At 32.7% G+C, this 229,161-nt stretch overlaps 2 protein-coding genes across 3 annotated transcripts; both read left to right on the top strand.

Moving 5' to 3' along the window:
• Positions 1–47,430: 47,430 nt before the first annotated feature.
• Positions 47,431–171,647, top strand: LOC118205556 (GRAM domain-containing protein 4-like). The gene is made up of 19 exons (XM_085817375.1): positions 47,431–47,741; positions 54,927–55,078; positions 80,331–80,442; positions 93,843–93,981; positions 108,304–108,446; positions 116,591–116,789; positions 124,220–124,245; positions 124,329–124,420; positions 124,520–124,605; positions 133,210–133,255; positions 133,398–133,460; positions 133,546–133,589; positions 134,936–135,045; positions 147,544–147,698; positions 151,800–151,902; positions 157,031–157,121; positions 162,756–162,837; positions 162,921–162,989; positions 163,352–171,647. Exons 2-19 carry the CDS (start codon positions 54,950–54,952, stop codon positions 163,511–163,513), a joined length of 1,851 nt encoding a protein of 616 aa, XP_085673501.1. The 5' UTR covers positions 47,431–47,741; positions 54,927–54,949; the 3' UTR covers positions 163,514–171,647.
• A 10,036-nt stretch (positions 171,648–181,683) lies between these two features.
• On the top strand, positions 181,684–214,206 carry LOC118205557 (synaptonemal complex protein 3-like). 2 transcript variants are annotated; one of them, XM_035377847.2, is made up of 4 exons: positions 181,692–182,135; positions 192,161–192,322; positions 194,562–194,645; positions 214,007–214,206. In XM_035377847.2, exons 1-4 carry the CDS (start codon positions 181,929–181,931, stop codon positions 214,139–214,141), a joined length of 588 nt encoding a protein of 195 aa, XP_035233738.1. In that variant the 5' UTR covers positions 181,692–181,928; the 3' UTR covers positions 214,142–214,206. The 2 variants fall into 2 exon arrangements, with proteins under 2 accessions (XP_035233739.1, XP_035233738.1); XM_035377848.2 differs by lacking the exon at positions 194,562–194,645 and having other exon boundaries at positions 181,684–182,135.
• Positions 214,207–229,161: the final 14,955 nt, after the last annotated feature.

The raw sequence follows: 229,161 nt of genomic DNA on the forward strand, positions 1-229,161 counted from the left end.
GGTTGACTGCATGGGCGTTTTCATGGTTTTCCGCATGTGTAACGTGTAAACAAGCCAGTTTGCCTTAGAAAGTCCTCCACGAAGGCATCCCTCCCCTTAGGCAGATAGCCCTCGAGGCTTTGCCATAATCACACACACACTCACTAATGTTAAACTCTTAACAAGGTCGTTGTGAGATCTTTTTTCTTCGAGTACTTAAATTCTGGTGGGGAAAGATGTAAGGTATATCCTAATTTTATAACAGTTATTTTTAAGTTAAAGCTCTTTTCCTGTCTCTTATAGCTTCAGCTTGCAGTTCCTTACCAGAATGAGTTTTTAAAATCACGTTAAATGCAAATGAGAAGTAGACAGTATTTAAATCAATGTTCACTGACTTCGATAGAGAGAATTAGATTTCCGAACAGCCTTTTGGCTACGTCTCTCTTAGCTGTTACTACGCTCGGCCGCATTATGTGTCCTTGATAGCTCCGTTAGCTAACTTAATATAAGGGGCCAACTAGTTTAGAAATTGTGTTAGCTTCGGCTAAATCTCTTTAGTTAGTTATTAGTCAATTTCTTATTTCTTACAATTTTGAGTTTAAGCCCAAGTGGAGACTTTGTTGTACGTCCTGAAAAAGGGACCATCTGTACATCTTTATTTTGAGCAATAAAGGGTAATTAACCCTTCTTGAGTTTACCTTTCTATTTTTGGACTTAAGAGATTATTCGCTTAGATGCCTCAGCACAATAATAGTTAATAGATAAAAGTGAGGATCCCTACATTGGCACCCGAAGCATTTTGACGAAACATGCCGTTGGAAAACGGAAATGTTACGTTGAACTTTCCGATCTTTCCTGAACCACCAGCAAATCTTGTGGAGGGATTCGACTTAATCGTAGAAACTATGCGGCAGCTATGAAGCCGGCCTCAACGTTTGATGGCAAAGGTTCCGTAATGATTTTCCTTCAGCAAGTGGATTTGCATTTAACTTTACACCCCATAAACCAGTTACAGAAAATTTCAATTGCTAACGGCTAGTTTAAAAGGCCAAACCTTGAGTTGCTTCAAGGGTATCGGAAAGTTTCTGTTGGGCTATCCAGGATCGAAAACCTGGAACATTTTAAAACAGCGATATTAAAAGCGTTTCCCATAGTCAAAGACCGAGCGAAGCTGGAGGCACAGCTTTTTACTAAATATCAGAAGAACATCGAAGATGTGATGGAATTTATTCTTAGAAAAGTCCAAATATTTAATTTATTGTATGGAAAGAGGCCGGATAGTGAATTAATCGAAGTAATTTTGCCGCGTCAGCTTCTGTCGATTCACGATTTCCTGGAGGTAAGTAATCTCCAGATCTTGGAAAATCTATTTCAGCTGGCTGTGAAGTTCCAAAGCAGACGAGTTACTGAAAACGCGCATTCAAAAAATTTCTGCCAGTATTCGAGGTTTTCGCCTCAACAGAAACCTCAAAGTAAGCAGAAGTCTTATCAGCAAGCGGGGAAAGTTGAAAAAGGAGAGAACAAGAAGTCAGGTCAGTCCAAAGCATTTGGAGATCACAGTAAGAAGCAGTAGATACAAGAGGCGGAAAAAAATGAAATTAAATTAAATACAGCAGTTGTACAAAATTTGGTCTTGCGAGAAAATCATATTTTATTGAACAATGCCCCTACTACTGTCTTACTCGACGCTGGAGCGCAATGCAGCTTCTTGGCGCAAGACTTCTTTAAGAAGAATTTTCGTCATTACAGATTGTTTAAAACAATGGGACAGAGGGTAATTGCCGCCCAAGAAAAACAATGTTTCTGCATTGGAAAAGTAGGGCTGCACGTGCAAATAAAGAACGAATACAAAACGTAATTTTCTGATAGTAGAAAAAAACTGATTATTATTTTGGCGGTCGACTTTTTACATGCAGTAAGCGCAAAATTAAATTTTAAGAACTCTACTTTACAAGTCCAGATAAATATTGTTGAAGAAGAAGAGGGAGTCATTCCAGACATTCACCTGAACCATCTCCAAGAAGAAGAGAAAAGAATGGAAAATTTGGTAAGATATTTTTGTAAATTATTAATGAGAAGCCCAATTTCTGCCAAGTGGTGCAGCATGAGATTAATATCAGGAATACCTACCTCAGTTCGGTCTAAGCCTTATACATATGACCAGGTGAAGAAAAACATTTTGGAGCAGCACATTAAACAGATGCTGAATAATAAAAGAATTATTCCGAGTGGTAGCCCTTTCGAAAGCCCTGTAGTTTTATGTAGAAAGAAAACAAGGCCTCCCACCCACAGATCCGAATTCACGGAGATTCGTCTTTCATTACCGTAACTTAAATAGTATAACAAAATACCCCACTTATAATTGATGAGATAATTAGAAAAATCCGATCTACTAAGTATATGATTACGCTAGACCTGACGTCAGAATATTTTCAAATTGCGGTAAAACCCGAGAATGTCGAGAAAACAGCTTTCATTACAAAGTCCGGGCGTGTATGCCTTTTTGAGAATGCCGTTTGGCTTAAGCGGAGCTCCGGTTACATTCCAGAAAGTCATGGATATCGTATTAAGATCCTACTTAGCAAAAGTACAATCATCTATTTAGATGATATAATTGCTACGAGTGAAACACTAGACGAACATGCTAAACATATCTTGAGAAAGTTTTTGCATTATTAAATTAAGCCGACTCCAAGGTAAATCCAAAGAAATGCAAGTTTGCGGCCAACGAACTTAGGTATCTCGGGTATTAAATCTCGAAAGAAGGAATCAAAATCGATAATTCCAAAATCTTTGCAATCAGGAGTTATCTACCTCATAATACCGCCAAAAAATTTAGCATCCTTTTTGGGCATGTGCTGGTATTATAGACTATTCATCAAAGACTTTGCGAAGAGAGTTGAACCCTTGCTGGTTCTCAAACAACAACAAAAAAAAAAAAAAAAAAAAAAAAAAAAAAAAAAAAAAAAAAAAAAAAAGATTCACGTGGACCGCAAAGGCGAACGCTGCGTTCGAAGAATTAAAGCACTCAGTAATTAACGCCCCAGTTGGCACGTTCCAGGAAGGGGACCAGAATCTAAAAATTGCAGCAGATGCCTCGGATTTCGCAGTTGGCGCCATCCGTTTCCAAAATGGGCAAACGATTGCCTTTGTCAGTAAAACGTTGAATCAAACTCAACGTAACTACACCGCGATAGAAAGAGAAACTCTAGCTATCCTCCTAGCGGTGCAAAAATCCCAAGTTTATTTTGGAAGCGCCCCGATAACGGTCTGCTCAGACCCTGCGGCAGTTGGTCGCTTGTACCCGCGGAAAAATCTTTCACCCCAGCTTATACGTTGGACGTTGAAGCTACAGGAGTTTAACCTTATTATAAAACATACACCGGGGAAAGGAAACGTTATCACGGATGCCCTATCAAGCATTAGATTGATGAAGAAGGCGATACAGTCAGATGTACGATGCTGACTTCGAGAATAATTGAGTTCCGTGAAACAATTATTTCAGAACTGAAGACGGACCCTGAATTCAAAGATATTTAGGCATACTTTGAAGACCCCGAACATTTCGAGCATGTGTACATAACGGCAGTTTGAAACAGGCCGGACCACTATGAAGTCATTGATAAATTGCTATTTTATACGAAATAACTAACGAGAATCAAGAATACCGACCAGTGATCCCAGCGAGTCTACGGTTAAATATTTTAGAGGAGCTGCATGATTCGCTCATTTTGGGTCATTTGGGTACCAGGAAAAAACCGCAAAGGATCCGCGAAGTGGTTTATTTTCCGCAGTAACAGAGGGTGGTAACGGCGTATGTCAGGTCATGTCACATGTGCCAATTAATTAACGACGGCTGGCCACTTACATAACATAAAAACCACTTTCCCAAATGAATTGGTTGGCATTGCTTAGCTCGGACATTATCCTAGAACAAGATCAAATAAGAAGAGATATCTCTTAACTATCGTTGGTTACTTTTTGTATTGGGTGAAAATAATTTCCCTTAAACGAGCACCAGAAAAAATAGTATCAGATTCGTTCTTAAATAAATATATTTTTAAATACGGAGCCGCAGTAAAAGTAATATCTGATAATGGGAAACAATTTGTTAGTCACTTATTTAAAACCCTTTGCACATGACTTTGCATACACCATCTAAAAATGGTACCATATATGCCGCAATCGAATATAGCGGAACGTGTAAACAAGAATATTGTTAAAATTATTCGGGGATACGTTAGAAATTATCATGATCGTTGGGATAGCTGCGTCAAGGAATTAAGCTTTGCTTTAGGAACGGCGAAACATGGTAATATGCAAAAGAACCCTGCTGAATTCTTTTCAGGAACGAAAGTTTTGATGTAGCAAGGAAGCAGAAAGTCTACTATGACAGGAACAAAGGAGAGGTAGGATATTGTATGGGTCAAAACATTTTGAAAATCAAGCTTCTTTATCGTCTGCTCCAGAAAATGAAGTGGACAAATCTAATCCCAGGTTCGAGGGGCCTTTTGTAATTGATAGGATCAGATTTGCAACAGTTTATTTAAAGGCTGCGAATGGCCAGGAAATATAGTTGATAAAGTTGACTAAATTAAACCCTATTATAGTCGAACTGATTTTGATATTTTAAAGGATCTCTTGCAGGATCCTGAAAGCGTGCCAAGAACTGTGAATAGCGAAACAACAAAGTGGAATCCCTCAGCAGAAAAACGGAAGCAGGCGGAAATTACGGAGAAAAGGCCAGCTAAACGAATCCAGTCGGGACAAGGTCCAAAGCCACCAGAAAAGAGAAAAAGGGCAACGAGGGAAAGCCGAGGCCTTACTGGCCTCGTAAAGAAAGTAAAGAAAGTTCCGCCGTAAGGAATTCCAGTGCCAGCGGAGGAAAGAAAAAGAACAACGAACGGAAAACCAGTGAAACGAGTGGCACCACAGAGGGGTTCTTGACGCAACGAAGGTAACCTCGCCAGATAGTCATCGTTACCAATCGAAAACCACCACAAGGGAAGTCGGAAAAGATCGAGGGCAAAGAATGATCAGAGGTAAAAGAACAGCCGATGCAGTATTCATGCCATTCCAGCAATCAAGGAAGTCCAAAAGCAGGCTTAAAGACCAGCAGGAAAGAAGTACCTACCAAAAAACGAAGCGAAGGGCCGAGTTCCAGAACTCTCAACCTTTGAGCAAGTCTGCCGATTCATCGCCAAAGGAAAGAAAATGAAAGAAGTTCCGGCGGAAAATTCAAGCTGCCGGTGGAGGAACGTCATACTAAAGACCTTGGAGTGTCCTAGTTTGAAAGCCTTCTGCCAAAAGAGGACGGAGGAGTACAAAAAGCAAAAAAGGTAAGTGATTTTTTTTATTTTTTATTTCTCATTTAGAATTAAAGTTCAATTTATATCATTTTCTGAAAAGTTGTTTTTCTCAAGTGTTGAAAGCTACTAGAAGCAAGAATGTTGAATTCGCAAGTTGCGAGAAAGTATATTGTAAATATATTTTAATCGAAAAGACTTGAAGTCTCAATGAAAATTGTTGTAAATTTGAACTTAAAATTAAATTATAGAAAAAGATTGCACACTATGTATAACAAATGTGTAACTTGTGATGTAAAATGAATTTAAAAATTTATATGTTAAATGTGGGGAAAGAATGTTTGTCTGAAAGTAAAATTTTAAATGTCGATTGGTGTGTATTTAATTATGGCAAAGCACACTAGGGCTATCTGTCTAAGGGGATGGATGCCTTTGTTGGAGGACTTTCTAAGGGAAGCTGGCTTGTATACATGTCACATGGGGAAAACCAAGAAAACGCCCTGGCAGCCAGCCTGTTCGCGGGATTCGAACCTCGGACCGAACTACCAGTGTTCAGCGACTTTACCGCTCGGCCGCTGGTGGGTCCTAAATGTCGATTGTAAAAGTGCATTAAAGTTAAACTTTGTTTAAATGTAAACTTTGTTTAATTCAAACTGTGTATAAATGCAAAACCTTGTTCAAATGAACGATTGGAGAGAAAGTGGAGAATGAATGCATGTTAAAGGTTAGGCTCTCGAGCCAACACTTAAAAGTTTAAATAAAGCTCTCTTTAGCACACTAGCTGCAGTTTTGTAAACGGGGAGTCCTTGAGGTCTCGTATGCCAAATTCTAACAACTCCCAGAAGATGGTTAGTTGGTAGCGTTGATTCGCGGTAACACAACACTGACACGCTCAGTCATATCAGAACAAATTTCTGGAGAACGTAGGGAAAAAAGGAGTTAAATGTGTGTGAATGAAATCTGTTTGAGGGCCAAATGAATGCAATAAAATGTAATTTGAAGAGAAAATTGAAACTTTTCTTAGAAACAAGTACTAATGCTCTCTCCTTCAAGATATTTTCGAAGGACCAATGTATGTATCAAATTGATGTCAAGATTAAGGAAGATGTATGTGCTCAGCAAGAAATGTTGAAATAAAAATTATTTTATCTTAGTTTTAACTTAGCTTCAGATAAATTTTAGAGTTGACCCTAAAAGAAAGGTTTCAATAATGAGATTGAATTAAGAAAGCAGAGTATTAGAAGTTAAACTTTGAAGTGTTAGGTAGTTTTCTAGATGTTTAACTGCCCACCAGCGGCCGAGCGGTAAAGTCGCTGAACACTGGTAGTTCGGTCCGAGGTTCGAATCCCGCGAACAGGTTGACTGCATGGGCGTTTTCATGGTTTTCCGCATGTGTAACGTGTAAACAAGCCAGTTTGCCTTAGAAAGTCCTCCACGAAGGCATCCCTCCCCTTAGGCAGATAGCCCTCGAGGCTTTGCCATAATCACACACACACTCACTAATGTTAAACTCTTAACAAGGTCGTTGTGAGATCTTTTTTCTTCGAGTACTTAAATTCTGGTGGGGAAAGATGTAAGGTATATCCTAATTTTATAACAGTTATTTTTAAGTTAAAGCTCTTTTCCTGTCTCTTATAGCTTCAGCTTGCAGTTCCTTACCAGAATGAGTTTTTAAAATCACGTTAAATGCAAATGAGAAGTAGACAGTATTTAAATCAATGTTCACTGACTTCGATAGAGAGAATTAGATTTCCGAACAGCCTTTTGGCTACGTCTCTCTTAGCTGTTACTACGCTCGGCCGCATTATGTGTCCTTGATAGCTCCGTTAGCTAACTTAATATAAGGGGCCAACTAGTTTAGAAATTGTGTTAGCTTCGGCTAAATCTCTTTAGTTAGTTATTAGTCAATTTCTTATTTCTTACAATTTTGAGTTTAAGCCCAAGTGGAGACTTTGTTGTACGTCCTGAAAAAGGGACCATCTGTACATCTTTATTTTGAGCAATAAAGGGTAATTAACCCTTCTTGAGTTTACCTTTCTATTTTTGGACTTAAGAGATTATTCGCTTAGATGCCTCAGCACAATAATAGTTAATAGATAAAAGTGAGGATCCCTACATTGGCACCCGAAGCATTTTGACGAAACATGCCGTTGGAAAACGGAAATGTTACGTTGAACTTTCCGATCTTTCCTGAACCACCAGCAAATCTTGTGGAGGGATTCGACTTAATCGTAGAAACTATGCGGCAGCTATGAAGCCGGCCTCAACGTTTGATGGCAAAGGTTCCGTAATGATTTTCCTTCAGCAAGTGGATTTGCATTTAACTTTACACCCCATAAACCAGTTACAGAAAATTTCAATTGCTAACGGCTAGTTTAAAAGGCCAAACCTTGAGTTGCTTCAAGGGTATCGGAAAGTTTCTGTTGGGCTATCCAGGATCGAAAACCTGGAACATTTTAAAACAGCGATATTAAAAGCGTTTCCCATAGTCAAAGACCGAGCGAAGCTGGAGGCACAGCTTTTTACTAAATATCAGAAGAACATCGAAGATGTGATGGAATTTATTCTTAGAAAAGTCCAAATATTTAATTTATTGTATGGAAAGAGGCCGGATAGTGAATTAATCGAAGTAATTTTGCCGCGTCAGCTTCTGTCGATTCACGATTTCCTGGAGGTAAGTAATCTCCAGATCTTGGAAAATCTATTTCAGCTGGCTGTGAAGTTCCAAAGCAGACGAGTTACTGAAAACGCGCATTCAAAAAATTTCTGCCAGTATTCGAGGTTTTCGCCTCAACAGAAACCTCAAAGTAAGCAGAAGTCTTATCAGCAAGCGGGGAAAGTTGAAAAAGGAGAGAACAAGAAGTCAGGTCAGTCCAAAGCATTTGGAGATCACAGTAAGAAGCAGTAGATACAAGAGGCGGAAAAAAATGAAATTAAATTAAATACAGCAGTTGTACAAAATTTGGTCTTGCGAGAAAATCATATTTTATTGAACAATGCCCCTACTACTGTCTTACTCGACGCTGGAGCGCAATGCAGCTTCTTGGCGCAAGACTTCTTTAAGAAGAATTTTCGTCATTACAGATTGTTTAAAACAATGGGACAGAGGGTAATTGCCGCCCAAGAAAAACAATGTTTCTGCATTGGAAAAGTAGGGCTGCACGTGCAAATAAAGAACGAATACAAAACGTAATTTTCTGATAGTAGAAAAAAACTGATTATTATTTTGGCGGTCGACTTTTTACATGCAGTAAGCGCAAAATTAAATTTTAAGAACTCTACTTTACAAGTCCAGATAAATATTGTTGAAGAAGAAGAGGGAGTCATTCCAGACATTCACCTGAACCATCTCCAAGAAGAAGAGAAAAGAATGGAAAATTTGGTAAGATATTTTTGTAAATTATTAATGAGAAGCCCAATTTCTGCCAAGTGGTGCAGCATGAGATTAATATCAGGAATACCTACCTCAGTTCGGTCTAAGCCTTATACATATGACCAGGTGAAGAAAAACATTTTGGAGCAGCACATTAAACAGATGCTGAATAATAAAAGAATTATTCCGAGTGGTAGCCCTTTCGAAAGCCCTGTAGTTTTATGTAGAAAGAAAACAAGGCCTCCCACCCACAGATCCGAATTCACGGAGATTCGTCTTTCATTACCGTAACTTAAATAGTATAACAAAATACCCCACTTATAATTGATGAGATAATTAGAAAAATCCGATCTACTAAGTATATGATTACGCTAGACCTGACGTCAGAATATTTTCAAATTGCGGTAAAACCCGAGAATGTCGAGAAAACAGCTTTCATTACAAAGTCCGGGCGTGTATGCCTTTTTGAGAATGCCGTTTGGCTTAAGCGGAGCTCCGGTTACATTCCAGAAAGTCATGGATATCGTATTAAGATCCTACTTAGCAAAAGTACAATCATCTATTTAGATGATATAATTGCTACGAGTGAAACACTAGACGAACATGCTAAACATATCTTGAGAAAGTTTTTGCATTATTAAATTAAGCCGACTCCAAGGTAAATCCAAAGAAATGCAAGTTTGCGGCCAACGAACTTAGGTATCTCGGGTATTAAATCTCGAAAGAAGGAATCAAAATCGATAATTCCAAAATCTTTGCAATCAGGAGTTATCTACCTCATAATACCGCCAAAAAATTTAGCATCCTTTTTGGGCATGTGCTGGTATTATAGACTATTCATCAAAGACTTTGCGAAGAGAGTTGAACCCTTGCTGGTTCTCAAACAACAACAAAAAAAAAAAAAAAAAAAAAAAAAAAAAAAAAAAAAAAAAAAAAAAGATTCACGTGGACCGCAAAGGCGAACGCTGCGTTCGAAGAATTAAAGCACTCAGTAATTAACGCCCCAGTTGGCACGTTCCAGGAAGGGGACCAGAATCTAAAAATTGCAGCAGATGCCTCGGATTTCGCAGTTGGCGCCATCCGTTTCCAAAATGGGCAAACGATTGCCTTTGTCAGTAAAACGTTGAATCAAACTCAACGTAACTACACCGCGATAGAAAGAGAAACTCTAGCTATCCTCCTAGCGGTGCAAAAATCCCAAGTTTATTTTGGAAGCGCCCCGATAACGGTCTGCTCAGACCCTGCGGCAGTTGGTCGCTTGTACCCGCGGAAAAATCTTTCACCCCAGCTTATACGTTGGACGTTGAAGCTACAGGAGTTTAACCTTATTATAAAACATACACCGGGGAAAGGAAACGTTATCACGGATGCCCTATCAAGCATTAGATTGATGAAGAAGGCGATACAGTCAGATGTACGATGCTGACTTCGAGAATAATTGAGTTCCGTGAAACAATTATTTCAGAACTGAAGACGGACCCTGAATTCAAAGATATTTAGGCATACTTTGAAGACCCCGAACATTTCGAGCATGTGTACATAACGGCAGTTTGAAACAGGCCGGACCACTATGAAGTCATTGATAAATTGCTATTTTATACGAAATAACTAACGAGAATCAAGAATACCGACCAGTGATCCCAGCGAGTCTACGGTTAAATATTTTAGAGGAGCTGCATGATTCGCTCATTTTGGGTCATTTGGGTACCAGGAAAAAACCGCAAAGGATCCGCGAAGTGGTTTATTTTCCGCAGTAACAGAGGGTGGTAACGGCGTATGTCAGGTCATGTCACATGTGCCAATTAATTAACGACGGCTGGCCACTTACATAACATAAAAACCACTTTCCCAAATGAATTGGTTGGCATTGCTTAGCTCGGACATTATCCTAGAACAAGATCAAATAAGAAGAGATATCTCTTAACTATCGTTGGTTACTTTTTGTATTGGGTGAAAATAATTTCCCTTAAACGAGCACCAGAAAAAATAGTATCAGATTCGTTCTTAAATAAATATATTTTTAAATACGGAGCCGCAGTAAAAGTAATATCTGATAATGGGAAACAATTTGTTAGTCACTTATTTAAAACCCTTTGCACATGACTTTGCATACACCATCTAAAAATGGTACCATATATGCCGCAATCGAATATAGCGGAACGTGTAAACAAGAATATTGTTAAAATTATTCGGGGATACGTTAGAAATTATCATGATCGTTGGGATAGCTGCGTCAAGGAATTAAGCTTTGCTTTAGGAACGGCGAAACATGGTAATATGCAAAAGAACCCTGCTGAATTCTTTTCAGGAACGAAAGTTTTGATGTAGCAAGGAAGCAGAAAGTCTACTATGACAGGAACAAAGGAGAGGTAGGATATTGTATGGGTCAAAACATTTTGAAAATCAAGCTTCTTTATCGTCTGCTCCAGAAAATGAAGTGGACAAATCTAATCCCAGGTTCGAGGGGCCTTTTGTAATTGATAGGATCAGATTTGCAACAGTTTATTTAAAGGCTGCGAATGGCCAGGAAATATAGTTGATAAAGTTGACTAAATTAAACCCTATTATAGTCGAACTGATTTTGATATTTTAAAGGATCTCTTGCAGGATCCTGAAAGCGTGCCAAGAACTGTGAATAGCGAAACAACAAAGTGGAATCCCTCAGCAGAAAAACGGAAGCAGGCGGAAATTACGGAGAAAAGGCCAGCTAAACGAATCCAGTCGGGACAAGGTCCAAAGCCACCAGAAAAGAGAAAAAGGGCAACGAGGGAAAGCCGAGGCCTTACTGGCCTCGTAAAGAAAGTAAAGAAAGTTCCGCCGTAAGGAATTCCAGTGCCAGCGGAGGAAAGAAAAAGAACAACGAACGGAAAACCAGTGAAACGAGTGGCACCACAGAGGGGTTCTTGACGCAACGAAGGTAACCTCGCCAGATAGTCATCGTTACCAATCGAAAACCACCACAAGGGAAGTCGGAAAAGATCGAGGGCAAAGAATGATCAGAGGTAAAAGAACAGCCGATGCAGTATTCATGCCATTCCAGCAATCAAGGAAGTCCAAAAGCAGGCTTAAAGACCAGCAGGAAAGAAGTACCTACCAAAAAACGAAGCGAAGGGCCGAGTTCCAGAACTCTCAACCTTTGAGCAAGTCTGCCGATTCATCGCCAAAGGAAAGAAAATGAAAGAAGTTCCGGCGGAAAATTCAAGCTGCCGGTGGAGGAACGTCATACTAAAGACCTTGGAGTGTCCTAGTTTGAAAGCCTTCTGCCAAAAGAGGACGGAGGAGTACAAAAAGCAAAAAAGGTAAGTGATTTTTTTTATTTTTTATTTCTCATTTAGAATTAAAGTTCAATTTATATCATTTTCTGAAAAGTTGTTTTTCTCAAGTGTTGAAAGCTACTAGAAGCAAGAATGTTGAATTCGCAAGTTGCGAGAAAGTATATTGTAAATATATTTTAATCGAAAAGACTTGAAGTCTCAATGAAAATTGTTGTAAATTTGAACTTAAAATTAAATTATAGAAAAAGATTGCACACTATGTATAACAAATGTGTAACTTGTGATGTAAAATGAATTTAAAAATTTATATGTTAAATGTGGGGAAAGAATGTTTGTCTGAAAGTAAAATTTTAAATGTCGATTGGTGTGTATTTAATTATGGCAAAGCACACTAGGGCTATCTGTCTAAGGGGATGGATGCCTTTGTTGGAGGACTTTCTAAGGGAAGCTGGCTTGTATACATGTCACATGGGGAAAACCAAGAAAACGCCCTGGCAGCCAGCCTGTTCGCGGGATTCGAACCTCGGACCGAACTACCAGTGTTCAGCGACTTTACCGCTCGGCCGCTGGTGGGTCCTAAATGTCGATTGTAAAAGTGCATTAAAGTTAAACTTTGTTTAAATGTAAACTTTGTTTAATTCAAACTGTGTATAAATGCAAAACCTTGTTCAAATGAACGATTGGAGAGAAAGTGGAGAATGAATGCATGTTAAAGGTTAGGCTCTCGAGCCAACACTTAAAAGTTTAAATAAAGCTCTCTTTAGCACACTAGCTGCAGTTTTGTAAACGGGGAGTCCTTGAGGTCTCGTATGCCAAATTCTAACAACTCCCAGAAGATGGTTAGTTGGTAGCGTTGATTCGCGGTAACACAACACTGACACGCTCAGTCATATCAGAACAAATTTCTGGAGAACGTAGGGAAAAAAGGAGTTAAATGTGTGTGAATGAAATCTGTTTGAGGGCCAAATGAATGCAATAAAATGTAATTTGAAGAGAAAATTGAAACTTTTCTTAGAAACAAGTACTAATGCTCTCTCCTTCAAGATATTTTCGAAGGACCAATGTATGTATCAAATTGATGTCAAGATTAAGGAAGATGTATGTGCTCAGCAAGAAATGTTGAAATAAAAATTATTTTATCTTAGTTTTAACTTAGCTTCAGATAAATTTTAGAGTTGACCCTAAAAGAAAGGTTTCAATAATGAGATTGAATTAAGAAAGCAGAGTATTAGAAGTTAAACTTTGAAGTGTTAGGTAGTTTTCTAGATGTTTAACTGCCCACCAGCGGCCGAGCGGTAAAGTCGCTGAACACTGGTAGTTCGGTCCGAGGTTCGAATCCCGCGAACAGGTTGACTGCATGGGCGTTTTCATGGTTTTCCGCATGTGTAACGTGTAAACAAGCCAGTTTGCCTTAGAAAGTCCTCCACGAAGGCATCCCTCCCCTTAGGCAGATAGCCCTCGAGGCTTTGCCATAATCACACACACACTCACTAATGTTAAACTCTTAACAAGGTCGTTGTGAGATCTTTTTTCTTCGAGTACTTAAATTCTGGTGGGGAAAGATGTAAGGTATATCCTAATTTTATAACAGTTATTTTTAAGTTAAAGCTCTTTTCCTGTCTCTTATAGCTTCAGCTTGCAGTTCCTTACCAGAATGAGTTTTTAAAATCACGTTAAATGCAAATGAGAAGTAGACAGTATTTAAATCAATGTTCACTGACTTCGATAGAGAGAATTAGATTTCCGAACAGCCTTTTGGCTACGTCTCTCTTAGCTGTTACTACGCTCGGCCGCATTATGTGTCCTTGATAGCTCCGTTAGCTAACTTAATATAAGGGGCCAACTAGTTTAGAAATTGTGTTAGCTTCGGCTAAATCTCTTTAGTTAGTTATTAGTCAATTTCTTATTTCTTACAATTTTGAGTTTAAGCCCAAGTGGAGACTTTGTTGTACGTCCTGAAAAAGGGACCATCTGTACATCTTTATTTTGAGCAATAAAGGATAATTAACCCTTCTTGAGCTTACGTTTCTATTTTTGGACTTAAGCGATTATTCGCTTATTAAGTCCCTAGGTTCCTTAACATTTAGTTAATAGATAAAAGTGGGGATCCCTACAACCTTCCGCAGTCGATTTCTGTAGGCGATGTTTTCTTTGATCCTAAGGGAGAGCTAATGTTCAAACGGATTACGGTCCGTATTTCTGGAAGCTTTTGTTTTGGCATTTTTGAAAGAGTCATTAAACCTCTCGACAGCGCAGTCTATACTTATGTTTGTTTTCAGAGTTAGAAGATAGAATATGGAAGTCATTAGCATATTGTAAGTCCAGAATATCTTGCCTTCTGTTTATTATATTAGGCCGATATGTGGGTTCGTCTGGAAAGTGAAGGTATACTGGATGATCAATGATAAATTCGTGCACAAACCGACCGTCGATGTTAGTTCTATTGCAACCCCCAATCGCAGTGCTTTGCGTTGAGGTAGTCTCCTTATTAAAGAAATTTTCCAGGTGGCTAGCAAATAATTGGTTGTTAGGTTTGTTGCAAACAGCCCAGAATGTGATTGGGCCAAGTTTAATCAATTTAACTACCGTTTTAATGGCTTCACATCCATAGGAATTGTTGGAGCTCTTAAAGAAAGAGTCAAAATTTCTTTTCATATAAGTTAGTGCTCCACCACCGCGGTGGTAAAGTCTATAGAAGCGATAGAGGGAGTAGTTGGCAAGCTTAATATTATGTTTAGGAGTAGCGTGGGTTTCTGACACAAGGCATATCTACATCATGTTGGACGATAAACCCTTAGAAATTGGGAATCCTGTTTGTAATATTCTGTGCATTCCACAGCAGAAGTTTTATGGGAATACACTGCAAATTGGTGTTGTACATTGGCATTTGTTGCTGGAATATCTGCGGCAAAGGAAAAAAGCATGGTCTTAGCAATATCCGAAAACATAACCAGAGCGGCAGTAAGCTTTCCGATAACAGTATTAGCTTCGTCGAGCTTGGATTTTAGCTTAGCAAGTTGTGGGAGGGTAATAGCTATTGGTTGAATTCTGCTGTTATTAATCACACGGTCAGCGTGAGCAGTGCCATCACCGAGACTCGAACCACGGACCTCTTGAATACGCGCCGAGTGTGCTGACCACTACACCACGTTGAAATACACGGGAGAAATGCCTTATAAATTGAATAAATATCACTAAATTAACTGTACTAATTCAGAAGTCAAAACAACAAAAATCAGCGTTAATTTTCAAAATTTTCACAGGACTAGTTTCGATGGTTTTACCGAACCACCATCCTCAGCTGCAAAACCGCAAATGCTGTAAACTGTAACCGTAATTTGACACTCATATTGCTTTCCAGTCATTTTGAGAAGCAGAAAGTACTAGAAATATCTCCGAGGCCACTTGAAAACTATATAAAACCGGAGAGAGCATCTGCTCTCAGTACTTGCTGCTGTTAGCTCTTACCTTAGCGTGAGTTCCGAGAACTATCTCCGGTTTAGCATCATTCTTTAGCTTCGCTTTGCATTGCTATGTGTTTAACGTTCATAACAGTTTAAAATATAACTACTAATTGTGATATTGTGAAGAATTGTACTACTATTTTTGTGGAAAGTTCCATATCTCTGAAGTGCTTCTTTTGCTAAAATTAATTTTATCAGCTTATCATCGGAGCTGTGCGCATTCAGTCTATTACGAATGCGTGCGCAAGCAACATTGTGCTTCCTGTAGCTTATTTTCACCTCTGTTATTAAATGAACAAGAATTCGTACGTATATATAAATGGGGGGATGTGCTTCTTTTTATAAGTAATAATGAGAATGCGCTCACCAACAAGATCACGTGGCCATTTTCGACAGATGAGACGCAAGGCGGGAATCATGATGAAGTTTGGAGAACTAAAAGAATTCTGAATTCTTTTTATGGTGTGATTGCGCTTAATATGATGTTATTCCGTTTTTATGATGCCATGGATGGACCCTTTTTCTTCTTATTTCTTTTTATGTGTTATCTTTGTTTTAATTATGTTCGCGTGTTTTCGTCATTAAATTACTAAATGTCACTATCACTATTGTTATTATCAATAGGATTGTTTCCATAATTCGTAAATACAACTACATCCTACATGGGGGCTCGGCCCCTTTGAACTCTCTCTTCATATACCTCAGAATCTAGTTAAAGTCTTGTGTAATAATTAAAGTACCATTTGATGTTTCTCATCCAACGCAGAGGCAGTTGCCGCCATTGCTGTCATGAATCGAAATTGTAAGTACAATGTTTGAATTATTTCAGGCAAACGTTGTTGTTATTTGATGATAATTTTATTTGGTGATGCTCACTTGATGCCCCTTTGATGAAGTAATATCATTTTTAAAAACACAAAGTCCTTTGATTCTAACTTTATTTGATGATGCTCAGTTGATGTTGATATGACGAAAACCTATTAAAAGGAAGCGAAAGGTGTTTAATTGAATAAACGAAAGGTATTTAATTTTGACGAAAAGTATTTAATGAAGAGTATTGTTTTAAAAAGTATGATTTTGAAATGAGTATTATTTAGAAGAATTGTTTAATGCACATTATAAACAGTTGCTAGTTCGACGATTCTTTGAATCTTCAATACTTTCGTTTTTAGCCAACAAACTGTTTTGCTCATTTCCTTTGATGAGTCTTAGATTCCTTTGATTCATTCTGAAAGCATTATAAAATGTTATTTGAAGTTATTATAAAGCTATTTTGATATAATATTTCGAAGTGAAATTTTATTTTCTATTCTTAAGGTATATTTTTGAATTTGTTTGAACATACGAATTTTTGAGCCTTTTAGCATTATAGTTATTAACATTTCTTTAAGTGTTATTTGTGTGGGAATTTCTCGAAACTGAGTAATCCCAACATTAATGATTATCCCAATTAATTAATGATTATCCCAACATTGCACGATCATTAAAAATTGCCAGTACACAACAGATCAGGCTCTTAACATCGTTTAAGTTATGGCACGAATGGCGATAGATAAAATCGCACTCGATTGCGTACATTTTCAGGATTCCCCAAACCATTTAACTTAGAAGATACAAAGCAAAAAATAATAAAAGAATTTTCACTCACGGATCTAATTGCTATATGTAATTTACTATATTTAGAATTTTCTACTGATATTGAGCTAACACAATTACGAATCTTACTGACATCTCACTATTAAAATCAGATTTATCTGACGTTAGTGAAGTTGATGACGAACTTCTGGTGGAAAGGTCACCCCCAACACGGATATCGTCGCAAAAGCGAGCGTTACTCACACACCAGATGAATCTTTATGCAAACAAATGGAAGACAAAACCTGTCTTGAAAACTCGCCTTATTAACTCGCTTTTAACTCGCTTTATTACTTCTGGCTGATAATGAGTACGCTCAGAGTACGCTTTACTTAATCTTTATTGACGAGCAATTTGGTTTCCGAGCAAAACACTGCACAACGCACCAGCTTCTGAGGACAGGAGTCCATTCACGAAGGCTTTCGTAGCAAAATGCTTATTGGCGCCCTATTTTCTTGACAAAGCCAAAGCATTTGATAGGACTTTGCATACGGGTATTATTATCAAGCTCATGCGTCTTGGTATTCCGGCTCAACTTATTCACATAATTAACTCGTATCTCACTAATCGTTCTTTCTCAGTACGAATTAATTCTATCATTTCGTCTCCCCATCCAGTCCTAAGTGGCGTAGCTCAAGGTAGTCAGTCTACTTGGACAGACTATATTCAACATCTTTATCAACGACATTCCAAAATCACCTAGTGTTACTCTAGCACTCTATGCAGATGACACGGCCATCCTAACAAAATCCAAACATTTGAATGTTCTAGTTCATAATATTCAGAGTTATTTCCATAGCCTTGAGCACTGGCTCATTACTTTGAAAATCAAAACTAACGTCGCTAAATGTGCTGTCATGATATTCACACGCTCCCGAATCCCGTACCCTACCATTAATATAAAGTTCTTCGATGGCTATGTCCCCTGGTCAAATTCATATAAGTTTTTAGGAGTGATACTTGATTCCAAGTTAATCTGGCGTCTTCATATTGATTATACACTCAATAAAGCGAAGACCGTCAGAACCCAACTTTACACCCTTCTAGGCCGAAAGAGCTCACTGTCAATCAAAAACAAAGCTCTTCTCTGTACTTCCATCATTCGACCAATATTTTTGTATGCTTGCACCATCTGGGGTATAGCTGCAAAAACACACATAAAAAACTTCAAGGCTTCCAAAGTAAGACAAAGTCCTTAATGCAGCCTATTATGTCCGTACTGATGTGATTCATTCGGATCTTAACATTAAACCCATAGACGTTGTTATTAAAAAACTTAGTCAAAATTTATTCCTCAAAATTGAACAGATTGATAATCGTGCACTTCAACAGTTACCAGCCTACGATCCTGCTATTTGCAGCTCGCAGAAAAGACCTTGCTCCATCGTGGGATGCGAATACGGCATCTATCCTCCAGCTAAAAGGCGTAGACACGCCCCTCTCTACCATTCTCCTATTCCAGTATTTCTGAAAAGTGACCACCTCTGCATTCTTATCAATCTGTTCGTTATTTAATCACATCATGTCCGCTTCTGCCATGGATATTTCGTCGTGAAAATTTAATCTTTACTTCGCTATGATTAGTGCCATATGCCAATGAGCCTATTAATCTGTAAAATCTTTCCTTTCCGCTATTTGCTATAGTGTCGTATTTATGTGTTATAAAATTTAAAAAAAAAATTATATATATATATATTATTAAAAATATAAAAAAAGTTTAAAATCGTAAAACTTCCCAAAAAATCAAAACTTGATTTTTCCTATTCTTAAGCTTTCTCGAGCTGATGTAGCTCCCTCTAGTGTGCATCATGATAACCAGTTATGCAATTTTCCTATTTCTGCTCACTACTTAGATATTTTTCTGATGTGGAGGTACATGCTTTTGAACCATAGGCACTACGTAACTTATAATCATTGGCATTGGCTTTACGTAATGAGTACGCTTCTTTTCAATGTTTTTGTCTGAAAGACATCCTTGACCTGATTAAACACTTTTCCTCTCATGATAATTACAACGTTGAAACATTTTTTTCAGACAATGATGACATTTTAAATCTCTATCAGATAACGAACCCTGTTCACCAAGTAATCTTTGTTAAAAAATGTGTAACAGGTCAAGCTTTAAGATCAATTCGTGGAATTACTAATTGAAGATAATTAAAACACCATTTGTTAGACAAATTTTCATATAAAATTAATGGAATTACATCAAATAATGGAATGAAACCCATCGAAACTTTACAAGAATATTTTTTAGTTATGAGAGATCTTGTGCATAAAGGTTCTGTTAATAAATTCTTCTCTGATTTAGTATGTTACAAACGGCATTCCTGATTCAACAAACAACAAAATAATTTTATACTGCTGTAAATCCATTCCTGAATTCAAAGAAAAACTGAAAATTTACGTAAAACTTTTTAACAGTTTAACAGTAACACATTTGAGGCAAAATACTCAGAAGAAATTTCATAATTTCTTTCATAGGGTTAAACTTGATAATAAACATACTTCAAACACGCAACCAGTATGCTATTCTTGTGATTTGAAAGGACATAAAAGCGTCAATTGTCCGAATAAATCAAATGGCAAATTTTGTTATGGCTTCACAAATTAAGGTCATGTTCATGCCAACAGTTCTACAAGTCTTCGTAATTCTACCCCGGAATCTGCTCCTAAACATCCTACACCTGATAGAACTGTAAACGCAATTTCTGCTCAATTTTTTTCCCAAACATATTTTATTTGCTGATATTCAACTTGCATGTTAATATTCAACTTGCAGGAACCCCGTTAACCGCACTTTGTGACACTGGGTCACAAGCCACGCTTATTAATGAAAAAACATACCTCAAGATTGGTTCTCCACCATTACATTCCTCCAGAACTACGTTCTTAGGAATTGGCGGAGACACAATTAAAAGCATCGGATTCTTTCAAAACTCCACTTCAATTCAAAACACTATTTACCTGCTAAAAATCCACGTTCTAAAAGATGACATGATTTCTCTTGATGCGATTATTGGTATCGACGTTTTTCAACAAACTCAATTTACATTTCATATAGACGGTATTCATTTACGCAACAGTAATGATGATGAAATTTATGAAATTTCTGTTAACACTGCTAATGTAACCGATGATTAACAACTTCCATTTGATCTTTCACACATCTCGAACTCTGAAATTTGTGAGGAAGTTCAAATAGCGTTACATCTTACAAACCCAATAAAGTTAATATTGCTATGAAAAAGTTTAGAGGAGTGAAAGAAAATGATAATCAGTTAAAGAAAACAGTTAAGGATGAAGATGATGATTCCGATGACGATTTGGAATTGGATTTCGATGATGACGACATGAATGATGATGATGAAAACAATCATGAAGCTAATGATGCTGATGATGATGATGAACAAAGTTTGCAGAATAATGAAGAAGCTGTGAAAAATAAACTGAATGAATTAAAACAAGGTTCACAAAAAAGTGCTGAACAAGCAAAAGAGAAAACACCTGCTAAAAGTGCTGAAACACCCAAGAAAACAATATAGAGAAAACTCTGAAGGCGAAAAAGACTTCGAAAGCTGGAAAAAGTAGCTTTTCATAGAAGGCTCTTGATGATGAACAGATGAACCAAGAGATGCTAGAATCAAGAGATGCTATCTGAGAAATTTGCTTAGCACGGCACCCAATAGCACGGCGACGCCGCTATGACATTGCAAACGTGTGGCACTATGATGTTGATGCGTAGTCACCGTGCGACGGGGTTGTGAAGTTACACTGTAATATTGTTGTGAAGTCACACTGCGACATTCATGTAACGACACAGTACGACTTTAATATAACGCTATAGAGTGACATGAATGTTAACCTAATAAAGTGCCATGAATGTAATGTCACTAAAGATGCAAAAGCATGTCACGCAACACAGGATTACTCTCTAAATGCGTGATGTACTCTTATTTAAATGAACTTCTACAACAAAGTTTTAGAGATCCAGTAAAGAATTATACTCTTCAAGGTATTAAAATATTTCCATAATATTCGAAATTTTTAAATTATCGAAAATATTCAATATAATCATTTGAATTTTTCCCATTGTACGAAGGATTTTTCTCACCATATTAAGCTTATAACTGTAATCCATTTATGTTTATTACATATATGCATGAACCATAGTGTACAGAAAATGCTGGATGTAGTATATGTGATGTAAAAGTGATCATATGGACATTTTTAAGCGTATTATTTTGCAAATACTTTTGAGTATTACGTGTTCAGAAGCTACATAAATTTGCTTTCATTTTTTTGAATTTAATATTTAAAGACAATATTTTTCCAAAATTTCTAAATTGTATTAAAATATTTAGTTCTTATTAAAAATTTAACTATATTTCTTAATTTCACACCTTTCCCTTCCCTCTTTCAAAGCAGAAATATTTCAAAAAAATATTCTTTGGCTTGCAATATTTAAAATAATAACTTAATACCTTTTCCCCCCTCATTCTAAATAGAAATACTTAAAAAAATTATATTTGGCTTAAAATATTTTTTTTAACATTGTAGGTTTTAATGCCGTTTTCTGTTCTCCATTTCTTTCTTCCTTAATTGCTTTCCTTCCAGAAAAAGAGCTAAATTATTTTGATAATGGGATGAAATTAAAAAAAAAATATTTTAGTACTATATTTATAGGACATTTACCTATTTTGTTATATAATGAAATGTTTCGTTTTGAATTAAAAGCTTTTATAAATCAACACAATCATAGTTTCCAAAAATTAGTTAACTACAGTCTTCTTTTTCAAATTAGCGATTTCTTGCTTAATTTATAATACTCAACAAATAGTTGTACAAAAGTCAGTATCTGGGAATCATGGTTATAGAAACTAAATTACAGGAAATAAATATTTATACTTAGTTATATTAATTATACAAAACGGGCATTCTCTTTCGCCATTATTACTTCATTTTTATGAGATTTTTCAGCTGTAAATTTAAAATAACTCTCGTACACTGCACAGCATCAATATATTTAAATAATTGTACTGTAAGGATCCTAAGTTTTACTAACGTTTATTTTATTTTAAATCTTTACTATCACTTCTTATTTTCTACTTCCGGCCAGAATTAAAAGCTTTAACTTATTTATGCAAATTTGTCTTGCTAACGCCAAGTACTTAAGTTGTGGCTTTTTGCAAAGCAAGAGAGAGGAAGGAGTTATTAGAAGCAGGCCGCTTGCCATAGTAGTTTTATTCGGTTTCTGGTTGCCTTCAAGGCCAGAGGTTTAATCCTCTTGATAATTTTAAACGTATCGTAGTTTTAGCAGCTTTCTGTACTACATACGGCTTTTTGTTAATTAACGGCTAATCTTAAAGTAGGCACTTGTATATTAATCCAAAGTTAGTTTAGTTAGAGTTTTAGTTAGTATTTTTTATATTCTTACGTTCAGACCACAAGTGGTTGGTCTCTGTATTCCGAAGTTCCGGAAAGCTCTGTAAAGATAGAAAAATAAAGGGTTTCGTATACCCTTCCTGTGTGTATTGTCTACTTCACAATTTATCGAACATAGCTTGAGTAAGCTCCCTGTTCCGAGTCAGGACAGTTCATGTTTCCAAAGCAAGTAAAAAGGAGTACCAGTCCTGATAGTGGCGCCCGACGAAGAAGAATAACCATGGCCGAGTTTCAAGAAGAACCTGTGGTGCCTGCAGAAGCGACTCAGAATCCAGAAATGCCAGCTGCCGCCCTGGAAGGATTTGGGTACATCGTACAGACCATGCGCGCATCGATGAAACCAGAAGCAAAATTTAATGGAAACTCACCGGTAACCAGTTTTTTGGAAAAATTGGATGACCACTTCATGTTGTATCCAGTCCATGAGTTCCAGAAAGTCACCTTAGCTACCAGCGCTTTGAGGGGCCAAGCACTTAATTGGTTCAAATGTATAGGCAGAAGCCTCTTGGGTCAAGCGGGAAGTCCCACCTATACTTACGAAAATTTTAAGACTGCCTTAGTAAAAGCCTTCCCCGTCGTAAGAGATCGTGCAAGATTAGGAACGGAACTCTTCAGCATATATCAGCAACGAATCGAAAATCTTTCCACCTTTATTTTAAGAAAAATTCACGTCTTTAAACTCTTGTATGGAAGTCGTCCGGATCCTGAGATAATCCAAGTGATTTTGCCGAGGTTACTTCCTCAAGTACAAGACTTTATTGAATTAAGGAATCCGACTACACTGGAAAAGTTATTTGAGCTAGCAATCCAGTTTGAAAGTAGAAGAACGGCGGACATTGAAAGAAGACGCCAGTATGAGCAACGAAGCCAATTTGGTGCGCCAAGACCACAGAAAAGGCAAGAACACGGCACCGGAAGCAAATCGAATCAGTGGGCAAGGAAACCTGAGTATCAAAAAACAACCGGCGAACGTCGACAGTTCAATAGTAAGCCAGAAAAAAAGTCTGAAGGCCAGCAGAAAAAGAAGGAAGGCATGGAAAGGAAGAAACAAAATTTAAACTAAAACGGATTTCTGCTGACGGGAGGGTGCGGAAATCCGAAGGCCAAAAAAACCCCTCTTCATTCAAGTTAAATACAGTTATGGTGAAAAATTTGACTCTTCCAAAGATTGAAGTTTTGGTGAATAACATCCCAGCCACCGCACTCCTGGATACAGGCGCGCAGTGTTCCTGTGTGGCAGAAGATTTTTTTAAGAAGTATTTCCGTAGATACCGCATATATAATTCGGACAATACGACAGTGTTAGCTGCGCAGGGAGAAAGATGCAAATGCATAGGTAAATTACCATTATATATTCCTATCAAGGACGAGCAAGTAAAGATCATGTTTTTTATCGTAAAAAATTTACAAGCACATGTCATTTTAGGGATAGATTTTCTTTTAGACGCAGAAGCAACGCTGGATTTTAACGAAGCGTCCCTTAAGCTGACGATGAAACCAGTTCGAGAAGAAAAAAGAGAATCACCGACGTTAAATCTCAACCACCTGCCTACGGGAGAGCAACAAAAAATTCGCCAAGTGGTAAGTGAATTTGCTTCGTTATTTAGTGATATTCCCGGATTTACTCAAGTTACTAAACATAGTATCGACACCGGAGATTCACTGCCAGTTCGAAACAAACCATATCGATATGATAAGAATAAAGAAAAAATTATAGAGTGGCACATTCGAGATATGTTAAGTAAAAAGATCATAACGCCCATCTCAAGTAGTTATGCTAGCCCGGTTGTGTTATGTAAGAAAAATAATGACTATCCGCTAACACATCCGAAAAGGTGGCGTTTTGCAATTGATTATCGTAAATTAAACTCCATGACTAAATATCCGGTATATCCGTTACCTATTATTGAAGAAATTCTAAGGAACATCACTTCTAGCAAATATATGACTACGTTAGACTTAACGACTGGTTATTTTCAAATCGGGTTTAAACCGGAAGATGTGCCTAAGACTGCTTATATAACCAAGTCGGGCACTTATGAATTCTTGCGTATGCCGTTTGGCCTTTCAGGGGCACCGGCAACATTTCAGCGATGTATGGACATTGTGCTACGGCCTGTTCTTGGAAAGACCACATTTATCTATTTAGACGATATCATTATTACTAGGGATAATCTGGACCAACATGTACAGGATTTAAGACAGGTGTTTTCATTATTAAATGAGGCCGGTCTAAAAGTTAATGTCGAAAGGTGCAAATTCGCAGCCCCTGAATTAAAATACTTAGATTACAAAATATCTCAGAAAGGAATCGAGACAGACGAATCAAAAATAATCGCTGTGCAAAAGTATCCGCCGCCAAATACAGCGAAGAAGCTCTCTTCTTTTCTAGGACTTTGTTCATATTATAGGTCCTTTATAAAAGATTTTGCAGCTATTGCTGAACCACTGTTAAAATTAAAAAGGAAAAAGGCAAGGTTGATCATTTTAGTAAGTGGACCGAAATTGTTCCCTTAAAACGAGCCTCCGCGAAATTAGTTACTGATTGTATTTTAAATAAATATATTTTAAAATACGGGGCGCCCCTAAAAGTTATATCGGATAATGGTCCTCAATTTGTAAGTAATATATTTGAAGACATGTGCCAAAAACTGGGCATACGTCATTTAAAAATGGTCCCGTATCGGCCGCAATCAAATATAGCGGAACGGGTCAATAGAAATATAGTGAAAATTATCAGTAGTTATGTTAAAAATTTTCATAAAAGCTGGGATAACTATGTCAATGAATTAGCTTTCGCCCTTAGGACCGCAAAACATGATACGACGGGCAAAACTCCTGCTGAGTTATTTTTAGGCAGAAAGATTATAACGCCGTTAGACAAATTATTTTATGTTCAACAAAGAGCCCCAGAATTTAAAATGGGCGATATAGAAAAATTAATTAAAGAAGCAAAAAAGAACACTGAAGTAGCACAGAGAAAACAGAAGCTTTATTATGATATGAAACGACGGGGAGTAACTTATAAAGTAGGGGATGAAGTGTTAAAAATTAAGCATTCACTTTCTTCAGCACCAGAAGATAAAACTGCCAAATTTTATCCACGATTTGAAGGACCATATGTCATAGAAAAGGCCGAAGCCAATAGTGCTTTCGAAAAATTAAAGCAAGCATTAACGCAAGCCCCTGTTTTGAAATTTCCTGAAAATGATGAGAATTTAGAAATTTCAGCGGATGCTTCGGATTATGCGGTAAGAGCGGTACTTTCGCAAAATCAGCAGCCCGTGGCATTTTTTAGTAGAACTTTAAATGAAACACAAAGAAATTATTCCGCGACTTAGAGAGAGGCACTTGCAGTTCTGTTAGCAGTGCAAAAGTTCCGAGTCTATTTTGGAAGGGCACCAATAACAGTGTATTCTGATCATGCGGCGGTAACTAGATTGTACTCAGGTAAAAACTTATCCCCAAGGTTAATAAGATGGGCACTCAAGTTACAAGAGTGTAATCTGGTAATCAAGCACACACCCGGAAAGGAAAATATCGTAGCAGATGCCCTATCCAGAATAAAAATAGATGAAGAAGGTAATAATGTAAAGGTGGCAATGCTCACAGCATGTACGATACATTCCCGAGAAACTGTAATAACCGAACTGGGTAAGGATCCTGAATTTAAAAACATTTATGAGTATTTAAAGGATCCTGAAAATTTTAGCCACCAAGATATTGTGGCGATAAGAAATAGGGCGGCCCATTACGAACTAATAGATGGTCTATTATTTTATACAAAAACTACAAATTCCAACAACGAATTTCGACCTGTTATCCCAGCTAGTCTTAGATTAAATATACTGCAGGAGTTACACGACTTCCCTTTAGCTTCTCATGCTGGTATTCGAAAAACCATCCAACGCGTACGCGAAGCAGTTTATTTTCCTGAGCTGCAAAAGTTAACAAGGGCGTATGTCCAGTCCTGCCCAACATGTCAAGCAGTTAATTATATTAATTTCCGCCCGGCCGGGTTTCTAAATAGCATTAAATCCGAATTTCCAAATGAAATAAGTGTCATCGATTTATTGGGCCCTTTCCCAAAAAGTCAGTTAAATAAAAGTCGGTATCTCCTTGATATGGTTGATCATTTTAGTAAGTGGACCGAAATTGTTCCCTTAAAACGAGCCTCCGCGAAATTAGTTACTGATTGTATTTTAAATAAATATATTTTAAAATACGGGGCGCCCCTAAAAGTTATATCGGATAATGGTCCTCAATTTGTAAGTAATATATTTGAAGACATGTGCCAAAAACTGGGCATACGTCATTTAAAAATGGTCCCGTATCGGCCGCAATCAAATATAGCGGAACGGGTCAATAGAAATATAGTGAAAATTATCAGTAGTTATGTTAAAAATTTTCATAAAAGCTGGGATAACTATGTCAATGAATTAGCTTTCGCCCTTAGGACCGCAAAACATGATACGACGGGCAAAACTCCTGCTGAGTTATTTTTAGGCAGAAAGATTATAACGCCGTTAGACAAATTATTTTATGTTCAACAAAGAGCCCCAGAATTTAAAATGGGCAATATAGAAAAATTAATTAAAGAAGCAAAAAAGAACACTGAAGTAGCACAGAGGAAACAGAAGCTTTATTATGATATGAAACGACGGGGAGTAACTTATAAAGTAGGGGATGAAGTGTTAAAAATTAAGCATTCACTTTCTTCAGCACCAGAAGATAAAACTGCCAAATTTTATCCACGATTTGAAGGACCATATGTCATAGAAAAAATAACTCAGGCTGTAGTGGTGTTAAAAGCCAGGAATGGTGAAACATGCACCGCAAACGTTGACCAGATAAAACCATTTTATAATCGTAATAAAATGCCAATATTTCGAGATCTTTTGCAGGATCCGGCACGGCAGGCACAAGCTTAAGAGGTGGAACAATGACAATCACAAGGGCAAGCCATTAGGAGGCAGGAGCAATTGAAAAGAAAGTTCCCCGTTGGAAAAGTGAAGGTAACAAGAAAAAGAAGGCGTTCCACCGACCAGAAAAGAGAGGGCACGACCACCCCCAGAATGAAGAAGGGAGAAGTACGACGAATGCAAAGAGAGCCAGGAGACATGACGGCAACTATAACCCGGCTCCAAAACGGAAGATCTACCCATCGGATAGGAGTCCACGCAGCAAATGTCGACGAATTGATGAAGGAACACCAGCTGCGGAGGCAAAGAAACAAGAAAAATTTGAAGAGCCAGCAACGAGATCCAGGCAAGAACGAGAGACAGTTGTCCCGGTTCCGCCAAGACCAGCTGCCATCAAACGGCCGAGACCACAGGCAGAGGCTAAAAAGAAGGTCTTCAAGGGTGACCGAACTCGAAGCAAAAGAAAGCTCATGGAGGAAGGAACCGAAGGACGAACCCGTACAAGACGGAAGATCAACCAGACTGTAGTCTTCGCCACTTTCCAAGCCTGGGCAGAAAAAAGGATGTCTGAATATCACAAAGATAAGTAAAACTTTATGTTACTTTGAAACCTTAAGTTAATTTTTCATTCTTACTGCAAGTGGCAGAATTCAAGAAGTTTTACTTTATGTGAGGCCTACCTTTATCGCCAAAAAGGCGAGAAATGAGTTGTTACCTATTTTGGTATTATGTTTTTCAATTACTCGCGAGTAAAACTAAAATTAATGTATAATAAGAATGTGTAAATACTTGAATATTGTAAAAGCATTGATAATCTTTGAGAAAGGTACCTTAAGAAAATTGTAAAAGTTATTGTATAAAATTTTATTTAAAAGATTCTGGCAAGAAAGAAGTTTTAGTCTGAAAGACTTTTGAAATGTAGTATTTCAATGTAGAAGAATTGGCACTTGCTTGGAAAAGAATAGAAGTTAACAATGTACTACTAATGTATGTTTTAAAATGCGTAAAATTAACGGCATGTTAATATGTCCTTATATACAATATGAACTGTTATTTTAAAAGTTAAGAAATACTGTGATATGTTAAAAGTGAAAGTAATGCCAAAAATTTTAACTTATTCGTGTGACTGTAAAAAGAGCAAATTATTGTGAATATGTGTTAAAGGTTGAATGAATGTAGTTAGGCTCTCTGACGCTACACTTCAGAGTTAGCCACTTTTCAGAATAGTACCTCAGGGTTTAGAGATGAATATAAGGTGTGTTCTGAGGTCTTGTTATGTTGAATTTTAACACGTTAGTGTTTTGATTGCAGGCGGTAGTGTTGAACACTTGTACATAGACACGCTCGTGTTTGGTGTTTTCCTTTACAACACATGTCAGAGAGCACGGGGAGATAATTAAATAACGTCATGAATGAAATAAGAATGTAAAAAGAAAAATATAAGTATTCATGTTACTTGCCATTTAATTGTGTAACATTTCATTAAACTAGTTTTCCTTCCAGATCTCTGGAAGGAACCAGATGTCAACTAAGAACTCCTGTTTAGATGCAGTACAGATGAAAAATCTTGTCCATGGAGTTGATAATGTAAAAACGATTTTTTTGAATTTCTAGTTTCTAGTGAGAAATGTTTGTAAAAGATTGGCCTCGCGTTAGATTCTAGAGCTAAAAGTTTTCAACAAGGTCGTTTTAGACCTCAGTTTCAAACTCTGGCGGGAAGTATGTAAGGATCCTAAGTTTTACTAACGTTTATTTTATTTTAAATCTTTACTATCACTTCTTATTTTCTACTTCCGGCCAGAATTAAAAGCTTTAACTTATTTATGCAAATTTGTCTTGCAAACGCCAAGTACTTAAGTTGTGGCTTTTTGCAAAGCAAGAGAGAGGAAGGAGTTATTAGAAGCAGGCCGCTTGCCATAGTAGTTTTATTCGGTTTCTGGTTGCCTTCAAGGCCAGAGGTTTAATCCTCTTGATAATTTTAAACGTATCGTAGTTTTAGCAGCTTTCTGTACTACATACGGCTTTTTGTTAATTAACGGCTAATCTTAAAGTAGGCACTTGTATATTAATCCAAAGTTAGTTTAGTTAGAGTTTTAGTTAGTATTTTTTATATTCTTACGTTCAGACCACAAGTGGTTGGTCTCTGTATTCCGAAGTTCCGGAAAGCTCTGTAAAGATAGAAAAATAAAGGGTTTCGTATACCCTTCCTGTGTGTATTGTCTACTTCACAATTTATTGAACATAGCTTGAGTAAGCTCCCTGTTCCGAGTCAGGACAGTTCATGTTTCCAAAGCAAGTAAAAGGGAATACCAGTCCTGATAGTACTACAGTAAAAGTATCGTATAATTTGTTTCATTTGATGATTAATGTGAATCATTTGTTTTAAATATATCAGCATTTCCTAAACGCATTTTTCTGTTCGCTTAACAAACAGAGATTAAATTTTATACAGTTTATTGCGCAAAAGCATAACAAATGTGCATGAATTCCAGTTCATAAAACAATTTCTGTTACCAAAGCTTACTTACGGAAAATCACTCACTTCTTACTCACTGAGAATATGCACTATACTATGACTCACACTTACTTCTGAGAATATGCACTATACTATGACCTTTATAGCAATGCTTAAATTCTGTTCGTAACTCATATGGTAAACTGAATGTAACTCAGCTGTTTATGCGTTAAAGTTCACAAGTTCCTTTATTTAATCAGTACATATGAGGATTAAACACTTATTTTATACTGACTTAAATGATAGCAGTAATAATTAATATATAATAACTGAAGATAAATTTTAAACTTATTATTAGGAATGAAGATATTATTGACGAAAAAAATACCAGAGATGCATGAACTTTATAGAAGCGCGAGAAAAATCAATGAAGATTCTTTGCTATCCACAAATGTCTCCAAATATACTATAAGGTATTTCTCCCGCCTTCCTAGCGTGGCTTCGTGGTATAGTGGTTCTGCAAGCTGGGCAGGTATTCCAGAGGTCCATTTTTTCGATTCCCGGCGAAGGCGATTGCTAATTTTTCATCTTGCCTACTTCCAAAAAATACCTAATGTCTCTACAGTGGTACTCGAACTGAAAGGGTATAGGATAATGATTTTCCTCACCCAGGATTTGGCGACTGGGTCCCCTAAGAAACCGCAGTCGCCCTTTGAAAGGGGGGAGTATATAAGGTATCTCTCCCGCCTTCGTAGTATAGTGGTTCTGCACGCTGGGCCGGTATTCCAGAGGTCCGTGGTTCGATTCCCGGCAAAGGCGATTGCTAATTTTTCATCTTGCCTGCTTCCAAAAAATACCTAATGTCTCTACAATACAATGAAATCAGGGCATTTGGAATTATTTTAATACGATTTTTCAGAACAAAATGAGGATTCTGAAAATGTGTTTTGATATAAAGATGAGGAAACATGAGATAGCATTCTTGCTATCCTTCTTCTTTAATATAAATATCATTCAGTTTTTTATTTAATTTAAATAATATGAAGTTATCATATCTTACAATACATACTTTCAAACAGTTCTATTGTTAAAGTAACTCAGTTTGCTTATTACTACGTAAAGGTGTGGCATAAATTACAAAAAAAAAAAAAAAAAAAAAAAAAAATCTAATATAATAAATTTTTTAAATAATCTCAGAAATTTACATATAGAAATTACATAAAATAATTAAAAACCGTATTCTGTATAACTAGAACGTGGTTATGGAAGTATGGCATCAATTGTAATGTGGCATTAAGTACCACGCATGGAAGTAAGTAATTATTTTGTGAATAATTTCGAAAAATAGCTGAACACCATGAAAGTACTGCAGTAAAATGCATAAAATAAATTCCTTTTTCACATTATCTTTTAACATTAAAAACAACAAAAAGTGAATTATATCTACAAAATAAAACTGACTCCCTAAATTTAAATTTTTAAACAGTGAGACAAAAATGAGAGTAAACTTTTGATATTGGCCCTTGCTTCCGCACTCTTTGTAATACACATAAAAGTTAATCAACTGCCAGTTCATTATTTTTGGTCATAGCATTTAAATTACGCTTTTATTTCTATGCAGAGTGTTTCATAGATCATGGAATAAACTTGGAGATGTGGTGGAGCATACTTAAACATGCATTTTTTTTTATAGGAATGTAGGGTCTAAAATGACGGGTTAAGGCAGAAACGAAAAAAAAAAAAAAGACACGAGTGGACAATGTGTTTATGTATAAAATCAACGCAAAGTGCTTCTTTGTAGCAATACAGTATTCACAATAAATGTTCAAAATTGCGTTTACCAGAAGTAATACATGCTTGGTAACGTCGCAGAAGGGATTGACGAACATTTTGAAAAACGACAGGCATTTCGCGCACGCTTGCAGCCGCAATGGATAGTTGTGCAACGTGGTCCTCCAGTGAGTCAACGGGAGTCTCGTAAATGATGCTCTTCAGATGGCTCCATAAAAAAATTCAAGCTGGATAAATCTGGGAAACAGGGTGGCCATCGAACGGGTCCACCACGGCTAATCCATCGGCCCGGAAATGTCCCATCCAAATAATCGCGGACCCGCACGTTGTTATGGGTTGGTGCACCCATCATGCTGGAACCACATGCGATCACGAACGATAGCCGGAACATTCTGCAGCAATTCCGGTTCCACCTCTTGCAGAAAATATGATAACATAAGCCATTTGTACGTGCAGGTAAAAGGTATGGGCCTATGATATAGTCGTTAACAATACCCGCCCAGACGTTCACAGAGAAGCGGGTTTGGAATGCATGTGGACGTGTGCCGTGGGGATTATGAGTTGCTTACACGTGCATGTTGTGGCTATTAAGATGCCGTCCTGTGAGAAAGTTGCCTCTTCCGTGAATAGCACATCCGATGAGAAATCCGCCTGCGCCGCACGCTGCTGCAAGAACCAACGACAGAAATGAACTCGAAGAAGGTAATTTGTCTCTTGCAAGGCTTGGACTCTCTGCAAATGGTATGGATGCAAACCATTTTCATGCAATACTCTCCAAACGGTGGAATGACTCAGCTGCAAACGACGTGTAATAGCTGTTGTACTTATCTGAGGTGATTCATGCCCAATGTTCAAGATGGATTCTTCAATGCGAGGTTGTCGTGTACATCTTCTTCCACTCCTATTGTCAGAGGTGGCTTCAAATGACCCGTTTTCACACAGAGACCGATGCAACCTCTCAAACATTGTCTGCTTCGGCATACGCCTGTTCGTAAACCGTTCCTGGTACAACCGTAGCGCTGCTCTGCCGTTCCCATTAGCAGCACCATACATGTCAGCTTTTTCCGTGTGCGTAAACTCACCCATCACGCTCGACATCAGAGTTGCGAATGATCCTCTGATGCATCGGATCGTGGTTTGTCCGGCTCACTACCGTCCTCTACAGCTGCATTGCCAGTCAATCACAGCTGCAGTTCCTATTACTGTTAGAGTTCCCTTTTTTGAACATTTATTGTGAATACTGTATTGCTACAAAGGAGCACTTTGCGTTGATTTTGTACATAAACACATTTTTCTCTCGTGCCGGGTTTTTTTTTTTTTTTTTTTTCGTTCCTGCCTAAACCTGTCACTTTAGACCCTACATTCCTATACAAAAAAAAAAAAATGAATGTTTTAGTACGTTCCACCACCCCTCCAAAATTGCCCCATGATCTATGAAATACCCTGTATATTAAGTATCACTGATACAAGTATTATTCACATCAATGTACAATAAACAGTGCTTACCTGAAAATATAAGCACTGATGATGTGTTCGGCGAACAGAACTAAAAAAATGGTAGCAAAAATTCTTAAGACAAACAAACGCTATGCAGACAAGAAACTCTTTCGTCAGTCTCTCTTGATAACATTAGGTACGGTAGAATGTGAATTCATTCAACCCAGAATATCAAATAGTTCAATGATTTCGAAGAACCACATCAATAAAAACACGCTATAAACTGTTAATATTTTTAATAAAAAAGAAATAACTAAAATTGCAAGCTATTGACATAAAAGAATAATTTATTTGGAAAGGTTTACTGTAACACATAGCAATGTATCGGGGGTGGGGGAGGTCAGCGCGCAAGAATACCTCCCATTAAAGAAGAATTACGTGAGCAAGGTCAAGAAAGGTTAGGATGGGAAAGACTGAGAATTTCTTGTCGTCACATCAAACGTTTGCTGCGATGTGTGTGTGACATCCGTGCTACATTCACATTCACATCACAATGTGTCATTTCCGCGACGTTGTACCGTGGTCACAAATGTATGTGAAGAAAATGCAACATTGAGGTGTCACTGCAACGTCATAGTAACTAAATGTGCTATATGGGATATGACTACGGAAGAAATCAAAGCTTCGCTTTCTGACATTTTAGATGTTGCTGTGTCGAAGAAAGATGCAAAGAAACAAAAAGTATTATATGCATTTTTAGAACTTAATAGTGAAGCCGAAGTTGAGGAAAATTACGAGATCCTGCAGGAGAAAAAATTACGAGGTCAGCCTGTTACAGTAGATTTTGTTGGTGCGAAAAGCAGAAATAGGCCAAAAAGCAGCAAAGGAACAGGAAGAGAAAATCTTCCTGTTCCTTTGCTGCTTTTTGGCCTTTCTGCGATCTAAGGAAATTATTTGTGTCTGGCATTCCAGCGGATACTACAATTTCTGAAATTCCTGAATTTTTTCCAAAATCATTTCAGATAACTCTAAATTTATCACCTGTATATCGAAATGCTACAAGTTACATACAGTAAAAAAGATGCAGTTGAAGCTTTTGAGGCAACAAAAAGGCTGAAATATCTGAGGAAAATTACTGTTTTATATTCTTAAGCTGCTTCACGCCCAAAGAAAGGAAAGAAAAAAGGTCCTGGAAGCATAAACGAAGAAAATTTGAAAGAACTCAAAAGAAAATTCAGTTAGATACACAGCGAGATGATGAAAAAGACGCGTTATGTATTGAAGCTAAGCAGAATATACCCTGTTTACAGGAAGAAAATATACGACAGTATAAGAAACGTCGCAAACCTGCTTGTAAAAATACAAGCTTCGGAGACCAAAGTGGGTATGCAACGCACCCAGTTTGGACCTGCGCTGAAGCTTCGTTCCAAATTCTTCGGTCCTTATGAGATAACGATAAGTTCCTCCACCAGATTACGAAGCACGAAAGAGAGGACGCCATGAAGGACCCATCATAACTTCAACTTATGATGATAAGATGGAACGGTAGTGCACAAACGGAACATTCACAATCAAGACATTGATTTTTTTCTTTCACTTTTTCTTCTCGTTTTGTTTGTTTTTCTTTTTAGATCTCCTGTTTTCTACAACCAGCCGTGGACGTCCGGTGCTGCAGAATGGCCGTGGGGAGATATGCTTCGTTATATAAGTAATAATGACCACGTGCTGACCAGCAAGATCACGTGACCATTTTCGGCAGACGAAACGCGAGACGGGAATGATGATGAAGTTTGGAAAACCAAAAAGAACTCTGAATTATTTTTATGATGTGATTCCGCTTAATATGAGGCCATGGACAGACCTTCTTTCTTCTCATTTCTTTTTATGTGTTATCTTCGTGTTAATTATGTTCGCATGTTTTTTTTTTTTCATTAAATTACTATATGTCACTACCAATCAATGAATAGGACATCAATAGGACTGTTCCTATAGTTCGTAAATACAGCTACATCCTACATAGATATATGTGTGTATGTATGTGTACGCCTGTCATTGTGGAACGACGGCGGCATGTAAAAAGAGCCACCGAGTTTCGATACATATAGTCCTCCATTCGCATATTTGCACCTTAAAGCCCGAATTTCGTATTTATTTTATTTTTTATTTTATTTTTATTATTTATTTATTTCATATTTATGGCGAATTTAATGAACTTTTAGGTAACAAACTCTGCTTATTTAAAAGCTCTGTTCGGCGAAGGGTAACATTTAACTTTCAAATTTAATGTGTGTGTCACCAAATAACAGTAATTTTTAATTTGAATATTCAGATTGATTTAAATAAAAATGCACTTAATTCATGACATTTCTTGTGAGGATTTATTTATTTATTTTGACTAATAGTTATTTTGAGTTAAAGCAACTTTCCAGTCGCTCTTCTTTACACACACGCTTTTCATGCCAGAATGCAAATTAGATATCACGCGTTTATGCAGATTTAGAGAGAAAGAAGTGCTATTTAAGCGAAGGTTTCGCAAGTTGATTGCATTACAAAAGATAACTCCCCACTTACATTTGTCAGTTCAACAAAATATCTAGGAGTCATTCTAGATAAACAAACTTTAAAGATCATGTGGCATATGCTTTAAACAAAGCCAACGCTGACTTCATGTCGATCTACAGTTTAATAGCTCGAAAATCAAAATTCCATCTTAATATTAAGAGAACTTTATATCTTACGCTTATTCCCCCAATACATTTCTATGCAGGGCAGTGTTGGGCCACCGCGTCGAAATATTATTGCCGCAAGATCATCATCCTCCAAAATAAAATACTTAGAAGCCTAACAAATTCACCGTGGTTCATTTGAAAATTCCTCATGTCCAAGCTGATATAATGATGACCACGAATAACTTCTTCAGAAGTGTAAAAAATTCAGAACATCATCATATCGCCCATTTCGCAAACTATGATCCTACAACTGTGCACTCTTTCAAGCGACCTCGTACTATTCATCATAACTCTGCATAAGCATCAGGCCTTTGTTTTGAATTTTCTACATCACTTTGCAGTTTCATTTATTATGTGTTTAACTCTCATATAAATTGCAAAGAAAAGGGCTTTGCTCCCGATAAAGCGGGAATAGACTATTTGTATCTTACTTCAACCCATATTATTATTCTCAAAGCATTTTATTATTCTAGTGATAGCGCATTTATACACTTTCAAATAATTTTTAAGTCTTCATCGCAAGAATACAATTCTTGATATATAATCTACTTCCTCTATGTTTATTATGTTTCAACTTTATTTTGCATTTTCCCTTTTACATATAGCAAATAACATTTTCAAGTTTGTTTAACTTAGCTATTAATCTAAGTTACGCAAGCGGTTATTCTTCTATTTCTAGCCAAAGGCCTCAGAGCACAACGCCAAACCTAGAGGTCAAAACTCCTAGCGATTGATACCTCAAGAACCACCAGCGATGTCCGATGTTCGAAGTCCTATGCATGCTGTGAACTCAAATGTTTACTAACAAGATAAATATTGATGCTAGTGTTTTTGGCACAACTTATGGACTATGCAGAACACTCTGGCAAAGCCCCAAAGGACTTTGTTTCAAAAAATTCACCAACTCAATTTAATTTATTTTAATAATATTTTGTGCTGTAAATGTGATCTCACCCATATAGTGTGCTAAACTAACTCTTGCGCTCATTCGGTGGTTAAAGTCACGTGCATTACCCTGAACTGAAACGATTGTTACAAGATTAGTTTGGTACTTAGTATTTTTGACATAGTCTACGTAAAACACTCTGGCAAAGGCGGAAGGACTTCTTGAAAAGCTGTTACGGACTTTCACTACTTGGAATTATTACAAACAGAAATCGAAATCCTCATTTATTGCTACGCTATTGCTAATTGCTTACCTCACGAAAGAATGTTGATTGCTGACCTAATTCAAACTCATCTGCACAACTTCTTGCTTGACTTTCTCACTACGGATTGTTTGGCCTTCGGGTGTGGTGCGTAACACCTTAATTTTTATAACTACCGTGAAAGGCCTTAAGACACGTTTTGATTAATTGGCAAAATAGTTCATGCCAGCAGCAAAATGAGAATTTGTGATCCGATCCGTTGATTTTAGAGCGTGTTCTCCCTATTTGGGGCCACGTTGTTACCGTGACTAAATAGCGATTTGATTCTGTGGCGTTGAGTGCTTCTAGCCATTAAGCTTGTTTCGCCGGCTTCTACGAGCCAAAGCCTTCCTGCGTGTTTATTTTATCCTGTCAACTGTTAGGCTTGTCTAAATTACATTTTATTTTAAGTTCAACATGTTTAAGTTGAGCCAAAAGTGTCGGCTTATGTAAATCCAAGTGGGGTAAACAGTTAAATTCTTTGTGATCCTATTAACGGGCTATTTATATCCTTCTGATTTCTGACTTTGACACCCTTCTTCACTTTTCTACCTACAGTTAAAGACACGAGGATAATTCCTCTACATTCTTTCTAGAGCTCGTGAGTTTATGTTACCAAAACATACGATACTCTTTAATCTAATCAATTCTGTTTTAATTTTTTTAAACCTTAACAAAGATTTTTGCTAATTCACATGGTGCGTGATCCTTAATCCTTCTTTTCATTTCTGTAGTCTTTTACATTTTTTATCGACAAATTCTTTATCGAGGTGTTGTACTACGATTTCTGTTATTTGTGAGACTTTAGATACAATTGGCTTGCCTAGCTAGAATTCGGCTAATTATTAGTACCAAAATTCTTCAGTATTCACCATCTTTCGTCTGTCCAGTCAATTCTAATATATCTTGGGACAACATCGCTTTGAGCCCCCTTTCTTGACTTTCTCGTGATTCTTTGAGAAAGACTCGCCAGCCTTCAAAAGGAATGTTACTAGAGAAATAATATCCAGAGGGTGTTTACACATTTTAGAACGATTTCGTGGCCCTTTAATTAATGCTTAAAATATAGAGAGTATTTTTTTTAAAATGTTCGATCTGACTATAAGTCTGCATCATGATTACATGACAGAAGAGATTTTCATAAAATTTCTAAGGTCTATTAATATCCATTCATCTCTCACTTCTTTCCAGAGTCCATCTATCGTGGTGGCGCAACAGTTCATAGGTGAAACATCAGAGGACGTCGCAAGAATATGTTGAAAAGGTGTAAGGGCAATACCTGTACCCGTCTTCATTTTTTTCAAGGAATGCAGTGGTACTTTTCGAAATATGAACTTGTCTTTATGAAGTTTCACTCTTTGAAAGTCCTTGAGATAAAGAATTGTAATTTCTTCTGTACATATCGTATGTAAAACTTTCTCTTGATAGTGCGTTGAGTCGATTTTAACAGTTTGTTCACTCTTGTTATTTTAAATTTCCCATTGCAAAAGAATCGTGCGACAATCATGACAGCAAACCCCTAATAAAACTTTCTATTCATTGGCGTAGCGAAATCTGCACACTTTTTTCTCTTAGCTTTCGGTAAAAAATAGACTTTCTTTTATTGCAACGATTTAGGGAAACCCATGCTTCGTCAAGCGTCATAATGCATTTCCGTTTATCTCCAAATAAGTAGTTTTCAACTAGGGTTCTAAAATTTATTCTACAAAATCGTTAAGCCACATGTATTGACAAAAAGCTGGTGCAGATTATGTTTTTAACTCTTTCAAGTTGTAAATCTTGGTTTATTATTTTACTTATTGAAGCTACAGGTGAATTTATATATTTTGAAATTGATTTCTGTGTCGGCGGATTTTCTCTTGTTAGCAACGATTTAACTTTAGAAACAGCACTCACCCTTTTCCTGTATTCGTTTGAAGTCTTTTTTTTCTGTGTAAAAGTAATGACTGAGGTTTTGACCTTTCAAAATCATTAATGTTGCTTTACCATGTCTTTCACAAACTTTTTTTTTTTTTTTTGAATGGAATAGGAATATTTCTCTTCGGAAAGCACAAACACATATTCTTCAATCCGCAGCTTGTTTACATGGGACATTTTGAGAGAAGAATAAATTTAAAAGTAACAGACGAATTTCTCCTTTTAAATAATAAGCTGTAGCCGGAAGTTTTTGTTTTGAAATCTCTTTTTAAAATGATTTATCGAAATAATTCTAAAATTGTGTAAACACTCTCTATATGGTGGTCGCTGCAGAAGAGCATTGTTGCTTATCATCGAATTCTTCAATGAAAACAAAAGCAAATAAATGCAATCAACTAATACTTGTGCTAATATACACAACGCACCAGAAATACACTATATGGTCCTGAAACACGCTTTACGAAAATACCAGAAATACGCTTTATGGACTCTCCCCTTCCCCAAATTTTGTTTCCAGAAATACACAATATAGTTGATGTGTAAATGCAGTTGATAAAGCCTGAAGGAAAAAATCAAACTGATCTATATTTTATATTTCATATGTAATTGCTACATAATAAGATATTTTTGTGCTTTGAAGCATAAAATGCTTTAAAACAGTTCTCTTCACTCCAGGTCGTTTTGGAGCTTAATTAAAAATAGTTTTCATATGAAAGGAACTGCAGAATGAGATGAAGTATTCACTACAGCTCACTGTATAATTTCTGTTAAATCTAAACGTCTAGAATATTCGGAACAACTGATTTATTTGGAACAACTGATTTAATTAGAGTAACAAAAAGAGTAATACTTTTGATTTATTATTAAAATTCTGATGTTGCGTGGCCCCAACTTGTCAGCAACAGTAGTAGTGACTGCTATGAACTGTAAAGTACATAAACTCGTAAGAAGGGTTTAAATCCTTTTTTATTCCACTTTAGAAATCACAGTTGCGTTCACTTGACGCTCACAAACTACGCCGACCCGGCGGTTAAACAAAATAGAGAAGTACAACTAAAAATAAATGACAAGATGAATAAATAACGAAGTCACTATCTACGAGGCTCTATAATCGTAACTAACTTAACCGCGTTCTAAGATATAGCTGAGATTCAGCAAACGTACTGATTTAAGAAGTTGAAAGATTCAACGAACTGCCGAAATAGGCACACAGGCCGAAACGCGCAGTTCTTAAAATTTCTACCTAGCAACCTTCACGCTCGCGATTCAAGAAGCACACTTACAAATAGCCTAGTAATAATAGTTTTAGCGTCGCTAAGAATCATTTTCTGGATTCTCATATTGATTTTTTTCCAAAAAATATTAAAAGCTGCAATTGACGAGTATGAGCAATGCATAATAGATATATATATAACGTAAGCATACTATAAAGAAAAATGAACCCCCAACAAAAGCTGATCGACTGCTATTGAACTCTAAATAGGGGTTTATCAGAGGGAAACTGGCAATTAAAATCAATTAAAATTCCATTTAATTGATTTTAATTATTTATTTACTGCATCGATTTATTACTTATTGTAATGGTTTGGAATATTTGAATATGAATTAGCTGAATATTTAAGAAAAATATTATGACTGCGAGAATAGGAAAAAAAAACATTTTTTGAATACTTACTTTCTTATAGAATGCAGATGAATTCATTTTTACTCAACGAAAATCAAAATTTAGAAGCTAATTAATCTGTCCTGTATCGAGCACTTTAGTTCAGTGATCCGTATTAATGTGCGCTTTTTAGAAAAAAATTTAAATGCTTCAAGAATAATTAGTAAAGGGCATAATTCTCTTCTTACCCTTAAATTCTTCAATAAAAAAACTGCATTTTCAGCTATAACCAAGTGAAATAATTTTCTAAATATAATTCAAAGCATGAAAAACAAGGTACATAAACAGCTTGGAAATGGAACCAGCATTGAGATTCTCTTTAAGAAATATGGTGAAGCTTAACAAAAAGTCTACGAAAATAATTCCGTAGGATATTTTCTAACTCTTTATGATTAAATTGCACTCAATTATATTTTATAAACGACATGTAAATACTATTTAATGTATATGTGTGGATGTGTGTGTGTGTGTGTGTGTGTGTGTGTGTGTGAAGGTGTGTGTGGCTCACTAGCGGCTGAGCTGTAAAGTCGTTGAACTCTGGCAGGTCGATCCGGGGTTCGAATCCGGATCGACGGGGATGGCTGTATTGGCGTTTTCGAGGTTTTCCCCACGTGTAACGTGCATAAGAGTCAGTTTTGCTTAGAAAGTTCTCCACGAGGCACCCTTACCCTTAGGCAAATAACCGTCGAATGCTTTGCTATAATCAAACAAACCAGACCAAACAATAGATATATAAATAAGTAGCTTAAAAAACTGCTATATTTTATGTATATTTATCAAGTAGTATTTCAATATATATAATGATTAAAAGAAAGGAAAAGTCGGATCCTAACTGATTGTATATAATGTAATCCCTATGAAGGCCCTAACAATTCTTTCTCACTTAAAGTCGTAACCCAAAAAGAGAACAAATTAAACTTCAGATACGTATACAATACTGAATCTAATACAAAAAATACAAAATATAAAAATAAATTATATATGTACGAAACCTAACTAACTATTTATATTGATATTACGTTAATATACGTATGGTAATGAACATTGTATAATAAAGATATTTTATACCTTGTTCTATATTTGGTTCCTTTTATATATACCTATACATAGATATATATAATTTAAGGATTTCCATTTAAAGATTATAGTAGTAGTTAATACTACTACATATAAAACACAGAAGTGCATCAATAATGCATTTTTCAGTATTATTTAACTTCATTCTTAAGAATTTTCTGCAGTCTAGTTTGCGTTATTTTATTCATAAGTCTCAAATAAAAGCAATGATTGTTTATATGTCATTAGAAAATTAACTAAAAAGTAGCGACCACAATGTAATTGAGAAACAGTCCTTAGCCGTGAAAAGGTTGAAAGCCATTCGATTATGACTACTAACTCACATACTCAGCTACTTCGCATACATGGAACATAGCATTCGAAATGTAAAACTCAATATTTACTACAAATTCATTCGTGTAACAAATACAGTAAGACCCCGCTTAACGCTGTTTCGTTTAGCGCTGTTTCGGTTTAACGCTCTTTTATTTCAACCCGGGGATTCCACGAAATCGCTCGCAGCATACGGGGATTCCCCGAAATATTGTGCAGCGATAGGTTTCAAATACATATCCGAAAGAGTGTACTTGTATTTCTTGTTTGGTGCGGTATTGTACAGACATATTTTGAAGGGGTAAATGTGGAAGATGTCGAAGAAATAATTCAAGAAGCAGCGGCTAGTCTTTCTAATGATGAGCTCAAGGAATTAACTGAACAAGAAGAAAACAAAAATGTTGACAGCAGTGATTCAGAAGAAGAGCAAAAAGAACTTTCGATGGCGTTTGTAAAAAGGAGTTTGTCTACCATAACTGAAATAATGGATCAATTCATTGAAAATGATCCGAGTTTTGACAGGAGCTCAAAAGTAAGGCGTGGTGTAAGAAATGCTCTATCCGTTTATGAAGAACAACGCAAAAGAAAAAGGGCAAACAACATTAGATGCTTTTGTCACAAAAAGGCAGAACACTGAAAACGAAGGCTAACTAAATATGACAGATTTAGAATTTTATTTGTTTTTTTAAGAATATTCGTTTTGTTATTTATATTTTGTTTTTATTTTTGCAAGAAATAATAATGTGGTATTAATTTGGGCTTTAAGAAATAAATGTTTGGTTTTATGTTTATTAAAAAACATACTTTTTAAATTTAATACCTAACCAATTTCCTAGCTATCTTCCCCTAACCCCAATATTTACATGTAAAGATAGCCTCGTTTAGCGCTGTTTCGCATTACGCTCTACTTTGATGGAACGTATCCCCCGCGTTAAGCGGGGTCTTACTGTATCTGTCTTTCTACACCTATGGCTTTAAAAAAAGATGTTATTTATCTTACAGTTTATCGTTAAGTAATACGTTTTCATTGTACAAAATTGCATTCATTCGAAGAATTCAATTTGTATTTTCCTCTGCATAAAACTGAATGTAGAGAAGTTAGATGTTTAAACGACCCCCACATTTTCTCAAGACCACGAGCAAGATTATCCCTTCCTTTTCAGTCCCCCTGTGAAAAAAGGGGTTCTAAATTTATGACCTGACCGCATATGAGGGTATTTCCCTAAAACAAGAGTGTGCCTTTTGATGTGTTGAGATGAGAATTTTTTAACTGCTTCATTAATAATGTTGGGTGAAAAGCCCCTGTCAATAGCTATTGCTTTTAAATAATTTAGTTCTTCATCAAGTGATAGTTTGGAAGAGCAAACTTGAAGAGCACGGAAAATATGGGAATAAAATAAAGCTAACTTTTGTTTAGTCGGAAGACATGACTTAAAGCGTGGTGGAAGGCAAACCGATGAAGGTTTACGGTAAACCGTAATACTGAAGTTGGATGTGTTGCGTGTGACCAGAATGTCGAGAAACGGAAAAGAATTGCAAGTCTTAAGTCCAGAAGTGAACTGAATAGCAGGATCAATGGAATTCATTGTTGAAAAAACTTTATTTAAATCATCTTTATTACCATATTACCTTCTTTATTACCTTCCTGTTTGAAGGTAAAACCTGTTAACTGGCACAGCTCCCGCTTTCATTTTACCACTCTGCAATACTCCCTACATCGTATGATGTTACTTAATAGACTATATACTTAAGTTACAATAACACGTAGAACAAGTATTAATTTAGAAGTCAAATAACAAAAGTCATCCGACTAAACAAAAGTTATCTTCATTTTATTCCTATATTTTCCGTGCTCTTCAAGTTTGCTCCTCCAAACTATCCCTTGATGAAGAACTAAATTATTTAAAAGCAATAGCTATTGACAGGGGCTTTTCACCCAACATTATTAATCAAGCAGTTAAAAAATTCTCATCTCCACACATCAAAAGGCACACTCTTGTTTTAGGAGATTATAAAAATTCTTTTGTCATTCCCTTCTTTCCATCAAGTAGCTATAAAGTTGCACGTATTTTGCAGAAATTTAACTTTAGAGTCGTTTATTCTCCCATCAATAAAATGCCGAGTTCCATAATCAAGGACCCCATTCCGGATATGAATTCCTGGGGTATTTACAGGATCCCTTGCCAGTGTTGTTTAATTTACATTGGCCAAACTAAGAGAGCCTTAAAATTTTGCTTTAAGGAACATGAGGCATATGTTAGAAAAAAAGGAAACACAGAAGTGCCCAACATTGTTGGTCCGAAAATCACACTTTCAATTTTTCTGCTGCCAAAATTATTCAAAAAACATCCTCCATTGGTAAACTGGATTTTCTAGAGGCATTTCACATTAAAAATCTTTCTGTTCTAGTTAACGACCCTAATTCCAATCCATCTTTGCCTTCAGCCTTTAAAGAAATTATGTTTTAGTTCTGGTTTCATGAACAGATGGCGCCAGTAGCTTATCTCTTGTCCAGACTTTCTTATCTTACCTAATCTAATCATTATATCTTATCTCGTTCATTTGCGCTTTTGAAGCTGAGGATGATGGTTCGGTAAAACCATCGAAACTAGTCCTGTGTAAATTTGAAAATATAACGCTGATTTTTGTTGTTTGACTTCTAAATTAATTTAAAAGTTGTTTAAATGGTATTAAGCCTAACGAAGATGCCATTTCTTTTTACAGTTGAAACTCTTAGTAGAATAGTGAATTAAAAGTTTCTGCGCCAACTTTCAGTGTCTTTTCGAGCGGGACCAATAGTACACTTTCAATTTTGTGCACCTAAAAATCTATCTTCCTGCCCGCTAACCTAATTTCTTGTTTTAGCGTAGAAATACTAATTTTAATTGCAAAAAATTTTTTTACAATTAATTTACGGAAGAAAAGACTAAGGTGGCTTAAATGTTTATATTCTTAACAAAATTTGCTGTAGAAGCACAGAGGTTATATGACAGCAATGAAAATACATTCAGTAGTTTACAATCAAAATTCTCAACTAACAAGCTGCTAAAACATTTTCAGTGAAGTATTTTAAAAGTACTGCGATTATATGATACTTAATTCGAAAACTATGTTTTTAGGAAACTAATTTTGAAAGCAAAGGAAGAAATATATGATAATTTTTATCGTAATTGCCTAATTTCCTTTCGTTATTATGTTTTATGGAAAAAGTATGCCACCTTTTATTTTATTTTATTTTATTTTATTTTATTTTATTTTTTTTTGTGTGTGTGTGTGTGTGTGTGTGTGTGTGTGAAATGCTAGAACACGATACGGCTTTGGTGTGATTTTGAGAATTGTCTCCAAGACTAAAATGAAGCGTTTCCATCCGATATCTCACATGTGCCAAAACCCGTGTGTATATCGTATATTAGGATCAGACCATTTTTTTTTTCAGATGTGATTAGTTTCAACTAATCACATCTGAAAAAAAATGGTCTGATCCTAATATACGATATACGATATACGAATATACGATCCTAATATACGATATACGAATATACGATCCTAATATACGATTGCCATGTATTAAACCTTTGGCTTTAAATAGTCCACTGGTTATTAAGTGATTCACTTATAACCAATAAGCACTTACATCAATATACGGCACTTATATGCTGTTTATTGATATAATTGCCAAGATTTGACACTTATATCAAACAACAGTTAATTGCATTCCTTCTTTAATGTTAATCTCAAAGCAGAAGAAAAAAATAAATACATTGCAGATAATACTGAGCTACTATTTATAAGGGATGATTTGCTCTAAGGAATCTGCTATCATTTTAATTCCATCCCTCGCCGTTACACTAAATTGATAAGAGTACCAACAGATATATAATTTTAAAAAATTCAATAATAATTGATACCTTCATTTATTTTCACACTTTTAATATTTTAAATAGAACAAAGCAGATTATAGCTGTCATAAATGATTCTAATCAAATAATTTTGTCAACCAATAATCTCTACACTCTTCTTACAACAAGAACAGGGGGGAAAAATCAGATCCAAACATTAATAATTTTTTATATTTAATAGAATAGAGATAGTTTAGTAGAAATAAAAGTGTTTATCAATATTTTTTATTATTAACAATGTATTCAAATAAAAACTGATTTATTGGAGGAAATAATAATATTTATAAATATTAATTTTCCACTAATAAAAAGGCTTACCTACAGAATCTTTCCATGAATCCATATTTCCAAGGAGGAGGTAAAGTTTGAATTTTAGCATGATGATAAATAAGACCTGTCACTTTATCCCTGTATCCACCTAAATAACTTTTCTTCGGTATGCGAACGATAAGAAATATATTTTTCCTTTCATTTTCATTTTCACCTGTAATATTTGAAGCATTGTCTAATGATATATCGTCCTCTTTGAAAATTGTGCTAGCAACAGACACACTTCCTTTGCTACTTACAGTTTGAGCCTCATTTTCTGCAAAATAGTTTAGAAATAACAAATCTCAGTAACAAATTATGACAATACTTAAGAACATTACAAACATGCAATAAACAAGAAGTTAGATAGTATAATTTACGAAATTATATATACCTTGAAACATTTAACTTTCAGTTTGTTTACCGTTAATTACTATTTACAGGAATTATGTTACCATAGCAACATTTTTGATTACGATTATAACAAATTTTGCAAAACTGTATTAAGAAATTAAACATTTTTATGAATGTCCAAAATTTAGCGTAAAAGTAACCGTAGCCTGACGACGTGAAAGTAAGTTTGCTTTTATCTCTAATTTAAAATTATATAGTGGCACTTTCCTCCTTCTATCAGATTTTTATAATAGCAGATAAAGATCACTAAACTGATATTTTAAAAGCATAAAGTAACACGTAAAAATCACGAATATTTACCTTAACTAACACATCAGATATCTTTCATAAGAACACATAGTTGTTATATGAGAATAAAAACAATCTGGGATTTTTTAAATGCAGTGTAATTTATCTAATTAAATGAAGAAATCGCATTTTGCAGTGCATGAATTCAGTACGTCACAAGTTTAAAATTTTAAAAAAGAATCTATAAAAATGGTATAGAACGCACTTAAGAGGATATCAGTCAAATGTAAACTCAATGGGATCTAAAAAATCTAAAAATTTTTAATCTTTGAAATTTCGGACGAATCAGAAATGACAAACAATAATTATTTGAAATACAAATTTAATAAGGATGACAAAAAATTGTGAGTTCCTTTTGTATTTAAGAAAATTAACTCTGAGCGATATTTAAAAACCACATTCACTGTTTAAAATTCCATGCGAAACATTAAAAAAATTGTTAAATCAATTTTATTTTATAGCTATTCACGAAAGATCGTCATCAACGAACTGGGCCATCCATGAAATTATTCGAACCTCCCTGGCGTCCCTAATCAAGGCCTACGAACAAAGGTCTTGAACACTGCTAAAGTTAAAATATAGAATATATAAATTAAATAAAAGATAATTTATGTAATTATAATTTATGAAGTCTGACGGCTGGAAAATTATTTGAAAATGGAAGAAACAAATTATAAGTTGATCGAATTTGGCAACGGGCTTTGTTTTTATTTATCATGGTTGCGCTCGTTTTTCTTAAGATATTCTGTGTGAGAACTGTCAACCATTTCAATTGAAAATGACATTTATTTGTTTGAAATTCGATAAATATTCTTAAGCGAAAGATTTTAAGATCAGTTATTTTGTTATATGTAATCTTCTAAGGTAATAAGATCAGGTCTTCTAATATTTTGATGTGTGTTATTTTGGAATGCTTTAATTTACAGTTTAAAATTACACATATAATCTTATTATATGAGTATACTACGAAGCCGTGGAAATACTCATAAACCATATAATTCTAGTTTAAAATTCTGATATGCTGTTTTTCTTTTGTGTAATTTCATGAAGTTACTTGGTAACAGTGCCGTAATTGGTGTAATATTTTTTTTATTGAAGTTATAATGAAATAAACCAAAATTTTGAGAAATCATATGTATTTAAGAGCTTAAATGTGTTATCCATATATTCTTTTGTTTTTCTTTCATTTCTTTTGTAAGGCATCTTATGTTATTTGTCAAACACTGTCCATTTTTTTTTTTTATTTGGAAAGAAAGTTTTTCTTTCTTCCTGAAATAATATGCTAGCACAAAGTCACACATGGTTTTTTTGTTTATTTTTAGTCATCGTAGAATTTGACATACTGATGCTGTAAGTACTTGGGCACTAAATTTTCAAAGAAAATGTTATGCGAAAACCTTTGCATCCTAAGTTACATAGTTTATGCGCCTTACGATCTCAACTAAATTACCAATGAGCATGAAATTTTGTACCTTATTTGTAGTAAATGTAATTATATAAAACTTTGCACTTCAAGATCAAATGCTCCACCAGCAGCTAAGCAGTAAAGCCCCTGAACACTGGTAGTTCAATCCAAGGCTCGAATCCCAGGAACAGGTTGCCTGCCTGGATGTTTTCATGGTTTTCCCCATGTGTAACATGTTAATATGAGCCAGTTTCCTTAGAAAGACTTTTTCCTTTCCGTGCAGTGCCTTAGGATGGAACACATAAGTAATAATAATAAAAATAAAGCTCAAAATGATTTGAGAGTAAAAGCAGTTTTTAAGTTTTAACATTTGCTTTTTCTGTTTTGAAGAAAATTATTATTTTTGTTATGTGTTTGTTAATTAATATTGATACACAGTAGTACTAGATACGTGTTGAAAAGAATTTAGAAATATGGAAATTAATGCTGAATGTGTCATTTATGGACTTCTAGGTCCACTGAAGTTATTAGGCTTTTTTTAAAATTCTGGTAAGCATTGTTTCAAATTGTACGAGGACATGCTTTATCTTACTTCATATTTTATTAAAAAATATGCAATTGTATTTGAATCCAGGGCTGTGAAGTCAGTAGGGAAACTAACTGACTCCGGTTTTGACTCTTGGAATTTTTAAGATTCCTTCATATATATGTAAACATATACACATGTGTTGCAGTGTTTTTTTTTAATATAAAAGAAGTAATAGATACTACAGAGAAAAAAAAGGATGGCATAACAGATTATTTATATTAATTAGCATTTATTATGAAATGGAAAAACTGGCATTAGTAATTTCTATGAAACAGTATAGCTTCGGCAGAATCTTTTTTAATAAAGGACCGTACATCTAATTTGATAAACTTCAGAGCTGAAAATAGTCTTTACACACTAACTTCAGTGGGAGAACTGTTACAGTTAGGGCTACTTTTTAAAACTTTTTAGGATAGTTTTGTATAAGTTCTAAAAGAGATGTCTTGCAAGAGCAATCATATTTCTCTATTTCTTTAAGGGCTATGTGGAAATCTTGTTTGTATTTTATCATTTTTATATCTAAAGTCTCATGTTTCTTTATTTTCATTCACTTTGCTTTATCCTTTTCAATATTATCCAAGTATTTCTCAAAATCTAATTCATCAATGCAAGAGGATGATAGAGACTCAGTTGCAATGTCTGCAGTCTAACTGTGTTGATTTGAATATTCCAGTTGTTCTGAGAAAAATTTCATTCTTAGTTCATAGATGGCTTTCTTTGGCTTTTTAATTTGTTCATCCAACAAAATTTGGTGTCTGGATCTACATATATTGAACCCAGCAAGATCTCATTGTCTAGCAAACTAGTTTCTCTTTTCTTCATTGAGGAAATGATTCCTTCTGCAAAAAGCCATCCTATTTTAGAGAGAAGAAACATCACATTTTTCCATTCTTGCAGAAATAAGCCTCCTGTTAATTTTTCATATTGTAGCTTTCCTGTGGCTGTATACGGTGTAGAAAGAAGAGTTGGTAAAAATATATATGACTTTTGGCAAAAATTTGCGATTTCTGGCGGTGCATAGATACCGAGTTTGTGCCATTCTTTGACTTGTTATTTTGGCTTTGTATAGTGGCTAGTTTTGCGCCAAAAATCGCCACTACACAAAGCCAAAATAACACGTCAAAGAATTGCACAAACTCAGTATCCATGTACACATCGACCTATTTTCACTTAAAAAAGCATCGGAGAATTGCACAAACTTGGCATTGCACACTCTCTTTGTCCATGTACACATCGATCTGTTTTCATTTAAAAAGTCAAAGCAGCAGCCAGTTCTTTACTAGAGCCAAACAAAAAATATATAATCTCAATAAACTACATTTTAAATCAAACGATGAAATAACATGAAAAAGGAAATTCCTTATAGCATCTAACCACCACACAAAAGAAATATCCACTTACCTTATTTAAATATTTCTGTGTCTTCAGTCAAACAAAATTCCTTAACAGCATCCAAGAACTTCCTAAACTAGAATTATCTGAACTAGAATCTATATTCTGGCATCGTCACATAAATTCACAAAAATAAGAATAAAAATTATCCTCCGTAGTGCCTGTATCTTCCGACGTTCGACCAGACACATTTCCTTCGTACAAACAGGTCACTTATAATGACTGCTAAGTAAACCATCATTTACACACCAGTCAATTAATGCTTTTTTATCCTTTCATTCCAAATCGTACAGAAACTTCAAATTGATCTTAACCACATTCAGCGATTTTATCTTGTAAACCACATGTATCTTCTTCTGTGAGGTTTCTTCCTTGTGCTACAAAATGTACGCTGATTGGATCTAAATTTCACTGGTATACGTCCAACGTTATTTAATTTCTTTTCATCTGTCACATGAAATTTGTGTTTTTTTTATGTTAATGAGGAGGGGCTTGGTCTTTTTGTCTTTGATACGGATCATTCGTTTCCCATTCATATTTATTTTATTCGTATTTCATCCCAAAATATTCAGAAAATATTTTTAATTTAAATAAAACTTTACACGATTTCTATTTTTAATTACAGCAAAGTATATTTACATTAAATTTAAACCACAGGAAATAATTTATAAAATCACAATACTAGCTTGGGGAGCAAGTGTGTTGAGGTCAGAGAAAAGTCTCTGGAAAAGAAAGACCTTTTTACTGGTCAGGTGCATGTATTGTTTAGTAATAAAATAACTCTGTGATTTCAAAACCCCTTATCTATATCCGGGTAAAAATAAACATTCCTATTTGAGAAGCAAGCAAATGCCACTGTGAAGAGCAGGGGTTTCAAGGAGCGACCACCGAACCTCTAGTGGTGCAGTGGTCGTGCCCTGAAACCACAAAGCAAATGCCATACATATAGAGGGTTTTTTTATATATGCAGTTTAAATATTGCTATTTTTTATTGTTTATGATAGAAATCATGATGTGCGATAAATAACTTTTGAAATTTAAAGTTGTTTATGTTAATAAAAGGAAGTTATTTTGTCTCATTGAAAACGAATTTTAAAAGGCATCCGATTTGAAGTACTAAGGCCTAAAACATGTATGATTCTGCAGTCATTTTGTGTTATTTAGAGGTAAAAGATCAGTAATCAATTGATTTTCACTCAAAAATTTCGGAAGGAAGAAAAGAAAAAATTCAAAAATTGGTGGTTTCAGGGAGCGGCCAACGCGCGTCAAAGAGTTAATAATATTCTGCTGGAAGTTTTTAATACATAATTTGTGGCTCAAAAGAGCAGATTTCAAACTCATATATACTTGTATGGTGACTTATATATACTTGTATGGTGACTTATATATACTTGTATGGTGACTTGTCTTGGCTACATTCTGTCAAAACAACTAGATTTGTCTAGAAGGGTGTTAATTATAAAACCATGTGAATGAACCATATTTGGTAATCTTTCATTTATTGGAGAAGGAAAATACTGTACGATTCACATCTATTTTCTTTATTTCATAAATAAATCAGTCTGATTAAAAAAAAAAAAAGAGCATTTATTTTTAAAGCACTAAAAGACTATTACTACAGCATGCTTCTGTAATATTTGCTTTATCAGTGAAAGTGAATTAATTGAGGATTAGAGATTGCAAAAGGAAAATTCGTATCTCAAAAGGAATACATAAAATAAGTAAGCACATGCACTCATTTAGGAAATCTTATGAACAGTTTAAAAATGTAGTTAACCAAGTACATGCATTTAAGATACTTAATGAAGATCTTATGACCTGAGTATAATGACAGTGAAGAGGAAATACCTGATATACTAAAGAATGATGATCAGTTTCAACTAATTGGAACTTACTTAAGACGGATCCATTTCCAGTTCGAGTTATTGAATTCATTTTCATGCAAAATAGCAGAGTTACAGTAGGAAATGCTGTATATGACTGGTTTGAGATTAAAGCAATTGTAAAATTATGATGACATTTTTGGAGGTATTCAGCAATCTGATATAGCTTCAATCTCTCGGAAGTCAGTTGTTCCATCAGCCTGATCATTTAACACCAGCAACAAATTTATCACAATTGTTTTCTCTAATAGAACTTACAGAGAAGATGCAACAGCAGAGGTATACACCTTTCACTGATTTTATGAATGCTCTGCAGATTGGAGAACTCAAAGCTAAACGTAATTCTGAATTAATAAAGAGAGTGATTATAGAAGATGATAACTTTTCAATAGAAAAAAAAATTAAGAATTTATTTAACAAATGATCAAGTATTTAAACATATACAAAGAGTACTGAATCAGTTTAAAAATAAATAAATAAAGCATAAGCTCAAGCTGAGTTTCTGGATGTCACACATAATACTGATAATGTGAATTTAGATGATGAACCATCCAAACACATCTTATGAAATTTAGATGGTACTGATATTCATGAGTATGGCAAGGAAGTTAGAAACTTTGAAAGGAGCTAAAAAATGCTGTGATTTAAAGTAGATGTTAGCAAAGGACTGACAAGTGGAACTGTTAGATTCATAACCGAAATTAATTACCACACTTTCAATGAGATCGTGTGTATAAGATTGACTGAGCTGTCAGTTTATGTAGACTTTGGTGAAGTCAATTCATACATTATTAATCTCAAATTTAAAAAAAAAAAAAAAAAAAAAAAGTTAAACATTGTTATAATACCTTTGAAAGAAGATTGCTTTCTGCAGTTTTATCATGGGCTCATAAACACTGGATGCAAGTTGCAGTATAGATTATATAATAATTTATCTAGGAAAAGAAGTAGAACGTCAAGCATATGTTGCTATTTGGAAGGACTTCTTTTGTTTACTTGAATTTCTTTTGTAAGGCATATTAAATTAGTATTAATGTATTAAACCTGAGTAGCTGGACAGCACAAAGCTAAATGTAAAAAACTGTAACAATGATATGATAGCAGAAATGGAAAGCATACAAGCATTCCATCTAAGCAAATGTAAGATCAAATGCAACAATAATATGATGGCAGAAATGGAAAGCATACAAGCATTCCATCGAAGCAAATGTAAGATTATATGCATGTTTTTTTTTTTTTAACTCTTAAGTGATGCACATAAATTTTAATGAATAACAAAATAATAGTGAAATTGGCGGTATATGGATACCAAGTTTGTACAGTTCTTTGACTTGTTATTTTGGCTTGTGTAATGGTGAATTTGTGCCAAAAATCGACGCTACACAAAGCCAAAATAACAAAGAATTGCTCGAACTCGGTATCCATGTACACATCGACCTATTTTCACTTAAAAAAACATCCCAGAATTGCACAAAAATGGCATTGCGCACTTCCCTGACTTTATCCATGTACACATCGACTTATTTTCACTTAAAAAAATATCAAAGAATTGCACAAACTAGGCATTGTGCACTCCCTTGACTTTGTCCATGTACACATCAAACTATATTCACTTAAAAAGCCAAAGGAGCAGCCAACAAAAAATATATATAACCTAAAAAAATTACATTTTAAATCAAACAATGAATTAACATAAAAAAAGGAAATTCATCTTTGCGCTACACAAAGGAAATAGCCACTTGCCTTATTTACAAATTAACACGTCTTCAGTCAAACACAATTCCTTAACAGAATCCAAAAACTTCCTAATATTATCTGAACTAGGATCTGTAAAAAATCTTATAGTTCAATGAAAACAAGAAAATAATTCTCTTTTTTTAAAAAAGGAATCTTGTAATAAAATTGCAATATAAAAAATATAAGCCATTATCTATACACATTTTGTGCTAATTTATCAATTTTTTTTAAAAAAATTTCAAATTATATATATATTTTTTATGTAAGAATTTAAACTAGAGCAGTAGGAAAATTATTGCTTGATAAAATTTCACATGTTTCCAAGATACTTTTTTTGATAAGAATTCCTGAAATATGTTTGGTACCTGCTTTACCAAGTACACTTGCCCAAATTCTGCAGTATATCAAAAAGTTTGTAAATTAACTGAATGGAAACATTCTAGTATTTTCGCTAAGTCTTGGTGCTATTACAGTGGGAATGTTCAAAGCATATCAGAACAGTTGTTAAATGTAATTAATTGTAATAGCTAATTATTTATGTATTATTATGAAAGGTGCAGCACTAATTTTTATCGATATTATAAATGAATTTATCAAAGATTATTATTTTCTTTCCGTTAAACTGTAAGATAATTTTTTCTTCTTTTTTAGTTTAGTATTTATTTTATCTATCTTAAATAAAAGTGTGTTTTATGAAATTAAAAGAAAAATTTTATTTATATAGTAAGGGGACAAGAAATAAGTATTTCTTAAAGAAGTCCTAGCTATTGTTTCTTTTAATATTCTTTTTTTTTAGCCTTTTTTTGCAGTTTTATTTTTTTAGGCAAGCTGGAGACAACTGATTCTATAATAAGGGTGCCTGTTACATAATTAATTTTTTTTTTTTTTAAATCTTCATAATGAGGAAAATTGAGTAAAGGCATTTGAAATAATTAGGAAATTTTTTCATCTTTATTTTATTCAAGTAGTTACTGCAAATATGTATTAGTTGCAAATAAACTATGCTTTTCAAGATTTTAAGTAATATATTATTTTTTACATAGGTTGAAAATTCAAGTTTGCAGGAATGTCACTTCGACAAGCTTTCAAATCTAAATTTCGATCAGAGAAACCTGAAATTGATATGATGGCTACACCTACTATTTTACAGACATTCCCATCAGAGGAACGTCTTTTAGAAGAAGTTCCAGATGAGGTAGGCTTAACATCTACATTAATTCTCTAATTGCTAAAGATTTTTAGATTTGGCCATGAAATTATATATTTACATAATATCTATCAAATTAATTTATTTAATGATTTATCTTAGGAATACTTTTTAGTATTATGATTCTAAGTAATTTATATACCAGAGATTCTTAAGCAACAGGGAATTCTCCCCTAGATTGGAATTTCACAGTTTTGGGGAGGGGATGGAGATGTGGTCAGCCCTTATTTACTTGTTAAGTATTTAATTTTAGTTTATGAATATATTTTTAAAAAATTAAGTTTTGGTGTTTACAAATATTTTCTATACTTTTTGTTGTGTAAGTTATAAAGCATGTTGGAAAATAATTCAAATCTAAATAAATATATACAGTACAAAGTCCGTAATCCAGACGTCCATTATCCGGAATGATTTATAATCTGGACCTCAAAGCCACAAACTACTTTTTTTTTTTTTTTTTTTTTTGGTATGCTTTACGCGTGCCCGTAATGCGTTTACGCATGCGCGTTTAATGTACAACGGACGATATAAGCTAGGCTGAAATTATCTTTACTGATTCTGAGGCATTTCAGTTAATGTTGCAGATTGTGCTGTTCCTTAATCTTCTAATTGGATGCGGCTTATTATTTTTTGCAGACTGTTAGAGCAATTTTATAAAAATTAAGCTTGAACTTTCGATTATGTCAAAAAGAGTTTTCAATTGTGGAGCTGCTAAAGGATCTACAAAGCGAAAGCATGTTTCGATGTCCATCAAACAAAAAGTGGAAATGCTGCAAAAAATGGATAAAGACATAGACGTCTCAAAATTATGCGAGGAGTGTGACATTGGAAAGTTAATTCAAAAAGAAAAAGGAACTTTTTGAATTTTTTGTGGATTCCGACACCCCACTTGCAATGAATAACAACAACAAAAAAAAAAAAAGGTTCGTTATGCTAAAAATGACGATCATTACAAAGTGATGATTGAATGGGTCAGACAGCATCGCAGCGAGGGCGTGCCATTGATGGGTCCAATGCTAATGGCTCAAGCCAAAATATTTCATGAAGAAATGAACTTAAACACTGAGTGCACATATTCGACAGGTTGGTTAACCAAATTTAAAAATCGCCATGGTATAAGACAAAAATTTCAAGTGAAAAAGCTTTAGCTGATACTGAAGCTGCTGAACAATTTGCAGATGAATTCATTACTAGTGAACAATTATCTCCAGAACAAATTTACAACACTGATGAAACTGGTCTTTTCTGGCAATATGTACCACAGAATATCTTGGCAACCTCTACAGAAAAGGCTCCAACTGGTGTCAAAGATGCCAAAACGAGACTAACAATTTTAGTGTGTGCAAATGCTGCAGGAATGCACAAGTGCAAACTTTTCATAATCGGAAAACATACACGACCTCGAGCATTTAAAGGAATAACGATTTTCCCCGTTATATATCGCCCAAATAAAAGAGCATGGATGACACAAGGCTTGATAAATGATTGGTTTGAAAATCATTTTATTCCCGAGGCTCGGCGACATTTGGATTCGGTTGGTTTACCTGATGACTCAAAAATAGTCCTGATTGTTCATAACTGTTCGGCGCATACTTCACTTAAAATTTTAGTGAAAGATAATATATCCGTATTATTCTTCTCTTCAATTTGTATGTCTGTCATTCAGCCTATGGATATTGTTGGAAAATATGACCTATTGTAACCCTTTTCTGCATCATCTCTCCTCCTTAAAATATTTATAATTTTTATATAAGGTTTAGTTCTTATTTTAAAGGGATATAATAGTTATTTCTACTTCGTTTTTCACTGCCACTGTTTGTATTAAGAACGGACTGTTCCATCCTAATTAAGATGCAAAAACGAAGCTTGATGTTACGTCATCTGGAAAGCAGAGTCGTGCCATTAGCTGATTGGTTGCCGTGAGATGACATCATGTCTACTTCAGGTATAAGTATCTCACGTCGCTCTGGCTCATCCCTTCTGGTTCCTGTTTCTTTGCTCCGTGGTGTGCCGTTCCAGCCCCCATTAGAAGATGATATTGAGATTCGTGCCATCCAGTGATAAGTGCCGTGGTTCCAGTCCGCAAGATGACTTTTTCTAGATTCTCAAAAGAGGCTACGATGTGAGCGACTGCCGTGGCTAGTATCCTGTTTTCATGAAGTCGGCATCTTCAACACAAGTGTTTTTCCAGAATTAGCGGCAATGATTTTCCAAGCTGTGATTTCTCATGTGTAACTACAGTGAGCGGCGTTTTGCCGGTTTAAGTGCTCTCAATTATTTAATTTAATTTTTCAGGTGCCTTCTTGACCACGAAGCATGAACTTATTGATAGTGAAGCAAATTTCATTATAACCGCGTAGTTTCTGTTTAGTGATATGTTTTTCGCATATTGAATGCCAGTATTTGGAAATCAGGTAAAAATATTTACTGTGTCTTTAATAGTGTAACATTCTTTGAAGGAAAAAAACCTTGGGGTTAATGGATGATGAATTAGGTGTAATTTTTGATAATGATTATGTTATACTCTTTAAGTTTCTGATATTGATTAAATTTATTCATTGTGTTTTTGTTTTTATATATTGTTAATAAATTGGTTAAGTTTAAAATTTTTGTCTTCAATGTCTGCACAGTACTTAACCTGAGGGAGCTTCTATTGCTAATTTTGCTAAAAGTTTAATTTTACAACTTTGCTTTTGCATCAGATATGATAATAGTGCAGGCAGCGCCGGATTTACCATTTTTCCTAGGTGGGACAAAAACTTAAAACTGCCGCCCTCACCTATTTTCGTTTAAGTTTCTCTAACAAATTTCAATTTTTTTAATAAACATAGAAATAGGTAGGGTTTGAGAAAAATGTAAAATCCATTTTATGGAAAGAAATTCTTTATGTGCCATTTTTTGTGATGAAAGAAATATACATAAAAAATTGTTTAGTTTCTTTACTTACGGCAAAGCATAAGAGGGCTATCTGGCTAAGACGAGAGATGCCTTCGCTGAGGGTAGTTGATAAGAGTAATTGGCTTGTATGCAAATTACACATGAGTGAAACGACGGAAATGCCCATGGAGCCAGCAAATTCGCTGGGACTCTAACCCCTGACCGAACTACCAGTGTTCAGAGCTTACCACTCAGCCGCTGGAGGCCCGACATACATGTCAAAGGTTACACAGGTAAAAACCGTACAAACCCTCCTAATGCAGCTGTATCTCTGGTGCAATGAAATTATCAAATTTACATTTTCCCTGAAATAGGCATTTTTTCAATATTTGCAGCAATAATTACTCATACTGATAAATGATATTAATAGAAAACGATTCAATACAAAACACTAAAATAGTTCAGCACAGTACAAAAATGGGAATCGCACATTATTAAATAATTAAAAATTTCATCTACACAAATATAAGCAAATTACAAATCACTAATGAAATGGATTGAATAATTTTATACCAATTTCTCTATACTAACAGTAAGTTTAACCTAGCACGTTAAAATTCACAATAACGCCTTTATGTAAACTACTCAAGAACTTTATTATAGTCCTCACACAGCTCGATAACATAATAAAGATTTACATATTCGCACTATTTTTGCACTGTAATAATCAAATTTACATATAAATTCTCTGAAATATGCAATTTTGAAATATTTGCAACAATAACTAGCCAAACTAATGGAAAATCATTTAGTACTAAATACTAAAGCAGTTCAGCATAGTACAAAAAATAGGAATGACACTTTACTAATTAATATCTGAAACAAATATATACAAGTTACAAATCACGAATGCAATGGATTCAGTAATTAACACACCAATTTCTAGAAATTAACAGTGATTTTAACCTAGCACTTTAAAATTTCATTTCCTTAATCATATTTTTTACCAAATTTCATTTCCTTAATCATCTTCATAATGCCTTTATGTAGACTACTCAAGAACTCTACTATCGTCCTCGCACAACCCGATAACAGTATAAATATTTACATATTCACAAAAAAGAAAGAGCTCTTGGTTTGTATGTTATAGCAAAGTACCCGAAGGCTATCTGCCTCAGCCAACTTGTTCGCCTGCGATTGAACCTAGCGTACAGCGGTTTTCAATTCGGTCACTAGTAGGAGCAAATTTTCAAGATAAACTGGCTCGTATTTACGTTACATATGAGGAAAAGCCACGAAAACTGTCATGCAAACAAATCATTCTCTTTTAAACTTCAGTCAAATTACCAATGTTTAATGACTTTACCGCTTGATCGCTCGTGAACGCACAGCTCTTGAAATTAGTCTTATGAGATGCTGAGTGTTGAACAATATATTAAAGAAGAAAGAAGGTACAATATTAGTAAAGCAAAAGTGTGCTGAATATAGTTTTACATATCTGGTAAATGAATTATATTTATCTCTATGCAGTAATGAAACATATCACAAAAATATGAAGGAAGAGGAAAATGTAATCAAAATATTAGGAGCATTTGCTATTATTTCCGGTATGGCTGAAAATTTTTATAAAAATTGTAAATGAGCTATACAATTAATCACGTTAACTTGTATTATAAATAGTGACAGTTAGAGATATTATTAGCATAACTCAGCGTCATCTCTCTTTAAAAATAATTTTATTGAAAGTTAAACTGAAAAATAAGATGCATACTAACGATTCATCAACATGAGGACGTTAGAAACATCTTCTGTTAACTAAAGCTATAATGCAGAACTTTCTAAAACTTATCATTTAAATACAATACAACAATATACAAATTTTAATGTATAGCAAAAAATATATATATATATATAATGCAAGTTAAAAAAGAAATGGATGAATAGGAAATTAGAAATTTTAAGCGATAAATATAAGGAAGTTAGAAATGTTTTGTTTAATTATGAACATGTTTCATATGTTCATAATTATTAATTAAATGTGTATCGGTAAGAGAAGTAATTGGGAAACAAAATAAATAAACATTTCTTATATTTCTTAAAATATGGAGTCTGTAAGAAAGTTAAGTAACTTCAGCTTCAGTGATTAAAAATTGGAAAAGTAAATAACGGCTTAATATGACATATATTATAACAATATTTGTATGAATTTAGGACCGTTTAACGAGCCGAATTTTGGGATTCAATGAAAAGAATTTTTAAAATTAGATTAGAACAATTTACTTAAAATGGTGAGTTTGAAATTTAAAATCTAAGAAAATTCATTAATATTTATAAAAAAAAATTTTTTTAAATAAAAATAAAAAAAAAAAACTGCACTACAAATTAATATTAGTATCGTAGTTTCTTCTCTTAAATCCAATATTTGATAGCTTGATTTAATATATATAGTAGATATACATTTCAATTTCTAGTAGGTTCATTAAATTATCTGGTTTACATATGTCAAAACTGACATATTAAACATTACCTCCAAAGTGAAATTAAAAGTGGACAAGTAATGTTAAAACTAAATAGGAGAAAATTCAAATTAAACTCTTATTACACTTCTTAAAATTACATCAATAAATATGGATGGTAATTTTAAGAAACACAATAACTCAGTTTAATTTCAATTTTTTCCTATTTATTTTTTGACATTAATTGACCACTTTTAATATCAAGAATTGGGAGATAATATTTTAGTACATTAGCTGTCACTTTGCAAGATAAGTCCCAATTTCACCTTTATATAATAATTGTCAAAAATAACATATAGCATCTAATAGTTGCGACTTGAAAATTTTTTAATTCTTGTAAAGCATAAACATGTTCTGATTCATTATTCTTTATTATAAAAATATAATATGAGTATAAAAGAAAGTAATTCATTCGTAATTGATAGTTTCTTCTTTGTGTGTCACCCTTCGTACATTAAAGTGGGAGACTGAAAAGTTTACCATTGTTAGTTGTCGAGGAGAATTGAGGGGGGCTTCAATTAATTCCGCGAAGTTGGTATATGACCGGGAAAGACATTTTGAAGTGAGCTTGCATAAAAGGGGCAATTATCCCTTTTGGAAGGCAAGCGTGAAAGTAGTGAAAAATCAAATGAGGTTGGTCAACAACCCCCCCCAGACCTATTATATTTAGGTGGTGTTGGGTTGGCAGAGGCGCGAGCCTCGAGGACAGGGTCATCTGACCTTGTCAGTGACGCCTGGAGTCCCTTGATTGTCCTCTCTCTGTACAGTCGTATTCGGATGTACTTATCTTTCTTGTAACTGTTTGTTTCATTAAAATGTTTCTTAGTAATTAATTATAAATATTCTTAAAAGTGGTCTTTAAAATTACTAATAATGTATCAAAAATTAGACAACTTTCCAAATACGATCCAGTAACATGCTTGAATTTGCCGCCCGCAGAAGTTGCCGCCCAGGGCACAGAACCCGGCTTGCCCCCCTAGATCCAGGACTGAGTGCACGCGCTGAAATGCAAATATAAAGTAGCATTTTTAAAATCTATGTTAAATTTCTTGAACAATGGCAAGACTATTCAAGACATTTTGAAATTTTTTGCATAAAATTTGCTATGTGGAGCATTGCAAAATCGTGCGAGGATGTGTCTCCAGATATGTTAAAAAATGCTTGGCATAATTTATGGCCAGCTACCATATTTCATGGTGAGGACGATGAAGATGATAGCTGCAAATTTGAAGGTTTTCTGACATCGCAAACTGAAGATGAAATTTTCCAGTTATTGGATTTTATAAAGAAATGTGGAGAAGCGGTTATAAATGAAGATGATATAACAGAAGACTTTTTATTGCGACGGCAATGCCCCAATCATCAATCAATGGACGGTGGAATCTGTTGTATGGTTCTAGATCCAGAAAATACTGCTTCTGATAGTGAAGAAAGTGACAGAGAGGTTATTGAAAACGAAAAAATTTCGATTGACAAGTAAAGCCCCGTTCACAAGAGCTGATTCGACCGGTAGCGAAAACCGGTTCTTCCAACGTGTCCCGTTCACATGCGACAAGCATTAACTGCCTCGCCGAATTGGAGGTAGAACTTGGTTGAATGTTCCTTACCTCTCGGGAGCAGGGCAAATGGGGAGATTTCCCGTACTATACTGCGCGGTTCACTTAATTTTAGTTACTGCTCGCTGGACTGTCAGCGAAACAATCGCGCTGATAGATGTCTGGGAATGTGATAGCATCCCCCCAAAAATTAGATAGAACTGTACAAGATACGGAAATTATAGACAAATACAGACAAGGTTATCTGATGCTAGGTATTCCGGGAATATCGTTCAAATTAAAACTAAAGTTAAGACAAGTGCATATCGGCTTCAACGCGAAAAGGGACTCGGTACCTTTTGAATGATTTTTTTAAAAAAAATTTAAGCATTTTCATCTACTTTTTATGAATATTAAATAGTTTTGAGAGACAAAATAATTTTAAGCTGAAAAAAGGTCTTTGCTAGTATTTTTTTTAATTAAAATTTTTGAAGAAAAATTTTACAATTAAAATGTCTTTCTTCTCCTACAATTTTCAATGTCCCCCCCAGTTTTTTTTATTGTATTTATTAGAGTGTTTTTAATAACTTCAAGGAATGATTTTGCAATTAATGAATTAGTTTCTGAGGGAAAAAAATACATTTTTATCCAAAATCTTTAAAACAAATATGATCTCAGTCACATTTTCATTTTAAATAATTTTTTCCTTTCAGTATTTTGCACAACCCATCGTTGTTTCTATAAAGTATATAATTTTATATAAGCAGTAAAAATAATAAAAAATTTAGTCCATACCTGTATATGTTTTAGGACTTTAAGTAAAAGGATTTATTGAAAAAAGTGCAAAAGGTTTCTCAGTTTGCATTTGCAGTTTAAAGAATACAAACTGTCTAAATAGATATTTTATCATTTCAAATCTTTAAAATTTTATTACTGAATTTCAATACACACATATGTATATAAATCAAACCTAGTGCTATTTATTCAATTGGTAAATATAAATATAAATTACAAACCTTTTTTTAAAACCTTATGTGGCCAGAAAAATTGCAAAAACTCATAAAACGCAAGCAGAATTTTTCTTTACCTGCTTTTGTTTTGTAAAACACGTTCAAAACAATTTTAATACATTAATTAATTATAATATTGTTGCGTGCGTACGGGTTTGTAATAGATTGATAATAGTTCGTAAATGATTGTCATTGCACTCAAATCTGATGATAGCTTAATTAAATTAATTGTATCAACATAAACACTTCAAAGTTCTGGAATTTTCCAAAGAAATACTCGTACAAGTGTTTAGAATATCACTAAGTATAATCAGTAGTTATGCTTCAATTTAATAAGAACGTTAAACACAACGGAATGCAAAATGCATCTTAAGAGAAAGTTAACTCAGAAATATCTCCAATCTCACGCTGAACTAACAAATGGTAACAATAACAACTTATATAGCATAAATAATGGTATAAAAATAGTGTGGTATAATGAGATTATTACTTTAAAACCGATGTTTCGTATTGATGCCCAAGAAGAACCAATATTTCCCATTCTGCTTCATTGCATATCTTTCAAAAAAGTAAAAAAATCATCCAATTAATTTCCTCATTTTTTTTAAATGCGAAAAGTTTGTTTTATAAGCTGTGAAAATGTCAGAAGTTTGTAACCGATATATTTTTAAATATGAAATTTTAAAATTAATGGGCGTCAAAAAGTCTAAAAATACGAACGATTTTCAAAAATTCTCCCAAAATATTTTTTAAAAAAATTACGCTAAAAATTTCATTTAATTTTTTTTTCTTCCACAGTGTGTTATGGTGCAAACTATAATATTCTGAGATTCTCAGTTTATTTGTTAATATTTGCAAAAAGTCGTTTCAACTTTAAATTTGAAAAAAAAGCTAATCCTCTAAAAATCAAAAGCGTGACACCACATCCACAAGCAGTGTATGTACAAAGTTTGAGTTCTATATCTTATCGAGAAGCAGTTTAAAAATCCATTACAATCTTTTAACCATAGCGACAAGCACCAAGAGTGAACTAAATAACAACTTATAAAATAATAATAATAATTAAAAATTTTTCAGGAATATTTTTCAGGAACCATTACGAAAGTTCAGGTACCAGTTGCGAAAGTACAGATTACAAAATTAACAACAGTAAACCACGTTAAAAATGTGTAAACAGTATTAAAAATCTGCCAATTCGGAGACGTGATTGTTCACAGAGCTTTAGGTGTAAAGGGGAAGGAAGACGGTGGTCTTCTGAACGGGTTCTGAAGACGAAACTCTTTCATGTCTCCTTTTCTCCCCTTGTTAACGGCAGCTGTGCGAAGGAGCGTTGCATGTGAACGGGGCTTTAGTCGGTATTCTTGACACAACAATTACAGGACTTGAACAGTAGAACTTTGTAACTGAAACTGAACAAGAAATTATATCTGTGTATAGAATTAAAGAGAAAGTATTAGCACACACACACACACACACAAAAAAAAAAAAAAAAAAAATCTGATGTGTACACCACATGACTTCCTTGTACGAAATATTAAATTATACACATTTTTTCTTGCATTTCATTTAAACTTATTGGATTGAATTAAATCTACTTCGCCAACAGCGCATAAACCACAATAGAATAAATGCATTCTTTAAAATTCACTCTAGTATTTGTTTACCGTAGTGACACTCTAACGCTAGATTCACTTAACAGTATTAATAATTATATAACAGTTAACTTATATAATAATTATATAACGGAAAACGAAGTTAACTGTTATATAATCCAATAATTATATAACAGTTAACTTATATATTTTGTTCATATTATAACTCATAATGCACAAAATTTATATCATTTAAAGAATAGAATTATCTAATTGTTGCCACATGTTCTATTCAAATACTGTAATAAAGCTAGAATGATGTATAAAAGAAATTAAGCAAACAAAACAAAAAAGAAACAGTTTTTCACAGACGATTGAGTATTTCTCATTTAATTAATTCAGTTCTCGCTTTGCGAGAAGGCAAAAATACATAAAAACTCAAAATATCTATATTAAAAATTCCGAGTAAATCTTAAACACTTATTTCCTCGAGAAAATTCCAGAAAGAATTAAGCATGATTTAAATCGCAATAATAAATGAATATGTTATCTTTGTTGTTGCGAAGCTAAGTTTCTCTAGATTGGCAACAAATCCACTAGTCTCCTGTTTCAAATGTAAACATCAATGGCCGCCATAAAAAAAAAAAGGCTTAGCGGCGCTTAGACAACTTTAAAATTGGTGATAATTCTAAAAATATTGCGTACAGATTTACTAAAGGCATAAAAACCTTAACTGGAAGATAAAAACAACATAATACAATCATTTTTAAAGCAAAAAATGTACAATTTACAAACATATAAGAGTAAAGAAACTGAGATCACTGAGCCGGGTAACAGAGTGGATATATATATAAATATATTTATATACGTTTGGTGCGGCCGATTGCAACCAAAATACGAGGTGCACATCTACATGTTATAGCAGTCCTATATACAAAATTTCAGTGTTCTGAGGCTACTCGTTTTTGAGTTATGCAAGATAGGTACGTATGCACGCACGAACGTACATACTTTCGTACAGACACCACGAAAAATTCTCTTCAGAACTAATTTTAAAGCAGTTTTATAATTTTTTTGAAGGAAAAGATTATTTTATTCTGTCCTTACGTACAGATATCATGCAAAAACATCGTTAAATTGCATTCAATAGCAGTCAAAATGGATATTTTCGTTGAAATATGCTGCCTGAAACTTTTCGCGATTACAATACCTCCTTCTTACTTCGTATAAGGATGTAGAAAACGAAGCAACGTAAACAACTTATATTGAAAGAAATGTTTAATAAAGTAAACAAATAAATACTAAGCTTTTTCTTTTGTAAATTTTGTTACCCTTTAGATCATAATTGCTCTTTTTTTCATAAATTACGGTTTCATATTTTTAATTGTATAATTTCTGCATGCCATCTTACCAGATTTAAATTGATGATCTATAATCTGGAAAAACTCCTAATCCAGAATCGCTGAAGTTCCGACGAGTCCGGATTACGGACTTTGTACTGTATATGTATTTTTAAGGGGTGCATGGGACCAAAAAAAAGTTTGATATCCACTGGTATATACTATGTGTTAAGTTAGAATACAGCACTAGCTATTGTAAAGAGAGAAATTCTCACTTGGCCATTTGGATTTGGCTAAGAGCATGCACAAGTAATATGTCAGAGCATGTACTAGTTTTGAATATAGTAATTACTTTTAATAAAGTTGTTAGTTCTATTTTTACACTGTCCACTCATTAGTTTAGAACTATAGAAACATAGTACACTATGTATATATAACCTTTCAGGATTGAATCAAAGCCTTGGCATTTCCTAAATCTGTGAAGAATTAAAAAAAGCAAAATATTTTAAAGAACGAATTATTAGCTATAAAGTGAAAACAAAATATATGAATTCTGAATATAATCTAGAACCGAGACAGATGTTATAATGAGTCAGCAGATTTTTGTAACTGAAAGAAAACTCTTGTAATAATGTAACTCTTTAAATTAATATTTATACTACTTAAATATCATACTAATAGAAAATCCAGAATACATAAAAAAATATAGACATTGTCAGATGTGTTTTGTGACAGGTAGCAAATGAAATTTTCTTAACCCCTTCGCGCCGACTGTCATGTCTATGTGCCAGCAACGAACACACTCACCTCCCGGCCGACATGCAGGTGTGCCAGGGCATTTTCCCGTTTACTACCGACTGTCACGTATTTGTGAGAGTGTCCTAGAACGTTTTAGAAAGTATAATTTCTGCCACAAGATGGCACTGTATGTCCATATGGTTTCAGATACATGTACATTAGACCTTCTACTCGAAATGAGAGAAGCATGACTCACATACACGTGTTTTTGATTATATAAACAAACGGAGAACTAAATGTTTCCGAATGGCGTGATTTATGACGTCTCTTTAAATCGCACTTTATTCACACATGGTAGTTGTTTATTGTAAGTAGAAGTTTTATATGCGCTAAAGCGTTGAGTATTTCGGTTTGCAGTTCAGTTTTTAGAAAATAATTAGATCTTGTTAGACGTGAATTCTTTCTGTTTTTACCGTTGCAATGTTGAAGCGTCGAAAATGTTTAACAGAGCATGAAATAGCAGAAATGATGCAAAATATTTCAGATATTGATTCTGATATTCTGATATTGATTCTGAAAGATTAACTGAAAGTTATTTTCCAAAACTTTGTTCAGAAGAGACTGATAAGAAAATGAGACGACGATGCTTCGTTTGTTCACATTCCTGGAAAAATCCTCCAAAACGGCAAATGAGTTATTAGGAGTGCAAGGAATGTAACATAGGACTGTGTGTAGATCCCTGTTTTCAAATTTTTCATACGAAAAGAGAATTTTAAGTAATATATTTAGTTTTCAGATGTATAATGTTAAAAGTCATAAAATAGTGAGTAATTAAAATAAAATGTGTAAAATAGGCATTTAAACAAGAAATAAGGTATAATTAAAGTATATATATAAAAATATCTATAAAGCATAAGCCGTTTAAATACTCTATAGAGCATTATTAAACAATGCGTTGATACTTCGGAAATTTCATGGATTTAGGTTTAGTAGCAAAAAAGCCCCCGGCCCTGGAGAGACGCTTGCGTAAGACACTGCCGGCCTCCGCGATAAGCGCGTGTTTTCGCTACCCGGCTCGAAGGGGTTAAACCCAGCTTATGATTAATTATATGAAAAGCTGCATTTTATAGGTTGATAACATTTTTATTACTAGACTAATAAATTAGTGCAGCCACGTCAGTATCCTAGATTTTCAGAATTTGCCAAACTTTGACAATCAAGCTCATCAAAATTGTTGTGTCTAGCATCATCACCATTTTTGCTTGTCAAAGAATTGCACAAACTCGGTATCCATGTACACATCGACCTATTTTTCACTTTAAAAAGCATCAGAGAATTTCACAAACTTGGCATTGTGCACTCCCTTTGTCCATGTACACATCGACTTATTTTTACTTAAAAAGTCAAAGGAGCACCCAATTCTAGGTAAAAGTATATTAACAGACTATTTAACTACTCAGGTTATCATAAATGAAACAACTTAATGATAAATGAAACAACAACTTAATGATAAATGAAACAACAACTTAATGATAAATGAAACAACAACTTAATGATAAATGAAACAACAACTTCACGATAATACAAGGGGTGCCCTTCAGTCTACTCTAACCATTTTATGTTATAAATTGTGATATTTTAATACGTGCTGCCTAATCAATCGTAATGGCTGAGTGTAAAGGCATGAAGACGATGTTGACAAAACTGAGTTCGAAGAATCACAATCTTTATTGTTATGCACATCAAATCATTCTTTTGTAGAATGATTTAAAGATAGTTCTAGATCATAGTTACCAATAGTAATTTTTCTGTACATGGATTAACACCAAACTACGTCATCTTAGATAAAGAATTAAGCATAACAGTGCAGAGACGTTTTGCAGGACAGGAAAAGCTAAGAAAAGGATGACGTAATTGCTCGCGAACCAGTATTTATGCTAGGCAGGTTCAGTTGATTAATTTTAGGTTTTAGTTCTCTTTGCAAGCAGCATTATGTAAACGTCATATGATTTTAGAAAGATCTCGAAAGAAAAGATGAACTTAGAGGGAGAAATAAAATTTAGAATAATCAATTTTGAAGTTGCCAATTATTTCTTAGCATAGCCATCGTATTTTGTCTTACAGTATAAACAGAACTGTGAACTTTCCCAGTATTTTTTGAAAAAATTAGGACATTTCTTACAGTGTTTTTACAGAGCAGTAAACTTTCAGTTTGCATTTATCATTAAAAATGATATTCACAAGATTCTGTTATTTAAAAAAGTTATTTAGATCAAAATTCTGCGATTCTTTTTTTCACAATTGTAATTTCCTTTGTTTTGCTACTTCTTTCATGCTTTCTTCTAAAAAGGCTTTTCTGTTGCCAAGCCATTTTATCTCTAAAGGGGGAAAAATGAGTAGATCAAAATTATAATTTTAACTAACAGTAGCCCATTAATCCTCCCTCTTTGTTTTAAAAATCCTAATAACTTCTCTAGATTGCATCATTTCTAGATCATTCCATCTTGCACGGCCTGCACAATGCTGATGACATAACTCTTGGGAACTGAAACTTTTCTAACTTAATCCAAAACTTTTCTTTTAAGAGCCTGCCATATTGGATAAATGTGCCACTTTCAGCTTGAACTTCTGTGCTGCTTGGTTGCTGTTTCATTGTACTCACTTCCTATCGCAATAATATCAAAAATGTAAATGCTCTTGAATAGGCATGGCTAGATTGCCAAATGAACTGTGGCCACAAATATCAATTGGAAATAAAAATGAAATTAAAACCATCTCAACTGCCAAGTTTCTTAGATATTACAAACTCAACATATTAGCATACTATGCAGTCAGAACTCTTCCTCTTTAATATGGATCTATGATCTATCCTATCTAGGTATTACGCATCAACCATCTCTATTTTTTTTCTTGTTTTCATTACATATATACTATATTGCATTTCAAGTTCTAATGGTGTTTAAAGGCAAAATGTGATGTTTTTTGCCTTAAACTAAATTTTTTAATATATGCTTGTGAAATTTGCCTGAAGTGGAATTCCTGAAGTAAAAAAGAAAAATTTCCGAAGAAATACAGTATTTTATTGCAATATTACTAAAAGGAGGAAGTGTTAAAAGATCATCATGAAATATACATTACAACAAAAGAAACTTGCATGTAAAATAAGTTTATTGATTAATTTTTGGGATAAACACGTAATTAAATATAAAATATGTATTTAATAAAGCAATAGAAGACCAGAAATCTGCAATGTTTGGGACCATAGGTTTTGTGGATTTCAGGACAGAAAAGATAAATTATGATATTTAAACTAAAAGTGCAAAATAAATAAGAACATATACAATAACGACATATGAAAATAAGGGTCATTAATAAAGCATAATTTTTTTTTTTCATGTTTCAAACATTTATCTGATAGAGGTTTGTTTTAAAACTTTAGGGTACTCCATAGCAAGTTTTTATTTATTTATTTTTTTTTTTAATTATACATAGTCATAATTTCATGCTCTGTTACACAGCTGTTCTTGCTCTTGCAGCTTGCTCTGCTGTTCTAAAAATTTTAGGTATTTTTCACCGTGTTCTAGACTCTTATTAAAAGCTATTTTTTCACTCCTATCAAATTCACTTTCTGTGTCAGTGTTGAAATTGTTTTCTTGCTGTATCGAGTTCAAAACAAAGTCAATAATTTCATCATCAATCATCTGATATGCAAGTGTTGGCTCATCTGGATACATCATCTATTCAATGATACCTTCTTACAAAGCCTCCTTACTGGTTCTTTTTCTCAAATCTCTTGCTTCTGTATTTGAGAAAAAGAACGATAATAGAATAATATTCTGTATTCTATGTATGTATTGTGAGAATACAGAATATTATCACATTTGGTGCACTGACCATAAAATCAGAAAACTCACTGTCCTCACTCTCAATTTCAATGAATAGCGAAGACGGCTTTAGATTTTGCCAGTTTTTACTAATGTTGTTTGGGAAACAGAATTCCTTGATTTTGCTAACAAACTGATGCAGTGTTGGATGATGATTATTTTTTCTTTTAGTAAATACAAAGTCAATTGGAATGTTCTCTTAAAAGAATTTTTTTCAGAAACTCCGATTTGTAGTGACATTTAATGCTGTTTATTATGTCCTGGTCCATTGGTTGGATCAATGATGTAGTATTTGGGGGCAAGAAAAGGGCCACGACATTATCACACGTTGAAATGGTTACATCTGGATATGTAGAAAAGTTTTTTAACAATAGTAAAATCTTTCAGTTTGTTGGTAACCCCCCCACTGTTACAATGCCCTCTTAGGATCTTTAACAAAATGTTCCATGAACCATTCGGTCATAAGTTGTTTCATGAACCAGGACTTTTTTATCATCCCTGTAAATCACAGTGTAAGAATTTTACTCCTTTCAGAGTTCTGCGATTAGGCTCTTACCCACTATAATTGGTTTACATTTATAAGGTCCAGCTGCATTACTGCATACTAAAATAGTAACTCCTTCTTCAGCTTCTTTCACCCCTGATAGTGCACTTTCTTCGCTTGTCTCGAATATCATTCTTAGCAAACATCACCAGGAAAGTCCACGCTTGTCCATATTAAAAGTCTGTTCTCGGCTAAGATTTTCTTTTGCCACCAGGACAGAAAATTAATCAATAAATTCCTCTGTAGGATCTTCACATGCTGAAAGTTTGCCCCACGGTCTTTCAGGTGGCATATACCATGTTTCTGCTTAAATCTGTTCAGCTATCTGCTGCTGAAATTTAACTTCTCTTCTTTTTTTTGAATAAGTGTGAATCTATTTTCCCTTTCCTCTCAGGAGCGGTCCTGGCATTGATACCCCATAACTCTGCCACTGCCAGGTACACTCCTGGAAGAGAGCATCAACGTTTGCTAATTTTGCTTCATGCAAACGTTTCCGGTTTTGGATTCCAGTGTTAGAATCACTCTTGCTGTAAAATTTCAACAGTGTTTCTTTATTTTCCCATATATCATATACAGTTAGTGTCGCAATTCTGTACGATTTTGCTATAAACTGAGGGGTAGCACCATCCTCTATCTTTTGCAAAATTTTCACTTTTTGCATTACCAGTGCAACATGTTAACATTTTCCAGTGGTGCAAGTAGTAAAATCATGAACACATTTCTTATTTGCCATTGTGTTAAGTAGCACTGAAATTAAAAATAGGTTCAATTTTATCTACAAAGAATCTAGCTAAAACAAAAAATGGCAACACTGAACAATCTCATGAAACAACAAAGCTTAGAAAATACAACCATGTTAATCGTGAACTTAAGAGAAGTTAAGTAAAGTCATCTGCTTCTATACTTTGATGCTGTTTGGAGGGGGAGGGGAAGCTTTTAGCATGATATCAATGATTTGGTAAGTATTTCTATTTGACATCATTATTTGGTAAGTATTTTCTCTTTTCTTCAATAGTTCATTCTCCATGTTGTGGTTTCCTCAACCTATGAACTGAATGTTTACATTTTGAGAGGTTGCATGGATTTTTGGCCTTTGACAGTATTTATGTATGTAACAAGTAATACTCAGTTACAGTCTTCAGTTATTTTTATCTTTTTCCTGTAAAAAAATTGCAAAAATGTTGGGATGTTTGTACTAAAGTGAGTATTTTATGTTTATTAGCAAAAATGTATAATTGGAGTTATTATTACCTTTTCCCTGTAAAAAAATTGCAAAAATGTTGGGATCTTTGTACTAAAGTGAGTATTTTATGTTTTGAGCAAAAATGTATATAAACATCCCAACATTTATACAAAAATGTATAAATATTGGGATGTTTGAACTATACTGAGTATTTTATGTTTTGAGTTTTATGTTTTTGGGTAGATATATATATATATATACATACAGTCAAAAGTCATTAATTCGGACACCCATAATCCAGAATGATCTATAATCCGGACCTCAAAGCTACAAACTTTCTGCGCATAAAGCGATGCGTTTACGCATGTGCGTAAGACCTTTACGGCTGCGAATATATGTGTGCGCATGCGCATAATACGTTTACGCATGCACGTTTAATATATAACGGACGGTATAAGCTAAGCTAAAATTATCTAAGCAGATTGCGTTGTTCCTTCGAATTGGATCCAGCTTATTATTTTTTGCAGACTGTTAGAGCAATTTTATAAAAGTAAGCTTGAACTTTCAATTATGTCAAATAGAATTTCCGGTATATATTTACTAATATGTAAAGGATCTACAAAGCGAAAGTATGTTTCTAAATCCGAAATCTGTTTATCAATTTCACGCTGCGCTGCGGCAAGGGGGGGGACGGCGTGGTGCACAATGGATTGGAAGTTGATCTGTCAGCACTATCCTTATCTTCAGGGCAGATGTTTTTATTTTATTTGGCTTATAATTCCTTACTAAATGTAGTATTTCATCTCGATGTATTCCGCCTTTGATATGATTTAAAGCAATTATAGGACTTCAACAGCGAAACTTTGTAACTAAGCAAGAAATTATGTCTGCTTAATAGAATTAAAGAGAAAGTATTATCACATGAAACGAAGCAACTTAAACAACTTGCATTGAAAGAAATGTTTAATAAAGTAAACAAATAAATATTAAGCTTTTTCTTTTTGTAAATTTTGATGCCCTTTAGATCATAATTGTTCTTTATTTCAGAAATTACAGTTTCATATTTTTAATTTTGTAATTTCTGCATGACATCTTACCACATTAAAACTGATGATCTATAATCCGGAAAAATCGATAATCTGGAATCGCCGAAGTCCCGACGAGCCCAGATTAACGACTTTTGACTGTATATATATCCAAAAGAAAAGGCACTTTTCCATTAGTAGGATGACAGACTAAACGTACACAACTGTGCTCGTATTAACATTGTCAAGAGTTAAGTGTAAGAAATAGAAAGTTCTTGCCATGAAAAATTGATTTAATGCATCCTGTAAAAATTAGCCAAAAAGTAGGGGGGTGGCACAAATTTAAACTGCAGGCATGAAATTACTAAATGCCATCTAGTATAGAGGAGAGCATTTTCTGATCGTCTGCACCCTCACAAAAATCACCAGTTCCTTGGAAACTTTAACTATGAAAAATATTTTTTTTTTTTTTTTTTGTTGTCTTTGTAGCTCAATGATAATTTTTTGTTCAAAAATAACAGTATAAAGAAAAAGCATTTTATGAGATAGAAATAAAAATGTATGTGACCGATATTTTTTATTTTTGTAGCTGGTAGATAAATACTGTTTAGTGAAATGATAGTTAAATATAATGGCATATAAATCCACATGTGTGTTGTACACACATAAATCAGTTGGCTATTTTCATGTGCTTTGTGGTGATAGTGATAAGGAGTGCGCACCTTGTGCCCGCTTTGCTGCTATTGCAAGGAGAAGTGTGGAGGAGAATAGAGACAGGCTGTCGAGACATGTCTGATCCTGAAATAAAAGACTAGTTTTTATTATGTATTATGTGTGCAGCGAAAATATTTAATGTGATATGGATGTCAAGGATTACATCGAAACTAAAGTGGTGTTAATGTGATCCTTATTGTCCTTATCACATTAACACATTGACTGCCAATCACACGCCAGCACGTGATGTGGGGTAATGTCTCAGCAGCCGGTCATGCACTGGCGCGGGAAAATCCTACACTTGTTATTTATTCTCCAGTTCATTTGGCATTGCATGCAGGACATTTCTTCTGGTATTGGCAGGGAGTGAAAATTAGAAACTACATATAAATAATCGCGGTTTCGAAATTATTGTTTTTTTTTTATTGAAAAATAATCTTCTAGTATGAGTTATAGAGATGATAGTTCAGGGCCTTCATGCCCGAAAAAAAGAAAGGTTCAACATAAAAAGGCTCTTACTGATGATGAAATAGCAAATTTGTTGGCTGAGATATCAGATGAGTACCTGAGTGATTTTAGTTATGACAGTGACGAAGAATTCGTTCCTCCGACTGGTACCCATGATATTTCGAATTCTGATGACGATGAAGAACGAATCATGCAAGAGGGTGCATGTCAGCAGGATGATTCAACTATGGCGGAAAACGTTATTTGGAAAAACGATTCAACATCAATGAAAAAATTTCCTTTTATAAAATCTGAGTGTTTGCTCCAACCTGTTTCAGGTAACAATCCTATAGATTTCTTTCGTCATTTTTTCACTGATATATCTTGGAAGGAATAGTTGCTAAAACTAATGATTATGCTCATAAAGTACTTTTTTGCAAGGAAAAAAAGAAATATTCTTCCATCAATGTTTGTAAGAGCACCACAACAGAGGAACTCTTGGTATTTGTGGGATTGATCATACATATGGGAACTATACGAATCAACCGTATACAAGATTACTACAAAATAGATTCACTGTTTGGTTTACATGTACTTTCAAAAAATATGAGCAGGAATCATTTTTTGTTGTTACTGAGGGCATTGCACTTCGCAAAAATCCCAGATCAGAATACAGAGCTTCCAAAGGATCGACTGTATAAAGTAAGAGATATGGTGAATTTATTCAACGTGCGAGTATCTGAAGTATATTACCCAGGGTGGGAGATTAGTTTAGATGAATCAATGGTATTGTGGCATGGACGGCTTATATTCAGAGAGTATATACCAAATAAACATCACAAATATGGTATCAAGTTTTACATGATCACAACCCCTGATGGTATGGTTCTGAAATTTATGATATATACAAGCATGTTGGATGATTCTGGTGGAAAAGAACATGCATAAAAAAGTCGTTATTAATTTACTCGAGGGAATGCTGAATGTAGGACATAGCATATTTATGGACAATTATTATAACAGCTATGAACTGTCAAAATGTCTTGCTGATAGGAAAACTCATTGCACTGGGACAATCAGAAAGAACAGAAAGACATTTCTGAAAGAGGTAAACGAAAAAAACTGAAGAAAGGACAAACTGTAGCAAAGTATGCTAATGGTGTGATGATTGCAAAGTGGCAGGATAACAGAGACGTCACATTTCCAATGAATATAAAAATGATATGGCAGAAATAACAAACAAATGAGGTGAAATTAAATCGAAACCTCTACCTGCAATTCAATATAATAAATTCATGGCCTGTATTGATAAGTAAGATCAGATGCTTGCTTATTAACCTTGTGAGAGAAAAATAATTAGGTGGCCCACGAAAATATTTGTGCATGTTTTGCAAATAATGATGAACAATTCCCACTTTATGTGTAATAAATATTCCAATGAAAATACATCACTGTATGACTACCGTTTATCCGTGATACAAAGTTTACTGAAACAGCCATCTGTTCTTTGTGCTCCTGTGTGTGATCGGTCTGAATCTGAACATGTGCTGAGTACACGGGAAGAAAAAAAAGAAGGAAAAATTCTAAGAAAGCAATGCAAAAGTTGCTATGCCCAAGGGAAACATAAAGATACCATATATGTTTGCAAATTTTGTGAAGGATCTCCCAGGTACTGCTTAGATTGTTCAAATATAATACACAAATAACATTCTAGATGTATCTGTATAATGTCTTTGTAATTTTCTTGTTATCAATTCCTTTGTAATATGTATACTTGTTTGTAATACATATTGATATAAAAATAATGCATACTGTCACTTTTTTTCTTATTTAAATTTTTTTTTTACATTCCACGTGCCAGCGTGTAATGTGGCATTTGGGGAAAATTTTGACATGTAGTGCCAATCACGCATTGGCACGTAATTAAAATCTTCTTTAATAAAAGGCTTAAATAATACTTAGGTATCACATAATTATCTTTTATTAATATTTTTAAATCATATTTCTTATAATAAGTATGTTGGCATCTGGATACAATTTTCTTTCATATGGGTGGCAATAACTATCAGTCGAACTCTAGTGACTGGCAGTCGATGTGTTAAATATTCTCACTGCACTTGTAATGCACAATAAAAATTTATCTTATATTTCAGAACCATATATGCATACTCTTCCTCAACAACCAGAACTTGTTCTCCTCTGCACTTCTCCAAACACTTCTCCTTAGGGTTGCTGTATTTATTGGCAGCAACAAGGGCACAAGGCACGCTCCTTATCACTGTCATCACAGCTTTGTCTATAACAGAGCAATTCTACTATATGTGAAACCAGGGTATGGATCACCAGAATATATGTAGACTTGACACAATATATATCTAGACTTAACAGCAGTTAAGATATGAAATATGTAATCTTTTCTAGTATTTGGCTTTTTTGTTTTTTCCTGTTTCTGGCATGATAGTGGTTGGCATAACCGTTTAAATTTCAGTCCAAACTAAATTTCATCTGGTGTTTATTCAAACATTGTTCTTCTTTATGGACAACTGCTCTATCTTATAGCATTCTGATGGCAGCTTTTCTATCATTTAATAATTGCTAAATTGTAAAATCCACCACAGTTTCAACAGAAACAAATTAACTGTGATATGTAGAATGGAAAATAGAAAAATAGTTCAGTTTGTAAATAAAAATCTTAATTGCAAACATAAGAAATGAAAATCGAAAAAAATGAGTCTTGGTGTTTTTTGGCATTCAGGATATAATGTTAATAACCTTTGTATGGTGTGAAGCTGATATTAGGTGTGGTGTATTTAATTATGGCAAAGCACACTAGGGCTATCTGCCTAAGAGGAGGGATGCCTTTCGTGGAGGACTTTCTAAGGGAAACTGGCTCGTATACACGTTACACATGGGGAAAACCACGAAAACACCCATGCAGCCAGCCCGTTCGCGGGATTCGAACCTCGGACCGAACTACCAGTGTTTAGCGACTTTACCGCTCGGCCGCTGGTGGGCCGAAGCTGATATTAGCACATTTGGCTTTGGGCCACATTAACCCTTTCGCTGTCCTCTCTTGTTCGCAAAAATTTCTCCCCATCGGCTTTTTATTTTTCACAACGGATAATGTTGTTTTCTCTGTACATTATAACTTTCATAGTGGATGAATATAAATGACTATTAAGTAAAATTATAAGGTAATAAAGCATAATGGAAAAGTAATAATATCTCTTCTTATTTCTAACAGCAGGATAATGTGATAACATCTGATCCAGGTGGTCCACTCCTCCCATTTTGTGGTTGTAATCTTTTACAATTATTGGTTCTTTTACAGTTCTTTTCTATGTTTCAACATCAATCATCCAGTTATTGTGGACTGTACTCATCAAACGTATATTCTTCTTGTCTTTTCAATTCACAACCTCATTTTTTCCTCTTTTTCTGCTGAGTATATGTTGAAGCCATCTCTCACTGTCTTCTATCTTATGTAAAATGGTGCGAATATTCATAAAACAGGGGGGAAATTCAATTAGAAATAGAATGCCTGATTACTGTAGTCATCTAGGAGGTATTAGATCAAACAAATATAAAAAACTCAAGCAAGTAAACATTTAGAAAGTGTTTTAAACATTTAAAAGTTTTTAAAGGTAGAAGAATGCTTGAAGTGTGTTGCGGCCACCCTGCAGAAGTTTCACTTGAATGTGCTAGACGCGTTACGGACTACAAAGAGGTTAACAAAAAATTAAGGGAGATAAATTAATTTTTGTAATTTTTAAATCTCTTTTTGAGTATGGACTGAAAATTGTAGGTTTGTTATTAAAAGTTTTATTATTAAACTTCTGTTGAGATATGTAGAAATTAAAATTTTAAATCATTTTTCCAGCTATAGATATTTTTTATTATTTCCAGAAATAACAAATGTTAATGAAATATGTGGGACCAAAAGGCAGCAAAACTTTGATGCCAATCTGAGTACCCGTTATATCTGTTATTGCTGTGCTGATTGTAAAAATGGTCTGACTTACTTGTTTTGGGGTTTTTAATGGAAATTGTTTAATTAATGCTTGTAATATAACTTTAAAGGCACAAATACTTTTTCAGCAGTGTCCTTTAATTTATTTAGGAGGTATTAAATTCCATTTCACTCCACTTCAGACCCATGAGATAAACAGAAAATTATAAAAGTAACAAACTGTAGAAATCAAAGAGACCATGAGACAAATAACAAATTGTAAAAGTATAGAAGCATCCCAACACATTTAAGCTAATAGAAGACTTATTTCAAACTTAGAAAGTGCACGTTGTATAAACATGGTTGCAGCAAAAGCGGCAGATGTATATTGGCAAATTATCATAATTTTTATACTTACCTTAAGTTCTGATTCAGAATAGCCAAATCAGAGTGCCAAATGTTCTGTATGTTAAAGGTGTGTCATTTGAAGAAAAGTAAAATTTAAAACATTAATTTTGGCTTTCTGTATGTATTGATTAATATTTTAAGAGATTGGTGCAAAAATATCTGGTTGTAGTGAAAGTTTTCCACCAAAAACATTCTTATAAAGTTAGAAAAAAAAAAAAAAAAAAAAAAAAAGCAGTACCTTTAGTGTGGTTAGTAATCACCACCCAAATTGATGATTTTCTGCTAAAGTTTTGATAGTTTTTTAAAGCCTTTGGTCCAGAAACTTAATGGCCGCGAGTCCAAAAATAAATCAACCTCATTTCAGCTGTTCTGTTCCAAAGCACCAGCAAGATGTAGCTGCAGGTGTGAAAAAAGGTAGAAGTTTGAAGGAGTGATGTTGAGACAATATGGTGGATGTGACAAAAAGTCAAATTAGAGTCCATACAAAGTTCAGTTGGTAAATGCAAACACAAATGGTCTTGCATTATCTTGATTAAATATTTCCTTTTTGCATTGGAACTCAGTTTGACATTTTTTCTTGACAGCAGCATCAATACGGAGTGGCATCTTGCTATACATGTTACTGTCAAGGGTTTTACATCTTTCCAGATACTCTTTGTGAATAATACCATGGCAGTCCCACCAGATACAAAGCATGATCTTCTTATTAGCAAAATTGCGCTTTGAGACGCTGCCGATAGGCTCACCAGATGCAGACCTTTTTAGCCTGTGTTGTTAAAGTAAGTCCATTTTTCATCACAAGTGATGATATGGTACCAGGTCCAAACACATCTGTCCGTATCTGCTTGAGTCAGTTCTTGCAGCATCAAACGACTGAACTGGTATGTCAAGTTTATGCGATACAGAGCACGATTGGTGGACATGCCACTAACATCTAACTCCCTAGCAAGCTCTTGAGTGGTTACATACTGATCGTCTTCAAGAAATTCTCACAAGAGGGCCTCATCAGCATCAGTAGGCTGGCCAGAGCACTCTGCTTCTTCAGTGTCTAGTTCTCATTTTTGAACTTTCGGTACCAAACTTTCATTATGTCATATGGTATAACATTAGCACCTTAAGCACACTTGATTTGGTGACATTCTGTAGCTTACTTTTTTCAACAGAATTAGAAGTAAAGAATGGCTGTAGACTGGTAGCTTGATAGTTCCATTTCAGACACTTTGTATTTAATGATAATTTTTTACATATTTTTTTACAAATTTTGCAACACTGTATTCTGAAGCAAGTCTCTTTCAAATGCCAAAAAATCGTTTGGTAAAATATTATGAAACATGCCAACATGAACTGTTTTCATAGACGATATTTGCTGTGGTGTGAAGCTTTCATTAAAATCCGATATTTTTCATTTTGTTGTCATTCATTTTGATTGTACTAGTCTTTGTACTTTTATTTATTAAAAATGATAATTTTTATTTCAGTGTCCTCATCCTGATAAGGACAGTGAAGATTCTTGTAGTGCTTGTTATAAATCACAGTTGGCTCAGTTGCAGGAGCAATTGATTTCAATTATTTTGGAAAATCAGCAACTTGGTATGTTTTTTCTTACTAAATCTACCTTTAACTTTTGCAGTCAGTGTAATGTCTTAGGCTATACTTTTAAACAATACATTGTTAGCAGAATTTGTTTTAGGAACTAACAGAGCTTGTTTATTCATGTTACAATGCAATGATAAGTGTGCTGATGTCATAGTAATGGGTTTGTTGTAAATATTGTAAACATTGTATAAATAGTATGTGTTTATAAATTTAGCAAATGGTATTATATACATTTTCAAAGTTAATCCTGCATAAATATTTGAAAGGCATATTTGATTACATGGAATAATGTAGATATTTTTGGATGAGGAATATTCATAAAATATGTTCTGTTTGTTAAGTAAGTTTTATCAGTTACAAGACATAGATGACATTCCCTAAACTGTGTATTATGTTTCCTATTGCTAAATACATTTAAAGAAAATTTATTAGCCCAGTAACATGGCCTATAATAATTTTTTACTGATGAGAATGAGCAGCAAAATATAATTCATCATTAGATCTGTTAATTTTTTCATGGCAGTTCAGTTAGTCTTAAAGAAATGTACTCTTAATTTACTATTTTTTAACTTTTAATTTACTTTTGATGACATACTGCTTTACCTCATGAATAGTTTTTTGCGACTTTACTGTGGGGTTTGAATACAGTCATAAAATACATGTATTTTTACACTACAGTATATAGTATGTATAATTTTCTTCAAATTTTTCATTCAATTTTAATTTTAATTATATATGTGTGTATATATATATGTCTGTGTGTAGTAAAATATAAAATAGGAAAATAAATATCTGTAAATTACTAACTTAATTAGCAATACCTCTTTAAATTTCGTTAGATTTTTATATGTTCCCCTACTAGCATCTACAATGGTTTAAAATTTCTTTTGACTGCATCTATGCAAATAAATGCATCATGTTTGCTTGCATAATTTCCCCATATTGCGGATGGCTCTCTTTCAATCGCACAGCTCAAAATTTAACCCTCTGAAGCGTTATGGCCGACTTTATCCGGTCATCAGAAGTTTTGTTACTTGCCTTATAATTTAAGATATTTTGCTTTCTTACTTTCTTTAATAATGCAAATATTATCTTAATGAATGTAAGTTTGTGAAAATACAGACTAAAATAAGTAATTATGCAAACTCAATTAATAAACGCTGTTTAAATACTGGTCTTCATGACGAATCTTAAATCCTGTAATGCTCAGAGGGTTAAATAAAGGGGAAAAGTCTTTAAATATTGCTGTTATTGTTGTGTGCAGTCATTTCTCTTTATTTACTCTCCTCCTGTTGCAAAAATATCAACATGTACATGTTCTTGAATAGGCACTAAGTACCAAATGAATTGTGGCCGCAAATGTCAGTTGAAATAAAAATGTATATATAATCCGTTTCGTATGCCAAGTTTGCTTTTCAGAATGGATCAGCATTCTATGCCATCAATATTGCTAAGTTTGTTTCATTACATATATAGTACAAAGTCTGTAATCTGGACGTCCATTATCCGGACCTCAAAGCCACAAACGTTTTTTGTATATGTTTACGCATGCGCGTTTAATGCTATGCATGTGCGTTTAATGTTTACGCATGCATGTTTAGCACAAAAAAAGAAGCAGTTTAAACAACTTACATTGAAAGAAATGTTTAGTAAAGTAAACAAAAAAATATTAAGCCTTTTTTTTTTTTGTAAATTTTGATACCCTTTAGATCATAATTGCTCTTTATTTCATAAATTACAGTTTCATATTTTTAATTGTATAGTTTCTGCATGCCATCTTACCAGATTTAAACTGATGATCTATTATCCTTAATTCGGAATTGCTGAAGTCCCGACGAGTTCCGATTACGAACTCTGTACCGTAAATGTTATCAACAAAGTTTGAAATCTATAGTTGTGGCTTCCCAGGAAAATGCTTTATCTATGGTCAGGAATTCCTTAAAGTGCATGACAAAACCAAAACCAGTGGGATGTAAACATGTGCACCATTTTCTTTGATCTGCGCGTCCGAGTTTCGAGGAAATGAACAATAGAGTATCCGGCTCCATCTGAAAGGAATTCCTGCCTGTCAATCATGATTAAAGTTTACACGAGAAAGCTATGATTTCATCACCTTTTTGGGATGATTTTAGTGCCAAAGCTTTGAATGGCGAGCATTTTATCTCCCTCTTCACCTCAACATCTTGAACCCGAAACACCAAGGTTTTTCAGACCACTTTAGTCAGTGAACTGTGCACATGGTAAGTTGGTGCAAGTGACAACGTAGGATGCGAGGAAATACATTGAAACTTTGCGTTAGTATTACATGCAGGAGCGAAATGAAGGCAGTCCCATTGCTGCGTTAGATGTTTGTGGTGATTTTGTTCACGTGCAGTCCGTCAAGAGAACGCGTCAGATCACATTTTTCTTCAAAATCACAAGTTCTTCAAATGTTGACTGGAACTTGGTAAGAAATTGTTTTTATTGTGTTTTGCATTTTGAGTATCGTGGAGATTGTTTCTTAGAGTTTGTTTCTAAATTAATTTTCTCATTGTTTCTTAGAGTTTGTTTCTAAATTAATTTTCTCAATGAAAAAAGTTTGACTGTATTTGTTGTTTGTACATGTATGTTCACCATACGTGTGTACCACACCATAAAGTTCATAATTGCATTTTAGTACATGATTTACATACATTTACTGTTTGCTACATATAGCACGTCTCGTTTTACAATATAGGACATGTTCGTGTAATCGCACCAGCTGCCTGTTAGGACCAAAACGATTGCTTCCCGATGTGGTTCGATTAACCGGAATTGACTGTAATTCGCAATGCATGAAATTATTCATATTTCGCACATTTCCTAGGCATTTTGTAGAATGCCAAATGACAAATCGGCAAAGCAGGAAATACATTTCTGATTTGTTTCGAAGGACCAAATCTACTTTGTTGTTTGACTTGTGAATTACTACTTATCAGAAGTTATTAAATGACGTAAAAAAGCCAAAATGACTACTAAGCGGGACTACTTACCTCTGAATCATTGGATTAGAAAAATGCATTCATTTACCCTGTTAAAGAAAAGCGTTACTACTATACAGTATTGCGTCATGGACGCTGAGTTATTTTCTGCATTTCATGAAAACTTATTTGAGTATTGCACAGGAATGACGTGACAGAATGTCAAAAGAACTTTCAACCAAATACAAAAACGTTACACGTAATGATATTGAATTGTAACAACCACCATTTTGAGCCCTGCCAGAAAAAACAAAAAGGGCACTGATGTGAAACTTATTTAACTTCTGTTGTCAGGTAGATCTTACCGATTCCCAATCTCAGCGAGATAGAAAGTACAAATTCATTATGCTGTATCAAGATCACCTCACTATCTTTTTTTTTTTTTTTTTTTTTTTTAATATTTCAAAGAACAGTTTTTTAATTAGGCACTCTTTCAAAAATTTTTCAAAATGACATTTGTATTTTAGAGGAATGAACTTCTTTTAAATCCTTATCATAGCCCTTTTTTTCATACTTTGCCTAAAGAGCATTTGTAATTCTATAGAATGCCTTGGTATTATATACAATGCATAGGTAAAGTATGTAATAATTCTCTTATTTCATACTTAACTTAAAATCATCTGGCATTATATGCAATGCGTAGGCATTCTATAGAATGCTGGCGTTTCATACTTTGCTGGTAACATATACATATATAAGACAATGAAAATTGCTTAAAAAGTTTATTGATATGCATTATATGTTATGAAAAATACTTTTGTTAATGATGGATTCATGAAAGTTAGTAATTTAACAATTTTTCTTTTAATTTCTTCCATGGGCATAAATTTTTAAACCTTTAAATCTTAAAGTAAAAAAAATTCTGTAGAAATAGGTCCAGCATTAAATGCTCAAAAAATTGTAGCTGCATTGGGTCTTTCTTACCAGATTCATAGTTCGAAACATGATGAAAAATCCCTCTTGCTTCCAAATCTCTCTTCTAAAATATCCTATCTAAAATTTTGCTAGATTAAAGTGCCAAGCCTTTTTCTAAACTGATTTGATCTCTATCATCTGAACTAAAGCAGCAGAAAACGTTATAATATATACGTATAATACTAAGGAATTTTAAGAAACAGCAGCACTACAGAGAATAGACCCCTACCTATCATTCCTTAATATTGTAGTGGGCGAGTGGTTCTTTGATAGCTCTCTTAATTAAACCCCCAAAATAAAGGTAAAAATTCATTTATTACAAAATATTGATAATAAACAATGCAGTAAAAAACTTAAAACAGCTTAACACAGGTATAAACAATACAATTCCTTCTTAGTGAATTATTGGCAGTTGCTAAAATCACACAAGTAAATTTATAATTTAGGGAACATCACTAGGTAAGAGCAAATTTTCTGTTTGATAATGAAGTCTTGAGAAGAATATAAAGAAGTGCACAGCGCTAAGAACAACTGCAATGAAAATTATCAAAAATTTATAAACAGAACTAAATGTTGTTATTCTGAATACTGAACTGATTAAAGAATTGTCTTAAGTATTAACAAAGAAAGAATGAGATTTGTTAGAATTAAATAAAGAAATAGGAGAGGATATATCAGATACGATTGAATTAGAAAAGCACATAATGTCTACTGAAAATTATAAAGAAGAAACTTCAATTTGCAAAACACATGTAAACAGGTATCTCAGAAAGCCACATGAAAATAAAGTGCAGAATAATTCTGTGTATTCTAATTTGATAATATCAGGTTTGAATTCTGCTCAGATTAAACTTCCTCGTTTAGTAATCGAAAAATTTGATGGCAAAATGCTCAAATTTCTGGCACAGTTTAAAACTACTATTCATGATATCGAATCGTTAAATAGTATAGAAAAGTTTAATTATTTAAAATTGTCCTTTTTTCTTGTCCTGCAATCCCAGATATTCGGGCACCAGAATTCTGTGATAACTGTTTTCGTTACCATTCATTATACAGTCAAAAGTCGTTAATTCGGACACCCATAATCCGGAATGATCTATAATCCGGACCTCAAAGCTAAAATCTTTCTGCGCATGCGCTGCATTGACACATGCGCATAGGCGTTTTACTCGTGCGCGCAAGACATTTACGACTGCGCATATGCGTCTGCGCAAGTGCAGAATATGTTTTCGTGTGCGTGTTTAATATATAACGGACGGTATAAGCTAAAATTATCTAATTATCTATTTCAGTTAATGTTGATGATTGCGTTGTTCCTTAATCTTCGAACTGGATCCGGCTTATTATTTTTTGCAGACTGTAAGAGCAATTTTCTAAAAGTAAGCTTGAACTTTCGATTATGTCAAATAGAATTTCCGATGCTGGAGCTCCCAAAGGATCTAGAAAACGAAAGTATGTTTCGATGTCCATCAAACAAAAAACGAATTGCTACAAAAAATGGATAAAGGCATGTTCTTTGTTTATCTAACCATTCCGAAATCTGTTTATCAATTTCACGCTGCTCTGCGTGGGGGGGGGGGACGTCGCGGCGCGCAGTGAACTGGAAGTTGATTTGTCAACACTATCGTTATCTTCAGGGCAGATGTTTTTATTTTATTCGGCTTATAATTCCTTACTAAATGTAGTATTTAATTTCGATGTACTCCGTCTTTGATATGATTTAAATCAAATTCCTCGTCATTATAAATATCACGAATACAAATCAAATAGTTTTCTGGTTGCAATTTTCTAATTTCGGCTATGTGTAAGGTATGCTTTACGCATCCGCGCGTTGAAAGAAATGTTTAATAAAGTAAACAAATAAATATTAGGCTTCTTTTTTGGTAAATTTTGATACCCTTTAGATCATAATTGCTCATTATTTTATAAATTATGGTTTCATATTTTTAATTTTATAATTTCTGCATGCCATCTTACCAGATTTAAACTGATGATCTATAATCCGGAATCGCCGAAGTCCCGACGAGTCCGGATTAAAGACTTTTGACTGTATTTCTGTTCGGGCATTAAATCCAGAGGAGGCAAGTGATTATTCCATTTGATATTAACACACATAAATTTATTTACATGTAATACAAGCATATTTATTAGGCACACACCTTCAGTATTGTTAGGTTTAACACCTTTGCTCTTCTGAAACTAAAGTTATTGAATAACTTCAGAGATCGGACGCTCAGAGCGCCACATAAAGGCAGGAGCTATAAATTTGTAACAGCAGTTATAGGTATTGCCAGTATCCATGCACGGAAAAATATGGTTCATCTCTAAAGGAGTTTCACTAAACTTGCTTCATCTAGCAAAAGGAATCTGTGTAAAGAATTATTTGTTCAGAATCCACCGTGGAGTAGTGGTAATTTTTCTGAACACCAATGGGAGGAATTCTTCTTGCTTAATAGATGCCGCAGCTGACGCAGTAATGACAGCTTATCGAGATACAATGGCTACAGATCATACGAGACCTGAAACTCAATAAAATTAGTAGACGTGTTTCTTGTAATTTCCCAACTTCTGTTGCGTTTGTTGACTGTTGTGCTACATAGCTTACTCAAAACTCTGCCATTGAAATTTTCAGTGGTCACTGTTGAGCACTACATGAAATTTTTCAGTGCCATCACTGTCATTGGGCTTCATTTTTTTTCATCTGTTGCTGCCCTAAGTGATACTACTGAAGGGCCAGATTTGAATCCTGTAAATGGCATGGATGTTCAAATCCTGGACATTACATGGTAAGCATGTAGTATCTATGTGGCAAGGAGGTACTCAAAATACATGGCGAGCTGAAATCCTCTCAAGAGATTGGCAATAGGAAAAGAAGGATGGAAGACCCATGGACTACAATTTGGGACGTTCTTTCTCAGAATTCGAATTGGGGCATAAGCTAAGCAGTTAGCCCAACATTGTTTAATATGCCTACATAGATGTCGACCTTGTTTCAACCTGTACCTGTTTTCATCTGTATCTGCAAACAAAGCTGTTGTGCAGCTGGAACAGCTACATTATTTCCAGTTCTTTTCATTTAGGTGGAAGACACCCAATTTTTGACTGCATTCCTGCCAACCTAATTGCATCTAAAGCTTTCAGATATTACTTATGTAATATACAGTTAGCCACAAAAGTCTGCGTACAGACTAAATTTTAAATTAAAAAAAAAAAAAAAAACACTTAAAGTATAGAAAAATGTATTTTAATCATTGCATTTTTTTTGTTCTATTAGCTAAAATTGTAAGCTTAAATAAAAAGTGAATAATATCAGTGTAATACTTTTTACATTTTTCAAAAATATATTTTGTCAAAAAAACTCAGAAACTCCCTCCAATAAGTCTGCGTACACTTAAAAAAAAATAAAAAGCAAAATATAAATTTTTTACATTACTTCAATACTTTGTAGGATTTCCTTTATTCTTCAAAACAGCTTGCAGATATTTGGGCATTGACTGAACTAGATTTTCAGTGTCATCCAACGTAAATTTCACCCATTCTTCCTGCAATTTACTAATTAGCTCATTTTGCGAATTAATATTGTGTTTTTGAATTCGTTTCTCCAATTTTGCCCACAAATGTTCGATTGGATTGAGGTTTGGTGACTGTGGAGGAGTATGCAATTGTTTTGGAGTGTGATAGAGGAGATATTCCTTCACAATTTTAGCTGTATGTTTCGGGTCGTTGTCTTGTTGGAAAATAAAGGTATTAGAAAGGTTTAAATTTTGGGCACTGTCTCATAGATTTTTCTTCAGAATATCCAGATAAACATATTTATCCATGACTTTATCAATAATGTGAAAATTTCTAACTCCTTTCTACAACATACACCCCCTGTAACAACTTTAAATAATATTAAAATCTTGTAGTTTAAATAATTTAAATAGATGAACATTAAGGTATTTGTGAATGGCAATATTTGAAACCAGACTCGAGTGCCACGTGCGACTCTCGCACGAAGAATATAATTTATTTTTAAATGTTAGTATTCTTTTTTCTTCTTGTTTTGTATGTCGCGTTTTTTGAGTGTTAAATAAAAGTTATTGCTGTGTTCCATCATTGGAGTTGCTTCATTTCGCCAAAGAAGTATTACAGTAATAATTATTTTGGAGGCACTGACCGAGATCGAATAATCGTGCGTATTTTTATTTTATTAGTTCATCACTGAACATAATATTAGTGATACCAGATTATTACTTAATGTTTATATAGAGTTGCTTTATTTTATTAGTTCATCACTGAACGTAATATTAGTGATAGCAGGTTATTACTTCCTGTTAACACTGAACTGCCTTATTTTATTAGTTTATCACTTGAAGGTAATCTTAGTGATACCATTTTAATGCTGTTTCTACTAGAGCTCAAAGGAAAAGAAAAATAGTTGAAGAGAAGATCTTGGAATCGATGAAGGAAGAAAATAAAGCATCCAAAGATATCTTTGAAAAAGAAGTTAAATCACCGGAATTAAACGTGGAAGATTTTTACGAAAATTTGAAAAACGATAAAGAAATTAATATTGAGAATCATTTTGCAATGCAACGTTATCATCATCTTTCGGCTTTCGATTTAATATCAATGCCGCCACTAATAGACGAAGAAAACAAATGTCGAAAGCAAATGACAAATGAATATTATCCGAAAGGCACAGATGAACTGAAGAAAGGCTTTGCTGTGAAATATAGCCGAGGAACTGGTCCGCCATGGAAGAGATCTAGGCGCCGTCAAGAAAAAAAAAAAAGGAAGACTAATTTGAACACTGTCCCTTTTCTTCCTATTTAAATGTGGTGTAAAAATATTTGTTTAAAACTTAAAATTTTCGGCCTGAAAATTTGGAAACTTATGAGAGAAGTTATCTTTTCTCTTTAAGCAATTGAGCAAGCCGAGTTTATAGACTTTCGAATTTTACAGAACTTTTCCCTTCGGCAAAAGTCTCTCTGTTGGGGAAGAGGTTGTAACAACTTTAAATAATATTAAAATCTTGTAGTTTAAATAATTTAAATAGATGAACATTAAGGTATTTGTGAATGGCAATATTTGAAACCAGACTCGAGTGCCACGTGCGACTCTCGCACGAAGAATGTAATTTATTTTTAAATGTTAGTATTCTTTTTTCTTCTTGTTTTGTATGTCGCGTTTTTTGAGTGTTAAATAAAAGTTATTGCTGTGTTCCATCATTGGAGTTGCTTCATATCGCCAAAGAAGTATTACACCCCATACCATCACACTGCCAGCTCCATGTTTGACAGTTGGATTTAAATTTCTCAGATTCAGTTCTGTTCCTGGTTTTCGCCATACAATAGGGTGGCTATTAACTTTAAATATTGTAAATTTACTTTCATCTGACCAAGTTACATTGTTCCAGAAGTCCTGTGAAGAGTTTAAATATGTTTTGGCAAAAGGAATTCTTTTCTTTCTATTTGTCTCGGAAATGTATGGCTTAGACCTAGGTTTGCGTCCATGATAATCGGCCTTTCGCAGCACTTTTCGTACAGTTTCAGGAGAAATTTCCTTGTTGCTAGTTAAAAAAATGTCTTTTGCAATGCTTGCAGCAGAAAGTTTAGGATTTTGTTTAATTCGTAAAAGAATTTTTCTTTATTCTCTCTGCATTAGCTTCTTCGGTCTTCCACATCTTGGTTTTACAGCAAGACTACCAATGTCAAGATAGTTTTGAATAACTCTTTGCACACTAGAAAATGGTTTTCCAATGGTTTTACCAATATAACGAAGAGTTTTACTTTCATCTCTCAATTTGATAATTAGTTGTCTCGTAACTAAAGGAATTTCTTTATTGGTTGTCATTTTCGTCAAAGAAAATAGAAATAACAACTTCCAATGAATGTGAAATTTGCTTCAAAAGTCAATGACCTTGAAAGTGTAACCTTCTTTGCATTCTCAAGTTTAAAAGTTAGATAAGAAATCCCCCACCTCTTTCGCGTTGTACGCAAACTTTATTGGCTCTGATTTCTGGCCACTTATCTTTTAAAAATTAGTGTGCATAAATTATTAGATATGAAAATATTACAGTTAAATAATTTTAAAGTCCCTTATTGGAACTAAATATTAAAAAAATAAAACTTTAAGGAACTACCCTTTTCGCACCTTAAAATTTGGATTTGATATTACTTTTCTTGATGTACACAGACTTTATTGACTAACTGTATATAGGTTGTTATTTAATAAAAGAGTTTTCAAATTAGATGCTTTCTAATTGTACATATCCTCACAAAAAGTTGCCATCTCTAGCGACTTTGTGTATTGGCAAAAAGCATTTGTTTGGCCATCTTACTGCTCATAGCATCATTGTGTTCATAAATAATAATAAAAAGAAGCATTCTATTAGAAACAATAAATTTTATAAGGGAGGGATTCTCATATGGTCAATGTTTACATTGTTACAACCAGTAGATAACCATTTTGGTGAAATGACTGTAAAGGAAGTACATGTACTCGAACACCACTGTAATATGCACATGCATGAGTTGACTATTTATATGTGTATATTCGAAAATATTTTAAAAACACGGTAATTCTTCTGCATGTTGAAATCAGAAGTGTGGATAATTAGAAAGCACCAAAAATTATTTTTATCAATGAAGATATTTTTTTATGTCTAATTAACTTTGGCAGATTGGCATAACTGTGGCTGGTAAAGCAGTTTCACCAACAATGCATTATGATGCAAACTCACCTTACAGTAACTCATCATTAAAGTCAATGAACATAAGCCAATACAAATAATTGAAGTTCTGTGAATGGGCAACTTCTTTTAAAAGTTCTTATTTGTTTATGCTTTTTATGGTGCACTGCCATCTATTAATAAAACTCTGATATTTAAAGTATGATATTTAAATAAAAAAAGTATGAATGTATGACATGAACATGAATGCAAACTAGATCCTCATCAATTTCTTACAGGGTTGCCACGCTACCTGGAAAACCGGGAGAACCGGGAAAAGTCAGGGAATTCGAAAATTGACCAAAATATTCAGGGAAAAGTCAGGGAATTTAAGTATTTTTGTCAAAATCTGGAAAAGTCAGGGAAGTTCATACAACGATCCCGCCAAAAAAAAGCGATTTTTGCGCCGACGTCGGAAGAGGTAACTTTTTTGGCGAATTATGTATCACGTGAGTGTCATTCGGGTAGCTGGCATAGAGCCAATTTTCGCAGCTCCAATTTGATTGTCTTTTAGAAAGGCAAAGCAACTTTCCCGCAACTTTTGGTTTCCAATATTCTCGAGAATCGCATGTGCAGCGCATGAACTAAAGAAAGTACCTGTTCTCGTATAAAACAAAATGGGTTTAATCCTAGTATACGGTACTATGGAGGTTAGAATCAAAGAATATGTATTGTAAAGAAGGAAAACCTCTCTGCAACAGACTTGGCTGTGGCTCCGTTCCATCATAGAGGGAAACAGCTGTGCATGTCTGATATATCTGTCACCAAAGCTCGAAACCGGTGTCGAAGTTCGAAGGTCACGTTATCAAGAGTTCATAAAATGAATATCGTTTAAAATTTCTTTAACCACTTGCGCTAAAAAGATGTGCCACGCACGTCAAGATGCTTTTGTCTCAAACCGCGAGCGACGTGAACACCACGTCGATAAGCATTTATCGCAAAAATGAAAATAACGTGGTGCACACGTCGCCTAACGAGATTGTTTATTTCTCGAGTTACAGCTCTGTATTGCACTCGCAGATGCGGAGCGGCGTAAATGAGACACTTTACCGCTTGTTATATTGTAGCGCACGGCACCGCAACCGTGAAGTTTAGTCTTAGCGCAAGTGGTTAAACTCTAAAGGAAAATAAAATATTTTTTGGCGCAAGTAAATTAATTCATGGATTAGTTATTTTCAGAGAAAAAAAAAAAAAAAAACTACGAAAATCCGTTTTTAAAATTATTGCGAAAAATCCAAGAAGAAACGTCCTTTGATAAAACGTTTCTTCTTGGATTTTTCGCAATAATTTAAAAACGGATTTTCGTAGTTTTCTTTTTGTCAAAGAGCGTTTCTTCTTAACACGTGTTTCTCAATTTCCTGTACACATCGCGGAGAGGGAAATTCTGACCGCCAGGTTCCGTCGCCAAATCCCTTGGCAAATTTTCCCTCCGCATTCTAGCGGCGTAATAGCATTTTACTTGTATGGAACCTTTTCTTCTTTACATAGACGTTCTTTGGTTAGAATAATAATGGGATTTGGCGACATCTTGATGCGCAGTAAACGGGTCATTTTGGTCTTGGCGACAATTTTCAAAATCGTGCCAAAGCCTTACCGTATACTAGAATTTTACCGCAAAATCTTTTTAAACCCCTTTTTTTTTCCTTTTTAATAAATACCTTGCCATTTTGCAGTAAAATAAAAAAATAGTAATCAGTCATCTAGGCTAGCCATGTAATATAACTATATTCGCTAAAATATAGATGATTATTCTAATTCAATTTTTAAGTAATTATTTTTATGTTATTCATATAATTTAATGTTGCTTCTTCCCTCTAAATTTATTTATTATTAGTAAATAATATTTCCAAATTTCAGGAAATTTTCTCTGGCATAATCCTGAAATTAATTATAGCAGTATGATGACATACCATCACGAAATTTAATGCACATATTTTTTCCTTATGTATGCTGCAAAATAAATATAAAATACCTCAATTTATTAAAATAGATTTCTTTCTTTTGTTTAGCTTCAGAATGTCTGCAAAAAAAGCCTTATTTTATTCCAGATTGGGAAGATTCTAATCTCAGTCTTCAGTGGAGAAAACAACAACTATTATAATTATATTTGTGTTTTCAAGTGTTGAGGTTTTAAGAGCATACCTCACGTAAATTAAATTTACCTAAAATCTAACCTAACTATTTAGCATTGCGTTGTGATTTATAAGGACCGGATTAGCCCCGTGTTGAACTGGTGATGATCATGAGTAATAATTAAATAAAACATACATTTGTTATCCAATATATATATCTTAAATTTTATTAAGTTTCTTAAGTGGAAAACTAAACAAAATTATCAAACAAAGTATACCAAGAATAATTAAGAATAAATGTCCTCTGGGATTTATTGAATAATTAAGTGAATTTGCTACACAATACAAGTAATACCATAATTAATTTACCTCTTAGCACAGCCAACGTACATTACGCGGATAGACTGGAATTTTATTGAAACACACCTGGAAAACCTGGAAAAGTCAGGGAATTTCATTCTCCTGTTTGAGTGGCAACCCTGTTCTTATGAATTATAAAAACTTTAATGATGACTTTTAATTTATGTTTTTTATTAAATTTCAAAATAGTTTTTTCTTTGGTAATGAATTAACATTCAGTGATTAATTTTGTGCAGAAAAACATATATGAAATTCAGTTCGGTAAGAATTATGCATTTGATGTGATATATATTTATGTAAAATTTCCTGAAATACAATTTTTTCTTTTTGTAGTAAATGAAAAAAGCCAAAGTCAAAGTATGACAGAACAACTAATGAAGCAGCTTGAAAAAGAACGAGAGCGATCTCGCATGTTATCCGAAAAACTGCACGAGAAAGAAAGTAGCAGCTCTCTTAGCAGTAAATCTCCTAGGTTACTGGCAAGATTTTATTTCAGAAAGTGCATGATGTTTCTCTATTTTATGAAACTATATATATGTATATATAAAATGAGAGGTCTGGAGTCATGAAATAAATACCTTATAATGAGATCACTCCTGCTTTGAGCCATTTGGTAGTGAGTTAAACATTAAGATACAAAGTCGCTGAGTTGCTAGTACTGTTCTTCAGGAATGGCTGCCTATTGACTTTTGTAGTATGTTTTATAATAATATTGCATTGGATATGGCTGAAGTTATAGAATAATAAACTTCTTTATTTTGTTAATTTGATGTGTATCATGCCTGCCAAATTGGGGCCATAGGAACAAAATCATAGTGGTAAAGTTTATGGAATATGATCTGTCTATATGATCCAGAGATTCTGATAAGTTATTAAAACAAACTGAAATACTCATCTCATCATCAGTGTTTGCAAGAGTCATGAAGGCATGCCATTAATTATAAGAATGTCTTAGTTGTGTGTTTGTTGCATATGTGTCAGGAAAACCGTGCATCTACATGAGCATGACTCATAACATTCTTGAGTTGTTTTCAATATTAAAAGTGCCTTTTAGATGTCAAGAGTCTGTGGCTTCATAGAGAGTTTTGATGCAGTGCACAAATAGAATCAATTCATGAGATCATGCTTTTAACTTTACTGTTTTAACATAAGTCCGATGATTTTATACCCTTTTCACTTACTTAAGTGAGTGGCAGTAGAAACAGTATAGCACATGTCATTCTTCTAATGTCAAATCTGCTGATGGTGGGTAGTTCGTTCAGAAGAGTTTAGATTGAGCTGGCGTTGAAATTTGCATTGATTTAATGCAATTTAACTGTTTTATTATTTGTTACAATTCATGATAGCTTACAAGAATACCCACAACAGGATTGTTTGTAATTTTTTGCTGGCTGAGTTCTCAGGAATGTGGCATTCATTATAAACTTTTCACTTTGTATTACGTGAGTCATGCTTTTGGCATCAAGTCTGAAAAATGCTGGACATCAGATGCTTATAGTAAAGCAGATATACTTAATAAAAACTACTCTGAAAAAAAGGTTGGGTGTATGGGCTATTGTAATTCTATCCTACAGCTGGTATCCAACATATTAGTTATGTAGTACTATTCATTTCTTCTACAGTAACTGCTATTTTCATGACTTCTAGCTTCTTCGTATTCATTTTTATTTATAGTACTATGAAGAAATTATTATAAATCTAAAAATCTCAATAGGTTTGGAATAAATTTAAAAGAAATTTTGGTATGTTTTTGTTATAGTGGCCCCCAAAATCGAATTGCCAATCAATGGAGAAATCTCACCAAAATTTGTCTGCATGCTCTTATGCCTCATCATGTAATCATATATTAGCACTGGCTGCATGTTCTTACACCTCTCCACATAATCGTATGTTAACACTGTGTTGCATTTTTGTTTTCTCTGTGTGTTCTTATGTCATTCATTTTTGATGAGGATTTCAAATTCGCATTGTTTATTTAAAAATATTTGTGTGTGTGTGTGAGAGAATGTGATGTTAACAATCTTTAATTTCCCAAGTAATGAGGTGGATGTCATATCATTTTTTCAAGAAAGTTGTTATTTACCTGACAGAGAGAGTATGCAAAAATGGCCACAACATGAAGTTTTATGTTACCAACAAAATCATTTGGAGGTGCAGTGGTAAAAACTGAAAAATGAAGTAGGGCCTGTGTGTTGGAAGTTGTTTCGGTGGTTCCAAAATATAGTTCGTCACTGCTAATAGATTTATATATTCTTGGGTAGAGGAGTTGACATTCATGAAATGATGTAACAAACAGCTTAATATGTAAGAAAGTGCTGCAGAAGTGTTGCAGTTTGTCAAAATTATAGCTGAGATCTTGGCACAAGTTTAAAATCGCCGAATATAGTTGGGGGTAACTATAACAAAGATGTACTGAAATTTTTAACTGGAATGATGAATCTCATAAAGAATGAAGTAACAATTATTTTAACTGTCTCGAGTTCATATATTTAAGTATTATAATTGTATTGTTCTGTTAATATTATTAATGATTTAAATAGCTGATCTTTTTCTTTCTGAATACTCTGTTTTAAATTTTACTTTCGTCTACTTCATTCTGAAGCTCAGAACTGAAATTAAAGATGAAAGTTAAGAATGGTAAGTTCTGATTCAACTAACATGTAACTTCACTCAGCAATCTATTTTAAATGTTTGGTTAGATTACCTCTGGCAACTTTAGTTCTTTTTGTGTGGAATGATGTTTTTGCTGGACAGAAATATGTTTTCATCCAAAAGAGTACACAGTTGCATGAGGGGATGAGCTCAGCTGCAGTGAATTACTTAGGAATAAATATTCATTGGTGAAAGCATGATTATCATAATGGGCTAGTACAGAAAAGCAGAAAAGCTGCTTAATGTGTGTGTGTGTATGAGGAGATGAGCTCTGCTGCAGTGAATTGCTTAGGAGTAAATAATCATTACTAAAAGTATGATTATCATAATGTGATTTAGTTTATGGCTATTTTATGACATTGATCAAATGGTGGCATTAAACGATGAGAAAGAAAAGTCTTCAAAATTTCAATGGAATATAATTAATTTAATACAAATGTACTAGAAATATATAAATTTAATGCAAATATTTACTTTCTCCAAATTTTAATGGAGAAAAATGTCATTAATAGTAGCTTGTCTGTAGTGGTTACACAAAAGTTCATTTATGAACTATTCATATTCAAACTGTTTCTGGAAATAATTTAGCCAATGCTGTGTCCTTAATCATCATATAAACCCATTAACCGCCAAAACTACAAGGAATGTTTCTTTTCTCATGAAAATAATAACGTATATTAAATTAAGCATTTATAACATAAATTTACCCTGAAAATAAAAAAAATGTTCTTACCTGTGGAAAACGCGAGTGTTGCGTTCACGCAACGTCAACGGAATAAGACTACGGATGTTTAGTGAGTAGGATTGTACTCGTGTGATGTTTCTTTTGAGTGGAGTGCAGGATTATTTTTTTAGCTGTATAACGTTTTATAAATCTACAAATCACTTATAATTATTTTAATATTAAAATATACATTGTATTTCTTTTACAAATACAGATTATTTCAGTTGAAAGATTCAAGCATGAAAAGCTTGATTACAATCATGATGTAAAGCTACATTGCATACTTTGCATCTATAAATAGTCTGGCTATGGTACTCTTTACAACCAAGTCTTTTGTTATCAACGGACTTTACGATAAAATGTCTACCATCTCCATGCAATGGTTTTTGAATGCTGAATTTACTAGATCTTCCTGTTGCTGATCTATTTCTGGTTGATTCTACACTCTCAATAGGAGTTTGCAAAAGGAATAATGCATTCTCGCATCTGAAATCTAAAAGAGACTATATTTCCAGTAGTAAAAAGTGGTGATATTTATTTAGATACGGGCTCACCTCATATAATTTATCAGTGTTGTCAATTTGAATATTGTCAAATGCAAATTCTGCTTGATATTCCTGTACTGCAAATGTGATATCGATTCTCGTACAACAGGAACAGAAATGTCGTTATCAAAAGACCAATAAATTTTTTTTTGAGGTAAAGAATGATATCCTGTAAGCAATAATATTCCAATAAATCTTCTCATATAGGCTCCAGATGCAATAAATTCTGGGCACTTTTTTTTTCGCTGAGCGTATATATTTGTCTCTTCAACAAGAAGAGAGTAAATGTCTAAACCAAAACGAAAATCGAAAATCTGTGTACTAGTTTTACCTTGTATTTTGTCTTTTATAATTTCTCTTCTATCTCTTTCTTCATGTTCTTCCTGAGACATAACTAACAGTTCCTTTTTTATCCACTTCAAGATTTCGGTCTTCTGCTTTTTAAACTTTTTAGTATGACTATAACTGCTTTTAGAAGGCTGAATCTTACTTCTTATGTGAATTTCAACTTCCCCAGCCATATCATTTGGTAAAATATCATTATCATTATATAAAACATTGCCATTCCTTTCTTCTTCGTCACTAGATTCTACAATTTCTGGGGGAACAACAACAATATCAGTTTCATTCTGATCATTATTAACATTATCATCATCTGTTTCTTCATCAAAAAATCTTTGAAGGGCTTCTTCTAATGTAAGATACCTCATTCTAGGCATTTTTAAACAACCAGAACATGAACCAGAACATTGAAAGGAATGAGTGAAAAAGGAGATTGACTACCCGTTTCCTGCTGACGTTGCGTCAGCGCAACACCTGTTTTCCCATCCTTCCCAACACAAATATAAACATCTGACTGATGTAATGTTCTGATAAATGGTGACCTTGACTAAATTAGATCACTCATAAGGACGGCGATTCTTGCGTTAAATATTTTCAGCAAAAATACCCGGTCAAAAATTTTGCTTAAATTTTGCTTAAAGTATGAGATTAATTATTATAAACAAAATGATTGTTGAAGGCAAATATGTTTTTACAGAAATAATCTTCATAATATTCCCTACACAAAATCATCTGCTGGTATAAAATATCTTAGGTAGTTATATTTATATATGCATTTATTTTGACCATTGCGTCAACGCAACACTAGCGGCTAATGGATTAATAGGGCATCCATCATCAGCATGGGTAAAAAATTTCATTTTTTTATTCTTTAGAAAATTTTATCTCATCATGTGGAGTTATTTCAGACAATATTTCTTTCATAAATATGGCAACATGAATTTTTCTTCTAATAACCTAAGGTATAAGAAAAAAAAACAAATTTTATGTACCTGTAAAAGAAAATCTAAATTTCACATGAGTAATTTTTTAAGGTATTGCGCTGTATAACTATAGATTTAAAAGTGTAAATTATTGTGTAAAAAATAAATTCCAATGTTTTGAATCGTAAAAAAGAAAAACTAATTTTTCATAAAAATTGTGATCTCAGTCATCAAGCTAGGGTAGGAAATATGGAAGTTTCCTTAAGTACTGAAGATTATATTTTGCAGTAAAATACACAAAATGTTTTCTGTTCTAAAAATTAGCTACTTATTACAGTTAAATATTATTAAAAAAAAAAAAAAAAAAACTGAAATGAAATTTCCGACACATAACAAATACAAAGCATAATTGAGTTAATAATGTTTCTTTGGACATATGTTTATATCATGTATGTATCATGTATATATGTGTATAAGCTAAAAATAATATAAACCAAAATTATAATTTAAACTAGCGGTAATCCCTTGATTCCCCCACTCTATTCTAAAAATCATAATAATAGCTTTTCTGGACTGCATCATTTATAGATCAATCCATCTTGCATGGCTTGTGTAACGCTGATGACATAACTAACTCGGAACCTAAACTCAAAATTTTGAGCAAATTTGTTTTCTGTTGCATTTAAAATCTTCTTAACCAGATACATGTAGTCAAATTGGGGACTCTAATAATCTTCAGTTGCATTTAAACTTTGCTGAAAGACATCTTTCCAGTTGAAACTATCCGCAAGTGATATCATCATCATCATTGGAAAAATTGCACTGCATGCATATTGAATGAGCTCTGTATAACATCACTGGCTCTAATGTTATTTTTTCAAACATATTTGCATGTTGAGGTTTATGGTTGTAACTTAATTCTTTTATCAGTACAGTCAAAAGTCGTTAATCCGGACTCATTGGGACTTCAGCGATTCCGGATTATAGATCATCAGTTTAAATCTGGTAAGATGGCCTGCAGAAATTATAAAATTAAAAATATGAAACCGTAATTTATGAAATAAAGAACAATTATGATCTAAAGGGTATCAAAATTTACAAAAAAAAGGCTTAATATTTATTTGTTTACTTTACTTTCTTCGTTATCGGAAGCGAATTATAATGATGAGGGATTTGATTTAAATCAAATCAAAGACGGAGTACATGGAGATGAAATACTACATTTAGTAAGGAATTATAAGCCAAATAAAATAAAAACATCTTCTCTGAAGATAAGGATAGTGCTGACAGATGAACTTCCAATTCATTGCGCGCCGCGGCGTCCCCCCGCCACAGAGCAGCGTAAAATTGATAAACAGATTTTGGAAGGGTTAGATAAACAAAGGATATGCCTTTATCCATTTTTTGCAGCAATTCCACTTTTTGTTTAATGGACTTCGAAACATACTTTTGCTTTGTAGATCCTTTAAATATTAGTAAATATATATCGGAAATTCTATTTGACATAATCGAAAGTTCAAGCTTACTTTTATAAAATTGCTCTAACAGTCTGCAAAAAATAATAAGCCAGATCCAAGTCGAAGATTAAGGAACAACGCAATCTGCAACATTAACTGAATTAGATAATTTTAGCTTATACCGTCCGTTATACATTAAACGCGCATGCGTAAACGTATTTTGGGCATGCGCACATGCATATTCGCAGCAGTAAAGGTCTTACGCAGAAATTTTCTGCACATGCGTCAATGCGACGCATGCGCAGAAAGTGTGTAGCTTTGAGGTCCGGATTATAGATCATTCCGGATTATGGGCGTCTGAATTAACGACTTTTGACTGTATATATTTTTGGGGGGATTTAATAGTGTAATATTGAAATTATTGAAAATTTATTATGAAAACTGTTCTTTTTTATATAAATTTTATCACAAGCCATATTTGTGTAAATCTTTTTAGATATTTCATCATCAGTTTAAGCTATTAAGCTTAAATTTATTCAATGATTTAGCTTCCTGAACTGTAAGTGCAGTAGAGCAACTACTATTTTCTTTGGTTGAAATAATTGTTTTTATCATATGCAATTCACTTTTGATACTCAAATTCAGATAAGCTGAATATTGTATCAAAATTTGAAATTCACAACTGAGTTAACTTTTTCTTGATAAGTCAGTTTTTAATCATTCAGACATATCAAATTTCCACTGTATGTATTTTCGTTCTGTCTTGCATGTTTTCTTAATTTTGTTTTGGCCTCGCCTTTCATTTTGATTTGAGTCCTTGATTTTAATATTAAGGTAACTACGAGCTAATTTAGAAAATTGCAATATTTCTTATGTAACAAAATTCTGTATGCACACTGAGTCAAGGTAAAAACAAAAGTGACAGTTCTATATCTCCTGTTCTACTGGGCCATATGATGAAACTCAACTTGTATTTTTCATGTTTTGAAAGTCCGACTTAAGGTATACATTAGATTTATTTTTGGCATTGGTTTAACATAGGCATTTTGACACAAAATAAGACTTTTTTTTAAATGGCATACAGATCTTTTTTTCTTTTTCTTTTTCTTTTTTCCTCATTTTTGATCCTGTACCTCAAATTATGCCAAAGTGCCAGGTTTCATAAAAATTACCTGTGTAGAATTTTAGCTCTTCAGTGTTAATTGAATTTGATATATTTTTATTAATATCTCCTTTTTATTAAAAATTACTTGACTTCTTACTTAAAAATTCAAAATTTAGGTTAAATAAAAAAAAATTTAATTTTTATAAGTTTTTCAAAAAACGTTTTTATAGAAGTTTTTCCATCATTAATGTAGATGTATTTCTAGGCTTACTTGCAAATAACTAATGTATATTTATTCAAAATTTTCCAAGATATATGTGAATTTATGTATTGGCATGTTTTGAAATTTGGTATATTTATTATAAGCAATGATAACATCAAAAGTGTTTTTTCAAACTTTGTTTCTTCTTTTTGGAAGTACTCCATGAAGGCCTTTGTAGCTTAGATAGATACAGATACCTTAGAGCTCTCTTCAGCTGTGCCATATTTAAATAACCTAATTTAATCTTTTCCTTCCATTAGATCCACCACGTTGAGTTGGTAACTGAACGTGAACTTTCCTTTAACACGGTAATATGAAGAGTAGATGAATAAATTTATATTTTCATGTCAAATACAAATTCATTCCTTAATCAACACTGAAACATTCCTTTTTGTTCATTGTTTTATTGGAAGAAAGATCCCATTCATACCCAAGGGAATAAAGTATCTTTTTTTATTATTATTATTCATAAACCACTAAAGAAAATAATTTAAATTAATTCTTTACATTTGTTCAAGAATTTATGTAAAAACCTCTGAACACTAATCAATGAAAATATCAGCTTGATTTCTCATTTTCTACCAAGTTCCATATATTTCATAAAATAAGTGCTTATGTGGCTTACTATGTGTCCATAAATAACAATTAAAATACTTTTATTAAAAGTTATAATCTTCAGTGAATTACAACAGTTATTTTGGATCTTAAATTTCCAAATAAATTTTTACTGAGGATTATTCTAATTGTTACTGTTGAGTTGTTAAGTGTCTAGTATTTACTCTAGTATTACTTACTTAAATAAAAGAGAATAAACAGATGATTTTTAATCATGCATCATTCATTTCAAAACCACTGCATTCCACAATAATCCACCTTCCCACCGGTCAATAACCCCTTCATAGAAACACTCTGTCTTAAAAATAAGTACATATATTTAGTCATCTTATTGTTCTGTAGATTTGTCTCCTTGTGATTATTTTCGCTACACAAAACTCAAGTTTCCTTTCAAATGGTAGTTTTCCTGTCATGCAAGAGTTAATAGGAATGTGACATTCTACTCTTAGAGCCCTGCCCAAAACATCTCTTTAAGCCTTTAAGTATCTTTAATTACTTGTCTTATTTGTATTAAGATAGGATGATGCATTATTGGAAACTCTGCAGTATTTCTTCTTCTTCTTCTTTTTTTTTTTTTTTTTTTTTTTTTTTTTTTAAGATACTCTGATTTTTTTAATTGCCATATTGTGAGTATATACCAAAACTTTGATGATTTGAACTTCAGTTATTCGAAATGATTGTTGCAACAAAAAATTCGAAGATAGGTCAAAGTGAATATTGAAACATGTTATTCAAAACTGATACTGATTCAAAGTTGAATTTTTAGTAGTTGCTTTTTGAGGAGTGTATTCTTTCAGTTTTGGCTTATTGAAATTTGACTATGATTAATTATTTCTTTTTTTCCATTAAAGTGAAATCTTATGTACGGCATACCTATATCATAGCATGTAATTTCAAACTAAGTATTAAACAATATAAACTAAATTGTAGTGTTTCACAGCTTTGTAGTAGTAGTAGTAGTAAAAAGTAGGATGAGTAAAAAAGTAGTGTAAAGCAATGGCACAGTGATAAAACCATGGAAACTTCTTTGTATGCACATCATTCTAAATTAAAATGTAGATAATACAATTTTCTCAAATATATATCTTTTCTGAATGGCCTATTGAAAGACATATTAACTGTGCTTTATGGTATTTTTCTTTTAATGCAGAATGCAGTTTTTAAGGTATCATGATGAATATTGGGTGACAAAGAATTCTTTTGAAAGAAATGCTATACAAATAAATAAAGCCAAATGAACAAACAAAAAAATAAAAAAAAGCGGCTTGTTTTCTGTAACGCACAATCAAAATGCACACAATGTAAATGAATGAGTAGAAATTTTTAAAGTAACTTATTCAAGAATTGTAATTCAACCACTCAACTCAAATAGTTAAAATAAAACTCTAAAAAGAATATATATATATATATGTGTAAAAATAACAACAATGATAAAAAATATGTGAAATTATAATGATATTTAAAAATTTAATTTTTTAATTAACAAATATATGCAAGAAAATATTTATATATAATTAAAAAATGTATGCAAGAAAGGAAAAAATATTCTTTCCGCCCACTCACACAGAATGAAAGGGAAAATGAAATAGGTTGCCATAAACTGAGAAGTTCGCCAAGTGAGTTGTTCTTGGCACAAAGTAAGAGAAGTGTGCTAAGATACAGTGGATGGACAAAAATATGGAAACACCTTGTGAAATGCATGTTTGAAAAGAAAGATTGATTTTAATGAAATATGTAGGTGGCGCTGGCATTTTTGACTACTGACGCCACCTATACAACTTCATAAATGTGCTAAACAGTTCAGTTGTTGTCGGAGTACTGTTATGTGAGGTTGTCAATGCAATATGTCAGAGTTAACAGACTTCGAACGTGGGCAAATTGTTGGAGCACGTATGGTAGGTGCTTTCGTAAGCAAGGTAGCCGAGGTGTTTAGTGTTTCAAGAGGTACTGTATGGAAGATTTATTCCGCATATTTGAAAAGCGGAAAAACATCATCTGCTAAATCACAGCGTGGACGAAAGTGTGTCCTGAGTGATCGTGACAGACGATCATTAAGGGCAATTGTGACGAAAAATAAGAAGACCACAGCTGCAAAAGTTACTGCTGAAATGAATGTTGTGTTACTGAACCCAGCGAGTACCAAAACAATTAGAAGGGAGCTTCATAAACAGGGAATTGCTGGCCGTGCTGCAATTGAGAAGCCACTCATCAGTGATGCTAATGCCCGTAACAGGAAAAGGTGATGTTTAAGTCATAAAGCCTGGACTATAGAGCAGTGGAAGCGAGTAATATGTTCTGACGAGTCTTCTTTCGCATTGTTTCCCACTTCTGGCCGAGTTTACGTCTGGATTGGTTCTGTTATGGTTTGGGCAGCCATATCGTGGTTCTCTGCTAGCCCCATGATAACTGTGTCTGGGCGCATGACTGCCAAGACTTATGTGAACATTTTGGCCGATCAAGTTCATCCCATGGTACAAACTTTGTTCCCCGATGGTGATGGTGTCTTCCAAGATGACAAAGCCCCTGTTCACACAGCTCACATTGTCCAGGACTGGTTTTCTGAGCACGAGGATGAGTTGTCCCATCTCCCCTGGACACCACAGTCACCAGACCTGAATATTATCGAACCATTGTGGTCTACATTGGAACGGAAAGTGCGTTTTTGTTATCCACCGCCAACATCGTTATCTGAACTTGCCACTGTTTTGCAGGAAGAATGGTATAATATTCCCTTGGCAAACATACAGGAACTGTATTTATCCATTCCGAGAAGACTGCAAGCTGTTTTGGATGCCAACGGGTTTCCTACACCATATTAAGCAAAGAAACATGTTTTTTTAAAGGTGTTTCCATATTTTTGTCCAACCCCTGTAAATTTCTCAAATATTGGTTAAATTTCACACCACGTTTTACAGAATTAAGTTTTTAGGCATAATTTCAATCTTAGGATCGAAATTTGAAAAAAATTGCATGTCAATTCAGAAAAAGTGATTTTGTGTCAAAATATGTATGAACAATCCTACATAGATATCTAATATCTTGGGTCTTAACAAAAGTTCCTCGCTGCTGCAAATATCATTTGCGCAAACAGGGGCGTGTTTAATTATATTTTTTCAAGCAATTTTTGGCATTTGAAAGGAAGAGGCTTGTTTTAGAGCACTGTGTTGTGAAATTTGTTAAAAAAATTTCGTTATCATTAAATACAAGGCGTCTGAAGTAGAACTTTCTTGCTACCAGTTTAGAAATATCCTTTACTTCCAATTCTGTTGCGAAAAGTAAGCTACAGAATGTCACCAAATCGTGTATAGCTTTAGGTACTAATGTTATATCATATGACACCGTTATGGTTTAATACCGAAAGTTCAAAAATGAGGGCTATGACATTGAAGAACCAGAGTGCTCTAGCTAGCCTGTTGATGTTGATGAGGCCCTCCTGTGAGAACTTGTGGAGGAAGATGAGTATGCAACCTCTCAAGAGCTAAGGAGTTAGGTGTTAGTGGCATGTCCGTAAATTACACAGTGTATCGCATAAACTTGACGTGCAACTGCAATCACTGGGTGCCAAAAGACAGACATGTTTCTACCTGCACTGATCTATTGGAATTTCAACTAAAGGACAAAATTCTGGACCGGACCATCACTTGAGATGAAAAGTGGATTTACCTTAACAACACTGGCCAAAAAGTAGTTGGTCTGCGCCCAGTGAGCCCATTGGCAGCGTCGCAAAGTGCCATTTGACTAACAAAATGATCATGCTTTGTGTCTGGTTGAATTGCCTTGGCATTATCCACAAAGAGTGTCTGGAAAAAGGTAAAACCCTTGACAGTAAGGTATACAGCAAGATGTTTGTCTGTGCTGATGCAGCTATCAAGGAAAAATGTCAAGCTGAGTTCTGGTACAAAAATGTAATGTTCCATCGAGATAAAGCAAGACCACATATGTCTGCATTCACCCGTTGGACTCTGTATGGACTCGAATGGTAACTTTTGTCACACCATATAGCCCTGACATTGCTCCTTCGGACTTCTACCTTTTTTCACACGTGCAGCTACATCTTGCTGGTGCTGTGTTCCATTCTGCGCAGGACGCTCAAAATTAGTTTAAAGAAAAAAATTTTTTGTCATGAAAAACGTTAGTTGAATTTCATGAGTAGGCCAACTAAAACAGGAGACATAGATCTTTCCCCCCTTTTCTTTCTGACTAGTGTTGTATGCCATAATTCTTTTCTAAATAAAACTGAATATTTGAGCAAACGTTTTTAAAAAATTTTTTCATTGTTGGTGAGAGGGAAACTATATTTATTAAATAAATGTTAAATATTAGTATTTAAATTGATACTTGATAAGAAGTGAGCGATTTCAGTGAAAATTCAATCTTATTTATCACTGTTGGTGACTTTAATTTTAGTGGCAAAACTATTATAATAGAAGACTTCTATATTTCTGTTGCAATTTGTAGTTTTATGGGCTTATAGTGTATATTGTTATATGTATGAAATAAATACATATTTCATACATGTATTATTATATGTATGAAACTGCATATAATGTAGAGAACTTTCTCTTAAAAAAAGTCCATAAAAATAAAGTGAAGCAGAGAATAAATTTTATTCATGATACTTTTAGATTTTAATTTACATGTCTTTCTTCTTTTTTTTTTTTTTTTTTTTTTTTTTTTTTTTTTTAATTACATCCTATAAGATTTCATATGTATGCCTGAATTACCTTAATTTTTGACTGACTTCAATGTGTCTTATTTCTTGCTTCACTTTTTGACCACCATTCATTAAAAAATATTTGTTTGCAAACAAGGAAATGAAATACAAATTATTATCAGATGTCAATGAAAGTCATAACAACATCTGAATTTTTTTTTTTTTTTTTCCTTCTTATTTCTTGCTTCACTTTTTGACCACCATTCATTAAAAAATATTTGTTTGCAAACAAGGAAAGGAAATGAAATACAGATTATTATCAGATGTCGATGAAAGTCATAACATCTGAAAAAAGATTTTTCATGCAATTTCTTGCACATGTATATTTTAAATGAATTATTCCTGATACTTTTTTATCATAGTAATGCTTTTTATAAGACATTTCATGTAACTTTTAATAAGCATTATTGTATCTTAGCAAGTGCCCCAAAAAAAGTTATCCACAGTGCTGCCTTCCCCCCCCCCCCCGAAAAAAATTATTGTGTTACTTAGAAGCAACATATTTTGTTCCATTTGGCGAGTTGATAAATCTGGTAAAATATTACTTTTTCTGTATTAACCCCTTAACTGCCGCGGAAAACGTACAAGATTCACTCTCCACTGCCACTGTTTTTTCACAGGCGCACCTAGTTATCCGATGTATTAGGGGGAATGTAAGTGCAAGTTTTGCTGTCTAAAAACTGTTTACTTTCACAAAATAAAGAATAAAAGAAAAAAATTAAAATACAAAATTTAATGTTTAGAGTAAAAGTGTAATAATAATATGTAAGTATAATAAAAATTATGTTTGTACAATAAAAAAGATTTATAATAAAAAGCTCCCCAAAAAATGGAGTTTTTGATCAATCGATTTTTATACCAGTAAAGTGTAATATCAAGTTTCAGTGTTATACTTATAAAATCTAGAAAACCTAGAAAAATATACATTTCTTCTGAATTGGTTGGATGCCACGATTTCGTACTTGACTTTTCTTTTGCAGGATGTTTCATATACTGGTCTGCAAAACGGTTAGTTTCAGGAACAATAAGATGTGTAAGCAGTTCATCGAAAAAATAATTAAAAAAAGAATCATCAGTGTAGAGCATAAAAAAAGCACCTACTACAAGCAGTTAACGGAAACAGAAGACACAGAATAAAAAAATACATTTTACTCAAACAGAAACACGAGCAATAGCCACACAGTCAGTCCTCCTTCTCTTCTCCGAAATAGTATCTTCCTTTGCATACTCTGTCAAGGTCATTGTTGTCTTGCATTTCAAAGCTTTGTGAATAATTTTGCTGGTAGCAGTGCAAAGCAAATGATAGTATTTCGGAAGAGTGTATATATACACCCGAGGCACTTATGCATCGGCTGAGCAAGGCGTATATGTACGCCCGAAGCAGTTAAGGGGTTGATTGAAATTATTTATGTTATGATTATACATTTTACAAATCTGTATTTTTTATTTAATTAGGTTGCGAAGATTTGTACGAAAAGAGAAGCATACTGTGGATAAGACTAAATTATGTGATATAGGCGAAGGATCAGGGATGAGTATTATAGTTGAAAAAGAAGACAGTATTGATGTAGCAAAAGATACAGAAGAAGAAAAAGAAAGTATGGTTATTTTCTTCTTTTGTTTTCATATCTTTAAGTTTACAGTTTGAGGTAAAAAAGCTAATAATGCTAAAAATTATGTGTTATTTTAGTAGAATTATCTTAATAAAACCCTTGAAAAAACAGATATAATGAAACCTTGGAGCAGGAAAGATGAAAAATGAGCAATGCCCTCATCAGACTCGAACCTCGGACCTCTCGAATACGCACCAAGCGCTGACCACTACACCATGAAAGCATGCTAAGAAGGTGGGAGAAATGCCTTATGTACTCCCCCTTTTAAATGGCGACTGGGGTTTAGGTGACCCAATTCCAAATCCTGGTGGTGGAGAATCATCATCCACCACCTTTTAGTTCAAGCGCCACGTTAGAGACATTAGGTTATTTCAAAGCTGGAAAGATGAAAAAATGAGCAATGCCCTCGCCGAGACTTGAACCTCGGAACTCTTGAATACGTGCCGAGCGTGCTGACTGCTACACTACGAAGGCATGCTAAGAAGGTGGGAGAAATATCTTACAGTGTGTGTTGATTTTGTATTTTGCTGTTAAATAGATTTGAATTATCCACAAATAGCAGAGATTTGTTTCTGTTGATGAGTCCTGAGTCTTTTCTGAACCATCAGGTTGATGTATTAATAAATGGCTTATATATCAAACCCTTTTGACTCTGAACCCTTAGTTTGAAGGCAGACAGAATCATTAGTCATCTAACAGTCTGTGTGGTTATTGATATGATTGGTAAGCTAGGTAATAAGAAAACCATACGGCTTTATAATTTGCTAAACCTTATGTAGACTTAGGAATTTCAGGTATCTTCCATTGTGACAGCATTTTCATTGCCGCAGCATTGTATCCATGAATTATCCTCCTGTGGATCTAATAAGCAGGACATTGGCAACAAACAGTCTTCTAACGTCTGTATGAATGGATAAGTGATTATCCTTTAAATCCTTTGTAAGAATTATGGAAACATTTTTTTTTTTTTTTTTTTTTTTTTTTTTTTTTTTTTTTTTTTTTGCTAATATATATCTTCTTTAAAATTTAGTTACATGAGCCTGTTTAAATATTGTAAATATCCTGACTAATTTCTGAAACAGTTATTGATAATCTGGAGTAACCAAGGCATTGACTTCAGCAAAATTGTTCTCTTATTTCAGCTATTGGAAAAGCACTTGGATAAGGATTTCAGAAACATTTGAGCTTTTTTGAAGCATAAATACTATTTGATCTTGTACCACTTATTACATCCTTATTGAATGCTGTTTTCAGTATGTTGTAAATCTCTTGGCATATTTTGCTGCTTAAAGCAGAAATGAACACAGAATTATTTTCTTTTGTTATACCACTCTGTGCAGCAGTGGCTATCCTCATGCTACCTATACACTATTGCATCTCATGCAAAACTTAAGGCCACTTGCAACACTTTGCACTGACATCATTATGACCACTTATAGCATTGCAAGGAATTTGTCACATTTACTGGTAGTTTTATATCTGTGCTGAATGAAAGAATTTCAGAGGTTGGCTGAGGGAATCGGTCTGGGAATTTACAATGTGCATGTTTTCACTGTGTTTCTTTTAGATTTTTAGTCCAAAGGGGGTTTGTCCCTGAAGGACTATTGTTTTCATTTTGCGATTTTGCGTTGGTTTTCTATAAATGTCCGTTTCACTTTTCAAACTGTTGCCACCAAATGTTAGGGTCCTACATTATATTTGAAGAAATTAAATAATGAAAAATCTGCATAAATATATTTATATTTCTCGCATTGTGATAAAACAACGGTACATAGAGCCATCAAATTTTGAATGACGTAATCCTCCTATGAATATATGCATGTGGAAGACCAAACTTGAAATTTAGAATTTGTTTTATCATCCATTTCATATTTTGTAAAACTTTCATGAATTTTTTATTAATAAACTGAAGGATTTGAAAGCGAGCAATTGCAACGTTGTACAGAAAAAACATTTTTATCTCCAGCGCGCAAGACTCTGTATCAGAAATTCTAAAGATATGCTCAATTTAAAACTATTTTGCGATATTGGTATTGAATTGAATTTTATGGTTTAAGTACAAAGAATGGGATATTTAATAAATAAAGGTAACAGACAAAATGTTAAAAAATGCCCCTTTGGACATAATTTAAGATCTGAAACCTCTCAGATTTTTATCTTTCTTTTCTATTTTAATATTGATGTTTCACGTAATTCATGTATTTCATGAATTATTTATAACTGTAATAAGTGGTAATCAGTCTATTTTTAAAAGCTGTTTTGTCATGTGTTTTCTTAATTAAAATTTTTTTCCCTTTACTCTTCCATCACTGAAATTAAAAATTTCTATAAGGCAAATGCTGGAAATTAAGAAATTAGACACATGAGAGACTTTTTAATGACAGTTTAGTAAGATATACAAAAATGCAAGTAATAAAAAAGACAATGCACTTTATGCATTAGAACCTCTTATTAACCATGGGATAAAGGTTTTTGCCCATTGCCAAAGAACATCTGCTAAATAGAAGTAAATTGGTTTTATAGTTCAAAGGTTTGGGTTTAAAGGGCAGTGTCCAGTAAAAAAAAAAAAAAAAAAAAACCATCATATATGCTTTTTTAATATAGTTGTATGTTTTTGTTGGCGTGAAAATGAGAGGTAGAACTTTTGGAGAATGTTTTCTTTTGAATTTATTTTTTAATAAGTTAAACTGTGCCTTTAGTCCTTGTGTTGTTTAACTGGAAATCTGTGTTCATTTTTGAAATTTGGTAAATATAGCATTAATGAGAGATAAACAATTTTTGGCTTAACCTTTAGAGGGAAAATACCAAGTTTTACTGACATGTTTATAAATATTCTTTTGCCAGCTTTAGAGCAATAATTCATTCAACACCTGTTTGATATAATGTCTCTGTAATGTCTGTTAGTAAAGAGTTGTTATACCATGAGTTGACCATATTAGTTTTATCTATCATTCATATCTTACAAATATACTGTATATTTTTATTTATTGTCTAATTTTATGAGGTGTAATTTTTGCAGTATTTCAAATAGAACATATGTATTTTTGGTATCATGGTAAATCATAACTATTCAAATTCCGTCATGATTTTGTGTGTAGGTAAAAAGGTCAGCAATTATTTTGGAAATTATAATACCATTTAAAGTTTATTAAATAGTAAAATGTAAGATATTTAAATGTAATACCTGTTACACATATTGAATGCAATTTTGCATCTTTATTGTAAATGAGGGCTTTTCAAAGGAGGGCAGACTTGTAACCTGTAAAAAAAATCAGTGATATAAAAAACAGCAAGAGAGATATGAGGATTTTTATCTCAAACTATTGCAAGCAAGAAGGAATTGCTACCAGTCAAGCTAAGATCAGGACAAGAAGCTCAGTGAAATTTTTAATGTGATATAAAACTATAAGTGCCCTCATCTTCCTTAAAAGGGTCTGTTTACAAAAATTATTTATTATATATTTAAAAATTTTTATTATATATTTAAAAATATATTATATATATATTATATATATATAAAAATATATTATATATTATATGTTATTTATTATATATTTAAAAAGGAACTTTTATGAGTAGGTCTTTTTAGAAAGACATAATGCCTTAAAGGCTGCAAATAGATATAGGTCTCGGTACCCAGCTTCGCTCAAGGAGTTGATATGAGATTGTGTGGTAATTGGAATAAAAGATTAAAATTTAAAATATAAGAACTAAAATTTTTTTATTAAAATCATATTGTAACTATTTACAATACTTGTTTAAAAACAGCATCTTTCATTTCGTTATGCGGGATATATATGTACAATTTTTTCTAATTTTCTTTTCAAGAGCTGTGTATAGCTGACCATGAGAAGAGTAGGAGTCTTTGAGGTTAATGCCGTAATGTTTTAAAATTTGTCCTTGTGCTTTGTCAATTGGAAAACTATAGGCTGATACAAAAAAGGCTTTGAATGATACACAGTGTTCCAGGACATTCCAGAACATTTGAGAGAATTTCCTGGAAAGTTCCGCAATTATCTGGGATGTTCCCGAATGCTCCAGACTATTCCCGAACATTCCACAACATCCCAGAATGTTCTGGAATGTCGTGGACTGCTCTGTCGGGGACGTATGTTCTGGACTGTTCTAGGAATTTCTAGAGGGCAAAACTTCGAGCCCTTATATCTTCAAAAGCACACCCTTTAGGTAAAAACGGAAACCTTCTTCATGGATGGGGCATAGAGGGCTACCACACCATGCAACTGCCTTGATCGTACCAGGACTCATTTCTGAGTTTTAGCATCACGCACATTGTATACTTTTATAATATACATTGATTAAATTTTAAGTGCTCTTAGCTTTCTTAAAAAAAAAAAAAAAAAAAGTGTAAAAAAGTTGCTTATATATTTGAAAAGTAATTTTTCTAAATAGGTTTCTTTTTAGGAAGACTTAAAGGCTGAAAATTGACATAGGTTTCAGTTCTTAACAGTAAAAATAATTTTAAAGCTCTCTCCTCATGCAGCTTGTACATTTCAGCAATGTTGACAGCTTATGCAACAATGGATGCTATTTTCTGCAGTCTTATTTTTTTTTTCAATTATATTCAATACAAAGTCCATAATCCGGAATGATCTATAATCCAGACCTCAATGTCACGAACTTTTTTTTTGTATGCTTTACGCGTGCACGTTTAATATATAATGGACGGTATAAGCTGAGCTAAAACTATCTTTACTGATTCTAAGGCATTTCAGTTAATGTTGCAGTTTGTGCTGTTCCCTAATCTTCTAATTGGATCCGGCTTATTATTTTTTGCAGACTGTTAGAGCAATTTTATAAAAATTAAGCTTGAACTTTCGATTATGTCAAAAAGAGTTTCCAATTGTGGAGCTGCCGAAGGATCTACAAAGCGAAAGCATGTTTCGATGTCCATCAAACAAAAAGTGGAATTGCTGCGAAAAATGTATAAAGGCATATCCTTCTCAAAATTATGCGAGGAGTGTGACATTGGAAAGTCAACTGTATATGACAAAAGCAAAAAGAAAAAGGAACATTTTGAATTTTTTGTGGATTCCGACACTCCACTTGCAATGAATAACAGAAAAAGTTATCGTTATGCTAAAAGTGATAATCATGACAGAGTGATAATTGAATGGGTTAGACAGCAATGCAATGAGGGCGTGCCATTGACGGGTCCAATTCTAATGGCTCAAGCCAAAGTATTTCATGAAAAAATGAACTTAAACACTGAGTGCACGTATTCCTCAGGTTGGTTAACCAAATTTAAAAATCTCCATGGTATGAGACAATTAAATATTTCAGGTGAAAAACCTTCAGCTGATACTGAAGCTGAGGAACAATTTGCAGATGAATTCACTGAACTCATTACTAGTGAACAATTATCTCCAGAAGAAATTTACAGCACTGAAACTAGTCTTTTTTGTCAATATGTACCGCGAAATACCTTTGCAACCTCTACAGAAAAGGCTCCAACTGGTGTCAAAGATGCCAAAACGAGACTAACAATTTTAGTGTATGCAAATGCTGCAGGAATGCACAAGTGCAAACTTTTCATAATCGGAAAACATACACGACCTCGAGCATTTAAAGGAATAACGATTTTCCCCGTTGTATATCGCGCAAATAAAAGAGCATGGATGATACAAGGCTTGATAAATGATTGGTTTGAAAATCATTTCATTCCCGAGGCTCGGCGACATTTGAATTCGGTTGATTTACCTGAGGACTCAAAAACAGTCCTGATTGTGGGCAACTGTTTGGCACATACGTCACTTAAAGTTTTAGTGAAAGATAATGTATCCATATTATTCCTCCCTCGAAACTGTACGTCTATCATTCAGCCTATGGGTATGAGAACAATGCACGCACTGAAATGGAAATACAAAGTAGCATTTTTAAAATCTATGTTAAATTTTTTTAACAACAGCAAAACTATTCAAGACTTTTTGAAATTTTTTAGCATAAAATCGGTGTGGAGCATCGCAAGATCGGGGAAGGATGTGTCTCCAGATGCGTTAAAAAATGCTTGGCATATTTTATGGGCAGCTACCATATTTCATGGTGAGGACAATGGAGATGATAGCCATGAATTTGAAGGTTTTTGGACATCGCAAACTATAGGTGAAAGTTTCCAGTTATTGGATTTTGTAAAGATTTGTGGAGAAGCGGTAATAAATGAAGATGATGTAACAGAAGTTTTTCATTGCAATGACAATGCTCCAATCATCAATCAATTAACGGACGACGAAGTCTGTAGTATGGTTCTAGATCAAGAAAATATGCTTCTGATAGTGAAGAAAGTGACAGAGAGATTATTGAAAACGAAAAAATTTCGATTGACAAGTTAGTCAGTATTCTCGGCACAGCAATTGCAGAACTTGAACAGTGGAACTTTGTAACTGAACAAGAAATTATGTCTGTTTATAGAATTAAAGAGAAAGTATTAGCACAAAAAATGAAGCAACTTAAACAATTTACATTGAAAGAAATGTTTAATAAAGTAAACAAATAAATATTAAGCCTTTTTTTTTTTGTAAATTTTGATACCCTTTAGATCATAATTGCTTTTTATCTCATAAATTACAGTTTCATATTTTTAATTGTATAATTTCTGCATGCCATCTTACCAGATAAATTGATGATCTATAATCCGGAAAAACCTCTAATCCAGAATCGTCCCGACGAGCCCGGATTATGGACTTTGTACTATACCTATCTGGTTACTTTTGTAGTATCATTTCATATGTTAATTTTTTCAATGAAAGAATGTCTACTGCATTCAGAAAAGCAGATGATGAACCTGCAATTTTTTTTTCTGTATGTAGTTATTTAAATTTGTATATGCTTTTAAACATGTACAGAAGTTGTACACTGCACAAAAAAAAGATGGGGGCAGTTCTATATCTCCTGTTCTACTGGGCCGATTGATGGAATTCAAATTTCATTTTTCATGTCTCCAAAGCACAAATTAGATATATATAACATTTATATAAGCTAATAATATAGGTATTTAGACATAAAATCAGACTTTTTTTGAAATGACATGCCAATTTTTTTCCATATTTCGATTCTATGACTCAAATTATGTCTATATATTAAATTTTATAAAATTTGGTGCGACATTTACTGAGAAATTAAAAAATTTATCTTGGCGAATGTTTTTCATGGCGAACATTTTAATTTATAGCTACCTATGTTCCATTCCTTTTTCTTTTACTGTATACGAGTGGAAAAAAAGGTCACGTTCATTACTTTCAAATAATTTTAACAATGTGCATAAACCACATTTGGCTTGTAACAAATATGCCAAATTTCAAAACACGTATGTAAATTCACGTACATCTTAGAAAAATTTAAATAAAAAACTCTAATTTTTTGCAAATGTGCCTAAGAAATACATCTACTTTAAAATGATGTTAAAAATTTTATAGGTTATAGAGCAAAAATATTTTCAAAAAATTTATAAAAATTATTTAAAAATAAATCCTAGAAATGTGCAAATTATATTTGGATTAAGCCCAAATTTCGAATTCTGGAAGAAAGAATCAAGTAAATTTATTTAAAAAAAAAAAGAGGTATTAATACATATATATCAAATTCAATTAACATTGAGGAACTAAAATTTTGAGAGCTCATTATTTAAAAACTATTTGTGCGATTTTTACAAAACTTGTGGGTTTGGCATAATTTGAGTCGTTGAATCAAAATAGAGGAAAAAATGGCATGTCATTTCAGAAAAAATCCGATTTTGTGTCAAAATACCAATATTAAGGCAATGATGTATATAAATCTAATATATATCCTAAGTCGCGCTTTTTGACATGAAAAACGCAATTTGAATTTCGTCAATCGGCCCAGTAGAAGAGATATAATATTGTCCCCCCTTTTTTTTTTTCCGCAGTGTACACATGGTTTAAATTTTTATATTGTTTATTTATAAGGAGTAGCATTTTTGAATGCCTAAAGTTATATATTTCTAAGGTTTCTTAACCACAAAAGTTGACTATTAAGATTTTAATTTTACACTTGGTAATGGTTAATTTTGCAATGTGTTTTCAGCAATGAATTCCATTTATTTGTTTATTTCCAAATGTGAATTGCATTATATAAAAATATTTTTAATATTCCAGTTCATTCTGAAACAACTCCTGTACAACCTGAGGCTTTACCCTTTCCACCTGTTGAAAAGCCTACAGGTTGGTTTGGATATTTAAAGTCATGGATACTTTTGCATTTTTCTGAGCTTATTGAAGATTTTACTGAAACAGCTATTGAAGATGATGATAGTGGTGAAGATGATCCAGAAGGAGATCCCTTAACAGTTCGCAAGTTAGTTATATTGTTTCACTTTCTGTTGCATTTGATCTAACATATATTAGCATTATTTTTAAAGACAAAGGATTTGACAGTTGAATTAGTGTGATAAGATTAATACACTAATTAAGATTTATGTTACAAATTTTGTTCTTTAAAATTTATTATTTTATTAAATATGTTTTCATAAATTATTCATTTTCAAGAATTAAAAAATCATTCTTTTTTAATAAATACAGTGCAAAGAAATTAATTACTTGGTAATACAGTGCAAAGAAATTAATTACTTGGTAATACATATGTTGAAAGCTACATCTATAGAGCAATGGTTCTTAACCTTCTTTCCCCATGCACTCCTTTTACCATTGCTAGATAATTATTCCTCTGTTTCTTTTCCAAAACTTGACATTTATTTAAATTTAGAATATTTTTAATGTGTTTTATGAATGAAACAAGGAAAAGTATAAAAATTGTTGAGAAATAAAAAAACTTGAGTAAATGTAGTTTTTTATGTTCATAAACTAAAACTAAAATACTTAACAAATGAGTAAAAGAAAGATAACATTCTCCCCCCTGAAACTATAAAATTCACCCAGGGAGGAAGTCGCCTCTGTTTGAGAACCCCACAATAGAGGATTGATATGACTTTTTTATATTTGAATTTCATTTCATATCTTTTGATTTTTTAATTAAATAAATTCATTAGATTTTAGAAAGATTTTGCTGTAAGAATTCTTTATCAGAAATTGCCCAAGATCATGCTGAAGTAGAGTATTTCATCTTGTTTAAATGAAATTTGTTATTCAGATTTAATTGTTGACTTTTGTCTTCCCTTTTGTACTTTAAATCTTGACTTCAGAATATCCATAGCTTAGTTTTTTTAATATTTTGTGTCATATATAGGAAAAATTGAAAGAATTGTCTATAGTTCTGCTATTACAGTAATGTATTAATCATTCACAAAGTGTGAGAAATTGCTGATTCAGAAAGTTCTTGAATTTCGGAAACATAAAATCTTTATGTACACTGTGCGAAAAATAAATAAATAAATGAATGAATAAAAATTTTAAAAAAATAAAGGAGGGGCAGTTCTATATCTCCCGTTCTACTGGGTTGAATGACGAAATTCCAATTGCACTTTTCCATATCGTGAAAGTGCGACTTTGGATATATATTAGGTTTAGATACACCATTGTTCTGATAGAGGTATTTTGACACAAAAATCAGACTTTTTCTGAAATGACATGGCAATTTTTTACCATATTTCGATTCTATGACTCAAATTATGCCAAACTACTGAGTTTTGTAAGAATTGCATGAGCAGTTTTTAAAAAATTAGCTCGAATGCTAATTGAATTTGATTTATAGTTATTAATATCTCTTTTTTTATTGAACGTACTTAATTCTTCCTTTCATATTTTGAAATTCAAGTTCATTCCAAATAAAATTCACACGTTTTTTATGATTTATTTTTTAAATTTGTATTTTAAAATAATTTTAATCTTTTGTTTTTAATGAATGCACATTTTTTCCCCATACCAAAGCCGAAACTAAATAAACAACTTTTCTTCCTTATATGCAACATTGGATGGTGAATCATACTCCCGAAAATTGCTTTCCCCCCTTTCTCTGCATTAACGTAACCTATGGTGCACACGAGAGTACAGACAGGTGCACGTCGTTCTATTGGTCAAAGAATTGCGAAAACGGTAGAAAATTCTGGTACATTCGGTATTCTTTTCCCTCCCACCCAAATACTACACACGTTTGAATTTCTATCAAGATTTTAATAATTTGCATTCTCGTTCTGAGTGGTCAGTTCATATTCGTGTTTATTATGATCGTTATGCTTATATTATGAGCATATGTATGAATATTTATAGCAATATAGTTGCAGTAACTGTTGAAGTATAGATAAACTTCCAAAAATGAGTGTGTTTTTACACAGATTAACTTTCTAAGGAATAATATTCAGAATGGCTTAAATAAAAGGAAAGTAATCGAATAGTCAAAATAATTTCATTTTTTTTGCCAATACATTATACAGTACAGAGGTTGGAGGTTCTCCCCTTTCTCCGCAAAATCTCTAATATTGAAGCAGCGGACTTTTTTTTGTCACTGTCCAATCTGGTTTGAATAGGACTAAAAGTTTTTGTGGTCTACCCAGCCCAAGCGAAGATTGATTCTATTCCGGAAATTTAACGCAGTCTGTTGAAAATTAGAATCGGAAATACCCCAGATTAGTAAGTCTCTTTCTTTTTCTTTATTTAGTTCTTTATTCTCCGAATACCCGCAGATGTTGATTCCGATTGTGTAATATGACATATGGAAGAATTACGCCGCACGTATTGCGCAATCATGTTTGCGGTATTTTGCGGAGATAATTAATTTTGATGTTCAGTCTGAGATTTGTTTATGAACACTTAAAAGAGTTTTACTGTGCTTTCTAAGCAGAATATTTCTCAGTTCTGTTGGTCTGTTGGTCTATTTTTATGTGATGCACATATCGAAATGCCAAAATCATTTATTTAGCCTAAATTTAAATCTAAAGAACGGCTACAATCTCCCCTACTCCTCTTTTTCCAGTTACTATCCGGAATATTCGGGAATTTCAGAGTATGCGGATTAGTTAAGCTTTTACTGTTAAAGGATGACTGCATGAAGCAATTTCCCATCTTCTGATTTCAGAAATGTGCTTCTTTTTTACTTAAATTACTTTGCTTTGAATATATGTTAAGGGAAAACTGTTATGCAATGAAAATTTAGAAAATGTTCAGAATTTTGATTTATAAATTATTTAAATATTAATATGAGTGGAAAAATAAATTGTATTTATTATTAGGTGCCAAATGAATACAATTAATATGGCTTATCATTATTTATTTTCTATATTTTGAACTGAAATTTCATCACTAAATCTTGTAATATAGTTTAGTTCTGCATAGTTTTTTTTTCTCTCATTGTAAACTAATTCTGTAAATTGAACTGTCATTTAAAAATGAAAAAAAAAAGTTAATTGTTTTCCATGGTTGAGGTAATGCTCATTCTCTTAATAAATATTGCATTGCTCATATTTTAACTTACACGTCTAATTTTTCTTTTAAGGTTATGCGGTTGTGTATAATGTAATTAGACAGGTGCTTATTTTTTCCTTAAAATGTACTTGAAAAGTGCTTAACCCTGTTTAAATTTGGCATATTTATTATAAGCGATAGTAATAAAAATCTGCTTTATGCACTTTGTTAAAATTATTTGAAAGTGTGAATGAAAACTTTTTTCCCGCTCGTGGACAATATAGAAAAAGGAAAGGAAAATAGGTTGCCATAAATTAAGAAGTTCGCCAAGTGAATTATTCTTAGCACTAAATGAAAAACCAAGATAAATTTTTTATTTTGCCCATAAATTTCTCACCAAAAATTACAAAATTTAATAAGCATAATTTGAGTCGTAGAATCGAAATACAGAAAAAAAAAATTGGTAAATTATTTCAGAAAAAATCTGATTTTGTGTCAGAATACCTATGTTAGAACAAAACTGTATATAAATCTAATATATATCCTAAGTTGCGCTTTTGAGACATTGAAAACACAATTTTAATTTCGTCAATCGGCCTGGTAGAATGGGAGATAGAACTTCTCCCCTTTTTTTTTTTTTTTTTTGTGCAGTGTACATAAATAGCACAATATATTAGAATTTTGACACATTCTGTTTTACATATATCAACTGTACAGCCGAAGAACTTTGAATAGTGTCTGATATTCTTTTAATAAACTAATGTGCTAATGCGCTAAGTTAGTGTATTTTTTCAGATTATGAAAAGTTCAAACTTGTGCGTTCCTGCAGTATTTGTGAATCTAAAATTGTTAGTCTCGCTATGGAATCTTTGACACCAGTTGGAGTCTTTTCTGTAGAGGTTGCCTGAAAAGTATGGTATTTCAACTGAAAAGACCAGTTTCATCAGCATTGTAAGTTTGTCCTGGAGATAACTTTTCACTATCAGCGAGTTCAATGAATTCATCTGCAAATAGTTCAGAAGCTTAAGTATCAGCTAAAGCTTTTTTAGTTGCCTTATACCACGACGATTTTAAAATTAGGTTAACCAACCTATCAAATATGGGCACTGAGTTCTTAAGTTCATTTCTTCATGAAATATTTTGGCTTGAGCGATTAGCATTGGACCTGTCAGTAGCATGCACTTGCTGCGACGCTGTCTGACCCATTCAATCATCACTTTGTCATGATCGTCACTTTTAGCATAGCAAATAAATTTTCTTTTAATCATTGTCCACAAAAAAGTCATTAAGTTCCTTTTTTTGTTATGGTATGAAAAGAGTTTCAAAATTAGAAACTCTTTTTGGCATAGTTAAAAATTCAAACTTTAATTTTCAGAAAATTGTTGTAATAATAACAGCATGCAATAAGTAATAAGCTGGATGAAATTAGAAGATTAAGGAGCAGTGCAATATGCTGTGTTAACTGAAATTCCTTAGAATCAGTAAAGTGTAATTTTAGTGTAGCTTAATAGCATCCACTATACATTATTGGTTATACTATATCATGATATTAGCAATGAAAGACAAGTTGTTCCGTTAAATTTTGTGTTGCTCCTATCATGCCCTGAGGCAATTAACCCTGAATTGTATTAATTTAGTTATTTATTATACATAAGTCTGTTCCTTGCACATGCTTAAGGCTTATCCAAGTTCATGAATAAATAAATTCCCACATGTTACTGAGGGCCAACACTAGATACTACATATGCCTGATGCAGCCTCTGCGGGTCATAAATTCTGCTACCGAGCGCCTCACCGAGTTCTAAATTTTTGACATCCCTAAATTTTGGGTCACAGTGCATTTCCTAAATTCTAAAAATTTTGTCACTTGGTGCTTCTCTAAATTCCAAAAATCTTGTCTTCTCTAAATTCTGTGCCACCTGGTGCTGCCATACGAGCTCTAGCACTGGTTCTGGGTTTATGTGAAAATCAAATCAGTTATTCTTAATTCAAATAGCACTAAGTGTAATTTTGGCCTATGAATCATTAACGAAGTCTATTTTTAACATATGGAAAGAAATTTTTGTTAAATGTTTCTTCGTTATCATTTAGTGCATGTTTTTAACCTCCTTGCATTTAACTTAATCTGTAATCATCGTCAAGCCTAATGTCAACATAAATGGTTACTGTACTCTTTGTTATTAAATTACTAATACAGTCAAAAGTCGTTAATTCGGACACCCATAATTCGGAATGATCTATAATCCGGACCTCAAAACTAAAAACTTTCTGCGCATGCGCCGCGTTGACACATGCGCATAGGCGTTTACACGTGCGCGTAAGACCTTTTACGACTGCGCATATGAGTGTGCGCAAGTGCAGAATACGTTTTCGCGTGCGCGTTTTATGTATAATGGACGTATAAGCTAAAATTATCTAATTATCTATTTCAGTTAATGTTGATGATTGCGTGGTTCCTTAATTTTCGAATTGGATCCGGCTTATTATTTTTTGCAGACTGTAAGAGCAATTTTATAAAAGTAAGCTTAAACTTTCGATTATATCAAATAGAATTTCCAATATATATTTGTTAATACGTAAAGGATCTAAAGCGAAAGTATGTTTTGAAATCCGAAATCTGTTTATCAATTTCAAGCTGCTCGGCGGGGGGATCGCCGCGGCGGGCACGTAATGAATTGGAAGTTGATCTGTCAACACTATCCTTATCTTCAGCGCAGATGTTTTTATTTTATTTGGCTTATAATTCCTTACCAAATGTAGTATTTCATCTCGATATGCTCCGTCTTTGATATGATTTAAAACAAGTTCCTCGTCATTATAATTCGCTTTCGATAGCGAAGAAAGTGACAGAGGTTATTGAAAACGAAAAAATTTCGATTGACAAATTAATCGGTGTTCTAGACACAGCAATTATAGGACTTGAACAGCGGAACTTTGTAACTGAACAAGAAATTATGTCTGTTTAATAGAATTAAAGAGAAAGTATTATCACATGAAACGAAGCAAAACTTAAACAACTTACATTGAAAGAAATGTTTAATAAAGTAAACAAATAAATATTAAGCTTTTTCTTTTTGCAAATTTTGATACCCTTTAGATCATAATAGTTCTTTATTTCATAAATTACGGTTTCATATTTTTAATTTTAGAATTTCTGCATGCTATCTTACGAGATTTAAACTGATGATCTATAATCCGGAAAAATCGATAATCCGGAATCGCCGAAGTTCCGACGAGTTCGGATTAACGACTTTGGACTGTATAAAATAAAATTGTTTAGGCATCATTGCATGAGTCATTACTCAAGTTGTCATGTGTTGATAAACATGCTGTGATGAAAGCAAAATATAATAAATAATGATTCGCCAGGTTGGCATCAGGGATTATAAGTTGGCCTTGGTTAAAATCCACGATGTTTCTATCTATAATGTTTCGGTTTGAGATGTATGTCAAGCAGACATGCAGCTACGGAGCCAAATTATTGATCACACAAATTTATGCTAAAGTGATTGTTTCTTCAATAACAAGGTATTTTATTTAGTGCCAAAGTGAAATTAAGAATTGGGACCCTCCACATGTTTTGTTATGGGGGGAGGGGAAATTAAATGTGCATGTGTAAAGCATAAAACAATTATTGATGGTTTTAGATCATTCTGGATATTGGATGTCCAGATCTCGGGACTTTGTACTGTATTATTCACAGACTTGTGATCTATATCAGGTGTATACTGTTTTGATATGTACCATTCAAAGAAAAATTGTTAAATTAAAAAAAAATATTAATGCATTAAGCAGTTTTATGTAAATAAAATTACTGTCTTATGAAAAAAGTGGTATGAATTACTTTTAGTGTATATAGAGTTTATAATATAAATACTTGCATCAAAGCTTTTTTCTTTAATTTATGTAATAATGCTCATTATTTCAGAATTTTGGAGTAATAAAATAAATCAATAAAAATGATTTTTGAAAGAATTTAATGAAAAATATGTAACAGTAAAAGGATTTATTTGTTACATTCTTAATGTAAAATTAGGTATTTGTGTATTATCCTATCAGCCGGCCAAGTATTGTGATTTAACACCAATTATGGATAACTATTTATTTGACCTTTAGAATTTTGTAGTAATGATTGCCAACTGTTGCCGAAATTTCCATCAGTGGTCAATGGGATAATACCTAAGTACCTAAAATTGTAACACAAAATGAGAAAAGATTTCTTATTTATTAATTTAAAATATCTGAAAAAATCATTTAAGTTTGAATAATTTTATTATGAACGCACAATAAAATATGGAGAAAATTAGGCAAAATTTAAGAATCTAGCCTTTTGGCATGATTTGTTGGTTGTGATAATAATGAATTCTGGTTTTGAATTCTTGTATTTATCTATAAACTCAGATATATTTCCTTTTTTTTTTTTTTTTTCAGGCTGAAAGACAATTTGGTGAGATTTAGTAAGTAATGTTATGAATTGGGACAAAGTATTATTTCCTTGCACATGTTGTATCTGTAAAGCTAAATGATTTTTCCATTCTAGGCAATGCCACAAAGCCAGTTTCAAATTTTGCAGAAGGTATAATATCATTGCTAAGATGGAACTCTCCTGGAACAACAATGTTGGCATTTTGTGTAAGAAACTCTTATGTTTTTATTTTCTTTTACTTATTAATTTATTTTTTAGCATATGTTAACTATATCTTAAAAGCAATTCTTTCAAATTACTTTTAGGTATATATGTATACTGTATACCATGGCTGGCTTCTTCCACTTCTACTTTTCCTTGCTATTAGTCAATTGACTCTTAACTATATAAGGTAAAAAAAATTGAAGGTTACAAAATTAACTACTGTCTGCTAAATGTCTAAAATGTTTTTTAAACTAAGTAATATTCTTATTGTATCATTGTTTTATCATGTGTTATTTATTTCTTATTTGTGTCTTGCAATTTCTTCAGAATTAACAGTGATAAGAGATAGCATATTTTGTGTAGAAAATATCCTCCCTTCCCCCCCTTTTTTTTAAACATTATAAATGGTGGCGTGGCCAGAAAATCTTTTTTTTTTTTTTTTTTTTTTTTTTTTTTTTTTTTTTTTTTTTTACTCTAAATAATATTATTAAGGAAGAAGTGGTTTGGTTAATGTTTCATAGGTGGCCTATAATCTTTAAAGGGAAATGGTTTGCTAATTATTGTTCAGTTGAGTGTAAAATATATTTCATTAAATTAATGTGGTTATGATTAATTTTAATATAACATAGTTACACTATTATATATTAGCAGCTAACATAAAATTGGCCTTCAGATGTGTGAAATTCCAAAGGATAATGTCACAAAACAGTAATGTTTCATCTCAGATTGTACTTTCAGTGACAAAACCTATTAACTGCATGGAGTTTTCATAATTTTCTTTTTCTCTGTGTATTAAGGCACCTTCATCATAGGCAACTAGCCTTCATATGTGTTGTCATAAATAATAAATCCAATCCAATCCAGTGTTCTTCCAAGTGAGGGAAAAATTTCATTCTCTATTTAATAAACCATTATGGTAATAGCATTTTCTTTCTTGTAGGTTGTAGACGTAGAATTCACACATTATGTCTTAAGAATGAATGCCTGCTTTCATATTACAAATTAGTTGGTAAAATATAAGCATATGCAATGTGTTTGTAAAATATTATGGCAACAATACTTTATTGCTGTGGCTCAAACATCATGTCAAATTAACACATTATGGCTCAAATGTGAGTGCATTATGTTCTTTGAAATTAGAGCATAGTGAGACCACTGTAATAAAATGTACACTCATCGAAGGTTTAAATGGGTTTAAATGGATTTTTCATGTTTGTGGTATCTATTCAGTTGCATAACTTATTTCTGTTATTGTTTTGAAGAATGATGAAAGGAAGTACATGAACAGTTTTGAAACCTTTTTTTATCTCTCAAATAATGTGCTAATAGCAGGGATTTTCCATAGTGCAAAAGTTTCTAGAATTCTTGCATGTTAGCTATTTGCTCTGCAATATCTTCAGAGAAGGAGGTAGTTACATTTCTTATAATTGGTGTATTTTATATGAATTATGGAATTTATTTTGTTATAATTCGTATATAGATTTATAACCAGTATAAATTAAAATTTTATTCACTTCTATAAAATTGTTGTTAAATATGGCTTTATTGGAAGGATTGATTCAAAGATATGAAACAGCTCAAGTATCGCACAAGAACAATAACGTATAATAAAAAAATATTACAAACATTACAAACAAAAGTAAGAACTAGGACAAATAAACATGATAACAAAAATAACAAGTTAAAAATATAAAGGAGTTTTATATGTTCCTTTCCTATGACAAGGAAAGGAACATAAGAGATGCAATCTTTACAAGGAGTTCATGAAAGTTCTGGCATTCCAACATAGTTTGCTTATCTCATCACGTTTCTGAGACTTTTTTTCTAGTTCTGGACATATGAGAAGATGCTCTGCATTGATAATGCCTGAATTACAAATTTGGCATGTACTAGATGGAAGGATGCCTATTTTATTAAGATGATGTGGCCTGTTTGCAATCTGTAATTTGCCACAGCCTCTTTATGGGGTTTTCAACAAAACATTCTCCAAGTGTCTTGAATGTTAGCCCAGGATTTTCCTGTTGATTTTGCTGCCTAGTCAGATTTAAGAATATCCATTAATTTCTCAAAAATATGCTTTTTTAGTGACTCTGGAGGAAGTGGTTTGTTGTCTTGTAGCTCAAGCGTTCTTCTCTTGGCCAGTGAGTCTGCCTTTTCATTACTGTTGATACCTACATTTGAAGAGATCCATTGAAAAACGATTGTTTTGTAGTATTTATAAAGTTCAAGGTTTGTCTTATTTCTGAGATAATTTAGGTATGTGTCATGATTTATAACTGCAGCCTGGATGGCTCCTTTGGAATCAACTAGAATAACCACTTTAGAGAAACAATCGATCTTTATCTGGAGTATTTCCAGAGCTAGTGAGATTGCAAGTATCTCTGCATCAAAATTCAATGTGAAGTTTTCTACAGGAGTACATTGGGTAAAGAGTTTACTGTATATACCAGCCCCATTGTTGTCTTGTGTATCAGTGTATATTCTAGTCCTGTGGTCACCAAATTTATGAAGCTTCTAAGCTATTGTATCATTTTTAAATCCTACTGTTAGCTACCAACCAGAAGATCTACAGTTTTTTTGTTTAATCTTAACTTTGTTTATTTGTCTATAAACTTACATTTCTAGTAAATATGAAATCAATTAAACTGTATATAACAAAACGAAACTGAAATTGAATTGTATGTAAGAAAGAATTGAGGTGTAGTTACTAATAAATAGCAAATGTAATGACAGATTAGACTTGTTAACTTTAATGAGAAGGATGGAACTCTTTTGTGTCGTCACCAAGTTGTTTAGTGTTGGGAGAGTAGGTAGTAGCTGCCACTCGAATACAGTTGTCCAATTGTTCATCTGTGACTCTGTATCTGTACTTATTTTTAAATTTCATACTGGAAAAGACGTCTAACACAGATATGTAGAGCTGAATATTGCCTTTACTTTGAGACAAACCTGGACCAAATTGGGTGTTTTTCTTTAGGAATGAGAGGCCAGATATTTTCAGAGATTGAAGAAAACGATTTTACAGATATATCACCTTGAAAATCAATCCTTTCCAACTCCACTGCAGCACTGAAATTCAAAATGCTCCATAACACAAGTAGAGAATTCTTCAGTATTATTCTCTATAGGCTATTTGACAAACAATTGAAATCCTTTTGAAATCTTGGAAGCGTTTTTTGAATTCACTACTTTCTTACTAAATGATACACTTAAATAGCACAGTCAACACACACATTTGTTGTTTACCTGGGTAAAGAAGTAATTGGTTTCCCATTCGTAATGAAAGTGATAAGTTTTTGCTTGAACAAATCATTGTTAGAACAGTGTGGTTATAAAAAAGTTTAGTAGTTTGAATGATTAATACTCATTATTGAGATAGGCAAATTAAGTTAAACTATGACTGTTGTTCCTAAATTGTTACCACTAAAAATAAAATTATTCTTTTTGTAACCATTTGAAAAGACAAGGGTATTATATGCAGTAAAGTTGTAATTTCTTGTTTTTAAACTAGTTTGTCGTCCTTTTTTTTTTTTTTTTTTTTTTTTTTTTTTTTTTTTTTTCCAGAATTGTTGTTGGTTGTGCATTAGCACTGAAGGCGTAATGAGTACGTTTCCTCAAGCACAGTTTTCATTAAAGAATCATAAGTCAAAAAATTAACTACGAAATCTTTATTTAATAAAATAGGATAAGTTTGCTTAACTTAAGCATAGCATAACAAAAAGTAATAATCTTCACAGACATTAAAACTTGAAGTATTGAAAAGAAGATAACTTACATAGAATCATCAGTCCTAAATATCAGGCTTACCTATTTTAGGCAATAAGAAAAAAGAAACAGGAACATACTTCGACATAGTACCTGAAAAGAGAAAGTACAATACACATAGCTAAGGTGAAAGTCAAATATACTGCATTGCTCGCGAACTTTACTTTCTCTCACCAATATATATCTTGGTGCACGTTCGTTTCGTATGCCTTTCGAATTTCATTATGCAAAATACCTTAATTTATGCTAACATTGCCCCTGTTTTGCTAATGAAACTCATATCAATTGCAATTCATTCCTGCAAAACTGAAATTTAGCTTTAGGAATTGGTTTAGTCATAATATGAGCAACCATTTGCTCTGTTGAAAGATAAGCAAGTTTTACTATTCCTTTCTTATCAAGTCGCGTATATGATGAACTTTTGTATCAATATGTTTTGTGTGCGAACTGAATTTTTCAGATTCTACAAGTCTTATAGTAAACTGACTATCTTCAAATACCTTTATCGGTAGAGTTTGGGGTAGATTGAAATCTTCTGTTAATTTTAATAGCCATAATAGTTCTTGTGTAGCTTGCGATATTGCAACATATCCAGCTTCTGCAGTGGATAAAGAAACACAAGTTTGTATTCTTGAAAACCACGAAATACAGATTTTTCCTAATAAAATAACACTTCCTGATGTAGATTTTCTATCTTCAATATCTTGTCCCCAATCAGCATCTGAATAAACTGTAATATTAGGTTCTTTATTTGACGAAATTTGTAAGGATAGATTCTTTGTCGTGTTTAAGTATCTAATGGTTCTTTTAACAGCATTCCAGTCCTTTTGACGTGGATTATTACACCTTCTGCTGAGTATGTGAGTTGAAGCTGTGATATCTGGTCTTGTGATAGACGATATATACAAAAGACTTCCAATAGCTTGGTGAAATTTATCATTTGAAGTTAGGAGATTTTCTTCCTTGTTTAGGTTATAATAGTTTGTTTCCATTGGTGTGCTAGCGGGTTTCGCTTCTTCAAGTTGAAATTGCTTGACAAGTTGATTTATTTTATTTTTCTGTGATAAGAGATATCTTCCTTGCGATTTATTTCCATGCCTAAGAAATATTTAGCTTCACCAAGATGCGTTACTTGGTAACGTTTCTTTAAAGCATTAATTGTTTGAAGAATTAGTCCTTCTTCTGTAGAACTTATTAGGATGTCATCAACATACACTATTAAATTAATTCTTTTATCATGAACCACTTTAATGAAAAGACATGGATCTGTTTTGCTTTGATTGAACCCAAGATTCTTCAATGTATTTTCAATTTCTGCATTCCAGCACCTAGCTGCTTGTTTGAGACCATAAATCGACTTCTGTAATTTACAAACTTTATGTCTTTCTTCCGGAACCACGAATCCTTCTGGTTGTTTCATATATATTTCTTCATTTAAGTTGCCATACAAAAAAGCTGTTTTAACATCTAGTTGATGTACCTTGGCACTATTATACGCTTCCCATGCTAAGAAAACTCTTATCGTAGTGTATTTCGCTACTGGTGAAAATGTTTCATCATAATCACTGCCATATTTTTGAGTAAATCCTTTGGCTACTTACGTGTGCTTTGTATTTTATATTTTTACCAGTTTCATCATATTTTGTTTTAAACACCCATTTGCTGCCTACTGCATGTTTTCTTGGTGTTAATTCTGTAAGTGTATAGGTTTCATTTTCTTTTAGAGAATGTATTTCTTCTTGCATAGCCTTGATCCAAGCTTCTTGTTCACGTTTTGGTAAGTTTAGAATTTCTTCAAAGCTTTCTGGATCTTTATTTTTAGGTAAGATTGCTTCTTCGTCTTCTGCTTTATAAGAGAAACTTTCCGGTGGGACCCCTTTAGTTGATCTGCTAGAAACCCTTCTTTCTACATTTTCTTCACATTTAATTAACTCTTCAGAACTTTCTGAATCTTCTGTAAAATCATCGCCAAGAGATGTTTCTTCATCTTCTTGCGAGTTATTGAAGTGAATTAATTCCAAATCTTCAGCATTATTTTCTGCAGGCTTGTCAGATAAAGACGAGTTTTCTGAAAATTTAACAGTTCTAATTACTATTATTTTCCTTCCACCTACATAAATCCTGTATCCCTTACTTAGTAAATCGTATCCTACGAATATTCCTTCTTCAGTATTGTTGTCGAATTTACGCCATTTTTGTTTGTTCACATAAAAAAATGCTTTACAGCCAAATACTTGTAAGTGACTTAAGTTTGGTTTTCTACTATTCCACAATTCATATGGTGTTCTATCTGTGGCTTTAGTTGGTAACCTATTTTGAAGATATGTAGCAGTAGCTGCTGCTTCGGCCCAGAATCCTTTTGGTAATTTAGAGTTTATTAACATAGCTTTTGTCATTTCTATTAAAGAGAGATTTTTCCTTTCTGAGACGCCGTTCTCTGCCGGAATAATCGAAGTTTGATGAAATAATAAGGAATATGTTAGTTTGATGAAATAATAAGGAATCGAAGTTTGATGAAAATGCCGAGTTTCTTTAAATAATTTTCAGTAGTTTTGATACAGTATTCTGTATCATTGTCGGATCTGAGAACCTTTATTTTCTTTCTAAATTTATTTGTTGTCGATGCAATATACTGTTTAAGTTTGTTGAATACTTCATCTTTTGAAGTAATAAAATAAATTTGAGTATTATGCGAATAGTCATCAATGAAAGTTACGAAATATCTTTTTTGTCCTAAGCTGTTGACTTCATTTGGCCCACACACATATGTGTGCACTAAATCCAGTGGATTTTTAGATCTAAAACCAGTTTTGGGATAAGATTTGTCAGTTAGTTTCGCTTTTACACAAGTAGAACATTCCACACTATGAGTGCATTTGCCAAGTTTAATGCAGTGTGCCAAATCATTTTTCTCAAGTGTTTTTATGGCATCTATATTTCTGTGGCCTAATCTTTGATGCCATTTTAGTATACAGTTCGTATTAGAACATGAAACATCATTAGCTAAGTATGCTTTCTCGTCAATTGAGTTTACGGTCAATTCATATAAACCTTGCTGAGCGTTGCCGTCGGCTGCGAGTATACTGTTACGCTTTATGTAACACTTATTACTATCAAATGTAACAATGCAACCTTTATTCGTAACAGATTGAACAGAAAGTAAATTACTATCTAAATCTGGTACATACAATACATTTTTTAATTTTATTTGTGTAACCTGATCCTTTAAGTTTTGAACTTTAAAATATCCTTCACCAATACCATAAGAATTTAATTTAGCACCATTGGCTACAGTTACTATTTGTTTATTAGAGTCATTTAACTGAGAGAAAAAATTCTTATCACTTGTCATATGAGTTGAGGCTCCTGAGTCGATAACCCATTCTTGCGTTTGTGTGTTTTCATGTTTATTTTCCACTTTTAGAACTTGATGAAACTGAATCTGTGAATTTTCAGTTTCAATACTTCTAAGATACTTATTTTCTTTTTGTTATGCTTTCGACACTTTGCATATTTGCTATTTGGCATGCATTACTTTTATAATTTTGAGAATAATTTCTTACTTTACTGTTACTTACATCTGTTTTCGGGAAAGTTCTAGCGTTGCGTTTTAAATGAAAACAGTCATTTATTGTATTGTTATTTCTCTTATAATAAGTATAATATCGTGTAATATACTTTGATTTATTTTCGCTTTTACTTTTTAAATCAACTGAATCGTATTTTTGAACTTTCTTAGTTTCCACACGTCTACAATACTCATCTATTAGTTTGTTTTTAACATATTCTAGCGACAATTCAGCTTCCGATTTACTTTCTATTGCAGTTATTAAGAAGTTGTATGAATTTGGTAAGGAATGTAGTAATATTGCTATTAAGTTATTTTCTTTAATTTCTTCACCTATACTACGCAGCTTTTCAGCCAATTCTAGTACTCCTTTGATATGTTCCTGCATTTTGGAACTTTCATTATATCTAATGGAATATAGTTTTCTAAGAAGAAATAACTTGTTTGTTAAATTTAGACGTTCATGGACACATTTTAACTTCTGCCAAACTGCTTTTGCAGATTTACTATGCAAAACATGGATAATTCGCGAATCCGAAATGTTTAGACATATTAAAGCTTTAGCTTTACTTTTACGATCATTCTTTAACTAAATATCAGTAACATTTTCCGGTTTTTCTTTGAATACAACATCATCTAAACCTTCTTTTATTAGAAGTTGTTCTATTTTAAATTTCCACACTGAATAATTTTCATCTGTTAACTTTTCTATACAAATTGATTCTCTTAGAATAGACATAATTATTTGTTACAATTATTCTTATAAACTTTGTAACTAGTATTTTCAACAAAGAGTTTTAACACTTTATGCCCCTGGAATCTTACAACATTTCAGTTTTTTTAGAATCATTTCTACAATGCAATTACCCTAATCAGTCTTATAAATCTTTTGTTGGTTGTGCCTTAGCACTGAAGGTGTAATGAGTATGGTTCCTCAAGCACAGTTTTCATTAAAGAATCATAAGTCAAAAAATTAACTACGAAATCTTTATTTAATAAAATAGGATAATTTTGCTTAACTTAAGCATAACAAAAAGTAGTAATCTTCTCAGACATTAAAACTTGAAGTATTGAAAAGAAGATAACTTACATAGAATCATCATCAGTCCTAAATATCAGGCTTACCTATTTTAGGCAATAAGAAAAAAGAAACAGGAACATACGTTGACATAGTACCTGAAAAGAGAAAGCATTAACTGCATTAGACCTTTGGCCAGGTACAAGAAGTTAAGGTGAGAATCGAATGCTTTGCATTGCACATGAACTTTACTTTCTCTCGCCAATTCGTTTTGTATGCCTTTCGAGTTTCATTATGCAAAATACCTAAATTTATGCTAACAATTGTTTTGTGTGTTCTTGAGAAACCCATTGCAACTTTCTGTTGTGTGTTCATGTTTTGTACAAATTCTGAATATCTTTCTGTTTTGTTGTTAAAATTTCTGTTTTATAATCTTGAAGGGGCTGGTTCTCCTCACCACATGTTACTCGAAAGCAAGAACATGAAGTAAGTTAAACTTCTTTTATATGCATTTTATTAATACTTTGATTTTTTTGTTTTGTTTGTTATTTTAAAATCGGGCATTAATATTAAAAAATGTGAAGGATTGCATTTTTACAAAAATTTTACTTTATTTATTTATTTTTAGGAAGGGGATATGGGTGTATCTGATAAATTCCAGTTAGTACTTCATGTTGCAAGAAAAGTTCAGGTATTTATTTCATCCTAATATTGGTAACAGACATAAAATATTATTACTCCTGTATTAATATTCTTTAATGTTTATCTTATTATAGAACCAATTGGGTCACATGGCTAATTGCTTGGAAAAAATTAAGAAGTATGTTAAAAAGTTTTCTAAATATTTATACATTGCATGTAAATATGTATCTTAATATTACTGTAAAAATTTACTATTCCATGTAAGATTTCCAAGATAGTATGAAAACTATTGTCCAGAAACTTCTTACTTGTTTCAGAGGTGCAAATGGACCTATTATTGGTTAAAAGTTAGAACAGCTAAATATATATCCATTTCACTTGGTAGCTGCTTGTAGGTATACATTACTTTAGTAATTTTGGTATTATATTGAAATCACCAGTGATTGAATGAGTGAAGGCTTGCTTGTGACCTTATTTGTTGAGGCAAGTACTTCCTGAAGGATAAAAAATCCTAAAATTACCATTTAGGATCAAACTCAAGAAAGTCATCTGGTAACCTGATGCTTAAAATCTTTTCCATGAAAAATGCATGTATAGTTTGAGAGCAAGTTTCTTCACTGTGCTTTTATAAAAACCATCATTCAAATGCCATTCATTGGTTTATAAGATTTTGTAAACTTGAAATATTATTATCATGATATTTGTTATCACGGGAAGCATCATTATTGAGATTACATAGTGATTCTGAAAGGAAATTAATTTTTCTAAAACATTTGAAATTGTATATTTATGCATTTATTTGTTATTTATTGTATGGCATCTAAAACACATATAAACATAGCAGTTTTTATGTATAGATTTACACTTGTTATACCTTGATAGTACAGCTGCGGGGGGAATGTAAGAAAGTTTGAATACATGAATTCCACTTTGATTAAAAGAATTGTAAGATGTGTTGTGAAGTTTGTTTTGATGTGTGTTAGATAAAATTAAAACTCTTTAGTTAAGAAGTTGTATTAAAATGAGCAGCATCAGATGGGTTTAGAATTAAAAAGCATTTTACTTTTTTCCATCCACTATCCATTTGTTTACTGTGCTTATGTATTTCATAAATGGTGATGAGATGTTTTTAAATGCTTTCAGAATAATAACAGTGTTAAAATGGCTCATCTTGTGATTTCCTTTCTTTTTGTTTTTCTTTATTGTTGGTGTCACTGTTCTTTCTGAGACATTCAGAGTGGTTTGATATTTTCCAGATATATCTTGGAAAATTCTAAAATGGAGCTAGTTGGAAGGAAATTATGTTTCTCATTACGGACAAAATAGCTGTCTTTTTAAATATTATATATTTAGAGATTAAAATAATAATATTGTATTTTGGTTAAAAGTTCTATAATTTATCAAACTGGCTACATATTAAAAGTGATTGCTTATTACAATTATACTTCACAAATTTGTTTTTCTGCCTGCCACCTTCTCAGGAATATGTTTTCACTTTGTTGAAAGTTTTGTTGTTAATTTCAGTTTAATGCTCTGGCAACAGCCTGAAGTAACTGGACACCTGTATTTTGTACTGGTTGTTGGATTCATTTCTTCATGCATTTTCCCTGCTCATCAGCTGTTTACTGTTCTAGGTAAGTTAATTATCTTATTTTGTATCTTTAATAATTTTTTAATCCTTTTATTATTAGTGTGGTGGTAATTTTTTAAACTGTCTTATGTAACAATAACTCATAATTTACATTAGATTTCTAATATTTTAAAAAAAGTGACTTCATAAACAGGAGGAAGTAGAGCATTATATTTACTAGTGTAAGTGTTCTTCATATCAAAATTGTGAATTTGAATTTTGAATGTGGTAAATCACATCATTGATCTAGTAGCTTTGATGGATGCTAAGGATAAAAATTATTCTCCAGAAATATGATTCAAAGTTTATATAAATTTAATACATTGGATAGTGCTTCATCAGTTGTAAAATGAAAGTTATTAGATTTCTTAGACAAAAATACTTGGAATTAAAATTTTTAGCTAAAATTCACAGTTTTTTTTTTTTTTTTTTTTTTTTTTTTTTTTTTTTTTTTTTTTTATGAATGTGGAATTAAGGAAATATAAATTTCTAATTGAAGACTGATTGGCTGGTTATATGGATATGCAAAATACACTAAAGCTAACTACCTAAGGGTTGGCATGCCTTCATTGAGAATGTTCTAATGGAATTCACTCATATTCATGTAATACATGGAAAAAACCATGAAAAACAATCATGCAGCAAGACTGTTTCCCCTGGGTTTGATTCCAGAATGAATACCAGTATTTAGCAGTCTTTAACAGCTCTTTAATTGAAGAAACAGTATGGTTAGTTAGTTTTAAGTGACCTCTACAGATTGAATCATTCTTTTCTGTCTTCCCCCTTTCTTTAACCAAATGTTAACTATTGCATTTCAGTATTTGGCTTATACATATTAATGCAATGACTTTGGTTTAATTTGGCAATTTTTTACTGATGTAAAGCTAAAAGTTACCAGGTATAAAGTGGCAATTTTCCCAACTTTCTTTAAAAGATTCCAAAACCGTAGATGCTTATTGTGAGCCGGCAAACATTATTAAAATTTCAAAAGAAAATACTCTTTAGCAGTTTAAAATAAAAATTTTAATCATTAAACTAGCGGGCTGAAGTCTGCTTTTGTTCGTTGGGATTCGAAAGTTGGACCGAACTACCAGTGTTCAGCGACTTTACCGCTCAGCCAATGCAGCCAGCTTGTTCACCGGGATTTGAAAGTTGGACTGAACTTCCAGTGTTCAGCAATTTTACTCGGGCTTTGTCTGCTTTATTCACGTATGTATCCACAAGATACTGCATACACGTTACACATGCAGAAAACCACGAAAACACCCATGCAGCCAGCTCGTTCGCCGGGATTCAAAATTTGGACCGAACTACCAGTGTTCTTTGATTTTACCCTAGCTGCACCTGCTTTATTCATGTATGCATCCACAAGATACTGCATACACGTTACACATGTGGAAAATTACGAAAACACCCATGCTGCTAGTTATGGCGCACTTATATAGATAGGATACAGAATAGTACAAATTGATAATAATTAACACATTCAAACCACATTGAGAAGTAACTTAAAGTCAGCACAATACAAATTAGATACTAATTAACAAAGTAAATAAAAGCTTAATGATTGATACTATTTGACATACTCATTGAATGACACTAATTGCTTAATGGATAATACAAATACATTTAATTAGTAATAAGTATCTAATAATAGTCAGCACTATAGTAGTAATAATAGTAATAACACAGTAATTAATTGCTTAAACAACAATACTAACAAAAGCAGTGAATGATTACTTAGCTCAGTATCGCAAAAGAGCAGGCTGATTTACGCTATTAGAATTATTAATTTGGAGTACTCAAAGTTGCTCAATTAATCAGATTAAAATCACAACTTTATGCAAGTCCGAAAAATGCACTAAAAATTCGTATCTCGGGAACCAGTCATCCGATCGGCTCCAAATTTAGACTCTTACACCTCATCGATGTTCAAATGAGGGTTTCCCTTGGTTCTAGGTGGATTGGCAAATTAGACAACTAATTAGCATAATGACTAAAAATGCTCCACTACGTTACTTTCATCCCTGGCAAATGGCCTTGACGATTCGAACCGTCGACTGGATACTTGGCTGCCCACATCCACACCTGTCGCTTTCGAGCACAGTATTCCATAACACAATACGCGAAATCCTCTTATAATTTTTTTCCTGCATGTATGCAGCGATCTGTTTTTGCTTAAAAAATGTCGGAGAATTGCACAAAGGTGGCATCACACATGACTACATCAGTGCACCAAATGCATCTCATCATTGTTGTGATTAGAGATTGATTTAAAATCAAAATTTTGTTGCAGTTTCTTAAATTGTTAGCAAATTCCACAAGGGCATGTTTAAAAATTGAGTTCAAGGTAAAAGAGATTACGATTTGTCTATAAAAGCATTGGAACTTGGAATATAACAAAATGAATACATACTAAACAAAATATATATAATTGTATAAGAAATCAGACTGGATTTTTCCCCTCTTACTTGCACTAAAGTTTCATTTACACCACTATGAAGTAGCTTTTCATGACAGTTTAAAATAATTAAACGAGAAAAATAATTATTTGGTGTAATATTATAGGTAGAATTTCATTGACATCTAATGATGATTTTACTAATCTACTTCCAGCTCTTAAACAACCTTTTCCATCCATTACTGGATTTAATCCAAGCAATTTGGAATTATGAGACAATGGTTTGTTTACATTTAACATAATTCAATTTTGCAAAAAAATACTCACCTTGTGATAAGTTAATCCAATAACACATAGCATTAAATATTTCATTTTTGGTCACAGGACCAATCACTCTATTCTGTGACTTTAAATTATTAATGAATCTAAATATATATGACATGACTCTTAAAAGTTTACTTAAGTCACCAAAGTTCTCCAATTTTAACACGGGTTGTAAAGGTTGAATGCTGCTGTTAACTTGAGTCACAAATCTCTCTTTAGCACTGTCTACTTACTATGTTACAATGCTTGTTCACTTTAGGCCAATTCATTTCATCTTGATGAAGCCATGAAGGTCCATGCCACCACACAAGCTCACTCACTTTAACACCACATGTGATTTTGTCTGCAGGATTGTCTGATCCGGGACAATGATGCCACATACTCAGGGGTGTTTTATCTTGAATTTCCAACCCTCGATTTTGTGCAAATGTTTTCCATTGTCGTGGTGAGTTTTTTATCCAGTGAAGCACAATGAGAGAAGCGGTCCATAAATAAATCTTAGCTTAAGGAAAATGCACACGGACTGTAGTTACAAGTCTTGCACTTAACACTGCTGCCATGAACTCGAGTTTTAGTAAAGATAATTTTTTCAGAGTCACTCTGCTCTTGGCTATCACTAATTCCAGAATATTTTAAGCTATAGAATTTCACATACACTTCTGCGTCGTAAGCACTTTGAAATTAATCACTGAACTAATGTAGTTTCAATGTTTCAGGCATTTCATCAACATCGCGAAAATGCCACCGAAGTATTTGGATATTCGGTAGATCACATAGTTGCCAATACTGTTTGTTCCACTTGTCTTGCAATCCTGATGGGATAATTTCATCCTAATCAATACCTTTCAGCCATGGTTCTTGAAACAGAACTTTTGCTTGTATCACATGCAGTAAAAGAAACCCAACAGGATCGAAGATCTTTCAATCAGCTTCCAAAACACAACGTTTTCTTTGCTCGTGTAACAGGATGAAATCTATAATGTCCTGAGCATTAAAGCATAAGATATTCTTATTAGTATCAAGTCCAAAAATCTTCGAGGGAGAATCACAATCAGGCAATTTAAAGCTTACGAAGTTCTTACTTGATTTGTACTGGTTCTTTAAAGTATTCGAATTTGAATTCCATTTGGTGAGAGACATTGCTGCCCTTTTTCATTATATAATTGGTTTCATGATATATTTGTACAGTTTTCTCATCTGTAGCTGATCCACAAAGTCATCAGCATACATTTCTAAAAGTTTTCTAACATTTCTACAGTCCTGGGATAGACGTTTTCAAATTTCTTTAAATTTTGTTTAATGCAAGCACATAGCAAAAAGGGACTTGATTTTGCTCCAAAAATTACATGACACATCTGATAAACTTGAATTCTCGGATTGCCCAAACTTGAATTCTCATCAATCCACAAAAATCACATTGAATCCTGATCTTCAGATGCAACAGAAATTTGCAAAAATTCCTTCTGAATATATGACGTAAATGCAATTCGATGAAATCAAAAATTTATTATAACTTTCAAAAGTTCAGGAAGAAGAGTTTCTTCTTGAAGTAAATTATCATTTAGATATTCATGATTTTTTTTTCTTTGAAGAAGCGTCATAAACAATGCGAAGTTTTGTCGAATTGTAATCTTCATGGATGACAGCACAGTGAGGAATATAATAAGTTCGTTTCCCAGATTTAGTCCCAGGATCAGCCTTTTCTATAATTTCTTCCTTAAACTGACTGTTAGTCACTTCTTTTGTATTGCACATAAAAGTTCAAGTTTGATTTAAATTGTCTGATCAAATTTTAAATTTGTTTTCAGCATTCTTAAAATTTTCACTTAAAATCACAGTCTCATCTTTCCTCCAAATCTTTGACCACCCTTTTGTTTCAATCAAGATTTTAAATATCTGTAAGGCCATTTCATTTTGTTCTTGACCAGAAATATTCTAATTCCTATAGATTCAATATCCCAAAATGATTCTGCGCTTTTTAGAAGCTTCTTTTCTACACGTATGTTTAAACACACATCTTAGATTTGAAAGTCTGATGAAGAAAATCTGCCCTGTGTACAACACCCAAACAAGGTTTACATCGCTATAGCATTTCTGTTAATCCTTTTTTTTGTCTTCGCTTGCTATTTTCCACATAATGTCCACGCTGATTAAAACGAAAATATCATGACTCGTTGCATCGGTGCAGATGTTCAAAGAGATGTCAAATATTTGGAGTTTGAATTTGATTTCTACATCTAATACACATATATCTGCATTTGTTATGACTAGTACTTCTATGACCTCTAGATTTATGCATTTTTCAGGGTCATTAATATTTCTAAGAGTAAAATGAGCTTCCTTTCTACCCCAGTGTTTCCTCTTCTTTTCACCAAAATTATGCAGATTTAAGACAGTTTCTCCTTTCACTGCTAATTTTAATTTTCTTGATAAATCCTATCAAATTGGAGAGATTTGGCTACCGCCATCAAGAAGACACCTCACAATACAATTGTTATTTCTGCCCTCCACCACAGCATGTACTGTTTGAAAGATAATATTAGATCCTGTTTAAGCAGAAGAATTTTTTACAGTTTCCGCTTCCTTATTTTTTACACTGGAGACAGCCGATGCAGGATTTACACAAACACTTTCATGATGTTTACCGGAACAATTTTTCCAGGAAAACTGTTTGTCCTTAGAGTTGATTACTAAATGTTACATCCAAAACACAGAAAACACATTCTGTTACATTTTAAAATGTTGCATTTCCTTTCAGATTTCACTTCAGTACATTTGTATTTCATATGGTCTTCTTTATCACAAAATATAGATTTGTATCCAATCATTGACAAAGCAGTCGGAACTTTCGGTTTATAATTTGGATAAGCTTTCACGCGTTGTTCTTGTTGACGAATGCATGGTTTCTGATTCATTTTCACACAGTTCATTAAACTTGCATCTTCTTGACAGTTAACTTCCTTTTTTGAGAATTCTCTATCAAATATTGCTTCCATTTTTTGACATCAATTAAGTTCCAAATTTAATTCCTCTTAAAATTTTTGCAAAATTATAGGACAGAGAGTATTTCTGTAATTTCCAGAAGCAATGTTTAATTATTCTATACTTCAAATGTTCATCATTTAGTTCAAATGTTCGCATTCACCATACAGTTTCCGCAGTGCTTTAACATTTGAAATGCTTCCCACTGGTTCAAGAGATAATAATTTATTCAAATGCAAAGTGATGACAACATCTTGTCTTCCGAAATGTTCTTTCAGTAACTCTATCACAGAATCGTACTTCTTGTCGCTTAAAGCAAAACTGGAAATGGTTTTAATAAGAAAGGATTTTAGGTATGCAAAATTTTCAGTTTCCTTCAGTTCAATTTTCATGAATCTCCATAATAAGTTCTGATTTGCAAACGTTCTAAATTCACTGTTTTTGTTTCATCTGTAAGTGTGATATTCGCCATTTCGTTCTGATGAATTGCTGTTCTAAAACACTCCAATTTTTTTTTCAAAAATCGTTGCATTCTTCCCCTCTATATAATAGTTTTATCCCAGTATTCTTGACTTAACGTAACTTCATTTTCACTCTCCTCTGAAGTTAATTTTGTTTCGATTTTCAGTTCATTGATTTTCTGAATTAACTGTTCATACAAATCCTCGATTATTTCAATTTTTTTGTTAAGAGGAATGTTATTTGCTAAATTCGTTTCAACTTTGGTTACTAGTTTCGTAGTTAATTGCCTTAAAACCGATCGTTTCTTTTCCAAATTTTCAACAACGCCGTCCATTTTTGAAATGTTCATTCTGTTGATTATTCTGGTTCATAATAATCTCGGGTTTTGGCACCATAAACAAAATATATTAGTCTATAATAAATCAGATTGTATCAAATTTAAAGTAATAAATAGAGAGTGTTATTCTAAAGTAATAAACAGAGAACGTTATTTACGAACACGGAAGACAAGCTGCTACATACGAGGGCAATCCCCAAAAAAAGGTTTGCTATTTTTTGGGGATGTAGAGAAAGTTTTAATATGGTTGTTGGCAACACTGTTGTGAGTGGTGCCTTCTCCGCTACCACATAAGCACGCAGGCGCTTCGCTCGGATGCTCAGGCTTGGCTTGGCAGCCATTCGAAATGGAGCTCCCGATAAACGTTACTGCAAAGTGCGCACAGTTATTCGATTTTGAACGTAAAAGGCGTTAAACCGGTTGAAATTCACTGCCTATTGATGGAAGTGTATGGACAGTCGTGCATGGTTGTCAAAAGCGTTCGCAAGTGGTGTAGAGAGTTTACAGCCGGTCATACTGAAATTCATGACGAAGAAAGGAGCGGGAGGCCGTCAATTGCCGACGAGACAATCGCAAAAGTTGAGGAATCCTCAATTTTTGCGATTGTTGAGTTCGTATTCTTTGAGTTTCGCGATTGTTGAGTTCGTAAAATGCGTAAAGATCGGAGGATCATCTGGATGCTCCTGAAGCTCCTCAACACTTCCTGAAGGGCATGGCGGCAAGCTGGTATGACATGGTCATTGTAAAACTGCCACAGCGTCTACAAAAATGCATCGACCGAAATGGCAATTATGTTGAAAAATAAAGCATTCTTCAATCTTTAAAGTGATGTAGCAATTATAGAAAATAAACGGTTCTTTGTATATCTAAAAATATAGGTGACCTTTTTTTTTGGGATTGCCCTCGTATATGCGATTATGACATCACAGTATCTTTCTATAAACAAACATTATTGCCATCTATTGGCAATCTGAGGATACATAATCACAAATTCATATTTAGCAGATACAAAATGTGACACTGTATGATTGAAAGATTATTATGAGCACAGTTGTTTGAAGAATTGGTTATGCTCATGACTGTCAGTGTTTGGCACATTCTGAAAATCTGGCAGTTTACTAAGGTGGTTCTGATAATACGTAAGTACCCATTATTTTATTTCTTGAAGACATTAGTACCACTAAGTTCCCTAACAGAAGCCCATAGGAGAAAACTCCCTGCTCATTATATGCAGGCACAACAAATACCTTCATTGATATTATATTGTATTGATATTATATTGCATTCACGTATTATATTGTCATGTCGAGAACTCCCATTAAGTAATCAATTTTTATTCTCAATAACTCTCTTTATTATTTTCTTCACAATCAGTGGCAATATTTTACTGGTAAAATCTGCAACAGGCTTTGCTATCCCTTAATTGGTTGACGATTGGAGCATTGTCATTACAATGAAGATTTCAGCTGTAGCATCTTCATTTTGCATTTCTTTGCCTATTCCTTAAATTGAAAAATTTTGCAGTTCTTTTTTGTCAAAGTCACAGGTCACTTTTTTTTTATTTGGGGTATTTCCTTGGCAGCATTTGCCACCAGCTTAGTTTGGCTTCCTTTTTTTTTTTTATCTAATCCTAGGTTTTATTTACTTATTTTTCACTGCTGATATTAATTTTTAATTGTTCAGGATTGGCCAATAGATGAAGAAGCGACTATCCTATCCTATTTTTTTCAAGAAAAAGACATACAGCATAAAGATTATGTCTGAGTAACGACCTCATGAAATTAAAATGTGACTCAAGCCAATATAGCAATATTTTCTGTCATTCCAGCTTACTACAGATCTTGTCATCCATTAATTGATTGGTTATTGAAGCACTATCAACACAGTGGAAGACTTCAGTTATATTATCTTAATTCAGCAGTTCTTCACAATTCCATCAGTTGAAAAAAATAACTTGTGATATTATCAAAAAATAACTTGTGATATTATCTCAAAATCCTTACATCAGTTGCTATCATCATCATCATAAAATATGGTAGCTAGAGGCCTGGCTGGCAGCATTTTTGACGCCATAGACAAATAAAGCAATTAGAGCCTCATATTATTGAAACATATTGCAAGTAAATATACCATATGAACAAGTAAAATGTACCTTTATTTAACTGCCACTTATGATAACAACTTAATTGGTACCCTTCAATAATCGGGACCATATGCACAGCTTCCTGTGTTATTTGTGTTTTTGAAGGCATTTTTAAAAATATCTGCAGACCTATCCTCTCATGACCTTGCAATGTGCCACATAGCTGATGTTATATTAAAATATCTTAAGAATTCTGGAATGGTCTTACTGCTGCAGCAGTTTCAAAAGCACTATTTTATTCAAAGCAAAATTCTTTTTAGCAGACATCTAGATTTCAGACTATTATTTGGTTGATAATTTTATAGTGGAAAGTAAGGCAAAATTTGTAGGGCAGTAGTGATTTAGATGGTTAAATTTCAGATATTAATATTCATGCTATTAATATAATGAAGCTGTCATGGCTGAGGTTTTACTTTAGGAATTTTGCATATACTCTAACAATTTCTGGCTGAAGTTTTACAGCATACCTGGATAATAGATCATTCTAGTTATCAGACATTCAGATTTCAGACTTTACACTATATTATTTGGTTGTATAATGGAAAGTAATGGCAAAATTTGTAGGACAGTGTTGAGTTAGATGGTTAAATTTCAGATATTAATATTTGCACTATTAATTTCATCAAACTCTCATGGCTAAGATTTTGAATTTTACATATACTCTTAACAATTTCTGGCTGAAGTTTTACATTAATGATTTCACATTTAACTTTTATGTTAATGAAAGTACACTATGTGTAAATTAATTACCGTATTTGCCAGCATATAAGACACACTTTTTTCTATGAAAATGGGGTGTGTCTTATACGTCGATACATCGTTTGTGAATGTATCAAAGCTTCAAGAAGTAAGTAATGCACTGTATGGTACAGAGTACAGTTTGTTGTGTGAGGACTCAAATGCTGATTTTGAAGAGGTTTCAAATGACTCTTCATTTAGCTCTGGAGATGAGTGTCTGGGTTTTGACGAAAGAGATTGAAAGGTGTTCTTTCCCAGATAGACTGGGTATTTTCAGAAAGTATTATCTGCATTTGTATTACTTTATATTAAAAATACTACAAATTCATTATAATGATCAGTAATAAAAGTTTTATCCTTCAAAAATGTGCATAAAAAGGGGGTGCATCTTTATAAGCCAGCAAATATGGTAATTAATTAAAAACTAGCTATGAAATAACTATTCATAGCATGTAATTAAATAAGCATTATATTATTTGTTTCCTAATGATCCTTTTAATAAATCTATGCAGTTTTTGCAATGTTGTCAACAGCATTGTATGTAATGAAAATTTCTGACTTAGTGGGTGCAGTTAAGTTCCAGTCAAGTGTAATTTATTTATCATATATACTTGCAGAGTTTCTTTTTTGAGTGTGTGTGTTGCCCTGTAAACACTTCCAAAATTCAGCAAGAGATATTCCCATATTTGCATTGTTTCCAAATACTGATAGATAGCAAATACCAGTTTTTTCTAGCTTTGAGGAAAAAAACAGACTTTTTATATTATCTTCAAAATCTAGCAAACTTTCTCTATGGTGGAGTTCTTTAGCACTAGCTTATCAGTTCTAATGAAATTGATCAATATTTTGAGAAACAAGAAGGCAGTATTAAAATTCTTTAAAAATGGAAGAATAATCTAACAGTTATGATAAAATTAAGATAAAATAACATGCTGAACAAGTATTAATTTAGAAGTCAGACAATAGAAATCAGTGTTATATTTGGAAATTTTCACAGGTTATGATAAAAATTAGAAAACGATAAGTAATGAAATACTTTGAAAAAATTTGGAAATTTTAGAAAATTCTATAAAATTCACTGAAACTCATGCTATTATAAATTTACTAATGTAAATATTATTCCACAATTCCCAGCATTACCGAGTTCCACCACTCACTTGTGTTCAACTTTGTTGGTGTTTTGATACAATAAATAGCAAGTTTAATTCACAAGCATTATTGCCTAGAATCTGTTAATCTGTTGTCAAATAAAATTTGTTTTTAACTCTCAGCAGAACTTTGGTCTATTACTTATCATTTCAGTTGTCTTATAACTTGTGCATGCTGGTCTCATTAGAACAAACACATTGCACTGAATTCTGGGCACATCAGTCAATTTTATTCAAAACCTTGGTATGATGTTCTGGCTTCTGGGCTTGACTGCAGTTCTTTCGCTGACCTCTTGTCATACCTTTTGTGCGGTTACAGCCATATAAGTATCCACTGTGAAGTTTCATTTGTGATAAATCGTTGCTGTGTCTTTTGGTTTTCTGACCCACTTTCTGAAAATTGTTCTCATACTAATTTAACTTTGCTTTGGTTAAATTTGAGTTCATTCGGTGCATCTCACTTCAAGCTCACGATCACTGACAACTCTGAATTCATTCATGTATGTCACTGAACTTGTTCACATCTTCCAATTTATTGCCAATTTTACTTTGAGTAAAATTATCCAAAATTCTTTATGCTATATAGTACTTGTTATAATTGCACAGTTCAAAAATCTGCAAAATTTAACCCATGCAAAGTGAATTTACCTGTATATTTCAACTTTTATCCTGTCCAAAAATCTGCTGTTATACGATTCCACTCCTTTGCATAATCCCAAATCAGTCAACTGAATCTGTCTTACATGATAGCTCATGCCATTAAAAAATTTCCATTATAAATAACCAGTTTTAGCATACTTAAATTTGCATTTTATTCTTGTCTTTAATTTATGGACCTCTATTGTTAGTAGAAAATTTGTTATGGTAGAATTCTTATAAACCACATATTTTAAGAGCAAGGATTATGTAGATCAGAGAATTTTGCATATTAATCAGTCATATCTTATATCATAAGAGAAACCTTAAGAATGTATTAATGCCCCTAGAAATAATTAATTAAAATATATTGAATACAAAGCTGCTGCTATTTTTAGAGAAAAATGTAATTGGAACAAAAAGGGATAAATGATGAGAAAATGTTTTAAGCAAGTAAAGATCTCTTTTGTAAAAAAAGCATCAAAATGTAGATTTATGTATTTGAAAATTAATTTCAAAATAATTTTTATTCTCTTAATTGTGAGAAAATTAATAAATGTGCTATTTAAAAGAATTCCAGTAGTATGGTTTTACTTAAGTGCAAACCCTAGGTTAATTTCATGCATATAGTTGGATTAATAGCACTGCTGGCAGTTTAAAAAGAGTGCTGAATTGAAAGTGTGTATCAGTTAAAAGAAAATTTTATTATTATCATTATTTTCCTATTACCCTTTACCATATCTTTCATTTTTAAAACAATGTTAGTCTCTATAAGTTTCTGTTTTCAAGAATATATCCATATTCTGGATTGTGAAAAAAGCTTTCTCATAGTATGAAATTTAAACAGATGAATTATGAGAAGGTTTAATAGTGTATTTTGAGTTGGAGCTCAGTGTCTGAAAAGTCATGGATACTAAATTAATTCTGTATGTATGTGTATAATGAAAATAAATTCTGTATGTATATTAGGCCAAAATAAATTTTAAAAGACAATAGAATATGTATTCATAAACACCCAAAAGTAAAAATTAAGCCCCCCCCCCCAAATAAAAGATGCAGAATTTCTCTGTCTTTGAATTTGCTGTTTCAGTCGTGGTATGTTATAAATTCAGTTTAATTTTTTTAAAAAGGTGTATTTGTACATACATGTAAGAAAAGAAAATTAGTTAAAATTTACCTTGCTGAATTTTTGAAAATCTAAATTTTGAGTATTTTTATCCCAGAATACTACTGTATTTCCTTCTTAACAAGAAATTTTATTTATGTATCTAGTCTTTAATTATTTGTTTCATTTTATATAAGTATCCTTTTTTTTTTTTTTTTTTTTAAAGCTTTTTACTTAGGTGTGAAGATGTTTATCATAGATTATTTGTTTTATCGATTTCCAAGAGTGCAGCAGAAGCATGATACTACTGCTAGGCTATGGAGATCTTTGCCAACTGATGCACAGCTTGAAAGAAAGCATAACCGAGCTGAACTGGATAAAGTAATTGAATTATATGAAATCCAAGTGCTATCATAATTTAATCAAAGTTTTTTTGGGCATGAGTTTTTGCATCTTATTTCTAGTCGTAACCGGAGTCGGAGTAACGCGTAAGACATCTTAGGCATTGCTTAATATTATTCAGAACAAAAGTCAGTTATTGTTCATCAGGCACTTATTAACACAGAAACTTTAGGTACAGGTCCTTTCTATAACTAAACAAGATCACTTTTCTTGTAAATTTTATTAGACAAAAGCAGAGTCATGAGGAGATAACAGCAAGATTTGCAGCCTCGTAAGATGTAGGGCATGGATCTCATGTACCTAGGCATCAGTCGGACCCTGTGTTTCAATTTATTATTTAATAATCTAAAAATTCAAGTCTATTTCTTAGATTATTATGACTTATAATAAATAAAAATGAGCTTGAATGAGAGAATAGATGCAGAACTTTTGGCATGAACATAAATTTAGACAATTTATATAACCCGAGTCACCCATTGCAGTTAGTATGCTCAGGAAAGAATAATTGAATGCAAAGATGTTTATTGAATTTAATGTATGTGTATAATATTTTCTGAAGTAGTAAATGACAAAGTTAAATGTAACAAAAACTAAAGAATGTTTTCTCTCCTACGTGTGTGTGTGTGTAAAGGGGGGGGGGTTAAGTAATTATACAATCTATTTTATTTTTTGGAGGAGATACAGGGATGTTTTGAATATTTTTTCCCTCCATCTTTATCACCAAAGAAAATTTTAGATAAGACGTAGAAAACACTTGCTTAAATAATAAGACTAATTAAATATCAACTTAGGATACAGTTAAAAATAGCCTTCTTTTTTTCATGTTTTCATCTACGAGAAAACATAATATCACTGGCATCCAAAATAAAATGTTGTCAACAGCAATTCATTACAACCTGAATTTTCTCTGCGTGGATCTGATGCCTCTTTTCAAACACTCCTTAAGTGATATAAGGGTAATTATGGCATTCCTCCATGTGTGTTCTCAGAATACATGCAGTAGCCAACCCAACTAGAAATGGGAAGATTAATGGAAGGGATGGCTTTCTTTTTTGTGTTGCTTGGGGGGGGGAGAACACTAATGTTTCTATAAATATATTATAGGCTCTAAAACTAAGCATATAAGCCTATTCAAACAAAAACATTCTTAAAGTGTAGGAAATTTTTAGGTTCATAGAGAATTAGATTCTGATAGTGCTGATTTAAATCCAACTAACTTTCAAGGACTTTTTAAACGTATTGCAATTTATAATCTCAACGCAGCTGTTCCCATAACGAATTTGGAATTTTAATTTAGAAATTTGCTATTTAATGAAAATATTGATTAGATGCAATTTGTAGAGTGCATAATATCTCTATGGTACATTGTTGGAAGTTTTTCCTTCTTAGGTTGCTATCACACGTTCGTTTGTTTCGAAAGAACAATTGTTTGGGACAATTTTTCTGCTTTGTCACAGCAGCCAATCATCACAGACTGCTCTGAGGTTAACATGAGGAAGACTGGTTCTTCATTACAAACAAGCTGATTTGAAACTGATAGGTTGAAAATGAGCAACTTGCAATTTTTTTCAAAGGGAAGGGAAAAATCTTGTGTCTTTCTTCCAATAATAAACCAGGCAGAAAAATTGTCCTAAACAGTTGTTCGTGTGAAACAAATTCATGTGTGATATGGGCCTTACGCAACGCAACTGAAAATGAAGTGAATAAACAAAGTTATTTGTTGCAAATTCATCTTTATAATTGAGGTAAAAAGTTAATATGACAGTATTAACTATATTATACAATGTGGCAATTACGGAATGAAGCCATATTCTTTTTTTAATCCCATATAAAGCTGAAACATCAGAATTTCACGGCATTTTAAAAAGTCGTGTTTTTGTAAATCTTGTTTCACACGTTGTCAGTAAACATGTCTTTTATTTAGAGACGACGAATCCAGAACATCAAGATCTGGGATTCCTGTTTCTTTAAGATTATACAAAAACATAGAAGGGGTAAGTGGAGTTAAATCATCAAGATATTCTGAAATATAGGTTAAAGATCACTGATTGATCAACCTTTAACCTATATTTCAGAATATCTTGATTCAATTGTCACAAATGATGTCACAAAAATGTGAATGTGGGCTTATGCTAACAGAATCAATCAATATATAATTATTATATAATTATTTTAACAGCTTATTTTAAAAATATTTACAGAATGAGCATGCAATGAGCAATTTCAAGTTAAATTTTCTGAAATCGTGCAATTTCAGAATCATCATATACGGTTTAAAGGCATGACTGTGAAAACTATGTTTTCAAAGCCTTATAAAAACAATTAAACATATATTTTTGCTTATAATTATGGTTGTCATATGAAAGAATTACTGTGCATGATGATTCATGATATTCATGGTATTTCATGATATAGCCTATTCTAGCTTACTGTCCTTGCCTATAGACAATCACGGATATGGGATCACAAATATATTTTCCAATAGTTAGTTTTTATTCTGATGATATTTGAATAAAAATCTGTTCTTTTATTACATTAAAAATAAGGAAATATTATTCTTAAATACATATAAAATATATTCGCAGTTTGTTTAAACATTTCCTGTGATTTCACTGCAGATAAAAAGTTGTGTTTAATTCTCCGTCATTGATTGTAGTTTCGTGGAAGAAGTTCCATTTTCATTTGAATTAGTTCTTAAGTTTCTGATGTCTTTTGTAGTTCTGTATAATTGTTGTTTACATTTGTAATTAGTTTTTGTTTAAAATGCGTCCAGAAATACCATTTTTACTCAAAAATAAGACCCTCTTGTTATGCTACATTTATGTTCTTTGAAATATAGTAAGTTCATATAAGCTGGTAGTTGGGTAAAAGTGAATTGTAGAATGAGAAGAAGGAGTTTAATTATCACACTGCATAGAATAATTGCACTGTCTAAATAGTAAATAAACCATGCAGTTCATCTTTCAAATAAACCACATAATATATTGTACATATATTAAAAAAATTAGATTTTTCCTCTTGCCAGTATAGAAAGATTTTAATTTTGTGTCATTTATCTCTTGATTATTTATTTATTTAATTTTGCATTACAATGATAATTATTAATTTTTTTCTAATTTGAAATATAAATCCATACATAACTAGCATTTACGAAAGCCTGTCTAGCTAAGCATATCTAACTGAGCAATTTCAATTTAAGCCTGCATCACTCGGTTGATATGTGTGAAAATGAATAAGTAACAATGCGTCATTAACTTTTCCTCACCTTTTCTGTGTCCCTTGAGCATAGCAATGCTGTTACATTAAGAAAATTCTGAAGAAGGGATAATAAATTGAGATTTTTCTTTCTCAGAATTATTGGAAAAAATAATACAAAATAATGCACATTCATTTTTATTTTGCTTCATTTTTTTAAGTATTTATCTTAAAACTTAAGGAGGTTCATATTTTAGAATCAATACATTACATTAAATATGAAAACAGATTTAAAAAAAAAGAAGCATTCAGTATTATGCCTGATAAAATTGCTAGTAGTATGACAATTTCACTTTTATAATATATCATTTTAAATTGAGCATGATGCAGTACGTTGCTTCTAATGTGTAAGAGTTTCAGGACTAACAAAAAACAGATATCTATTAGATGTAAGAAGATAGTGCTTCTTATAATTTTGTTAATTGAATGATACTTAAATTTCTGTAAAAGCTTGCTATAAATTAAGAAGTTACCAAAGAAAAGTTGTAAATTTTGCAATTATATATATATTTTAATTTCTAAGGGAGCAATAATCTGCATTTGTAAGCTTTTAATTGAAAATTTAGATTCTGTTGTGGTTCAGTATATTTTTACCTTTCAGTATTATGAAGGAGGTAAAATGAAATACTATTTTTTGTGTTATTGATCTTTTATCATCTAAGAAAACTGTTTGAGTCACTGCTGATTATATTTTGGTGCATTTATGACATGTTTTTTCTTTTTCTAATTAATTTTTTTTTTTTTTTTTTTTTTTTTTTTTTCCTCAGAGTGTCAAAGTTTTGATGTGAGTGATGGCATTTTAAAAGTAATAAACATGTTTTTCAGCTTGTGGTAAATCAAGGTACCAGCCCAGGTGCATCTCTGTCCTCTGAAAATCAGAATTTCTGCGAACTGTTCAATTTACCTCCAACAGAAACACCACTGCCCAGTAATCATTTTAAGATTATTATTCTATTTAATATTATTTGCCTGAAAAAAATTATTTTCAACAAAGCTATGACTTTAAAATAATAGCTCTTTTAAAAGTGTGTTAAATATGGATAAATGAAAATTTTTTGAATTTTGTCAAATTTTCCATGATTATGAATTAAATTGCTATGGTTCTTTGATTAATTAAGATTTCTAATATCTATCTTATGATATAATTAATTCTTTACACCCTGAATTAGTAATTCTGGCTAAGCTTTTTATTTTGGGAGCAAAATAGGCAACTACAGTAACATAGAGCTAATAATATTCAGTATTATGCTATACCACTCCAGAGTCCAACATCCAGAATCATTTTCCAAATTTTAGATCATTCATTGAAATCTAGTGAAACAGCTGTAGACATAAAACTAAAAATATGAAATGCTTGTTTGAGAAATAATGAAGTATTTGTAATTTTAATGAAACCAAACTTTAAAAAAAAATAAAAAAAAAATTAAAAAAATTCCATGTTAACATTTATTTTATTAAAAATTTCTTTGAATGTGAGTTGTCTAAGCAGTTTTGTTTTTTTAGTGTTAACACAAATAAAGTTTATTTTATATAGATATATAACTCTTGTTCAGCTACCAAGAGTTCATTTGTTCAAGTTCTATAATTGCCATGTCAAGAATTCCCATCTAGTAAATCAATTGAAATTTTTTCGTTTTCAATGATCTCTTTATCACTTTCTTCAATGTTAGTGGCAGTCTGATGGATGTTTCACCACCTATCAAGTGACTGATGTTCAGGGAATTGTCATCACAATGAAGGCTTCAGTTATATCATTTTCATTTAGCACTTCTTCACATATTCTGTAAATTAGAAAAATCTGGAATCTGGACCCAGGCACTGCCTTGTCATTTAGCTTTTCTCCTAATGCTACCCTGTCTTTCATTCAATTTTTTTTTTTTTTAATAGTTTAAAGGGGCTTTGTCCCTGAAGGACTATTGTTTTCGTTTTGCAATTTTGCATTGAATCACTACAAATGTCCACTTCACTTTTCAAACTGTTGCCACCAAATGTTAGAGTCCTGCATTATATTTGAAGAAATTAAATAATGAAAAATCTGCATAAATGTTTATATATTTCTTGCATTGTGATAAAACAACGGTACATAGAGCCATTGAATTTTGAATGATGTAATCCAACTGTGAATATGGGCATGGGGAAGCTCAAATTTGAAATTTGGAATTTGTTTTATGATCGATTTCATATTTTGTAAAAATTTAAGGAATTTTTGAGTAACAAACTCAATGATTTGAAAGCGAGCAATGGCAACAATATATGGGGGGGGTGACCTGTTTATCTCCAGCGCATGAAACTGTGTATCAGAAATTCTAAAGATAGGCCCATTTTGAAATTATTTTGCGACATCGCTATTAAACTGAAATTTATGGTTTAAGTGTGAAGAACATTATATTTAATAAATTAAGGTAACACACAAAATGTTAAAAAAAAATGCCCCTTTGGATGTAATTTAAAATCTGAAACTTTTCATTTTTTTGATGGGAAAAATTTAATTTAATTTATTTTTTGGGGGGATTGTCAAGAGGTCAACAAGTGGCTATCCTATTTCTCCAACAAAGAGGTTCTGTGAATGAAGAAGATTGTATCTGAATAATCATATTAGCAGGTTAAAATGTGACTCAGAATTGAAACAATGATATTTTTTGTCATTTCATCTTACTACAGATTTTTAACATCTGATTTAAACAGTAACTGATTAATGAATGGGACATTGGTCCTGCAATAACAGATTTAAATTGTATCATCATCATTTAACTTTCTTTGCAAATTTTCACATATCCATTAATTTGAAATTTTTAAATGTTAATCATGAAATATCCAAAACCCTTCAAATTCAGGGTTGTTGTCAGCATGAAATATGGTAGCTTGCTGTATGTAGATTATGCCGAGCATTTCTAAAAATGTCCTAAGAAAACCTGTCCTCTTGTGATGAATTTGCAGTGCTTCACACAGCAGAATTTATACTAAAATATTTCAAGAATTCTTGGATGGTCTTACCACTGTATCAACTTTAAAATAACAGTTTTATACTCAAGTTTCAAGGTGCTTAGATTCCAATTTCGATTGTCTAGGAGAAATATTTACACTGAAACTTCATATTTTATTACAGCTCAAATTTTTATAAGATAATAGTAATAATGATAGACTGAACAAAATAATAAGTGGCATCAAATTAGAAAGTTAAAGAAGAGCACAATTCATGGTGATAGCTGAACTTTAGTTGGAATCTACAAAATGTGTTTACACATATTTAGAAAAATTTCAATAAAGAATTGATAAAAGAGCAGATGTTTTGTAATAAAAATTTCTGGCAACAGCATATTATTTGAAATGAGAAATATAGTCTGCTACTTTTGAATTTATTTTTCTTTTAAAATGTTGTGTGTAAATAAGTTGTGGAAGGAAGGATATTTTTGTGCTTTCCGAGGGAAAATATATATATATATTCATATTGCCAACAATAGAAGTCTGCTGACACAGAAATCAGTTGCAAAGTATTTAAATACATATATAGCAACAACTAAGATTTACAACTTGAAAAGATAAAGCATATAATATTTACTAATTTTTGCCGAGTCGTGTGTCTCAGTGAAGAACAGTTTGTAGAACCTTGTATGAAAACTATTTAATAGAAGATAAATGGATATACATTATAACCCTTGAAAAAGCATGGTTAAGTAAAATTTACTTTAATGTCTGCCACAAGAGGAGGTCTATGTATTATCGAAAATGAAGAGAAAAAAGTGTACAAAATCGGTTCTATCAATGCAAAGAAAATTTCAGTAAAGGATTTTTGTTGCAGGATTCTCTTACAGTGGGAAGTTAAATATAAAAAAAGATGAAAAAAAAATTTTAAATCAACTCAGCATACTGCCAGGAGAAAGTTTTATGTCCGATATTTACAGAAAAAATTCTATTTCTTCATCACAATGACTTTCAAAGAGCAAAACTTCATCTAGACGAAGCAACAAGTCATGTTTCGAAAAGTACCATTGCACACCTTGAAAAAACAAAAAATGATACAGGTATTGCCAGCATACCTTTCGGTGTATTCCTACAAAGTCTTCTGATTTTTTGCTTCTCATAGTCACCACTTGATGGTAAAAAATTAGAATGTGCTTCTTCAAAAGACAGGTGTTTAAAGATGAAACAGTGCACAAAACTGTTGCAGAAAATGCAGTTTTTCAGCAAAAGAAATCTCAGCTAATTAAGGCAAAAATTTATTTACTGCACACTCTTTTTTCTTGAATATCATATTCTCTGTTTCTATATTCCTTTAAAAAATGTTATTAAAGTTTTTATGGCATGTCTTTATAATAGGTAATTCTAGTTATTACCTATCCGAATTGCACACTTTGTGCTGTACTTGAATTTTTATTTTTGAAAGCAAGAAGAAAATTTAAGTATCTGTACCATTACACCTTTTTAGTTAAAAATAAATATAGTCTGTTGTTTTTTACAATTTTGGCCTGACATTTTTTGCAAGGGCTTGTCGTAATCTTTTATCTTTTAAATGTCTGTTTAATCAATAGTCATGCACTATTATAAGGAGCAATAGAAAATGAGGGCTTAAATATCGAAATGAAATCTAAGTTTCAAAGTCACAAATGCATTTTTAGAGTTAAGTGAAGATCAGAAAAATAAACTTGAAATTTGTTTAGAGTCTTAAAGAGGGAGAAAAATAATGTTTTCTTCAAACTTAAGATTACGAAGCTTATACATGAATTTCATCCAGACATGTAGCTTACTAATGACTAATTGCTTCCTGTTCACCCTTCCTAAACATCCAGTTAATTTCATTGGAATTCTTTAGTTAGCTTACTTCTGTGGAGAAAAAAAAATGGATTTTTGAAATATCAAGAAAATTTGATTTAATATATTGATTATTAATTTTTGAGGAGGGATGTAGTAAATGCTATAATTTATATGGATGACATAAATAAATTTAACAACAAAAGCACAGATTATTGAATTATCAGTGGTATGAAATGCATGGCTATTAACAAAGAAGCTTACGAATAATTTGTAAAAAAGGAAAAAAAGAAAGGAAAGAGAAAAAAATACACTATGAAAGATATAATAAAGAAAAAAATTTTCCGAGCAATTAGTGTATCACATTACTAAAGAGGAAAAAAAGGGCAACATCTGCAAGGGGGGGAGCTATTTTGGAATTTGTCGAATGGAATGTGTTACTATTCAAGGCAAATTTTGATCAGGCTTCTAAGATTCACAGCAAAATCAAAGCAGAAACATATATGCTATTAATGCAAGAAGTTTAATGTGTAGGTTGTTTCTACAAAGATAAAGGGTACTGAATGGTATATGTGAAGAATAATATGAATGTGCTCTACCTTAAAAGAAAGCCAAAGAAAATTATCCACGAGTCTTCAGATTCTACTGCCTAGAGTTTAGGAACATTTACGAAAGTTCCTAAAATTCATTCTATAGTAATTTCAATTATTGTAGCACCTAAATAAACTATACAAAACAGAACAAACCTTTTCTGGTGTAAATGTGGCCTTTCTTTCTACTGACTCATGTGATACGCAGTGCTCATTACATCCCACATGGAAAACTAGGATGAGGATGTTTCGTATCTGCATGCAAATATCTTTTTTAAGTTTTATCATGATATCTTTTATTGTATCTCTTTTTTTCCTCCCTTAAGTAAAATATAGAAATTGTAACACTTTTTATAATAATCCTGCCTTTTTGATTCATTGGAACATATTATATTATCATTTTGTTTGCTGAGATTTGTATTTTTAGTATTTATTTACTGTAATAAGTCCTAATACAATTGCTTTTAAAATTTAGCAGTAGCATTTCTCTCTTTCTCTCTCTCTCTCTCTCTCTCTCTCTCTCTCTTTTTTTTAATCAAGAAGTATATATTATATTTCACATAAAAACACTTTAAACAAAATTTTCCGTATACATTTGTAAGCTTATTACATTTATTTTAAAATCGATGTTGCAATTATATGGATATCTCTTAAATGAATTGTATAGATCTAAATGACTATTGATTAAATTAAAAGTATCTTTAATTTTATTTCAAGCCTGGCATAGTGGTAGGAGATGCACTCTTATTAATAAGGACAAGTCTTTGACTGCAGCTTTCAAGAATGGCCGTCTTTATTTGACAAACAGGTATTTCAGATTAAAGATAAGAAATATTTTTAAATTTATGAAGTATTCAATTGTAGTAGCTAACAGAATTTACGTAAACTTTTTAAAGCAAAATCTAAGTAAAATTAATCCATAACTGAGTAAGTAAAATCTTTGAACATACTGGCAGTTTCTTTTTATGTCCCAACATAAAAGGATTTGGCAGTATAAAAATCTTATTTTTTTCTGTATGCAGTATAACACGAGAGATGCTTCTTTAGAAAAGTCTTGCAAAGGATCACCCTCTAAATTAGCATTTCCTAAAAACTGTGAGTCGGAACCCCATATGAATTAAATGGAATATTAGTTGCAGTCACTTCGTTACCTTTCATAATCTTTTTAATATATTGCATTTTCCGTACAGCACAATTGCAAAATTGTAATACTCGCCAAGTTGAACTGTAAATTATATATTTATGTACTAAAGAATACCACTAAGTGCATTATAATAGCTGTGTTGCAATTTCTGTATATGAGTTATTTCAGAATCAAAATGTGCCGTAAACTCACAATATGTAGTCCAGATCAGGCATGCGGAGAATAAGGTCAGCATTGCTGCAGCTAGTCTTGTGATAAAGCTTTTCAGTTGTGATATTCAGTTGTTTCTGTTTTATCACTATAGAAGTGTATATTGCAAGAATAATACAGTATTGTATTTTACTACTTTACTCAACTAAGTTTGATATTTATATGAATAATTATTGTGATGTTATTTAGTTTTTATGTTTAAGATAAAAGTATTTTTTACCCATGAATGGTTAACTTGATTATCAAAAATAATGACAAATATGGCATCACTACAAAATTTTTTCAAGTAGAATTTAGTTATCAGAAAGAAGCATCTAAAATGTAAAAAAAGAAAATATGTGACATTTGTCCAATTTGGCTTATCTTTCACTTACTGCAATGATAATGAATAAATACGTTGTTTAATTTGCTGTAACATTTTGGGTATAGAGAGTACGAAACCATCAAAATTAAAAAGTCGTCTTGAATCCAAACATCCTTTGCACATCTATAAACCAGAAGAATATATTGAATTATTTTCAAATCTTCAAGCAAAGAAAAAATGAAAAATTTATGACTATTGGTAAAAAATACTTACTCGCATCATATGAAAAGTTTCATTCTGATTGCTAAAAATAAAAAAGCATACACCATTGGAGAACATTTTGTATTACCTGCTGCTATTAAAATGACAGAAATACTTCACAGAAGTAAATATGGTGATAAAATTCCTTTTCAAGCAGCATTGTTGCCAATAGAATTTTTTAAATTAGCAACGAATGATTTGAACAACTTAAAGAAAACAACTGATATTTCAGAAATTTTTCAGTTGCTATTATATATGTCAAATACATTTATAATGAAAACATTGATCATACTGGAGAACAAACAGTGTAACACCAGGGTGCCTGGGTCTTAAGATCCTACCCCTTGTCAAACAAAATAAATTGTTTCGAATCATGATAGTGAGTAACTCAACAGATAAATTCATAAAATATGTACATAATTATATATTTTTTCAAATGTTTTAAATATTATATTTCAATACTAAGAAGAGATTAAGTGAATAAATGTAGCAAACTAGAGCATACGAATAATCAGAGACTAATTAAAATGCCATCTGGGAAAGCTGAGAAGGGGGAATGAGCTGGCGTTAACCTGTAAAGACACTTAGTACTCTGAAAAAAAAAAAAAAAAAAAATGGGCAAGTAATGTGAGTCTCTTGGTGCTGTTAAAGGGCAATGTTACAAATACAGAATCTTAAATTACACATAAAGTAAACAAGGTTACAAATTACAGTATTAACAAATTATTCAAGATGATTGCTGAGAATGGAACTTCCTGTGTTCTGTCAACAGTGACTTTAATTTTCCATCTTTTTAGCCAAGTCTCGAGTATTTTAATGTATTCTTGTAACCTAATTGTATTGCTAGGCTAAGAAATGCACTTTGTGTGAGGATCGCAGTGTCATCAGCATACATTACGTGTGTTGTGTTATGTGTGGTGGGAATGTCGTTCACATAGATATTAAATAAAGTAGGTCCGAGCAGAACCCCTGCAAGGATTGCTCTGCGTGTAGAAAGTGTGTTTGAAACATGAATGACAAAGTGTCTACCTGTCAGGTAAAATTAAATTATGTTTGTGATGTAACCTGGGAAACCCAGGTTGAGTAATTTGTATATGAGTGAGTCTAGCCATACACGATCTGAAGCATTTGCTATATCAAGAAATAGTCCTCCAGTAACTTTCTTCTTCACTGATGATATAGCTAGTTCGCAGTAGAATGTTCACTTCGAAAGCCAAACTGGTATGGAATTATGATGTCATTCTGCTCAAGTTGCGGGTTAATTTGAGTAAGTAAGACAGCTTCCATGATATTGCTGAGTGACGACAACAAGCTTATAGGACGACAGGACTCAGGTAGGTTTGCAGACTTGTAAAGCTTTAGAATGGGAGTTATTTTGGCTAACTTCCAGCTTTCAGGAAAGTAGTCACTGTAGTATGAGGTTGATGATTTTTGTGGAGTAGAGTAGAACCTTGACAGGAAATCTCTTGATCATTCTGTTGTTGATGGAATCATGGCCTGGGCTCTTGGCCAGGCCTATAAAGCTCTATAAAGAACTTAAAAGATGGGAAGACATATATACTAAAGTTAGCAATTTCTTTAAAATTGAAAGTTTAGAAGGAAAAACTGCATTGGAATATGCACAGATGGTGCAAAAGTGATGACTGTCAGAAATATTGATTTTAAATTGTTTGTTAAAACTGCTGGTAATGATCATGTAACTTTTACTTCCTATCTGATACATTGAGGGATGTTTGCAGCACAAAAATAAGCAGTGGAATTCAATGATATGTTTTAGGATGCTATCAAAAGTATAAACTATATTAAGAGCTCTGCCCTTAACAGCCATTTATTTTCAAATTCTGTAAAGACTTGGTCTCTGAAGACAAAAATGTATTATTACACCCAGAAGTAATGAATCTCAAAAGGGTAAAGTTTAAGAAGGTTATTGTTATTTTAATTTTTTGCTTCATTTTTTAAGATGAAATTCTTTTATATTTTTATTTGAATAGAAATTTGATCTTGCTGTTGTTCTTGAGAATGATTTATGGCAGTCAAAGCTTACTATTTTTCAGATATTTTTTAGAAACTAACCAATATTAATTAGTTTCTTCAAGGGAAATACAGCAGTATATTTATTATGAATAATAAAATCAAAGTTTTTATAAAAAAGATCAAAAGAGCAAGGAAAAATGATTTATATGAAATGTTTTTGTTGACAGTTTTATATTTGAAAAAATAACTGTAAACCTTTAATTATAAAAATTATTGTATATCATTTAAAAACCCTAGAAACAGTTTTATAATAGACATAGTTACATGGCTTTATGATGAATTTTGATTTTAGGAAGTTATCCTTAATTAAAAAATTGTTTTGATTGACATTAATGAGATTAATTAATTACCTGTCATATAACACCCAAGAGGCATTTTTTGAGCTCTCTGAGCTTTTTGTGTTGATCCAAACTTAAATCTTATTCTCCCACAAAAATCTTTGCCTGAATTCTGGATTGGAGTTAGAATTGAATTTCTTGCAATTTTTGACGTGGCATTAAACATTCAGCCATTCAGCACCACATACTTATGTGAAATGACTTCTTCAGCTTTAACTCTTGTTAAATCCTAACATTGTTGAATGCTTAAAAATGTTGAAGATGCTTTGAAAGTAGCAGTGCCAAATATTGCGTTACGATTTAATTTGTTATACAGCAAAAAAACAAGCACATCCATCTTATTAAAATGTGATTTTCTTTCATTAATTCATGAATACTTGAAACAAATCCTAAAACTTGTTTTCATATGTATATTGTTTACCAAAGAAATAAATTATTTGTAGGGAAATATATATCTTTGTATAATGATTCCACACTTTGACTGGAAAATGTGGTCTTCTACGTCTAAGCCCCTGAATGTATGTAAAAAAAAAGTATGTAAGAACTTCATTGTACCTATCTTTGTCGGGATACGTATTAGCAAGTTGATCATAAACTTTTCTTACTTCATGCAGTTGAACAAACGGTAAAGCCGCAAGTGATTTTAGCTTTATTTTGCAATCGATGCTTGTTTCAAACTCATTGATCAAACCAACATTTGAAATTTTTCTTAGAATGCTTTGGCATAAGTGAAAATAATATCCTTTTATTTCAGCGTATGGAAAAGCAATGGCAGCAGCATTCATACATGCTTTTTCAAAATTGACTAAAACTCTGTCTGGAGCCATTAAAAAGGTTTAAGAAGCATTGCTCTAAACGTTACCATCTTTTATGTGCATTATAATCTGGTTCTTTCTCATTATCTGCATCTCCAGTTTCAGTTTTCACTGAAATTGCTGTTTTTGGTATATTTTCTGGTATATGAAAAACAATAGCCAAGCTAGGTATGCTCACAAGTGGATTTACATGAATTATCTTTGTCATTTCGATGAATAACATCTACTGGCTGTAAAAATATAAATATCAATCATATAGATATTTGCTTTTTCATAATGCTTCTTATTTCTTATAAAGCACTTCTTTTTATTATTTATGCACAGAACAGTACATAAATTCCATAAAGATAGTAAAATAAGTGGTTTTAAAAAATTCACAAAGCTGACAACGAGTTAGTCACTTTTCTTAGTAGTGCTGATAATCAAAAAGTACCATAAATTATCCCAGTACTAAAATAATACAATCTGCTAGTGTAATATATTGTATGGCTACTGTTAGTATTTATACATTTTCAAAAAGATTAATAAAAAGCAATTTTTGGGTTTTTTTTTTTTTTTTTTTTTTTTTTTTTTTTTTTTTTTTTTTTTTTAAGAGAGAGAGAAATTAGATGGAATATTTAGATTTCTGTTATTAAAGATTCCATTTAATTTCTGTAAAAAAAAAAAAAAAGGGTCCTTCTGTATGCTAAATTTCTTTAGATTAGATGTATGTAAAAATCTTCATTTTAACTGTATATATTAAGCAAATTAAAAAAAAAAAGAAATTACTTTAAAAAGAAAATAGCACTAAACTTTGCCATGAAATCTAACTAATTGTGGTAACCCAAATGATACATAAAGCTTTATGAAAAATAATGAATTTGTAATAATTGTAATGTGTCATATAATGTAATATATAAAATGTTTATTATGTGCAATGCCAATTTTGAATGATTCTCTTGTATATTTTAAACAAAATCTTTTTGCTGTGTACATGGGAAGAACTGTTGTGTTCTCCTGTTGTTATATAATCTTGGCATTGCTTGCATGAAAGATTGCATATCTTTTCATGATGCAGTATAAACAGTCTACCAAATTTGGCAATTGGTTCCCTGTTAACAGAAAAATAACAAAATTATTTTCATTGGGCATGTTGATATGAAACTGTAACATTTATGTATATTTAAAGTGTTATTCTTAATTGTGAATATTAAAGATAACACTTTCTATATTTTTTCTTTCTTTCTTATGTAATTACGTATTTTTGGTGTTTTATTACAGAAGTGACTTTTGTCACTTTTCAAATTGTATTTCTAGCTTGGAATTAATCTTGGTTTTAAATTGGCTTTCTCTCCAGTTTCCTATGTTTTGAAAGGTCCAAATCAATTACACCAAAGAATTTGGTCTTGGCATTAAGAAACATAAATAAAGTCGAAAAGGTAAGCAGCATGATTAAAAAAAATTATGTGTTCAAATGTTTATGTTGTGCTGATGCAAAAACTTAATTATTTTATTATTCCAGGCAAAACCATACCCTTGGATACCAGGTGGTGGAATGGCTATTGAAGTAACAATGATTGCTCCTGAAAAAGTAAGTTTGCAAGTCATATTTCAGTGTATTTTGCTGTGCATGCGATTGTTTTATTCATAAAATAAAGTTATCAAAGGGGGGGAAAATCATAAATGACTATAACTGGTCAAAATAAGAAAACAAGTCGCATTACAAATATGTTTATCTAATATAAAAAGTGCCATCATTAGAATACTAGTATATTTATTTCTAGTGTATTGCATACTTATAATATTCTATGTGTTGCCCGCTTATTTTATTAGTTATCAGATTTTGGTTTTCTGTTGTTGGAAAATAGCATTTTGTGTACAATTTCTTGAATCTTGAAATTTCAGTTTTTTCTTACTGAAACTTAATTGAAATATGTTTTATAACCAATTTAGACTTATATCTTTGGCGCCATATTAAATCGAGATGAGACTTTAGACAGCATTATAGATGTTGGCCAAAAAGCAGGATTGCCATGGGCATCTTCCATACCTCTCAATCAGTCTGAACATGAAGAATCTCAGCAAAGCTCAAGCACAAAAAAGACGGCTTCATGATCACTTCATTTGCGTTTGAGGTGTATTCTTTGTTGTATGTAGCTTTCAACGTGTTTCAATTCCCTACAAATTAAGAGCTTCAGAATGCATACAGAATCTATGCATGCATGATTCTGTTTGCTTCTACTTAAAATGTAAAGATTGATAATAAGCGATGTCTTCTGTGTTTTCATCATACTATTTCTTGTAAAGGCAGTCCAGATGTTAATTTAATACCTTTGGGTATATAAAAATTCCATTATTAAAATGTTTATATTTAAAACTATTTACTGCAATAAAATGTAACAGATATATTTCTTTCAGTTGTAAGAGGAATTTAATTTGTATCATGGAAATTACCGGCTTATTCTCAAGTAAATCATGAAAAGATATTGTATAGGGATTAAACAAAAGAAGCACAAGTAATGAGAGTAATTTTACTCCACTTCCTTTTAAAGAAAGCTGTTCTCCTTTCATTGATCCTTAAATGGTAAATTAGTTGGGCTGTTATCTATAGGAAATTGTGACTTATTTAAAAGTTTCTTCTTTTTATGCTGTTTTTTTAAAGGTTTTTAATTTTGACAGGAGAAAAAGTTATATTACTGAATTTTGCTAGTATGCAGATATTGGAAGTATTTTGAAGAATATGCAAGAAAATTATTATTATTAATTCTGCTTTGTAATATTTAGGAAAGTTATTATAAACTACCAAGTGAAATCTGGGTAAACTGAGAAATGGTGCCTATCCTTTAACTTGTAAAACAATTATAATAATTGATGACATTCATTTTTAGCAGTTCACTGTCTTATTTTTATGTATAATTTATCAAAATAATCTTATAAATAAACATTGCTATTTACATGAATATTTTTCTCAATGTTTTGTAAAATATCTAGCATTTACTAACTAAATAATTTTTATGGATATGTCACTGAAAAGAAATTCTTATAAAAGTTAGTGATTTCACTATTTCATAAACATAAAATACAGAGTTTTCAGTAATCTAAGTTTGAAATGTTTTTGTGTTGTTAAAAGTGCAAGGGCATGTACATTTTAAAGAATTAAAAAAATCACTTCCTGATATTTATTGCTGCAGTAATGCATATGTAGCTTCAAGCATTGTTTTATTTATTATGTAAAATAAATATAGTGAAGTAGAAACAAATTTAACAGATATGAAAAATGGTAAAGTATATCCTGCTAAAGCTTTTAATTATAATAACATGGAAAAGATTCAAACTTTTTAAAGGACAAAAATGGGAATGTGTGTATATTAAGAAAATTGTAAAAAGCTTGACTGTTAGTATGATAATTTGATTTTTTCCCAACATTTTGAACATAATATTAAGACTAAAAAATAATTTCTACACAGATCTCTTAATTTGTTAAAATTATTGTTTGAAAATTATATAATGTTTTTCAAAAACAGTATTGCTAATTTTAGATGTATTTTATTCGTATGTCTGGACTGTCCTGCATAATGAAACTCAAAGTTCTAGTTTGCTTGATCATTTTTACTTCTTTAGTTGCATGTTACCTTGCTGTGTTATAAAAGTATGTGTGCTATATGTAGTTGGAAAAGGAAAGTAAAGCTGTATAATGCTTTTTGAAATGTATATAGTGTTTGTAGAAAAATTCTTTTTTTAATTTTTTTTTTTTTTATTTTTTTTTTTTTTTTATTATTTTTTTTTTTTTAGTTGTTTTGGTTAATTTTTATTACATGCAAATGCTACTTACTGTCTAGGTAATATATAGGCAGTTTCATGTTTTAGATACATATCCTTAACATTTATTCATAATACACCATTTTTCATTTTTAAACTTTCTTTTGAAAATGTTATTTTAATAAGTCATATTTTAAATGACTGCGAAAATTTTCTATTGCATCAAAATATAACATTCTCATAAATTTGTCTTAGCAATATCATGTAATTGCACATTCTGCATATGTTATGCCACATTTTTTAGCACTTTTATGATAGTCCAGTATATGCCTTATATGATTTCCCCCTTTTCTTTTGATCTTTACCTTATTTTTACCCTTTTGAAAATTTCGGAAATTTATTTTGGCCAGTGTGGTAATTAACCGTCCATATTTTTAAAATTAGATTTTTCAAAACTTTAAATTGCAATCCAAGCTCATCCGTATTTGTTTTTCTGTGTAAACTAATTTAAAATGTCATATTGTAGTTTTGAAATTAGTAATATTTGTATCATTGTAGTCTTTCTTGTGTTTTGTTTAATTTTGAGTTGCGTTTGTGGTTTCAGAATCATGCTCTTTTTTGTATTTTGCTAAGAACAAAGAGAAGATCAAAATTAGCATTTTATGGAAAGCATTAAATAACAAAATAAGAATGCCAAAGTAAATGCTCATGTATGAAGAGCCAAATCATGATAATCATCATCATATGTATTCATTATCTTAAAAAGGAAATTCTTTTATAATTCTGTACTGAAAAGATTTTAAATTTTTGATGTGGAGTTTTTCATTCTTATTCAAAACATTATGCACTTTTTACATTAGATTTAATCCATTATACATTTTAAGTATTGGGTTGTACATTTATAGTTTTTTTTTTTTTTTTTTTTTTTTTTTTCCAGAGTATACTTTAGTAATTTTTATACCAAGTGCTTGGTATAAAAGTTTTTCTCAGTTTGACCAGTTCCAGGTTTTTAACAGTTGACTACTGTTCTCGTGTTGTATCATTGATACTTTGTTCATCTTCCAGAAAATTACAACCTTTTGTATTTTTGCAGTGTTATTGGTAGTCTTCATAATTTTGATATCATACTTACTTTGATTGCCCCAAAATATTATTGATTATAGCTGAAATATAGTAGAAGGAAATACATATAAAGATATGATTTTTAATTTTCTTCTAAATTTTCTATTTCATTACAATAAGAGTTTAAAATTTTGAATATAAAATTAAGCTGCAAAATTTTGTTCTATTTACCATTTATTTATTTAAAAAAATTTTGGGGGGATTTTGCACTGACTTTATTAAAATGTTTATAAAATGATAATGATAAATTTAAATTTTAGTGTATAAAGTTGTTCAGAAAGTATAATGCACATGTATGTGCTATTTACTTTCCTTAACTTGAATTTGAAACTTTAGGAATATTTTACTAAATCTTGAAGAATATTACTAAGAAAAACATTGTAAAGGGATTGTAATTTTAAAAAAATTTAATTTTTTAGTACAAAAATATTTCTAATTTACTGAGACTAGTGCAATTGTATCTCATATTCGCATATCTCAAAAGCATTCCTAACTATGTTCACAATTTACATTTCAGATATTTATAATTGAATACATGGGAAGCAACAATGTTAAATTTCTCTCTCTCTCTTTTTTTTTTTTTTTTTTTAATTTATGTATGAAAATATTAATGATTTGCATAGATATTTTGGAATAATATTAAATAATCTAAATAAAATATCATTGATTTCTCTGAATTTTTTATTGTTATCTTTTGTAGATTAATACGAATGAATACTTCTGTATTAGTTTTCATGTACCTGTTATGCTATTGTTTTATCCTCCTCCTTTTCTTTTCACTCAATTAAAGCTTTAAATATCTATATATTTATATATAAGATTATTATAAGTGTTTCAAAGTTTTAAATCTGTTTTATATATATATGTCTTTTGTATCTGCAGTGTTGTTTTAATTTTTTTGTGTTTTATGATATTGTTACAGATACTCAAAACATTCTACCATACTCAGCAAGATGTTTTAATCTGTTTAATTTGTGGTCTTTATTTTGTCTTCGTTAAAAACAAAGATAACCACTTGCTTTTTATGAAGAATGTATTTTTCACTTTTGGGGCAGGGTGATAAAATGAATTTTCTATAGTGCATTTATTTATTCTTCAGTAAGAAACTTTTGAATTCATAAAAAATACGTATGTGAAGTAATTCTGTGAATCTATAATTAGAGTTATGTCTCTGCTTCAGTATCTGTGACTATTATTTTATTATTGAAATATTTTGTGATATGAAATTAGATTTCAAATGTATCTCAGCTATAATATTTTGGCTGTTATTTTACTACTGCATTATAATTTTATATAAACTTTAGTTTTTATTAGTATGATTGTATTTGTCTGGTTTTTGCATATTGAACATTGTATGTCAAAGCTGTTAGAATTAATTTTAAAATATTTTTTTTATTAAACCGGTGTTTTATTTTTTGTCCAGGAAATTGTAATATTGTTGAGATTTGTATTGAGTAGGAAAATGTTTTAGTTCTTTGTATTAACTTTAAGATTTTTATATATTCAGCAGGACTGAAACTTCATTGTGTTCATTATTGAGATTCTGTTTTCCTCTCATCTCATCAATTTTTATATTTTATTTTTTACTTAGTAATTTTGAATTATATGCATTTCTGTTATTTTTTATTAGTAATGTGATTTAATAGCTGTTATCAGTTATAGGTATATATAAAAAGTGTATTGAAGATAATTTATAGAAGTGGAACCTTATCACAGCTGATTGATCTTCAGCATCAAAAATGAAATGTATTAGAAACCAAAGACTGAAGTTTTTATATTTTATTTATTATGCAAGCTAATTTTTTGCCTGTTAGTCATGAAGTGTATCAGAAGAGGTAATTAAACTCTCTCATTGTTGAAGGTATTCTAGTCTCCTATGTCTAATAACTATAACAAAAGAAAATGAAACTATATAGGCACACATTTTAGAACATAGTCATCTGCTTGATATGTTGTTACTGATTAGCAAGTTTTGTCTCTATGATGTATTTTAATACATATTTAATTATTTGCATATATTTTCTGTTATAAATGTATTAAAATTGGACTTTCTCACTCAGTTTAAATTACTAAATGTGGGGGGGGGAAAAACTTTAATTTGCCATTAAATGTATTTGTTATATTTAGGATAGCTTCTGCTCTCTCTCTCTCTCTCTCTTTTTTTTTTTTTTTTTTTTTTTTTAAATATTTTAATAACAGTTGACTACTGTTCTCGTGTTGTATCATTGATACTTTGTTCATCTTCCAGAAAATTACAACCTTTTGTATTTTTGCAGTGTTATTGGTAGTCTTCATAATTTTGATATCATACTTACTTTGATTGCCCCAAAATATTATTGATTATAGCTGAAATATAGTAGAAGGAAATACATATAAAGATATGATTTTTAATTTTCTTCTAAATTTTCTATTTCATTACAATAAGAGTTTAAAATTTTGAATATAAAATTAAGCTGCAAAATTTTGTTCTATTTACCATTTATTTATTTAAAAAAATTTTGGGGGGATTTTGCACTGACTTTATTAAAATGTTTATAAAATGATAATGATAAATTTAAATTTTAGTGTATAAAGTTGTTCAGAAAGTATAATGCACATGTATGTGCTATTTACTTTCCTTAACTTGAATTTGAAACTTTAGGAATATTTTACTAAATCTTGAAGAATATTACTAAGAAAAACATTGTAAAGGGATTGTAATTTTAAAAAAATTTAATTTTTTAGTACAAAAATATTTCTAATTTACTGAGACTAGTGCAATTGTATCTCATATTCGCATATCTCAAAAGCATTCCTAACTATGTTCACAATTTACATTTCAGATATTTATAATTGAATACATGGGAAGCAACAATGTTAAATTTCTCTCTCTCTCTTTTTTTTTTTTTTTTTTTTAATTTATGTATGAAAATATTAATGATTTGCATAGATATTTTGGAATAATATTAAATAATCTAAATAAAATATCATTGATTTCTCTGAATTTTTTATTGTTATCTTTTGTAGATTAATACGAATGAATACTTCTGTATTAGTTTTCATGTACCTGTTATGCTATTGTTTTATCCTCCTCCTTTTCTTTTCACTCAATTAAAGCTTTAAATATCTATATATTTATATATAAGATTATTATAAGTGTTTCAAAGTTTTAAATCTGTTTTATATATATATGTCTTTTTGTATCTGCAGTGTTGTTTTAATTTTTTTGTGTTTTATGATATTGTTACAGATACTCAAAACATTCTACCATACTCAGCAAGATGTTTTAATCTGTTTAATTTGTGGTCTTTATTTTGTCTTCGTTAAAAACAAAGATAACCACTTGCTTTTTATGAAGAATGTATTTTTCACTTTTGGGGCAGGGTGATAAAATGAATTTTCTATAGTGCATTTATTTATTCTTCAGTAAGAAACTTTTGAATTCATAAAAAATACGTATGTGAAGTAATTCTGTGAATCTATAATTAGAGTTATGTCTCTGCTTCAGTATCTGTGACTATTATTTTATTATTGAAATATTTTGTGATATGAAATTAGATTTCAAATGTATCTCAGCTATAATATTTTGGCTGTTATTTTACTACTGCATTATAATTTTATATAAACTTTAGTTTTTATTAGTATGATTGTATTTGTCTGGTTTTTGCATATTGAACATTGTATGTCAAAGCTGTTAGAATTAATTTTAAAATATTTTTTTTATTAAACCGGTGTTTTATTTTTTGTCCAGGAAATTGTAATATTGTTGAGATTTGTATTGAGTAGGAAAATGTTTTAGTTCTTTGTATTAACTTTAAGATTTTTATATATTCAGCAGGACTGAAACTTCATTGTGTTCATTATTGAGATTCTGTTTTCCTCTCATCTCATCAATTTTTATATTTTATTTTTTACTTAGTAATTTTGAATTATATGCATTTCTGTTATTTTTTATTAGTAATGTGATTTAATAGCTGTTATCAGTTATAGGTATATATAAAAAGTGTATTGAAGATAATTTATAGAAGTGGAACCTTATCACAGCTGATTGATCTTCAGCATCAAAAATGAAATGTATTAGAAACCAAAGACTGAAGTTTTTATATTTTATTTATTATGCAAGCTAATTTTTTGCCTGTTAGTCATGAAGTGTATCAGAAGAGGTAATTAAACTCTCTCATTGTTGAAGGTATTCTAGTCTCCTATGTCTAATAACTATAACAAAAGAAAATGAAACTATATAGGCACACATTTTAGAACATAGTCATCTGCTTGATATGTTGTTACTGATTAGCAAGTTTTGTCTCTATGATGTATTTTAATACATATTTAATTATTTGCATATATTTTCTGTTATAAATGTATTAAAATTGGACTTTCTCACTCAGTTTAAATTACTAAATGGGGGGGGGGAACTTTAATTTGCCATTAAATGTATTTGTTATATTTAGGATAGCTTCTGCTCTCTCTCTCTCTCTTTTTTTTTTTTTTTTTTTTTTTTTTTTTTTTTTTTTTTAAATTTACTTCGTTTTGTTTATCTTAACTAGGAAATTTTCTTTCTCTACTGAATAACTTAATATATCATTATATATTTATTACTTTGTTGAAAGAAAGATTTCAAATGGGACCATTTACAATCTTCATCCCATCTGCATGGATTTAAATCAGAACACTATTGTAATGTTTTCTGCATGCTGAAAATCACTATTATACATTGTGTATTAATTATGCAGTGGATTTGAGAAAGATGTTAACAAATTAACTCTTTAAAAATCAGATGAATACCACTTCAGGTGTGATTTTATATTATTGCAGTAACTTAAAAAACTGGCCTGGAGAAAATTTATGCATCATGATATTTATCATTGATTCACATTGGGAAAAGGAATGGCTGTAAAAAATATGTGACTTTTTTTTTTTTTTTTTTAATTTCTGAGTTCTGCATATAGTGTGCTAATAGATATGTTTTTGTTTTATCATCATGTTAATATACTAGGCAGCAATGTTTTTGTATGCTGTGAATAAAAAAAGAATGTTAGTGTTAATGTTTCTATGCCGTTTTCTATATTGTGATATATATGTATAAAAAGTATTTTAAACATTATTGTGATTCATCAGGGTTATATATATATAATTGGTGTAATTCAGCGCTATTGTATTTCCTGAATGGTCAAAGAAATATTTTCTGATTTTTGTTTGTACAAAAGGAAGAACAACATGAAAATTGCATTCTTAAGAATTTGTCTGTAAAGCGTTTTTATGCAGTTGTGCATGCACTGTGCCATTTCATTCATGCACACTTGGTTACAGACAGTGATGACGATTTGTGGTATGTACCCTACTGTTGTTTTGTATGACAGTGATGTTTGTAATAAATCTATTTTCGTTACTTTGTTTTTGTGTTTTTTATGACTTTATTGAATATAAATTTATTGTAAAAATTTTAATTATAAAACATGTTTAAAATTTTTGGAACATCAGATGAGAGTCTTTGGTTTGAAAGATGGTTTTTGAACTAAGAACTGATGAGAACTTTTGGTCTGAATTAGCTCATTGCCAAAAACATTGTTTTTGTATACAGCAAGTAACAGGTAACAAAAGCTGTGCATAAACTTTCAACTTTACATATGTGTTGTGGTAAGGGAGTGCAATTTTTACAGCAAATTTACGAAAATACATACTTTTTACTTTGAAAAGTCTCTTTATTATGTCTCCTTAATCCAGTTTTAAGAGGTACATATTAATCTTAATTTCTTAATTGTCATAGGTCAATGAATTTTTTTCCTTTGTAAAAATGTGTTCATTGGCCAAGAGAATGGAATTCGTTTAATAGATATTCATAGGCTGTTCATCAGCTGATGGATTTTTTTAATATTTGAATTATGATTTTTTAATTTGATTTCATCTGTCATTCTCAATATATAAATCTACAGTTTGTTAAATATTTGAGCATTACAGAATAAGAATTGAATTTAATCTCTGTAAGCTAGATTGAAACGATGCAAAGTAAAGTAAATCGAATTTAAAATACTTTTGTTATGAAGTTACATACTTTCAATATCACTAGAAATGTTCTTTTTTAAAAATATTTTTACTGCAGATCTATTTCATATTGTCAAAGATCTAAAGCTTGAACTCCCTTGCTGTCCATGTCACTTTTATGTCCGAATCACATTTTAAATTGTTGCTGCTAAATGTTATCACGATGTATTATTTTTAAAAAAAAATCAAGTAATGAAGAACCTGAGTATATGTATGTTCCCTACATTGTGAAAAAATGATGGCACCTAGAACCACCGAATTTTTTATTTTTTCAGTGATTGATTATAATGCCTGCAACTGTGTCACTGATATTTTATCTGTATACTGTACCCAAACATGGGTACCTCAAAGCCCAAATTTTAAATTTGTTTTTGATTTATTTCATATTTTGTGCAAATTTAAAGAACTTTTATTTAACAAACGCAGTGATTTGAAAGCAAGAAGTGGCAACACTGTTCAAAATAAAGCATTTTTATTTCCAGCATGCCAGATTGTTGCCATTGGGCAAAATGTAAGTTAGTTATCTTCCAATTTTAATCCATATATATGGTTATTAAAAAGCAGTGTGTTGCCACTGCTTCAAATAGAATACTTATTATCTCCATGCATTGGCATGTTGCCATTCAATAAAGCATAAGCTAGTTAACTTTCAAACTTTAATCTCTCTGTAGACTGTCTGACTGCTTTAATCTCTTTGAGTAGCAAACAAAGTGTTTGAAAAGCAATAAATGCAGTTCTTAAAAGTACTTTTCTATTTTTTAATCTAATTAATTTAAATAAAATATGCATTTAAATCATGATATGTCTAAATAGATAATATGTTAAATATTTTTATGAAATGTCACTAACTGGGCTCATTTAAATCATTATATACATTTTCATTTTTATAACTCTTTTAGGCAATTGGCTGCTCAAGTGGCTAGTTTTCAAAGAAATAATATAATGAAGATAAAAATATGTATGGCAATCCCTAGCACTCTGTGAAGAATTCTAAAATTATGCTTTTTTAAAAATATTTTCTGAATTTGCTTTGAAATTTAATGCCCCATAAGAAAACAAAAATGTATTAGCAGGAATGAATTCAAGAGTAGTGATGCGCTTGGACCTGTGATGCTCAGTGAGAGCATGAAAATCCTTAACAAAGTATCTGGTGCAACGTTAAGTTCTGAATCCTTTCAGATTTTCTGTCGTTCTTTTTAATTTGTATGTGTTATCTATATAATCTATCCTTTTTAAATTTATATTATTCTAATACTTTGCTTATGAAGAAACATTCATGTGTTCTAAGAAGTCTCGTGTCTATTCTTTTGTTGATTCATTGGTATAATTAACTGGTACTAAGATATGAGTAAATATACTTGTGCTCAGCTCAAAAGACTTTGCTTGAAAGAACTTTAACTTGGAATCTGATATTTGTGCATGGTTTTGAAATTCCATATTATAGAAATGATGGGAAAAGGAATGAAAATGATAAAGAAAGGAAGCCTTTGTATCATCATGTAGCAAGTTCTATGCACATAGCATTCATAGATTGAATTCCAAGCTTGCTAAGTATTTCTAATGATGAAGAGTCATGCAATTTTGAGTCAGTAAATCTGTTGTTCTGTGGAGAAAAACTGTTAATCAGTAGGAAATATTGCACAGAAGAAATGCATTCAGAACATGATCATGGGAAGCTCAATAAGGCAACCATTATAAGCTGCAGTGGAATAAATTACGTGATCACAACCCCACACTCGTGTTACAGATCTATCCTCTGTGTGTTAAATATACGAAAAATCATATGTGTTCATTACAGTTTCTCATCTTTCCAGTTACATTACATACATTTCACTGCTAGTCACTTCATTTTAGCAACTGACCATCCCTTTTGTCTATAAAAGTCGAACTTTTATTTTAATGTATGCAAAGAAATCAGACTTCTAAATAGCATTATTTTACATTAAGATTTGTGGTTTAGGTCAGGCAGATCAGTTTCAATCTACAGTTTGTCAAATATTTGAGCACTACAGAATAAAAATTGAATTTAATCACTGTAAGCCAGATTGAAACTATATAAAGGAAAGTAAATCGAATTTAAGAGGCTTTTGTTATGAAGTTACATACCTTCAATATCACTAGAAATTTTCTTCTTTAAAAATATTTTTATTGCAAATCTGTTTAATATTATCAAAGACCTAGAGCTAAACAATTTCACAATAATGATCTCCGATAAGTGAACCTCTGTTGAAAATAGGGTGCTTCGCGGTCCGTTCATCATACTGCCTCCCCATACCAGCACACCAGGAGCACTCCAAAGGTCTCTGTCCCTGATGTTAGTGGAATGAAGCATGTACCTACCTCTGTCCATATCACCATATCAAATTAGCACCGGGAACCATTTGTCAGACTGAAACGACTCTCATTAGTTTAAGAGGATGTGACTCCATTGATGAGGTGTTTAGTTTTGTGTTCTTTACGTTTATGTCTGAATCTCTTTTCAAATTGTTGCCTCTAAATGTTATCACGATGTATTATTTTTTTTTTAAAAATAAGTAATGAAGAATCTGTGTATCTGGCAAAATGAACAAAAATATTTTATCATTGCAAGGAATTATTGCCACAGTTTTTTATGCAAATATCTAAGTCTGCTTCTTCAGAGAAAACTTGTGTTGCTCGGGAGTAACTCACCCCTTAAAATACATTCATCTCATACTGCCTTGAAACTAACATCAAAACATTTTGCAGAACACAAAATCATAAAATTAGATCATAATAATAAGGCTTATAGCATCCTTTTGTCTGTATTACTGGAGTCGTAGAATTCACAATTCCAAATATATAAAAATAATGGCTTATTTGTTTTACATAATAAAAGTCTTAAAACTTAGAATGCCATTTTAAATTGCATTATATATCATTGCCTTTCTCAATTTCAAAACAAAGAATAATTAAATTCAATATTTTTAAATTTTCCAGTGTTTTCAAATACATACCTTTTTTGTGTGTTAACAGTTCCTATAAACTTTGTAAATAAACATGCCAGAAGAGCAAAAAAATAACCAACAATTTTGAATGTTTTATACAACTACTGTAAGCAGTAACAATTTTTACAGGTGAAGTTATTCGGAGCAAACCAAGATATCGTCATGAACTTTTTTGTTAAATTTTATTACAGGCTGCTTGGGCAAGTGTCTGGTCTTGTGTAGAACAACATGCAATAGTTAGCTATATCGTTTTCCTTGGCTTTTATTTTTCCCAGGTAGGGTATTTGACAAGAGAATTCTGTGCAAAAGAAAGTTAACATGATGTCTTTTATGACGAATCATGCAAATTGGGCTCCTGGCAGGCGTGGCATCTGATCAGGTGAAATTCAGGAGCTTAGGGGTTGGCTGATAAGAAGAGTGATAAAAAAAATGAAAGCATTGGTGGGTGGGCTGATAGACTCATTCCACTCAGTTTTGAAGTGGATAGCCGAGTAAGTGAGAAAAGGGAAGTGGAGTTTATATAAGTAAAATGTTAAAGTGTTAAGTTAAGGGGTGGAAAATGAGATAATTAAAATTAACCATCAAAATTTTAAAGTTTCATTATGAATGAAATTTATGAATACTATAACTAAACAGTTTGAGTATTTATAAATTTCGTTCATAATTTCAAATAGGATGTTCATTCTATCTACCTATTCCTCACAACTCTTCAGTTTAGGCATTGATTTTTTTAATGGTTTGGATCATAAAAGTGAGATTATAAAAGTAGAGAGATAAAGAGCGATCATAAAAAATTTTTTTCCCTATGATGTCACTGATTTCTTTTGTGCAACTAAATAGTCCATAAATTTTGATATGCTTTTTTTATTATTCTTATATGTGTTTTGGAAGTTTTTCTTCTTAATTCTGGGTTTAGTAGAACTGGTGTTAGCTTCGTGTGCAAAAATATTTTGCTTTTCATCTAGAACATGTTTGAGTTAGGACTGGTTATCTGGCTTTAGAAAGCTTGGGAATAACTGAAACCTGGTCTGCTGAATTCTAGTATTTAGGGTAATTTATTTCAGGAAGTTAAGAGCATCCAAGATAGGATGCAGAGTGACAAAATTGTCATTTGCTATACTTTCAGTTTTCTGATTTTCCTTAATGTGCGCAATCTAGTGTTTTGTGAAATAAACAGCCTTAAATGCAATGAGGCTGGATGTAGCAATTTTAGGAGAAGTGGTTCCACCTTCGACAATTAAAACACTGCAGGACTGAGTTTTTGATAATATTTGCTCCCCACTGATTGAGAATAACAGAAGTCTTTAAATTTTTTCAACATTTTCCGTCTGGAGTCGTTGAACGGCATAGGTGTTTTGTTTTCCTGCACTTCCTAGCTGTGAAATCTTTTGCACTGTAAAAACTCCATTGGTTAGAGAAATTTTAATGTTATCTTCGTTGGTGGCGGAAAGAAGTCCTCTGATGACAACCTTAATTGGTGTATTGGTCTTAACGTTGATAACATGGTGCTCAGTATTGTTGTGATGAAAGAATTCTGTTCAGACATTAGGTCATTTGCAGAATTAGGCATAATTGTAAGATTTTTTTCACCTATAACGTTTTCTAAAAATTTAGCTGACATGATTTGAGCTAATTTACTTAGAAAGCCCTCATGCAAAAGTGACCAAGACAAACCAATATTGATAGCATAGGATTGTGATCGTATTATTTTCCTGCTGTCCTTCAGGAGTTGCGAGACTGTCATTTATTGTGGAAAGAGAAATAAATTGACAGTATATTTATTGTGGAAAGAGAAATATTACTTATATTAATTTTAGGGTGTTTGCACGTTTTAGCGGTCTGGTAAGAATCCATCTTGTTGCGAGTTAATAGGAAGTTCCTTATTTTTGTTTTTACGTTTTGCAACTCTCTTATTAGAGATTTTACGCATGACAGTTATTGTAGAGATTGAATGTGAATAAAACTTAACTTATGCCTTAGATGATGAGCTTCTTTCCAATAAGTGTGTGTGTGTATTTAATTATTGCAAAGCACACTAGGGCTATCTCCCTAAGGGGAGGGATGCCTTCATGGAGGACTTTCCAAAAAGAGAAATCTATTTCTTTAAAGCGTCGATAGTCGTAGTATCAGTCAAGGCAGAAAATCTGTTAGACAGGACTTGTAAAACGATCATCATTTTATCGTAGTTATTGTCCAGTTCCTCATTACATCAATTCTTCGGAATCATTGTCTGTAGCCGAGTTTTCATCACTAGCCCAGTCGTCGTGAGCTACGTTAGATAAAGGTCGCCCTCAGGTGAGGCTTTACAGTCCGACTCCCACATAAGCAAAATGGAGAGCTCCTTCACGCACAACGGCTGATGATGAATTGAAATGTTTACCTATTTACATCTCGAATACAATTTTTTACGGTATGCACTAGTCATTTGCCACTGCTAAGGCCAGAAGCAGTCGTCATTTTATTATGGAAGCACTAATAGGCGGCCATCGTTACCTCCTATGAAGGGACAGTTCCCCAGGAGGAAGGAGACCCTCAGACCTGGCAAGTTCTATGGGTGCCTTAACACAGTTAAACGTCTCGAACCATCCAGAGGCAATCCAAGGAGGCCTCAACCCAGGGGGACGACTTTTGTTTCATAAATTCTGGTTTTAGAAACACAAGTCAGCAGTGGACGGCCACGCATCCACCGGGGAAAAAAGGTACAAAGTTTAACATCTACCCAGTACTGACCAAGGGGAGCCAAACCGTCAAGGACAACTCTCGATGTGAAACCACGTAACGTCCCCACAACAAGGGACAGAGAAGGCAGGACCATATGATCCCTGTCGACACTTAACCTACCACCGTATAAACGATTGTTCTAGTCACTGTGAAGTGTTCTAGTCACTGTGAAATGTTCTGTCTCCAGAAGTTGAAGTATTCTAGCCAGTTCCAGTCGACCCTCAAGGTTGGTAATTAGAACATAGGCCAACCTGGTTACCAGCAGGGCCATGAGGAGACCTATGTTGGATTAGGACAGCAAGAAGCTACATACTGCGCGTCACTGCCACGTAACTAAATATCCACTCAGAAGGGTCAGACTAGATCCCGGGTTTCCTCCCAATAAATATTCTGTTCCGGAAATCCGATCCAACCCCTCCTCAAGGAAGTATAACTACTTCCGCCCCTATGAAGGGACAGATTATTTATATCCATGCCTTCTCTGGGATTCGAACCCGTGCTCCTTGGTACCGTCTGGGCAGCACCCGAATACAAATGGTATAGTGAATATTAAAAAAGTATGGCAACACTTTGTAAATATAAACATTGATCAGTTAGTGCATCCACTCCAAATACACTTTTTTCCCTCTTCGCCCTCTCTAATATAAGAGTGATAAGGCATAGTTATTATTGATAAGCCAGAGTATATATTTTTTTCAAGTAAAATTAGATGTTTTAGCAAATTTTAAAATATTTTTTGAAACTTAATTACTTATAGTTTAAAATTTTTTATGTGAAAATTTAATTACATGATGTTATAGTGCAATCTCGAAAAACATTTTGTTTTACTAAATTTATGATTTCAGTTGATAATTTATCAAGATGCTATTCTGAATTTGGTAGTCTAACACATCTCTTTCGGAGGTAATTACTTCGAATTAAAATTACATTAATTTTAACGTTGAAAAACTCAACATTAAAAAGTAGTCACGTTCAAATTTAAGCCGAATAGGATATTTAAAATTAGAAAAGTGGAAAACTTATAAGAAAAATTGATTTTATAATAGGTATTGAAAGATAGGAATCATTTATCTTTTCCAAAATGGGTTTCTAATGAAAATATAACAAGATACTGAATTTATTGAGAAATGAGATGTTAAAGTGTTCCTTTTGAATATAAGCCGCATTCTAAGTCTTAAAAATCTGAACAAAACATGAGGCTAAATTAAAGTGACCACACGTCCCGATTTTGGCGGGACAATCCCGCTTTTTCGAGGACTGTCCCGCGTCCCGCCGATTTTTAATATGTCCCCGCTTTTTAGAAAACATCTGCATTTCTCATTTTAAATGTACTGTAAATATATATTGCCTGTTATTTATTAATTATTATAGTGAATATAAAGAAATAAAAAAACCACATAAAATGCATGCAGAGTAAACTAAACTAGGCGATGTAACGAGCTAGATTTACTCGTTGGTGTTCGATCATTGTCGTTACGTCCCGTCAAGGAATATGTATTTTTAACGGAGGAACAGCTAAAATTAGCTGAAGGGCTATTTGATTTCCACACCATAAACCACAATCAGAGTTTCAGATCAATTGATTGTACGTCACAAATGATCGAAACATTGTACGACAAAAAATTTGCACATGCAAGGACAAAAACCGAAGCAATTATTTGCAATGCTTTTTTTTTTTACCATATTCGTTTTCACAACTGCAGAAAGAATTAGATTAAATGCACATTTATGTCCATATATTATGATGCTTCCAACCACAAAGATTTAAAATTATTTCCCACAATTGTTAGACTTTTTGATCCAAAAACAGGAATTAAAATTAGAATATTAGATTTTGTTTCATTGCCGGGTGAAACTTTTTTTTCCCCCAATGGCAGATTGTGAACAGTTACAGCTTTGTAACAGAATCCATTAATCTATAAATAAGGCTAGACGTGATGCTCTCTTTATTATGGAGGCACCTAATAGGTGGGCCACCATTGTCTCCTATGAAGAGACAGTAGACAGTTACAACCATGCTTTTCTTAGATTTGAACCCAGGCCCTTCGGTATGGCAATCAGGCTCCCCTAACTACTATACCGTCTGAGCGACTGCCGAGTGAAACTTCATAAATAATTTTTGATTCAATAAATACTATTTTTAAAAAGTTAGGTTATTTAATTACGGCAAAGCCTCGAGGGCTATCTGGCTAAGGGTAGAGATGCCTTCGTGAAGGACTTTATAAGGAAAACTGGCTCGTATACACGTTACACATAGGGAAAACCACGAAAACACCCATGCAGCCAGCCCGTTCGCGGGATTCAAAACCAAACAGCATATGACTTACTCTCAGTGGATGTTGAAAATATTATTTCAAAAATTGTTTCGTATTTATATATATATATATATTGTACGTGTCGAAAGTTTGAAGGAGTTTTGTGAAAGCGCAGAAATCGAATATAAAAGAATTATTGGTTACAGCAAAACACGATGGCTGCCTCTTTTACCAGCTGTAGAAAACATTTAAAAAATATATGAACCATTAAAATCATACTTTTTATAACAAGATAAATTTCCAAAAGAATATTGCAAATGTTTTTTGAAAATGACACATCACAAATTTGTCTTCAGTTCATCCACAGCCAAGCTACATTATTTCACAATGCTGTGAAAATTATTGAAGGGGACAAAATTTCAATTACGGAAGTGTCAAATGAAATCAATAATTTAAAAACAAAATTGCGAGAAAGAATTTTGATAACGATAACGTTCCTTTAGTTATTCGAAAGGACATCACTAGGTTGGATAAACAAGGTGCCATATTAAACGAACTGATTTTCTGAAAGGAGTCAGACATTTTTATAATAACTGCTTCGAATATCTTGAAGAACGGGCAGTTCAATTCGATGATATTCAAAACTTTCATTGATCTTGAAGAACGGGCAGTTCAATTCGATGATATTCAAAACTTTCATTGGGTGACTTTGAAAAGGGAAATTTTATGGAATTTATCTTTTTAATATATTAGTAACCATTTTCCGAAGAATAATATTTGCGAAAATGATCTTTTTGATGAGGTGTCATTGGTAAAAAAATATGTTACTGATGAAAAAATTAAATGTTGGTTGTCTGCAAATGTGGAAACAGACAAAAAAAATGGATGGAGTTATTCCTTCATTTTAAACAGAATAATATTCCTTATGAAAATATTTTGAAAACTGTAGAACACGAGCTCTCGCTTCCAGAAATAAATGCAGCAACAGAAAGTGTTTTTTTTTTTTTTTTTTTTTTCTAGTATCAATAAAATACGGACCATTGGAAAAACGCAGTTGAACATTAAAACTCTAAAATCTGTATTGAGCCTAAAATATAATTTAACCAGTTCATGTGAGAAATTTCACGACATTTTAATAAATGATTCGAATCTATTGCAAAGTATTCACTCGGATAAAAAATATAACCGTGAAAGAAAATCATAATTTTTAAAAATAAAATATTAAATTAATTAAAAATATGATATTCAAATTATTGTTTTTTACAAATATTTTTATAGTTACCAATAGTTAATAATAAATATATTTTTGTATATTTATAGACAAATATATGAATGTTTACATAAAAATACATTTTTTGAATTATTGGTTTGTTTTCATAACTAAACTATAAGTCTCATTTCATTCCATTTGTCTCGCTTTGTCTCAATGAAAATGTGCTCACTTTAGACTAAATTGAAAGTATTACTGTATTTTTTTTTCGTTTGCGTTTAAGAATCGTAAGTGGCAGCGATTTTTGGCGATAACTTGACACGTTTAGGTTTTGTGATTGTGGTTGCAACATAAAGGGCTATTTTGTTTACGTAAGTTAAGAGGATTCTAAAATTTGTATAAATATCCCCCCTGAAATTTCTTAGATTAATTCAAAATAAATTGCTAAGTTACATTTCAGTGAGTCATTTGGAAACATGGCCTGTAATTCGCGTGAAGAACAAAATGAGCTTCGAGATATTGATGCTAATTGTTCTAAAAGTGAAAATAGTTGTAATAATATTTCAGAAAATTCTCGTTCAGTAGATTTCATGTCAGAACTAGAAAACGAAATATCGAATTTCTATAATGAAGTACATAAAATTCTGAAGGCGAAACGAAGAAGCTTAGAAGAGTTTACGAAGGTGAGTTTGATTTTAACATATTTGACTTTATGGAATTGTATTCGTTGAAATAAATTAGCGTTTAATCCTAGTATCCGGTGCACACGGGATTTGGCTACTTTTGGCGACTTTGTGATGAGCAGTAAAAACGGGACATGTACGATGAGTAGTAAACAGATCATTCAAAGAATATGTATAGTTATATAATATAGTATATATTATGTATGTACACATATAGTATATAGACGTTCTTTGGATCATTTTTGGTGTTGGCGATAATTTTCAAAATCACGCCAAGGTTGCACGGTATACTAGGATTTTAACCTAAATTAGAAGTAAAACGTTCTTAAATTGTTCACTTGATGGATGTACAAATATAAGTAACATTTTTTAAATCTTAATAAATTTTGAAAGCTTGTCTTTATAAAACTATTTATTTCTGTATCCAACTCTTATTGAAAAGAAAAGAAAAAAAAAAAAAAGATTAAGCAGGAATATACATATCATTGTGTAATTGCACTGTATATATTTCATAAGTTTATTTTCTTTTAATGTTTCTTTTGTGTGTTGGGGGGGGGTTAAAGGGCACCGGGTCAAAATGTCATGAGTAACTTCGGAATGATCATTAAGAATGAACATAAATTCAATAATTTTCCTTCCTAGAGTCCAGTTATTCTGGTTGTTAGAAAGGGTGTAATGCAGCTTAATTAGCAGCTGCCGAATATGAAACACCTGCAAGTTAAAAACTCTAATGGGTACGTGAGGGCGATAATGCTGTGCAATTTTTAATTTTTCTCTTGGATACTGGACGTTTGTCGAAAGAATACAACGGACAGCTTGTTAATTTATTTATTAGGATAATTAATATTTGTATTAAGGGATATTGCTTATTTCATTGCAATTTTTTTATATGTAATACATTTTTATTGAAATTTGTGTGCATGTTTTTCTTGTTTTTTTCTTTGTTTTTGATAAAGTTGTTCTGCAGAGTAAAATTCTGTGCAGTTTTTAAATTTAATGTTTGATGTTTCCTTTAGGCATTTTCCCGGTACATTTAAAAGCCAGACGAAGGCTGGCCGCATAGCAGCTAGTCGATAATAAAACCAATTCCAAATTAGGGCTTCCAGATGCCAATATTCTGTGTAAGATTACGTTATTCAAAATTTGAAGGCTGTAGGTACAGTCGTGTTATCAGTATGCGAGAAACATACATACATTTATGCCGATTCTTCATTATTTAATTTCTTTAAATATAACAGTGCGATAATATTTGGTAGCACCAATTTCAAAAGTGAACTGACATTTATAGTGAATCAATGCAAAATGCCAAAACGAAATTAATAGTCCTTCTGGCTTTAAAAAAAAAGGGGGGGGGCTTTTTTTTTTAGCGTTTTGTTTGTTACCTTTATATATTAGTTCAAAGGGGCTTTGTCCCTGAACGAGTATTGTTTTGCGATTTTGCGTCGAATCATTATAAACGGCGTATCACTTTTCATATTGTTGCCACAAAATGTTAGAGTCCTGCAGTATATTTGAAGAAATTAAATAATGAAGAATCTCTATAAATGTATGTATGTTTCTCGCATTGTGATAAAACAACAGTACCTACAGCGATCCAATTTTGATTGACTTAATCCTACTACAAATATGGGCATATGAAAGCTCAAATTTGAAATTTGTTTTATTATCAATTTCATATTTTTTAAAAATTTAACGAATTTTTTATTAAGAAACTCAACGATTTAAAAGCGAGCGATGGCAACACTCTACGGGGGGGGGGGAAGCCTTTTTGTCTTCAGCGCAAGGAACTGTGTATCGGAAATTCTAAAGATATGCTCATTTTAAAATTATTTTGCGACATTGCAGTTGAATTGAATTTTATGGTTTAAGTGCAGAGAACATAATGTTTAATAAATAGAGGTAACACAAAAAGCGTTAAAAAAAGTCCCTTTGGACGAAATTTAAAATCCGAAACCTTTCATGTTTTTTTTTTTTTTTTTTTTTTTTTTTTTTTTAAATATTATGTTCTTTACACTTAAACCATAAAATTCAATTCAACAGTAATATCGCAAAATAATTTTAAAATGAGCCTATCTTTAGAATTTGAATTTTCGATACACACTTTTTTTTTTTAACCGTATATAGTGTTGTCATTTCCTGCCTTGAAATCGTTGAGTTTGTTAACCAAAAATTCGTTAAAGTTTTACAAAATATGAAAGAGATAATAAAACAAATTCCATATTCCAAATTTTGGCTTCCAGATCCATGTTCGGGCCAGATTCATATTCATATTTGGCCTTTGGATTCCAGATTTCATATTCGGGCGGAAACGTACGTTATTCAAATTTTGAAGGCTCTAGGTACCGTTGTTTTATCGCAATGCGAGAAACATGCATACATTTATGCAGATTCTTCATTATTAAATTTCATTAAATATAATACACGGCGATAATATATGGTTTCAACGATTTGAAAAGTGATACAGCCTTTTAAAGTTCTTAACGCAAAATGCCAAGGCGAAATTAATAGTCCTTCAGCGCAAATTGGCCCTTTGGACTAAAAACCAGGGTTTGCCTATGAAAACCTTTGGAACTTCAGAAATTGGCGACGTAGCAAAACTTCAGAAATTGAAAAAAAAAAAAAAAAAAAAAAAAACCTCCAGAAATTGGGGACGTAGTTTGACAAAGAATGTTACGAGTATGATTTCCTGAAGAATGTTTATGTGCATGGTTGCCAAATCTTGACACATTATGGTAATATGGCGATTCTACTAAGATGGTTTCAAAAATACATAAGTACCCATTTCTAATGTGCTCTAGTGACAATTCTCTTTTTTTTCTTTTCTTTACTGAATAAGGAGCTACAGACAAAAGAAAGCTGTATCCTATTATCAGAGAGTTCAAGTAACATACAAACTCTTAACTGTCTTATCTTATTCTCGATAATTTTGCAGGGTACAATATGACGACTGGAGTTCATTGGCTAATTCTGCTGTGGGATCTGATTCAGTGATTGAGCACAAGTCGTTATCTATATTTACTGTTATCTCCAAATGATGGAATTTCTGTAAAGCCGAAATTAGCGGAAATCAAACTTTTGCTTGCTGTTATGAACTTGGTCGTTTTTGTATGTGCACTGCGAAAAACAAAAATAAATGATAAAAATCTGAGAGGTTTCAGATTTTAAATTACGTCCAAAAGGCGTTTTTTTAACATTTTGTGTGTTACCTTTATTTATTAAAAATCAAGTTCTTCGCACTTAAACGATAAAATTCACTGAAAGAGCAATATAGAAAAATAATTTTAAATTGAGCATCTCTTTAGAATTTCTGATACAGTCTCACGTGCAACAAATAAAAATATTTTTTTTCTGTACAACGTTGCCATTGCTCGCTTTGAAACCTTGAGTTTGTTAATCAAAAAGTCGTTAAAATTTTACAAAATATGAAATCAATAATAAAACAAATTTCAAATTTTGTCTTTCACATGTCCATATTCGCCGTTGGATTACGTCATTCAAAATTTGATGGCGCTAGGTACCGATGTTTATCACAATGCGAGAAACATGCATACATTTGTGCAGATTCTTCATTATTTAATTTCTTCAAATATAAAGCAGGGCGATAATATTTGGTGGCAACAGTTTGAAATGTAAAACGGACATTCAGAGTAATTCGACGCAAAATCGCAAAACGAAAACGGTAGTCTCTCAGGGACAAAGCCCCTTTGGACCTAAAAAAAATGGTGGCTTGGCATATGCGGTCAAGAGCAGGAGACTGACGTTAATTACGGAACGGGAAAGTAAACGGCTGTGTCAGGGATCATAAGGGGAGATATGTTAAAAAAAAGTGTTTTTAGATCTCAGTATCAGTAGATCAGGAATAAAATCTTGAATGGAGCTCTCCTCTGTTTTTCACTGTAAGTCAGTAACGCGTACAAGGATGCACACGGTATCGGAATGGAGACAAATTACATAGGATACGAAAAGTTTTGAAGTGCTCTTTTACGTATTTATTAAACAGCTTAATAATATTAGTATGCACTTTTTTGGTTTATTAATAAATAAATAATTAATATTAATAAATTATAATAAATTTATTAATAAATTAATAAATAAGTTTTTTAATAAAATAGTACATAAACATATCAGTAATAAAGTATTTACAACTATTTTAGTAATAGTAATAATTAGTAAATATCCATATCATTAATGTAATTAATGAAAGGCATTTGAAACCAAAATAGGATTTGCATTAATAAATTATAGTTAAGAATAGTGGCCCCCATTGTTCTGATTATTATTGGAATAATTTAAAGATTAAATCCGATAGTAGCTTAAAATGGTTTTGCAGTTGGAAAAACAAGAATATAACTCATTTTGATTCACCTTTCTTTTCTTTATGATTGACGAATATCCGTTTGCCATACACGTGATCAAATAGGGAGTAAGTGTTTAATCCATAAGATAATAAGTATTGATTTACATTTCCTATAACTACTTCTAATTAAGGCTTCCTAAGAGCAACCCCCTTAATTTTGACTCGCAGCTTTTAATTGTAGACTAGGATATAAGCATAGGATCTACCTTTAAACAATGGGATTTTTTTTAAACACTGTGCAGTGACAATGCCTAGTAATAATAGTTTTAGAGTCACTAAGAATCATTTTCTGGATTCCCATACTGATTTTTTTTCCAAGAGATATTAAAAGTTGCAATTGACGAGTATGAGCAATGCATAATACATACATATATAACATAAGCATACCATAAAGAAAAATGAACCCCAACAAAAGCTGATCGACTGTTATTGAACTCTAAAGAGGGGGTTATCAGAGGGAAAATGGCAATTAAAATTCCATTCAATTGATTTTAATTATTTATTTACTGTATCGATTTATTACTAATTGTAATGGATTGGAGTATTTGAATATGAATTAGCTGAATATTTAAGAAAAATGTTATGACTGCGAGAATAGAAAAAACATTTTTGAATATCTGCTTTCTTATAGAATCCAGATGAATTCATTTTTACTCAATGAAAATCAAAATTTAGTAGCTGATTAATCTGTCGTGTATCGAGTACCTTAGTTCAGTGATCCGTATTAATGTGCCCTTTTTAAAAAAAATTAAATGCTTCAAGAATAATTAGAAAAGGACATAATTCTCTTTTTACCCTTAAATTCTACAATTAAAAAACTGCATTTTCAGCTATAACCAGGTGAAATAATTCTCTAAATATAATTCAAAGCATAAAAAGTAAAGTACATAAACGGCTTGGAAATGGAACTAGCACTGAGATTCTCTTTAAGAAATATGGTGAAGCTTACAAAAAGTCTACGAAGTGAAGTAATTCCGTAGAATATTTTCTAACTCTTTATGATTAAATTGCATTCAATTATACTTAATAAACGACATGTAAATATAATTTAACGTATATGTGTGGATGTGTGTGTGTGGCTTACTAGCAGCTGAGAGGTAAAGTCGTTGAACTTTGGCAGGTTGATTCGGGGTTCGAATCCGAACGGGATGGCTGTATTGGCGTTTGCGTGGTTTTCCCCACGTGTAACGTGCGTAAGAGTCAGTTTTGCTTAAAAAGTTCTCCGCGAGGCGCCCTTACCCTTAGGCAAATAGCCGTCGAATGCTTTGCTATAATCAAACAAACCAGACCAAACAATAGATATATAAATAAGAAGCTTAAAAAACTGCTATATTTTATGTATACTTATAAAGTAGTATTTAAATATATATAATGATTAAAAGAAAGGAAAAGTCGGATCTTAACTGATTGCATATAATGTAATCCCTATAAATGCCCTAACAATTCTTTCTCACTTAAAGTCGTAAAGAACAAGTAAAATTAAACTTCAGATATGTATAATACAAAAAATACAAAATATAAAAATAAATTATATGTTTACAAAACCTAACTAACCATTTATATTGATATTACGTAAACATACGTATGGTAATGAACATTGTATAATAAAGATATTCTTCTTTGATATTTTATACCTTGTTCTATATTTTGTTCCGTTTATATATACCTATACATAGATATATATATATTAAGGATTCCATATTAACTACTACATATAAAACCCAAAAGTGCACCAATATTGTATTTTTAAGGTATTATTTAACTTCATTCTGAAGAATTTTTTGAAGTCTAGTTTGCGTTATTTTATTCACAAGTCTCAAATAAAAAAAAAAATTAATGTTTATATGTCATTAGAAAATTAACCAAAAAGCAGCGACCACAATGTAATTGAAAAACAGTCCTTTAGACGTGAAAAGGTTGAAGGCCATTTGAATGAAGACTATTTTTTCAGATACTCAGCTACTTCGCATACATGTAACATAGCATTCGAAATGAAAAACTCAATATTTACTACAAATTTATTTATGTAACAAATATCTGTCTTTCTACTCCTATGGCTTTAAAAAAAGATGTTATTTGCCTTACAGTTTTTCGCTCAATAATAAATTTTCATTGTACAAAATTCCATTCATTAGAAAAATTCAGTTTGTATTTTCCTCTGTATAAAACTGAATGTAGAGAAGTAACATGTTTAAACGGCCCCCCACATTTTCTCAAGACCCCGAGCAAGATTATCCCCTCCTCGTCAGCTCTCTCCCTGAAAAAAGGGATGGTAAATTTACGATCTGACCGCATATGAAGTGATTTAAAAAAAAAAATACACTTCTATATCTCCTGTTCTACTCCGCCGATTGACGAAATTCAAATTGCGCTTTCCATGTCTCGAAAGGATATGTATTAGATAGTTTTATATATAGCTTTGTTCTAACATAGGTATTTTAACACAAAACTTTTCCTGAAATAACGTACCAATGCTTTTTCCATATTTCGATTCTACGACTCAAATTATGCCTAGATATTAAATTTTATAATTTCTGGTGAGAAATTTATGAAGAAATTAAAAAATTTATCTTCGCGAATTTTTTTTCAGTTTGAGCCAAGAATAATTAGCGAACTTTTTAATTTATAGCAACCTATTTTCCTTTGCCCCCCCCCCCTTTTTTTTTTTTTTTTTTTTTTTTTGTGTGTGTGTGTGTGTGTGCACAAACGGGGGAAAAGGCATCTTTCATACTTTTAAATTTTAACAAAATGCGTACACCGCATTTTCGTTATTATCACTTATAATAAATATGTCAAATTTCAAAACGCTCCAAAATGTAAATTCACGTATATCCTAGGAAATTTGAATAAAAAACTCAAATTGTTTGCAGGTATGGTTAGAAACACATGTACTTTAAGATGATGGAAAAAATTTTATGGGTTATAATTCAAATTCTTTTTTTCGAAAAATTTATAAAAATTATTTAAAAATAAATCATAAAAAGTTGGCGAATTTTATTTGGAATGAACCTAAATTTCGAATTAGGGAAGAAAGAATCAAGTAAGTTTAACAAAAAAGAGATTATAATAAATATATATCAAAGTCAATTAACATTGAGGAGCTAAAATTTTGAGAGCTAATTTTTTAAAAACTACTCTTGCGAATTCAGAAGTCAAACAACATAAATCAGCGTAATATTTGCAAAATTTTCACAGGACTAGTTTCGATGGTTTTACCGAACCACCATCTTCAGCTGCAAAACCGCAAATGAACAAGATAGGAAATAATGATTAGATAAGATAAGAAAGCCTGGACAAGAATAAGCAAGTGGCGCCATCTGTTGGCGAAACCAGAACTAAAACATAATTTCTCTAAAAGCCGAAGGTAAATTTGGATTGGAATTAGGATCGTTAACTAGAACAGAAAGATTTTTATGAATGTGAAATGCCTCTAGAAAATCCAGTTCTCCAATGGAAGATGTTTTTTGAATAATTTTAGCAGCAGAAAAATTAAAAGTGTGATTTTCGGACCAACAATGTTGAGCAACAGAAGACTTCTGTGTTTCCTTTTTTCTAACATATGCCTCATGTTCCTTGATGCGAAATTTTAAGGCTCTCTTAGTTTGGCCAATGTAAATTAAACCACACTGGCAAGGAATCCTATAAATACCCCAGGAATTCATATCCGGAATGGGGTCTTTGAGTATAGAAGTCCGAATTTTATTGATGGGAGAATAAACAACCCGAAAGTTAAATTTCTGCAAAATATGTGCAACTTTATAGCTAATTGATGGAAAGAAGGGAATGACAACAGAATTTTTATAATCTCCTAAAATAAGAGTGTGGCTTTTAGTGTGTTGAGATGAGAATTTTTTAACTGCTTGATTAATAATGTTGGGTGAAAAGCCCCTGTCAATAGCTATTGCTTTTAAATAATTTAGTTCTTCATCAAGGGCTAGTTTGGAGGAGCAAACTTGAAGAGCACGGAAAACATAGGAATAAAATGAAGCTAACTTTTGTTTAGTCGGATGACATGATTTAAAGTGTGGTGGAAGGCAAACAGATGAAGGTTTACGGTAAACTGTAGTACTGAAATTGGATGTGTTACGTGTGACCAGAATGTCGAGAAACGGAAGAGAATTGCAAGTCTCAAGTTCAAAAGTGAACTGAATAGCAGGATCGATAGAATTCATTGTTGAAAGAACTTTATTTAAATCATCTTTATTACCTTCAAACAGGGTAAAAGTATCGTCTACGTAGCGGAACCATGCCGGGAAGTTTAAAGTTTCAAACAGTTTTGATTCATAATAATGCATGTAGATATCAGCCAGGATGGGACTGAGAGGGCTTCCCATGGCTAATCCCTCAGTTTGCTTGTAATATTTATTTTGGAAAACAAAATGTGTTTGTTTCAAACAGAGTTCAGTGAGAGAAATTAGCTCATCAATTTCGATGCAAGAGAAATGAAATTCGCGAAGTCTGGTTTCTAGACCTGGTTTCTAGTCTGGTCTATTTTGTTGTTTGACTTCTGAATTAGTATTTATTCGGCGTGTTATTGTGTCTTAATTACTCTTGCGATTTTTACGAAAGAGTTTGGCATAATCTGAGTCGTAGATTCGAAATATGGAAAAAAATGAGCATGTCATTTCAGAAAAAGTCCGATTCTGTAATTTTAATTGTAAAAATTGTTCTTTTAATTATTTTAACTGTATTTGGTGTTTTATGTTTTTCTCTATGTTTCATTTTTTAATGAAAATATTTAGAGTTTTTATGTATTTTTGCCTTGCCGCGAAGTGAGAACTGGATTAATTGAATGAAAAATATATCTCTAACAAAATTCGAGGAAATAAGTTTAAATGAAGTGCTGGAAAAAATGCATATAAATTAATACTCCATACAAAAAAGTCATGTGGTGTACACATCAGCTGTTTTCTTTTATTATTCGTGCCAGAAAATTGCAAATAATTTCTTTTTAGAAAATTGTTGTACTTAATTGTATTTAACAATTTGTTCCCATTAAACTATGATAAATTATTTTTCTCTTTTTAGTTCCTTAATGTATTATGAGTTTTAAATAATAATTTATTTAAACGTATTTCTAGCATAATTTAATACTATAAACTTTCATGTAAAATTATTTGTAACGACTTCATACTTAAAAAAGGAACTTTTTGATTGTCCACATCCTCGGTTTTAACATTCGGTATATTTGCAGTACTTTTGCATGTTTTCAAGTACATACGCTGCAACAGCTAATTCATGCATGTGCATATTTGTGTGCAGGTGAATTAACATGTCAGTTGACCGTCATTTCTCTGAACTATGATACCCATCGGTTGTAACAATGTAAACATCGAGATTCTTGTTTTTCACTGACAATTTCTTGTTTCTTTCTCATAAAATGCTTTTATTATTGTTTACGAAATGAACATATAAGCTGTAGATATAGCAATAAAAAAGCTTTTCTTCTATTTATAAAATCACTAAATAGTTAGCGACTTGTGATACGTGTGCAGATAATCAGGAAGTACAAAAAAAAAAAAAAAAAAAAAGAATCTTGCTATATACATACGAGTTTGCTATGGATGTTCTATAATGCGTTTTACAATAAGAAAGTTTTGACTAAATAGTATAAAAACGTCTTCAAAAGAAATCATATGTGTTTGATAAGAATATTTTTTTCCTTTAGGAAACTATTTGTAGAGGGGCTGAAAGAGTTTCTGAAGAGTATCAAAATATTCATGATGAAAAAAGAAAGCTTGTGTATCGATTTCGGCGAAACTTTTTCTCCTTGATTACCGAATATGAAGTCGAAGAAAAAAAACTGAAGAAATTCAATAAAAGCCATAAAGTAAAAATCATTCTAAATTACATTTCTTTTATTTTAGTAAGATAATGTTGCAGGCAGGTAATATATTATTACAGTTTGAAGATGATTTTGTTTGCATTAGTTAAATTCGAACATTTTGAAGCTCACGAATTTCTGGCATACTTTGACTTCTGGTAGGATGGTGGTGGTGTGTTGAGTTATGGCAAAGCAAACGAGGGCTATCTGCCTAAAGGGAGGGATGCCTTCGTGGAGGACTTTCTAAGGAAAACTGGCTCGTATACACGCTACGCATGGGGAAAACCACGAAAACGCCCATGCAGCCAGCCCGTTCGCGGGATTCTAACCTCGGACCGAACTACCAGTGTTCAGCGACTTTACTGCTCGGGCGCTGGTGGGCCTTGACTTCTGGTAGGAGAATTAGTAAATTAAACTTAAAAATTTGATTAAGTGACATGAATGGTTTAAAACTGCTCACCTTTTATCTTGATGGCACTTCGTAAACTCAAAATTAGTGAAATTCTGGGTGAATCTGTTTTCTTGCATTGGATAAATCCTTCTTTGGGTGCATTTAATGAATTTTTTCACATCTTTAGTGTTAACCATATAACCCGCCCCGATTTGGCGCCATTGAAAACGGAAATTCAGAAATCGAAATTCTAGTTTCTTTGAATTTTTTTCACGCTTACCAATGGCCAAAGAGAGGGCGGCCAGAAAAGACCAGGATTCAAATCCGATTAACGCGGTGGCCTTCTGTTTCATTACAAGGCACATGTTACTGATTTAAAAAAAAGGAGTTAATAAACATAATCTGTATTCACACGCGTGTTGATCCCCCTTTTCCTTCTAATTTTACCGCTTGAAAACTGAGAGGTAAAAGTATGCCGTGTATATTAATCCTGAATAGACTTTAATGTGCTATGTTTAATGCGATAAACATAGCAAGCACATTAAAAAGTACATCTAAATAATACACAATATTATTATATTGTGTATTTCAAAGAACTTCTCAGTGACAGGAATATTCTATTTACTTACACAATATATTTTAATTTTTGTGCATACATTTAAAATTTTTGCCATAAATTGGGAGTTTTTAAATTATACTCTAGGCCCACCAACGTCCGAGCGTAAAGTCGTTGAATACTGGTAGTTGATCCGGGTTTAGAATCCTAGCGAACGGGCTGGCTGCATTGTATTTTTGTTACTAAGAGATTACATTTCTTATAGTACTATAGTAGCGTCTTTTAATGTAAAAGATGAAGTGTGTCTTTCCCTACAAAGAAAAATTATTTCTCCAAATGTGCTAACTTCGTAAATGTATGTTAATATTAGGTGCAGAGTTTTTTTAATAAATGTATTCTTAATTTAAAAGGTTAATATTAAAGTCATTGTAAGTTAGGGGCTCACCAGCGGCCGAGCGGTAAAGTCGCTGAACACTGGTAGTTCGACCCGAGGTTCTAATCCTGTCCCCTTAGATAGCCCTCGAGACTTTGCCATAATCACACATACACCCATTTGCAACGTGGATATGAGCCAATTTCTCTTAGACAGCCATCCACGAAAACATCCCTTCCATTAAACAGATGGCCCTCGAGTGCTTTGCGATAGTTAAATAAACCAAGCAAATCAAATCATACGTTGAAAAAAATACGCGAGGAGGTGAACTATTCAATAAAATATTAAAGGGGGAAAAAAAGGACATGCTTAAGTATAATAAGCAGACGAAACTTCTCTTTTTGAACCTATTATTATAACTGGAATAAAATGCAACAATAGTTTTTCATGTTGCCTTGGCATATAATGAAGGATAAAATTGTCTAAATCGTAGTTTATTGTTTCAATATTAAAACTGAGGTTCAAAATTAACATTAGAATGCAATGTTTTAAAACAAAATTACTTTTGATCCTCTAATAATTTAATAATAGAAAAATATTATCAAATATTCCCTTCACACGTTTTTTAAGTAAATTTGAATTGAGATACATATAACTCCCCCCTTTTTTTCTGTAAAAATCATATTTTCATGAACTTTAGTAGAATTTTGAAACGGCAGCAGCAATTAAAAAAAAAAAAAAGCTATTTAATTTATTTTATCAAGATCTGTCTCGTGTTTTTTAGTTAAAAACTCAAGAGACATAACAGCATAAAAATTATTTAATTCCATACATGACATTATTTAAAAAATATTTGCGTCTATTTTTAAGTATATCAGTATTGAGTTTCATTATATATGCATGAGTTACAGATATATGCTTATAGGGGCATCATGAGCGAAAGAAATTGGAAGCAAAGCTTTTTCAACTTTCTGAAACTCTGAAAAATTTGATTAACCAGTTTTGCGAGGTAATGTACCTTTTTGAAATTATTTTGCAAGTAAAAAAAAAAAAAAAAAAATTCTTACAATAACAAATCAATTTTGTTTTTAATTTTTATTCTTTTATGACTTATAACTTGACTAAACTTCTATTGTGTGCAACTGAAAAATGTTTGATTCTCGTGCAAATTTATATCATGATTTCTTTGTTGCCTGTAAAAGCATTTTTAGTAGTTAAAATAATTCAAATATGTGTTGTTTTTCGTACAAAAATTTGCGTTACACAAGCCACATAGCACAAAAACATCCTGAGGATGTTGCTCACGGGATAAGCGCACATCCTCAAGATATCCGGGAATATCCCGCTAGCCTCCTTAACACATCCTCCCGAATGTTTAATGTCACATCCCAGTATATTCTCAGGACATCCTATCTAGCTCCCATTGACAGAATACGGGATGTTATTAGGATCTGAAGTCCTATCCACCATACCTTAAGGACATCCCAGAGTATTCCACTAACCTCCTAAACACATTCTACTGAGTGCTTAATAGCATATCCCAGTATATCCTCGAGACATATCAACTGTGTCCCATTGACAACATATGGGATGTTATCAGGACTTTAAGCCTTCTTATTAAATTCTCAGAACATCCCGGAATGTCCTAATATCCTCTTAAACGCGTCCTCCCTGGTACTTAATGTCACATCCCTTAGTATATACTCAGGACATCATTTAGCAATCTAGACAATTTAGCAATTGTCTAGATCAGGGGTGGCCAAGCTCCTTGGTAGTCCGAGCCATACTTCAAAATTTGAAGTTTTTCGCGAGCTGCAATTAAATACATATTTAAAAGGTATGCAAAAAAAGTATTAAAATTTTTTATAGAAATTATATTTATTGAAAACATATAACTAAAAGTACAAAATGTGTGTATTGAATTTAAATATTAAAAATTAAAGACATTTATTTTACTTCTCTTGATAATTCTTTAAAATTTAGTAAATAATTGGTGACAGCACTTCTCAGTAATTCTTTGAGATGCTGGTTACTTAACAGTGATCGGTGTTTGGATTTCACGAATTTTAAAGTGGAAGAAAATTATTCACATAAGTACGTTGTTCCGAGTATTGAAATAATTCGACAAGCAGTGTTTTTTAATTCAGGATACTTCGATTCTGGTACAAATTTCCAAAATTCAGTAATCGGCGTCGACTTATATTTTAATTGTAGAGCTTGATCTTCTTGCATCTCTATTAATTCTAATTTTCCATATGCTTTTTGGGTCATAATTATATTGGAAATGGGAAAACTCACATTGAATTATGTTAATTTTAAATGGATTCAGAAAAAAATCAAGAGACGATTTAAAATATTTCAAGTCTTGAAATCTATTTTGGAATTCCGTCAATATTCCTTCTAGCTTTTTTATATACTCGTTGAGTTTTTCTTGTATAATATTGAAACAAATTTTTTTAGTTCAAAGAAAATGACAAAATGTTTTATTTTTAAATGTCCTTTTGAAAAAGCTGTAATTTAGTATGAAAACTAAATATACACTGTGAGAGATCAGATATTATTTTATCTTTTCCCTGCAGTTGTAAATTCAGTGTTTGCAAATGTTCCATGACATCAGTCAAAAACATTAAGTCTTGTAACCACGCGTCATCGTCTAATTCTGAATAGATTATTTACTTTTCTTTTAGGAATGCAGTTATTGGATCAAACAAATCTACAAATCGATTTAATACGTTGTAGCTAGATAACCGTCTAACAATGGAAAATAAATTATTGTCATTTGGAAGTTCTTCGTCCTTTAATTCTTCAAGGAAATTTTTGAATTGTCGATGATTTTTTGCATTGGTGCGAATGTAATTTACAATGTGTAACACTGCTTTCATAACATCAGGATATTTTAAATATTTTGTAAAAAGAGATTCTCTTGGTGAATTATGCAGCGAATCGGTATGAATTGTGGAATTTGAAAATAATCTTTTAAAAGCCCAATAAGATCGATTTTTTTAACCCAGCCCATCAGTTGCAATGCTTATAAGTTTATTAAGAGGCACATCAAAAGTTTTCTTATTATGGAATCTAATGCATTTTTAATATCGACACCGCAGGTTGACTTTTGAAATTCTACTGAATCTAATAATTCTTCTTTAACAACGAAGTCAGGTGAAACAAAACGTATGAAAACTGCCAAATGCGGAAGATCTGTGATATCTGTCTATTCGCCAAGGGCTAAGCTGAATGCAATACAGTTCTTCAAATCGTTTTTAAAATTATATTCAAGAGATGTATTAATTGCAGTTATACGTCGTTCGCTTGTGTGTCTTGACATGGGAATTTGCGAAACAGCTTTGTGCAATGCTGCATTATTTGGATCTAAAACTTTAAGTACATCTTCCAAGTTTTTCTTAATAAAGTCTCCCTCTCCATACGGGCGTTTTGCACGAGCAATATTCCAGGCAGTAATAAAACTGGCTTCAACCACATTATTAGCTTGATTGCTAAAGGTCATCAAAATTGACTGTTGTTTATTTAATTTTAAAGAAGCAAGTTATTTGATCTTAATTTGGAATTTTGTGGATACTGATCAGAAAACTGAGAATGATTGGTTTCATAATGTCGACGTAAATTGCTAGCTTTATAATTTTTGACCGTAGAATTATAAATAACACATAATGTTTTTCCGTTATTGTCAGTAAAAAAATTCTCCTCCGACTCATTATTAAAACTTCTATTTTCTTGCTTGTAATTTCTTTTTTTTTTTTTTATTTTCGTTCTCTGACATCATATTTTTTAAAGAACTGAAAATAAATGAAGAAATTTAGAAAATACAAGGTTTGTGTTATTAAAACAATAACAACACATGTTACATACTACGAAACAAATTATAGTTAACTTACGAAAAATTACAAGTTATATCCGTAGCAAGAGTGATACAAACTATTTTCTCCGGAGCACAGTGTCAACTGTCCTTTGCAATGGAAGTTTACAAATTCAAAATCGGTCTGGAGTCGGTCGATTACGTAGATCGTCATCCGTCCAGAAGCAATCGACCGGATAAAGCCTTGGCTCCCATATGTTAGTTATAATTCACGAGGCAGTCGGAGAAAAAAATCCGACGAACGGGAACTGTTACGCCACTGTTAATGTTCGTTCGCGCAGCTTTCGATGAGTCATACCATTCTTAACTTGGACGGAAAAGAAATTTGTTACAACGTTGCACTTTCATATTTGTTGTCAGTAATTTAAAAAACATTTTGAAACACATACGGAGTGATAATTTTTGAAAATGCACAAAAATACACAAAAATGAAAAGGGAATTCGAGTACATTTATCGAGAGCCACAAATAGTTCTTCAAAGAACCGCATGTGGCTCGCGAGCCACAGGTTGGCCACCCCTGGTCTAGATCCTCTCTGTCCTTTTATTTTTAAAATATTCAAAATCTTTTGGTTACTTTTAAACATCTTCTAGCTCAAAATTAAATTCTCCAATATTCAAAATTAAGTTATATATAATTTATATGCGTTAAATTATGTATAATTTAATTATGCTCTGAAGACTTAAATATTTCTGCGCATCATATTCCTAGGATATGTTTGAGATCACGTAATAATGTTCTATGAACTAGTAAATTTTAACTCTTTTAAATTGAAATTTTGTTTTATTTAATAATTCTTGAATAGATCTGAAAATATGCAACAAACTCAAAATGATGAGTCAGTGTAAAATGCTGCAGAAGAAAATTTTATTCTTATTTTTTAAATTATTGTTTAAATTTATTCTGCTACTCATAATTTTCAGTCGTTAATAATATAAATGTCTGGATGAATATTCACTCACATTTATTTGAATAACTATGTAAATTATGTGAATGTAATTAAATGACTTCTGGCATTTACATCAAAATAGGGAAGGGCTTTTAAGTGGCATAAAATATTTTATTACATTTTATACTTTTACATCATTCAAATTTGGAAAAATTATTATCCAGTAACATAAATTACTGATAATAAAATATACCGATTAAAATAATTTGAGAAATAATACTACTGTTTAAAATAATTATATTTTCAAAGCCTGTTAAATAGGAAACTTTGAATTTCATGATTAATATCCCCTCCATTTGAAAGCTTATTGCTAAAGAATTTTTCTATATTGGAAGTACTCAAATTTATAAATTTAGAGCACATACATTTAAATTGCTGTCTAAACGTCTCCTGTGTTACAGTTTCTCATGTTTGCTATTATAATTTATATTTTGAGCAAATACTCAAATTTAATTTAATTAGAAATTCTAAAATTCCCTTCTTTCCTTCTCTGAATTCCCTTTTAATTTCTAAATTCTATGAGTTATATTTCGTAAATAAATTTCAGTAAGTGTTTCAAATTAATAAGTTTTGAAATTAAAACTCTTTAAAAGGCCGCACAGGTTTTAGATATATTTGCGCATTTTCTTGAGATCTATTCCTGACAGTTTGGTTTCACATCAGCAAGAAGAGGTTTGCTGATCCCAAAGTTGTAGAATGAATCTGTAATGTTTTCGAAGACAACCCATTGTTCAACAGCTCTGATGTCATTCCTCAGTCGGCCCACCAGCGGCTGAGTCGCTGAACACTGGTAGTTCGATATGGGTTCTATTACAAGCGAATAGGTTGGCTGCATGAACGTTTTCATGGTTTTCTCCATGTGTAACGTGTATGCGAGCCAATTTTCCTCCAAAAATTATCCACGAAGACGTCCCTCCAAATACGCAGATAGACATCATGTGCTTTATGCTAATCAACCAAAATAAAGAATAAACGAAAACTTACAGTACTAGCAGAAAGGAATTCAACTGATTTAAGCACGTAAAGAATATATTTTATGTCTTTTGGTATACTATAACTTAAATAATGTTTAACTTACAGTAATAAGTAAAAATATAGTAAGTAAAAAATGATAATATATTAATTAAGTAATATATTAAGTAAAAAATTACACTTGCACCACTTTTATTGATATAAGAGGATTCGATTTCGTATAAAATTAGTAGACGAATAAAGACAAATAAAGAGACTAATAAATTTGATTTCTTAAGCTCAATTATTTTAAATGAAATATTTTTCACTTAAGCAGTCAAAATTTTAGCTATAGTGCAATAAACATTAGTCAAATCATTTGCTGTTAAGTTTGTTTAAGTCATTTAAAAATAAAATTCTTATCCATTTCTTCTCCCCACATAAATAAATTGAGATCATATCATCAGTGATGATTCTGTTGAAAGAATGTAAATACTCTCTGCATTATAACAATAGTCACGTAAATAAGAAATAATTTCTAATTCAATCTTTATTTAGTAGATATTTGACTTGTTAAGACTCAACGAATTTCGAAAGCAATTAGTTTTTCTTACAAATTTCAGTGGAAAGAGCAAACCTTTTTAACTACAAAATTTTAAACTATAAACAATTTGTTTAAATTACAGTAGAACTTTCTTCTTTGTTGATCACAACAGCTGGCATAATTTTTTTTTTTTTTTTTTTTTTTTTTTTATTCTTCTTAGTGATAGCCCACCGAAGAGATCGTAGATGCTCCAAATGATAAAAGCATTAATAAAGACTTTCTTACAAAACGAACAACATATTTTATTATTATAACAAAGGAAATTAAACGATAGAAGATTAACTACACAATTACGGTGAGCAACGCTCACTTCTGCCTCCGTTCCTGGTAACACCTGCTCTGTCTCTATTTTTAAATCACAAATGTTCTTTTTTTCTGATGCTGCCATTTCGGACAATACGACTTTTCTTGTATTCATAATTGACAGATTCAACGCATTTCAAAATCAATTTGTTTTTCTCACATATTTTAGTGGAAAGAGCAAACTTTTTTAGCTAAAAAATTCTAAACTATGCGCAATTTGTTTAAACCTTGTGATGTTGCGTGGCCCCAAGTTGTCCGCAACAGTAGTAGTGACTGCTATGAACTGGAAATTACACAAACTCGTAAGGAGGGTTTAATCCCTTTTTATTTCACTTTAGAAATTACAGTTGCGTTGACTTGACGCTCACAAACTACGCCGACTCGGCGGTTAAACAAAAATAGAAAAGTTCAACTAAAAATGAATGACAGGATGAATAACTAACGAAGTCACTATCTACGAGGCTCTATAATTGTAACTATCTTAACCGCGTTCTCAGATACAGCTGAGATTCAGCAAACTTTCTGATTAAGAAGTTGAAAGATTCAACTAACTGCCGAAGTAGGCACACAGGCCGAAACGCGCGGTTCTTAAATTTCTACCTAACAACCTTCACGCTCGTGATTCAAGAAGCACACTTACAAATCTCGTTTCCCTTCTATTTAAACTCAAATTACTTCTGCTAAAAATTTGAATACTCTGCGCGTTCTACTAAAATTTACATACTCTGGCATTGGCAATTCCAGGGGAAAGTAAAGGCTTGACAGGAAAGATAGCTTAAACTTAAAATAAATGTTAGTTAAAATAAATATAAACCCTACAACCTTTTTTTTGTGTAATTTTCAATATTGGAGGTATATTTTGAAACAAATTACAAAGTCTTATTTTTCAAATGAAAATTAGCGTCATTTTATCTGTGTATCAATGGATACATCCACAAGTTATGAATAAAATTTCAAACTTGCATAGTTTTAGTGATAACTTTTATTTACGTATTTGAGAAACTGAATTCCAACTCTAAAAATGTACACTGAGAATAACATATGTTAAAAATTCTTACCATTTTATGCGATGATAAGATTGAAATCTGTAAAATATTTTTTTAAATGTATCTACGTATTGTAAGGTCTTTATCTTTTTGCAATTATTTAGTATTATATTAGACACTTCAAAATACAATGATACTTCAAAATACTCACTTCCATTATGATGAATTTTCAAAAATTATTCTAATCGTAATATCTGATTGAAGTTAATATGAACAATCATTCTGAACGAGCTTTGACAAAGGAAAATATCTTCAGAAGCGTTAAAATTCTGCAGGACCAAAATCGGGAAGGTGATTTAAGCTATCTAACAATTTTGAGAAGGGGCGGGAATAAAATGCATTGGCAAATTATGTATTTAAAATCAAAAGGGTAAGAATTATAATACAGATTGAAAACAAGATTTTTAGATGAATTTTGATCTTCGAAAAAGACTCGATTTTTTATATGCGAAGCCTGAATAGTTTGGTTAAAAGCATTCGGTAGATAATGCATGATGAAGGGCAATTTACGAATTTTCGCTTTTCGAAGAAAAGTTTCATGAGTTAATACAAAATTGTAATACTCATTATATTTTAACAATGGCCTGCTCAGATGAATAAATAATCCATACTAGCGAAATGAACGCTGTAATCTCTCTAGGTGTTCAAAATCTGAAAATAGAATTTTCAAAGGTTGGACTGACAAGAAAGATCTTTCATCTATAAAATTCCAATTTTTTTAACGGTTAAAAAAAAAAAAAAAAAAAGTATAAATCTACTTATCTAGAAATACATAAAAGAGTATACTGCTAATATTCTACAGATAGTTAAAAATTGTAAAAAAATAACGAAATTTGGCGATAGAGCGCTATTTGACAACTTTAAATTTTCGAACTTCAGTTTTGAAAATTTGGGAAGTTGCTATGATCATAAATTCTTGTAGAACAATGAATGTTGAATGAATGTTGAATGAACAATGAAAGTAGAAAAATGTAAAACAATGAATGAAGAGATAAAACCCAAATGTGCATATTTTGCCTGTCGCCATTTAGCAATTGAGGTACTTACGTATTAACGCAAACACCTTCGAAAAGTCGCCAGAATTTTCAGAATGGGCCAAACTCTGACAACCATCCTCATAACCATTCTTCCGGCAACTATTCTCATAACAATCCTTCAATCAAGCAACTTCGCCATTTTCGTATGCGTTCTGTTTTTTTTTTTAAATTATCATTTCAAGTTCCAACGGATTTTATAAACAAACCGTGATATTTTTTTGTGTTAAACGTAATTTTAAAATGTGAGCTTTTAGAATTTACCAGCAATGGAAGAAACTGCGGTAAATTTTTGCAAAACTATAGAATTCTGCTGAAAATTTTCTGAAGGGAGCAAAGAGGAAATGCGTTTTCTCGATAGTCGCTGCTACCGAGAGTTGGAAGTAGATGAGTCTCCGCAATTTTATGATTTTTTTAAAGCGAAAACTCATCGCTGTGTACTCCGGGAAAGGAAGAAAGAGGGGGGGATACAAAAAGATTTGAAGAAGAATGCAAGTGTTTTATTTTTTGTGCTTGTATGATGTAATCCTTCTTTAATAATTAAAATTTGCATTTTAAATTGCTAAGTACATTTTCTTTTCATATGACGGTAATGTTTAATGACTTACGATAAATATCGATAGTTTGGAAATCTTTCTAAAAAAAATCTGATGTGTACACCATGACTTCCTTGTACGAAATATTAAATTATACGCATTTTTTCTTGCATTTCGTTTAAACTTATTGGATTGAATTAAATCTACTTCGCCGACAGCGCATAAACCACAATATAATAAATGCATTCTTTAAAATTCACTCTATTTGTTTACCATAGCGACACTCTGGCGCTAGGTTCACTTAACAGTATTATATTTCGTTCATATTATAACTCAGAATGCACAAAATTCATATCATTTAAAGAATTATCCAGTCGTTGCCACATGTTCTATTCAAATACTATAATAAAGCTAGAACGATGTATAAAAGAAATTAAGCAAACAAAACAAAAAAGAACCAGTTTTTCACAGACGATTGAGTATTTCTCATTTAATTAATTCAATTCTCACTTCGCGAGAAGGCAAAAATACATAAAAACTCAAAATATCTATATTAAAAATTACGAAGTAAATCTTAAACACTTATTTCCTCGAAAAAATTCCAGAAAGGATTAAGCATGATTTAATTGGCAATAATAAATTAAGACGTTATCTTTGTTGTTGCGAAGCTAAGTTTCTCTAGATTGGCAACAAATCCACTAGTCTGCTGTTTCAAATATAAACAATCAATGGCCGCCATAAAAAAAAGGCTTAGCGGCACATGATTTGAATCGCAATAATAAATGAAGGCGTTTATCTTTTTTGTTGCGAAGCTACGTTTCTTTAGATTGGCAACAAATTCACTACTCAGCTGTTTCAAATGCAAACAAGCAAGGCCGCCATCAAAATAGGCTTAGCGGCACTTGAACAACTTTTAAATTGTTGATAATTCTAAAAATATTGCATACAGATTTACTAAAGGCATAAAAACCTTAACCGGAAGATAAAAACAACATAATTCAATCATTTTTAAAGAGACAAATGTACAATTTACAAACATATAAGAGTAAAGAAACTGAGATCACCGAGCCGGGTAACAGAGTGGATACATTTATAAATATATTTATATACGTTAGGCGCGGCCGATTGAAACCAAAATACGAGGTTCACATCTACATGTTATAGTAGTCCTATATACAAACTTTCAACGTTCTGAGGCTGCTCGTTTTTGAGTTATGCGAGATACGTACCTACGTACAGACGCCACGAAAAATTCTCTTCAGAATTCATTTTAAAGCAGTTTTTTTAGTTTTTTTTTGAGGAAAAGAATCTTTTATTCTGTCCTTACGTACAGATATCACGCAAAAACATCGTTAAATTGCATTCGAAAGCGGTTAAAGTGGATATTTTCGTTGAAATATGCTGCCTGAAGCTTTTCGCAATTACAATACTTCCTTTTTTACTTCCTTGTACGAAGTATTTGTATATAAATTTTGTATATAAGACTACTATAACATGTAGATGTGCACCTCGTATTTTGGTTTCAATCGGCCGTGCCAAACGTATATAAATATATCCACTCTGTTACCCGGCTCAGTGATCTCAGTTTCTTTACTTTTATATGTTTGTAAATTGTACATTTTTTTCTTTAAAAATGATTGAATTATGTTGTTTTTATCTTCCGGTTAAGGTTTTTATGCCTTTAGTAAATCTGTATGCAATATTTTTAGAATTATCAACAATTTTACAATAGTTTAATTGCCGCTAAGCCTAATTTGATGGCGGCCATTGCTCTTGTTTACATTTGAAACAGCTGAGTAGCGGATTTGTTGCCAATCTAGAGAAACTTAGCTTCGCAACAACAAAGATAAACGCCTTCATTTATTATTGCGATTTAAATCATGCTTAATCCTTTCTGGAATTTTATCGGGAAAATAAGCGTTTAAGATTTACTTCGTAATTTTTAATACAGATATTTTGAGTTTTTATATATTTTTGCCTTGTCGCGAAGTGAAAACTGAATTAATTGAATGAGAAATACTCAATCGTCTGTGAAAAACTATTTCTTTTTTGTTTTGTTTGCTTAATTTCTTTAATACATAGTTCTAGCTTTATTATAGTATTTGAATAGAACATGTGGCAACGATTAGGTAATTCTTTAAATGATATAAATTTTGTGCATTCTGAGTTATAATATGAACGAAATATAATACTGTTAAGTAAACCTAGCGCCAGAGTGTCGCTATGGTAAACAAATTGAATTTTAAAGAATGCATTTATTCTATTGTGGTTTATGCGCTGTCGGCGAAGTAGATTTAATTCAATCTAATAAGTTTAAATAAATGCAAGAAAAAATGCGTATAATTTAATATTCCGTACAAGAAAGTCATGAGGTGTACACATCAGATTTTACTTCGTACAAGGAAGTAAAAAGAGACAGTTTATTTCCCGTTCTACTGAGCCGATTGACAAAATTTAACTTCGTTTTTCATCTCTGAAAAGCGCGAATTAGGATATATATTAGATTTATATATAGCTTTGTTCTAACATATGCGTTCTGACACGAAATCAGGCTTTTCCTGAAATGACATACCTATTTTTTTCTGTATTTAGATTCTACCACTCAATTTGTGCCAAAGTACCAAGTTTTGTAAAAATCGCACGATTAGTTTTCGAAAAATTAATTCTCGAAATTTTAGTTTCTCAATGTTAATTGAATTCGATATACATTTATTAATAGATATCTTTTTATTATTATTATGAAACTTACTTTATTCCTTCCTTCGTAGTTCAAAATTTAGGTTTAGTCCAAGTAAAATTTGCAGCTATTCTGTTTTTAAAATTTGTAACTTTTAGTAAGTTTTATATATTTTTCGAAAAAGTTTTTACTTATAACCTATAAAATGTTTACCATCACCTTAAAGTAGATGTATTTCTAGGCATAGTTGTAAAAATTAAAATTTTATTTAAACTTCCTTAAAACATAGGTGAATTTATATATTGCCGCGTTTTGAAATTATGCTTATTAGTTAAAAGCGATAACTCCAAATGTGCTTTACGCACTTCGTTAAAGTTATTTGAAAGAATAAACGCTGTACATTTTTTTCCGTTCGTGGGCAGTGAAATAATAATAATAATATTTCACTGCTCATAACTCGTATAATGCGCATCTATAATTTCCAGCACCATTTCTTAAATTTTAGGCATATCTGCCGTATAACGCTCACCTAATTCTGTACGAAGAAGCCTACATGAAATATACATGATGCAATGCTCTTACTTTTTTAGGTCTCTTATTTCGAAGATTAAAGTTCTAGCCTTTCGAACAATGGCATACCGAATCGGCAAGCAATAAAGGGAACAATATCTGCGTAGGTTAAATGCTTAAGGAAGTAAAGAGACCTCCTTGCAATATAGGGTTTCAAGTAAAGGGGGATATAATTTAGAGGAAGAACTCACTTTCAACCTGAATGAATTCGTGGAATTAGTGAGTTATATGTTTTCTCTTTATGTAGTCATTAAGCCGTGATTTTGAAGTGAAAATCGAATTTGTTTTAGTTGAAATACAGTTGATCTAGTGTTCCTTTTAGTAGTAAATATGACTCCCGCCGAAAAGAACCATACACAGTGCTGGTTTCAAATGCAAAAGCCATTCATTCTGCAAAAGAAAATGGAAATCGTCCTGCAGCAAAAATGTTTGGTGTCGGTGAAAGCTCCATACGTGAGTGGAATAAAAATGAAATCTCAATAATTAATATGCAAAATAATAAATGTGGTTTGCGTACATGAGTACCGAAATGGCTTTTTCTACAAGAAAGTGTTGCGAACTGGGTCCTAGAAAAGCGCCAGAATGGATTAATTCTAACAAGAAACAGTATACGTTTATTTGCCTTAAAATAAGCCAAAAAGAATGCAAATGAAAGTGAAAACTTTAAAGCAACTTTAAGTTGGTGTAGTTACGGAATAATTTAGTTCTACAAAAAAAAAAAAAAAAAAAGGTTTTTGCAAAGGCTTCCGAAAGATTTGGATAATAAATTGATTAGTTTCCGGAAGTATGTTATTGACCTAGAAAGGCAAAAAGTATTTGTTGTCAGATATTAGAAATATGGGTGAAACTGCAGTAATGTTTGATATGATAGACAATAAAACAATTGGATGTGAAAGGAGCAAAAACAGTTCACATAAAAACAAGAAGTCAGGAATGATCTCACTTTTCACCGTAGTGCTTTCCTGCTTAGCCGATGGTTCAAAATTCAATACCGGTGGTTATTTTTAGAACAAAGTTAAAATGTAATTTCCCCGTTTTCATTCATGTTCATGAGAAAAGATGGATGGACGAAAACGTTGGGACATTGTGGATAAGAAATGTTTGGCAAAAGCATCCTTTTGCCTTAAATAATCCAGAAAGTCTTTTAGTCTGGGACATGTTTAAATTTCATCTAACGGATAATACGAAGAAATTATTGAAAGAGTGTAATACAGACAGAGCAGTTTTTCCAGGCGGATTAACTTTATTAGTTCAGCCTTTAAATATGTATATCAATAAACCATTCAAAGAAAATTTAAAACTACAGTGGATACGAATATGGATGAACTTTTCATGTCATGCGATAGTAAAAATTTTTAAGTTCATAAGATATGTCATTTCTTTTAAAATAAACAGCATTTAGATACATATAGAAATCTAACTTTTTTTTTTTTTAATGCTCATTCCTTATTTTTAAATCTAGCATTTTTAAACCCGGCGTATAACACGCACTCGTACTTTCCGAACTTATTTTTTGTATTGAAATTGCGCATTATACACCGGAATATACGGTAAGTTACTATAAATTAACAATTTCGCCGATTGCTTTATTCTTGGCACAAACTGAAAAACGTCCGCGAAGATAAACTTTTAAATCTCTCGGTAAGTTTCTCATCAGCCTTTACAAAAATTAATGTTTCGGCATACTTTAAGTCTCAGAATCAAAATATGGGAAAAAAATCAGCATGTAATTTTAGAAAAGTCCGATTTTGTGTCAAATAGCTCTATATAAATCTAATATATATCCTAAGTCGCACTTTTGAGACATGAAAAATGCAAACTAAATTTCGTCAATCAGCACAGTGGAACACGAGATGTAGAACTGCTTCAATTTTTTAGCCCAAATGGGCGATAGCCCTTGCCACCAAATATTATCTCTTTGTATTATATTTAAAGAAACTGAATAATGAAGAATCTACATGACTGTATGCATGTTTCTCACATTGTGAGAAAATGACGTAACCTAGAGTTATCACATTTTGAATAACAGAGTCCTCCACCCGAACATCGGTGCCTGGAAGCCCGGGTTTGTAATTTCGAATTTGTTTTATTGTCTATTCCATATTTTGTAAAACTTTAACGAATTTTAGATGTTTGCCATTTTGGATGTGAATTAGCATTTAGACAAATATTTTTGGCGATTTTAAGATCAGTTTCTGTAAAAAACTTTTAATCTGGGAATTTTTCGAAGATTTTTTTTTAAACATTATGACATTGACCATTTTCATTAAAATGATGCTAATATCTTGAAACCGTATTCAAGAAGTAACATTAAAATGAAACATTTTTATTTTTCGCTATCGTATTATAAAGTTACATTAATTCTCATTTTGGCGACTTGTACCATATTTTTAATCTGAAAAATAAATAAAGTAATTAATGCTTAAACTTCGCTTTAGCATAATTTATGAAACAATTCTTAGCAAAAGCAAAATAGCTATGTAATTAATTAAAAATGGCTTCGTTTTAATTGTTTTCATGGCAAGAATATGCATCAGTTTTCTCTGCAAAATTAATTTTACATTTTTTCTTCAGACTTTTTTAAACATATTTCTGTATTTTTACTCTTACAGAATTTGTAGAGGTAATTTTCTTTAGGATTTTAGACACTGCAACTTGGAAAGTTCAGAAGGATTTGAAGGCAGGAGTTATAGACCCACGAATCTAGAAGATTCCAGAAAAATATCTTCACGGTATTAATATGCGATGGATGTATTTTACAGAACGTTTGCGATGAATTTTTATTTTTTGGAGAATTTTCGGAAGAACAATGAAAACATAATATTTGAATGCTTTACTTCTGATGCTAAAAGTCTTTTTCTTAACATGTTTATCTTTCCTTTGCTTTCTCTACTTTTCACTAGACACAAGCATGGAAAGATATGAAATGCTTCTAATCTTATCACATGGACAGGCATTTATAGAAAGGAATTTTTCCTTTATATCTTTTCAATTTCTTTATTAAAGGAATTTTTCCTTTAATAAAGAAATTGAAAAGTGAAATGTCTCAATGCATCATCAGTAGTGTAGCTAGTTTGGGGGAAGAGGGGACATCTGTCCCCGGCCGCAGCACCCATGAAGTGCCAAACTGATGTTACAAAATTTTAGAATGAAATGTTTTTCGTTCTTGGCATACAGAAGGGGTCGTAAAATCTTTAGTTGTCCCCGGGCGCTGAAAATCCTAGCTACAGATCTATGCATCACACACAGGGTTAGTGCTACACATTTTCCCACCATATGCAATCTCTGTAGATCCTGAATTCTGCTGCCTTGTACCTTCCTAAATTCTACAATTTTGCCATTTTTAGATTTTGTTGCCCAATGTGTCGCTAAATTCTAAAAATTCTGCTACAACGGCTCTGTAACCGGCCCTTACCATATATCATTTTATATTTATTCTTAATGTTCATATAACTAAAGAAATAAAATTATCACCTTTTCCTATACATTCTAAATAGATTTAGTTTTTCAGAATGACAGAAATCTTTAATAAAATACCAAAATTCTAAAATGAAGAGGAAACGTATTGAAGAAAGAATCCAAATACATAGAGAAAGAAAATTATTGTTCAAAGATAATATGTACAGTTATTATTATATAAATTAAGCAATTGTTTATAATTTCAGCCTTTGCTATAACTTTTCCTTTCCGTTTCCTCACCAGAATGAAAATCACTTAAGTAGTTTTTAAACTTAGGTTTTGGGGGTTGTAAGATATTTGAATTTGTTACGCGATAACTACATTACGACGAGATACAAATTTGTTACGACGTGTAACTGAGCCAGCTTAGATTAAAATTAAATCTGCAGGCTTTAATTATTAGTCCATATTTTAGTTTGAATTTACTGTTTCTGTTTAATTGGATCACCTTAAGCTGTAGTTGATTTTGCTAGCATAAGAACATGCCTTCATGTAAATACTAAGAAGTTTATTTAATCCTTTATCTCACTTTGTATTTACTTTCAGACCTGGCGATAATTTGCTTCACGTCTGTCAGGAGTTTTGGTCTATTTAACTTTTATCAGCTCAAGTAAAACCTCATAGGTACATAGCCGAGAGATTGGCAAGTTAGGAGATAAAGGGTATCTAACTAGTTAATTTAATTATTTGTAACTAACTGGTCACCCTTAAAAGTTATCTCTGCATATTAAAGTGAGTTATTGCCTTTCATTAATCTTTACCGTGGTCACAAGATGCAGCACAAAAATATAAAGATTAATGTAAAACTTAATTCTTTGCATCTAGTGAGAATTAAAATAATGAAAACAACTTATCACCTCTGATAGTTTTATCTTATCACTTTAGTGGCTTATTGGAATCTTATAATATATTAACTGGGTTACAACCCCAGGAACTCTATATGAAGTTATGACACTAATAGCGTCAGACAGGCAGAGCACAACTAACTTTCAAAACTTGCCAATCGTGCCTACATCAAGCTTTCAGTTTGTTCTGATCAGCAGGCCTCTCTCTAGGTAAGCAGCAGCGGCGGCAACAGCCAGTCTTCCGTAACGAATTATGTTGATTATAATTGTAGTTGATATAAAACCTACCTGCTATTTACCAAACCTCTAAGCTGAGCAAGTACGTGACAAAATGAGACATAAAAGAAAAAATCAGCTTAATAAAACGTAAATAAAATGTCACTATCTTTCAAATATGTCTTACTGTTATAAGGGTAAAATATTTAATGCTACCTGGTAAATTTTATAAAGTTGATTTTATTTTCAAATTTGTTTTATAATTATGTTTATAAATTATGTTTAATAATAATTCATTCTACCTGTGGATCTATTTTATTCTAAGGATAATATCACAAAAGTGAAATTCAGGCATATAGCTAATATCTTTCATGGAATTAATTCAGTTCCCATTCGTTGATGGATCCTTATTGTTTTCATTAATGGTCCTTAAAAGTGTTTAATTTCTATGTGCAGAAATGTTTACGAACCCTGAAGAAAAAAAAAAGCCCGCTTGGGCGTAAAATGAAATCTGAAAGCTATCTGGTTTTAGCAGAGTGTACATCTCGTCTTAAGCAGGTAAAACCTCAGATGTTTTCCATAATTGATTACAACAACAGCAATTACCGCATTGTAGCATACCGGTGGAAAATAATTTCCCCACACATAGAAGGAATTCTCTTCTCCGCATCAAAATATCTATGAATCATACATGAAATAATGAAGTTAATTATATTTTTAATGAAGTTAATTTATTATTTTAGTGCGATCCTTTTATTAACCCCTTATACAATGACGGGCATAGCCCGCGTACTATGGTCGGGCCAAACCTAACTTTCACGGGCATAGCCCGCGTACGGTGATCGAGCCAGAAGTGAATATTACGTGGAATATTTGATACGCAATTAGTCTGATGCAATAACTGTGGTAGACGCAAGTATTACAAAATGTTTATTTATACAAAACTCCAAAATACAAAATTAGTAATCTGTAACGGTATGATATATTTCAAAGCATTCTGGTACATGTAACGGAATTTTACATTTTTTACACCCCTGTTCTATGTGGATTTTCTCGTACTTGATCTGCATACTGATTCGTTTCGGTTACAATATTGTTCTAAAATATGTCATCAAATATTAGATTAAATATATCAAATTCTCCTCTACTTCCTCCTAATTGACATAAGGCTTCCTCTCTTATGCCAGGAGTCATCGTATAGTCCCAGACTTTTGGATTATTTCTCATTTCTTTCCAAAGCCAGGACTCTGGTAGTTGATCGTCATCGGATGTATCATCAATAATTATTCGTCTATACTTTCTTCGAAAATTACATAATTCGTCATGTTTACGATTGCCCGGATTAGCGTGTTACACAAGTCGTGCAAATGTCCCGAACGCTGCGCGAGCTTGTATACAATTTCGGCCCAACATCTTCGAATCTAAATCATAGGTTAAGGGGTTAAGCACAACGGGATCTCTCACCTTTCCCTCGTCTTCTTAGAAAGGTTACCTGGCCTCAGCAGTATGGTCACCTTGTTCCTTTCTTCAGATTTAGTTATAAAGAAAGTAAATCATAATACACTCATGTCCATAAATTAAGGATAATTCAGAGTCACGCGAAAACCGAACTCTAAAATAAATATATCACCTGTAAAATCACTACACACATCTTCAAGAATCATATGCAAATTTCAGGAAGTAACCAGATGACACCGATGGTACGTCACAATGACGAGAGTGTAAGAGAGTGATATATAAGGAATACAGACAAAGAAGTAAAATTGTTCGCAGGCGCTTTATAAGCATTTCAGTGCAATAAACGAATAGTTATGACACAAAGGACGCATTTGGATGATTATTTTACGTGGTAGAATTATAGGCCGTGTGGACTGTGGGCGTACCCAACTGGAAGTATCAGACGAACTTGGAATTGCCCAGAGTGTCATCTCCAGGCTTTGGCAAAGATTCCAAGATGATGGTAATGTGAGTAGACGTTACAGCATAGGTCCTCCAGAGTTACAACACCGAATGAGGACCGGTATTTGGCAGTTACTGCCAAAAGAAACAGGCGGAGCACAGCCTCAGACCTGTCTCGTCAGCTCTCTTCAGCCACTGGTGCGACAATTTCAAGGCAGACCGTGTACAGACGCTTAGGGCAGATTGGTCTATATGCTCGTAGACCTGTCAGATGCGTTCCTCTTACTGCAACTCACTGTCGCCTGCGGTTAGCCTGGAGTAAAGAGAATGCATTGTGGACACCGCAACAGTGGGCTTGTGTGATGTTTTCCGGCGAGTCCAGGTTTAGCTTGCAGTCTGATTCTCGCCGAAATTTCATATGAAGAGCTCCAGGTACCCGTTACCACCAAGAAAACATCATTGAACGACACCGTTACGGTGGTGCAGAAGTGCTCTATTGGGGTAGAAATTATTCTTGGTTCCAGAACTGACCTGCATGTTCAAATTGGAACCATGACAAGCCAAATCTATCGGGACATCATTCTGGAACAACATGTACGCTTGTTTCGGGGCGCCATGGGCGCACAATTTGTGTTTATGGATGACATTAATTTGTGTTTATGCCCGTCCTCACCCTGCAAACATCGTAAGCGAATGCCTTCAATCGGAGGATATCACCCGTATGGACTGGCCAGCATTCTCACCGGACTTAAATCCAGTAGAGCACATGTGGGATATGCTTGGCCGACGAGTTGCAGCCCGTCATCCTCCTCCTACATGTCTACCGGAACTTCAGAGAGCATTGCTTTTTGAGTGGTGTAATATCCCCCAAGATCAGATCGATGATTTGATACTCATGTATTAGCAATCATACCAACCACGTATTTTTTTTTTTTTTTAATTTGCTCCAGGGAGAAAAAATCGCTACTTTTTTTAATAATATCAAACATGTATCATCTTTTTTTGCTCTTTACCTTTTGTTTAATAAATAAGCTTTACAAATAAGTCAAATTTGTTTTGCTTCTAACTCTTCCTTTGCCTGATTTTGCAGTATCCTTAATTTATGGACATGAGTGTAATATAATGGGTGGAAGGTTAAAATATTAATTAACACATCACTTTTAAATGTGTTAAATAGTAGCTAAATTTATCACTTAATTTCAAGCAATTTCATGCTTTTCTCTAGAAGTAATGAAATTTCATATGTTTGAATTTCACTCGAACATCTACACATTTAAGTGATATATAGAATTTCATCAGTTGTGCTGAAATTTTAATTTATATAACCTAAAATTTAATTTGCTTCATATATTTAATTTGTGGTCTATCGTAATGATGATTTACAATATTCTCATTATATTTTTGATAGGATGTGAATAATTTAGAAGAAGATCATCTGAAGATTTATCATAAGATTTATGATGAATTGCAATACGAATTTACTTGCATTGAGGAAGGAATCCGTTTGAGAATGTTCTCTGATGAATGTGCGGAAGCACACTAAATTTCGTTTATAAACCTATTGTTCAGTTCATTTTGGATCTGAAATAAAGTTTATTTGGTATTAAAGTTTGAATATTATTATGTTTTCTTTTGAACAACTTTTTAGCTTTTACTCTATGTTAAGACCCGTCTTCAAATATATAGTAGATATTTTATGTAAGTTAAATAGTTTAGAATCTGCTATTTTTTTCCATTTTAATGTTTTATTTTATATAATTATTATCACTTATTTTTTCAGATAGAAGGTATTTCATTATTCAGGATATAATAATACACTGACTACCAATAAGTATTTGGACACCTATGCAAATGACGATATCTGTCGTCCTAAGGTACGTCACGGACTCCGCCGGTATATATCGTGTGGGAAACAGTATCGGCTTTAGTCGCATGCAAGATGCCTCGCAGTTTGGAGCTCTCTGATTTCGAGAAAGGTATAATTACCGGGTATCACAAATGTGGCCGATCCTTAAGGGGCATATCTAGCTATCTGAAGTACCGAAAATCAACAGTGGCCTATGTGATTAAGAAGTAGAAGGTGAGCGGTGATTGTCGGAATGTACCCCGAGTCGGCAGACCAACGAAACTGGGAGATAGAGACCGACGAGTGCTGTCCAGAGAAATTCGGAAGAACCGCACCCAACCGATGGCCCTCATCCGCGAGGAGTTTCAACAGGCATCCGGGAGTATTGTTTCAATGAATACCATCCGTAAGGAAGCACATCTGCTTGGTTTTCATGGTCGTGCTGCTGCCCATAAGCCTTTGATCACGAAGTCCAACCGCGCTGCTCGGTTAATGCAGTGTAAAGCACATCGAAATTGGACCGTAGATCAGTGGAAACGGGTTCTTTGGAGTGACGAATCAAAGTTGACCCTTTACCGTTCGGATGGCAGGGTCTGGGTCTGGCGTCTACCTGGAGAACGTCTCCTGCCAGAATGCATTGTGCCGACAGTCAAGTTCGGCGGAGGTGGAATTATGGTCTGGGGGTGTTTCTCCTGGTATGGGCTGGGACCCTTGGTCCTCATTCATGGTAAGCTCAACTCCAATGCCTACTACACTATTTTGGATGACAATGTGCTTCCTACGTTGTGACAGTTTTACGGGTTGGACCCCTGTTACTTTCAGGACGACAATGCCAGTTTCATGTTTCGACGTTAACCAAGGCTTCGTATAGTGCCAATGGAGTTCATCGAATGGACTGACCTACCCAGAGTCCAGACCTGAACCCTATCGAGAACCTCTGGGACGAGTTGCATTGCCGAATTCAGGAGTGCACTACCCGTGCAAAATCGGTGAAGGAACTTCTATGTCATCTCCAAGCCGAGTGGAAGAAAATATCACTAGCTGTCATACAAAGACTTGTGGAAAGTATGCGCCGGAGCGTCCACGCTGTAATTACCTCTCGTGGAGGCTCTACCAACTATTGATTTTGAATAAAGTTAGTTTTTCTTTTATATCACAGGTATCCAAATACTTATTGGTAGTCAGTGTATAACTGTCACGGTGTAAAATAAAGGGTGAGTATAGTATATTTTTGATGTTGCTGATGCAATAAACTGTTGCGTGAAATGTATCCGATTCGATTTCATAATACTTTCTTTCTCCTAATAAAATACTTCAGTTTTACGATTAATAAAGTGTCTGGTAAACTTGATATTTTGAAGGACAACAACAGTCTTCATCTTAGTTTGAAATTTTCATAGCGTATTTCAAGCTTCTATGCAAGACACAGTTCAGAAAATGATTAATGGCAACAGTTAGAAAAAATTTTCAAAATAAGTGACAAAATATGTAAGTAAAAAAAAGCATTTTAACAATATTGAAGTAGACAGACATTGAAAGATAAGTGTCAACGATGTAGCGGGAGTTCTGTGGATATTTTATCTTATGATTCTGAGCTTTTACAGGACTAGTAATTCTTTTTACAATGTGAGTAACAAAATGTGAATTCAGCAGTAAAAGTTTTCTATTATAATTCCAGCACATATACCTTCAGTGCAATATTAGCTTTAAAGGAGAAGAATAAAATATTCATTAAGCAAACAACGCTTAGATATATGGCATTTTGAATATAAATGGCAACCCGACTCGGGACCCGAATGATTTATCCGGTTGAGAATAACCAGTCTTTAAGACTTCAAGATTTCTATTCATTTTCTTTTTCAGGTGCTTAGAATTTCCATCAACAAAGCCTTAATCCGAAAATTATTTGGAGATTTCGTGAAGTTTCGGTTTTATCTTCACCCAAAGGTAACAAGTAAAGAACTTTTCAACGAATATTGAAAGTAGGATAACAGGGCGTTTTGTTCTCTAGCCAGGAAATATCTACAAGTGTTAGCGACAGAATGGGCTATGCCCATCTCTGATAATTTGAAAGTGATTCAACTCAAAGATTTAATCACAAACTCGGACACATATGAAGAATTCGTAAAGAATGAACATCGTGTTGACCAGCATAACTGATTGGACAAGGCAGCTCAAAACGACATTTTAGTGTTAGCTGAAAAAGTATCTTTTTGCGAGAGTAAAAAGCTGCTGAAGGTGAATGCATCGAAAAGGAGCGTCATTTCGAGTTGGAAAAATTGAAACTTACTCTAGAGTTATAAAAGTATTTATTAAAAAGAGGTTACAGGTCAGGAAATAGATCAATCCAAAATGGATATTTCTGGAGTTGTCCCTAAATTTAACCCTAAAAGAGATTAAATTGGATTGTATTTTAAAATTTTTGAACGCCAATTAATATTTTTAACTGTTCCAGGATCAAAATGGATTTTTACCTGATCAGTTGATTGCCAACAGAAACTGCACAAGTTATTGCTAAAGAAGATGACAAAAAATCTCAAGATTACTGAAGAATTAAGGAAAGGCTTCTTATGTGATTCAGAATCTCTGCTGACCGTTTCAGACAGTTTTTCCCCCGTTACAAGAAAGGCCCAGATACAACTTGGAGAAATTTCTATTTGAACTAGCATCACGTTTTTAAGAACGGATAACAGAACATTAAAGATTCTGAACAGCTTATAAACCTAATTATTAGCAACCAAGTTAAATAAGAAAACATTCAGATCTTAAAGAACATTTCAAGGATTTGTAGGCAGAATGGAATCAGTCATTATAGGTAACAGAGACGTTGGCTGTCTATAAAAATGTTCGTCGTGGTTTAAATGAAACTTCAGCGTCATCTAGGGAACAAAATTTTAGAAGTAATTTCTCGACATCATATAGGAAAATTTAAGTTCACTGCGATATCTATAGAAGCTAACCACAAGAATACAACAAGAAATGTATTCTCCAAGAACACGAACTGTACACTATAAAAAAAACCATCCAGTATATGGGGATAGAACTCCTGGAGACATACAACCCAAATATCCTACCTGCTCAGGATCCAAAGAAGAAGCAAAAGTGTCGTTAAATAGTGTCAATTTGTGTACGTTCGAATCATCTTCATCTCCATCTAGTTTCATTGTCCTTAAAATTTGTGGACTGAAAGTGTATGCTGATACTGGTGCATCACTTTTTTTTTTTTTTTTTTTTTTTTTGTGGGACAAAAATTATCCTATATGCTGCAAAGTAAAATTTAATTCGAAACACATTTTTTGACACTCACTGAAGGAACAAAGAGCAACGTAGCTGTCTTGACTAAGGTTCTTCATTTTAATGTTGAAAGTAAAGTCGTACCCACAAAGTTAATTGTTTTGCCGGAAGCAAAAAGAAATTTTTTAGGACCAGACTTTCTCCAACTTGCTGGCATTGTCGTGGATGCTCTTAGTGGTTTTTGGCATTTCTGTGAAAAATCCTCCCTTTCTGTAAGATTGCTTTCTAAGACTGAAAATTCTACATCCATTTCTGATTCTCAGGAAAGAATTTCAGACACTTCCAATTCCGTTAAAATTTTTAAAACATCCTATTTAGTAAATCTTCGACGTGACGAAGGTTATCATCTTCTGAATACAGAACAGCGCACCCAACTAAATCGCTTGCTGCAAGCATTCACGGGTTGCTTTGAACCATAGGAAGATCCAACCCCATATAGTGAACACCGTATTAATACAGGAAACAGTCCACACGTTACAGAATGCGAGTCCTGCAAAAGGAGAATTGCTGAAAAAAGAACTGTTCTGCCCTGGCTATTAGTATAACTAAAGAATGCGAATTTTTTTATGCCAGCCCTGTTGTATATTGGTGACTAAACCAAAAGGTAACGTAAGACTCTGCGTCAACTATTCGCAAACTAAATGTCACTATTGTTGCAGACATGTACCCTTTATCACATGTGGACGGTTTCTCACAGAAGCAAAGTTCCATGGCCCACTAGTCAAATGATGAAGAGATGCTTGAAAGAAATAGAATCATCTTCATTCTACGCAGTTAAATGAATCTCAATCCAATGAAATTTAAAGATAATCATCCTGATTTTGTGCAGTTCTAAGTGAATCATCCCGATTTAAAACTTTAAAATAATTTTAAAAAAATTTTAAATAATAAATTTTAAATAAATCATCCTGATTCGATGCATCATCCCACTTAGTAAAGTTTGAACAGAATCACCTTCATTTTATGTAGTTTTAAATGAATCTCCCCGATTCAGTGAAGTTTTCAAGTATCATCCAGATTCTCTGTTGTTTTGATAGACTCTTCGCGATTTTTGCAGTTTAACACAGAATTAAAAACAAAAGTTGATGTCACCCACGGCTTAAGAACGCTAATCGACAACAATAACTTTGTGGATAAAATACCCCATACCTCAAACGATTTGTCTGTTTGTTTAACAGCAGAGATTAATGATCACGTCGAACAAGACACGAGAAAAACATATGATCGTCAACGACAGAGCTTCCTACAAACCTGGTGACAAAGTACACATTCTATTAGCAGATCACAAACTAAAAGTCAAAAATTCATGCCCAAACTTGAAGGATCTTATTTAATGATCACCAATCGCTCCTCCGCTACATATGATACTGCTGACCTGGCTGAGCCAGATGAAGTCCTAACGACTTAATCACAGGTCAGCCTTACGTGTTGATGAACTTTTCGTTTCAAGAGACAGTGGGACTGTAACCCCTCTCCGGAAATCTAATCTAATCTCCTTTGCAAGCAGGCCTCGATTTTGTAACTGTCATTTTTAATAAGTGCCAATGGCTAATTGCGAACTGGGGATATTAGAAGTGTGAGAACACACCCACACCCGTATTCGAAAGAATTCCATCTGCAATGGCATACTGGTGTTGCATGATAAGCAATTTCTTTGAAGGAATGACATAAACATATTTTTCTAGTGGAACTAAACGAAGAGGCAATTTGCAATCATAGCGCGTGCAATTAAGGTCAGCATGGTGGAGGCAATTAACGGTATGGCGTTTGGGAAAATGGCACAATCCTAAATGCTAAGTCGGGCTAGGCAAATTAGGCATAACTACGTAAATAATCACTGAAACTGTAAATAATTCGTTCCTATGATAAGCAATATAAAAGTCTATAAAGCAGTGGCAATAATCCAGAGATTAGCAAAAAGTAACCATGATGTGCAATTATAATTGTAGCATAGCAGTGCTGCGATTCTGAATAATGTCCGTCATCGGCGAAGTCTTCCCATTCTTTGCCTCTGAGAAACAGTCCTAGTTCCGCTGATATGCCAGAATTATCATGCGAATTTGCATGACGTGATCCGGCTCTCTGAAATAGTGTCGTTCGACGCCTGGCTATAGCATTTTTTGACTAACTGCTGCAGTGGTTGAAGGAGGGTTGAGGGTGAGGTAAAAGACGTTATTATTGCCACGTGGGTTTGAAGTTTCAACTCATTGGTCTGCAGGAGTCTTGATTTGTTGTCCTGTGTCTCGTGAGTTGATAACGTCTCCTGATTTATGGTGAGGATATTATACAACATTTTTTACAAACAGTAATATAATATGAAAATTAAGAGAGATAAGATAAATTATATACATTATTTACACTATATACAAGTCCCGATAGCATTTTAATATTCGCAAATTAGATAGGAAAATATGTATTAATCATATGAGCTGCAAAGGGCCTTAGCATTCGATCTTCGTATAACAGTTCATAATGGAAGGTACCGAAATAGCTCAGAGTTTCGCACTCAAGGGCTTTCGTGGAAAAGCGTTCATTAGTTCGTTTGAGATATTTGTCTAGAAAGTCTAACTTGAGGTCTTATGCAGCTGGTTGTTACTCACGTAATAGTGTGCATTAGTCATCAGACGGAGAAACTTAGATTGTACAATTTGCGGTTTGCCGATGTCCTTATCCGTAACCGCAGCCCAGCCAGGTGAGGTGTAAGTTAGGATCGGCCTAATAGTTGAAGTATAAATAAGTTTTTTCTTATTAAGGTCCAGTCTGGAATTTTTTCCTATGATTGGGAAAAGCATGTTAATACACTGCTCGACATTGAAAATGCAACAACAAGAAGGAGTGGTCAGAAAGTGATAAAATTTGAGAAAAAAACAGAGACAGCAAGCAGCAATAAGTGATCTTTATTTCAAAATGATAGAATACAGAGCGAGAACGGCGTCGGAGGACCACCTCGGACAGCGATGCACAAAGAAACACGTCTAGGCATAGAATCAATAAGAGTTCGGATGGTGTTCTGAGGTAGGCTCTCCATTCCCTTTCAACCAATTGCCACAGTTCGTCTTCTGAACGAGGCAGGGGCAGAGCCTGCAAACGGAAACCAATCACATCCCACACATGTTCGATTGGTGACAGGTCAGGAGAGTAAGGTGGCCAGGGAAGCATCTGTATACCTTGCAGAGCATGTTGGCAGATGCGAGCACTGTGTGGTCGGGCTTTATCCTGGTGAAAAATTGCATTAGGCAGCCCCTGGAGGTAGGGGATTGCCACCGGCCGGAGTACATTATCCAAGTATCGTTGGGCCGTCATTGTGCCCTGAATACAAACTAGAGGTGACCTGAAATCGTAGGCAATAGCGTCCCAAACCATTATGCCACGTTGTCGTGCGGTGGAGCGTTCCACAGTTACTGTCGGATTAGATCTGTCTCCACGTCGATGCCACACATATGCGTCGACTGTCACTGGATAAACCGAAGTGTGACTCATCTGAGAACACGACGTTTCGCCATTTTGTCATCCACATCGGTCCAGTCCGGCACCATTCTAAACGTTGGTGTCTATGCTGTGGAGTCAATGGCAGTCTTCTTAACGGACGCCGTGACTGCAGGCCACGTTCAACCAATCGACGGGAAATGGTTCTGGTTGACACGGGAACATCCAGGGTATCTTGCACATGCTACAGAATCGCGGTACAAGTGACTTGCGGGACCGCCACTGCTTGTCGGTGGATGCATCGATCCACGCGTGCTGACGTCACTCTGGCTTCACCTGTACCCCTCCTTCTTCCCACATTTCCCTGTTCTAACCATGTTCGCCATAGCCGATGCACCGTGCTCGCATCCATGTGGATGTCAGCTGCGATTTGACGTAAGGACCAACCCGCCCTTCTCAGTCCGATCACCATACCCCTCGTATCAGTCTTAATAGTCTCTAATTAGTCTTAATAGTTTCTAATTAGTCTTAATAGTCTCGTAATCAGTCTTAATAGTCTCGTAATCAGTGTTAATAGTTCCAACTCTCAACTTCTTATTTCAAGTATTTATGCATCTCCCTCCGAGGATATTTCTCCTTTGCTTTAAGATTTAGAATCCATCTTGTTTTCCTTCCGAGGTCCACACATAATTTGTGGAGACTTCAATTCACACAACCAGCTTTGGGGCTACAAGTCCAAGAGGAAGGTCCCTAGAGGAATTCTTCAATTCACATAATCTTGTCATTCATAACCAAGCCTCGGATTTACCTTCTTTCGAAGCAATGTATGGGAGAGGGTGGCAGATCTCGTAGTTACTTCTCATCACCTAATTAATTTGATTTCAAATCGCAAAATTGAAGAAGACAACTCCCATTCAGATCATAAATATATTACTTTTGAAATCAAAGACAACTCAGAATCAGTTTTAATGAAACTTTTTTAAATTACTAAAATGAAAGAAAAGAATCGCCTACTCAAATCAGAGAAGACGCACATATAACTTGATGCCCAATGTAACCAATTAAGCAAATTCAACAATCCGCCTTTCCAGTGACTTCTTGCTTCCAACTAAGTGCAACAAAAGAAGATCTAAATAAAGCTACAGAAGATTTTATAAAAAAATCCAAGAAATATGTGAAAATACCTTTCCAATACGATCTGCGAAACCTTACTTTCATATAAATTGGTGGACTAAAGAGTTACGCACTCAAAAGCATAAGGCGAGAGCATTGAAACGGAAAATGAAATCGATTACTGACGATGAATTAAGACACCAAGCCTGGCTCAAATTCAAAAAAGAAAATGCAAACTACAAAAAGATGATTCTCGAATCTAAATTAAAAAGTTGGCATAAATATTGTTCAAACAATAAAGAAATTTATGGCACCTTATACACGATCTCCAGTAGTAAAATATTTAAACCATCGCAAATCCAACTTCCCTCAAATTTGCTTTCAAGTTCTGCTGAAATTCAGGATACCACTCTCTCAACCCTAAATGAGATTCTTGACTCTGTCTTTCTAAAAGATGATCCAGCTGAAGATTCGCCTACTCAAACCAGAATCCGTAGCTGCGATGACAATTCACAAACAGACAATGATATTCCGTTCTCAAAACAAGAAATAAAGCAAATAATTAAAAACCTAGCTTTAAAAAAGGCACCAGGCCCAGATGGCATCGATAACCACATTATAAAATTAATCAATCAAGCCCATCCTGACATAATCTGTAGTTTTTGCAATCGATGTATAGAGCTCTCTACCTTTCCTGATTGCCTGAAAATTGGTAATATAATACTCTTCAATAAGAAGAATAAAAGCTCCGATGAACCTAAATCTTACCGTCCGATAAATCTTCTCCCAGCCCTGGGAAAAGTTTTGGAAAGATATCTTATTGGTCGTCTAAAATTTCATGTTTACAGCAAAAACTTAATAAGTAGTAACCAGTTTGGATTTCGAAGCCTACTTTCAACAAGTCATGCAATTAATTCAGCTCTTGAACAAGTCAGAAACAATAAAATCAACCAACTTCATTCTGCAATAATATGTCTCGACTTAAAATCAGCTTATGATTCTTTATGGTGGTCAGCAGTTTTACAAGCGCTACGTTCCTTTAAGTGCCCTCAAAATTTATTTCTAATTATTCAAGATTACTTCAGAAACAGGAAAAGTATGATTCTTTACAACACTGAAATTGTGCGTAATCAAGTCCGAGGATGCCCTTAGGGGTCTTGCATGAGTGCAGATCTCTGGAATATCAGCTTCAACAACATCATTGCCTATTCATGGCCAGATCACTTAAAAATTGTAGCTTTTGCAGATGATGTAGCTTTTATTACAAGTGGCCGTACCAGAGACATTTTACAAAATTATTGCAACGAAACACTCCAGTTATTTAACCAACTTTGCAAAATTCAAAAACTACAAATTTCACATAGTAAGCCCCAAGTCTTAGTGATCCATAAACCAGGACAAAATATAACTAAAGCTTTAGCTCTAAAAATTGACAATCAAAAGATCAAATCTGTGAACACAATAAAGTACCTCGGTTTAATAATCGACAAGAAATTCTCCTGGATTCCTCCTCTACAAAATATTAAACTTCGTACAACATCAATAGCTAACTGCCTACGACGTATGCATGGATATAACTGGGGCTTAAATCCCCATATAACACGTATTCTTCTAAAAACAGTCATCTCAAAAATGGTAAATTACGGAGCCGGAATTTGGGCACAACCAATGACAGTGAGAAAGATTAAATGTTTAAATTGAATTCAAAGGCCTTTTACTTTTTGCTTTACTCGAACGTACAGCGCAATTTCAAATATGACTCTTGATATTTTAGCTGGTGCTCTTCCACTATCAATCAGTGCAGAAATTGAAAGCACCTACACGAAAGTCCTTCAACTTAATCCAGCTGCAGAATTTAACAACCAAACCTTTCTGCCATCCAACGATGAAAAGAAAAATAATTCCATCATCCAACGCTTCGCTGCAGCAAAATAAAATGCTCTATGTCTGACGAAAATTCATTCTCCAATTACATATACTGACGGATCGAAAATTAAACGAAAAATTGGTTCTGCAGTCTATGTTCAAATTTCCCCTTCAAATATCATCAAATGGAAAGGCCATCTCCATAATAATAATAGTGTTTTCCAAGCGGAGTTGTCAGCTATAAAAGCAGCGATTGAAATAGCCATTTTCAAACATCTCAACAAATTTAGCATAAAATCTGACTCCCAAGCAGCTATTCTAGCTATTAAAAATCCCTTACCTTCCTCTCCATTGATATCCGACATAAATTCTCTTCTTGGCAAAATCCCAAACTACAAAATTCAAATTTCATGGATCAAAGGACATAGTGGCCATTTTGGTAATGATCAGGCAGATGAACTAGCCAAAGAAGCAGCTATTAATCAAGATGGTACTGAAATCATCATTCCGTGGCCTCGCTCAAATTTCAAGTACCAACTAAAACAACTAAACAACTTACTCCAAAATCTTGGCAAGATTTGTGGAACAATGCTCCACAGAGAAGACGCACATATAACTTGATGCCCAATGTAACCTTAGCATCTCTGAACTCGAATCCTTCCCTAAATTACTTTATAACAGGTCATGGACCCTTCCCCACATATTTCTACGCAAGAAATTTGGCAAATTCTGATATCTGTATATGTGGGGAACTCCTGATCATTGCGTTTTCTCATGCCCCTTAACTGACGATATTCACATAAAATCCCCAAGAACTGACCTCCTGGCATTCCAAAGGTTTTTAATTAAAGATAAACATCAATATCCAAAGTTTCAGAAAATTATGCAACGACTCTCTTCCTACGGCCTAGATCTCTGTCAAGTGTAAGTCCACATACAGTTTAAACTTAGTGAACTTTTACATGCTGTGATTATGGACAAAATGGATCCGCTCGTGAACTTTATAAACTGCAATAAACCAATATATCTGAAATAACCCATGGACATCTACCTCTTTAGCATTATTATAACAATTCATTTAACATTGTGTTGCCAGTACTAATTATAATTATCTCATTATGTTTATTTGTTTATTAATTATGTTTATTTCCTATTTTTGTTGCACTAAATCAGATGTTCAATTTATCTTGTGAATCTCAAATTGTATTCCTACTATTTTGTAATCTACTTATGCCCTACACCATTATTTTTAATAAATACTGGTTGCGGGGCGTACTGTGGAATTGCACGATGTACCATAATAGGCAAACTTTAGACCTTTTGAAAAGCTTCAGTCTATGCAAATTCTTATAAAACTTGCAATCACCCCCTTTTTTTTCCTCTCAAAGAGTTAGTATGAGAAGGCATTACCAGTTGACCTATGGTACATCGCTGGTATCCCCCATACTTTTACCTTACCATACCCCTCATAAAATCGTCTATCTGCTGGAAGTGCCTTCGCTTACGGCGGCCTGGCATTCTCTCCTATTACACGTATCCTCCGAGACAAAAGCCAACCTTTTTCGATAATTCGTCTGGCAGAAATAACGACACGAATATTGCCCATTCTGCACGTTCCTTCCCTTATATCTTACTTCATGTGGGTCGGAGAGCTGTGCATTTCACATCATTCGCATAACTCAGTGACGTGCGTATACTCTAAAATTTGCATATATTTCTGACCACTCCTTCTTGGTGCTGCATTCTTAATGTCGAGCAGTGTAACACATAACGCCTTTTTTCGTACGTAGTTCACGTGTTCAGGCCAAGTCAGTGTGTCGTTTAATAATCCTGAGTATTTTGCTTGCTTTACAAGCGGCACAGGTTCGTTGAAAAGAGGTAGTTTTTCCGTGATTGGAGTACTTCTTTTCTTTTGTCTTATTACCAGAATCTGTGATTTAGTGGCATTGATCGCCACTTTCCATCTTCGGCACCAGTTCTCGATTTGAGGAATTTTAGCTTGGAATTTCCTGATAACGTGGTAAATGTTAGCCTATTTTACAGCCATGGCTGTATCGTTTGCATAACATGCTAGCAACGATGATGAGCCATGTGGCTTGGGAAAATCCGCAACATAGAATAAGTAGAGTATCGGTCCGACCGTACTTCCTTGTGGTACGCCAGCATGTATGGGTGTTGCTTTGGAGATAGAATTTCCGACGGAGACTTGGAAAGTTCGAGTGGTGAGGAACGAATGCAGCAGTAGAATAAGTTCCCTGCTGATGTTTAGATCAATTAATTTGGAGATGAGCCCCTCATGCCAGAAGCGGTCAAATGCTTTGGCCACATATATCAAGAGGAGTGCGACTTGAAGTTTAGAATGCAGAGCCTCCCCAACAAATTCTGTTATCCTGATTAATTGCTTCATTGTTGAGAGTTGTGGTCTGAATCCAAATTACTCTGGGAGAAGTAGGTGAAGGTAAGTCTTCATTCTAGCAAGGATGATTCGCTCAAATTATTTCCCAAGACCTGGTCTAAGAGACTAATAGGTCTGTGTCCTCGGGTTTACAATGACCTTTTCCAGGCTTGGGAATCATGATGATTTTCGCTCTTTTCCAGGCAACTGGGAAGTACGAGTTGAATAAACAAGCAATGAATATTGAGGAGAGTTTTGTTATCATGTTCGTGGGCAGGTTTATCAGAGCAGTATTAGAAATTCCATCAATTCCTGGTGCTTTTCTAAATTTTAGTTTTCTCTAAGTAACAGCAGAAGTCGTGTAGTCGAACTGAGAGTGCTGACGTGACACGTAGCTCCCAATTACGACAAGTCCAAAGTGCTCGTGAGGGATAGGTCAAAACAGGTCACGTGGAAGCGACAGTATTGAAATATCACGATTAATTAAATAAATGCACATCACTTGAATAAAGTGAAGTAAAACATTTAAATAAAAAGTAAATAATTCTTGGGTAAATGAGATAAGTAATTGAGAAAGCAGATGCAAACAAAGTCCATAGTCCTCTTTGCAAGGTAAAGTCTAGTGCCTGAGATTAGGCAAGTGTGTCGCCATCTGGTTGCTGTAAAATGCATGAACATAAGAGTGAGAGTTAAATACAAAATATAGAAATATATACAATATTTAGAAAGAATCAATTACCACTTAAGATTGTGGGGAATTGATCTTGGCCGCTTCACTACATGATCGATTGTAGGATCGTAATCAACAATATTTCTCAGAGTCTTGTAAAGGCTGTTTTTCCTGCTGTTGAAAAAATTGTGAGCAGTAATCAAAATTTGGCTTAGCATTGGGTTGATTTAAGTCAGAATTAATAATAATATTTCTTACAAACCAAGGGGCATTGAAAATGGTTCTGAGGATTTTATTTTGTAACACATCCAACATTTTCCTTTCTGTTTTATTACCTATTTCCCAAGACGTGGCAGGCCAAAGAAATGTATTGCTGGCTCTTCGCCGAGACGTCATAATAGCCAGAAGGGGACTTTGTGGCTTAACGGTTTTCGAGCGTATGGGGGTTCACAGCACAGAGGATGCTACTCTGGTAGACGGGAGCACGCGTTTTGGGCGAAAAAAATTACTTTTGACCATGGAGGTAGGAAAGGGAGGAGGGGCCAACCCGCGCTAAAAGTGAAGCACTGCTTTGAAGCTTGGGTCACCAGATGGGGTGTTCTTTGTTTACATTCAGAAGCTCGCTTGACAAGATTCTGATAGTATTTCGACACACGACAGTTCCATAGAAATCGAAAAAGGGACACTTTCGCATGAAAGAAACATTCATAGTGTGATGGATAATAGCAATTTGTATAGTTTAGTGACATTTACGCAAAAATCACAAATACTTGGTTATTTTTTGATAACTAACAACAGCGATTTTGATTATGAATTTGTTTTATAAAATTATAAGCTGTTGCACTACAAAAATATAGATTTTAAGAAAAATGTTATGCTTAAAGAATGAAAAATACCTTACGGTACATTTAAACGAAAAATATAGTGAATGCACAGAAATTAAAGATTTGCACATGCCGGAAATGAAAAATAGGAAATAGGTATGGGTATTTATGCATGTGCTTGCAAAAAGCATGTATCTGCCTTTGACAAAATACTTAAATATTCATTAAATTATTTATAAATGTATTTGAAATGAAGAATTTATTCACTTATAAACAACTGTGAAAGTACTGTGAAGAAATCTAATTATTAAATGTATCTAATTTATAATGATTATAAATGTTATCTAAATAATATAATAACCTTAATATTGAATTGTAAACATAAATTGATATCCTGTTGACAAATACGTTATAAAACTATTTAAGCAAGAATTGTTCGTATTGGAAAGCAATCTGTTAAAAGGTATTGTAAAGCAAATGCTATGAGATGCGCACTTAAGAACGTAATAAAGAGTTTTGGAATATGTATTGTTGAAATGAAGAGTAAAAAAAAAAAATCTTATAAGTATAATTAAAAGAATTATTCCCCTTACATTTTATAATAACTCAGTTACAAGTTTTAAATAATACTTTAAAAAAAAAAAAAAAAAAAAAAAAAAACTTATTTTATTCCCTTTCAGAAATGTTCAGAGAAAGTCAAGTACTATTTAAAGTATTTCACTCCATCTTACTTCCTACCTCCATGCTTTTGACAGTACCATGGAGGCAGGGGCGTAGCTAGAGGGGGGCAAGGGGGGCATCTGTCCCCAGGCGCAGAATCCAAGGGGCGCCAAACTGATGTTACGTCATTTTATAATTAAATGTTTTCCATCCTTGGCAAGCAGTAGGGGGCGCGAAATCTTCAGTTGTCCCTGGGCGCTGAAAACCCTAGCTACGACTCTGCATGGAAGTAAGAAAGGACCTCCTAACCTCCTACCTCCATGGACAGTAAATGGTAACCCATAGTTTGAGAGCTGTAGCGTTTGGCGTCATATTCTTTGAAATATAATGCGATTTAATATGGATGTTGTAATCAATGACGTCATTTTATTTTTGAAATAATGCGCTTTAACATTTATAAATTTTGTGT

The sequence above is a fragment of the Stegodyphus dumicola genome, chromosome 5 (assembly GCF_044657685.1).
Source record: "Stegodyphus dumicola isolate Sdum_Otavi_A_Nest chromosome 5, ASM4465768v1".
Taxonomy (NCBI): Eukaryota; Metazoa; Arthropoda; class Arachnida; order Araneae; family Eresidae; genus Stegodyphus; species Stegodyphus dumicola.

Excerpts from the sequence above, each read along its gene's own strand:
- LOC118205557 (XM_035377847.2), top strand. The coding sequence starts at position 181,929 with ATGGCCTGTAATTCGCGTGAAGAACAAAATGAGCTTCGAGATATTGAT. Across the intron at positions 192,323-194,561 it reads AATTCAATAAAAGCCATAAA|GGGCATCATGAGCGAAAGAA; the intron begins GTAAAAATCATT and ends ATATGCTTATAG. Across the intron at positions 194,646-214,006 it reads TGATTAACCAGTTTTGCGAG|GATGTGAATAATTTAGAAGA; the intron begins GTAATGTACCTT and ends TATTTTTGATAG.
- LOC118205556 (XM_085817375.1), top strand. The coding sequence starts at position 54,950 with ATGTCACTTCGACAAGCTTTCAAATCTAAATTTCGATCAGAGAAACCT. Across the intron at positions 135,046-147,543 it reads TCAGCTGTTTACTGTTCTAG|CTTTTTACTTAGGTGTGAAG; the intron begins GTAAGTTAATTA and ends TTTTTTTTAAAG. Across the intron at positions 151,903-157,030 it reads AACAGAAACACCACTGCCCA|CCTGGCATAGTGGTAGGAGA; the intron begins GTAATCATTTTA and ends TTTTATTTCAAG.